This window comes from Orcinus orca, chromosome 2 (genome assembly GCF_937001465.1).
Source record: "Orcinus orca chromosome 2, mOrcOrc1.1, whole genome shotgun sequence".
Classification (NCBI taxonomy): domain Eukaryota; kingdom Metazoa; phylum Chordata; class Mammalia; order Artiodactyla; family Delphinidae; genus Orcinus; species Orcinus orca.
The window spans coordinates 61,929,867-62,200,292 of record NC_064560.1 but is presented as its reverse complement, the minus strand read 5'-3'; the positions used below and the strand labels follow the sequence as shown (position 1 = coordinate 62,200,292).

The 270,426-nt window shown below is 46.3% G+C and overlaps 4 protein-coding genes, 2 long non-coding RNA genes and 2 pseudogenes across 16 annotated transcripts; 4 read left to right on the top strand and 4 right to left on the bottom strand.

The window, feature by feature from the left end:
* The first annotated feature begins 7,517 nt into the window (after positions 1-7,517).
* Positions 7,518-7,852, top strand: LOC101289096 (60S acidic ribosomal protein P1-like; annotated as a pseudogene).
* Positions 7,853-13,147: 5,295 nt separating this feature from the next.
* Positions 13,148-74,305, bottom strand: AP3S2 (adaptor related protein complex 3 subunit sigma 2). Of its 3 annotated transcripts, none has more exons than XM_049705810.1 (7): positions 70,502-71,751; positions 66,864-66,955; positions 66,555-66,761; positions 66,093-66,204; positions 42,958-43,029; positions 15,718-15,825; positions 13,148-14,106 (listed from the first exon to the last, which is right to left on the bottom strand). In XM_049705810.1, exons 1-7 carry the CDS (start codon positions 70,568-70,570, stop codon positions 13,978-13,980), a joined length of 789 nt encoding a protein of 262 aa, XP_049561767.1. In that variant the 5' UTR covers positions 70,571-71,751; the 3' UTR covers positions 13,148-13,977. The 3 variants fall into 3 exon arrangements, with proteins under 3 accessions (XP_049561767.1, XP_004278308.1, XP_049561768.1); XM_049705811.1 differs by lacking the exon at positions 13,148-14,106 and adding an exon at positions 20,078-20,118 and having other exon boundaries at positions 70,502-74,305; XM_004278260.4 differs by lacking the exon at positions 66,555-66,761 and having other exon boundaries at positions 70,502-71,171.
* A 453-nt stretch (positions 74,306-74,758) lies between these two features.
* On the bottom strand, positions 74,759-86,114 carry ARPIN (actin related protein 2/3 complex inhibitor). Its single transcript, XM_004278259.4, has 6 exons — positions 85,887-86,114; positions 83,245-83,320; positions 80,270-80,402; positions 76,933-77,139; positions 76,389-76,552; positions 74,759-75,540 (listed from the first exon to the last, which is right to left on the bottom strand). Exons 1-6 carry the CDS (start codon positions 85,976-85,978, stop codon positions 75,532-75,534), a joined length of 681 nt encoding a protein of 226 aa, XP_004278307.1. The 5' UTR covers positions 85,979-86,114; the 3' UTR covers positions 74,759-75,531.
* Positions 86,115-145,274: 59,160 nt separating this feature from the next.
* On the bottom strand, positions 145,275-148,101 carry LOC117195989 (uncharacterized). 2 transcript variants are annotated; one of them, XR_004475928.2, is made up of 2 exons: positions 147,698-148,101; positions 145,275-147,567 (listed from the first exon to the last, which is right to left on the bottom strand). It is a non-coding gene; the product is annotated as an uncharacterized LOC117195989 (long non-coding RNA). The 2 variants fall into 2 exon arrangements; XR_004475929.2 differs by having other exon boundaries at positions 145,275-147,563.
* Positions 148,102-148,906: 805 nt separating this feature from the next.
* Positions 148,907-212,838, top strand: ZNF710 (zinc finger protein 710). 6 transcript variants are annotated; one of them, XM_049705775.1, is made up of 6 exons: positions 148,907-149,083; positions 151,082-151,173; positions 201,119-202,607; positions 205,373-205,564; positions 206,053-206,227; positions 210,105-212,838. In XM_049705775.1, the coding sequence occupies exons 2-6, from the start codon at positions 151,100-151,102 to the stop codon at positions 210,272-210,274; spliced, it is 2,100 nt and encodes a 699-aa protein (XP_049561732.1). In that variant the 5' UTR covers positions 148,907-149,083; positions 151,082-151,099; the 3' UTR covers positions 210,275-212,838. The 6 variants fall into 6 exon arrangements, with proteins under 6 accessions (XP_049561732.1, XP_049561733.1, XP_012391665.2 ...); XM_012536209.3 differs by lacking the exon at positions 148,907-149,083 and adding an exon at positions 149,941-150,076; XM_033402855.2 differs by lacking the exon at positions 148,907-149,083 and adding an exon at positions 150,088-150,589.
* Positions 212,839-214,132: 1,294 nt separating this feature from the next.
* On the bottom strand, positions 214,133-231,266 carry IDH2 (isocitrate dehydrogenase (NADP(+)) 2). Of its 3 annotated transcripts, none has more exons than XM_004278262.4 (11): positions 231,018-231,266; positions 221,692-221,783; positions 220,531-220,696; positions 218,751-218,911; positions 218,523-218,666; positions 217,425-217,561; positions 217,086-217,237; positions 215,468-215,580; positions 215,197-215,294; positions 215,011-215,103; positions 214,133-214,532 (listed from the first exon to the last, which is right to left on the bottom strand). In XM_004278262.4, the coding sequence occupies exons 1-11, from the start codon at positions 231,130-231,132 to the stop codon at positions 214,445-214,447; spliced, it is 1,359 nt and encodes a 452-aa protein (XP_004278310.2). In that variant the 5' UTR covers positions 231,133-231,266; the 3' UTR covers positions 214,133-214,444. The 3 variants fall into 3 exon arrangements, with proteins under 3 accessions (XP_004278310.2, XP_049561754.1, XP_049561755.1); XM_049705797.1 differs by lacking the exon at positions 231,018-231,266 and adding an exon at positions 230,627-230,645; XM_049705798.1 differs by lacking the exons at positions 220,531-220,696; positions 231,018-231,266 and having other exon boundaries at positions 221,692-221,764.
* Positions 231,267-236,148: 4,882 nt separating this feature from the next.
* LOC117195990 (uncharacterized) lies at positions 236,149-268,152 on the top strand. The gene is made up of 4 exons (XR_004475930.2): positions 236,149-236,410; positions 239,326-240,128; positions 241,513-241,616; positions 264,566-268,152. It is a non-coding gene; the product is annotated as an uncharacterized LOC117195990 (long non-coding RNA).
* LOC117195988 (acireductone dioxygenase-like) lies at positions 236,438-239,319 on the top strand (annotated as a pseudogene).
* Positions 268,153-270,426: the final 2,274 nt, after the last annotated feature.

Genomic DNA, 270,426 nt, shown 5'->3' with positions numbered 1-270,426 from the left:
TCCATCCGTCCCCCTCTGCAGGCCTTCCTTCTGCCCACCCAGCCTGAGCACTCCACCGCACTCCGCCTGCCAGTCTGTGAGCCTCCTTTCCCGCCTGGCACTGCCCCATGCAGTGGAGGAATCTCTGTAACATGTCCGTTTTCACCCCCACCGATGGGTTTCCTAGGGCTTCCACAAACTGGGTGGTCAAAAACAACAGAAACGTATTCTCACACTGGTATGGAGGGTCACCAGTCTGAAATCACAGTGTCAGTAGGGCCATACTCCCTCCAAAGGTGCTGGGGAGGATGGTTCAGTGGCTTTTCCAGCCTCTGGTGGCTCCAGGTGGTCCTTGGCTTGTGGCTGCATCACTCCAGTCTCTGCCTGGAGTCACGTGGCCTTCATCTCTGTGTATCTCCTATAAGGACACTTGTCATTGGATTTAGGGCTCACCTGAATAATCCAAGATGTTCTCATCTCCAGATCCCTAACTTAATTACATCAAACACCGTTTTTCCAAATAAGGTCACATTCACAGGTTCCAGAGATTAGAACTTGGACATGTCTTTTTAGGGGACACCATTCAACCCACTACACTCAGCAGGGCCCTGGGGCCCTCCTCAGCTTCCCCAGTCTCTTCCAGGCCAGCCTTGGTCCACTCCCCATGTGGCTCACCTGAAGCACACCCACCTGTCACCCCCAACCCTGCACTGCAGCCTCCCTCACCTCCAGCATCGGAAAGAAAATCACAGGCATCCTTCCCACCGGCCCTCGGGGCACCGCCTTCACGGCACCTGGGAGACCTGCTCCAACCTTCTGGCCTCCCAGGGCTTCCTCCTCTTGCTCTGGCAGCCTGAGACCTTTTCCAAGACTCTCTTCTCTGAAACTCGACTCTGGACAGTCAGCCCCGTCTCAGTCTCAGGGACATTTGCACTCCCAAGCCTTCACTTTCCTCACATATGAAGAGGAAGATCTGAGAGGAGGATCTGAGAGGCCCCTCAGGCTGCAGCATTCTGGAATTTCTCCTCTTCAGAGCCCTCAGGAGGCTTCAGGGCTTCCACCAGCCCAGCTTGTCCCCTAGTGCTCCAGGGCCCCTGAGAGGCGCAAACTGTTCTGGAAAGGGGTCAGCCTGCCCTTGGCCTCGGTCGTGGGAAACGGGTCAGTCCTCTCTCTGGTACTCAGTTCTGCACAAAACGTGGCCCCCAAGACAGGCTGCCCACAGCAGAACTGGGGCCATGGGCCCAGTGGTCACTGAAGCCTACTCCAGGCTCCTAGGGACCTGGAGCCTGTGCCTGGCTGGAGGTTTCAGGAAAAGGTGGGACCAGACCCTGAGTCCAACACTGCTACTTTCAGGGGGCGGGGGGTGTGTGGACAGTAGCAGTTAAGGGTCAGGCTTTGTAATCCTGCCTGTGACACTTACTAGCTGAGCAACTCTGGGCAAGTATTATATCTTCTCGGCTTCCTCATCTGCAGGTAGTAATAGCATTTTACCTCTCAGGGTTGTGGTGAGGATTAAGGGAGGGAATTCACAAAAAACTTGTCAGGCAGCTAGGGTCGAATCAGGCTAGCCATTTCATCACCGCCATTATAGGCGGCCCCGGGGCCTCCAGCCTCTGTCTGTACTTGCCTCTCCCTTCAGCCCCAGACCTGAGCCTCCTGTCCAAGACCCTAGGGCTCAGTGATGTGATGATTAAATGTTTAACAATCCGCAGGGGGTGGGCTTGAGTGGTTAGCACTGATTTAGCATTTTTCCCATGTCCATGGGGTAAATAATCCCACCAGTCCAAATTCAAGCTACCACAGGAGGCAGAGCTGGGAAGAGACCATCTCCCCCTAATAGACACAATGGTGTGCAGAACCATAAGAGCATAAACACCAGTCAGAGTGGGAACATAATTAGGAGGCCATGAGTTTTGAGTATTATAATCTTTGTTTTTCACATATTTTGTTTAATTGTAAGCATATATGATTTAATTTTTAATAACGGCTATGTTTAACAACTGATTCGTGAAATTCCTGAAATTTTAACAGCCGGCTCTCCCATGTGGGTACCAGCTGGCTCCAGAACCCCACTGCTGCCATGCTGTGCCTACTCTTCCAGGAGACATGGGGCTGCTCTGAAAACCGTGGGGCCTGGCATCTGCCCACCTCCTCTCCCCCCACAAGGTGACTCTTGGGGAACACTGTATTTAAGCTGGGGCTGTCTCTGGGGTTCCATATGTAGCCCATATTCATGCCTGGGGGCTCTCACCCCTGGACCCTTGGCCTGCCACTCAAACTCCTTTAGGGTTAAAAGGTACAGGTTTTGAATTCAGGCACACCTGGTTCAGATTCTGGATCCAGCCTTTAAGAGCTGAGTGACCCTCAGCAAGTAATTTAATCCCAAAGAGGTTCATTTTCCTCACCTGTAAAATAAGGATAAGAATTTTATTAGAATTCTAGTCCAACAGAGTTGAGTTTTCTATAAAAACAGTTTATTGAGGTATACTTGACATACAATAAACTGTACATATTTAAAGTCTGTAAGATCTGACATGTATATACAGTCATGTAACCATCTCCACACTTAAGATAATGAACATATCTGTCACCTCAAAACTTTTCTCATGCCCTTTGTAATCCCTCCCTCTTGCCCCCCTCTTTCCCAGCCGGTTCCCAGGCAGCCACTGATCTGCTTTTTGTCACTATAGATAAGTTTATGTTTTCTAGAATTTTATACAAATGGAATCATTTGTGCCTGGTGCAGAGTATACACTCCAAATCCACGAGCTGCTGTAGCAGTCAGCTGAGGCTATGTTATACTGCAGCAACAAACAGCCCCCAGATTTTAGCATCTTACAACAAGGTTTATTTCTGACTCACATTACATGTCCGTCATGGGTTGGTTGCTGCTCTGCACTAAGCCAGCTCCACTCCAAGACCCAGGTTGAAGGAGCAGACCTTATCTGGGACACTGCAGGTCTCCTGGCAGAGATAAGAATGAACGTGGCAGCACCATGACTCCTGAAGTTTCTTTTTAGAAGTGGCACACCTCACTTATGCTCAGGTTATTGACCAAAGCAAGTCAGGTAGCCAAGCCTGATGTCAAATTATGGGAAGTGTCATGCTCCCCCAGGGAGAGGCAATAGATACTTTGAACAGTAATAATGTCTACCAGAGCCACTTTCACTATTATCATTGATATTGTTCTAGCTGGAGACCATGCAGAGGCTCCACACAGGTGGTCCCCTGATGCACCACCACCCTGGGCTGGGTGCTCTCCTCAAGGGTCAGGGTCCTCCCATTCACCAGTGCCCACCTCATTGATTTGGAAATTTAGAGACTAGCTAAGCCCACCAGGCCCCACATCTCTGTCATCCTTGGCCCCGGCTCACTCTGTGCACCCATCCCATCCCCCTGTCAGCCCTTCCCCCCCTTCTCACTGAGCCCCAGAAACCCTGATTCCATGGCCCACACCCTCCTAATCTGGGCCTCTCCTCTGAGCTGGCTGCCTAAACTGGGCAGTGTCCCTGTAAGCCAGGGGTTCTCTATGCACACAGCTTCCCTTCCCTCCCACAAGCCCACCCTCCACAGGCATTGCCCACTGCGTCTCAGTCTCTTCTGACTCTGCTCCCCAAATCTAACTTACACTCACCCCAAATCCAGCTCCTCCATGGTGCCAGATAGAGCAAGACCTATCATCTGTGGGGCTACTCAAGCCCCTGGTCATCGCCTGCCTCGCCCATCCCCATGCTTCCCTCTACGCTGGATGACGATCCCCAAGTCCTATCAGTTCTAATCCTAGAATGCCCCATGAATCCTCCAATTCTCTCCACCTCCATGGTCTCACCCTGACCTGGTCACCACCAAAGGCTTCCTAACTGGACTCCTGGAATGTTTTTTGCTCCCTTTTCATCCATTCTCCTCACTAAAGCCACAGCCAAACTGGACACATACACCTCTCCTATGCCCAACACAGGCACACACAGACTACTCCTACCCTGGCTTCCTACTGTCCTCAGGATGGGCTCCAACACATTCCCTGCCTCCGAGGCCCCAGCTCCCCATCACCTCCCTGATCTGTCTCCACTCCTGTCCTCAGCTACTTGCAGGCCCTTTGTTTGCCCAGTTCTCACTCCCTCTGGCCTCCCAGCCTCTGCAGGAAGTGGCTAATTCCTTGAGGAGTGAATGGGTTGTGCTGAGCCAGGAGGTTTTCCCCACCACTCACAAATGAGCTCAGAACCCCTGTGCTTGCAGCACCAGCTCTGCCTACTGAATGCATTTGAGGGTTGAGAACACAGGGGTCTCTTCCAGCCTGGGAGGACAGTGTGTGTGAGGATGGGGTGTATGGGGTGGGAGAGAGACCAACCAGTGACAAGGACGATGGTAACAACAATGACCTAACATTTATTCATCTCATACCATAGGCACTATCCCCAGTGCTTCCCAGAGACAAATTCTTTCTTTCTTTCTTTTTTTTTTAAACCCGTATTATTATTATTATTATTTTTGCGGTATGCGGGCCTCTCACTGTTGTGGCCTCTCCCGTTGCGGAGCACAGGCTCCGGACGCGCAGGCTCAGCGGCCATGGCTCACGGGCCCAGCCGCTCCGTGGCATGTGGGATCTTCCCGGACCGGAGCACGAACCCGTGTCCCCTGCATCGGCAGGCGGACTCTCAACCACTGCGCCACCAGGGAAGCCCCGTATGTGATTTTTTAATTGAAGTATAACAAGCCTAGAGAAAAATACAAAATCATAAATGAACTCAATGAAGGTTCACAAAGTGAACACACTGTGAAACCAGCACCCAGATCAAGAAAGTGAGCTTTCTCAGCACAAGGAGCCCCACTCCTGCCCCTTCTTCTCTTGTCGTTCTAGGACACCCACTATCCCAGCTTCTAAAATCATGCATTCACTTTGCCTGTGTTTGAAGTGCAAATAAATGAAACCATACAACCTACATGGTTTTCTGCCTGGCTTCTTATGCCTGGTGTTGTGTTTTAGATTTATCCACATTGTTACATATAGTTGTAGTTTGCTCTTTCTTGTGGCTGTGTAGTAGTCCAGGGTACTTATTTATTCATGTGTTCCATTCTCGATGGGCATCTGGCTGTTCCCAGTTTTTGGTGATTACACAGAGTGCTGTTAACATTTTTGTCCCCGTCTTCCAGACACGCACACTAGTTTGACATCACTGAGTCATAGGATAAGCGTGTTCTAAATCCAGCAGATTCCACCAGGTTTCCCACTAGCTGTGTTCGAGGTTCTGGATTAACTCTAATCCTCAGGACAACCCTCTGCATGTGATGTGGTGGACAGGCGTCTCTTCCCTGCTTGGCAAGCTCCTCACTGTGTGATGCTGGGGCCAGCCTCCTCTACTTGCTGCCCTGACCCCTGGATCTGAGTTTCACAAATCAGAGGCACTGCCTAGGAGTCGGTCTATTCAGGGAAGGCCAGCAGGGTCTGTGGCCCTGGGGTCCAGTGTTGGCAGTGCTGGTGGCATGCTTCAGAGAATATTTTTCCTTGTGTCCTGGACAGCTTTGTTTTGGGCTTTCCACCTTTCCGTTGAGCCTGTGAGAGCTTCCCTATAGCCCTTTAGTAAGCTTCTGGGTTGGTGCTATTGTTTGCAACCAAGAACCTTGACTGATTCAAGGAAGCTGTTTTACTCCCATTTCACAGATGAGGAAACAGAAGCACAGAGAGGTTAGGTATGTTGCCCAAGGCCACACAGCTAGCAGGTGGTGGAGCCGGGATTCAAACCAAGTTTATATCCCATTCAGGGCTTTATGTCTCTATGATAAGTGCGTTCTCATACACTATTCCTACAACTGGAAGTAGGCAGCTAAACGACTCACTCAAGCTCACGCAGTGAATTGAGAAGCCAGGCCCCATGACTCCCACCCCACAGAGCTTCCTGCCCTCAAGCCTGGAGTAGGTGTGGAGCTCCATGCATGTTGACAGGGGAACAGCAGAAGTGTTCATTCATTCATTCATGAACAGTCACTTATTTAACTGACAGCTAAAGTGGGTCAGGCACCGTGCTAGGCACAGCAAAATAGCAGCAAAAAATAGTGAAAAGAATAGAATTTGACATCGCAAACACTATGACGTCAGGTGATAAGTGCCATGAGAAACAGGAAAGGGCAGGGAAGTCCTCTGACAGCGACATTTGTGCAGAGACTCTCCTGAAGTGAGCGAGTGAGAAAGACCTGAAGACAGGCAGAGGGGTTGGCCAGGGCCAGGGCCTGGCACAGCCTGGAGTCTGAGGCCTTTCTGGGGCCACAGGAGCCAAGAGCAGCTCATCAGGTCTGGGCTGGAGCTGGGAGTGGGTGACCTGATAGGAAAGGGTTGTAACCCTGAGCACTGCGGCTCAGGGAGAGGCCTGAAAGGATGGCCCACTGCGGGCCACCAACCTGTGCCAGGCACAGCACGATGCCAGGTAGCATCACTGTATCACTTGCCTGTTTGGCACAGACCTTGGATCCAGGGATTTCCTTCCAATCTTGTAACATCATCGTGCACAATAAACAGCTGGTGGGTTGGTTGGCACTTCATAGGGCCCAGGTAGGCCCCAGTTGGTGGAGAAGAGGCAGGTAGAGGCTGGGAAACTCAGCAAAAAACGAGAAGGAATATCAGCAGAAAACACCCCAGAGTGCACAGTCCAGCATCTGAATGGGAGCCACCTCCTCATGGACCAGCTGTACCTCCCAGACACACAAAAGAAGTTCCAGAAAAGCTGGCTTAGCAATTAGCAGTTCAAATCCTAGCTTGCCTCAGTTAGATAAGCACTTTCCTAGCAAGAAAGGATTACCTTCCAGGTTGTGCATATTGCCATCTTTGGCATGCAGCGACCTCAGGCCTGCCAGCCAGAGTAAGATTCGTGTGGCCTGCGGCCAGCTGGGGAGCCACTGGGAGGCTTGGAGAGGGGTCAAGGGAACGGTGCCCAGTGCCAAGGACTCAGAACTGGGAGGCTGGAGGAAAGCTTCAGTGCCAGGCTGCCCAGGGCAAAGACGGTGATCTTCTGCGGTGGGCGTGCCCTGGGCTTGTGTCTCTTGGCCTCCAGTTTCACTTGCAGCTTGGAAGGGTCTAGGGGTGGGGTACGAGGAGGCTCCTTGCCCCTCCCACCTCAGGGCCCCAGCGGGAAGGGGCACACTGACTCACCAAGCCACAGTTGCCATCAACAGGGCCCCACGCAGGCCAGCAGAGGAGCTAACTGCAGCAGCTGCAGGTGTGACAACCTCCTGGGTTCTCCTCTCTGTTACCACAGGAGAGGTAGGGCCTAGTGGCAGAAGCATCATGGACCACCAGTAACACCCCCAAGCGCCCATCTGGTACCTCCACTTGTCGGTGCCTGAGACAGGCCTGTTGGTAAGTATTTTGAATATCACCTGAGCCTGGGGAGTCAGTGGATCCCAGTCTTTGAAAAATTCACCTGGCTCCCTCTCCTCAGCTGCCGCTAAGGTGCTCAGTCCCTCTGAGGAAGCTTGGGTCGCACTGGGGTGAGGCCCTCACTTCATCCGGCGACTAGCACCACGCCCGCCTCGCATTCACTTGTACCATGGCCTCCATCTCGGAGCTCACCTGCATCTACTCGGCCCTCATCCTGCACAACTATGAGGTGATGGTCACGGAGGATCAATGCCCTCATTAAACAGCTGCTGTAAATGCTGACCTTTTCTGGCCAGGATTGTTTGCAAAGGCTCTGGCCAATGTCGACATCGGGTGCCTCATCTGCAAGGAAGGGGCTGGTGGGCCTGCCTGTCAGCTGGGGCGGCACCAGCAGGAGGTCCTGCCACCTCCACCACTGCTGCCCCAGCTGAGAAGACAGTGGCAGCGAAGAAAGAAGAGTCTGAGGAGTCTGATGATGACATGGGCTTTGGGCTTTTTGACTGAACCTCTTTTGTAACATGTTCAATAGCTGAACTCTTAAAATAATAAATGAATATTTACCTGTACCTCCTTTCTGTCATTTCAGCTGTGCCTTTATCCCATGGGTTTGTAAAGGGCATTCATCATCACCAATACAGAAAATAACCCCCAACCTGCCCTCTTGAAAGTGTGGTCCAATCCTAGGTGGGAGGGGAGGGCACCCCTATACCCAAGCACTCTCAGGCCAGGCTGATATCAGAGCTGGAAAAAAATGTAAGGTTTGCTCTTGAGAAAGCCTAAAGATCCCATTTCTCACAGGAAGCGTGGAGTCCCTATAGGAACCCAACCCTCGGCCAGGCCTGCTTGGCCAGAGGCCCTCACCCCCGTCCTGGCCAAATGCTGACTCCTCCCACTATGTCTTTGGGACCTCTCCGTTTCCCCCTGACTCTGGGGGAAGGGAATTCCAGGCTCTGTCCCCCACCCTTCCGGTCCTACCAATCCCAAGCTCGCTCTTCTATGTCTTCAACCTCCTCACTGTAAGGGAAGCTTCACTTTCCAGAGATTCCACCACTTCCCCTACAGCTTTATCCACCGGCGGCCTATAGATATGGGCCACTGGTGGGGCCAGGCCAGTATCCACTGTCCCCATCATCCCTCTGCAGCCCCACCTTTGAGGTCTTCTGCCAGGACTTGAGCACTGCAGACGTCCATCTCTCCTTCCCAGCACCACCAAACCTCTCCCAGCTAATTGCATCTACTTCAGCTCCCATTTCCTCTGCAAAAATCCCAATGATGACAGCAGCCAGTGTTTATGGAGTCCTTTGTGGTCTTCATCAATTCTCAGTTAACCCTCAAACAGCCCCCTAAGGCAGGAGTTATTGGTACCCTTTTATGGATGTGGTCACTGACCTTCCGAAGGCTCTGTACGTCACAGAGCTAGCTTGTGACGCACACTCTTATACAACCACCTTGTGGGTGAGACCCACCCCACCACTAGGCTAGAGCCACCCCTTCCAAGTTCCCTCATTTCGCTGCCTCACTTAGAGGGCTTGGGGTGGAGGGGCAATGGCAAGACCAAGAAAGGTCATCTCTTCTAAGTCCCACCCCTTGGCCTCTCAGCAGGGGCCCTTCCCACTGAAAGTCCTCCATCGACTTAAAGTTGCTCCTCTGTCTAGACTCTCATCTCCCTTTCTCTGCCCACAGGCTGAGTCCTCTTGGCCACATCGCTCGCCCACATGGCTTCAACCACCATCTCTCTGGGCTGGACGTTCATTTCCTCTGCCCACTCCCAGGTTCCCAGCTGGCTGGTGGACATCTGCCCCAGATACTTTCAGGCAACGCCAGTGTCACATGTCCACATCCAAACTCTGGTCTTTCTCCCTCGCTGGTCCTCTGGTCATGTGGGCTCCACTGTCATCAACTTTGCCTTTCTCCTCTCCCTCATCCTCCACAGGCCATCACCTGGTCCCTCTCTATAGGCTGTTCCCAATGCCATTATCCAGGTTCTTTCCCCAAATGCTGACTGAGCACGGGGCCCTGGAGAGCATAAGCTACAAGTTGCTGTTAGAATGAGTTACCATTTGTCTCAAGTATTCACTCATTCAATAGTTATTTATTGAGAAGTACATACCAAGCACTGGTCATAGCAGCTGGGACACAGCACTGAACAGGAGAGACAAATCCCTGCCTTTGAGGGGCGTACGTCCTAGTGGGGGAGATAAAAACTACAACTCAAACACACAGGACATCAGAGTGCCATGGAAAATGGAGAGGCAGAGCAAGGATGGGGTGGTCTGGGAGGCCTCTCCCTCTACAGAGGATGGCAGGATTGTAGTGGGCTGAGGTCAACCAAGGTCAAATGGAACAGAACTCTTTGAGGAAAGTACACTCAGTTTCAGTAATAAAAATCCAGGGGCTTTGTTTCTTAATCTTTTAAATTGGAAACACTTGTTGCTTCCAGGGATGGGGGTGGGTGCTCCATGGTTTGGGGGAACAGGGTGAGAGTCTGGCTGAACAGCCTTTTGTCACCTTAAATTTTGAACCACGTGAATTTCCTTTTCAAAACATTAATTCATTGAAATAGGAAAGAACTTGGACAGTCTTCTGGAAAAGATTAATCATTTCCATGGAGCTACTGCCTTATAGGAGGCCTGTTTGTCTATCTGCCAACTGCTGCCAGACATCGCAGATGTAGCATCCTCCAGTGCTCCCTAGTGGGCAACATCTTAACCATGAGATCAGCCATTTGTCCACCTGCAGGCACTGGCCACGTGTACACACAGGTATGTGGACACCAGGCTCACGATGACCACAAGGAGATGGGTAGGGCAGGAGACTCGGGAAGCTGAAGACCAGGATATTTGCTAGGAGCCGACACCCCCACCCCACCCCAGGTGACTCCCCTACCTCACTGGCTCTTGTCATGGCCATCACACTCTCTCTTGACCTTTATCGTCAGGCACTGATCACAGCTGTATCCTATTTGGAAACCCATGGCCCACACTAAGGATTTAATCCCCTACTAAAGACTGGTCCACCAGACAGGACTTGGCCGGCAGCCTGGTTTCAGCCATACTTCCCTGGTTTCTTTCCTGGTGAAGCTGGGGCCCGAGAGGTCTTCCCTAGGTTGGCTCCATGGAGGTGGAGGTGGTGGGGAGGAAAGGCTGGCTCTGTAAGTGGCAGAGGCCTGAATAACAGGGACTTGAGAACACTCAAGATAGCTGACTTAATCCTTAATGTGACAAGCACAGGGCCATGATCTGTGCAGAAAGGTGGGTACACATGGACTGAATGTTTGTGTCCTCTCCCAAATTCATATGTTGACATCCAATCCCCAATGTGATGGTATTTGGAGATGGGGCCTTTGAGAGGTAATTACGTTTGGATGAGGTCACAGGGGTGGAGACCCCATGGTGGGATTGGCACCCTTATACGGGGATGAAGAGCCCAGAGCTTTCTCTTCATTATTTCCGGACAGAGCAAGAATATGGCCCTCTGTGAAACAGGAAGTAGGCCCACACTAGGCACCAAATCTGCTGGCACCTTGATCTTGACCAGCCTGCAGAACTGTGAGAAATGTTTGTTATTTAAGCCACCCAGTCTATGGTATTTTTGTTCTAGCAGCTTGAAGACAGGCTGTTTGGAGCACAGACAGCAGAGCATGATGGGGTCAGCTGGGGTTGGGAAATGGGTTACTGTCCTTTAAATATTCCATAAAACACAAAGTCACTGACTCTAGCCTCCACAAATTCAGACTGCCAGTCAGATGCAACCTGAGCACTCAGAGATGCACAGCAGAGACAGCTGCAGGAGGCAGGGCCTCACTGCTCGCAACCTTCAGTGCCCAGAACTGAGCCTAGCATCCACCAGGCACTGAGAAATTGCAGAATGGAGGAATATTAGATTTTTGTCAGTGGCCGTGAACACTGAAAACCCAGTATTCTGTACCACTTCAGGAAATCCTCATTGTAAACCATCCAGGGCCAAGGGCTCCCAAATTCAAACCTGGTCCCTATTTTCATTAACCAACATCTCTCAGCAGCAGTATTTGTATCCCTCTCCAAAAAAAGGCCAATGAGGATTTCCTCTTATTTTTCAAAAACGTTTATGGCTTTGCTGATAACAAGCAAGAAAGGTACCTGGATTTGCAGGCAACCTCAAGTAGTTAATGAACAATTACTGTGGCTCATCCAAAGGGATCAAGTGTTCCAAACAAAAGACCAGGCTCAAGTTTTATGTCATTTTTAGAAGCAGTATGAGGGATGATGTTGCGATGCCCACTGCTGGAGTCTCTAGGACCGGTCAGTGGCTTTTGGGAATCACTGGTTTCTGGCAGGCAAAATATTCAAAGACTATTCCAGGAAATCCAGAACATGTGGCAGCAATGCGATAAGCCATGAAACAAACTCAAGAAAAACAACTTGATATGTATACGTATAACTGATTCACTTTGCTGCACACCTGAAACTAACACAACATTGTAAATCAACTCTACTCCAATAAAAATTTTAAAAAAAGAAAAAAGAAAACTGACTTGGTTCTAGCTCTGTGACCCTGGACACAACACTAAACACTTTGGGCTTCTGCTTCCTAACCAGTTCAATGGAGGCATGTGGAGGACCCCCCAGCTCACACTCTTTGATGCTCTCACTGGCTACCAAGCCAGTTTTTAATCACAGTTTCTGAGAAGCTACCTATACTTTTTGAGGTTTCCTTATCCATAAGAAAGAAAATAAAATTGGGAGAAGCCATCTTGAGCAGTGAAAAAAAATGAACTGTGGATTTAGGCAAACAGACAGTCTCAATTCTTAGCCCTTGTGACCTAAAGCAGGTTACTTGACCTCTCTGAGTCTTACTTTCTTGACTTGCAAAATGGAGATGATAGTGTCTGTTGTAAGGATTGTGGAAGGATCTCGCTCATGCCACCTTACAGGAGGTGCAAAATAAATATCGTTTTCCTTCTTTGTTCCCTATATCACTTTCAGCAAATGTGAGAGGGATGTGAATATACTGAAAAGTCTGTTAAAAATAAAAATTAAACTCTTTAAAAGAATATCAGAGGTTTTAACATCAGATAGATATATAAACCTACATTTCCCTCTTCCAACATAAGAGGGCCTACATTCTGATCAACACTGCCCATCTCTGAGGTTATCAGAGATGTTCCAAAAGACTGAGGTTAAGAGGCTACAGGGAGCAAAAGGCACCAAGCACAGGAAGCATTATTCAAAGTGGGAAAAGATGTGGTCCTGACCATGGTCCTGCCGGGCACCATCTCAGATGGGCTCTGCGACAGCATCAGGAGGCCTGAGGAAACAGTTTGGGCCACTGGCCGGCAGGCACAAAAAGTCCCCAGGCCGGGAGACTTTACCATGATGGTGCAGCGAGCTCCCTAATCTCAAGGCAGCTCAACATCATACCCGAGACCTGGCCCCAAGGCAGCGCAGGAGTAAGAGGCACTACTTCAAGGAGCAGCTTCAGCTCTTAAGTTAACCACAGGAAGAAAGGCTCTTACCGAATGTAAACATTTACAGGTTTCCACAGCTAGCTCTAGGGGACTGTCATCTGAGGGGAACAGGGCGTGCCCAGAGTGAGCACAGGCAGGGACCCCTCGCACACTGGGGAGAAGATGCTGCACTGCCACCGGTTTCAGCCAGCAGGATGCCCGTGTCCCCAGCCTTCCCCTATGCCAGGTCCAGAACACATGACCCCAGCTCAGGCTCTCATGCTCCAGAAGCTGGTGTAGACAGCAGCAGGTTTCCTGTACAAAGAAGACTCATCATTCATAACACAGCAACTGACCCGTCTGCTACTCGGAAGGAGAATGTATTTTAAACCTGGAAGAGTCATAATTCTTAGATGTTCCACATGTTGTCAGCTTTGCTTTCTACAGACACAGGGCCCCTCCCCTTTGAGGGGGACCCCTCTGGCTGTGGGGGGGTGCCCTCCCTATTGGCAGAAATGTGGGGGGCAGGCAAACAACAGGCTTATGATTTGGATCGTGTCCTGCACATAAACACCTGGGAGAGCAGGGCCAGGACTGTGGCAGTGGGGAGTGTATGCTGCAGGAGGTGGTGATGAGACAGCGTGGCTATACAAAAGGATTCTGGGTGTGCCAACTCTAGTAGAGTCAGTAGGCAACTCTGGATCTCATAACATCCTGCCCTTGTTTGCCACTCACCACATCCCCACATCTAGAGGGTCAGCCTTTTTCTAGCTATGGCACCTCACCAGGAAAGTCAATGCTACAGGACCTCAGGGAGCCTCGTGGTGCTAAAGTTGAAGACTCACGTCAGAGAACATCCTCGTGGTGGGGTTCTGGGAGCAGGGGGGCCTCTCACTACAGTCTGCAATCCCTGGGAGTGGCTGCACGTGGCAGGTAAAGGGGGTGAGTGGCTTGGGCACCTGACCCCTACTGAGGAAGCCAGGGCCCCTCACATCTGCAGTGGCTGTGTGTACAAGAGACAGGCAAGGCCGCACATGTGAGAAGCAAGCACACAGGCTGCCAGTGGACACAGGACTCCTTCCCACTTCGGGACAGCAGGGGCCACGGCCCGAGGCAGGACTCCTCTAGGGCGCAGAGCGGGCTTTGCTGCAGAACTGGCTCAGCTTTGCTGGTTCCAAGGACTCAGTTCAGCCATCTTCCACTCTCAGACAAACTGGGACAGGTTGGGGACTTTGATGTTGAGATCGCCAATGTTGATATTCCGAGGCATCTCCGGCAGGTTGATGTTTTTCACAGCGGACACGGCCCGGGCGGGCGCTGCTGAAAGGCCACCCTGGGGAGACGTGAAGGTGGGTATGAGAGAAACCCTCAGTGTCATCTGCTTAAGGCTTAAATAAAAACAAGTGAAAGAGGGCTAGAAAATGTCCAAACCGAGCACATGCAATGCACATTTTGATTTTTCCCTCCTTATGCCTCAAAGGTGGCCAACACAACCATCTTTAGGTTAGTAGGTTCTACAGTACAGGGACCAAATCTGCACTCCTAAAGGTGGGTTGTGTCTTATGCAGTTTTATAGCCCCAGTGCCAACAGTGCCTGGCACACAGTAGGTGTTCAGTAGATGCCTGTTGAAATAACCAAGGAAGTTTAACCAAGTCATATTCAGCAACAGGTTTATGAAACAAAATTAAACAAAACCCTTTCCTCAAGAGACTGAAGACTCTTACAGAGGAGTGCAGTCACAGGGAAATTCTTAAAGGGAAAAGGAATGTCACAGCTTAGGACAACCGCTTGCCAACTAATACCATGAAATGGACAAGAGCTGGCTTTGGAAATGTCATGTGGCCACAAGACGGGAAGAAGGACACGTAGGAGGTGGAATGTACCCACAGACACAGAAGGTCTGGGAGCAACAGAGAGGAAAGGTGCCTGCGGTCAGCCCTCACTCTCCAGGCTCGGCCCCGGTGTACGGAGAGGGGGAGAAGTCGACGAGGATGTTCTCAAAACCATTTCGTCCTTCTTGACTACTTTTCAGGATCCTGACTCCAATTCCACCCTCGCCCAGCAAGTCTCCATTGCTTCTAGTTTCCAAACCCCTTGCCTCTGACTCACTTACTATTCCTGGAAGCTTCCCAGCCTACATTTCTAAGAGAACTATAGTTGCCACAATAGCTGTGGTCTGGAAAAGCTTCTTCAGCAGGACTGCCAGTCCTCACAGGAAGCATTCCTGGTTTCGCAAGATCAAGTTCCGTTACACAAAGCAATGAAGCTCTTTAAGACACTCAGATAATTGAAGAGGTAATTTGTTCTGCTTGTTCTGCCACGTGTGAAGGTGTATGCCTGTAACCTCTACTCCCTGGTAAGGCTGACGAAGGTGACGGAGAGACCTCAGGGGAAAAGGATGGAAATTTACTGTGAGCATTTGTATCAAACTCAGCACTATGTGGGGGTGGACCTGGGGTATGCTATTTTCAAACTCAGCCCAAACTCTACTGTAGCTTTTTATAAGGCTAACTGGAAATAAGGAAATTGGCAACTCTGAGGTCTGAAACCACGAGAAGTGCCTGCTGGGAGACCACTCATAGGCACACAAACTAAGAAACCACACTGGAATCAGAGAAGGGGATTCTGGGTCCCTCCAGGGAACACGTGGCTTTGAAGGAGGAATTAGAAACCACAAACATTGGCCATAACCTCCCAAGCCAGAAGCTGTTTGCCTTCCCGTGCCACCTGGCTTTTACATTCACACTTTTAGCCTTTTTCTTACCTTTTTAATCTTCATGGCTGGCCTTCAAACCAATGAGTTTCGACAGACTTAAGGAAGAAAGAGGATGAGTAGAAAACCCTGCTAAGGATCCACAGCAACCCAAACCCACACATTAGCCATTCCTCCTTCTGCCCACGTCTTCTCTAACCAGCCAGGGCAAAATTACAGCTGCATCTCACCTCGGATTTCTCCAGCCTGTTCTGAGCTTCAATCTGAGCCACAATTTCATTCATGTTTGTTTCCAACACCATCCCACCCATCACCACCTCCTGAAGAATGTAGTGCACCTGAAGGGGAAACAAAAATAAGAAGGGTTAGAGCCCTTTGTGGGAGTGACAGTGTGGGCCCAAAGGAAACCTTGTGGGCTTTCTTGTAGCAGCAGGGTGGTCATACTTGACACTGGCACCTGATTCACAACAAATGTCTCAGAGACCACAGGGGATTACCCCCCCACATCCCGGCATATCAAGACACAAATCTCTTTCAAAAGCAGTGCAGAAGGGCCTGGCTACACACAAAGTGGTGGCTGAGAGCACAGGCTTCATTTGAAGTTAGACTGTGTTTAAATTTCAGCTCTGCTCTTTGTTATTAGCTGGCTGACCTTGGGCAAATCATCCTTTCAGTGCTTCAGCTTCCTTCCAGGATTGTGGTGAGGGCTGAAGGAGACAACCTGTGTGAAGCACCTACCCGGTGCCTGGCACACATTGGGTTCTAAAAAAATAATGATGCCTTTCATTACTAGTGTTATCATCATAAACACCGACTGGCATTAAGTCAGTCCAGCTATGACAGAACAATTCCTGTCCACGCACATTTCCATGTGAAATATGTTATCCCCCAGGCTTCATAAGATCCTCCAGTCTGTGCTCTGCTGGAGGCAAAACAGGCCCGTTTCTTGGCACCCGTCCTCATCCCATATCTTCCAGCTTTAGATAAGAAACCATGTTCAGGGTGAATACTTTTTTGGTCATGAGGCTCACACGTGGGCCTTCCATCTAGCTAGTACTTCTCCCAACAAAGCTGAGTCTCAGACTGCTGTGACAGCCGACTATTGCACTGACTAAACCACTCTATCCCACAGTGGCAGGAAAGCTGCCATGGGAAGCCCCAGGTGGGTCAAGGTGCCCACTGGGGTATGTAAGGGGTGGTACTTCATATTTCAAATCAAGTCCCATCGACATGGCCTTCAAAGCACTTTCAATTAAGTTGGAAAGAGAGCAAGTACCACTTTGTATTGTTAACCAATTGCCAGATTAGTGGGATAGTCCTACAGGAGGTCAGAGAAGGAAGAGAGCAGTGGCTAGAGAGACCAGAGCCAGTTTCACCGAGACAGTGAGAGAACTGAAGCTGGGTCCGCCATCAGAGAAGCAGGGAGGAGGATTTCAGGTGAAAGGCACTGGAGGAAGCAATTCAGCTGGTGTATGGTCTGAGGAGCACCTGGGTCTGGCTAGAAGGTCAGGTTTATGCAAAAGAGAGGCTGAGGATGATGCTGAGAAGGTAGTTTGGGTCTAAGGCAAGGTCTCTCAACTTGGGCACTATTGCCATCTGGGGCTGGAGGGTTTTCTATTGTGGGGAGCTGTCCTGTGCATCGCAGCATGTTTAGCAGTATCCCTGGCTCTGTGCACTAGATTCCAGTAGCACTCCTTCACCTGTGACAACAAAAACGTCTCCACACATGATCAAATATCTCCGGGGGAAAAAACTGTCTTCAGCTGAGACCCTATTGGCGTAAAGTCCAGACTAAACTATGGAGGATTTGAGGGCCAATATACTCCACAGGCTATGGACAGTCAAGAAAAAAGACACGTCTGCAAGTTTGTGCACGTGTATTTTTGACACATGAAGTTTTCTGACACATCAGTTCTCCATATTTTGCCCATAATAAGTGAGGGGAATACACTAACAGATGTAACTAGGGTATTTCTTCTGACCTCGAGGAGGGAGTGTAATAAAGCATACATTCAAATACAAATAAAATATGTTTGCTTACATTAATTAAGCCTTATTAACCACTTTTATGTCTACATATACACTCACATGAGGTGTTTTAAAATTTCACACAATATGAACTATTTCATTATCTATATGCAATGGCAATTTAATAGTGAAACTCTCATATACAGATAATTTACAAAATGTTAAACAAGACTGGTCTTAAAATTATGCCCTGGGGGACTACACTGTTTATACTTCCCCATCAAGAAATAGGCTTCCAAAAATAGTATTGTGTTTCCTTAAAAAATTAAAAATAGAATTACCATATTACTTCTGGGTTTATACCCAAAAGAATTGAAAAGAAGGATTCAAAGAGATATTTTTATACCTATCTTCATAGCAGCATTATTCACAATAGCCAAAAGTAGGAAGCAAACCAAGTGTCCATCAATGGATGAACAGATAAACAAAATGTGGAATATACATGCAATGGAATATTATTCAGAAAATTCTGAAACATGCTACAACATGGATGAACCTTGAGGATATTATGCTAAGTGAAATAAGCCAGACATAAAAGGACAAATATAGTATAATTCCATTTATATAAGGTATCTAGTAGTCAAAATCATAGAGGCAGAAAGTAGAACGGAGGTTGCCAGGGACTGAGGGGAGGAGGGAACGGGGAGTGTTGTTTAATGGGTATAGAGTTTCAGTTTTGCAAGATGAAGAGCTCTGGAGATGGGCTGCACAAAAATGTGAACACATTTAACACTACTGAACAGTACATTTAAAAATGAAGACAGTAAACTTTATGTTATGTAAATGTTACCACAATTTAAAAAAATAGGTCTCTATACCAGTACTCCTAGTATTTATTCCTTTTGTTTAATGAACCCCTTTTTCATGGGGGAAGTAGTACTTGTTGAGCATCTACTATGTGCTGAGCACTTTATACGTAACTTATTTTAATTTTATAACATCCATCTGAGGTAAAACGATACATGGAAAAGTCAATAAACTATCCCAATGTCACATATTTAGTAGCAGAACTGATCACTGAATCTAGGTCTGTCTGACTCCAGAGCTCATGTTCTACCCTTTCCACCATACTCCCTCCTCAAAATCCCAAACTAAGTCTTCCACCCTCTTCATCTGAACAGGGTGTGTCAAAGGTCTAGTAGAAAGTCTTCCATGCTTTATCCCCAAGGCCTAGAACAATGTCCAGTGTGGAGTAGGCATGTTGAATGAATAAAAGGTTTTTTGGGTTTTTTTTTTTGCTGTACGCGGGCCTCTCACTGTTGTGGCCTCTCCCGTTGCAGAGCACAGGCTCTGGACGCGCAGGCTCAGCAGCCATGGCTCACGGGCCTAGCCATTCCGTGGCATGTGGGATCTTCCTGGACCGGGGCACGAACCCGAGTCCCCTGCATCAGCAGGCGGACTCTCAACCACTGCACCACCAGGGAAGCCCAATAAAAGGCTTTTCATAAGTCTGAAAAGCATCTTCATAGCATCTTCCGTGGGCTTCAGGTGCTTAAAAGATGGATGACAGTGTGGTGGTGGAGGCTTTATGGAGAAGGTGTAGTAAAAGGCCTAACAGAGGATATCATGGGGACCAGCAGTTGGTTAATAGATAATGTCAGTTAAGACTTTTGATTTGAACACTGCATCATGAAGTCATAATTTTTAAATGCTATTCAAAATGTGTTTCAAGTGCAAAAAAAGGGAAATAAATAAAAATGCAAACTCCATTTTCAACAAAATTAGAAGATAACCACAGGGCTTCCCTGGTGGCGCAGTGGTTAAGAATCCGCCTGCCAATGCAGGGGACACGGGTTCGAGCTCTGGTCCGGGAAGACCCCACATGCCGTGGAGCAACTAAGCCCATGCGCCACAACTACTTAGCCTGCGCTCTACAGCCCGCATGCCACAACTGCTGAAGCCCATGCGCCTAGAACCTGTGCTCTGCAACAAGAGAAGCCACGACAATGAGAAGTCCGCACACTACAACGAAGAGTAGCCCCCGCTCGCCGCAACTAGAGAAAGCTTGCGCACAGCAACAAAGACCCAACACAGCCAAAAATTAAAAAATAAATAAATACATTAAAAAAAAAAGGAGATAACCACAATCCCAGGCGCCAATAGGTGTAAAAGCTGTCAAAAGCAGGGAGCTCAAGCAAGGGCTCTTTTCCTTTTGAGAAGAAGAAAGGATGCTACCGAGAGAGGACACGGGAGCTGGAGAGCTCAGGAAGATCTGCAAAAATATACTTTTTGTAGGTACAGAACACACCCTCTGGGACCAAACAGATTCCTTGTTTTTGGAAGACAGGAACTTCCTTGGACCTGGAGTTGGGGCTAAATGAGAAACCACCCAAACAAGCTCTATTTGCCTCACAGAGCCAGGCTCTGTGGCAGCGGAGAAGATAGCCTTTGCATGGTGGAAAAATTGCAGACACCCACCTCTCTTGGCTAGGTAGAAATAAAGGGTAAAGGAACTCACCCGGAACCTGAAATCATGAGAACAACTGCAGCCAGCCTGGAACACAGACTTGGGACCCCCCCTAAACAAGCATCCTGCAAATAGCTGGTTCCTGAAAAACTCACCTATTTAAAGATGAGTTATAAAAATGAAATCTGCATAGGATCTATATAAAGATGAAACAAGAAAAAAATTAGGAAAGAAACAGGAAACCCAAAGGGAAGACTAAGACTACACACCAGAAAAATGCTGTGATACAGCAGATAAAATGTAATAAAATACTTTACAAAACTGAAAAAAAAAAACTATGAAGCAAGAGCTCAAAGCAGAAGTGCAAGAGTTTATGGGAGAGGCAGGGAGACAAGAAGAGAAGACGTAAGTGGAAGGGAAAAAACATACAGAAAAGAAGATGAAACTGGAAGGAAGAAAAGGCAGGAGAGACTGCTGAAAATATAGGGAGGAACAAAAAGGGGAGAAATTTTTAAAAAGCAACTAAAATGAAATGAAAAAAGAATTAAAAGTAATAGGGAGAAAATGAGTTACAGAAGACAGCAAAGGAGATATAACATATGCATAAAAGAAAACTGTAACAAAGAAACAGAATATGTAAAGACTCAGTTCATAAAGATGATGTAAAAATATAATTCAAGATGTTCTTGAAAGGGCACATTGTATCGCAGGGAAAAACTGACCCAGAATAGTCAGTGCCAAGATAGACTTTGAAGGTAAGATTTCTCAATTTCTGCAACCAGGCAAAAAGATCAAATCACTTAAAAGAGGGACAAAATCTTGAAAATTTCAACGGTAAAATTCAATGCTAGCAGAAAAAGGAGCAATACTTACAAAACTTCCCAAGGAGACAAAGGGTAACCCAAGAATTTTACACCTAGGTGACTGTCAATCAAGAGTAACAGAATAGGAAATATTGTTCCCATGAGTCTTTTTTGAGGAATCTACAGAAGAAAACACTTCTGCTAACCAAGAGGTGACTGGAAAAATCGTGGCAGAAAGACTGGCGGTTAGCACTGAATCCCCTTAATGGTAGGACTAAGACAAATGGGATTAGAGTGACAACAGAATGCCCATGCTATATGTTTTGACAATGTAGAAAGCTACAGCTAGCCAAAAATTAGGAAGATGGGGGGAAAAAAGAGGGAGGCAGAATAATAACACTGTTTTCCTTACCCTCAATGGATAGCATTTAAAACTGACAACTCATGTAATAAAGATAAGTTATTTTGACTTTTATTGTGACTTTTTCCCCAATGTCCAAGCCCATAATCATCTGCTATAAACACTACCTTGAGAGCCATCAAATTTTTGATGTAGAGCCCAAAAGATCTTTTCTGCTAGCGAGAGATCTATGCCTTTTTTCTTGTATAAAATTCACTCATAACGTATCATCCACAATTTCCAGTTTCTCTAAAGGAGAGGGAGAACTCAGACTCCTGTGAAACAGGAAGCACAGAATTTTTCTAGATTTTAAGAGTCCTCCACCTCTAGTCTCCTACAGTTATCCTGTCCAAACCTAATTCAACTTCATTTTCTTTTTTAAGTAACTTGCCTTTCCAACGCAAGTTACTTTGCCTTTCCAAAGCAAGTTAAGTTTTCATAGAACAAGTCTCTTTCCTCACTCATGGTTTAGCTGTATATTATTAATTAAGTTACTTATTTACAATACCAATATAACTAGCATCAACAGGTCTGAAACAATCACAACTGACCTTTGGTAAGCACAGTGACTCGTGCAGTGTAAATGAGCAAAGGATGAGCAACTAGGGATTAGCTCACCAGCTGCCCACGTTAACCTGACAAGTCAGTGAAGACTTCCTTCCACTGACTATGAAGTGGACCATGTAAGATGGGTGACATTTCTTTGAGTGGAGATAGAGGTGCCTTGAGAAAGCTGGAGGTTGCCAAGCATGAGTGTGGGGAGAAGGCAGCCAAGAATCAATACCAAACTCATGTACTTAAAAAACTAGAAAAAAGGGCTTCCCTGGTGGCGCAGTGGTTGAGAGTCTGCCTGCCGATGCAGAGGACACGGGCTCGTGCCCCGGTCCAGGAGGATCCCACATGCCGCGGAGCGGCTGGGCCCGTGAGCCATGGCCGCTGAGCCTGCGCGTCCGGAGCCTGTGCTCCGCAACGGGAGAGACCACAACAGTGACAGGCCCGCATACTGAAAAAAAAAAAAAAAAAAAACAACCTAGAAAAAAGAGATCACAAAGAATGGTTCTGTTAAATGACAGGAGCTGACTGATGGACTGATCTTAAGGATGCTAGCAGAAATGTAGGTAAGTACCTCAGAGAACACTGAGGGTTAAAGGATCAAACCAACAAACCAACAAACCAACTGATATGGGGGAAAAAGAAATCTGAAACCTGAGTCATGTAGGTAGCAATAAAAACCACAAGAATAGAAGATAGCAAAGAGGTAAAGGTCCTCAAGAGCCCTAAACCCAGCTTAACGCAGTGTGCACTGAACAAATATCAATTATCAAGTAATAGTAATTCATAGCTCTCTAGCAAAATTCATTCAGAAGTGTTTAAACAAACGTGCTACTGATTTCTTAGTTCCTGGCAAATCCCCTGGTAATTTGACCCAAGAGTAATCACAACAGGGAAGAGTTTAATCTGAATAAAAAGATTAAGATAACCCTAATAAACAAATAGGTTATCTTGATGTGAGGGGAAGGCAACAGAGGAAATACTTTGGGTGATGAATCTGAAATGTTAACAGGTAAAATGCTGGTTGGAAACTGTGTTTTACAAGATCAAGATACATAAATTTATGGCCACACTTTAATGAGTGAAAGTTGGTATTTATAATTCTGTCTCTTAAAACCCCTTAAAGGGACTTCCCTGGTGGTCCAGTGGGTAAAACTCTGCACTCCCAATGCAGGGGGCCTGGATTCGATCCCTGATCGGGGAATTAGATCCCACATGCATGCCACGACTAAGAAGTCCGCATGCCACAAGAAAGATCCCACATGCCGCAGCTAAGACCTGGCGCAGCCAAAATTTAAAAAGTAAATTAATTAAAGAGAAAAACAACAACCCTCAAAACAGTCAAAAAGTAGGAATGATTACCAGTCAAGATGTCTATTCCTCTGAAGGCAATCTAACCTGCTATCGAGACTCTATTCTCTCCTCCCCACACATCTGGACATCCGTCTCCTTCATTTTTCTTTTCCAGGAAGCTGTCACATCATCCTCCCTCTGTTGAAGGTACTTGCTTCTATAACTGGATCCACTGGGCATCCAATGTGGCCCCTGTATTCTTTTCTGTCAGTATAAGCTAACTGTTTGAGACCTTCCCCATCTCATTCCCTAGAGGCAATATGAAATGTCCTGATCAGGATAGAGACCTATAAGTTTGTACCCTGGGCTCCCTCAGGAAGTGTTCCTGTGACCCAGTTTACTAACAGATGAAATAAGAATAAATCTGGTGCATGTTGAGCATTCAATAGAGCTTAGGTACAGCTTTGGGACTCCTGGAAGGTGTGACTCTCCTGTTCTGAAGAGCTTGAATCAGAGGTTCTGTGCCAACAAAGGCTTGGTAAGCAGTTCCACTGTGAAAATGCACAGAAAGGTGAAAATAACACTGGGAAGCATCGAAGGAGAGAGTTAAATGACTGTTCAACCTGCTGGGACTTCCTGATGGAAAGAAAGCACTTCTCTAATTGAACAAGGGCTTGTAATGCTGATGACTCTGCTGAGAATTGCTAATACTAACCCTCACTACCTTCTACCATTCTTCATGCTGATCCTGTTAAGCAGTTCTGTAAAAATCAGAGACTGCAAAACCATTCTTCCAAGATTTGAGGTGATGAATACTTAAGACTTGGGCCGAGTAAATTCAAGAAAGACTAAGGACCTCTCTAGGCTAAGATAATCACCCTCTTCTCAGTGACACTGCTGTGCCTAGTATGCATCTCTCCTGAGGCACTCAATTCAGTGCACTGTCATATTTTTCACTTGTCTGTTCTTCTCCTCCACCATGATTTTCCTTGAAGGCAAAATCTATGTCATATTCTTCTCTGGGTCTCCAGTGCCAAGCACTGTGCTTCGTAACAGCGGTACTTCATAAATCTGGCTGCATGGATGAAAGAGGCTCATCTGGTTCACAAGTTCTGATTTTGAGGAGACACAGGCCTTTTGAGTTGGCCTAGCTTCCCATTCTGGCACTGAGAAGAACACTCTAACTGCCTGGGACACAAGAGTTAACCTCCACAGATAAAAGTGGGTTAAAATGAACTTGCTCGTTTCGTGTCAGGATTGATACAGTCTAAAAGGGAAAATAAAAGTGTCACTTCAAGGACAGAGGTGCTCCTTAGGGACACAGCTCTGGAACTACAGGGGGTGGAGACAAGTCAGTTTCAACAAACCTATCCAAGAATAGAGGATTCCAGGATCTTCAAAAGTTCATCCTTGGTTATGTTTCTCACTGAAGATAAAAAAGTTCTGAATCCAATCCCAGGTCAACAGAAGCCATCACTGTCTATGGCTGTTAGCATAACTGATGCCATCTTGGGCACATACAGTTCCTCCTGTCCTTCTGCTGATCCTACCCGGGACTGTACTGTGCAGTAATCACTTCTCTGTTGTCAGGGGATTGGTATGTAATAGATATTGTTTAATAATCATTCTGACCAGGTGGCCTCTATGCTCTGTTAGTTCCCAAACAACGATGAAGACCTTTGCTGACATATACCTGGTTACCCATGAGACTAGTAACCCATTCATAAATCTTGACTTAGGAATGCATGTCCCATTTCCAAGCACATACCCCCCTACACTAGGTTAACTATGAAACTGTCCCAAGGGCCCCTCGGCAGTGTGGAGTGTAGCTGCAAATGCTTCCAGATCACTGCCTGATCCCACCCTGTGAGTGAATTACCCTATAATAAACTGATCCATCGATTATATAGAGCTGCCTGTCTTGTCTTTCAGTCTCAAGATACCTTCTCAGTTCACTGGGCACTTTTCGTTCCCTCTGTCCTCCAGCAATCACTAAAAGCAAACTGACCTGGAGCCTGAAGATAACAAACATCACTCTTTTTCCTCCAGTAAAAATACAGTCTCCAGACATTGCTGGCTATGTTCCAAAAGTTTATTTTTAAATATTAAAGTTACAATGTATTTTTCTATAGTTATAATAAATAAGGTTCTCATGCAAGCAGGACACAAAAGCTGATTCAAATCCATGTTACCTAGAATGTGATACCATAAAGCACCCCTGCATCTACAACTAAGTACCATGAATAATACTGTTTCTATAGTAAAATGCAGTTCTATATTGGGATGGCAGGAACCCATCTAGCGGAACTCCACGGGCAGAAAGGGTAGTGACATGTCAACACTCACCACACTCCAAGCTCAATCATATCCACAGAAATCTCTAAACTAGATCAATCCCTCTCCAGGTATTCTGCATTGGAGGATGAAAGCCTGCTGTATCACACAAGACAAGGGCTCACATCCCCACTTCGTATCCATACTCTCATATCTTTTTTTATTTTTATTATTTTTTATTTTTATTTGGCTGCGTTGGGTCTTCATTGCTGTGCACGGGCTTTTTTTTTTTTTTTCTAGTTGTGGTGAGCGGGGGCTACTCTTGGTTGCAGTGTGCGGGCTTCTCATTGTGGTGGCTTCTCTTGTTGCAGAGCAGACTCTAGGCACGCGGGCTTCAGCAGTTGTGGCACACGGGCTCAGTAGTTGCGGCTCGTGGCTCTAGAGTGCAGGCTCAGTAGTTGTGGCACATGGGCTTCATTGCTCCGTAGCATGTGGGATCTTCCCGGACCAGGGCTCGAACCCGTGTCCCCTGCATTGGTAGGCAGATTCTTAACCACTGTGCCACCAGGGAAGTCCCTCATATCTTTCTTAAAACAACTATTACGGGGCTTCCCTTGTGGTGCAGTGGTTGAGAGTCCGCCTGCTGATGCAGGGGACACAGGTTCGTGCCCCGGTCCGGGAAGATCCCACATGCTGCGGAGCTGCTGGGCCCGTGAGCCATGGCCGCTGAGCCTGCGCTCCACAGCGGGAGAGGCCACAGCAGTGAGAGGCCCACATACCGCAAAAAAAAAAAAAAAAAAAAACAACTATTACCAAAGAGAAGACAATAAAATGCTCATCAAATACAAAAGAGCATGGTCACAGTGCTTGTACTGGAACAGGAGGATGCCAATATTGCAATATTCAAGTTTTAAAAAAGAACTGTTAATCACTAATAAAATATCTAGTCTACTATATAAAATCTAAGTGCTAATAACTTTTTCTACCCCAAGTCAAAAAGCTTGGTTGGTTTCATCAGTTCCGAGGAAAGGCCTCCAGAGAGTAAGGAGGGAAGAGATTCTTGGTGGGATGGGGTATGCATCATCTCTTTGTCTATGCTAGAGGGTGTGGTGGCTATTAATAGGCCAAAGGATAGGAGGATGCTCCAAGTGGACTCAGTACTGATAGGGGAAGAGAAAATCATCTGAGAGTCATTTTTTCCAAAGTAAGTCTCTAGTTCCCATATTACCCATTTTAGAAAGAAATGAAAAGGGGAAGAGGGCATAAAAATGCCTTCCAGAAACCTGGTATGCTCTGCTAAAGTAAAGAGAGCAGGCAAAGAAAGCAATCTGCTTTGTAAAGTTCTGTTTTTCTCTTTTCCTTGCTATTAGTGTCTCCTGAACCACTTTCATGACCTTCCTTGGTTTTTAGACTAGACGTTTTCCAAAGTTTTCTCCAGACGTCTTGTCATGAAATTCCATAAGACCCAATCCCTAGCCCTTGATTTTCTGTCTTTCTCTTTCACTCACATGATCACACAATGAAAAAATGAGAAAATAGTGGAATCTCATCTTATATAAGGTTTAAGTTCTAAAGTCACCAAGTAAGATGGAAACTATGCATAGCCAAAATCCCTTAAATCACCAATGCAGTCCAACCTGGCTAGTCTTTCCTCTTGATTACTTTTTTTTGTCCTCAGTTAAGTACTAGATAAAGTGGCTGGCTTGTTTTTTAGGGACCACACAGATTGAAAATCTGTATTGTATCTTTAAGGATTAAAATCACTCTAAACACAGTAAGATGCTCATGGGAGGCACATGACAGGCACATGAGAGGAGAGGCAAAGAAGAGCGGATTCAAATCTTCCCTCTCACACTCATTCCAGGCACAGACTAAGGGAGTAGAATTGTGGACAGAATCATTCTGTATTTAGAATTTAATTCTCTTTCTTCTTGCCAAATGGTTAGAGATGAATCTGTATATACTAAGTATGTATATGTGAGCCCACTGTACCCCCACAAACAAGATAATGTATTACGTTCAAGTATTCACTCATTTTCACTAAAAGAATGTGATCTGTAACAATGTCTATTTTTATTTTATTTTATTTTTTTTTAATATTTCCTGGGCCGCGCTGCACGGCATGTGGATTTTAGCTCCCTGACCAGGGACAGAACCCGTGACCCCTGCACTGGAAGTGCTGAATCATAACCACTGGACTACCAGCAAAGTCCCATCAATATCTGTCTTTAAATATGCTTAACATCACAGAATGTTAAAGCCGGAAGGAAGAAATGAAGATAAGATTTGGACTCTGGCCTCAAAGGGCTTAGTCAAGGAGGGAAGATAAAACATGCATGGATTAACTATAATAAAAGGAAGACTGTGACCCAAGTACAAAATGCTGTGGAATTTTAGACAAGGCTGGGCCTTAAACTAACCAGTAAATGGAAGAGAAGCTATCCAGGCAAGGGAAATGGCAAATCACTCAGTAACTCATTAACTATTCTTCAGGGAATTCCCTGGTGGTGCAGTGGTTAAGAATCTGCTTGACAATGCAGGGGACATGGGTTTTATCCCTGGTCCAGGCAGATCCCACATGCCGTGGAGCAACCAAGGCCATGCGCCACAACTACTGAGCCTGAGCCCTAGAGCCCACACACCTCAACTACTGAGCCTGCACACCACAACTACTGAAGCCCGTGTGCCCTAGAGCTTGCACGCTGCAACTACTGAGCCCACATGCTGCAACTACTGAAGCCCACGTGCCTAGGGCCCATCCATGCTCTGTAACAAGAGAAGCCTCTGCAATGAGAAGCCCACGCACCGCAATGAAGAGTAGCCCCCACTTGCTACAACTAGAGAAAGCCCGTGCACAGCAACGAAGACCCAATGTAGCCAAAAAATAAATAAAATTAAAAAAGAAAAAAGAAAAAAATCATGGCAAAGTCTCCAAACAAAACAAAACAAAAAACTATTCTTTATGCTCTCCGAATAATTCTTCTTCTTTAAAAAGGATTACTCACTTGCTGGTTTTATGTTTTGTGCTCTTTTAAAAAATAAATTTATTTATTTATTTATTTTTGGCTGCATTGGGTCTTTGTTGCTGCGTGTGGGCTTTCTCTAGTTGCGGCGAGCGGGGGCTACTCTTCGTTGTGGTGTGCGGGCTTCTCATCGTGGTGGCTTCTCTTGTTGCGGAGCATGGGCTCTAGGCGCACAGGATTCAGTAGTTGTGGCACGCGGGCTCAGTAGTTGTGGCTCACGGGCTCTAGAGCACAGGCTCAGTAGTTGTGGTGCATGGACATGCTCCGTGGCATGTGGGATCCTCCAAGACCAGGGCTCAAACCCGTGTCCCCTGCATTGGCAGGCAGCTTCTTAACCACTGCGCCACCAGGGAAGTCCTGTTTTGTGCTCTTGAGTATGTATTGTTGACTGTAGCCAAGTATACTCATTGCATTTTACTCCTTCCTTAAAAAAAAAAATTCCTATAATGAGTCAGAGTTCTCTGTGAAGTAATTTTTTAAAAATGTTCTAGCAGGACTTTTTTTTTTGTCTACTGTTTCATCCTCCCTCATTTCCTGCCTGTTTGCAATATTGGTCCCAAATGCTAAGCACAACACTTTGTAAAGAAAATGGTCCAGGCTTTGTTCTCTTGAATTTTATCCTCTCTCTGGCTGGTTATCTGTTAACAAAACATGAGCTTAATACATTCTTACCACATTGAGGATGCTAAAGCAGGAGAGGACACTAAGGGAGTATAGCTGTGTGGAGAGTGCAGGCTCTGAAATCAGAGTCCAGGGTCTGAATTCTGTCTCTGCCACTTACTAGTTGTGAGACTTTGGAGAAACTGAGGCATCCTAGCTCTAAAGCTCAGTTTCTCCATCTGTAAAATGGGGAGAACAAGAGTTCTTACCTGACATACCTATTTAAAGATAAAATAAAATGATGCAGGAAATAGGGCTTCCCTGGTGGCGCAGTGGTTGAGAGTCCGCCTGCCGATGCAGGGGACACGGGTTCGTGCCCTGGTCCGGGAAGATCCCACATGCCGCGGAGCGGCTGGGCCCGTGAGCCATGGCCGCTGAGCCTGCGCGTCCGGAGCCTGTGCTCCGCAACGGGAGAGGCCACAACAGTGAGAGGCCCGCATACTGCAAAAAAGAAAAAAAAAAAAAAAGAAGAAGAAGAATCACTGCTATGGGGGGATACAGAGCCACTGAAAAATTCAAACGAGGGAGTTAGTCAAAAACACACTTTTAATATGTCATTAGGCAGGTGTGTAAAGGGTGAAGTTAAGGGGGTAATATTGAAGGCAGAGAGAACTGTAGGAAAAAAGTAAAAATAAAGACAAAAATCATCATTTATTGAGCTAAGCAGTTACCTACTAACTCCAATCCTCAAAATAACCGTGAATGGTAGATGCCAAGACTCTTTGATTATAAATCACACCATTATTTTATGTATCACTAAAAAGGAAAATGTTGAAATGCTAATTAAACTGTGAAATGCCATTGACTGTAAGACAAATCTGGATTTGATATGTAAAGTTATAAATATTACCAAAAAAGGGAGTCTAAGAATCAATTAAATATGGTATCATCCCTGTTTTACAACTGAAGAAACTGAGGCACAAGGAGGTCTTTAGGAGGGATGCCTAAGTCACAAAGTTAGAATCTAGTAGAGCCAGAACCCATGAAGCCACTTCAGGCAGAATCCCACTCAAGGAACACAGGGCTCCTCCTGAGTCCACCCAGATGTTATCTCCCAAGGGAGCAAAGGCAAAGCTAAGTGATAGACTGATGTATGCCCTGAAACTAGTGGGTGTACACAGCTCATAACCTTGAAAGTTGAGGTCTAATTAGAATCTAGTTTTTAAAAATAGGCCTCTAGGGCTTCCCTGGTGGCGCAGTGGTTGAGAGTCCGCCTGCCGATGCAGGGGACACGGGTTCGTGCTCCGGTCCAGGAAGATCTCACATGCCGCGGAGCGGCTGGGCCCGTGAGCCATGGCCGCTGAGCCTGCGCTCCACAGCGGGAGAGGCCACAACAGTGAGAGGCCCGCATACGGCAAAAAAAAAAAAAAAAAAAAAAAGGCCTCTAGCTGTGTTAATCAGACATTATATCTGAAAAGTGCTTTGAAAATTAAAAAAATTTAAAAACCACACAAAATTTGGACAACCAATCAACTGCAACAATTAACCTACCAACTATATTTGAGTGCCCTGTACTGTTCAGATAACTAACAAACTATTACATATTGACACTATTCCAAGAGTTTAAAATCTATTGGAAACAATTAGGAATAAAAACTTTAAAGCAAGAGTAAGAAGACAAATAACTTGGAGACCTACAATACTGGAGTTCAGAGAAGACTTCAGCAAATGTAAAACTTGAGCTGGGTGCTGAAATCTTGAAAGCTTGTTAGGGAGAAGATGAGGGTATTTCAGGGTGGGGACAAGGCATAGGCAAAGGCAAAGAAGTGGGAATTGACAAGGTATGTATGAAAAACAGAGGAAGACTGTCTGATTGGCCTGAGGGGTCTCCGTTCCAAAGCAGAGACAGCCTGAGGGACAAGAGGATCCACAATCCAGAGATCCTTTGAGGTCAGAAGGAAGAATGTAGACTGAAGGGAAAATGGGAGAAATGTTTTCTATGGAAGATTAGACTGAGTGAAAAAGGTTGGGAGAAATACTGGATATAGCTGCTGTAGTTACCTAGAGCTGATATATTAGTTACCCAGGAAGGAAAAGGAAAGGAAAGGGGAAAGGAAAAGAGAAGGAAAGGCAGAGGTGGGACTGAAGCGGACCCTGAAAGAAGAACCAATACCATTTTGCGACCACTTGGAAATAGAAAGCGAAGTACACATCCGAGATTTCATGCCTTGAAGAAAGATGATATCGCTGACAGAATAAGGAAAGTTAAGAAGAGAAGACCACAGCTGAGTGGGTAAGTGGGTGAGGGGTAGGCAAGAGAGGAGGTGAGGAAAGTAGGAGAAAATGAGCGGTTTGGTGTACACTAAGTTGGAAGTGATGGCAGGTCATCCAGATGGAAAGGTGCTGTACACTCCCATAAACACAAGCCTTTAGCCTGGGTCAGAATGAGATGTAGATCTGTCGCCCATCTGTATCAAAGCAGACGAGTGCCCAAGGATGAATGTAAAAAGAGAAAGCCAGCAGGGTGCCAGGGACAGACCTGTGTGGAATGTGGCCATTTCTCTCATTCTGTAGGTAGGAAAAGAAGCAGCAGTCTTAAAGCCCAAGGGGGTCAGGCCCAGTCAGCAAGGAACCTTCCATTCCTTCCCTGAGGTTTCTAAACAACATTAACATGATTCTTCTAGGGTAAATTCAGATATATTGATTCTGAAAATCTAAAGGGATGCACTTTATAGTGACTGGGCAAAAAAACAGAAAGTGCTCAACTCCAGGCTTTGACAGGATGACTTCCCTTCAGTGCTATCAGGAGTTCAACTGCAGGCGGATGGGTCTGGGCATCCCTCTGCCCTAACCTGCTAAAAATGTCTCACGGTACAGACCTGGCTAACTTCAGAAACAGATGGAGCAACTTGTTCTCTACAGAATATGGACCTTAATTCTTGGGGTCATAAGCAGATAAGGCCACAAAGATTTATCAATGACCAAGATGTCAATGTAGCAAATTGTTTTCCCCAATCTAGATGGATGTGCTTTCAGACTCATAAATGTGTCCTGAGGTGTACTCTGGGCCATTACCACTACTGTGCACACACTCCCTTGGCCCTCCCACTTGTACTCCGGAGTTAATCACAGTTCCTAGGCTAAGGTGAAGGGATAATGTGTAGACTAATCTACAACTTATCTAGCTTCAAGCTCAGACTTTGCCTCAGAGCAGGAGACAGCAATTTAAACTGTTTACTGTATAAAGCTTACATTAAGAGAGGGCTGTACTCTTTCTTTAGTGCACTGGACCTAGAAGACCCAGGGTGATAAAGAGGCTATATATGTATATGCACATGGTACAACATTTTTGAAAAGTTAGTCCCCACACTTACCTAGCTCCCCTCTCCAGAGGCAGTGATGACTTTTCCGCTCCTCTTTCCCCATCTCTACCTCATCTCCTATTATTTCCCCCCCCCCCCTTCTCACTTCCATTCGGCTATACCAGCCCCAAGGCCTTTGGACTTGTTCCATTTACCTGGAATGTTCTTCTCCAGGGAAGAATCTATCTCTCTCTTCTCTTACTTTCTTCTGGTTTTTGCTCAAATGCCATCTTATCAGGGATGCGTTTCCTAAGCACCCTATATAAAATATCAAGCCATACCTACCCACCCCTCAACCTGCTTTATTTTCTCTCCTGCACTTATTACCACCTAACATTTATTTTATTTTGTTTCCCTCTAGTAGATATAAGATTCATGAAGAAAGGAATTTTTGATTAACTATTTCGCTGGTAGTAGATGGACAAATGAATTCAACAATGAATAACCAGTATGTGCCAAGTATTGTGCTAATATCTGGAAATACACTAGTGAGCGAGACAGTCTGATCCTTACCTTAACAGTATCTGGAGGTGGCGGGGGGTAAACAAACAAAAGAATGAAATAAATATTTACTATGTTCTAAGCACTTTCCATATATTTAATGTTCAAATCCACCATATAAGCTAGGTGCTATCACGATTTCCTGTCCACACATAAATTCCTAAGGCACAAGCCATATGGTTCTTAAGCGGCAGAGCCGGGAATCAAGCCGAGACATGCAGGCTCTGGAGTGTGTGCTCTTAAACAGGCAAATAAGCAAAAACAACACACTGTGTTAAATGTCACGGCAAAAGTAATTGAAGGTGCTCGGGTGGAAACAAGACAAGTATATCTATTTCAGTCTATGGGCAGTGAGGGGAATGCCAAGAAGTTTTCCTAAAACCTTTCCAGAACTGTCAGTCTGGAAATACAGGGGGATAGAGATTCAGTTTTGGACATAACTGAGTTTGAAGTGAAGTGAGTTCGGATGGTACTTTAGGAATCACTAGCAGAAAGATAACTGAAGTCATGGGATTGTGTGAGATTTCCTAAGAAAAGAGTGTCTAAAAGAAAAGAGAAGAGGGATCATTTAAGAGGTAAGAAGCTCAAAATGCCAGATGAAATGGCCAGAAAGGTAGATAAAACCTAAAACTAGAAACAAAGAATGCTTTAAGAATGAGGAAGTATCAAAACTGCTTGGTGAAAAGGGCACTGGGGAGTGTACATTGGACTTAGAAACAGAGCACAAGGTTCTCCACAGTCTGACCATTATCTACTTCTTCAAACTTCTCTCGGCCTAATCCCATACACACACCCTACTCTAACTCAGTGCTCTTCATCTAGGATAGCACTGCTCCCACCCCAGAGGGCATTTGGAAATGTATCAGGCAGAGGACCTACTAGCATTTAGTAGAGGGGGTCAGGGATATCCACAGTTCAATGAACAACTGCACTGCCCAAAATGCCACTAATGCCTCAGCTGGCAGACCCTTTGTCTAGCGGCAGTTTATGCAAAGTTCCCAATCTCTGGTGGCCTTCACCCCTAATGTTCCCATTCCTCCCTACCCCCTGCCATACCTATAGCCTTTGTTCCTACTGTGTGGTCTCCTGGAATTCTGGTTTTGGAATCAGAAGTCAACAAATTCTGTAAATTTTTACATATCATATTTATTAAAATATTCATGCATTTAAATTCTCAAATTCTGTAGTATAGTGGAAAGAACATGTTTTGTGGTTTTTTTGGTTTGTTTGTTTAAGTTTTAGGCACTTTAAGCCTCAGCTTGCTGATCTGTTACACAGGGATGTTACTATCTACTGTATTAAAGATGACTGGGCTTAAAGTACCTAGCACAATGCCCGGCACTTGGCAGCTGCCCAATCAACATTAATTTCCCTTTCTATGATTACCCTCCCCTTGAATGATTACAGTCCACCCATGGTATCTGTTGGGGGCTGATTCCAGGACCTTGCCACCAAATACTGAAACCCGTGAATGCTTAAGCCCCTTATATAAAACGGCACAGTATCTGCATATAATCTACGTATATCTTCCCATATACTTTCAATCATCTCTAGATTACTTATAATACTTAATACAATGTAAATGTTACATAAATAGTTACAAATACAATGTGAACGCTATATAAATAGTTGGCAGCATGGCAAATTCAAGTTTTGCTTTTTAGAACTTTCTGGAATATTTTTATCCCCCAAGTATTTTCAGTCTGAGGTTTGCTGAATCTGCAGATGTGGAACCTTCAGATCCAGAGGGCTAACTGTATTCTACTCAGGAATTCATACAGACCTCACTGCTCTTCTCACTTGGCAGTGATCTTCTACCTCAAGTTGCTAATGGTTTTCTCCAGCTACCTGACTTGGGGCCGTCACACCTGCTGCCCAACATGCTCCATATCTAGGACCTAGGCTCTCAGGCAAAAGCTATAGATGGGCCACCATCTATCCTGCCCCTCCTCCATTTCAGAGACTTGCCCCAGAAACAGCTATTTCTTTAAAGTTCCATTCTTCTTTCTCTACCTCTGATTAAATATCATTAAATAAAAGAGCTCACGATTAGGTACTATGTTATTCTGTATAAATAATGTATATACATTTTAGTTTTATGAAGTACAATATGCAGATATACTATATATATTTGACTAAATGCAGTGCTTGTGATCACTGCTATAAAAAGTAGTACAAAATGAGAGCTCCCTCATATAACAACATGCCTCCTAAAAAATTGCATTCAACTTAAGGCTCCTTCTCCAAAAATGTTGCTTTAGTCCAAGACCCAGGAATGTCTCTATGTGACCCATCTTTATAGTTGCACCATGAACCTCTTGAGGACAGAATATTTGTCTTTTCCATCTTTGTATCTCCATATTTAACACAGTGGCCTCCTCATTAATAAATGTTTGCTATTTGATAATCAGAGAAAAAAAGACAAAAACATTCTCAACAGACATCAGTACTTTACCAAGGTCAGAAAGCCATCAAGGTAAGGATAGGTAACTGGAAGCCTCTGTAAGGAGAGAGGAACCTGCCTCTCAGATATGGAAGCAATTTATTCTATTAGGGAATTTTAATTTTGTAAACCACCTTAAATTCATATGGGAAGCATATAAGACATAAATGCCAAGTATTTCATTAGAGAAACTGAAAAGCTGCTACATGAGATGCCTTTTCCTAAGATTCAATCATGTTTCCTTTTTACAAGTGTTCCTCGATTTTTCTGATACTAAAATTTCTAAGTTTCCACCTATAAATTGATACTGAAGCATACGTCGGATTTGTTTTGCCTCTAAGAAAATAAATGAAAACAAAACAAAACAAAACTGTGGTAGTCATTAGTAATATTCAAAACTATTTCAGGTTCTCCCCCATCTTGGGCACACGGTAGGACTGCACTTTCCTAGGCCTTTAAGTGAGAGCATGTGACTTGCTTTTGGCCAATGAAATGTGAGTGCAATGGATGCGTCACTTTAAGAGCCAACACACTTTAAGCGCCCAGGTGGAAAAGTACACGTTGATGAAGATTTCCATCAGCCTGGACCCCCGAGTGACTATAGTTAGCAGACACACACCACGGCCACACAGCCTGAGTGAGAAATTAACCTTTCTGCTACTGAAAATTTGGAGTTATGTTATTACCTAGTCTACCTAGATTGATACAAACACCAAGTTTGGCAAAGGGTTTTCAATTGGGGATCAAGAAATTCTGTTTTTTATCTCAGAGCAGGCCAATCCTCTTTTGCATCATAAATAATAATAGCAAGAAGTGAATCTCAATTCCAGCCTTTTAGGGCACCTACACATCAGCAATCCAGGTGATACACAATTTGTTTTATCTGCAACACAACCAAGTAACATCATTGGTAATAAGCTTTGCTATCACTACAGTCTTGACAAACACTAGGTTTTATTGAAAAGGCCGGATAACAAACAGCTCTAAAGGTCAAATTTTGCTGTTCTGTGTACAGTATCATCCTAATACCCTAAACCAGTAATAAGGAACGATTAAACAAACCAAAAAGGTTCTCTGTAATTTCAAGTGGCAATCAATGAGACTGTACATTGAAGCAGTGCAAAGTTCAAGCGCAAAGGAAATTGAGAGTGTGTACTGTAGCAGATATTACGTACAGTTTGGAGCAGTCTGAGCTTTTCTTTCCTTTTTTTAAAACAAAGTATAGCAATGTTAGAAATTTAAGAAATCATTATTGCTAATCTCTGAGCTGTCCTGAGGGAATAAGATACTGGCCTCTGAAAAATATTCTGCCACAAAATTCTTCTCAAGTCTCAGCAGAGAAGGGCTTGGAATGCGATGGGACAAAAGGCAGGCCTCGGCTCCCCTCCACTTTCTCGGGAGCATTCAGAGAGAGAAACACAGGTAGCCAGAGACGGTTAGACATGCCAACTATCACCTTTCACAAGAAATAAAACTCAAACAGAATGTCTTGTTCCTTTAGGCCCAAACAGCTCCTCCCTCCTCACTAAAAACACACAAAACGTGTGTCCTTTACTCTTCCTCCATTCTCTGAAACAGAAATCAGGGTATCTGCTTCAAACATCACTGGGGTGTGGAGGGCATTAATGAGCTTTCTTATCACAACCTATGTTCCCAGAAGGGACATTTAACAAGCACCATCATTTATTCATGATCCTTTCATCTTAGGTCTCAACAGTTCATTTCAATTTTGAGCCCTCAGCATTTTCCCATTTCAGCAGCTTATACTTAGCAGAGATTTAAATTCCATACTACAGGGTTTCTTGGGCTCAGACCTCCCCCAAAGCATACGTTCCAAATCTCCTGAGAGAGCCCATTGCAGATTGAAATCTATAAAAAGGCTGGATGAATTCCCTTGACACAGGCACTAAACCATGACTCTGATGACCAAATCTTGAAAGCCCAATTGAGTTCCAAATCCAGCTTTGCTGTTGAGGCACTGGTAGAACAGAATGTTAGGCTACTCACGTGACTGTCTTTGAACAAAACTCAATTCACCAAAATCAACACCAATACCCACCTCAGCCATGAAATTGAGCTGTGTTTGGGGGATTTCTGAAAACAGAAGGGAACCAACTGCCCCAGGCAAGATAAGCTCCAAATGGCACAGTCTGGAGAGTTGAGGACTATGCCAGAGACTATGAAATCAAACTTTACTCCAACCTGCAGCATTTTAAATCATGAAGAAGCTTATGAGGCTAGAGACATGAGAACTCTTTAGTGACACTCACCTGTAGACAGCTCACTCAGTAAAAGGGGCCATGCTAGATCCAGGGAGGGAGACAAGGGCAAACACAAAGAAAAGAACAGTCTAGTCAAGTAGGGAAAACATACAAACTCACATAAACTAAGGTACATAAGGTCAGAAATAGCACTACATATTGTCCACAGAGATGATGACAGGCCAGGGTAACCAGGACAAGCTTTAGGGTGGTAGGATTTGAGCTGAGCTTGAATGACAGACTGGATTACAAAGAGATGTTGAAAGGCAATTCAGGCAGAGGCTCTGAAGTACGAATTACAAAGAGATGAAGACTGGTCCACTCTGGCTAGAGCAGAAGGTATCTGGCTAGAAATAATGGTAAGTGAGGACAAGACAGAATAGGGACAAACTGTGAACAGCCTTGAATGCCTGGCCAGGGGGTCAAAGCTTGATAATGGGGGACCAAAACGGGTCTGTGATCAAGGGACCTAGTCTAAAGGGTGCTTTGGAAAATGAATCTAATTCCAGTGTGCAGGATCAACAAGAATGAAGAGAAAACAAGGTTAGAAAACCCAACAGACACAACTGAAATCAAGAGACACCATAAATGAAGACAGTGGCTCTCCTTGACTCATAATTGAAACTAGGATTATAAAATTTATATATATATAAAGGACATTACTGGGTCAAATGGGGAAAATTAAATATGAACTATATATTGGATAACAGTATATATTAATGTTAAATTTCCTGAATGTTATGTTGTGGTTAATAATTAATTATGCTGTAATTAAGTATATTAGAGAATTATGCACAACATATTATATAAGACAATGTCTTTGTTCTTAGGAGAGGTCTGCTGAAGTATTTAGGGTTGGAAAGTTATGATGTCTGCAACTAACTCTCAAATGGTTCAGGAAAAAAGTATGTATCTAGAGAGAGATAAAAGCAAGTGTGACTAATGTCAATAACTAGTGAATCTAAACACAAGATATAAGAAGGACTCTATGGAAAGAAGCACAGGTTTTAGTGACTGACTGGCTGTTGGGGGCAAGGAAGAAGGAGGAAAGGTTTTGCATGTACATGACACAGAATACTGGTAGCACCACCGGAAAAGGGAAGCTAAGGGAAGAAACAGTTTTCAGGAGACACGTGCTGAATCTGGCTACGGATAAGAAGTGGCAAGAAGAAACAAGATACTAGAATGAAATGAGAAAGAAATGTCTTCGAGCAGTTGGGAAAAATAAGACTCAGGCCACACATCAGGACTAGAAATACCAATTTACGAACTACCTAAGTGGATAATAGTTTAAGTATGAGAAACAGATGAGATCTAAGATAGAAGCAGGACAGGGAAAAGAGTGAAGTGAGAGATGACTGACATCATAATTTACTGGTAGAAGGTGGGAAGAGAATAAGAGAACCAGGAGGGTTCTATGTGACAGAAACAAAGGTAGGAAAAGGATTAAGGCAGTGCTTCATGGAATGATCAACGGCATCAAATACTGCAGAAACACTAAAGAAGGTGAAGATTGGCAAACAGAATTAGGAAATAATCAGTGAATTTGGGGTAGAAGTGAAAACCAGGCTATAGGCTCCAGAAAAGGAACAGACGAAGTAGAAATGCAAGACTGGGTATAAATCACTCACACATGAGGAGGTTTACCTTAAATGAAATGGAAATGAAACGACAGTTAAAAGGAGCACTAGAAGCATGGGGAGAGCTGTATTCTGTAAGAGATTGGGACAATCTGGCGAAATTTGTAGTTATAGGAGAAGGAGCAGATAAAGACACCTCGGAGACGAGTTGAAGAACCGAGATTATGCTGCATATTAGGGAGAGATAGGAAGAGGACTTAGTTCTAGAAATGGAATGGAATAAACCTTCCTTTAAGACAGGAAGAAAGGGTGAGTGAAGAGGTGAAGAGAGCAGCAGTAATAAAAAGAGGACATTGACAAAAATAATTTAGAAGCTGAGAAAGAAATCTCAAGATTAGAAAAAAATTGCCAGGGCAGCAGGAATTGAGTCATTTCTGGACCTTACACAGGCCTGCTACTCCAGCCACAACTGCTTAGGGGAATGGGGCAGCTATCCATGACAACCCAACGCAGAGTGTAACCGCCTGATGGGAATTCCTGACTTAAGGTGGAGACTAATTAAGAAGGACTGCGTTCAAGGTGACATTCCTCCTGTATTATGACTGGTCCTTTGCCTATATGAGTAAAAGACCATTTTCTACTATCAATAGAAGATATGCCTGAATTAGCAACTGCTCTACATGAGGGCAAAGGTAAGCTTGAAATCCCACTGAAAGAAAGTCCGCTGTTGGAAGACACCTTTAGACATTCTACAGGCGAGTACAGTGAGATTTGGTCCTTGCATCATCACTTTTCAAAAACCTTAGGAGATATGGACAGCAATTTCCTGACGTCATAGAGCAACTAAAAATAAACAGTTTTATAAACTGTAAAAGAAATGTGCAGCAGCAGCAAAACACTTCATAGAACTCATCTGAAGATAAGACATATGAGAAAGAACAATATTTTTATGGCCTTTTATTTCCTTTAAAAGACACGTGCAATAAAATAGTTGGGACTGGAATTACTTTACTGCTTTAGCAGGTATCCTCACAAATATTTAAAGAACAATATTAGAATGATAAGGCAAAAAATCATGATTACCCCAGGAGATGGAGAAAAAGCTTTTGATACATTTTAACACCCTTTCATGACTAAAAACTCTTCACAACTAGAAAAAGAAGAAACTTCCTTTAACTTGATAAAGAATATTTACCCAAAAACTTGCTATACTTCAAATACTATATATACAGCAAATACTGACAAGATGAAGACTTCGCTTTGAAATTATGAACAAAATGAGATGCCCACCATCACCACTTCTATTCAGCATTACACTGGAGTTCCTAGTCAGTAAAGCAAGAAACAGAAAGAAAGCTACAGGATTGAAAAATGGGCAAAATGTTTACAGATAAAATATCAGAATTAGTAAGTGTTTAACACAATCTCTGAATTCAACATCAACTTGCAGAAATAAAGTGATGGATATATTATATAGCAACAATAAACAAAAAATGAATATTTAAAACATCATTACATAAAAAAACAGGTATCTAGGAATAAATTTAATAAAAGATATGTAAAACCTCTATGGGAAAAATTGTAAAAGTTCACTGAGAAACCTCAAAGAAGACCTGAAGAAATGGCTATACCATAACATGGATAAAACTTGATATTGTAAAAGTGTAAATTCTCCTGAAATGTTTTATAGATTCAATGCAATTCCAATCAAAATCCCAACAGGTGTGCGTGTGTGTGCATGTGCGCATGTGTAACTTACAAATTGACCCTAAATTGCACAGGACCAAGCTCAACTTCCCATAGGACCCGCAACTGCCTCCTCCAGGTGTATCATCCTATAGGCCCCCAAGTTTTCAGGTGTTAGGCATCTGGCATTCTGAGACAACTTCTAGAGACAGCTGGCACCCAAATAACAGACTACCTAGTATCCAGGCAGTTTGTCTATCTCCTCACTGGTAAGTCTGCTCCTGCAGTTGTCTGATAAATACAGAGGGCAGGGCTTCCCTGGTGGTGCAGTGGTTGGGAGTCTGCCTGCCAATGCAGGGAACACGGGTTCAAGCCCTGGTCTGGGAGGATCCCACGTGCCACAGAGCAACTAAGCCCATGCGCCACAACTACTGAAGCCCGCGTGCCTGGAGCCCATGCTCCTCAACGGGAGGCCACCGTGATGAGAGGCCCGCACACTGTAACGAAGAGTAGCCCCTGCTCGCCTCAACTGGAGAAAGACCATGTGCAGCAATGAACACCCGATGCAGCCAAAAATTAAAAAAAATTTTAAATAAAAAAGAATATAGAGTTTCTTTAAAAAAAAAAAAAGAAAGGGCATTGGGAGAAGGGGGCGGGAAGCCACTCTACCAGAGACAGGCCCTGACACACCTTGCCATGGTGACAATGGGAGGATGGGAAACCTGTGCCTCCTCTTCTCTTGCTTGGGAATTCCCAAGTAAAGCCTATCCCTTAATCCATGAGCTGAGAATGGCTTGGTAAGCAACAGGTGGCATCCCCAAAGGAATCCACTTTGAAACCAGGTGTTAACCCCAAGGTTAACACCTTGTATTTCACAATTTTAAAAAAATTGTTTTAAAATAATAATAGGGCCTATAGAAAGCATTCCTCTGTTCCCTCCATATTCTCAAGTCTCTTTAAGTCTTAACTTTTTTTCCCCACTAGTACAGAAGGAAACTAGAGCTATGGCTCTCCTTGACAGAAATTACCAGATAGCAGCACCTTTAACAACTGACAAGCCTAAAACCACTCTAATTGCCTGCAAAGAGGAGGTTGAGAGGTCTCTGAAGTTTCTAAAGTCCTTTCATATGAAAAGGGAGAGTAACCACCTCAAAAGTATCAGTCAGTCCCGGAAGTCTTGTGAGGCTATCAGGGAGCCCCAAGTCAAGTATCTATAAAAGGAATGGGGTTCTGTAATTCTCTTGCACCAAGCTGCTCAGGGAGCCACACAGCCAAGCCACATGTTGAGAGAGAAAACTGTACTCCATTCCAACACCCATTGCATTAGCCCAGAAAATGCTATCTGAGAACCCTGGGAGAGTTAACTGAGACTGAAGATCCTACTGGAAAATGAAAGTGCTCTAGATGGCAATGATGGATCTAAAAATAACCTATCTCGTCATGATGAAAACAGATTAACAAAGGATCACGGCATAGCAATGGGTAGTAGTCTCCTAAACATCATTATCTCCCTCTAAGGGCCATGGATCATTGTGACTGACAATAATCAGTGGAAGAAAAACCAGGACCAAGCAAACCTAAGATGCACCAACCTCCACCAATGAACAGCACTGGGTACAGCATGTGCCCAGCTGGATAAAATAAATGTGGCAGCTCCTATCCCCTTGCTGGCTATCTCCCATATTTAATTTGGCACATGAGGACATAAGCCATGTCACAGTTATGGTAGCAACACAAAACTGAAAACGTGTACTTTGGACCACTTCAGTTCTGCCTGGCAGGCTTCCCTACAGAGTATCACCTGACCTCAAACTATGTTACTGATGTCTTAGTCACTATATTACTCTTTAGGAAAAGGGTACATTTTACTAGCTAAGTTCAAAACCATGACATGTTTATTTCAAAGCTTCACTGTCACTGGACTATGCCTGAGAAACTCATTTCAAAATCAATCCAAAACTATTTATCTCACCATTGGTCTGGTAGCCATCATTGCCCTAAACCAAGAAGTCCGTCTGTGAAAACATGAACCATAATATAGGCCCAGTAATTATCCTGTGTGTGTTAAAACTGGTAACAAATCTCAGCAAAATACTCCCAAAACTATTAAACTTATGTTATTAAGTTTAATAACTTAGGTTCTAGGACTATCCCTAGAGTAAAAAAACCAAAAGAAAGAACATGAAGGTGTACAGATGGCTAGAGATGTCCAAAGTTCTTAGTTTCCTAGTAACCCTGGTTTGGGAGAGAAGGTTACCTTATCCATATGGAAGATCAAATCCAATTCACAAACATTTTCGAAACACTTATCCAGAGTCTCCACAAAAACCTAGGAAACAAGGAGAAATAGATACACAAGTCACATCTTCATAAATGTCACATCTGAAAGTAAAGGGGGCAGTCAAGATACTATTTACCTTATGATAAATCTCAAACCCCCGCCCCCCCCTCAAAAAAAACCCACCGCAAACCTCCCAGCACTAGCTGATCACCCTACTTATCCCAATTTGAAGGGGACAATTGAGGACAGGACAATCTTGTTTTCAGTATAGCAATACAACCAGCAGACACATGAGGCTTTCTTTCCCCCTTTGTAAGATGCCAGCTGATATAAAAGAATAACGAAGTAACAGCTACTTATAATACTATGTCCTTTCCCCAAGCCTCCACGTATACATGTAAAAACATTTTTCATTATCATGGTGCTAACATAGCTCTGTCCTGCTAATTTCAATGAACATTAACTTCAAAACACTTTTCCATGAATCAACTTAATTAACGTGCTTACGATTTTAATTTACTTTAAATATAACATTTAAACAGAAAAGTGTTTAAAGGGTAAACACTTTATAATTTGTATATTGTAAATACTTTATAATTAAGCTATAAGGGTATAGCTTAATGAATTTTCAGAATGAGCATATCATGTAACCACCATCCAAATATTGAAATGGAGCACTACCAGTTCCCTAGAAGCCCCCTTCATGCCCCCTCAGACCGTATCCTCTCCAAAGGTAACCACCATCCTGACTCCTACCATCACAGTTTAGTTTTACCTGTCCTTGAATTTACATAGAAGGCGTCATACATCATGTACTCTTTTCGTTTGGCTTCTTTCACTCAACACAATGTTTGTGAATTCTTCCATGTTGTTGCATGTCATAAAATCTTGTACATATTGACTGCTGTATAGTATTTCATTCTTGAATTTATTTATCCATTCTCCTATAGACATTTGAGTTTTTTGTTTTTGACTGGGTACAAATTGATATAAATGGAAACTATACTTCCAACCACTCTGGAAAACTATTTGACATTATTTACTAATACTCTATGATCCAGCAATTCTACTCCTAGGTACATACTCAAAAGAAATGCATACAAATGTATGCCAAAAAACACATATAATAATTTCATAATAGCATTATTTATAACCCTATACATTTTTAACAATGACTGAAAATCCACTGTAAGGATAACATACATAAATATGGGTTTTCAGTCACTGTACTGGGCAGTGAGCCCTTAGAATCCGGCAACTCAAGCCCTTCAGTTTGAGGAAATTTCATCAAATAATTTTGTTGAGAATTTCCTCCCTTCCATATTCCTCATCTTTCTTTTTTTGGAGCTGTTTATATTGGGGTATTCGACCTCCCATTTTCTTATCTTTTCTGTCTCATTTTCCTCTCATGTTTTTAATTTTTAAGAGATCATTCTGCTCTGTGTTTCCTGTTTATGAGCCCATTTTTGTTTGTCTTCCTTTATTTCTCTGTGGCTTAGAGATAGGGGGCTGTTTACTTTATTGTTAAAATGAGTTGAATTTTACTGTTGGTTTTAGTCTCCATTTTCCATGTCAGAGCCTTTCCTCAGATGTCTGATTATCCTTGTTTTTTATTCATAAGAATTAAAGGCTGATTGGAAGCTCTGTAATAATGGCTATTTGCTGGGAATCCTACCCTCCACCACGGCCCTGGGCTTTTAAATTTCATTTTCCTTAGATTGGTCAGATTTCCCAGAGGAATTTTACAATCTCCTGCCTAAAGAGTAAAAGACTAGCTGTCAGAAATTTGGGAGCTGAGTGGCAGGAAAAGGGTTGGAAAGTTAGTATACAACATTCACAAGGCATATGTTCACTTAATCCCCCCGACTTGTACCATCGACTATGTCTAGAATTGGAGAAAGGACTTAGGGATCTAACTGGTTCTCAGCTTTCCTTGACCACTCCACACCCACACCACAGTGAGACTCTGTACAGCTAGCTTTGTGCCTTTTGAGGGTTCCACAGTGTGTAGCAGGTTGGCTGTCAGCTTTCTCTACTGCTGGCCTGGGGTGTGACCTCCTTGGACCAGCCAAGTGAATACCAGGCATTCATACTCTTCCCTTCTTTCAAACAATTCCTTGCTACTGTCTTCTCTCCTGTTCTCTCTGTCCTTGTGGGTATGTATGTTCTTTTAAAATTCATGTTCTATAGTTTTAAAGGAAGAAAATGAACTTAGAAGTGTGGGAGCTCCCAAGAAGACTTTTTAAAACATGAAACTGACAAAGTCTAAAATTCTTAAGAAAATAAAATGTGAAAGAATACCAAGAACATTTGGACAAACAATGATAATAAGAAATGACTGGTCTTACTAGGTATCAAAATTCATTGTAAAGCTTTGGTAATTAAAGGAGTGTAATACTAAGATAGAAATGAAAGTATGGATCAGTGGGACAGAATATAAAATACTGAAACATATACATGTTTATAAGAAAACTTTTTTTTTCTGGATGGGATAAATCATTTTAATTACTATCAAAGGCATAAACACGAGTTGGAAATTTGTTAAAAGGTCAAAGTTCATTAAAAAAACCTACTGTAAATTAAGGTAATGTAGATTAAAATGATGTAGATTAAAATGCATCATCTGTCTCTTAAATAAAGTAATACTTCCCATAAAAAGCAAAGGTGGGCTTTTGCCTTAATGCTGAATAACGCTGGTTCTAGAATCCTGTGCAAGTCTGAACAAAAATGCATTCTCTGAAAATTGTTTTCCACTTATTGTGAATGTCAATAGATCAAGTTCAAAGACAAGGCATGATTAAAAACTGCCATTGTCTTAAATTCTACAGGCTATGAATTTCAGATAAGTTACACCAAAAAGTCACAGTTGACAAAACCAGTGAAGCACAGGGACACAGCACAGACACTTTGGGTTTTGAAGTTTGAGAAAATTGAAGTAGAAAGTTGATTTTGTACGGAATACTTTTACATGCTCTAGGAAGACCCAGAATCACGACAGCTGTAGCAGTCTGTGAAAAAGTCACTATAGCCTGCTGTCACCAAGTTGCCTCCATATCTGTAGCTCCCATACCGGGTGCCAGCATTCATGTAGCCTCCAATGGTTGGCACCACCAAATCCTCCTCCTCTCCCTCTATTGCAGATGTCCCCTCCTCTGCCCTGCCCTGGTAGGTCTGGGAGTAGAGGCACTTCATTTTGCATGGAGCCTCCCATGCCAAGAAAATACAATTTTTGATAAAGATGGGAAAATTGATGGGAAAAAGATGACCTAGACAATAAATAGTGTCAGGACAAATGGCTATCCTTTGGGGTAAAAAATATTGTACCTGGGCTTCCCTGGTGGTGCAGTGGTTGAAAGCCCACCTGCCGATGCAGGGGACACAGGTTCGTGTCCCGGTCCGGGAAGGTCCCACATGCCGCGGAGCGGCTGGGCCCATGAGCCATGGCCGCTGAGCCTGCGCGTCCGGAGCCTGTGCTCCACAACGGGAGAGGCCACAACAGTGAGAGGTCCGCGTACCACAAAAAATATATATATATATTGTACCTATCTCAATACAGATATATAAATACCTTAAAGATATTGAGCTAAATGTAAAAAAAACTAACAAAGCAATGGCAGATCCATTTTATGCCATCTGGGTCTCTCTTGGAAATGATTTAGTCATTCTGTGGGATGCTTCTGGTTAGCTGACACTGTTCAAAGCAGCAAGTGGAGATGCTACCTAGCGCCAGGACACGTGAGGAGAAGCAGCCCATATTTCTCAGCAGCACTGTGCCAAGGGGCTGTTTTCATTAAAGAGGGTTAATGAAATTAAGATTGGTGTATTAGGGGCTTCCCTGGTGGCGCAGTGGTTGAGAGTCTGCCTGCCGATGCAGGGGACGCGGGTTCGTGTCCCGGTCCGGGAAGATCCCACATGCCGCAGAGCGGCTGGGCCCATGAGCCATGGCCGCTGAGCCTGTACGTCCAGAGCCTGTGCTCCGCAACAGGAGAGGCCACAGCAGTGAGAGGCCCGCGTACCGCAAAAAAAAAAAAAAAAAAAAAAAAAAGATTGGTCTATTAGTCTGCTTGGGCTGCCACAACAAAATACCACATGGTAGTAACCAAGTCTGTGTGGCTTAAACAACAGACATTTTCTCACAGTGTTGGAGGTTAGAAGTCCTAGATCAAGGTTTGGCAGGAGCAGTTTCTCCTCCTGGCTTGCAGACAGCTGCCTTCTCCCTGTGTCCTTGAATGGCCTCTCCTTGGTTTGTGCATGTGGAAAGAAAGAGATCTCTGGTGTCTCTTCCTCTTCATAATTATAAGAACACCAGCTGCATGAGATCAGAATCCCACCCTTAGGCCTAGTTTAACTTACTTCCTTAAAGGCCCCGTCTCCAAATACAGTCACATTGGGGGTTAAAGGCTTCAACATACAAATTTTGGGGGGACACAATTTAGTCCATAACAATTGGGTTCTCAGTAGGCTAGTGATCCAGAATAAGATGGAATAGCTCCAGAAAAGACATCCCCAGATAGAGATCAAAATGAACAGTCAGATGTATCTGTTTCTCCTAAAGCTTTCTCAAAACATCATTATTCAAGATCATAATCAAGGTCAAGAGAAAGGAAACAAAAGTCACATAATGTAGGAAGAAACCGCAGGAGCCAGAACATAATAAGCAAACAGCATGCTAATGCATGAAGGGACTGAAACGAAGGTGCTACAGACTCAGATGGCAAAATAACATGACATGAATCTAAAACTAAATTAAGAAACAAATCTGGGGAATAAAATGACAAAGAACATTCTTCTCACAAAGGAAAAGAGCAACTAAATTCATCTGCAAATGGTGAGAACAGACACAAATACAAAGAATGAAAGTCACCAAGAGGCAAAAGTCATTCAACATCTAAGTCTCATAAAAGGCATCACCTTACTAGAAGCAAGGAATGGAAAAGGTCTTGATCCTACAAGGTTGGAAAGGGCAGACAAATTAGAAGAAAAGGAAATGGTGTAAAAACAAAAACAAGAAGAAACAGCTGCAGCTACTGGAGATTCTGTTCTCAATGTTGCTGCCCTGTTGCCATCAAGAACACAAGTAACTCCTCAGGTAGCTACAGAGGCTCAAAGGGCAGCCCCACAAGCTAAACCTTTGGCAGAGACCAGAATAGCCACATTTAGCTATTATAACACAGCAGCTGTGACTCCAATGAAATTCGCTGAACAGAAATAAAAAGGAAAACACTGGATATAGTTCAGCTGATGAAGAAAGTTACAAGACTCTGAAGCAACAGGAAGTACTATGTGGAAATCTAGATGCTCAGTATGAAAAGATCATAAACTCATACACAAAGAGGAGTAGGATTGGGTCTCACTCTTCAACGCGAGGAATGGATACAGGTTGAAAAAGATCACACATTTAAAGTATGGGAGGGACTTCCCTGGTGGTCCAGTGGTTAAGACTCCATGCTTCCACTGTAGTGGGCATGGGTTTGATCCCTGGTTGGGGAACGAAGATCCCGCATGCTACAAGGCGCGGCCAAAAAAAAAAAAAAAAATGTATGGGACTTACAGAGTTCTTGTTCTGAAGTCAGGTCCTTGTGCACCAAACAGCTAGTATTCTAATTTGCATGGATGTCATGCTGACTTTAGTATATTGAAAAATGATTTTTACCACAAAAAAGAAATGATAATTTTGTGACATGATAAAAGATGTTAGCTTGATATGGTGGTAATCATTTTGCAATATATAAGTATATCAAGTCAATACACTATACATCTTAACTTTACACAATGTTATGTGTTATACATCAATTATACCTTGATAAAGCTGGGGGAAAAAAGAAAAACATCATTTTTTGTAACTATTAAGTCAATGATACTGGTGTTAGTGTTGTAATCAGGTTAAATCTACTTCTATCAAACTTGATAGGAGGGGACTTCCCTGGTGGTGCAGTGGTTAAGAATCCACCTGCCAATGCCAGGGACATGGGTTTGATCCCTGGTCCGGGAAGATCCCACATGCCATGGAGCAACTAAGCCCTTGCACCACAGCTACTGAGCCTGTGCTCTAGCGTCTGCAAGCCACAACTACTGAGCCTGCGCACCACAACTACTGAAGCCCGCGTGCCCTAGAACCCACATGTCACAACTACTGAGCCCACATGCCACAACTACCAAGCCTGCGTGCTTCAACTACTGAATCCTGCACACCTAGAGCCCGTGCTCCGCAACGAGAAGCACGCGCACAGCAACAAAGAGTAGTCCCTGCTCACCACAACTAGAGAAAGCCCATGCGCAGCAACAAAGACCCCGCGCAGCCAAAAATAAATAAAATTTTAAAAAACAAACTTGATAGGACAATATTTTTTAGCTCATGAATTCTACTTTTCAAATATATAAAAGCTGCACATGGGATAAAATCTCACACAGATTTTTTTGCATCCACTGTCTTGTGTACCTTTGTTAACTTTTTACAGTTATTTTCATCTCTTGAAACATGAAAGAAATGTTATGTAGATTTCTTTAGACAATCTGGCCAATGTGCTACATAATCAAGCACAAATAAGCTGGGTGGCGATAATAATAAAAATGGTTTTCTCAAAAGAAAAAAAAAGCAATGGCAATACTGGAGAATATTTTTATATACCTTCAAGCTACAAGAAGAAAGACAAGCAAACCTAACTATATAAAGTTAAAAGACAAATGGACTAGGAGAAAATATCTGCAATACATATAACAGAAAAGGATTAGTATCCATAAAGTTAGGAAAAAAAAAACGCTTACAAATGAATAAAACAAATGAGCCGGACTTCCCTGGTGGTGCAGTGGTTAAGAATCTGCCTGCCAATGCAGGGGATACTGGTTTGAGCCCTGGTCCGGGAAGATCCCACATGCCATGGAACAACTGAGCCCATGCGCTACAACTGAAGATCCCACATGCCACGGAGCAACTAAGCCCGTGCGCCACAACTACTGAGCCTGTGCGTCACAATTACTGAGCCCACGTGCCTGGAGCCCATGCTCCACAACAAGAGAAGCCACCGCAATGGGAAGCCCACACACCACAACGAAAAGTAGCCCCTGCTCGCCGCAACTAGAGAAAGGCCGCGCACAGCAACAAAGACCCAATGCAGCCAAAAAATTAAAAAATAAATAAATAAATAGATTTAAAAGAACAAAAACAAATGAGCCATTAGAAAAGTGGACAAATGCTATGGTCAGACATTTTCAAATACAAAATGACTGGTAAACAGTAAAAGATATGTGGCCTCACTAGTATTCAAGCATGCTAGGGAAAACAACAAATTTCTGTTTTTTCACCCATAAGATGGCAAACATTTGAAAATATCCTTAATATTTAAAGCTGGTAAGGTTATGGGGAAATAGGACTTTGGGGAGAGGCAATTAGGCACTATCTAACAATTTAAAAAGCACACATCTTTAATTAAAGCAGCAATTCCAATTTTAGGAATCTATCCTAAAGAAACTAACACACGTGCATACAGATGCATGTGCAAGGATATCATTGCACAATAATTTGCAATAGGAAGAAACTGGGAGAAACCTGAATGCCCACAGGTAGGTACTGAATAAAAGATTATAAATAAAAAACTATGATATATTAATATTGTGGAAAATCATGCATCACTAAAAAGCATATATGAAGTGGAAAAAGCGCCAAGACTTCTAAGTGATTAAAAAAGCAAGTTGCAGAACTATGTATGTAGTGAGATTACTTTTTACTTAAAAATTAAATAATGTATGTGACATGTGTGTGTCTGTCTGTGTGTGTACATGCATTAAAAGGCTTAATAGTGGCTACCTCTAGAAAGAGGAGTGGTATATGAGAGGGGAATGAATGCTAAGGGGGAGGACTTCTCCATTATACTTAATATATTTACTTAATATATTTAATGACCTATATGGGAAAAGAATCTAAAGAGTAGATAATATGTATATGTATAACTGATTCACTTTGCTGTACAGCAGAAACTAACACAACATTGTAAGTCAACTATACTCCAATAAAAATTAATAATAAAAAAAAAGGAATGGAATACTGATACATGCTAAAGGAATGGCATACTGATACATGCTACAACAATAGATGGATATTGAAACTATTATGCTAAAGAAGCCAGTCTTCTGTGGTCCTTCTGTGGTCCAGAAGGACCACATATTATACACATCTATTTTTATGAAATGTCCATAATAGGCAAAACTATAGATATAGGAAGTAAATTAATGGTTGCCTAGGGCTGGAGTTAGGAGGCAGTTGGAGGGAAATGGGAAGTGACTATAATGAGTAAGAGGTTTCTTTTTGGGGTGATGAAAATGTTCTAAAGTTGGTTGTGATGATGGCTATACAACTCTGTGAATATACTAAAATCCACTCAATTACACACTTCAAATGGATAAACTGTATGGTATGTGAATTATATCCCAATAAAACTGTTTTAAAAAAAAAAACCTTACTTTTTTTAATAAAAAGAATATATCCAGGTACTACTTGTATAATTTAAAAAACCCAAAACAATGTACTTGAAATTCCAAAAAGGGGCCTACATTTATACAGAAATTTAAGTTAAACTAGAAGTAGCAAAACAATGGGAGACTGAATAATTTGAAGAAACTGGAACATGATACAGAGAAAAAGAAACTCAGTTCCATATCTCAGAATATACTGAAATAAATCTTGTGTGTGTTAAAAAGATTTAAATAATCTTTGTGCTAAAAACTTATTAAAACATTTTTTAATTGAAAACAAATGATTTGGAATTTTGTCCCAATTGGAAGATAAACTTATGACTAGTGAAGAAGTAGAGGAGATAAACATAAAGTGGATAGTTTCAACTATGCTGAAGTGCAAATAACGAAGAGCGTAAAGTAAGAATTAGAGGGACGGCTGTATAATGGTAAAGAAATATTTGTGAATATAATGATGAATAAAAGCTTAATATCCTGGGCTTCCCTGGTGGCACAGTGGTTGGGAGTCCACCTGCTGATGCCGGAGACATGGGTTCGTGCCCCGGTCCGGGAGGATCCCACATGCCGCTGAGTGGCTGGGCCCGTGAGCCATGGCCGCTGAGCCTGCGCGTCCGGAGCCTGTGCTCCACAACGGGAGAGGCCACAACAGTGAGAGGCCTGCGTACCGCAAAAAAAAAAAAGCTTAATATCCTAAAACTCCAGAATAAACCATGGGATATTAGGACCTTTTTTGAAAAACAAAACAAAACAAAACTGTAATGTAAGATTTGAAAGGAATGAATAAATGCAAGGAAATGCTACTTTAAATTCACTTCTAATTAAAATCCAACAGGGACTTTTGGGACCTTTACAAATTATTCAAAAATGTGTAAGGATGAATAAATGGTTATAACTATTGGAGAATATTCTGAAAAAGAACCGCACCCAAGGGGAATAACCGGTCTTACTGGGATATGAACCTATATTAACCACAAGTAAAACAGTGCAAAATTAACACAGAAAGAGAAACATAACTCAGTGCAACAAAGTGAAGAGTAAACACTAAATAGCGAGTGATTACTGTGCACTAGGCATACACGGGTGTACTCTGGGGATACCTCAGTCAGCAAGTCACATTCTTGTCTGGGTTATGTTCTGGGTGTGGGAAGAATGAGGCAGATAAACAAGATCTTTTCCATTGTCACACATGCTCTGAAGGAAGTAAATAGGATGATGTGATGGGGGTTACTTCAAACAGAGTGTCAAGAAAGTCTCTCTGAGGATTAACATTTGAGCTGAGTCATGAATGAAGAAGCCAGTCTTTTGAAGAGCTGAAGAGGGAAACACCTGGGAAAAATCACTCCCGTGGATAGAACAGGTGCAAAGGCCCTGAAGCAAAAATGTACTTGGACCTGAGGAGCAGAAAGAAGGCTGGAATGGCTACAGTGAAGGTGACAGTGTATATGGTGAGATCGGACAGAGAGAGACAAAGGAGCCAGACCATGTCGGGCCTTGCAGGTTGTGATAGGGAGTTTGGATTTTACTCTAAACTTAACATATTATACATTAAGGTTTCTTCAACAAGGGGAGGTATAAATGGATTATTCACATTTAATAGAATCGTTTAGAAAAAAGTTAGTTTTAAAATAAACAAAAATATACAAAGAATTACTTTTTCATTGACTATAAGACAAACCATTATTTTTGTATTAACAAAGAAAAAAATGCTGTCAATTGTAAGATGTCATCTACTGTAATATACATCCTCATGTTAGTTATTAAAGTGTGAAAAAATGTGTATCTTACAATAGATGAAATATAATATTATAAACCAGGAACTAGACTTAACTGGACAAATGTTTCAATTATATTACAAAAGGTTTACATGAAAAAGAACATTGTAAATTCACACATGGGGGCTTCCCTGGTGGCGCAGTGGTTGAGAGTCTGCCTGCCGATGCAGGGGACACGGGTTCGTGCCCCGGTCCAGGAAGATGCCACATGCCGCGGAGTGGCTAGGCCCGTGAGCCATGGCTGCTGAGCCTGCGCGTCTGGAACCTGTGCTCCGCAACGGAAGAGCCCACAACAGTGAGAGGCCCGTGTACCGCAAAAAAAATAATAATAATAAATAATAAATTCACACATGGGAAAAGTTGGCATGATTAATAAAAATAAAAATTCAGACATTTCTGAGGTACCACTCACCTCCGAGTAGAAATTAAAAATGACGTATTTCAATGCTGGAGTTAGGAAGAAACATAAACTCATATACTTCAGGAAGCATTAAAATTAATATAACCTTCCCGAATATCTATCTAGCAACATGAATTATAATTAGTAATATTAATCCCTTGACCCAGGAATTTCATTGGGGTGTGAAGAGACACAACAGTTTGCATAAAGACTTACAGCAGTTATATTTGGGTTAATTAAAAAAAAGGAAAATGAAAACAATCAAACTAATAAAAAAAAAGGAAAATGGAAACAAACCATCTAGTATCTGTTCTACTGCTCTGCCACCTGGATCAGCTGAGAATACTCATTTTACCCATCCCCCATTGAAATGTTCTGCTTTGATTTACTCTTGAAATACAGAGGTTATGAAAAGGTGAGAAGCAGAAAATGCACAGTGGTCCATTCCTCCTGTCCATGTTCCTCCAAGACAGCCAGAGGCTAATGTCCCAACTACAGTGAGCTCTAAGTTTCCCCAGAATCACTCACATGAGCTTGCCCTCAGACTTCCTCAGAAAGGCCTCTTGTAAACCCTCAGGGATACTGAAGTCAGATGGTGACACTGTTCAGCTTATCTTCTTGCGGGAGCTTTCATCTAGTAGTGGCAAATTATCCTTTCCTTACACAACTACTTACACTCAGTTTTTCCAAACTAACAAAGTATCATTTAGGGAATATACATCACATGATAAAACTATAAAGAAAAGCAAAGCAATGATCAACTTAAAAGTCTGAAGAAAGGGACTTCCCTGGTAGTCCAGTGGTAAAGAATCCACCTTGCAATGCAAGGGATGCAGGTTCGATCCCTGGTTGGGAACTAAGATCCCACATGCTATGGGGCAACCAAACCCATGTGCCACAACTACTGAGTTCGAGTGCCTCAACGAGAGAACCCACGTGCTGCAAAAACTACAAAGCCCACTCACTCTGGAGCCCACACGCCACAACTAGAGAGAGAAAACCCACACACCACAACTAGAGAGAAGTCCGTGAGCCGCAATGAAGACCCAACACAGCCAAAAAAAAAGAAAAAGAAAAGAAGGAAAATAAATAAATAAAGTCTTTAAAAAGTCTGAAGAAGGATGCAATGAACAAGGGGGACGGAACTGAGGAGGGACATACGGGGGCTTTGAGGTACTAGCAATGTACTATTTCTTAATCTGGGTGAGAGTTTCATTTTATTGGCATTCCTCAAACTGCATAGGCATGTTTTCCGTAGTTTTTGTATATACGTTTCACAATAAAAATTATTTAAAAAACAGCAATAATCTTATTGGGATTCTGATTGGGTTTTCAGTAATTTATAAGCTGGAAGTACAGTTGACACTTGACCAACACAGGTTTGAACAGTGCGGGTCCACTTACACTCAGATTTTTTTCAATAGTAAACACTATATAGTACTATACAATCCCCAGTTGGTTGAATCTGAAGACGCAGAACCACGGATATGGAGGAACCGTGTACACGGAGGAACTGGGTATACAGGAGGGCCTACCGTAAATTATATAGGGATTTTCGACAGCATGGTGGGTCAGCACTTCTAACCCCTGTGTTGTTCAAGGGTCAACTGTACTGACAGTTTTAAAAGTTTTTTCCACAGGCAAAGCGTATGTTTTATTCATTTATTTTGCTCTTTTATCATATTTTCAGTAGAATTTTAAAGTTTTCTTCATATAGATCTTACACATTTTTTACATTTATTCTTGGGTATCTTAAGGAAGGTTTTCCTACTGTGAATGGGCCCCTTTTAAATATTATATTTTCTAACTTATTATTGCTAAGGGAAAGCTATTAGTTTTTATACATTAAACTTGTATCCAGTCCCTTACTGAACTATATTGCTCATTCTAATTGTTTTCCAGTTGATTGTTTTGGAATTTCTAGGTAGATAATAATTTCATCTGCAACCATTATATATTCTGAAGCCTAGTGAAGCCAGTCACTCATTACTGCCCTTCTTCCCTCAGAACATACTTCTGCGTTTCTTGGCCATTCACTTTTCCTCATAAACTTTCTCTTTACCAAGTTCTATACAATCTCCTGGATTGGGACTTCCCTGGCAGTCCAGTGGTTGAGACTCCATGCTTCCACTGGAGGGGGCACGCGTTGGATCCCTGGTTGGGGAACTAAGATCCCGCATGCCATGTGGCATGGCCAAAAAAAAATTTTTTTAAAAAAAGATCTTCTGGATTTATACTTGGTTCCCCATTTAATCTATTGATTACTACTGTCATCTTTGCTCAACTCTTCCCAATAAGGGGCTTATAGCTCCACTGATTTCAAGTATTCCTTTATGTTTTTCCTTTAAAATTTTACAATTGTAGGGACTTCGCTGGTGGTCCAGTGGCTAAGACTCCATGCTCCCAATGCAGGGGGCCTGGGTTCGATGACTGGTCAGGAAACTAGATCCCACATGCACCAACTAAAGATCCCACGTGCTGCAACTAAGACCCAATGCAGCCAAATAAATAAATAAATAAAGATTTTATAATTTTATTGGAATCAATATCAAGTATTCCATACTAAGTTAATTTCTAAACACTAAATATCCTTTGTCACTACTGTAAGTGAAATTTCTTTAATTTTGAATTTCCTAGCTGTTTTCACAAAAAATAGGAAATTCAATTTTGACGAACTGATCTCATATTCTGCCATGTTGCTCGTATCATTCATTACTTGCCACAATCTCCCCTCCCTGTTTTTTAAGGTTTACTAGGTACATAATCAGGCTCTCTTACAATAATAACTTACCTCTCTCCTCCTTTACTATGTTACTTCTTCATTTCTTTTTTAATCACTCATTACAAATGTTTGCTCAAATTAGAATAACAGTAAGAGACACTTTGTTTTCATAAATGCCTGTAGATTTCTCCCCTGAGATAACACTGGCTCTGGCTCTTGGTTTTAAAACTAAAATTGGCTGTTTCTGGGTGACTGGGGGAGAAGAGAAGAAAGATGTTTTCCACTGTATACTCTTGGTATTCCTTTTGAATTTTGAACCACATAAGTGTATTATTTCTTCAACAATAAATAGTTTATACTGAATAAAGAAAACATGCACTAAATAATCAAGTAAAAATGCTTCCTATTCCAATTTAAGAGTATTTCAGAAACATAATTTGGGTAATCATTTCTCTCCGCACGTACTGATGAAATTATATTAGTTATATTTTTCTTACTGTTGTAATAGAGACTCTAAGAATATGTCATTGTTAAACTGACTTGTATCCTTGGAATAAAGATTATTTGGACATAATAAATAATTCTTCTAGTATGCAGTATTCCTGAGAAAGAATTTTAGAGCTAGAAAGAACACCTAGTATACTTATAAATAAAAATAAACACACACACACACACACACACACACACACACACACACAGAGCCAAAACATAAAACAAAAACCCTAACGCCAACAAAACTTAAATGATTTAAGACCATGCTGCTTGCTAACAGGAGAGTCCAAAACAAGAGCCAGGTCTCATGACTCCTTGGTTCAACTGATTATTCACTAAGATTTTATTTAATAATTCTGTCCAATAAAAATATGCAATATCAGGGACTTCCCTGGTGGTGCAGTGGTTAAGAATCTGCCTGCCAATGCAGGGTACACAGATTCAATCCCTGGTCCAGGAAGATCCCACATGCTGCAGAGTAACTAAGCCTGTGCACCACAACTACTGAGCCTGTGCTCCAGCCCGCGAGCCACAACTACTGAGCCCACGTGCCGCAACTACCGAAGCCCGCGCACCTAGAGCCTGTGCTCCGCAGCAAGAGAAGCCACTGCAATGAGAAGCCTGCACACAGCAACAAGGAGTAGCCCCCGCTCTTCGCAACTAGAGAAAGCCTGCGCACAGCAACGAAAACCCAATGCAGCCAAAAATAAAATAAATTTTTTTTTTAAATGCAGTATCTGACTCACATTTTCTTTGTGAGAAGCTTTTGGATCATAACCAATTTACTCCATAAAATACATTTAAGCAGTATGATTTTTTAGTCTGAGTCTAAAAAATAACTTACATAATAGAGGTCTTACTGTACTAAAATCTACTGAGTCTATTAGGGAGTCAGTTTTTCATTTTACCTTTCTTATTTCATCCTGATATTGGATTCAGTGTCTTTGGATATTTATTTTTTGAGGTCAGCTATTTCAAATATATTGGCATTATAACTATGTATATCATCCGCTAAAACATTTTAATGTTTTGTACTTCTGACTTTTATCCTCTTTATATTAGGATAACTATTTACTGATTTTATTGTCTTTTCAATGATGAAAACTCTTAGTTCCTATTATTTTTACCTTTTCTTTATCTATCTTCCCAAATCCAGTGCATGCTAAGTATTTAATAAATGTCCACGACATTATAAAGTTACACTTCTCGTTTTGTCTTGTTAATATGCATTTCTCTTTTGTCTTGAAGTGCATCTCCTCTAATAACTGCATCTCAATTTTAAAATTACCACTATATATTTTACCTTTATTTTCTAATACACTTATTATATGCACATTCCTATAACATTCTACAGTGTATAATAATATAAAGTACATTGTCACAACTGAATTCTACAACCTAGTATTTCGGGTTTTTTTAGTTGAAATACAGTTGACATACAACATTATGTTAGTTTCAGATATACTACATAGTGATTTGACATTTGCATACATTATCATACAATCACCAAGGTAAGTCTAGCAACCATCTCTTTCAAAACAGTTATTAAAATATTATTGACTATATTCCTTAAGCCGTATATTATATCTTTGTGGCTCATTTATTTTATAACTGGAGGTTTGTACCTCTTAATCCCCTTCACCTTTTTTGCCCTCCACCTCCATCCCCCCTTCCCTCTGGCAACCACCCATTTGTTCTCTGTACCTGTAAGTCTGTTCCATTTTTACAACCTAGTAGTTCTATATCAGATGGTGGATCCATGATTCAAACCCAGGTTTTCTGATTCTAGATCTTGAGCTCTTTCTGTTATGCCACATTGACTCTCAATGTCCAATCGAACTCAGGTGTTAAGAAAGCATTTAAAGGGACTTCCCTGGTGGTGCAGTGGTTAAGAATCCGCCTGCCAATGCAGGGGACACGGGTTCGATCCCTGGTCTGGGAAGATCCCACATGCTGCGGAGCAACTAAGTCCATCCGCCACAACTACTGAGCCTGAGCACTAGAGCCCACACGCCACAACTACTGAGCCCACGTGCCACAACTACTGAAGCCCATGCACTCTAGGGCCTGCGTGCCGCAACTACTGAGCCTGCGTGCTGCAAATACTAAAGCCCGCGCACTGCAACTACTGAAGCCTGCATGCCTAGAGCCCGTGCTCTGCAACAAAAGAAGCCACTGCAATGAGAAGCCCACTCATAAGAGTAGCCCCCACTCACTGCAACTAGAGAAAGCCCACAGGCAGCAACAAAGACCCAATGCAGCCAAAAAAAAAAGCATTTAAAATTATCTTAGAGATGAATCTTTTTTGGATGTTTCTAGTATTTATTTATATTTTTATATAAGTGAATATACTATATGAAAATTTAAAACTAACCATTTTAAGTCATTTTCTGAACGTGAATGGGTGTAAATAAATAAATAAAACTTAAGAGAGGGGAGACAGCAGAAGCAAGAACTACAATCCTGCAGCATGTGGGACGAAAACCACATGCAGAGAAAGACAGACAAAATGAAAAAGCAGAGGACTATGTACCAGATGAAAGAATAAGATAAAACCCCAGAAAAACAATAAATGAAGTGGAGATAGGCAACCTTCCAGAAAAAGAATTCAGAATAATGACAGTAAAGATGATCCAGGACCTCAGAAAAAGAATGGAGGCAAAGATTGAGAAAAAGCATGAAATATTTAACAAAGACCTAGAAGAATTAAAGAATAAACACCTAGAAGAATTAAAGAACAAACAGAGATGAACAATACAATAACTGAAATGAAAAATACACTAGAAGGAATCAATAGCAGAATAACTGTGACAGAAAAATGGATAAGTGACCTGGAAGACAGAATGGTGGAATTCACTGCTATGGAACAGAATAAAGAAAAAAAAATGAAAGGAAATGAAGACAGCCTAAGAGACCTCTGGGACAACATTAAATGCACCAACATTCACATTATAGGGGTCCCAGAAGGAGAAGAGAGACAGGACCCAAGAAAATATTTGAAGAGATTACATTTGAAAACTTCCCTAAAACTTCCCTAACATGGGAAAGGAAATAGCTACCCAACTCCAGGAAGCACAGAGAGTCCCAGGCAGGATAAACCCAAGGAGAAACACACCAAGACACATAGTAATCAAACTGACAAAAGTTAAAGACAAAGAATAATTATTAAAAGCAACAAGGGAAGAACGACAAATAACATACAAGGGAACTCCCATAAGGTTAACAGCTGATTTCTCAGAAGAAACTCTACAAGCCAGAAGGGAGTGGCACAATATATTTAAAGTGATGAAAGGGAAGAACCTACAACCAAGATTACTCTACCCAGCAAGGATCTCATTCAGATTTGACGGAGAAATCAAAAGCTTTAAAGACAAGCAAAACCTAAGAGAATTCAGCACCACCAAACCAGCTCTACAACAAATGCTGAAGGACCTTCTTGTGGGAAACACAGGAGAAGAAAAGGAGCTACAAAAACAAACCCAAAACAATTAAGAAAATGGTAATAGGAAAATACATATCAATAACTACCTTAAATGTGAATGGATTAAATACTCGAACCAAAAGACACAGGCTCACTGAGTGGATACAAAAACAAGACCCATGTATATGTTGTCTACAAGAGACCCACTTCAGACCTAGGGACACATACAGACTGAAAGTGAGGGGATAGAAAAAGATTTCCCATGCAAATGGAAATCAAAAGAAAGCTGGAGTAACAATGCTCATATCAGATAAAATAGACTTTAAAATAAAGAATGTTACAAGAGACAAGGAAGAACACTACATAATGATCAAGGGATCAATCCAAGAAGAAGATATAACAATTATAAATATATATGCACCCAACAAAGGAGCACCTCAATACATAAGGCAAATGCTAACAGCTATATAAAAGGAAATCAACAGTAACACAATAATAGTGGGGGATGTTAACACCTCACTTACACCAATGGACAGATCATCCAGACAGAAAATTAATAAGGAAACACAAGCTTTAAATGATACAATAGACCAGACAGATTTAATTGATATTTATAGGACATTCCATCCGAAAACAGCAGATTACACTTTCTTCTCAAGTGCACACAGAACATTCTCCAGGATAGATAACAGCTTGGGTCACAAATCAAGGCTCGGTAAATTTAAGAAAACTGAAATCATATCAAGCATCTTTTCTGACCACAATGCTATGAGATTAGAAATAAATTACAGGGAAAAAAATGTAAAAAACACAAACACATGAAGGCTAAACAATACGTTACTAAATAACCAAGAGATCACTGAAGAAATCAAAGAAAACAAACAAAAGTCCAGGACCAGATGGCCTAACAGGTGAATTCTATCAAACATTTAGAGAAGAGCTAACACCCATCCTTCTCAAACTCTTCCAAAAAATTGCAGAGGAAGGAACACTCCCAAACTCATTCTACGAGGCCACCATCACCCTGATACAAAAACCAGACAAAGATGTCACAAAGAAAGAAAATTACAGGCCAATATCACTGATGAATATAGATGCAAAAATCCTCGACAAAATACTAGCAAACAGAATCCAACAACACATTAAAAGGATCATACACCATGCAAGTGGGATTTATCCCAGGGATGCAAGGATTCTTCAAAATACACAAATCAATCAATGTGATACACCATATTAACAAATTGAAGAATAAAAACCATATGATCATCTCAACAGATGCAGAAAAAGCTTTGACAAAATTCAACACCCATTTATGATAAAAACTCTCCAGAAAGTGAGCACAGAGGGAACCTACCTCAACATAATAAAGGCCATATACGACAAACCCACAGCAAACATCATTCTCAATGGTGAAAAACTGAAAGCATTTTGTCTAAGATCAGGAATAAGACAAGGATGTCCACTCTCGCCACTATTATTCAACATAGTCTTCACAGTCCTAGCCATGGCAATCAGAGAAGAAAAAGAAATAAAAGGAATACAAATTGGAAAAGAAGAAGTAAAACTGTCACTGTTTGCAGAATACATGATACTATTACATACAGAATCCTAAAGATGCCACCAGAAAACTACTAGAGCTAATCAATGAATTTGGTAAAGTTGCAGGATACAAAATAAATGCACAGAAATCTCTTGCATTCCTATACACTAACAATGAAAGATCAGAAAGAAATTAAGGAAACAATCCCATTCACCATTGCAGCAAAAAGAATAAAATACCTAGGAATAAACCTACCTAAGGAGGTAAAAGAACTACTCAGAAAACTGTAAGACACCGATGAAAGAAATCAAAGATGACACAAACAGATGGAGAGATATACCACGTTATTGGATTGGAAGAATCAATACTCTGAAAATGAGTATACTACACAAAGCAATCTACAGATTCAATGCAATCCCTACCAAACTACCTATGGCATTTTTTACAGAACCAGAACAAAAAAAATCTTAAAATCTGTATGGAGACACAAAAGACTCCGAATAGCCAAATCAATCTTGAGGGAAAAAAAAGGAGCTGAAGGAATAAGACTCCCTGACTACAGACTATATTACAAAGCTACAGTAATAAAGACAATATGGTACTGGCACAAAAACAGAAATATAGATCAATGGACCAGGACAGAAAGCCCAGAGATAAACCCACGCACCTATGGTCAACTAATCTATGACAAAGGAGGCAAGGATATACAATGGAGAAAAGACAGTCTCTTCAATAAATGGTCCTGGGAAAATTGGGCAGCTACATGAAAAAGAATGAAATTAGAACACTCCCCAACACCACACACAAAAATAAACTCAAAGGGGCTTCCCTGATGGTACAGTGGTTGACAGTCCGCCTGCTGATGCAGGGGACACAGGTTCGTGCCCTGGTCCGGGAAGATCCCACATGCCGCGGAGCGGCTGGGCCCGTGAGCCATGGCTGCTGAGCCTGCGCGTCCGAAGCCTGTGCTCCGCAACGAGAGAGGCCACAACAGTGAGAGGCCCGCATACAGCAATAAATAAATAAATAAATAAACTCAAAACGGATTAAAGAACTAAATGTAAGACTGAACACTATAAAACTCTTAGAGGAAAACATAGGAAGAACACTCTTTGACATAAATCATAGCAAGATCTTTTTTTGACCCACCTCCTAGAGTAATGGTATTAAAAACAAAAATAAATAAATGGGACCTAATGAAACTTAAAAACTTTTGCACAGCAAAGGAAACTATAAACAAGATAAAAGGACAACCCTCAGAATGGGAGAAAACATTTGCAAATGAATCAATGGACAAAGGATTAATCTCCAAAATATATAAACAGCTCATGCAGCTCAATATTAAAAAAAAAAACAACCCAACCAGAAAATGGGTCGAAGACCTAAACAGACGTTTCTCCAAAGAAGACATACAGAGAGCCAAGAGGCACATGAAAAGCTGCTCAGCATCACTAATTATTAGAGAAATGCAAATCAAAACTACAATGAGGTATCACCTCACACTGGTTAGAATGGACATCATCAGAAAATCTACAAACAATGAGACTGCCCTGGTGGCGCAGTGGTTAAGAGTCCTCCTGCCAATGCAGGGGACACGGGTTCAAGCCCTGGTCCGGGAAGATCCCACATGCCACAGAGCAACTAGGTCCATGAGCCACAACTGCTGAGCATGCGCTCTGGAGCCTGTGAGCCACAACTACGGAGCCTGCATGCCACAACTACTGAAGCCCTTGCACCTAGAGCACATGCTCCACAACAAGAGAAGCCACTGCTGTGAGAAACCTGCGCACCGCAACCAAGCCCCCGCTCGCTGCAACTAGAGAAAGTCCATGCACAGCAATGAAGACCCAACACAGCCAAAAATTAATTAATTAATTTAAAAAAAAAGAAAGAAAGAAAATCTACAAAAAAATGCTGGAGAGGGTGTGGAGAAAAGGGAACCCTCTTGCACTGCTGGTGGGAATGTAACCTTATATAGCCACTATGGAGAACAGAATGGAGGCTCCTTAAAAAACTAAAAACAGAATTACCATATGAGCCAGCAATCCCACTGCTGGGCATGTACCCAGAGAAAACCATAATTCAAAAAGACACATGCACCCCAATGTTCACTGCAGCACTATTTTCAATAGCCAGGTCATGGAAGCAACCTAAATGCCCATTGACAGACGAATGGATAAAGAATATGTGGTACATATATACAATGGAATGTTACTCAGCCATAAAAAGGAACAAAGTTCGGTCACTTGTAGAGATGTGGATGGACCTAGAGACTGTCATACAGAGTGAAGTAAGTCAGAAAGAGAAAAACAAATATCATATATTAACGCATATATGTGGAATCTAGAAAAATGGTACAAATGTACTGGTTTGCAAGGCAGAAACAGAGACACAGATGTAGAGAACAAACGTATGGACACTAAGGAGGGAAAGAGGGGGGGATGAATTGGGAGATTGGGATTGACATACGTACACTAATGTGTACAAAATAGATAACTAATAAGAACCTGCTGTAGGGCTTCCCTGGTGGCGCAGTGGTTGAGAGTCTGCCTGCCGATGCAGGGGACACGGGTTCATGCCCCGGTCTGGGAAGATCCCACATGCCGCGAAGCGGCTGGGCCCGTGAGCCATGGCCGCTGAGCCTGCACGTCCGGAGCCTGTGCTCCGCAGTGGGAGAGGCCACAGCAGTGAGAGGCTCGCGTACCGCAAAAAAAAAATTAAAATAATAAAAAATTTAAAAAAAGAACCTGCTGTATAAAAATAAATAAATAAAATTTAAAAGAAAATAATAAAATAAAATTTAAAAATTGCTATGTCCAAGTATATAACTTTTTGGAAGAGTGTAGTATATCTGAAATAAAAATACACATTTAAAATTTCCATTTATTTGTCCCAAGGTATATTAAATTTAGCTTCTTTAATTTTATCTTAACAAAATAAAATATAGTTATAAGCATGTAAATTTTATAATCTATAGCTAGAGTTTTCTATAATTGTTGTTATTAGGTTTTAATGCATGCTCCTTCTGAGTGCTTTCAACTTAAGTAACTTGTTCAAGTCACTTAAAGCCTATCTAGAATATCATGTACAAAATGACGGAATTGTACTAAATTAATAGTTCCCAGTACAGGGTCCCTACATATCTCAATTTCCATGAAGGTAATGAAAAGAAACCTGTAAGCCATTTCTAATTTTCAAAAAGCCTAAAAAAACATGTTTACCTATGTCAAGATTGCTCAGACTAGATAAAACATCAAGTTTCTTTGCTTTAGGCTAGAGTTACAAGTGAAAATACAAAGTATGCATTTTTAAATGTCATTTAGTTTGATACTTGAAAAAAATCTTAAAACATGATGTGACACTGTAACTTATAATGAGAAATATTTGGTATTCATCCTTGTATCTGGCACAGGGCTCCTAAAAACCTTGGAACTTCCTAAGTGATAAAGGTACCTTTTGTTCTGTTAATAAGGTGACTTTTGGAAAGCACCCAGGAATGGGGACTGGTTGCCAGAGGAACCAACCATGTGATTGTGGGAACTTTCAGTCCTACTTCCAGACCTCTGGGGAGGGGAGAGGGGCTGCAAACTCAATCAGTCATTAATGGCCAATGATTTAATCAATCATGCCTATGTAAAGAGGCCTCCTTAAAACCCAAAAGGGACAGGGTTCGGAGAGTTTCCAAGCTAGTAAACATGTGGATATTCGAGGAGAGTTGCGTGCCTGAAGAGGGCATAGAAGCTCCACGCCCTTTCCCCATCTTCCATCTGGCTGTTCCTAAGTTATACCCTTTCAAATTAAGCTGGTAAACTAGTAAGTAAAATGTTTCTCTAGAAAGTTCTGCGAGCCACTCTAGCAAATAAACTGAACCAGAGGAGGAAATCATGGAAATCTTCAAGCTATATGCTGTCAGTCAGACGCACAGGTGACAGACAACCTGGACTTGAGACTGGTATCTATCTCCAGGTAGACAGTGTCAGAATTGAGCAAATTTATGGGACACCTGGTTACTGTCCATGGAGAACTGAGTTAATTGCTTGGGGTGGGGGTGAGTACACACATTGGAACTGGTGTCAGCCTCGTATAAGAAAACTAAGGGAGTGAGAGGGCTGGAGAAGAATCTCTAAGAATTTTTAAAGGTTGCTAAGGAGCTTTCTCATAGCACCATCTGGTGGACATCTAGTAACTTTCACCAAGTATCAAAAAAGAGACTGACAAAAGGATCTACAGATGGTTACTCAAAAATCCCATGCAAACTCTCTGAAGTGGCTGCCATCATTACCTGCTACACATACCTGGATGAGGTCCAAGATCCCAAGTTCACTCTCTGATGAATCCACACAAAATACAAAATAGAGGGTAGCGTAATGACGATAAATCAGTTTGTAGTCAGAGCCACCAATCAAACTGTGGAAAATGGGAAACATTTAAATGCCTATATCTTTTTTTTTTTTTTTTTAATGCCTATATCTTAACTGAATATATCAAAGACAAACTCTGTGCCAAGGGAGGAGAAGGGGCCCAACAGAAAGGGGGAGGACAGGCCAAACAATAGGCCATTTCTACCAGGTGAATGGCAACCAAATTTGGCAGAGGTGCCTAAAGCCATTTTACCTCCCCTTTTCTTCTGCCCATCCTCCCAGGCACCAAACTTGTAAATATCTGAAGCACAACCATTTAGCAGCTTCCAGAACAGAACTGGGTCTCTCCCTGAGCAGATTTAGCTCAGCTCAGCTCAAGTTGCATCAGGTACTCACCTGACACTTGAGTACTGCCTGAAGAAGCAATAATGATGAAGGTCACCCAAAAGTGGATGTATGGGTGTCTTCCCTGGTGGCGCAGTGGTTGAGAGTCCACCTGCCGATGCAGGGGACATGGGTTCTTGCCCCAGTCCGGGAAGATCCCACATGCGGCGGAGCGGCTGGGCCCGTGAGCCATGGCCACTGAGCCTGCGCGTCCGGAGCCTGTGCTCCGCAACGGGAGAGGCCACAACAGTGAGAGGCCCGCGTATCACAAAAGAAAAAAAAAAAAAAAGTGGATGTATGGGGAGAAAACTGATCATTTACCTTCCACCCTCCAAGAAGTTACAGATGTTGTCATCCCGCTTGAGAACTAGATGGAAGGTCTCTCGAATAATCTGCTGTTGAATTTCTTCTGGCTATGGAATAAAAGAAATAAAGTGAATCAGTGGGAAAGTCTGAAAAACTACATCCCATCAGTGAGGATGGACAGGAAGGCAAGGGCTTCCAAACTAGGAATGATTTGAACATTTGGTACCAGTTTACAGAAAAGACATAAATGATGAGTAGAGAAAAAGTAAAAGGGGAATCTATGGAAAAATTGACGACAAGTCTCTGTTACAGGAATTAAAATAGGGTATATTTACCTAGATATCTAGTCCCTAACCATTACCATCCTGATAGGTAAGCTGATATTTCTTTACTGTGAATAACCAAGGAAAGGAGAACTGACAAACTCTCATACAAGGTCAAAGAATAACTAGAAGGCCTGGTTCTGAAATATTTTGTCTTACTCTAGAAAACATCTATGCCAGGGCAAATAACAAACGTTAATAGGTCTAACACTTTAAGGAAGTCAAGATGTAATCGTGTATGTGCTTTAAAAACCTGCATTTGCCATCTTCTGTACTGGTAATACAGACATTACATATAAGATGCTGTGTTACCAACAAAGTACTACAGAGAAAGACAGAAAATGTTCTATTTACAGATTAGAATCTTGAACAATTGCAGAGGTATAAACACCTTTTTTCACTTACTACACTCCAGAAAGCTCAACTGTGACGGAATCTCTTGATAACTTACATTTGATTTCTATTTATACATATGAAGTTCATAGTAAGTATGGTTCTTAAAAAAGGATAGTGGGAGGGAGAAATCAATCATTAAGGCAGAAGTAGGGATTCCCTGGAGGTCCAGTGGTTAAGACTTGGCGCTTTCAATGCAGGGGATTCAGATTCCATTCCTAATCGGGGAACTAAGATCCTACATGCTGCATGGCCAAAAAAAAAAAAAAAAAAAGACAAAAGTAATTAAAAGCTCTAGACCAGTGCCCAATGTATAATGGGATTTCCCTGGCAGTCCAGTGGTTAGGACTCTGCACTTTCACTGCCAAAGGCACAGTTTCAATCCCTGGTTGGGGAACTAAGATTCTGCAAGCCACGTGGCAGGGCCAAAAAAAATCTCAATGTATAATGAATCACCCGGGAATGTTGTTAAAATGCAGATTTTAATTTAGTAGGTCTGGGCTAAGTCCTGAGACTGCATTTCTAACAAGTTTCCAGGTGATAACAATGCTGCTGGTCTGAGGACATTTTAAGTAGCAAAGCTTAAGAAAACCTTCAGATTGGACTTCCCTTAAAGAGTCAGAACATAGATTCAAGTAACATTAACCCCTTTCTTCCTACAGCATTGAATTTAGACTTGAAATGGTTAGTTATTTAAACGAAACAGGAAAAAACAGGGAAAATGTCATTGTGGAGAAATTACTTTTCATAACCTTGACTTACACTGGTATACAGTGGCTCTCTCATTTACCAAATGGATAAATGAAAACTTGCTAATAACTGGTCACTGTAAGTTTGAGTAAATCAATCACTGTTTTCTGGTTTCCATTTAAAGAATTCAGAAAGCTCACAGACGCCAGGATGCTGTAAAGGATTAACTCTGTGTACCCAGAAATACAAAACATGCTAAGCATCAGCACTTTTTTAAACTGACCAAAACATCTTGCAAAGCCTTTTATCTGATTCTACAGGGAAGTGGTGATAGTCAGTGGGTAAGCACTATGAAATGGTGAGGTTACCTAATTTCTAATTCAACAAAATAGCAAACTACCAATTGCTTACATCTCTCAATCATTTTAATAATCCCTCATATCTTTTAGTACTCTGCAGTTTTCAAGGTAACTTTCACTTAGGAATTAATTTAGGTCTTATAAAAATCCTATGCTCTCCAAAGAAGATAAACAAATGGTCGATAAAGACATGAAAAGATGCTCAACATTATTAGTCATTAGAAAAATTTTTGAAACCGCAAGAATCCACTTTACACCTACTAAAATGTCTTTAATCAAAGAGATAATAGAAAATGTTGATAGGGAGGTGGAAAAATTGGAATTCTTATATTTTGCTGATAGGAATGTAAAATGGTGCAGCCACTTTGGAAAGCAGTTTGGCAGTTCCTCCGAATGATCACCATAAAGTTACTACGTGACTCAGCAATTCTACTCCTAGATATATACCCAAGAGAAATGAAAATACATGCTCACACAAAAGCCTGTACATCAGTGTTCACAGCAGCATTATTCACAAGAGCCACAGGTGGAAATATCAACTGATGAATGGACAATCAAAATATGGCACATCCACACAATGGAATATAATTGGGCAATAAAAAGGAATAAAGAACAGATACACACTCCAACGTAGATGAACCTTGAAAACATTATACTAAGTAATAGAAGCCAGTCATAAAAGACCACATATTGTATGATTCCATTTTATATGAAATGTCCAGAATAGGCAAATTTAGAGAGATAGAAAGTAGATTAGTGGTTGCCTAGGGCTGGGGGAGTTGAGGGGGAAACACAGAATGATTGCTAATGGGTAGGGGGTTCCTTTTTGGGATAATGAAAATGTTCTAAAATTGTGGTGATGGTTGCATAACTCTGTAAAGTACTAAAAACCATTCTACTGTATAGTTTTAAAAGGTGAACTGTATGGTATGTAACGTATCTCAATAACACTTTAAAAAACCTGAGAGAAAAATTCACACACACACAAATGCAAATACAAGTTGAATAGTGTTATTGAATGTTAATATAAAATCGATATAATAAAATGTAACCTAGCTAAAAAATTCTACGAAAAAGGTAAAAAAAATTTTTTTTCATTTCTACTTGACAAAAGAGGAAATGAAGTCTGAAAGAGATTTTTGTTAACTTGACACAAGGGTAAAATAAGGTGTTGCTGAGGCCTGAACATAAGTTTTCTGACACTTTCCACTCTACGGTTTCACAATTACGTACTTAACATTTTGAAACCTAGCCACGAAGAAATAAAACGTCGGGTGGCAGGAGGCAAATAATGATGTTTATTTTTTCCAGAGTAACGCCTTTGGAAAATTCAAATTCACATTATCACGTATAATTTCTCAACATTTCCCACTTTCAAACTGACTTTTTCTTCAACTCTACGTAGTGAAAGGTACCTAGTTGCTGGGCGGTCCCAGCCTACACTGAAGCAAAATAATTCCAAGAAAGCACTTTTCCAAATCCGTTAGCTAAAGCAAAATAATTAAAAAGCTGCATATTTCTTCCTCCTCGTGAAACTGCGTTTAACAGTTTAATTAATTTGAGATTCATTTGATTTCAATCATTCAAGTTGTCCATGAGGCACACCCCCTCCACACACACACACACCATTTATAGAGCCCTGAGACTCTGCGAGAAGTGTCACAAAAATGGCACAAAAATGCCGGGTCCAGGAAGGGGTGGAAAAGAGCGGGGGTAGCGGGGCGTGGGACACAAGGCCTGACACTGGCCCCGGTCTGGGGAAGATCACATATACGGTGCAGGAGGCCTAGGAGGTCAGCGGGCGATGCCCGCGTGCGCCGTACGGGACAAAGAGAGAGAAGGGGCACAGGTGCCCCGAAAGGATGTGACGAAGCTCGGCCGCACTCACGAAACGCTGGTAGAAGCGGACTAGCCGCGGCTTCCCGTGGTTATTGAAAACCAAAATCGCCTGAATCATCTTTGCCCGCCACGCTCCTTTCACCACCGGCTGCTTTCAGAGAGCACCTCCTTCCGCCACAACACGGACGCTTCCGGTTGGTGCGCTGCTGAGAGTAGCTCCCGGAAACATGTCCCGGAGCCCAAGGGCCCGACCACCAAGAGTCCGGTTTCCCGGCACGCCTTGGAGAAGGCTCCAGGACTGGCGGCGGGTTGCGGGGGTAAGGCTGGTGCAGACACCGAGGCTAGGGCCGCAGAATCCCGGGCCTGGCGCAAAGCCGAGCACACCGGAAAAGCGGATCAAGAAGCAGAAAGCCCAACAGCAGCCGCGCTCCCAGGTGAAGCGCAGCGGGAGTCTCCCTTTATCGTCGTCTGCCTTAACACATGCAGTCTTACCTTCCCCTTAACACTGCAGAACGTTGCGCGGTGTGGAGATGCAGGCTAATTTAGCCATTCCCCGGTTGGGGAAAGTTAGGTTCATTTTTATTTTTTAGTATTACATACAATGCTGTAGTGAATTATATATGTGCCTCCTCGTGCAAAAGGGCTCTCTCTCCACGGTAGATAGCGAATGGTGGAATTAAGGGATCTTTAATGCAATTCCTTTTAAAAGGTACCGGCGACCCCAAATTAGTAAAGTTTTTGTATTTTCTTTTAATGACTTAGTGCGGGTGAGGTGGGGCACGTCCTTATATCACAGATAGAGCTGCAAATTGGAATCACCTACCCAAAGGACAGTTGACAATATTTATCAAGCCTTTAAAATATATTGAACATTAGACCCAGCATTTCCAGTTTTAGAATTTATAATAAAACGATGTGGGTGTGTGAAAAGATTTAGCCTCAAGAACATACCTCTCAGCAGTCTTATTACAGGGGAAAGTGGGAAGCAAACTAATTATTCCAAAATGAGAAACTGGTTAAATGCATTGATCCACATGCATATGTATGTAGAGGGACACTCCACTTTGTAAAAGGTTGGAAGTATATACACCAAAATATGAATAATAATTGTGTCTGATGGAATGGCAGCATCATAGTGTTCACCACAGGCCGGTGGAACCACACTGCTCTGATCAAAACCCTGGCTCTCTCCACCACCTGTGCACCTTGGGCAAGTGTCATCATTTGTAAAACAGGCATAATATCAGTTTCCTTTACTGTAAGACTAGTTTATTTCTACTTGAAAAAAAAATTCTACTTACCTAAGACAGTTGGTATAGCACAAAAAGAGTTAATATTTGTAAGTACTCAGAGCAGTGCATGGTATATAACTGAGTACTACATAAGTGATTTTAAAAATGGTGGTGGAATTATATTTTTTTCTTATTTTAAATTTTCTAAAATAAAATGTATTACTCTTGTAGCCAGAGTTTTTTTTCATTTAAAAGAATCCAAAGGCAATAAATATGCACTGAAACTTGACAAAATATTTCAAATGTTGAGGAGGAATACCAAAAAAAATTCTGAAACAGAAGAATAATAAGTGAGACCTAGCTCTACCAACTATTAAAACCTACTCTGATAGTTCACATTGTCATTAAAGGGAGACTTATTGAAATATAATGGATAATTTAAGTATAAGTGATTTTAATATGTGATGTGGAAGACATCATATCTTGACAGTGGGAAGGAATTCAGTGTGTTGGGATAACTGGTTAGCAATTTGAAAATAAGCAATTTAGTTATCTCCCTTCATACTCTCTCAAATTAAAGGCAGAGTGGAATACAGAGTTAAATATAAAACCAAGTAATAACTAGAATGGAAGAAAATGATAGAGAATCTATATCTGAAAAGAGTATATAAGCTTAGAAGCAATAAAAATCATAAAAAGTCAAGATATAGCTATACAAAAATTTTACGTTTGTAAGTCAATTTTTTTAAATGGAAAAGTTTTTTAAATATGGCAAATGGTTATATTTAAAATATAAATAACTGATAAACCAAAAAAACCTCCCCCCCCCTCAGTAATAAATGGGCAAAGGAACTGAGTAACAAATGAGGAAATACATCTAGAAAATGAACATGAAATAAAATGCTTAAGCTCACTATTAATGGGGGAAAAGGCTAATTAAAATTAAAGTATTAACTTAAAATTAAAGTGTTATTTTTACCTTATCAAATATCAATTTTTAAAATATTATCATACCCAAGTCTAGCAAGGGTAGCGTGAAAGTAGTCCTCTCCTACCTTGCTGGTGAGATTATAATTTAGAACAACCCTTTTGGAAAGCAATTTGGCAATATAACAAGACCTTTACAGCTTCCAGTGCAGGGGGCATGGGTTCAACCCCTGGTCAGGGAAGATCCCACATGCTGCAATGGCGTGGCCAAAAAAAACAAAACAAAACAAACAGAAAAAAAAAAAACCCAAGACCTTTACAAAGAATTCCTAGATTCCCAGTAATCTGACTCCTAGGAATCCATCCCTAAAGAAATAACCCTGGGAACTTCCCTGGCGGTCCAGCGGTTAAGCCTTCACCTTCCAGCGCAGGGGGTACAGGTTTGATCCCTGGTCCAGGAGCTAAGATCCCACATGCCTCGCACCAAAAAAAACAAAAGATAAACAGAAGCAATATTGTAACAGATTCAATAAAGACTTTAAAAATGGTCCACATCAAAAAATCTTAAAAAACAAAACAAAACAAAACAAAATATAGTGGCGGGGGGAGGCAGGTGAGATTGAGGGAACTATGTAATTTACAATAGTTTTTGACACAGATAGCTCCAAAGAGGGATCAATTAATTACCCAAATTCTGGAAAATAATAGAGCTATTAAGGTAGTCAATCTTAAAAACAATGACATGAAGACTAGTGATATATTGATAGGAAGTAGTTATATAACATCAATTGAAAAAGGATTATCAAATTTTATATGTTGGTATAAAATTGCAATGACCATGTACAGAAATTGCATATTCCAAGATCGGGCCACTCCCCCACCTCCATGGCCTTGCAGGTCCTCTTCTCTTGCTGGAAAGTCCCTTTCCACCTGTCTACCTGAATTTCTTTCCATCTCCTCTGCCACTGCTATAGACTAAATCACTCTAGGCTCTCACCCCCACCACTGCAGCAGTCTCCTAGTTGGGCTCATTGCCTTCAGTTTCTCTGCAGTCAAGTGATCTTTGAAATATACAAATCAGATCTTACTACTCTCCCGGGGATCACTGGCTTCCAAGGTATTAAGGATAAAGTCCCAAAATACTTAACATGCTGAAGATGCCATGCCCAACCTCCCACCATTCTCTAAGCTCCAGCCACCATGGCCTTTTCCTTCCAGGAGCCCATCCCCACCCCACCAAGACACCAAGCCTAGTTGTTGCCCAGGGGCTCCCCCATTGACACGCTGTGCCTCCTTGTTTAGAATGGTGGCCTGCCCACGTGAGCTTGCCATACCCTTTGGCCACAGTGCTTTGGGCAACAGGATGCCCTCACTGGGTGCCTCTCCCCATGTCAGTGTCCCCAGTCCTCCTCCTGTTTAACCCCTCCCCTGGCCACCACATGGTTGAGGTCCCAGCATGCTCAACAGTGAGCCAGCCCCATTCAGACACAGGACACTAGCGAGGCGGCTTCTATAGTAGCTGAGGTAAGAGAACGAGTATGTGAACTAAGAAAAGGGCAACAAGAACAGAAGAGACCCGAGGGCAGTCCAGTGACCTGTGACTTCAGGTGGCCTAAATGAAGTGTTAACCCCAAGCCTCACAGCCATATTGTTGAGCCCAGGCTCAAATATGCAGGAAGGCAAATGAAAGTTTGAACCCTGATAATAAACGCTGGGACCTCAACCATGAAAACCATATGAAAAAAAAATGGAGATAATGATCACATGTGCCTCTTGGGATTGTTGTGACAATTAAGTAAGATACTGGAAGTGCTTGGCACAAGTAATAGAACCAAGAGGCACTCAACAGTCAGGGACTATAATTATCATCACGGAAAGCATCTAGTGCTGTGTTTGACACATTAGGGGACTCCATAATTGTTAGTTTACCACCACCCCTCTTTTCCCTGAGAGAAGCAGGATCCACATTCCACCAAGTCCCTACCCATTCTTAGGATGTGTAGATTTCAACTCCAGATCTCTTCATAGATGTGGGTGTGGGCATACTACCCAGCAAGGCAATGTTCATGACCAAAAAGATACGGCTTTCTTCTTATAGGGAGGTTGCTCAGTTTATACCTAATAATAACACAGTCAGTGTAGAGGAATCCTTCCTGAAGATTTACTCATTCGTAAAAAGTTCTCAAGGTACAAAACAAGAAAAAAGGTGTTGTCCAAAATGTGGCCTGGCAGAATGAGTCAGAGTTGGAGACCAGCTGGCCACACCTGTGAACGCTCTCAGCCTCCCTGAAAAGAGCATTCCCAGGAAAGCCGCCAAAGGAGGTCAGGAGACAGGAACCCTCAGGGTGGCAGAGAACCAGAGGAGGAATAAAGAACTGGCAGCTCTGGGGACTGAAAAGGGCACAGGGGACAAGGAGGCTTGAGCAGGAGGGCAGAGGCTACAGCACAGAGTGCTTGGGAGGAGGGCAATTGCAGAAGGAAAGCAAGAAATACAACAAGGACAGAAGAAGGAGGCCCCGCTAACTTCTCCTCTGAGCCACTCTGCATGCAGATGAGGGATTCCCCACCAGTTCTGCACCAAAACCAAGTCCAGTTCTTCTGACTGCCCTGGGGGACTTGCCCCCTGCCTGCCTCCAGAAACAAGGCTGCCACTCAGGGTGAGGGCCACCATGAAAATGTCTAGGAAGGCTAGACTCACATCCAGGGAGGGACCCTCCATAAGCCACAGGCTGGGGCCCCATGTCTAACGTCAGGCTCTTGCGTTTGATTTTAGCAGAGCTTGTTCAAAGGGTATTCCACAGTGGCTGTAGGGAAGAACCAGGCAAGGCTTGGTGGACCTGCTCTCTCGAGCTCCAGAGTGAAAGTTGATGGAAGAAATGCTCAACAGTGGGCCCCGGAGGCACCCCATCTCTCACTGACCTCAGTCGTCCTAGAGGTAAAGTAAAGAGATATGAACAGAGCACATTTCGTAAAAGTCTTCTACCGTCATCAGACAAACAAGGGTTCGAATGAGTGGTACCGGGGGGCCCGCGGCTACCTGCCTTGGCCTCATCTCATTAGTGTTGGCCCAGGGAGCCAGCCTGGCAACTCCAATTGTTTTTTAGTCCAAGACTCACTCTATTAAGACAAAAGGGAATCCACTCCCTCTATCTGCCCCTGCTTTCTCTGGCAAATATCATCATCTTCATCACCTAGATAAAGAGCCCATTTTTCTGAGACTTTGTTTTAAACGTTCAATCTGGGGCCTTTTGACACCAATTCAAATCTTCAGGTGAAATATACCTCAAAATACCAAATCAACCGTGAGTAGGCTGAGGATCAACTAGGAGGCTGAACTTTGGGCCAAAATAACTATTAAGGACCAGGTCAGCCATTTTCCAGCCACTCTGGGCAGGAAGCCGAGAACAAAGGGGGGAAAAATGCTCATTCAGCTGCTCAACATGGCTAATGTATTCACTTGAAGTAGAAATGTTTGGAGCCTTAATGGAATTAAGTCTCCTTGGTTCCCCTCTGCACTCCCTTCTTTCCATCCCTTGCTTTCATAAATCTTTGGGGCTCTCTTGTTGATTGGCACAGTTCAGACCCACCAAGAAGAAAGGTCCCTTCATACCTTGAGGGAATTTTCCTGATGCTAACACACTCTCAGGAATTCCACCAAAGCTGGGGAGTAAAGTTTATGCTGCTGTCCTACACCCAACCACAACCAGTGCATACAAAACTCCTGCCAGGAGATGAACCACACCAACTCCAGGTCCACGGTTATCTCCCCGGGCTTACCCACTCCTCATCCTCGGCGCCGTTCCCCTGCTCTCGGGTCTCCACTGCAGCCCTCTCTGAAGACTTTTGGGCCATGATGTTGTCTGTCCAGGATGCCCCCATCTTCCCATCACCAGCGAAATTACACTTGGTCACTGTTCCAGCCTCGAGTTTGGCTAACGAATCTGAAATGAGAAGTTAAAGGCCTCTCTCCGTGTGGCAGAAACATAGTGGGGGCTGGCCCATTCTGCTGGGGTCCCCTAGGCCTGAGTGTGCTCAGGGAGGCCCTGGATGGGACCCCCAAGGCAATGGATAGGAGAGGTCACCCACAGGAACCATGGGACTGGGCAGCACCCCAGGATCCAAAGTGTTCAGGCTATTGGCCCCAAAGCACTTGCCCAGGGACTTAGGAATAAATCTCAAGAGGTCTTGTCCACGGGGAGGCCAGATGTGGCCTGCTCCATGAACTCGAAGCAGGAGGGGTGGGTAAGCCTCAAACAGGAGGCCAGGAGCCCCCACAGGCCATATAGGAGCATCAGGCCACAGTGAGGGCTGCACTGCTCACCCAGGAAGGGGCCATCGCCTCGAGTTTTCAGCCGTACCCCAGCCCCCAGCTCGAGCTCCACGGCCTCCATCTCCGACTCAGGCATCCAGAATGCCACTGTCTGGTCGGGGGTGAGGCTCTCCGTCAGTGCAAGCAGCTCTGGCTTGTTCACCAGCCCCTTCAGCGCCTCAGGTGTGAGTCTGTCGGTGTTCCCCTTGGCTTCCACCTCTGCAGGCACACAGCATGAGACAGTCATTACCACTGTAATAGCAAGCACTCTAGGAGGGCTTTTTAGGAGCCAGGTGAGGCCTCAGTGTTGTACACGCTCACAACCACCTGAAGGTAGGGGCTCTGAGTTCCCATCCTGCCAGTACTCAAGGAACGCATCACAGAGGAGTTATGGCTACGGGCTCTGGAGCCAGGCTAGCTGGTGCAAATCTGCTTACATGCTGTGTGACCACAGGCAAGTTACTTAACCTCTCTCTGTGCCTGACAAATAAGGATAAAAGAGGTACCTACCCGATGGGACTGACGTGACATGTGAAAGAAATATCGAATGCACGTAAAGCACTTAGCATGGGGCCTGGCACTCAGCAAGTGTCAATGTTTTTACTATCCCTATTCACAGATGAGAAAATTAAGGCTTAGACAGGTTAAGTAATTTGCCCAAGGTTACAGAGCTAGTCAGTGGAGGAGGCAGGATTCAAGCCCTTCACACAATTCTGCCTTCCCACTGAGACCCCAGTGACCAGGCAGGGTTCTCTCTGGGCTCTCAGGGACTCCCTGGCTGGGGTGGGGTCTGCTGGAACCAGCAGCAAACTTTGGTGGTCCTCATACTCTCTACTGGCCTGCTCATCCTGGCTCAGGCAGAGCGCAGAGGCTCAGGGAAGGTTCCAACAGCCTGTCACCCGCCTACCCTGAAAGTCCCAAATCTGCTAATCCCAGGGCGGGGGCAGCATGGAGGGGGGAGTCCCGGTCCCAGACTAAGAAGTGAGAACTTGCAGCGTTGAGAGTATGGCAACCCCAGTGCCGTCCACTGGCTGCCTTCCCCACACTGATACCCAGGCGGCCGCGAGTCCCGAACACCAGACCATGCTCCATTTGTGGTGTAAAACCTCTGCCAAGCTCCGTCAGGGATGCCTTCTGGGATTCCCTAGACACCTTGCTCACACAGAGAACTTTCTCCTCAACCCTCACCCTGCCCACTGTCCCCCAGACAAGCCACCTCATCTCCTACTTCGCAAGATAACAGAAGCCAGAGGTGGGGCCACCACCTACCTGTCCAGTTACCTAGAACCGCAAGAAACCTCTCCTCCTTCCCATCTGTCTCAAAGGACGAGGTGTCTCCCCTCCTGCCTCAGGCCAGCTCATCTGGGCCCCAGAGCCCACCCCCTCCCACCTCCTCCAGGACTTGCCTCTCCTTCTCCTCTCTTGGATCTTTCTTTACCACCTTCCTGCATTCCGGCTCTGGCACCCACTACTCTAGACACCGTTCACCCCCCACCAGTCACTGGGGAGCATGTCACTGTGAAGCCACTGGATGCTCCGCCGTCCCGACTCACCTGGGCCTTGGGCACCGCCTGACTCCATTGCTACTCCTCACCCCTGGGCTTCGCTGGGCTTCAGAGACACGCACCTGCCCCACCCCGCTCAGACCCCGCCAGCGTTCCCGCCCCTGCTCCTTACAAGGCTCCTTCCCTGTCCGCCCCCGTTGTTGCTGTTCCCCAGGACAACTTCCTGGCTGACCCTGTCCACTGGCACAGCTTCAATACGACCCATGTGTGATGACTCCGAAATACCTGCTGCCAGCCCAGCCCTCTTCCTGGGTTCTAGAACTGTACCAAGTCCCTAGAGCACATCTACCTCTACCTGGAAGCACCACCACGTGGCTAATGCCATGTGTCCCAAACAGATATCTTCTCCCCAAACCTCCTCCTCTTGCACCTCCATCCCCCAAACCTGGCACCTGAGCCCGAATCCTGGGGTCATCCCTGACTCCCCCCATATCCAAACAAACACCGAGGCCATGGTCCCTCCTCTATCTTGAGTCTGCCCAGTCTCTCCATCCTCACTGACCAGTCCTTAATCCTGGGCCCTCCTAGATGCCATCATGGCCTCCTAATAGCCTTCTGGTTTCCAGTCTCTTCACTTCCCCAGGGATTTTAAAAAGCAAATCTGGACTTCCGTGGTGGTGCAGTGGTTAAGAATCCGCCTGCTGATGCAGGGGACACGAGTTCGAGCCCTGGTCCGGGAAGATCCCACATGCCGCGGAGCAACTGAGCCCGCGTGCCACAACTACTGAAGCCCAAGTGCCTAGAGCCTGTGCTCTGCAACAAGAGAAGCCACTGCAATGAGAAGCCCGCCCACCACAACGAAGAGTAGCCCCCACTCACTGCAACTAGAGCAAGCCCGCATGCAGCAACGAAGACCCAACGCAGCCAAAAATAAATAAATTTATTTTCAAAAAGAGCAAATCTAATCATATCACTCACCTAACTTAAAACCACTCACGCAGAGCTCCCCTGCACCCTCGACTGAGTGCCCTCTCTGCAGGGCTGCTCTTCACCTGCCGGAGCCCTCAGTTCCCAGAATGCCCTTGGAACCCTGCCCCCTCTCTGAAACACCCTTCCAAGCCCTGGCACCCTGCTGATACCTGCATGTCTTTCAGGATCCAGTACTGGCATTCCCTCCTCCAGCGCACCTCCCCCAACCACGCCTGCCTGGGCTCAGAGCCCCCGCTAGGGCTCCAGTCATGGCCTGTCCATCTCCTCTACCAGCCTGAGAACGGCTTGTGTGCAAGTCCGAGTCTTGCTAGTCCCTGAACCCTCAGCATGCAGCTCAGAGTCTGGCACATGGTGGATTCTCACTAAATGTTCAGATACTCAATGAGCAACTGAAAGCATGAATGGATAAAATGATAGAGGGATGATGAGTACCCACTCAACCTCAAAACCTTCTCACACGGGGCAGACAGCAAGAAGGTCCTTCTCCAGCCAAAACTGGGAAGAGGAATAAGATCACAAAGGGCCCAAGAACCAAGTGAGCATTTTGGCAGGTAAATGGAGGCCACCTGGCCTGGGCTCTGCACTAAGGCAGGTTCATGGACGATTCTGCCAGACTGCAGGAGATGGCAGGAGCTGGGAAGGCACCCAGGTCCTCAGCACTGAGGTAGGGCACCAGGGATCCTCTGAGTGAATGGGGGGCAGGAAGAGTCCAGCCAGGGGCCCCTCAGGCCAAACATGGGCTTCAAGGCCGACCATGCTGAGAAGACACTTTCTAGGGACCAAGAGACCTCTGGAGACAAAGGAAGACCACAGTGTATGAAGGCTCTGAGGGAGAAAGGGCGAAGGGTACCTACTATAGGATGACATGAGGAAGCCTGTGTTCACCTTCCTGGTGGCGCTGAAGTTGGGCTCGATTTCATTTCCCTTGGGGTCGAACTTACGGCAATGGATGTGACTAGGCCGGATATACAGCACGTAGTAGCGCTCCTGGGGCCAAGCAGAGAGACAGTGAGGGGCTGCTTCATTCCCTTCAGCCTCCAACACAACACACACTCCCCAAGTGCTCCGGTTGCAGCCCCCTCAACCTCACTCTCTACCCCAGAATCCCACCCCACCTCCAAAAGATATTCAAGCTGGCCACAGCCTTCCACTCCCAATATTCATTCATTCATTCATTCATGTGTTTAGTAGAGCACTTGCCACACATAATGAACCATGGCTAGACATCCATGAGAGGGCGGGCTCAGAGCCTGACCCCAAGGCCTCCACATATGAGAGACAGAAAGAATATACAGAAAACCATAACCCGAGCACCAAGGAGCCCAAATACCATGAAGCAGAAGCAGAAGCAGCCAAGATGCCATGGAAGGGGCACTGAAATGGAGTTCTGAGTGAGGACAGCCACTGTGCCTCTTCCAACAGATGTGAGTCCTGGAGCAAATCACCCCTAGCCTCAGTTTCCCCTGTTGTCTGGAGACAACGTGATGTCTACTTTCAGGCACGTTGTAAGGGTTCAAGGAGCAAGCACAGTATAAAGCATGAAATGTGCTGTAAATTCTTTGCCAGCTGTCCTAGTCAAAACAGGAGACTGACGACACTGTAGATCAACTATACATCAATAAAAAGTTAAATAAATAAATATTATAATAAAACACACACACACACACACACAAAACAGGAGATTAAAGAGAAGGAAACCACTTCCTGGGAGAAACAGAGAAGGCAAGGTCTCAGAGTGGGGAGAAACCTGCAACTGTGGGATAAGGGTGTAGGAAGAATATTAAGAGCCTAGACAAGTACATAAAATAAAAGTCAAGGTCCTATGTGGATGTTTGAGCAATGCAGGACCCTGAGAGGTCTCATGGGAGTCCACGCTGGGGAAGCAAGTGGGGGATCAGCCTTGAGTTGGCATTTGGAGTTTGCATTTTATGTGGTAGACTAGAAGGAATCCTGAAAGGTTTTTGGACAGCAGCGAGACCCTGAGAGGTGTCTTTCAGGAGACAAGCTGGCAGCAGGGCAGGAATGGGCACTGGGTGCAGCCAGAAACCAGGAGAGGGGGTGCAAGGTTTAGTCAGGACAGGCTGAGTTCCTGAGGGCCCATGTGAGGTGAGCAGACATGGAAAGAGGAAGGGAGGGGAGGGGAAAATGGTCAAGGTAGGAGGCCCGCAGGACTAGGCATTACTCACCTGGGGGAGGGGGGAGGGGAGACAGTGGAGGTTTGCAGGCTGGTGGTCGGGGGCGTCTAGTGCACTATCATTAGGAAAGAAGGAGTTGGAGAAGGCAAGTTTGGAGAGGGGCTGGAGGACACCCTGCCTGTGGAGGACGGCCGAGGCTGGCCAGCTCCACTCAGCTACTGCTGGGCTCTCCTGGGCAGGGTGGCTAGGGCTCCAGACCGCTGTGCTCAGCCTGCTGACCTGCGTGCTAAGGAGGGGAGGGTGCAGCAAAGCATCTCTTGACCTGAAACTAGTGCTGAGCCGGAGCTGAGGCTGTTCACATGGGGTGTGGGTGAAAAAACAGCTGTGTGTAGCCCCAGGCCTCTGGCCTGCCTCAAGAAGGGATTTAATGAGCTTGGTTCTACAGATCAAGGAGATAAGGTGGTCAGCACATCTGGGTGGGGTTATTTGGGGGGGTGGAGATTTAGAATTAGTGCTCAGGAAAGAAACACTGGCTAGTACAGAATGGAGAATGCCAGGAGTGTCCATGGACATCTGAGATGGGTGGGTGATAAAGGGCATAACCCCAGGAGGCTCAGAGGACAAGAGGAGAAGGGCATGGACATGGGAACCGAAGCCCCGGGCAACGTGGCTTGACACTCAGGCTGGAAACAAAGGCCCAGAACTCAGCAACCCTCCTCCCACCTCAACGCTCTCACACCCCTACACACGTGGAGGTCCAGGTCCACACCAGTGACCTGCTTTATAAAAATCCAACATTCCAAAACACCCAGCCACACAGTGATATTAAAAGATGTGCAAGGGAATGCCCTGGCAGTCCCGTGGTTAGGACTCCGCGCTTCTACTGCAGGGAGCCAGGGTTCGATCTCTGGTCAGGGAATTAAGATCCTTCAAGCCTTGCAGTTCAGCCAAAAAGAAAAGAAAAGAAAAAAAAAAAGATGTGTAAACCCATGCTAAGATATTCACCACTCTGCAAATGCCGTCACTTCAAGGCGCCTTCTAACAGCAAACTCCAACCGTGCATTTAAAGTAATTCAATTTTAAACAATCCAAAGTACACACGACTTCCCAGCTACAGAGCTGGTACCCCTAAAGGGGAAGGTCACTGTTGACCTTGCACCCACACAGGCAGATAACTTCACTCTGACCTTGTCCATCAGGTCCGGAGGCAGTGGGAACCACCAGGCCAGAGGACAGGAGCTGGACCTTCAGCCCCAGAATAAAGAGCCACTCATCCTGCCTACCCAGCAAGCTTCCCAGCACTCTAAATTTGTTCCATCAGAAGGTGACAGGACCTCTTCAGAAGGCAGGCCTTCCAGCCCACTCAGAACCCACAGCCTGAGTCCTGAACCACTCACCTCACTCCCAGTCCTGACCCCAAACACACCCCTCGGGTTTAGGGCCTGGTCTGTCTTCTCAGCAAGAACCCAGGCCCTCCCATCAAACCCAGCACAGCCCTAACTGACCTCTTCCATCTGTCGCCCCTTTTGGCTGCTAATCTCCCAACCAACACCCCCCCACCTGCCCTGTGAGCCCCTCAGGGAAAGAGCTGGACCCCAAGTCTTGGCACTGGCAGAGCCAAGCAGAGAGATGCTTTGGTGGGTGAGGACCCTGAAGCCAGTGCCCTGCGGGTGCCCCCAGGGAAACATCCTCACCTTCCTGCCATGGTCATCCAAGATGCTGTGCCGAGATACATCGACCAGTTCTCCTTCCAGCAGGACGCCATTCCCCCTAAGGATGAGAGAGAATGAGGGCTCAACTGGTTCTGTCAGTCCTCAGGCAAGAACCACAAGTGCAATGGCCCAGGTCAGGGTCTGCACTAGGACAGAAGCAAGTCCCAGGTGTGTCTCCCATTTACCCGGTCCCTGGGCAGGCCCAGTATGATGCAGCCCCTTTCTCTGGGCTCCCACACTGGGCCCCCACTCCTCTGAGGGTCCCAAAGGCTGGGGCATCATCTGGAGGGTAGGAAGGAACATTGACAGGCTGCAAGACTGAGCTACGGCCCCTCCTGCAGGGGTTGCTGTAACCGGAGCCTCGGTCTTCTTATCCACCAAATGGGAGAGTAATAGCCACCTCACTCTGCTTCTATGACAATAACATATGATCATGAATATGAAGGCGCTTTGTAAACTATTGTGTTTACTAAATATAAAGGACTTTACTTTTTTTAAACATCTTTATTGGAGTATAATTGCTTTACAATGTTGTGTTAGTTCCTGCTGTATAACAAAGTGAATCAGCTATATGTATACATATATCCCCATATCCCCTCCCTCTTGCGTCTCCCTCCCACCCTCCTTATCTCACTCCTCTAGGTGGTCTCAAAGCACGAAGCTGATCTCCCTGTGCTATCCAGCTGCTTCCCACTAGCTATCTTTTATACATTTGGTCGTGTATTTATGTCAATGCTACTCTCTCACTTTGTCCCAGCTTACCCTTCCCCCTCCCCGTGTCCTCAAGTCCATTCTCTACGTCTGTGCCTTTATTCCTGTCCTGTCCCTAGGTTCATCAGAACCTTTTTTTTTTTTTTTGGATTCCATATATATGTGTTAGCATACAGTATTTGTTTTTCTCTTTCTGACTTACTTCACTCTGTATGACAGACTCTGGGTCCATCCACCTCACTACAAATAACTCAATTTCATTTCTTTTTATGGCTGAGTAATATTCCATTGTATATATGTGCCACATCTTCTTTATCCATTCATCTGTCGATGGACACTTAGGTTGCTTCCATGACTTGGCTATTGTAAATAGTGCTACAATGAACATTGTGGTACATGACTCTTTTTTTTAAATTATTTTTAAAATTTATTTATTTTTGGCTGTGTTGGGTCTTTGTTGCTGCATGCAGGCTTTCTCTAGTTGCAGGGGGCAGGGGCTACTCTTTGTTGTGGTACGCCAGCTTCTCATTGTGGTGGCTTCTCTTGTTGCAGAGCACGGGCTCTAGGTGTGTGCGGGCTTCAGTAGTTGTGGCACGCGGGCTCAGGAGTTGTGGCTCGGAGGCTCTAGAACGCAGGCTCGGTAGCTGTGGCACACCGGCTTAGCTGCTCCGCAGCATGTGGGATCTTCCCAGACCAGGGCTCAAACCTGTGTCCCCTGCATTGGTAGGTGGATTCTTAACCACTGCGCCACCAGGGAAGCCCCATGACTCCTTTAGAATTATGGTTTTCTCAGGGTATATGCCCAGTAGTGGGATTGCTGGGTCATATGGTAATTCTTTTTTAGTTTTTCAAGGAACCTCCTTACTGTTCTCCATAGTGGCTGTATCAATTTACATTCCCACCAACAGTGCAAGAGGGTTCCCTTTTCTCCACACCCTCTCCAGCATTTATTGTTTGTAGATTTTTTGATGATGGCCATTCTGACCGGAGGACTTTACTTTTTTATTTCACCGAATTTGGGGGGGGGGCGGGGTCTAAGCTGCTATAAAGTATCTTCCCTTTGCATCTGTTTTAAAGCATTTTCATATTCCTGTTCTCATTCGTATCCACTTTAGAAGTGGAGAAACCCACTCATAAGTTTCGTGACAAGCCCAAGATCGCAGGGTCCCTCACTGAGAGGAACTGGACCCCCGCTTCCCAATTCTAGTTTTCATAAAAGCAGAACCTGGGGACTTCCTTTTCTGGAACCACGGAAATGGGAGAGGGGTGGGGGCAGCTGAAGGGATGGGGATGAAAAGTGAAAACACCCCGGACCTTACTTGCCCCTACCGCACCCCGCCCCTTGCGCCCTTCATTCTTTAGTGTTTGTAATTGCAAATTGAATTGTCCATTCGTTCTCATGACTTCGGCGTCCGTGATGGCAGGGCCTGGCCCTCCGGATCTAACACGCCCTCCAGACAGGCCCTGCCCCTCCCGCGGCCCTGCCAAGCCAACTCCCACCCGCTGTTGCCGTCCAGCAGGACACTGTCCCTTCCGGAGCGGGGTGCAGCCTGTGCAAAAGCCTGAAGGCAAGGCAGCGGGGTGAAGCTTAGAGTCACCGGGGTGGGGTTGAGACAAAGGCTGACGTGAAGTAAGCACCGCCTTTTGAGCCCTGCTTGGGAGTCGGGACCGACCCTCGGTGAGCTTCACGCCGATCAGTGTCTCAGGGGGGTGCGCTCCGAGGGGAGCGCAGGGAGGAGCGGTCTGGAGGCCAGGGAGGTCTTTGGCGAGCCCCGCCCTTCCTCCCACCCGCACCCGACCCCGCTAGCGCACCCCCTCCCCCTGCCAACCAGGGAGCCCGGATTCAAAGCTGAGCCTCGGGAGCCAACGGAGGCCGGGCCCGGGAAGCGGTGGGGAGACGCGGCGGAGCCTACCCCTGGTGGGCGGCGGGGTCCCAGGCTCCGGGCAGCCGCGCGCTCTGAACCGCCTTGTTCCGGAGGGCGCTGTCGTGATAGATGCGGCTCATTCTCCCCACGGCCGCGGCGCCCTCAAGGCCTGGCGCAAGGAGCCTGCACGCTGGGCTGGGGGCACCGCGAGGTGGGGTACAGCGAGGGGAAGCACCGGGAGGACACGCGGAGACCAACAATTCCCAGCTGCAGATCCGGGACCGGCGCGGCCCGGCCCCGGGCGTTCCCGCGCGGGATTTAAAGGGGCCGAGCCCCATTCCTGCCCGTGGGACCTTGCTTGGCGGGAGGTGGGCTTCCCTGAAGACCCGGCTAGGACCTTAGCCCCGAGGGTGGGGGTGGGGAAGGGAGCCACTCCCTTCTCTTTCTCTCCCTCTTCCTTGTTACTAGAAGGAGACCCCTGCCCCACACACGCACAAAGGGGAAATTGAGGCCCAGAGAGCCTATAGGATCAGCTCTGAAAGGATGAGTTTCCAGAGAGCAGGAATGGGAAAAAGGGAACAACCCTCAGGGACGGCGGGGTGCTAAGTACAGACTTGCTCTTTATGCCCGCGCGCGAGGTCGCACAGTGGCTGAGGGAGGGGCTCCAGGGATCTGTAACGAAGGAGCCTGGTCTTGGGTGTCAAGATCTACGGCCTAACAAGGTTGGAATCCCAGCTGTGTGAGCTTGGGCAAGTTCCTCAACCTCTCTGAGCCCGTGCTTCCTCCTCTGTAAAACGGGGTCAGTATCAGAGGGGTTGTAAGGATTTAATAAACTCATTCTAGAAAGGAGCATTGCCCCTCGCCGTATTCCCGCACATTCTTGGACCCCTTCCCAGCTCCCTACTGCCCTGTGCCCAAGTATGTAACTAAGGATGCATTTCCCAAGCCCGGGTGCAGGGGTCTGTTTTGACCCGGGGATTGTTCAGAGCCTTGGTTCTCTTGTTTGACTCCTTTGCGGCAAGCCCTGGGGCAGGTGGGCCCATTCATGGAGTCGAAGTGTAGCCTCTGGGGGACACTTCAAAGGGGAGGTGGCCAGGTTAGATACCTGGGGGCCCAAGCTGAGCTGTCAGTGGTAGAAGAAGCACCCCCTCCGCCCACACATTATGACTTTTGTGCATTTTTGGCATTTTTGTTTTCAAGGGCTCCCTCCTCCATAAAAAAAGTGTTTAACTTATATTTTATGACTGGGTTGACATAAAGATGAATATATTAATATATATTAAGACATTTTCTTTGGCCTAAAAATTCTTTTTTTTCTTCTGATTTTAAAAGAAATTAATATATTTTCCTGTGCCTTAGGCATTGTGCCTAATGGATTAGTCAAACCCACCCCTATCTGGCCTACCTGACTGCTCCCTAAATTCTAAGAAGGAAGGATGTAGGAGACCCTCTGGGCAGAACTGTCCTTTGGTTCTGTCTCTTCAAAATTCCCCAGGCTGATATAAGGAACTCTCATAACTCAATAGAAATAGAAAAAGAAAAAAAAAACACACGATAAAAAAAATGGGCAAAGGAACTGAATAGACACACAGAAGACATACGGATGACCAACAGGTATATGAAAAGCTGCTCAGCATCACTAATCATCAGGGAAAACCTCACAGCTGTTAGAATGACTATTATCAAAAAAACAAAAGGTAAGTGTTAGCAGGGATATGGAGAAAAGGGAACCCTTGTACAGCATTGATGGGAGTGTAAATTAGTACAGCCACTATGAAAAACACTATGGAAGTTTCTCAAGAAATTAAAAATAGAACCACCAAATGATCCAGCAATTTCACTTCTGGGTATATGTCCAAGGGAATTGAAATCAGGATGTCAAAGGGATATCTGCACTCCCATGGTCCTTTCACAATAGTCAAGATGTAGAAGCAAACTAAATGTCCATCAGTGGATGAATGGAAAAAGAAAATGTGGTATACGCATACAATGGAATATTATTCAGGCTTAATAAAAGAAGGAAACCCTGCCAATCTGCAACAACATGGATGAACCTGGAAGTGAAAGAAGCCAGACACAAAAAGACAAATACTGCATGATCTCATTTACATGAGGAATCTAAAATAGTCAAACTCATAGAAGCAGAGAGTAGAATGGCTGCCAGGGGCTGGGGGGAGTGAGAAATGCACAGGTAGTAGTCAAAGGGCACAGAGTTTCAGGTGTACAAGATGAATAAGACCTAGACATCTGTATAGTAGAGTGCCTGTAGCTAACAATATTGTATTATATGCTTAAACATTTACTAAGAGGACAGTTCTTATGTTAAGTGTTCTTACACACACACACGCACACACACACACAATAATAATAAAGAGGGCTTCCCTGGTGGCGCAGTGGTTGAGAGTCCACCTGCCGATGCAGGAGACGCGGGTTCGTGCCGCAGTCCGGGAGGATCCTGCATGCCGCGGAGCGGCTGGGCCCGTGAGCCATGGCCGCTGAGCCTGCGCGTCCGGAGCCTGTGCTCCGCAACAGGAGAGGCCACAACAGTGAGAGGCCCACGTACCGCAAAAAAACGAAGAAGAAGAAGAAAGAAAGAAAGAAGGCTTGGGACTTCCCTGGTGGCGCAGTGTTTAAGACTTTGCTCTTCCAGTGCAGGAGGACCGGGTTCGCTCCCTGGTCAGGGAACTAGATCCCACATGCCACAACTAAGAGTTCACATGCTGCAACTAAGGAGCCCACCTGCCATAACTAAGACCCAGAGCAACCAAAGAAATAAAGTATTTTAAAAAAAAAAGAAGGCTTGAAGAAACTTTTGGAAATGATAAATTTGTTTACAGCGTAGATTGTAGTGATGGTTTCATGGGTGTGTACTTATCTCCAAACTCATCAAGTTGTATACATTAAAAACGTACAGCTTTTTGGGACTTCCCTGGTGGCGCAGTGGTTAAGAATCTGCCTGCCAATGCAGGGGACACGGGTTCGAGCCCTGGTCCAGGAAGATCCCACATGCCGCGGAGCAGCTAAGCCGGTGTGCCACAACTACTGAGCCTGTGCTCTAGAGCCTGCAAGCCACAATTACTGAGCCCACGTGCCACAACTACTGAAGCCCACGTGCCTAGAGCCCGTGCTCTGCAGCAAGAGAAGCCACCGCAATGAGAAGCCCGTGCACCACAACAAAGAGTAGCCCCCACTCACTGCAACTAGAAAAAGCCCGCGCGCAGCAATGAAGACCCAATGCACCCAAAAATAAATAAGTAAATAAATTTATTAAAAAACAACAACAAAAACAAGCCAAAATACTCCCCAGGCTGGTCACAACCTCATGGCCAGAACGCCCCCCTCCTCCTTCCCCATTCTGTGTCATCTTCCCCCTCAAATGGCTCCAAATCTTCACTTTCTTTAATTGCAGTCACCAGCCATATGTGGCTATTGAAATTTAAACTTTAATTAATTAAACCTAAATAAAATTTAAAGTTCAGTTCTAAAGTCTCACTGGCCACATTTCAAGAGCTCGAAAGCTAGCAACATGTGGCCAGTGGCTACCAGTTTAGACAGTGCCGAGAAGAACCATTCCATCATTGCAGAAAGTTCTATCAGACTGCACTGCTGTAAATCCTTTCTTAAAAAGAGTAATCTGCTTATTGGGCTCTGTGACTTCACCCCATCAGCACAATTGGCCAACCAGGCACCAGCAAGACAGGCAACTAAAAAGAACAAGAAAATTTTTTTTTTTAAGGTTTTGATATTTGTTTCCTAAAAAAGCATCAATCATCATGGGGAAAAAAACAACTTTGTTGGACTTTCTTACACCTATTTGTGGATTATTGATGTCTCTACATTAAATTATAAACCAGGAGGTACAACATGGAGACAGTTAAAGCTTCCTCAGTTCCATGGTCCCTTTTTGTTTGTTTGTTTGTTTGTTTTTTGCGGTACGCGGGCCTCTCACTGTTGTGGCCTCTCCCGTTGCGGAGCACAGGCTCTGGACACGCAGGCTCAGTGGCCATGGCTCACGGGCCCAGCCTCTCCACGGCATGTGGGATCTTCCCGGACTGGGTCACGAACCCGTGTCCCGTGCATCGGCAGGCGGACTCTCAACCTCTGTGCCACCAGGGAAGCCCCATGGTCCCTTTTCAGGATGGGTTTGAAGGCCCCTAACAATGTGTTCACGTGGGCATTTGGTTCTGTAAAATTTTCATAGGTAAGACAGTTTTGGTGCAGTCAGTTAAGACCACTATCTTATTTTGCCCAAATTCTCCTTTGCCTCATGTTAGATGATGTTGGAATGAACCTGAGCGAAGGAAAGCTGACAAGAGATACATTTAATTTGGGTCTCGCAGAATAGATTTATGTGGTCTGTAGTCGTTCCCACCTATAATTCAGTTTTCGCCAGCCGTCCTGGTGTTGGAGTGCCCTACCACCCTCTGTGATGGCTTATCTGTTGTAGGGCACAGAGTGGGCGACACAGAAGAGCATGGCAAGGGGTCACATCACAGAAGAAACGTGCCCTGCAGTGCCCAGTGCCTGGACTGTGTGGGGAGTGTAGGAGAAACGAGGTGTGAAACTAAGGAGCCGGAAGCCGTTATGAAGAAAATTCTTCCGCTTACCAGAGAGGTAAAACTGGAAGCAGAGGATTTGGTTCTCGTTAACTCTAGTCAAGGGAGTTCCCTGGTGGTCCAGTGGTGAGGACTCCATGCTTTCACTGCCAGGGTCCTGGGTTCAGTCTCTGGTTGGGGAACTAAGATCCTACATGCCGCACGACCAAAAAAAAAAAAAGTCTAGTCAAAATGGAAGCAGTTTCAGGAGTGTTCTCACTAAAGTTGTGCACGTAATTATAAACACACCAACTTTTTTTTCTCTTTTGATGGAAAGCAAAATAGAATTTATCAGGATTTCTGTCAGGCACGAATACATAACAGTAAAAAAATCAGGAGCAGGCATGCATGTGGACTCTTAGCTTTTATGCATCAGATCATATCTTAGCATATCTGACACATCTTGTCCTGATAAAGTTTGGTGGTTTCAGAAGAAATAGCGTGCTAAGTTGCCACCAATGCAGTGAAATAGCCTGAAGAAAACACACATACACACCACAGAGCAAAAGATTGCAAAACAAAGGAAGCATTCAAGAGAGAAAGCATAACATAAAACATGATGCCAGAATGAGAACTAAACCTATCCATCACATTACATCAATACATGCAAATGGGGTAAACCTAGTTTGGAAAGAAAACCTGTGATGTGCCTTTGTAGCAAACATCTCTTAATGCCATATCTGAGTCTCTTGGCCTCCAGTGCCTTGGACCTATCCTGTCCTAGCCTCTCTGTAGTGACCCACCTCCTCTTGGGCTCCAACTGACGTCACGCAGAAACAATCCCCCACACCTCATCTCAAGGGCACACTGCACCACTTGCCCCCAAAGATAATTGTTCCCAAGGGTGGTCCTCAAAAGAAGACTTTCAGCATAGGATTGTGAAATTGGATTACCTATATTGTTCTGACAGCAGTAGGGACACTATTGCTAGTGGTAAGCGGGTGGTGATAACTCTTGGCATGAAGTGGCATCAGAATGACTAAGGTTTTCATCTCTGGTTAATTGGGGGGAGGTGCAGGCAGAAGGTGAAATTGAGCTGGAAAATGGAATGTAGCATTTGATTGTATGGGGGCAATGATAATTATAAGAAATGTAGAGTAGGCTAGCTTTTAGTAACAGCATAAGAAACCTTGCAGAAAAGAAAATGATAGGCTTAGAGTAGCTAACAGCCAACTTAAGATACATGAAAGCCACAGGGAGTTTTATGGCAGTTTTTAAGGAGACTCTCATCTTCTGCAGCTTCAGGGCAAACTGCTAAAAGTCAGGCTCAGCAGCTGATTGTAAGGGTGACAGAGCTGCCAAAGGAGGCTGAATGTGCAGGTTTGATAATCTCCAAATAGCATGGGACCCTGGGATGGGGACATTGGGTGGATGAGCATGAAAACCTTGATCCCCTAAACACAAATTCCCCTAAACTCTCCTGGCCAGCAGAAGCAGCCCCTCCCCTAATGTGGAGACAGTGCAAAGTCCTCACCGGAAGCAGATGCCTTGCAAAATGTCATTTGCTTTTCTTAAGATCTGCGTCCTTCACCACTCATTGCCTCCAGGCACATAATCAGAATCAGGGCTCACCACAACCTGAGCAGGAGGGTACAGTCCCTCCTCCCAGAGGCTCAGCTTACACACCCAAGGAATTGCAGGGCCTGGTCAACACGTGCCACCTAACAAAGGGAAGCCACATGGCAGTGGATCTGAGGTGATTGACTGGGGACGGGGTGAGTGGAACATAAGGCTCAGTTGGAGAGAATGTATTGACATGGGGCATTCACCTGCGACGTGGCCTTCAATATTCTAGCAAGGATGCCTGGAGCTGGTCTCAACTGTGTGTGGAGATGGCTACGAAACTTGTACATGACAGTGAGGTAGAGATGCCAGAACCTCCTTGACACAATGTTGAGAAAGTGATCACAAGGCTCAGGGAGAGTGGAATGTAAGAGGGATTTACTCTGTAAGACCTGAGAACCCACCATTTGACTAGGGGCAGGAAGTCCCAGAGGCACTGAGGAAGGACAGGGCCACCGGTATCTTTGAGATGCCCCGTGGGGTTGATGGGAGTAGATAAATAGGCACTACCCTGGAACTAGACTCTCAAATAAAAGTCTTTTCAGAGATGTGTGGCTGGCCACCACCTTGAAGGGAATCCTGAGACTAAGGAATCTTTTTCTCACAAAAATGGAGGTCCCATGTTGTAGTACAGCAGTCAGGTTGGGTGGGGGCAGCTGAAGCAGATCTGAGTGATGGTGCTTGTGCTGCACCTTTCGCCCCACTTGTCTCTGGGGCCTTTGGCCGCTTGTTCCATTCTAGCTGTTGCTGTGATGACAAACCATGTGTGCTTCAACTCACTTCACGTGGGTACAACCTAACAGTGCCTCAGGTGTCCCTGTGTCACTTGTCTCCCCTTCTTGCCCTGGGGCGTCCTTATTGAGGCTGAAGCACGAGACACCAGGGCCCTCTGGGCACCAGGGCTTGTACCACCCTAAGTGCAGAGGAGTGAACACCTGTGGAGAGAACCTTTGACCAATGGGGGACAGAAACTGGCAGATAAATTCTTCCTCCTTTCTCTCCCTGTTCAGACTGTTATGAAATATAGTTAAAAGGGCTTCTTGGGGCTTCCCTGGTGGGCAGTGGTTGAGAGTCCGCCTGCCGATGCAGGGGACGCGGGTTCGAGCCCCAGTCCGGGAAGATCCCACATGTCGTGGAGCGGCTAGGCCCGTGAGCCATGGCCACTGAGCCTGCACGTCCGGAGCCTGTGCTCTGCAACGGGAGAGGCCACAGTGGTGAGAGGCCCTTGTACCGCAAAAAAAAAGGGCTTCTTGGAGGACTTCCCTGGTGGTCCAGTGGTTAAGGCTCTGCCCTTCCAATGGAGGGGGCAGAGGTTCGATCCCTGGTTGGGGAACTAAGATCCCACATGCCGCTTGGCCCAAAAAAACAAAAGGAAAGAAAGAAAGGGCTTCTTGGAAGATGGGCCCATAAGACCAGACAAGCACTCCCTCTTAATTGCAAGTGGTGACCAGTTGAGTAATGCACCCTTAGATTTGCTCTCCCTCATTCCCTGCTCCTCAGCTCTTTCCTCTGGCGTCCCTGGGATTGCACTCCCTCATTAAGTAATTAAGTAATGGCAAGGAAGATTTTTGTCTCTGGCTCTGCCTTTTGAGGAACCCAAGCTAATACAATCACATACAAAAATTCTCTGAAACAAAGTGAGCCAGAAAGATAAATGCAAAAGGACTTGGCAAAGACCGAGTAGAAATATGCAAACCAAAATGGAAGAGGCACACTTTTAATACTAATAATGGACAAGGTTGAACTTAACAGAACAGGCATTAAATCACATATATTTTAATTTTTTTTTTTTTTTTTAGTTGGGTCTTCATCGCCGCGCATGGGCTTTCTCTAGTTGCTGCGAGCCGGGGCTCCTCTTCTTTGCGGTGCGCGGGCTTCTCTTGTTGTGGAGCACAGGCTCTAGGCGCACGGGCTTCAGTAGTTGCAGCACGTGGGCTCAGTAGCTGTGATGCACGGGCTCAGTAGTTGGTGGCTCGCCGGCCCTAGAGCGCAGCAGGCTCAGTAGTCGTGGCACACAGGCTTAGTTGCTCCTCGGCATGTGGGATCTTCCCAGACCAGGGATCGAACCCGTGTCCCCTGCATTGGCAGATGGATTCTTAACCACTGCGATACCCGGGAAGTCCCTAAATCAGATTTTTAAAAAGGGAACTTCATAGTGCTAAATGTTACAATCCACAAAGAAACTAAATGAAGGTAATGTTAATATGTCAAATAAAGTAGGATTAAAATTCAAAAATTAAAACTATAGGAGGAAAGGCAAATTAAAAGCACAATGAGGTCCCACTTCACACCCATTAGGATGGCTATTATATAAAAACAAAAAGAGAATTAACCAATTTTGGCAAGAATGTAGAGGAATTGGGGCCTTTGTGCATTGCTGGTGGGAATGCAAAATGGCGCAGCCGCTGTGGAAAACAGTACGGAAGTTCCTCCAAAAACTAAAAATAGTACTACTGTATGATCCAGCAATTCTACTTCTGAGTATTTATCCAAAAGAATTGAAACAGGATCTTAAAGAGATATTTACACACCCATGTTCATAGCAGCATTATTCACAAGAGCAAAAAGGTAGAAACAACCCAAACGTTCATCAGTGGATGAATGAATAAACAAATTGTGGTATTTACATACAATAGAGTATTTATTCAGCCTTACAAAGAAAGGAAATGCTGACACACAGCTACAACATGGATAAACCTTGAAGACACTATGCTAAGTGAAATAAGCCAAACACAGAAGGACAAATATTACATGATTCCACTTATATGAGGTGCCTAGAGTACAGGCATACCTCATTTTGCACTTCACTTTATTGTGTTTTTTTACAAATTGAAGGTTTGTGACAACCTGCATCAAGCAAGTCTATTGGCACCATTTTTCCAACAGCATTTGCTCACTTCCCGTCTCTGTCACATTTTGGTAATTCTCACAATATTTCAAACTTTTCCATTATTATTTTATTTGTTATGGTGATCTGTGATCTTTGATATTACTATTGTAATTGTTTTGGGGTGCCATGAACCATGCCCATGTAAGACAGAGAACTTAATAAATGTTATGTTGGTGGGAACAGCTCATCCGACTGGCCGTTCCCCATCTCTCTCTCTCCTCAGGCCTCCATATTCCCTGACATACAACAATATTGAAATTAACTCAGTTAATAACCCTACAATGACCCCTAAGTGTTCAAGTGAAAGGAAGAGCCCCACGTCTCTCACTTTGAATCAAAAGCTAGAAATTAAGCTTAGTGAGGAAGGCATGTCGAAGCTGAGACAGGCTGAAAGCTAGGACTCTTGCACCAAATAGTTAGCCAAATTGTGAATTCAAAGGAAAAGTTCTTGAAGGAAATTAAAAGGGCTACTCTAGTGAACAAATGAATAATAAGAAAGGGAAACAGCCTTATTGCTGATATGGAGAAAATTTGAGTGGTCTGGATAGAAGATCAAACCAGTAACAACACTCCCTTAGGCCAAAGTCTAATCCAGAGCAAGGCCCTAACTCTCTTCAATTCTCTGAAGGCTGAGAGAGGTGAGGAAGCTGCAAAGAAATTTGAACCTAGAAGAGGTTAGTTCATGAGGTTTAGAGAAAGAGACATCTCCGTAACATAAAAGGTGAAGCAGCAAGTGCTGATGCAGAAGCTGCAGCAAGTTACCCAGAAGATCTAGCTAAGCTAATTAATGAAGGTTGTTACACTAAATAACAGATTCTCAGTGTACATGAAACAGCCTTATACTGGAAGAAGATACCATCTAGGGCATTTGTAGCTAGAGAGAAGTCAATACCTGGTTTCAAAGTTTCAAAAGACAGGCTAATGCAGCTGGTGACTTTAAGTTGAAGCCAATGCTCATTTACCATTACATAAATCCTAGGGACTTAAGAATTATGCTAAATCTACTCTGCCTGTGTTATAAATGGAACAGGAAAGCCTGGATGACAGCATATCTGTTTCCAACATGGTGTACTGAATATTTTAAGCCCACTTTTGAGAACTACTGCTTAGAAAAAAAAAGATTCTTTTCAAAATATTACTGCTCATTGACAATGCATCTGGTCATCCAAGAGCTGTGTTGGAGATGTACAATGAGATTAGCGTTGTTTTCATCCTGCTAACACAGCATCCATTCTGCAGCCCATGGATCAACGAGTAATTTTGATTTTCAAGGCTTGTTATTAAGAAACATATTTCATAAGGCTATAGCTGCCATAGAGGGTGATTCCTCTGATTGGTCTGTGCAAAGTTAATTGAAAACCTCTGGAAAGGAGTCCCCATTCTAGATGCTTTTATTCATGATTCATGGAAAAAGGTCAAAATATTAACAGGCAGGAGTTTGGAAGAAGTTGATTCCAGCCCTCTTGGATGACTTTGAATTCAAAACTTCAGTGGAGGAAGTAACTGAAGATATAGTGGAAATAGCAAGAAAACTAGAATTAGAAGTGGAGCCTGAAGATGTGATTGAATTGCTGCAACCTCATGATAAAACTTTAACAGATAAGGAGCTACATTTTATGGATGAACAAAGAAAGTGGTCTCCTGACATAGAATCTACTCCTGGTGAAGATTGTTGAAATGACAACAAAGTATTTAGAATATTACATAAACTTAGTTGATAAAGCAGCAGCAGGGCTTGAGAGGATTGACTCCAATATTGAAAAAAGTTCTACTGTGGGTAAATGCTATCCAAAGCATTGCCTGCTACAGAGAAAACATTTGTGAAAGGGAGAGTCAATCAACGCAGCAAACTTCACTGTTGTCTTCTTTTAGAAGTTGTCACAGCCTCCCAGCCTTCAGCAGCCACCACCCTGACCAGTCAGCAGCTATTACCATTGAGGCAAGACCCTCCACCAGCAAAAAAGATTAGGACTTGCTGAAGGCTCAGATGATGGTTAGCTTTTTTTTAGCAATAAAGTATTTTTTAATTAAGGTAAGTCCATTGGTTTTTTTTTAGACATCAAACTATTGCACACTTAATATAGTGTAAACATAACTTTTATACGCACTGGAAAACCAAAAAAAAATCATGTGACTCACTTTACTGCGCTATTTGCTTTATTGTGGTGGTCTGGAACTGAACATGCAATATCTCTGAGCGTGCCTATAGTCAAACTCATAGAGACAGAAAATAGAATTGTGGTTGCCAGGGGCTGGGGGAAGGGAGGAAGAGGAAGTTGTTGTTCAATGGGTATAAAGTTTCAGTCTGGGAAAATGAAAGAGTTCTGGAGACGGATGAGTCACAGCAATGTGAATGTATTTAATGCTACTGAATTGTGCATTTAAAAATGGTTAAGGGCTTCCCTGGTGGCGCAGTGGTTGAGAGTCTGCCTGCCTATGCAGGGGACACGGGTTGGTGCCCTGGTCCGGGAAGATCCCACATGCCGCGGAGCGGCTGGGCCCGTGAGCCATGGCCGCTGAGCCTGCGTGTCCGGAGCCTGTGCTCCGCAACGGGAGAGGCCACAGCAGGGAGAGGCTTGCGTACTGCAGAAAAAAAAAAAAAAAAACGTTAAGATGGTAAATTTTATGTTATATATATTTTACCACAGTAACAAAAAACAATAAAAATCAATATACACTGTAGAAAATATGGTAAGCAAAAAGAAAATATTTTTAGAAATTGCACTAAGGGGGAAAAAAGAAACAAACTGAGTCTATATCTAAGATATATGTAAATTTAAAAAACAAACACATACATACTCCAACACTGGATGTCTTAGTTTGCTGGGATGCCATAATAAAATACCATAGATGGGGTAGCTTAAACAGACATTTATTTCCTCACAGTTCTGAAGCTACAAAGTCTGAGATCAAGATGTCAGCAGGGTTGGTTTCTTCTGAGGCCTCTTTCCTTAACTTCTAGATGGCAGTCTTCTCCCTGTATCTTCACATGTTCTTTTCTCTGTCCACATACATATCTGTGTCCAAATTTTCTCTTCTTAAAAGGACACCAGTCATATTGGATTAAGGCCAATCCTAAAAGACCTTGTTTTAACTTAATTACCTCTTTAAAGACCTGACCTCCAAATACTGCTCATTCTGAGGTTCTAGGGGTTAGGACTTCAATGTAGGAACTTCGGTGGGAACACAATTCAGACCATAATACTGTATGTCATTTGACGAGACATGCATAACCAAGGACACATAGTTAAATACCTTAGTGGGCACCAGGGGACGAGGGTGGGGGAAGAGTAGAGCTGGAATGGGAGTGGAAATGGTGCATGAGGGGAAATGTCATTAAAAAAATGTGTGTGTATGCACAGGTGTGTGTGTATGTGTGTGTATTAGAAATACAATAGAAATGGGAGATTTTAATTTACCTCTCTCAGTCCAGAATAAATGAAAAAGACAAATTATTTGTTAATATCCTAGTACAGTATCTTGCTATGAGTATGCTTTACCATTTTTTTCTTCATCCTTATTTACCAGTTTTTAACTTTTTCTCTCCAAAAATCATTCTTTGAATATATTTATTAGTTCTACCATTTTCCTGTTTTCTAATTCATTATTTTATCTTTTTATCTTTACAAATTCCTTCCTTTTGTTTTTAACTTATTTATTTTATTTACTTATTTTTGGCTGCATTGGGTCTTCATTGCTGCTTGCGGGCTTTTTTTAGTTGTGGCAAGCGGGGGCTACTCTTCGTCGCGGTGCGCAGGCTTCTTATTGTGGTGGTTTCTCTTGTTGTGGAGCATGGGCTCTAGGTGCGCAGGCTTCAGTAGCTGCGGCACGTGGGCTCAGTAGTTGTGGCTCACGGGTTCTAGAGCGCAGGCTCAGTAGTTGTGGCGCAGGGGCTTAGTTGTTCCGCGCCATGTGGGATCTTCCCGGACCAGGGCTCGAACCTGTGTCCCCTGCATTGGCAGGTGGATTCTCAACCACTGAGCCACCAGGGAAGCCCCATTTTTGTTTTTGTTTTTTTACATTTATTTTTCTGTTTTTTTAAAATGTCCTGAATTGAATGTTAACTCCATTTATTTTCATTCTATCTGGTTTAGCAGTCTCAGTTTATAAGGTTGTAAATTTTCCAAGCTCTAACACACTTAGGCCTTGCCAACTTCCTGATGCCCTTGAGATAGAGGGTGAAAAGTGCCCCCCGCACCCATCAAGAGCCCCAGATTTCTGTCCTCTTCATAGTTTTGAGAAATATTCCTTTCTTGGTACTCTCAAAGGGACTTGCCTATTTTCCCTCCACATAGCATATGCCTCAAGATTCTTAGGCTTCCCAAAAATAAAATCTCAAGGAAGGCAACTTTATACATTCATGTGTGACTCCACAATCCCATGGTGAGGGTGTAGGTGGACATATAAAACACCAGTATATGATAAAGTTGCCATTACAACTTAGCAGAGAAGAGACAGACAGGTCGATAAATGGTATCAGGACAATTGAATACCAATAAAGATAAAATGTTTTTAATACTGTAAAAACACCAGAAGAAAACAGAAAAAAGTCTCATAATTTCAGTGTGGGATAGCTTTTCTAAACAAAACCTAAAGTCTCAGCCATAAAAGAAAAGACTGATAAATTTGGCTCTTTGAATTTTAGAATTTCTGCACTGACATGCCAATGACATGAAAAAAGCGGTGGGGGAAACATTGTTCTAGATTTATAAATTGCTTGTGAACATGTTAAAAGATGCTCAACCTCATTCATAATTAAAGATATGCAAATAAAAACACTGAGTGGGGTTCAGCATCTTTTAACATGGTTTTTTTAATCATTTTTTTGGACTTTATTTTATTTTTTTAATATTTAACATGTTTTATTAGCAGTTCATATTTATATTTTCTATGAAAGCCGATTTTTGCTTTCATCCATACTTTCCCCCAGTTTGTTAAAGATCAGGACATTTGATAATACAAATTTGGCTATAACAGATAAAGAGACACTCACATACATTTCTGGGGAAAATATGTTGTGTGAATTGGTGCAACTTTTTTGAAAGGACACTTGACAATGCTATTAAAACTACAAACATATAGATCTTAAAAGTTCTCATCACAAGAAAAAAAATTCTGTAACTATGTGTGGTGAAATGCTAATTAGACTTATTGTGGTGATCATTTTGTAATATATACAAATATTGAATCATTATGTTGTATACCTGAAACTAATATAATGTCAATTATACCTCAGAAAAATAAAATAAACCATACACACACATACCTTATTACTCAGCAGTTCAATTTCTAGGAATAGAACTATTTCTATGAATATATTCCTATTTTTGTGAAATAATATATATGTGAGCAAATAGCAAAATACTAGAAACACCCAAACAGTCCATCAATGGGGGACTGGCTCAATAAACTGAAATATCAATTCAAAGCAATACTACACAGCCATAAAAAAGAATGAAGCATATATATATACATAACATATATAGATGTGTTTGCATGCAATATTGAACTCTCTTACTTAAGTAAAAGCAGCACAGTAGAGTACACTGTGCTCAACAACCACTCATTCAGCAAATATTAATCGAGGACTTGCTCTATGCCGAGAACTGTCCCAGGTACTGGAGAAATAGAGGTAAACAGAACAGCTCAGATCCAAGCTGTCATGAAGCTTGCATCCTGGTAGAGAAGAGAAGCAATGAACAAGTAAAACAACCCAGAAATGAGATCATTTCCAATAGTGCTAAATGCTATGAAGGAAACTCAGGAAAGAGATGTGACAGTGAGAGACTGGGTGCAGTGGGGCTGCTTTAGAACAGGTGGTCAGGGAAGACTTCTCTAGAGGTGCTATCTGAGTTGAGGCAACAGGGCACAAGAAAAAAGGCCCCAAGACAGGAAAGAGCTTAGGATGCCAAGGGCCACAAAGATGGCCACTGCCGTTGGAGAGTGGTGACTGGTGGGGAAAGCTGTACAGATGAGGTCTGAGCCGTAAGCAGGTCAGGGAGTTTGTATTTCACTCTATGGGTTTTAAAATGGAGAATTATATATGGGTTTTATGTGTATTAGAAATACAATAGAAATGGGAGACTTTAATTTACCTCTCTCAGTCCAGAATAAATGAAAAAGACAAAAATTATTTGTTAATATCCTAGTACAGTATCATGGGTTTTAGACTCATGGGTTTTAAAATGGAGAATTATATATGGACATAAATGCTTTTCTTCTTGCATGTGTGCTTGCTTATGTACATAATATTTTTGGAAGGAGAAACAAGAAACTGATCGTGGTGGCTGCCTCGGGGGGACTGGGGCTTCAGGGTGGGAAGGAGACTTATTTCCTAGTGTATCTTTTTATGCTGTTTGATATTTTTACCATATACATGAATTGCTTTTTCAATTAAAAACTAGTTAATTTTTTAAACTATGGAAACATCTTAATATTCAATCTCAGTTGTAATCAAGGAAATGCAAATTAAAACATCACGGAAAAAAATTTTTTTAGGAAGGATTTAAAGACTCATAAAGCTCATAGTTGATGAGGATATGAGAAATGGACTTGTGTATTGTTTGTATATTTTCTTGGTGGGAATGAGCCTTGGTAAACCTTTCCTGAGGATCATAGGAAATTTTTTATATCAAAGGCCTTAACTTTTTTCCTATATCTTTGCCTCAACCATTCCATGTCCATGAATTTCCCCAGAGGAAAGTATCAAAAACAGGTACAAAGGGAATTCCCCCGTGGTCCAGTGGTTAGGACTCAGTGCTTTCACTGCGGTGGCCCAGGTTCAATCCCTGGTCAGGGAACTAAAATCCCACAAGCCGTGGGGTGCAGCCAAAAACAAAAAACAAAACAAACAAACAAACAAAAAACAGGTACAAAGATTAAGCTACCACGATATTAAACCCAGTGTGTTAATAATAGGAAAATTATAGAAGCAATTTAAATTCTAACAGTAGTCATTTACTTAAATAAACTATGGTATATCCATACAATGGAATTTTATGACTATATTTTAAATACTCTTAAAGATTATTTAATGACATGCAAACATGTTATCAATTTATCGTTAGGTGAAAAATAAAGTTACAAAAGAGAGTGTTCCATTTTCCAATTTTAGCACAATATATGTATGTATATACACACGCACATATATGTATAAAGACTGCAAAAATATTACAATAGTAAATTAAGAGTGATTTATAGTCTCTTCTTTTTGATTAAAGTGCATTTTAAAAATGATTTTTACTGTTTGGACCTCAAATGCAGGTATTTAGATTATAATTCTTAGACAAGAACACACTGTCATTGTATAATCCATGCATGGTCACTTCCATTTTATTTACTTTGATTTGTTTATGTATGCATTTCTGTAATGAACTCCCAAGAATCCACCACCCAGCTAGAATATTGCCAATAACTATTTGGCTCCTTTCCCATCCCCATCCTTCCACAACTAAAAATAAACACTATCCTGAATTTTGTGCTTCTCATTCCTCTGCTTTTTTTCATTCTTTAAATTGTGGTAAAATACACATAACATAAAATTTAACATCTTAACCATTTTTAAGTGTACAGTTCAGAGGCATTAAAAACATTCATGTTTTTGTGCTACCATCAACACCATCCATCTCCAGAATGTTTTTCATCTTGTAAAACTAAAACTCCATACCCATTAAACTGTAACTCCCATCTTCCCCTCCCCCCAGCCGCTGGTCAACCACCATTCTATTTTCTATCTCTATGAATTTGACCACTCTAAATACCTCATGTAAGGGGGATCAGACAGCATTTTGTCCTTTTGTCACTTAGCACAGTCTCCTCAGGTTTATACATGTCGTAGCATGTGACTGGATATTCTTCCCTTTTAAGGCTAATATATATCCCATTACATATATATATATATATATATATATACACACACACATATATATATATATATATATATATATATATATATACCACCTTTTGTGTATCCATTTGGTTGCTTCTATCACAATTTTGGCTATTGTGAAAAATGCTGCTATGAACATGGACATACACATATCTCTTTGAGGCTCTGCTTTGAATTCTTTTGGATATATATACCCAGAAGTGGAATTGCTAGGTCACATGGTAGTTCTGTTTTTAATTTTTTGAGCAACTGCCATACTGTTTTCCATAGCAGCTGCATCATTTTACATTCCCACCAACAGTTTTTAAGGGTTTCAACTTCCTCACATCCTCACCAATACTTATTATTTCCTTTTTTTTTTTTTGATAATAGCCATCCTACTGTGTGTGAGGTGGTATTGCTGTGGTTTTGATTTGCATTTCCCTCATGATTAGTGATGTTGAACACCTTTCATGTACTTGTTGGCCATTTGAATATCTCCTTTGGAGAAATGTCTTAAAGTCCTTTGCCCACTTTTTAATTAGGTTGGTTTTTGTTGTTGTTGTTGAGTTGTAGGAGTTCTTTCTATATTCTGCATATTAATCCCTTATTAAATATAATTGCAAAATTAAATATAATTGCAAAATTGCATTGCAAAAATTTTCTCTTAATCTATGGGTTGCCTTTTTCTGTGTTTTTTGGCCATGCCGTGTGGCTTGCGGGATCTTAGTTCCCTAACCAGGGACTGAACCCGTGCCCTGTTTGCCTTTTCACTCTGTTGATTATGTCCTTTGATGCACAGAAGTTTTCCATTTTGATGTACTTCAATTTATCTATTTTATCTTTTGTTGCCTGTGATTGCCTAAACAATGTATTGTTTCCCTTGTTTTAGAGTCTTATAAAAAGTATATGGTGGGCTTCCCTGGTGGTGCAGTGGTTGAGAGTCCGCCTGCCGATGCAGGGGACACGGGTTCGTGCCCCGGTCTGGGAAGATCCCACATGCCGCGAAGCGGCTAGGCCCGTGAGCCATGGCTGCTGAGCCTGTGCGTCCGGAGCCTGTGCTCCACAACAGGAGAGGCCACAACAGTGACAGGCCCATGTACTGCAAAAAAAAAAAAAAAAAAAGAATTTGACCGTGGCCCAGGTTCAATCCCTGGTTGGGGAACTAAGATCCTGCAAGCTACATGGCACGGCCAAAAAAAAAAAGAAAAGAATTTGAGTAAGACATTCTTTAGCTTCCACATGGCATTGACAAGGGTCACTGGGTGTTATTCAGGTGGCAACTGGGCTAGGCTGGAAAGTCTAGGAAGGCTTCATTCACATGCCTCGTGCCTTGGGGAGAACAGCTGAAAGGGTGGGCTCAGTTTGGCCTTTCTACCTCTCCAGCTACTCTCCAGGTTCCCTCCACATAGTCCTCCCAGCAGGATAGTCAGATTTTACATGGTGTCTAAGGGCTTCAACAGAGAGCGTTTTAAGAGAACAAGGCAGAAATTGCAACGCTTCTTCTGACTTAGCCTTGGAAATCCTACAGCTTCCCTGTTGCCACAATATACTGGCTACAAGGCTCAGTAAGAATGTCTGAATTCTGGAGGGATCAGGTAGTGTCTTAGGCTGGTCAAAATGCTATAACAGAATACTATAGACTGGGTGGCTTACAAACAACAGAAATGTTATTTCTCATACTTCTGGAGGCTGGAAAGTCCAAGATCCAGTTGCCAGCAGATTCGGTGTCTGGTGAGAACCCACTTCCTGGTTCACAGACAAGTGTCTTCTCATGTGTGCTCATATGACAAAAGAAGAAGTGAGAGATCTCTCTGGACTCTCCTTTTATAGGGCAGTAGTCCCATTCTTGAGGCTCCACCCACATGACCCAATCACCTCCCAAAGGCTCCCACCTCCAAATACCATAACATTGGGAATTAGATTTCAACAAAGGAATTTGGAGGGAACACAAACATTCAATCTATAGCAGACTGGGAGAAAGATTAATGGGTTTTTTTTAAGTCTTTTATTTTTTAATTAATTAATTAATTAATTTTTATTTTTGGCTGCATTGGGTCTTCGTTGTTGCACATGGGCTTCCTCTAGTTGTGGCGAGCGGGGGCTACTCTTCCTTGCAGTGTGCCGGCTTCTTATTGTGGTGGCTTCTCTTGCTGTGGAGCACAGGGGTCTAGGTGCGCAGGCTTCAGTAGTTGTGGTATGCGGGCTCAGTAGTTGTAGCTCACAGGCTCTAGAGCTCAGGCTCAGTAGTTGTGGTGCACAGGCTTAGTTGCTTCACAGCATATGGGATCTTCCTGAAACAGGGCTCGAACCCATGTCTCCTGCATTGGCAGGCGGATTCTTAACCACTGCGCCACCAGGAAAGTCCCAAAAAATTAATGTTTCATTTCTGTTTACAATGGTATAATTTATTGAATTGCTATAAGTTATAAATAGCTTATGAGAAAAGAGAAAAAGTGTCCCTTATATCGAGAAAATCAAATATTAGAGAACTAGCAAAGTTTTAAACAAAAATGCCATAAAAATTTTATAATCATCCTCATCAGTTTATTCTGTCCTATATAGTTAATTTTTGTTCTGCTTGATCTTGAGTTCACAGTTTCATGAATGCATCAGTTTCTTTACTAGAGTTCTGGAAACTCTTACCCAGTCCAGTGGTATAATCTTAAAGTTATCAGAAACCTGTGTTCCAGAGTATTTGTCAGAGTCTTTTCTATGAATCTCTTTGAGGATTAAGTACTTTTGGATTGTAGGTGATTGTAAAAGATTTCAGGAGAACATCAAAGTAGAATTTGATTTTGTAAAGTTTGTCAAAAATGCCAAAAGGTTTGAGCACTTGATCACAGATCACTATGAAAGAATATTTATTCATTTACCAATGTGACAATAAAAGATTTCAAAGGCAAATATAGGAAGTAACATACTTGAGAAAAAAAAAAGCCTTAGCTCTTTTAATATTGAGAAGTTTTGGTTTTCATAACTAATCAAAGACCTAATGAAGTCAACAAGAAGCACAGGAAATTATCTTGATAAGACATCGAATCTATATTTCCTAGGAAAATTATTCATCAGATTAAAAAAACAAAAACAAAACCCTTTTACAATCTCTCATTAAGAACAGACCAATAATCCAAGAAACCTGTAACCTTGTAACAGAGAAAGAAAACAAAATTCTACTTTTGCATTGGTACACTATTGCTATTAAAGCTCATTTAGCCCTTACAATAAAACCATTCAATTTTAGCCAGCTTGACCCATGAGGTATTCTCTCTCTCTCTCTCAGCCACGAGTTAGGTATAAACACAGGAACATAAATTTCACTAATTTTTATGAGTTGATTCTCATTCTTGACTTATTTTTTCTTAATCTGAATTATGTTTCCGGCAGGTAGAACAAGTTAAGTTTACCTGCTCATGAGGGCTAAAGCTTTTTACTAGTATTCCTGGAGAAGAACCTTATGATTTTTATTTGCCCTGATATGTAGTATTATGGAGAGTGTGGACTAAATTTAGGGCCAGCGGTGACTCTTTGGAAGCAGCAAGTAACAGTTTGTTTCCAAAAAGCCTCTTTTTCCCTCTTTTATTTCTTTTAGCCTCAGATGGCTCTGTTAGCTAAGAGTTATCTCCTAGGATGTTTATATTTCAAAGATAAGTAAGATTTATATCTCAAAGGGACAGAGAAAGGATGTAGGTTTCCTCTAAAAAGGAATTCAGGGGTGCTATTTGCCTATTATCAGAAATCTAGGGCAATCACTATTTAATTCCCCCCCTCCTTTTCTTCTTAATTATAGGACAATTATTTTTCCAATGTCCTGGTTTTTACAGAATCTGAAAGTGTCCTGACGTAAATAAGAATGATTCTGTGGTTGATGAGGAGATTTTGAGTCATTAAAAAAAAAATTGTGCACTTTATTTTTTAGGGCAGTTTTAGATTCACAGCAAAGTTAAGTGGGAAAGCACAGAGATTTCCAATATACCTCCTGTACCCACACAGGCATAGCCTCCTCCACTAACAGCATCTCCCACCTGAAGGGTGCATTTGTTACAATTGATGAACCTACACATCATTAACATCCAAAGTCCATGGTTTACATTAGAATTCACTTTGGTGTTGTACATTCTGTGGGTTGGGACAAATGTATAATGATATGTATCCACCACTACATCAGAAGAGTTTCCCTGCCCTAAAAATCCTTTGTGCTCTACCTATTCATCCCTCACTCCAAATCCCCGGTAACCACTGATCTTCTTTCTGTCTCCATAGTTTTGCCTTTTCCAGAATGTCATATAGTTGGAATCATTCAGTATATAGCCTTTTCAGATTGGCTTCTTTCACGTAATAGTACGCATTTGTTGGGGAGTAAAAGGTATTCCTCAACCTTCTTAGGGTCCCTGGCTGGATCTGAAAATTAGACTGACAAAGATAGATTAACAGGAGAAAAGCATACACATTTCTTTAATAAAAGTTTTACATGACACATGAGCCTTAATAAGTAAATGAAGACCCGTGTGTTTTTATGCAAGTTTTGAAGCAGAGTAATCACTTGTGGAGGAATATGCTAGATTAAGGAGTATAAGGTAATTGCAGTAAACTAGGGGAAACTTAGCAAGGCCTGTTTCTTAGGATTCCTCTTGGCTTCCGTTTGTCTTCAGAGATAAGGATGCTCCTTTCCTCTGGGTATAGGGAAGGCACCTCTTTCATGAGGGTTTTGTGACATATTTCAGGGAAGAAGAGCAAGTGGGGGAGGAGGTCAAAGTGACATTCCTGGGGACTTCCCTGGTGGTGTAGTGGTTAAAGAATCCACCTGCCAATGCAGGGGACACGGGTTCAAGCCCTGGTCCAGGAAGATCCCACATGCCGTGGAGCAACTAAGCCCCTGCACCACAACTACTGAGCCTGCGCTCTAGAGCCCACATGCACAACTACTGAAGCCCACGTGCCTAGAGCCTGTGCTCTGCAACAAGAGAAGACATTGCAATGAGAAGCCCGCGCACCGCAACGAAGAGTAGCCTCCGCCTGCCGCAAATAGAGAAAGCCCGCGAGCAGCAGCGAAGACCCAAAGCAGTCAAAAATATTTAATTAATTAATCAATCAATCAATCAATTAATTAATAATTTTTTTAAAAAAGACAAAACAAAGTGACCTTCCTGTTTCCATCATTTTCTCAAACTCCTTCATCTTAAAATAGTTAATATAGGCCAAAGTGTCATATTTTGGGGTAGCATGCCCCTGAGCCCTATCACATTTAAATTTCTTCCATGTCTTTTCATGGCAAAATAGCTCATTTACTTTAGTGCTAAATAACGTTCCATTGTCTAGATGTACCACAGTTTATCTATCCATTCACCTAGTGAAAGACATCTTGGTTGCTTCCAGGTTTTGACAATTATGAATAAAGCTGCTATAAACATCCTTGTGCAAGTTTTTTCGTATGGACATAATTTTTCAACTCCTTTGGGTAAATACCAAGGAACATAATTACGAGAGCATACAGTAAGAGTATGCTTATTTTTGTAAGAAACTGCCAAAATGTCTTCCAAAGTGGCTGTACAATTTTGTGTTCTACCAGCAATGAATGGGAGTTCCTGTTGCTCCACATCCTCATCAGCACTTGGTGTTGTCAGTGCCCTGTATTTTGGCCATTCTACTAGGTGTGCGGGAGTGTCTCATTGTTTCAGTTTGTATTTTTTTTGATGACATATGATGTGGAGAATATTTTCATGTGCTTATTTACCATCTGTATGTCTTCTCTGGTGAAGTGTCTGTAAGATTTTTGGCCTATTTTTAAATTGGGTTGTTTGTTTCCTTATTGCTGATTTTTAAGAGTTCTTCATATATTTTGGATAACAGTCCTTTATCAGATATGTCTCCACCACTACATATATGTAGTGTACATATATGTATCCACCACTACATATTTGCAAAAATTTTCTCCCAGTTTGAGGTTAGTCTTCGCATTCTTGACATTGTCTTTCACAGAGTAGAAATTTTTAAGTTTAATGAAGTCCAGCTTATCAATTCTTTCTTTTATGGATCGTGTCTTTGGAGTTTTATCTAAAAAGCCATCACCATCCAAGATCATCTACGTTTTCTCCTATGTTATCTTCTAGGAGTCCTATAGTTTTGCAGTTTACATTTAGGTCTGTGATCCATTTTGGGTTAATTTTTATGAAAGGCATAAAAGCTGTGTCTAGATTCATTTTTTTGCATGTGGATGTCCAGTTGTTCCAGTATCCTTTGTTGAAAAGACTATCTTTGCTCCATTGTACTGCCTTTGCTCCTTTGTCAAAAATCAGTTGACTGTATTTATGTGGGTCTATTTGTGGGCTCGCTATTCTGTTTTACTTAGGTATTTGTGTCTTGTTTCACTGACACCACACTGTCTCGGGTACTGTAACTTATGGGGGCTCCCTTGTATGTGACAAGTTGCTTTCCTCCTGCTGCTTTCCAAATTCTCTCTTTGTTTTTGACTTCTGATAATTTAATGATAGTGTGTCTCAGTGTAGACCCCTTTGGATTCAATCTATTTGTGAACATTTAGACTTCACGAATCAAGATGTCCTTTTTCCTGCCTAGATTTGGGGATTTCTCAGCCATTATTTCTTTAAATAAGCTTTCTGCCCCTTTCTCTCTCTCTCTTCTCCCCTGGGGCTTCCATAATGCATATGTTATTTCAGTTGATGGTATCCCATAAGTCCTGAATGTGTTCTTCACTCTTTTGCATTCTTTTTCCTTTTTGTTCCTCTGACTGAATAATTTCAAATGACCTGTTCTTTGTCAAGCAGTTCATAGATCTCCATTTCTTTAGAATCAGTTACTAGAACTTTATTAGCTTCCTTTTTTTTTTTTTTTTTTTTTTTGCTGTTCGCGGGCCTCTCACTGTTGTGGCCCCTCCCGTTGCGGACCACAGGCTCCGGACGCGCAGGCTCAGCGGCCACGGCTCACGGGCCCAGCCGCTCCGCGGCATGCGAGATCCTCCCAGACCGGGGCACAAACCCGCGTCCCCTGCATCGGCAGGCGGACTCTCAACCACTGCGCTACCAGGGAAGCCCTTTTAGCTTCCTTTTGTTTTGTCATGATTAACTGATTTTTTGTGATACTTGTAGACTTGCATTTGTGTCTGTGCATTTGAAGGAACAGATATCTCTTCAGTTCTCTACAGACTGGTTTTGGCAGGTAAAGACCTTCGCCTGCTGGGTCCCTGGATTGACAAGACTGCCTCCAGGATGGTGGTAAGGCCAGGCTGGAGCTGGTTCATGTAGCTCCTGCGGGGTCTGCAGTTGGGTCTGGTTAGTGGGCTTATTACCAGCGGCACAGGCAGGAGTGGTTCCTATCAGATCCCAAGGCTTGTGGGAATGTTTCTGGGACCATGGTTGAGTTGGACCAAGGCCAGGTCACAGGGCCACTTCCAGGTCCATAGTCAGGTCCACAGAAGGCAGGCCTGTTACCAGGGGCATGAATGGGTTTAGCCTGGCCAGGCTTCTGCTAGATCCCTGGTTAGGTTCCTAGGCTGGCAGGACTGCCTCTGGACTATGGTAGAGTGGGGCCAGAGCTGTGTCATAAGGCTGCCTACAGTCAAGTCTGTGGTTGACACACCTGTACTAGAGGTGCCAATTGGCATGGTTCATCCTGGGTCCCTGGGTGATCAGGACTGCTTCTAGGACTATGGGTGAGCAAAGCTGAAGCCGGATCATAGGCTTGCTTCCAGATTTTCAGTCAAGTCTCCAGTCAGTGGGTCATACCAGAGGCATGACAAACACACATGCAGGAGGCTGGCATGGTAAGAACTGTTACCTTTTGGGGGACTTCCCTGGTGGTCCAGTGGTAAAGAATCTGCCTTCCAACGCAGGGGACGTGGGTTCGATCCCTGTTTAGGGAACTAGGATCCCACATGCCACAGGGCAACTAAACCCGCATGCCACAACTAGAGAGAGAAAACCCACATGCCACAACTAGAGAGAAGCCAAAACACTGCGACGAAGATGTTGTGTGCCGCAACGAAGACCTGACACAGCCATAAATAAATAAATAAATATTTTTTTTAAAAAAAAGCATTCTTACCTTGTGCCAGCTTTTTTCTGTTGTCCCAGGATCTCATCAGTGGTTTCCAGAGCAAGTAGGGTACCCCAGCCTTTTCTGTACCTTCATGGTCACCAAAACTTTAGGGGAGGAAAAAAATGTTCTTCCTCTACCATCTGAAGTTCATTGGCTGGGGCCCTGCAAATTAGTCTGACAGAAGACAGATTAACAAAAAAATAAACAGAAGTTTACTAAGATATGTATCATGCATACATGCAGAAATACTCAGTGATGAGTAACTCAAAGAAGTGGTTAGAATTTGGGCTTTTATATCATCTTGACAAAGGAACAATAAATTATAAAGCAGTGACAAAACAAAGTAAAAGGACTTTGAGCTCCTAGGGGTGGCAAACTGTGGGAAGGTCAATATATCGGGGAGTAAGATTTGGTATGTAGGTTCCTCTGGTGACATCTCCAGAATGAGAAGAGTCTAGAGCTGTCTCCGTTGATTAAGAATCTTCCTGTCCTTCCTGGTGGGTAGGAGGATCACAGAATTTTTCTTGTGTTTTCTTCTTTTCAATTGCCTTTAACTCAAAATAATTCTTTGCCAGAGTGGCGTATTTTGGGGTGGTATACTCTGCTACCCTTATTTGTAACTCAAAGAGTTTAAAAATCCCCAAGAATTAAGGAGATTAGGGCATTATTAGCAAATCTGACTTAATTGACACATATAGTACACTGCATCCAACGACGCTATTTGCATTCTTTTCAAATGCAAATTGATTGTTTACTAAAATTGGTCATACACTAGGCCATTAGGCAAGTCTCAACATATTTCAAAATACTGAAATCATATGTTCTCTTACTGCAGTGGAATTAAGCTAGAAATCAGTTACAAAAGATAGCTAGAAAATCCACAGATGTGTGAAAATTAAGCAATATACTTCTAAGTAACCCAAGAGTCAAAGAAGAAATCACAAATAAAAATTTTAAAATATTTTGAGCTAAAGGATAATAAAAATTTGACATATAAAAACTTTCGAGATGCAGCAAAAACTGTGATTAGAGTACATGTTATAACTTTAAGTGCATATGTTAGAAAAGAAGAATATCAATTATCTAAGTATCTATCCTTAAAAAGCTAGAAAAGAAGAGCAAATAAGACTGAAAAAAGGAGAAAAAAGGAAAAAGAGCAGAAATTAATAAAATAGAAAACAGGGGATTCCCTGGTGGCGCAGTGGTTGGGAGTCTGCCTGCCGATGCGGGGGACACGGGTTCATGCCCTGGTCTGGGAGGATCCCACGTGCCGCGGAGCGGCTGGGCCCGTGAGCCATGGCAGCTGAGCCTGCGCGTCCGGAGCCTGTGCTCCGCAACGGGAGAGGCCACAGCGGTGAGAGGCCCGCATACCGCAAAAAAAAAAAAAAAAAAAAAAAATAGAAAACAAACTTTGTTTTCTTGGAAGAAACTAATAAAATGTGTAAGCTTTGTTTCAGAAAAACAGAGAGAGAACATCAATTACCCATCTCAGAAATTGGAAAGAGAGTATAATTATGGAATCTACAGAATTTACAAGGATAATGAGAAGAAACTATGAAAAACTATGCCAATAAATTTGAAAATGGACTAATTCTTAGAAGAATATAATTTACCAAAAATAGATATAAGAAGAAATAGAAAATCTGAATACTCCTGTAACTGGGAATTGAATCTTATGTTAAATGTTTCCAAATATTTATTGAATAAATAACTCTAATCTTATACAAACTCAGAGAATAGAAAAAGAAAGCATAACAAAAAAAAAGAGAGAGAGAGAGAGAGAGCGAAAGAAAAAGAAAGGATACAGTTGATCCTTGAACAATGCAGGCATTAGGGTCATGGATCCTCCACACAGTTGAAAATCCACTTATAACTTATAGTCAGCCCTCTGCATCCATGGTTCCTCCATATCCATGGTTCTACATCTGCACATTCATCCAACCACAGATCATGTAGTTCTGTAGTATTTACTGTTTTTAGAAGTTCACATATAAGTGGACCTGTGCATTTCAAATCTGTATTGTTTGAAGGCCAACTGAACTTTTATAACTCATTTTATGAGGTCTACATAACCTTGATACAAAAAGGACTTTACCAGAAAGAATGATGACAGACAAATCTCTCTCATGATTATGGATGCAAAATTCTAAATCAAATCTAAAATAAAATATTAGCAAATCTAATCAGCAATGTGCAAAATAGGATATTACATCACAACCAATTCAGGAATGCAAAGTTGGTTTAACACTTGAAAATCAGTCAGTGTAATTCATAGCAGAATAAAGAAGGGAGTCATAGGATTATCTGAAAAGAGGAATTTGATGAAATCACAAATTTATGATTTAAAACTCTTAGCAAACTAGGAATAGAAGGTAATTTCTTTAATCAGATAAAGCTCCAGCAACTCTTTAATAGTAATATATTGAAAGCTCTCTTCCTGAGACCAGGAACAATTACCTATAATTACCACTCCTATTCCACTCATACTAGAGATCCAAACTGAAATAAAGTGATAATGGTAAAGATTGAAAAGAAAAAATAAAATTTTCATTATTCACAGAAAATATGATTGTGTGTGTATGTAGAAAATCCAGAAAAATGCATAGAAATAAGTAAATTTAGGAATGTTGCTGGATATAAGGTGAATATACAAAATTAATTATTCTTTATGTACTAGAAGCAAAGAATTACAAATGTCAATTCTCTCCATATTGATCTATAGATTCAATGCAATGCCAATGAAACACTTAAGAGGTAATTGTTGTTTTGTTTTGCTTTACAAAATGTGACAAGCTGGTTCTAAATTTTGTATGGAAAATGGCAAAAGTACAAAGAATAGCCAAGGCAATCATGAAGGAGAACAAAGTTGAAGCGCTGATAATACCAAGTATTAAGACTTATAATGAAGCTAAATTAATACAGCAGGTGGCACTGGCACAAGAAAAAACAGACTAATTGAACAGAATAAAAAACCCAGAAACAGATAAACAGATGAATGATCATTCGATTTATGATGAAGATGCAGAACAGAAGGAAAAAGGTGGTCTTCTCAAGAAATGTTGCAATCAACCACATACCTAAATGGAAAGTGAAAGGAAACTCAACTCCTACCTCATATAATACACAAAAATCTGTTTAAGTGGATTATAGATCTAAATGTGGAGAGCAAGACAAAAAGGCTTTTAGAGCTTCCATGGTGGTGCAGTGGTTAAGAATCTGCCTGCCAATGCAGGGAACACTGGTTCAAGCCCTGGTCCGGGAGGATCCCACATGCCGCAGAGCAACTAAACCCGCATGCCACAACTACTGAGACTGCGCTCTAGAACCTGTGAGCCATAACTACTGAGCCCATGCTCCACAACTACTGAAGCCCGCGCACCTAGAGCCCGTGATCCGCAACAAGAGAAGCCACCGCAATGAAAAGCCCGTGCACTGCAAGGAAGACTAGCCCCACTCGGCACAACTAAAGAAAGCCCACGTGCAGCAATGAAGACCTAATGCAGCCAAAAATAAATAAATAAATAAATTATTTTTAAAAAAGCTTTTAGCCAATACCTGCATGTATCTAAGAAGCTCTAGAAATGTAGCTAGTCTGATTTGAGCTGTGCTCTATGTATAAAATACACACTATATTTCAAAGACTTAATACCAGAAAAGAATGTGAAATATCTCATTAAAATTTTATACTGATTACATGTTGAAATAATATTTTGCTATATTGAGTTAAATAAAATATTATTCAAGTTAATTTCACCTGTTTATTTTTTTTAATGTGACTACCAGAAAATTTTAAATTACATATATGATTTGCAGTTGTGGCTCATGTTATGTTTCTACCATTCAGCAGCTATGCCCCAGAAGATAGCATAGGACATCTTTATAACCTTGAGATAAGCAAATATATATTTTTAAAATTTATTTATTTTTGGCTGCGTTGGCTCTTTGTTACTGCACACGGACTTTCTCTAGTTGCAGGGAGCGGGGGCTACTCTTCATTGCAGTGCACAGGCTTCTCATTGCAGTGGCTTCTCTTGTTCTGGAGCACAGGCTCTAGGGCGCGCAGGCTTCAGTAGTTGTGGCACACAGGCTCAGTAGTTGTGGCTCGCGGGCTCTAGAGCGCAGGCTCAGTAGTTGTGGCACACGGGCTTAGTTGTTCCGTGGCATGTGGGATCCTCCCAGACCAGGGCTCAAACACGTGTCCCCCGCATTGGCAGGCGGATTCTTAACCACTGCACCACCAGGGAAGTCCCAGCAAGTATTTTTTAAAGGACACAAAGAAAGTACAGCAAAGGAAAAGATTAATAAATTGGACTTTATGAATATGAATAAATTCTGTTCATCAAAAAATGACATTAAGAGAGTAAGAAGCATCAAAATTAAAAACATTCATGCTTTTAAGGACACCATCAAGAAAGTGAAAAGGGGACTTCCCTGGTGGCACAGTGGATAAGACTCTGCACTCCCAATGCAGAGGGCCTGTGTTCGATCCCTGGCCAGGGAACTAGATCCCACATGCATGCCGCAACTAAAAGTTTGCATGCCACAACTAAGGAGCCCATGTGCCACAACTAAGGAGCTGGCGAGCCGCAACTAAGGAGTCCTGAAGCTGCAACTAAGTAGCCCAAATGCTGCAACTAAGGAGCCCCGCGAACTGCAACAAAGGAGCCTGCCTGCCACAACTAAGACCTTACGCAACCAAATAAATAAATTAATTTTTTTTAAAAAGTGAAAAGACAAGCAACAGAATAGGAGAATATTTTTGCAAATCATATGTCTGAGGAGCGTCTGTTATCCAGAATATATAAAGAACTCTTAAAACTTAATAATAAAAGGCAAATAATCCAATATAAAAATGGGCAAAGGATCTGATAAGATATTTCTCCAAAGAAGATATACAAATGGCCAATAAACACATGAAAATATGCTCAACATCATTAGCCATCAGGAAAATGCAAATCAAAATCACAATGAGCTATCACCTGACGCCCAGTAGGATAGCTATAATCAAAAAGATAGTAACAGATATTGGTGAGAATCTGGAGAAGCTGAAACCCTCAAACATTGGTGATAGGTATGTAACATGGTGCACTTTGGAAAATAGTCTGGCAGTTTCTCAAAAGATTAAACATAGAGTTACCATATGATTCAGCTATTCCACTCCTGGGTGTGTGTGTGTGTGTGTGTATGAAGTGAAATACACATCACACAAAAACCTGTACATGAATGTTTATAGCAGCATGATTTATAGTAGTCAACAAGTAGAATAACCCTAATGTCCATCATTTGATGAATGGATAAATAAAATGTGGTATATCCGTACAATAGAATACTATTTGAAAAGAAACGAAATGCTGATAAATGTTACAACATGGGTGAACTTTGAAAACATGCTGCATGAAAGAAGCCAGTCACAAAGGACCACATATTATGTGATTCCATTTATATGAAATGTCCAGAATAGGCAAATTTATAAAGACTGAAATTAGATCAGTGTTGCCTAGGACTGAGGTAATGAGCATATAGGGGGATGACAACTAAGAGGTGTGGGGTTTCTTTAGGGAGTGATGAATAATGTTCTAAATGACTGTGGTGATGGTCATACAACTCTGTGGATATACTAAAAGCCATTGAACTCTATGCTCTAAATTGGTGAGTTGTACAGCATGTGAATTATATCTCAATAAAGCCATTAAAAACAAAGAGTATGAAGGCAAACCACAGAGTGAGAAGATATTTGCAATAACTATAATCAAAATATAACTCATATCCAGAAAATATAAAGAACTTCAAACATTGATAAGAAAAAAATAAAGAAAACCCAATAGAAAAAAAAAAAAAAAAGCGGGCTTCCCTGGTGGCGCAGTGGTTGAGAGTCCGCCTGCCAATACAGGGGACACAGGTTCGTGCCCCGGTCTGGGAAGATCCCACATGCTGCGGAGCGGCTGAGCCCGTGAGCCATGGCTGCTGAGCCTGCGTGTCCGGAGCCTGTGCTCCGCAACGGGAGAGGCCACAACAGTGAGTGGCCCGCGTACAGCAAAAAAAAAAAAAAAAAAAAAAAAAGCAAAATACTTGAATAAACCTTAATTACAGAATGAGAGAATATCTAAATGGTCAATAAACGTATGAAAAGTGTTCAACAATATTCTGTAACAATCTAATTGGGAAAAGAATTTGAAAAAAAAAGAATATGTATGTTTTCTACAAGAAAAAAAAAGTGTTCAACATCAATAGTCATGATGGAAATGTGTATTAAACCCACAATGAGATACCACTACCTACCCATCAGAGTTGCTAAAATTAAAGATTATTGATATCATCAAGAATTAACAAGGGAGTAACATCAGCAAGATAAGGGAATAGGTGGTTCCCAGCTGTCATCCCCCAACAGAAACAACAATTTGGCAGCAGTCCACATACAAAATTACCTTTGTGGGAACTTTATGACCCAGGTAGGAGGTTGCAAAACTCCAGTGGAGCCTAAGACTGAGGAGTGCTGCTTTGAGAAGGCAGACCTGCACCCCAGTGGCAAGTCTTCCAAATGTGGTCTAGACTGCGGGTACAGAAGCAGCCCTTTCCCCCTGTAGGCTCAGCTCCAGCCCCACATGTCCACAGTCCTTCCATCAACCCCATTTGTCAAAGGAGCTAAGAGGAACCATGAGCAGTGGCACCCAGTATAACAGGCCTGCTGACCTTGGACCCTGTGACCTGAGATCCAACTGTGAACCCTGAAGCAGCCCCATGACCAAGCTCCAGCCTCACTTTTTGTGGTCCCAGGAGCAGCTCTGCATGCCCAAGGGACCCACCAGGAGCCATTCCCATTCACACCTCTGGTAACAGGCCCACTGTCTATGAACCCAACTGCAGACCCAGAAGTAGTCCCATGACCTGGCTCCAGTCCCACTTCACCACAACCCCAGAGGCAGTCCTCTCAGTCTGGGGACTCAGCAGGAGTAGGTCTTTACTGGCCAAAACCAGTCTGTAAAGACTGGAAGAGGTGTCTGCTTCTTCAAATGCACAGACACAAATGCAAGGTTACACAGATCATGAAGAGTTAGGTACTCATGACAAAACAAAGGAAACTAATAAAGCTCCAATAACTGATCCTAAAGAAATGGAGATCCATGAACTGCTTGACAAAGAATTCAAAATAATCATCTTAAAGTAACTGAATGAGCTACAGGAGGACACAGATAGACAACTAAACAAAGTCAGGAAAACAATACATGAACCAAAAAAAATTTATAAAGAAATAAAAACCACTAGAAAGAACCAAACAGAAATCCTGGAGCTGAAGAATACAATGAATGAACTGAAAAAAAAAAAAAATCAACAGTGAGCAGATTCATTCATGCAGAAGAAAGAATCAGTGAACCTAAAGACAGGTTATTTGAAATTATCCAGTCAGAAAAACAAAAAGAAAAAAGAATGAAAAAGAGTGAAGAAAGCATTTGAGATTTATGGATTCTATCAAGTGAAATAACATATGCATTATGGGAGTCCCAGGAGAAAAGAGAGAGACAGAGAGAAAGAGAGAGAGAGAGAGGCAGAAAGCTTATTTAAAAAAAAAAAAAAAAATGGCTGAGAACTTCCCAAATCTAAGAAGGGAAACGGACGTCTTTATTCATGAAGCACAAAATAAAGAAAGAACTCAATTCAATGGCGACAATTTAAAAAATGACCTGATTTAAAAATGGACGAAGTGGGACTTCCCTGGCAGTCCAGTGGTTAGGACTCTGAGCTTCCACTGCAGGGAGCACAGATGCGATCCCTGGTCAGGGAACTAAGATCCCGTAAGCCAAGCAGCCAAAAAAGCAAAACAAAACAAACCAACAAAACAACAGCAACAACAACAAAAACTCTATATTGTTTAGGGATAAAAGTTTATGTGGCAAAGTTCTAAAAAAAAAGCAAGGAAGTTAGAAGTTATCTTTGTGGGGAAGGAAGCAGTGATTAAAAGAGCACACAAGATGGGCTTCCAGGGTGCTGACGTGTGTTTTTTAACTTGAGTAGTGGTTACGTGGGTGTTCACTTTGTGATAAATCATTGAGCTAAAAATATTCCTTTTGTATACTCTTCTGTATAAATGTTATATTTTACAATAAAAAAGTTTAAAAAAGAAGAGTACTTGCTGGCAAGGAAGCATTCCTGAAGTATCATAAAGTGAAAAAGGTTTATAAAACTACTTATATGACATGGTCTTAATTTTACTTTATGAATATATATGTATACATGTTTAAATAAATTAAATGATTTGGATTGATACACAGCAAGAAAAAATGGTAGTTATCCCTGGATGCAATCACAGGTGTTTTTTGTTTCTTTGTGTCTGTGTATTTTCTGATCTTTCTGTAATAAGCCTTTATTGCTTTTCTAATGAGAAATAAAGTCATTTTGTAGTATTGGCCTGGGAAGAGCAGATCAATAGAACAGAATAGAAAACTGAAAAAGAGATTCAATAGATATAAGAATTGGATGTGTGGTAAATGTGGAATTTCAAATCAATAGGGGAAAGATGGGTAATTCAATACATTGCCTTGGTTCAACTGGCTAACAGCTTGGAAGATAAAGCTGAGCTCTACCTCATACCAGATGCTAAATAAAACCCTATATGATTTAAATGCAAACAAGAAACTTTTAATCATACTAAGTAAAAGCATAAAGATTTGGAAGAAAATATACGCAAACAGTTCCATAATCTTGGAGTGGAGAACACGTTTGTAAGCCTAGTATCAAAGTTAGCAAGCACAAAGGAACAGGTTGAAAGATTTGACAATATAAAAACATAAAACTATAAGAAATATATTTTTAAACACCATAAGTTCACAATAATAACAGCTGTGAAATACCTAGGAATAAATTTAACAGGAAATGTGGAATACCTAATAACTTTATTGGAAGACACGAAAGAATACCCGGGAAAATGGAGAGCTTGATGAGGGAGTGGAATTTCGGTACTGCATCTTTGTTTATCTCTGAAAAGAGAGACAGAAAGAGAAAGAACCTAAATGTTCATAAATTAATCCTTCTGACTGTGTGATGTGCCGTGGTTTAAAAGAATGTGTTAGGTCTGCACTTACTTTTAGGTTCAGGGAAGGTTTCTCTGCCACTTCCTCTCACACATCCCAAGCCTGGAGGAGGAGAAGCTGCTGGGCTTTGATTTGGCCCTGCTCAGCAGCGGGGAGGTCACTGTATCCAATGGACATGCCCATGCTTGGTCTTCCCTGTGCTGCCTCTCCATGCACATGCTGGTGGTCTCATAGCTCTCAGGCTGCCTTGGGACTGGCCTGGCCACGCCTCACCTTCTGCCCTCACCTGGGATCTACTGATCTGCTTCAGCCCCCTTACCTTGGGGCTGTCCAGATGCCCAGACTCAGTGCTGCAGTCCAGCATCTGCCCCTGAGTCCTGTATGAGGCTGTGACAGACATGGCCAGGCCTGCTAGTTCACATTGGTCTTGGCCTCCTGACTCAGAAGACAAATGAGGATGCATGCTCACATGGTTGTGGTGTGACTGCAACAGGCAAAGTCTAGTCATCTCTTTATAACCAGAGGACACTATAGCAATGTGGCATTGTGCCGTAGGAAGAAGTGATCCCATGAACCCAGATGCTAGAGCTGGATGATGTAAAAAACCAGAAGCCACTATAAACTAGCTACTGAGGTAGAATAACATACTAGTTAAGAACACAGATTTTAGACTGCCTGCTTTCAAATCCAGGTTCTACATCTAGCTGGCTGTGTGACCTTTGACAAAGTTAATTAACCACTCTGTGCCTCAGTTTTCTCCTCTGTAAAATATTATTATCCAAAAATAGTATTAAAATACTAGCTCTTATAAGGAATAATCAAGTTAGTATATGTAAAGCATACTTAGAACTATGTTGGATGTTATTATCATTACAATGGAATCCAAGAGACTCAGAAAACCCCGGCTCAGGCAGAGCTCTACCCTCAACAGCTGACTGCACTAGCACCTCTCATGAGAGGGAACAAGGAAACTGGAGAATTTACCTTCTCACACCTCCAGCCCATTAAAACCTAGCCATGCTGGCTGAAAGTCACCTCCTATGTGCTAATTGCAGTACAATGGAATTGCTACAAGATGGAAGCATCAGGGCACACATTTTGCGCTGGGTCTCAAACCCAGGCCTCTCCGGTATCAGGCATTTGCTCAGCTAAAAATGAAGTGAATGGTGCTTTGATCCTCATTTGGCTGCTGGTCCCTGTACATGAGCTCCTTTGGGAATCTTTCATGTGATGGGTAAGTACAGCCTTCCAGGGTTTCCTGGCTATGGTCCCTTCAAAACCCCACCTCCACACTGCTCAGGGCTGATGTCAAAAGATGCCCATCATGTGCTGTTGAGTGAAAAAGCAAAAGGTACAAATATTGCTTAAAGCACACATGAAAATGCATGTTCGAAGTCTAGAAGGATGGATGCCCAACAGTTCATCATAGTTGTCTCGGGCTGGTTTCCCAGGGACAGGGAAAGTGGGGGAGGAGGGGGCACTGCATTTTTGCTGTAGACCCGTTACTATTGTCTGATGTTTTCACAGCAAATATGTGCTGTTTACAAAAATGAAGATTTTTTTTCAACAAACATCAAATCATGGGAAAATATTTACAACACATATGACAGACAAAGGGTTAAAGCAATATCTATGTGTTTATGAACAAAAAAAGTAGCTGAAAAGAATAGAACAACAACAGTGGTTATCCCTAGAGGAGAGCTTAATGGGATATTTAAATTTCTTTCTTTATACCCTTTCCTATATTTTCCAAATATTTAGCAATAAAAATGCATTATGTTTTTCAAGTCAGAAAAATATGATTTTTTAAATTGAAGGGAAATATAACAATAAACACAGATAAATAAAGAGAAGATTTGAAAGGAAACCAGAAGGCTTAAAATGTTTGAAAGGATAGAAGGTAAAATGAGATCATTTAGAAAGGAGAAATAATGGGGAATAATACAAATCAAAACAATGAAGAATATACACTAAAGAATAAAAAATTTTTAAAAAGATATATACACTAAGACAAATGAACAAGCTAAAATACTAAAAATCAATATTGAAAAAATATTAAAAATCAATAGCCAGAAAGGTTGAAAAGAAACCACTATAATGCAGATCAGGGGTGAGTCCTTATACAGGTCTTACAGGCAGGAGACCTGGGCTGAGGCCCAGGAGCATCCTTACAAGGGCAGGGCCTCCCTACTGGGAGATGACATGACCTTTGCCAACTTTGTGGCCACCCAACAGCAAGGTGAACTTCCTGGATCCTCCACCTTATCTCAGAGTCATGTGGGCATTTGTCTAACACTCCCAGGACTGTAAACTCCACGAGGGCCAGCGCTAGATGCCCATTTGCTTCAGCCCCTGATAGATCCAACACGCCCCTGTCACTTGCTCCGGACCACTCTCAGGCTTTCCAGGCTCCAGGACTCGGCATTCTCAGGTCAGGTGTGCAGTGCAGCCCACTGTGAAACCTGGGCAAGCCATCTCACCTATCTGAGCCTCAGCTCCCAGCCCACATTATAAAACATTGCAGCACAGGTTAATCACATGATGTTTGCAAAGTGCCTGGCACACAGTAGGTGATTAGCAAATGCTTAGGGAGTCAGTGACTGAGTGGCACCCTGGCCCCCAGGTTGTAGCATAGAAAATCAGAATTCTAGCCCACCAGGCTCCACTAAGGTGCCACCCTGCCCTCCCACTAAGACAGACCCCTCTTAGCAGCAGCTCCCTTGGCCTGTACATCAAAGAGAGCCCCAAGCTGCCCTGTACCAACCACAGGCCAACCAAGGAAACTCATTATACAAGACAGAATGGGGCCCCGTGGGCACAGAAGGGTGCCCTGAGGCTGGCAGCTAGCCCTCAGCAGGCCCCCACCCCACCCAGCCCCCAGACTAAGCCCCTCGGCCTGAGCAGCATCCCATGAGCCTCTGTGCAGCCCAGAGCTTTCAGCCAGCTTCACTGGGGGCCCTGAGCTGCTGGCTGGAGATGCACTTTTGGTCATCAGTTAATTTTAGGGTGACACGCCTCCTTAACTTCCATATAAGTCCTTACTTATAGCTGTGGTCAGCCCAAGACCAGCCGTTGCTGGGAGCAATGGAGGCTGTCTGGGGACATGGGCTGAGCTTCTCAAAAGGTAATGTGGGGACTTCCCTGGTGGCACAGTGGTTAAGAATCACCTGCCAGTGCAGGGGACATGAATTCAAGCCCTGGTCCAGGAAGATCCCACATGCCGTGGAGCAACTAAGCCTGTGCGCCACAACTACTGAGCCCACACACCTAGAGCCCGTGCTCCACAACAAGAGAAGCCACCGCAATGAGAAGCCCGTGCACCACAACGAAGAGTAGCCCCCGCTCACCTTAACTAGAGAAAGCCCGCACACAGTAACAAAGACCCAATGCAACCAAAAATAAATAATAAATAAATAAAACTGATTTTGTAGAAATAAAAATGATTATAAGAGAATATTATGAACAATTGTGCACCACGATTGGTTAACCTAGAAAAAAACAGATAAATTCCTAGACATATATACTGACTAAGACTGGGTCATGAAGAAATAGAAAATCTGAACAGACATACAACTAGGAGGAGATTGAATTAGGAATCAAAAACCTCCCAAAAAAGAAAAGCCCAGGACCAGATGGCTTCACTGGAGAATTCCATCAAATATTTAAAGAACTAACACCAATCCTCCTCAAACTCTTTCAGAAAGTTGAAGAGGAGGGAACACTCCCAAACTCATTCTATGAGGCCAGCATTACCTTCATATTAGAGCCAAACAAAGACACTACATGAAAAGAAAACTGTAGACCAATATCCCTGATGAATACTGATGCAAAAATCCTCAGCAAAATACTAGCAGACAGAATTCAATAGCACATTAAAAAGATTATGTACCATGACCAAGTAAAATTTATTCCTGGGATGCAAGGGTGATCCAACATTCAAAAATCAATAAATACACCACATTAACAGAATGAAGGACAAAAACCACGTGACCATCTCAATTGACGCAGAAGAAGCTTTCGACAAAATTTAACAAAATTTTATGATGAAAACATTCAACAAACTGGAAACAGAAGGAAACTACCTCAACATAACAAAGGCCATATATGACGAGCCTATAGCTAACATTATACTCAATGGTGAAAGACTGAAAACTTTTCCTCTAACATCAGGAACAAGACAAGAATGCCCACTCTCACCACTTCCATTCAACATAGTACTGGAAGTTCTATCCAGAGCAATTAGGTAAGAAAAAGAAATTAAATGGGTCCAAATTGGAAAGGAAGAAGTAAAATTATTTTTGTTCAGAGATGACATGATCTTATATGTAGAAAACCCTAAAGATTCCACACACACAAAAGTGTTAGAATAAACAAATTCAGCAAAGTTGCAGGATACAAAATCAACACATGAAAATCAGTTGCATTTCTACCCACTAACAAAGAACAATCCAAAAAAGACTTGTACAATGAAAACTACAAAACATTGCTGAAAGAAATTAAAGAAGATGGAAATACATCCTGTGTTAATGGATTGGAAGACTTAATATTGTTAAGATGTCATTACTACCCAAAGTGACCTACAAATTCAATGCAATCTCTATCAAAATTCCAATGACTTTTTAGCATAAATTAAAAAAAAATTCATCCTATAATTTACATGGAACCTCAAAGGACCCTGAATTGCAAGAAAAAACAAACTTGAAAAAGAAGAATAAAGTTGGAAACCCCATACTTCCAAATTTCAATGCAGGTACAAAGATATAGTAATCAAAATAGTGTGGTACTATAGACACAGACCAATGGAATAGAGAACCCAGAAATAAAACCTCACATATATGATCATACGATTTTCAACAAGGGTGCCAAGACTACTCAATCAGGAAAGAACAATTCTCGAGCAAGTGGTGCTAGGAAAACTGGATATCCACATGCAGAAGAATAAAATTGGACCCTTACTTTACAGCATATACAAAAATTAATTCAAAATGGATTAAGACCTAAACATAAGACCCAAAACTATAAAACTCCTTGAAGAAAACACAGAGGAAATGCTTCATGGATTTTGCAATAAATTCTTGGATATGATGCCAAAAATTCTTGGATATACAGGCAGCAAAAGCAAAAACAGACAAATGAGATATCACTTCACAATCATGAAGAAAACAGAAACTCACCCATTAGAAAAAAAAAGAGAGAAAAAAATGAAAAACCCAGAAAATAACAAATATTGACGAGGATGTAGAGAAATTGTAACCTTTATGCACTACTGTTGATGGGAATGTAAAATGGTGCAAAAGCTGTAGAAAACAGTATGGCAGCTCCTCAAATTTTACATAAAAATACCATATGGGAAGGGATAAATTAACAGGTTGGGATTAACATATACACACTACTATATATAAAGTAAATAATCAACAAGGACCTACTGTATAGCACAGGGAACTCTATTCAATATTCTGTAATAAACTATATGGGAAAAGAATCTGAAAAAAAATAGATATATGTATATGAATCACTTTGCTGTACACCTAAAGTTAATACAACATTGTAAATCAACTATACTACAATATAAAATTTTAAATTTATTAAAAATACCGTATGATTCAGCAATCCTTTTTTTTTTTTTCCGGCCACACCACTGGCATGCAGGATCTTAATTCCCTGACCAGGGATCGAACCTGTGCACCCTGCACTGGAAGCACAGAGTCTTAACCACTGGACCACCAGAGAAGTCCCAGTAATCCTACTTCTAAGTAAATATCCAAAAGAATTGAAAGGAAGGAGTTGAACAGATATTTGCACACTCATGTTCACAGCAGCATTCTTCACAATAGCCAAGAGACAGAAGCAATCCAAATGTCCATTGATGAATGGATGGATGAATAAACAAAATGTGGTATATACATAAAATGGAATATTCTTTAGTCTTAAAGAGAAAGGAGGGGGAGATGGGAGTTTTTGTTTAATGTGTACAGAGTTTCTGTTTTGCAAGACGAAAAGTTCTGGAGATCTGTTGCGCAACAATGTCAATATACTTAACACGACTGAACTGTAAAAGTGGTTCAGTAAAGTTAAAAGTGGTTAAGACGGTAAATCTTATGTGTTTTTTACCACACACAAAAAATATATTAAAAACCATCCCCCCAAACAGAAAACAAAAAACCATCCCCCAGGACTTCCCTGGCGGTCCAGTGATTAAGACTCTGCGCTTCCACTGCAGGGTGCACAGGTTCGATCCCTGGGCAGGGAACTAAGATCCCACATGCCTCGTGGCCCGGCCAAAAAATAAAAAACAAACCCCCAAAATGGGGGAAAAAGGAAAGAAAGAAAGAAAAAACCTTATCAGGTGATTCTGAAGTGCCCCAGATTTGTAAACCACTGGCCCAATGTGATCCTGGATGACTTCTGAGAGGAAGAGCAGCTTTGAGCTGGACTGTCAAAGGCAAAAATATTTTGGTTGGGTGAAGAGGAGGGCGGAAGTTACCAAGCAAGAAATAGTTCAGCAGCAGCATTGTTATCATTATCACAAACATTTTATCTAAGTGCCTATCATGTGCCAGGCATATGGTTCGCATGTGTTCTCTCACTTAGTCCTCACAACAGCAACTCTATAAAGTGGGCACAACTAGTGCCATTTTGCAAAGAGAAAGTGGATGGCAGTCTGGGGGAGCCATCAAGGGGACCAGTCTGCCTGAAGCAAACAGTGCATGTAGAGATGAGGCAGATTGGAGGCGAGGAGGCAGATAGTCAAAGGCCTTGACACAAGGCAGAGACATTCACATGATACCATGGAATGGGGAGCCACTACAGGTTCTTGAGTGGAAACAGGATATGATTCCAGTGGTGCTTTCAGCAGGTGAATCTTGAAGCAGCGTGCAGGGAAGTCCTGGCTGAGCCTCCGTGCTCTGCACCAGGGTGGAAGCCTGACCAGTACAAAATGGGTGACAAATAGATGTGTAAGTTAGAGGTCAAAGGAAATCAGCCCTGATGCCTGTTCTCCATCTCCCTCCTCCCCCAACACTCCTAGGCCTCCTCTCTGAATGACTCATATCCCCTGGGGCCGCAGGTCTCCTGGTACCTGCCCTGCTCTGGCTGAGCAGAACCAGATGGGGCAGGGCCTCATTCTCCTGCAGTTTGGTGGTTGGCATAGGGACACCTCCGGTCCCTGTGAGCGCCCTCTGCTGAAGGCTTCTGGGCGGGCAAGTGTCTGCAAGGCTGTGGGCGCTGGGCACAGTTAGCTTTCATTTTTTATTAGAATGATAGGAAGTCTTTCAGAGCCTCGGTGGTATTAATTACAGCCTGTTGTATAACAACATGAGGTTTCATAGAGGACAGAGTTCTCTGTCCCAGAAGCATCTGGCCCCCAGAGCCACACCCCTCCCCCCCAAAGGATTGACTTCTCCAGGATTCTGGACTCCCTCCTCTTTCTGCTCCTCAACATGAGCCTTCAGCCCTCCAGCCCACCTTCAAGAGGACAATCAGGCAGAACCCTGGGTCTCCTCATGGGTATACTGGAAGCTCCTTAACAATGGAGAATGCTAGAACTCTGATCTAAAAGCTGGACACAGGGAATTCCCTGGCAGTCCAGTGGTTAGGACTCCATGCTTTCACTGCCGAGGGTGTGGGTTCAATCCCTGGTCAGGGAACTAAGATCCCTGCAAGCCATGTGGCTCAGCCAAAAAATAAATTTAATAAATAAATAAATAAATTATATATATATATATATATAAATATATATATAAAGGACACAGATGACCATGACAGGACAGTCAATTCCTGCTCCAATGAAGAAAGATAGTGAAGTCTACTGTACCAGAATTCTTCCAAGAGGACCTCAGCCTCATACCAGAAACACCATAATGGATTCAGTCATTGGGTTAATGGGGTTTTCAAACCTCTTTTAGCAGCCAAGCCCTGGAACCCTGCCTGCTGGGCACTCCTGGCTCTGAGGCAGCTCTGCAGAGCCCAGGATTCCTGGGGCCACAGCTACAAGCCCTAATATCCCTTCCAACTATAAGAGCCCACACTCCACTATTTTAAGTCAATCAAATAGTATTAAATGCAGGAAGGCAAGTATATTTGAAAATCCCAGACTCATCGTGAAACAGGAGGGAAGGGGGCATGGCACAACCCTTAAAGCATGACATAGCCCTTGAGGATACGACAAAAACTGGTTAGAACCTATCAGCCCAAGATGGCGGAAGATTGGACTTCCAGTAGACCTTGAGCCTCATTATACGCTCATTGTAACGCATTAGCAGGCGCCATGACAGTTCTGAGACTGACCGAAACCCACCGAATTCCTGGAAATCCCCGCCCCTTCTCCAAGATAGTTGGAAAAATCCTCCTACTCATTAGCCTATGAAATTATCCAGCCTATAGAAACTAACCACTCTAGGACTTCCCTGGTGGTGCAGTGGTTAAGAATCCGCCTGCCAATGCAGGGGACAGAGATTTGAGCCCTGGTCCGGGAGGATCCCACATGCCTTGCTTGCGGAGCAACTAAGCCCGTGCGCCACAACTACTGAGCCTGCACTCTAGAGCCCACGAGCCACAACTACTAAGCCTGGCGCCTAGAGCCCGTGCTCCGCAACAAGAGAAGCCACCGCAGTGAGAAGCCCGCACACCGTAACGAAGATTAGCCCCCACTCGCCACAACTAGAGAAAGCCCACGTGCCGCAACGAAGACCCGACGTAGCCAAAAATGAATAAATAAAATAAATAAATTTTTTTAAAAAACCTAACCACTCTATATTTTGGGGCCATTCTTTCTGAAACAGACCACATTCTACCTATGGAATGTGTATCTCTCTAAATAAACCTGCTTTACCACTTAGTTCTCGGAGCAGAGCCCCCTTGCCTGCCTACTCACAAGCATCCTATATTAACAAATCTACTTCTTGCCTATCACTTTGCCTCTTGCTGAATTCCTTCTGCACTGAGACCTAAAGAAACTGAGCTTCAGTAAGCCCTGAGACCAGGTGTGTGATTTTAATGAAATGACAGTGGTTGGAGACCCAGCCTCTGGGTTCAGGTCCCAATCTGTGTGTGCGGTTTCAACCCTGAGAGGGTTAAGTGTTCATTTCTGAATTAACCCAGGCTGGAGTCAGATGTTCCTGAGTTTCTGATTTATTTCCCTTCTTTTGGTAATAAAACAAAAATTTAAAAAGTACGGCGAGTGAAAACAAGCCAGGGACCATACTAAGTGCTTTAAACATGTTTCTCTTTTAATCTTCACACTAACACCCTCATCCCCATGAATAAAAGGAAGCTGGAAAGTTCACAGATGATCTGCCCAAGGTGTCCCAGTTGGAGGCCAGGATTCAGCTTCAGGTCTGTCTGACACCTAAACGGATTAGCCTGCCTCCTTTCCACCGGCTCAGCCCCTGCCCCATTTAATAGCCCCAGCCCAACCACCACCTCCATCAGGGAGTTCCGCCCACGCCCAGTTCTTTGTTGCTGCCCCTCCCGCATTCCCACCACATCCATCCTCCAGGCCATGAAATAGACACAGAAAAAGTGTGTTTAAAATGTGTAACATGGGAATTCCCTGGCGGTCCAGTGGTTAGGACTCTGCGCTTCCACTGCAGGGGGCACAGGTTCGATCTCTGGTTGGGGAACTGACATTCCGCCCGCCAATTGGCGCAGCCCCCAAAAATAAATTAAATAAAATGTGTAACGTACACTGGAAAATGGCAGGACACAAACCATAGAATACTAAGGCCACCTGGGGCAATAAGAAGATTCTGGAGAGTTTCTGAAGTGTTTCCACATTCCACATTTCATTTAATGCCCACATCCATCCTGTGAAAGAGACCAGTGTTCATAATGCCATATAGATAGGACAATGGGCTCATATAGATAGGACAAGAGACTCATATAGATAGGACAAGAGGCTCAGAGAAGCTGTCTGAACTTCTCTCCAAGGTCACACAGTTAAGGAAAGCGCCTCACCCAGGACTAAAAGGGTCTGAGTACCTGGATGGAGAGGCACTGGCTAGAACCAAGCTCTTGGGAAACCTGGACCAGAGCTCCTGCCATCAGCTCCAGGAAGCAGGAGTCTGCGTAAAGATCTCAGGACATCTCTCCACGCTCTTCCTCCCCAGCACATGCCATTTTCTCTTCTTTTTTCTTCTCTTCCTCTTCTCTCACCATAAATTACATCCCTTGTCTAAGGAATACTCAATGCTGTGTAAATAAAGATAACAGCAGCCTCATTCCTCTGTTCACATAATTAAGAACTGTCACTTGCATAGCCTGCCTGTGGACACACCTGAGGTGTACCCACCGCTTATTGAGCTTTGAACAATGTGCCAAGCAGGTGCATGCATAGCTCATTGCATCCTCACCCCAAGTCTCTGAAGTAGGTTTCCATTTGCCCATTTTACAGATGAGGCAGTGGAGGCTCAGAAAGGTCACTCATGACTTGTTCAAGATCACACAACTGTAAGTAACAGAGCCAGACTTGAACCTAAGTCTTCCTGAAGCTAAAGTCCATGTTCTTCACCCTTTGGTTCCTATTGAGGGGTAACCAACCTGTAGCCAGCTTTGACCTTCTCTGTCTTTGGAACTCTTCCAGTTAACAGAATGCTTTAGTGTGCTTATAGGTTAGACTGGGCTTGGACATATCTAATGACAATAATAACTATTTTTTCCCATATAGTGCTTACTTTAGGCATTGCACTTTACCCCATTATGTCATTCAGTCCCCACAAATATTTTGTGAGTTGGATACTGCTATCCCTATTTTACAGATGAGATAACTGAGGCTCAGGGGGCTCAGTAACTTGCCACCAGCACACAGCTTGTGTGTAGTAAGATGAGGATTTGGACCCAGACCTGGCTGATGCCTGAGCCTTCGCCTTTAATCACCTCTCCCTACCTTGCCTACTAGGTTTACTGTTTTTCCAAACATGGCATGAATTCTCTCTGCCTCCGGAGATGGGCCTGGAGAGGTAAGTCTGGTCAATTTGGCCGTCAGGAGACTCAGAGCACCCTGAGTTCCCTGTCACCTTGTTTCTGCCTGAGGCTGGCTGCCTTTCCTTGCAGGAGAACCACTCTGGGTTTCAGGACAGATGCCAGATACCAGCTAGAGTGTCTGCTGGAGCCCTAGGAACATATGTGACTTGCCTATTTGGAGGTACAGAGGAGCCTGGAGCTCACACTGTTTAAAAACAGTTCCTTTTCTTTCAGCAAGACGTGTGTGCAGTGCTTATCCTCCAAAGACAGGGAGAAGAGTCGGGTATTCGAATCAACAGTGCAGGATCCGTGAGTCTGCCATGAGGCTTACTAATGCAGAAGTGGATTGCTGTTAGAGGGAGGGCTCTTCTGATTACCAAGTGAGAGAAAACCCCACCCAAACTGATTTAAGCAAAGTGTATTTACTGACGCATAGAGCTGAACTCCCAGTGTAGGTGGAGCTTCAGGTGCAGCTTGATCAGAGGATAGAAGAATGACTGACTCCAAGTCCCGCTTCTCAGCTCTGCTCTCCTCCATGTTGGCTTTAGTTTCCTGTCAGCGCAATATGGCAGCCAGAGCGCCAAACGTTACAGCCTCTCAGGAAAAGGGAAAAAGTAATCCAGTAAGTCAGACGACTAACTTGAGTTTCACTGGCTCTCACTGGCCTGACTTGGCTCAACACTGACACACGGAAATGTGATGCGTTGATTGGCTGGGCCCTCAGGGGTGGGGCCAACACCCACCCAATAGCATGGACTTAGAGTGACTAGTGGGTAGTGCCCTAGAAGCCATATTGGGATGCGTTATTAAGAAGCAGGTTAGGTGAGCGTTCGATGTCAGAAAGATTAAGAGAAGGAAAGACAAAAGTCTACTTTGGGTGAACAAACGCACAAACAGATACACAATTATGTGGTTACAGAGATGTACCTAAGAGCTTCCACACAGGCTATGCTCCAAAAGTTCATTTGTAAATCAGTTTTGTAAATCAGCTTCGCAATCAGCACATTTTTACCCGTGTGGGGAGAGGGGAGTGGGAATTGTTAGTTGTAAAATTCCCAGGCTAAACTAAAAATTTTTATTTAATCCGTAATATTGAGGAAGTGCTTGGATGTTTGCAATGAAAAATAGAAAGCAAAACTTGCAACTGTGGATGATAAAATGATTTTGGATCTGCAACCTTTATTTGTTATGAGTGCTGATGCTTGAGAAAAAGGAAGTTTAATGAGAATAAGCTAGCAGATGGAGACTCCAGTGGGGATCTGAAAGGGGCTTCTGAGCATTTCCAAGAGCTCAGGAGGTTGACTATAGGGCTTTCTGTTAGGCTGAATTTCCCTTCACATATTATGGTTTTCTTTTTTCTTGATAGAGGTGTGTCAAGGAGAACATTCTTACATCTTCTTTTTACAGGCATGCGAGAAAGACGTGAGTCTGCAGCCCCACCATGATTCAGGTCATTTTGGACACACAAATGGAATCCAAGGGAGGGAGAGGAGAACAGGAGATGGTCCCACTGCACCTGGGCAAGAAGTGGCAAGGGGGGTGGGGGGAAGGGAGGGCCTGAGAGGCTGGACAATGAAAAGAGAGGCTGGGCCTGCGGAGGACATACCTGAGTCTTCGGGAGTGAGTAAAGGAGAAAGCTGCCAGTCTCCTCTTATTTATTACAGACACGAGATACATTCAAAGCCGCCTTTCTCCAGCACTGGGCATTTCGCCTGTCAGACCATCTAGAAGCATAGGGACAGCAACCAAGCTAAGCCTAGGCCCCGTGCCCCCCTGTTGGTCGGTGAAGTCAATTCTCTGACAGGCACGTGAGCTGCTTCTGTTTCCCTGAAGCTGGTGGATTGTAGAGATGCTTTCCTCTCCTTTTCCCTGTGCTTCTCCCGCCACTGGCAACCAGGCCACAGAATTACTTTGCCTAAAACATAAATCTGGGGGCTTCCCTGGTGGCGCAGTGGTTGAGAGTCCGCCTGCCGATGCAGGGGACACGGTTCGTGCCCTGTTCCGGGAAGATCCCACATGCCGCGGAGCAGCTGGGCCTGTGAGCCATGGCCGCTGAACCTGCGCGTCCGGAGCCTGTGCTCCGCAACGGGAGAGGCCACAACAGTGAGAGGCCCGCGTACTGCAAAAAAAAAAAAAGTATAAAACATAAATCTGACCCTATCACTTTGTGCCCCTCAGAAACTTTCAGCGTTGCCCAGTGACTACAGCAACATTTCTCCAAGTACATTCCTTAGAAGCTTCATTCTTTGGTCACATAAGTTTAGGAAATCCTCTATAGCATACCCATGTTAGAGAATCCAAACACAAAATGACAAATTAAAGGCTCCAAGCAGCAGTCTCTCAGTAAAGGACTTCTTTCATTTTTTTCACTCTGTCAATTCTTTTTTTTTTTTTTTATTGAAGTATAGTTTGTTGTTGTTGTTGTTGTTCTGTTTTGTCTTTCTGGCGGCACCTCGCATGGCCTGTGGGATCCTAGTTCCTGACCAGGGATTGAACCTGGGCCCACAGCAGTGAAAGTGCAGAGTCCCAAACACTGGACCGCTAGGGAAATCCCTATTGAAGTATAGTTGATGTACAGTATTATATGTTACAGGTGTACAGTAGAGTGAGTCCCAATTTCTAAAGGTTATACTCAATTTATAGTTATTGTAAAATATTGGCTATATTCAGTGTGCTGTGCAATATATCCTTGTAGCTTATTTTATACATAATAGTTTGTACCTCTTAATCCCCCACCCCTACAATGCCCTCCCCCTTCCCTCTCTCCATTGGTAACCACTAGTTTGTTCTCTGTATCTGTGAGTCTGCTTCTTTTTTAATTATATTCACTAGTCTGTTGTATTTTTTAGATTCCACATGTAAGTGATATCATACAGTATTTGTCTTAACCTTATTTGACATTGAAGCCCTTCTTATGCAATGTCATTTAACAAACACATTTTGGCCTACAAGATAAAGCCCAGATACCTTAACACGGCATCCAAGACCCTTCCACTCTGGCCACGACCCCGCTTTAGAGCCTTTCGAACCTCACCACCCAGAGTTCTTCCACAGATGCACCCTAGTTCCCACCACACTGACCACACACAAATGCTTTGCACTTTCATTTCTCTGTATTTTGGTTCACATTATTCCCTTTTCCTTCCCTTTTCGTTTTTCCAAATAAAACAAATTTTCGCAGGAGCTCCATGCAGATTATTATTTTATTAATATGAACGACGCATGCTTTTTGAGCACTGACTATGTGCCAGGTTCCCTCCAATCAGCTTTCTCTACTCAGGTCCCTGGCTTCGGTGCTGGAGAAGAATGCTAAGATGCTAAGAATGACTTTGTTGCCTTCTATGCTTTGATACCCCTTTCCACTCGGCCCCCACAGCCCCTGGTACCAATGAGCCCCCGCTCCATTATCCTAGACATCTCCCTGGCTTGGGTCTCCAATCAAATTTCCCCTCACCACCTACTTCCCTCTTAGAAAAGAGCTTTGCATCATGTAGTTGACAAGGATGACTGAAACCCCTGAGGTACATTCATTCATTCATTCTACAAATATTGATAAAGCACTGCAGGTTTTAAGATAGACGTTGTCCCGCCTTCACCACAGGCCAGGGAAGACAGGTAGGAAACACAGTGTTATGATCAATTCAGTAACTGCTAATGTGCAAAGTGTTGCCAAGAAGTGGGGGGAGGGTCCTATGGGAGGGACATACCCAGGACTTAACCTGGTCTGGGTGTCCAGGGAGGGCTTCCTGGAAGAGACAAAGGCCCATAAGAGATGGGACAGCATGCAGAAGACAGATTGAGGTGCCTTTAGGGGCTGCAGTGAGTACAGCAGGTGAGGGTGGCTTTGGAAGAGGCTGGTGAGTAACAGGCTGGTGAGTAACAGTCTCCTTGAAGACTCAGCTCAGTGACTGGTGTCAAGAGGCCTGGGTTGAATCCTGACTGGGCCATTTCCCCTCTGTGGGGCTTGGTGGGGCGGGTGGGCGAGTTTCTTAACCTCTCTGTTTCCATTTCCCTAGCTGCAAGATGGGGTGTCTTCTCCAACACTTAGCTAAATTTAATAAGCGCTTACTACATGCCAGGCATTTTTCCAAGCACTTTACATGATATAACTAATTTAATCCTCACAATAACCCTAAGAGATAAGGTATTATCACCACTTAGCAGATAATGAAACTGAGTCACTAAATTAACTTGTTGAAGGTGACCGGGCAAGCTGGAAGTGATGGTATCTATCTAATAGGGTTTCCAGAGTTGAAAGAGATAAAGCAGGTAAAGCACTTAAGACAGTGGCTGGTACACAATACAGTTGATCTTCCTTATCTCCAGGTTCTACATCCCCGGATTCAACCAACCTTGGATTGAAAATATTTGAAAAAATATTCCAGAAATTTCCGAAAAGCAAAACTTGAATTTGTCAAACCAGCAACTATTTACATAACTTTTACATTGTATTGACAACTATTTGCATAGCATATACATTGTATTAGGTACTACAAGTAATCTAGAGATGATTTAAAGTACACAAGCGGATGTGCTTAGGTTATGTGCAAAGACTGTGCCATTTTATATAAGGGACTTGAGCATCCTGGAACCAACCCCCCACAGATAGGAAGGACTGTGGTTGCTCAATAACTTTTACTATTTATTTTGATTTATCCTAAGGCCAGTGGGAAGCCATTAAAAGCTTTAAGTCATTAAGAAGTTTTTTTTTTTTAAAAAGAATAGGTCTAAGGAGTCCAGATTAGATGCAGAGAGAGTAGCTAAAAGGCTGGTACAAGGGAGGGAAACACTGGCGGCTAGACCAGGCCTGTGGGAGTTGGGTGATGCATCCTGAAAAGTATTTCCATGGTGGAATCCATACACCTTGGTCATTGATGGCCACTGAGGGTGAAAGAGAGGGAGTGCCAGGTTTCTGGTTGGCCCTGGATGGACAGCGGTGCCATTGACGGGAGCCCAGTGTGGGGACAGGTTTGGCGTGGAGACTTGTCTGTTTTGGACAAGTGACGTGTAAAGAGAACATGCAAGTGGGGACTTCCCTGGTGGCACAGTGGTTAAGACTCCATGCTCCCAACACAGGGGGCCTGGGTTCAATCCCTGGACAGGGAACTAAGATCCCACATGCATGCCACAACTTAGAGTTTGCGTGCCGCAACAAAGGAGCCCGCCTGCTGCAACTAAGACCTGGTGCAACCAAATAAGTAAATAAAATATTAAAAAAAAAAAAAAAAAAAGAACATGCAAGTGGAGATGGCCAGCAGCCACGAGATGCACAAGTTCAAATCCATGACCTACCTGTGCTGCGCTGTAAGAGGCCAGGTCTTTAGAGAATGATGAACCAGCTGCCATTTGCTAACACTTTACTCTGCCTGACCCGATGCTCATGCTTCACTCTCTCATTAAATCCTCTCCACAGCCCTTGTAGGGGAGCTCTGTTCTTGTCCTCCATTTAGAAAAGTAAAAAATGAGTTCAGGAAGGTTCGATTACTTTCCTGGTGTCAAGTAGGTAGTAGGTAGAGCTGAGTTTCAACCCAGGTTGTCCAGATCCAGAAAAAGAGACGTGAATCATCTGCAGGCACACAGCAGCTCCACTGTGCTAATCCACACAGTGTAGACTTGTGCAGCTCAAGTGTGAACAAATGCTGGGGAATCTAGACAGCAAAAGAGAAGGTCCCTATCCCCAAGGATGTCCACTGTACTCCAAGTGCTTCAGAATCCCTTTGTATTCATCATTCCTGCCCACTTCTTCCCATGGTTTCCTACCAGCTCAAGGAAGTCCTAAAGCCAACCTTCCCCCCATGCTCTGGTGCTCAGTCCCTAAGAAAGGACACTTGTGTGGGGGCACTAGACAAAATAGCTTCAATTTTGTCTGCAGACTGGGCCACCCCACCAGCTCTCTGCAGATCTCTTTCTTTCTCCCCATACTGCACTCTGTTGCAGAGAAGGCAGGGAGGCAAAGTAGGGGCAAGACAGGACCATCTACCCCATAGGAAGGGATGGGCAACCAACACCAGCAAAATCTCCAGTTGGGAGGATCCGGGCAGGGCCCCCCATCCTCCTCTCTGCTGCAGGTTCCCGCAAGTTGCCCATTTCCCAAGATTGAGCTGGTCCTGGGGCCCAGAAGAGAAGTTGGAATTCTGATCTTCAGTGACAGCTTTCACTCTGGATTTATTTAAATGACTGTGAGTGCGAACATTTTCTTCTAGTTTTGTTTCTGGTATTTTCTTTTCAGTGACCTGACTCATGATATCTTTTAACTATTTATCTATTGGGATTTTACAGTTTAAAAAATCATTTATACAAGTTCTTTATATAATTTTTAAAAAAGCTTTAAAAGTATTTAACACAGTCTTTTTTAGTTTTGTCATCACTTTTTCTTTAAAAATTACACAAGTGATACATGAGTATATTCTTGTATGAAATTAAAATTCATATAGTTCAAATAAAGCAAATGTCCCCTTAGCCCACTCCAAATGCTATCAGTTTGTGTATATTCCTCCTCACCACTTCCTAGGTATTTACACACCTAATATATTCACAAAAATATATAGCTTTCTTTTGTGTACACTTTTCTTCTTTATGTGAACATTATGTGAACTAACCGCAACTTGCCTTCTTCGCTTAATATCTCTTAGAGATAATTTTTGTTTTCTTACCACGGCAAAGTTTGACTTATTTATACAACCAAAAATATTCTCTTTTCCCTTGATTTCTTCCATTCGTTCTAAGCTTAGGAAGTCATTTCTTCTCCAGGTGTTTGAAAGTGTCTATTTTCTCTTCCTTACAATATTTTTACATTTGATCTTATGATTGTTATTAAGTCCAGATAGAATTTATTTGTTGTATTATGTGAGGTGAGGATATAATTTTTTTTTTCCTAAACTGCCAGCCAGTAGCCCAAAATAATTTTTAAAAAACCTTTTCTGGGCTTCCCTGGTGGTGCAGTGGTTAAGAATCCGCCTGCCAATGCAGGAGACACGGGTTCAAGCCCTGGTCTGGGAGGACCCCACATGCTGCGGAGCAACTTAGCCCATGCGCCACAACTACTGAACCTGCGCTCTACAGCCTGCAAGCCACAACTACTGAGCCCACGTGCCACAACTACTGAAACCCGTGCGCCTACAGCCCGTGCTCTGCAACAAGAGAAGCCACTGCTATGAGAAGCCCGCACACCACAACGAAGAGTAGCACCCACTCAGCGCAACTACAGAAAGCCTGCATGCAGCAACAAAGACCCAACACAGCCAAAAATAAAAATGAATAAATTTATTTAAAAAATAATAATAATAACCTTTTCTTTTCCTGATGATGGTACTTTATTACACATTAAATTAATATGTGTATCATCATCTCATTCTGAGTACCCTATTTTAAGCTACTAAAACAACTATATATTTTTGTCCTAATACCACAGAATTTTAAATGTCACAATTTTCTAATATGTTTTGTGGGTAGATGGTCTACTCCTTCTATCCTTACTCTTTTTTTTTCTTTTTTTTTTTGCGGTACGCGGGCCTCTCACTGTTGTGGCCTCTCCTGTTGTGGAGCACAGGCTCCAGACGCGCAGGCTCAGCGGCCATGGCTCATGGGCCCAGCCGCTCTGCGGCATGTGGGATCTTCCCGGACCGGGGCACGAACCTGTGTCCCCTGCATTGGCAGGTGGACTCCCGACCACTGCGCCATCAGAGAAGCCCTATCCTTACTCTTATTTTACAAAACTTTCTTTGAAATTCTACCTATTTATTCTGCTAAACGAATTTTATAATCTTTTTTGTAAAAGTTTGAAAAAAAATCACATTTGGATTTGCATTAAGCCTGTAAATTAATTTGACCTTTCCATCTTTACATCATTTAGCTTTTGTATCAGGCATAAAGTATATCTCTCCATAATCAAGTCTTTTCTTTTGGGACTTCCCTGACGGTCCAGTGGTTAAGACTCTGTGCTTCCAATGCAAGGGACTCGGGTTTGATCCCTGGTGGGGGAACTAAGATCTCATGTGCCGTGCGGCCAAAGGAAAAAAAAGAAAAAACACCAAAAAAAAAAAAAAGTCTTTTACGTCTTAGGAAAAAAAAATGTAGTTTTCTTCATAGAGAAAATGCTATATTCTGGATTAGTTTATATAACCCATGCCTCAAAACTTTAGAAGACACATCCTCTTCCCCAGTAAAACCGCCTGAACTCACAACTTTGGGGAACAACATTCTTGATATCTGTCTTAAATTCTTCCTCAATTCATTAAACTAGTATTTATTTCAAGTGCCTGCTATGCCCGAGACCCAGTTCTGTGCAGTAGGGATACAGCAGCAAGCAAAACAGTTTTCTTTCTCTTTTTTTTTTTGGCTGCTCCTCGCAGCTTACAGGATCTTAATTCCCCGACCAGGGGCTGAACCTGGGCCACGGCAGTGAAAGAGCCGAGTCCTAACCACTGGACGCCAGGGAATTCCCAAAACAGTTTTCTTACAATTATCTCAAAAATATAACGTTTAATTAAACACACACACACACAATTATCTCAAAGTAAAAAGTTTAATTAAAAAAACAAAACAAAGTTCTCTCTTCTCAGGAAGCTCGTATTCTAGTGGGGAGAGAAAAAGGGAAACAAGTAAGCAATTAGGCATGTGTCACATCAGATGGTGTGAAATGCTGCCGAGAAAAAGTGCAGCTTTGGAAAGCTGGTCAGGGGCAGGCACTCTGTCCACCGCTTCTAAGCAGAAGCTGAAGGAGGTGGTTTAGATTTTCTACTCCTGATTCTGTCAGAGAAATTTCTCTATTTTTTTTTTCCAAAAAATCATCCCTGAAGTTTTCAAATTTGTCAACAATTTCACATCATACTCTTTTATATTTTTTAAGTCTATTTTTGACATTTCCACCATTTCACCCTAAGTTGTGTTTGTTTCTGCTTTTTTTCCTTAGTTACATTTGTCCATTGTGTTATTTAGATCTTCTTTTTACAAAAAGAACCAACTCAAGGACGTATGTAATAATTCAACAGTTGTTCTATTTTCTAATTTATTTTTTTCTGTTTCTTTGCCTGATCTCTTCCTTCCTCATCTTTATTTGGGGTTTTTGTTTTTGCATATTTCTAAATTATTTAATGAATATTTTGTTTGTTTAAATTTTTCTGGGTTTAATAATAAAATCATTTTAAAAACTAAACAAAATTTTGAGTGAAGCTTTGCACGCATACTGTTGGTTTTCCTAGGTGTGGTTCTTCTTTGTGTTTTTTTCTAAATTATCACACTCCTTATATATCTATATATCTATATATATAAAATTAACTGAATCACTGTGCTACACACCTGAAACTAACACGATATTGTAAATCAACTATACTTCAATTAAAAAACAGTTAGATGTGGGACTTCCCTGGTAGTCCAGTGGGTAAGACTCCACACTCCCAATGCAGGGGGCCAGGGTTCGATCCCTGGTTGGGGAGCTAGATCCCACATGCCACAACTAAGAGTTTGCCTACTGCAACTAAAAAAAAAGGATCCCACATGCTGCAGCTAAAGATCCCATGTGCGTCAGCTAGGACCCGGCGCAACCAAAATAAATAAATAAATAAAATTTTAAAAAGTTAGACACAAAGAAAACTGTGTTCACACAAAAAATAAAATAAAGGCAGCGAGGCTCACACACACACACACAAGAAAAACCCACTTAATTCCTGACTTCCTCCTTTATCCAAAAGCTATTTTGGAAAATTTAAATACTCAATTTCTAACATTAACTTCTAGTTTTAGCGTATTATGAACAAAGGATGTGATCCATATGACATTTGTACTTCGAATTTATTGGGATTTTCTTTGTGGATGAAACTGTGATCCATTCTTAAAATTATTTTCTGCGTCCTGGAAAATAGGCTGAGTAATTTACAGCCTAAGCCAAAAGTCAGTATGTCTTCAGGAACTGGGGAAAAGAACAAAATGTGAACAGGAAGTAAGCTTCAAAGAGGAAGTGATTTTGATACAGAGGGGACAAAGAACTGGTTTTTTTCAGAACCGACTAAAGGCCAGGCACTATGCTAGGCACTTTGCATATATTGTCTTATTTCAAGGTGAGGCAGGATTCTTCAGAGCAGGAAATGGCCCCCCAGGGAGGTTAAGTAACTTCCTAAAGTCTGTTGCCTGCTGACAGCCCTGCCTCCCTTGCTTTGCTGAGCATGTTCCCACTTTTCTTTCAAGACTCACTTTAAACATCACCTCTTCTAAGGTTTCCCAAAGAGAAGAGTTGGGCACCCCTCTTCTACTCCTGTAAAAGTCATCCCTCGTCATATCTGTCACTCTTGGTTACCTGGGAGACCCTTAAGGATGGACAGCACATTGTGGGTTCTCAATAAATATTTGTTGATGAAGTGAAGAATAAAGGTAAAAAGACCAAAAGAAAGGACAAAAAGAGAGTTCCTGTATGAAGAATGAACATGGCAACACCATCACCCTATGGTACTCCTCCCCCTCCCCTGCCAAGCAGGTGATGCCTCGGGGTTTACAAGTAATAATATTGACATTAATAGCTTGTTCTATATGCAGAGTGTTTGCTGTCTACGCAGCATTATCCTACCTGCATTATCTCATTTGGTATCCAAGAACATAAGTCACCTTAAGCCCCATTTTCTAGGTAGTAAAGCATTTAGAAACAGAGTCTGGCCAAGAGCAAACAGCTTGCAAGTTGCCATAGCCAAGAGCTCCTCAGACTTCACTCAATGCCACATTCAAACTTGGACCCAGGTCCCTCCTGACGCTAAAGCAGACATGCAGACACACTCCTGCGCGTGCACACACACACACATCCCTTGCTGCCTTGGTGGAGAAGACTTTAAATTCCCCTCCTGTCTTGCTCATCATCATGGTTTCACAATGGAGTCTTTCTTCTTCAGACATGTTTAATTAATGCCTTAAAGGAAATTCATGAGAGTGATCCCTGATGTTACATTCTCATTCATTCATCTGTTCTTATGGACAATAAACACTGACTAAACATTTACTGAGCCCCTGTTACGGATGCAGAGCCAGGTACTCTGCTGACCCTGGACACTGAGAGCCAGGTGCAGGCTGAGAAGGACAACTTGGGGGGACCTTCAGGGCGGCTCTGCCCACCGCTTGCAGGCCTGCCTCCTCCTCCCCCACCCTCCCAGTTCCCAAACCACACCCTCTTTTTCTCCCTTCACAAAAAGCCCCATTCACTTTTTGCACAATACACTGTCACAATAGATGGTCTATTCAACCCAGAGCCCAAATCATCAGCAACCAAAATGCGGGTTCCTCTTTCCTCCTAGGTCTTCAAACATTTCCAGGGGAGGAGAAATAATTGCATTCCGTAGTGTAACTTCCTGTTTGCTTGGCTGTTTCTCCTGTGAACTGGAAGATCCTTGAAGGCCTGGCCTGGGTCTTTTCACCGTTGACTGTGGAGTGAATGAGAAACCCAGGTCTTGTTCTCTAAATATATAGGTTATTGTTTAAAATAATATAATCATTATAGAAATTTATCAAATACACTAAGACAAAGAAGAAAATAAAAATCACCTATAATTCCAACAAACACAAATAACTTTTAAACTTGTTTGTATTTCCTCTCAAGTATTTTATATGTATTTTTCAGGATAAATATATATGTATATACAAAACTGGACAAAAATATAATTGCACATGCAATTTTGTATCTCACTCACTATATCACAAACATTTTCCAGGTCATTAAATATTCTTGAAAAACATGGTTTTTAATAGCTATGCAGTATTATATCAAATGCGCATGCCACAACTTCTTTAAACATTTCCTTGCTGTTGAATACTTGGGTTATTGCTTTCTTCCTTCTGTTCTTTTCCTTTTTTTGGGGGGGTGGTGGTAATTTTTGCCAACATAAATGACACTTTGATAAACACCCTTAACTCACATCTTTTTTAAAAAATATATATTATTTATTTATTTTAGGCTGCATTGGATCTTAGTTGAGGCGCGTGGGCTCTCTAGTTGTGGCTTGTGGGTTTTCTCTTCTCTAGTTGTGGTGCACAGGCTCCAGGGCATGTTGGCTCTATAGTTTGTAGCACAAGGGCTCTAGCTGAGGTGCGCAAGCTCAGTAGTTGTGGCGTGCGGGTTAGGTTACTCCATAGCATGAGGGATCTTAGTTCCCAGACCAGGGATGGAACCTGAGTCCCCTGCATTGTAAGGCAGATTCTTTACCACTGGACCACCAGGGAAGTCCCTTAACTCAAATCTTTGTCCACACTGATGACTCTCCCTCCAATAGATTTCTAGAACTAAAGTTACTAATCAAAAGACATAAACTTTTTTTTTTTTTTTTTTTTTTTATTGGCTGCATTGGGTCTTCGTTGCTACGTGCGGGCTTTCTCTAGTTGCACCTAGCGGGGCTACTCTTCGTTGTGGTGAGCAGGCTTCTCACTGCGGTGGCTTCCCTTGTTGCAGAGCACAGGCTCTAGGAGTGCGGGCTTCAGTAGTTGTGTCATGCAGGCTTTAGTAGTTGTGGCTCGCGGGCTCTAGAGCGCGGGCTCAGTAGCTGTGGCTCCCAGGCTTAGTTGCTCCGTGGCATGTGGGATCTTCCCGGACCAGGGCTCAAACCTGTCTCCTGCATTGGCAGGCAGATTCTTAACCACTGCACCACCAGGGAAGTCCCATCATTGTGGCTTTTATGTTTTTAATTTTTTTTTAACTGTTTAGTGAAGCTAGCAGTTTCCTGTTTGTGGTAGGTGTCCCATGTTTCTTTTAGCTTATTTTTATTCTTATATTTATGCAAATAAGGCCAGTTAACTTACTGGCCCAAACCATGATGGGAATAAAGCCATGCAACTATGCACCCTTGGTCATAAGGGGGATCAGAGGAGGTGTACTCTGTCATTATTCCTTGAAAAAGAATGCACAAATGTCAGATGTTCACCCCATCTATCCACACAGACTTTTGCTTTCTTTGGGTTTTCCCTGCAAACCCTGAGTCTTCCTAAATTGCTACTACACTTATGAGAATTTTGAGCTGCTGCCCAACACAACTTCTGTGTGACTCCGGTCATTGACTTAGTTCTCGGTGACTCTCCAGTTCTGGGTCCTCCTGCCACAAGCCCATCCTTTCAGGAGCCCTAGGTCCACCTCTGCTCTCTGCAGCCTCATTTAGTTCTGCCCTGGGGTCCTGCATCTTCCATTGGCTGGAATCCAGTGGGGAGGTTTGATACTCAAAATCAAATATTAGACATTGCTAAGTCACTGATGTATATTTTTAATGTTTGTTTGGTTCTGTCAATGAAAGAAACAGATTTTAATAATCATCTGCTACTCTCCCAGCAGTTACTCTGATAGACACGTCAATTGAAACACGGAAGAGCTGTGTTTCATCCCTTTACTCGGCTTACTCGATTCCTCAGATTTTCAGAGATGGATACAAACATTCTGGAAGGCCTGTGACATGAATGCATCCTCCCTCAGGGAAATCATAAGCATGAATAAACCTTAGACTAACAAATCTTCCCTCCCGTTCCAGCTGTGGGGCTGGGGTGGGGGTGGGGAGCAACTGTGGGGCTCCTGAAATGCCCGGGGGACGCCTCCTTTATTGCTTCTGCGTCGTCGGAACAGTTGATTTCTTTCTCTCTAGTGTGAATCTGGAGGCTTCCTTCCTGGGTTTGAGGAGGTCAGGGGATTTAGCTAAAGGTGGTGGCATCTGACTGTGAGCTTAGGCCCTTGCTAGTACCTCCTAACATTCATTCGCACAGGCTTCACAATTTCCCAAATACAGTATCATGCATTACATGTCATTTATCACCTGCTTTCATTCCTCCCAACAACCCCAGGAGATGGACATTACTGAAGTTACTCAGGTGTCAGAGAAGGCAGTGGGTCACCTGCCTAGACTGGTTCTCACAGGGAGGTGATCTGGGAGAGAAAACAGGGAGGTATGAGGAGGGGATACACTAAAGAAAAGGAGAAAACAGAGATGCTGAAAGGAACTCCCAACTGGAAACTCTGGCTGCAAATTCTGGCTCAGTCACTCAGTAGCTACGACCTTGGAAAACTTTTAAACTTTGCTGTGCCTCAGTCTCCTCAGCTGTAAAATGATGATCAGAATATGACATTGGGAATTCACTGGCAATCCAGTGGTTAAGACTCCGCCCTTCCACTGCAAGGGGCACAGGTTTGATCCCTGGTCGGGGAACTAAAATCCTGCATGCCATGCAGCACGGCCGGGGGGAAGAATATGATATTTACCTGGCACAAAGGTGACTGTACAGTATGTCTATCATAGTGGGTCCATAAAAGTGAAAAACTGGAAATATCCCACAAGTCCAGCAATTTGTTTAAACAGGTAAGATAAATGCATACCATGGAATAATATTATTTGTTAGGAATGATAATATGGATGTTTACAAACAGGGAAAGCTATTTGTGACATATTACGGGGTAAAAGTGGTTGCCATTCAGTAGGAATAGCGTTACGTCGTTTTTGTAAATTTTGTTAATATATTTACATGTATAGTCATTCATTTAACAATATTCACTTTGCATAGTTTTATTACTATGTGCATTTTACATGTAGATATGTGGATATAAAACGTCCAAGGACACACACAAAAATATAATGTCTCTACTGGAGTTCTCTTTCAGTTTTGCTTAGCTGGTTATCAAATTCTCTCACAATGAACTTGTGTCATAAAGAAATAATAGAAGCGTAAAAGGTTTACAGCGCAGGAACTGGAACCCTGGTGTCTGTCTGGACCCAGGGGGCATTTTGTTGGTGCCAAGTTCATCTGCAGGTTGCTTGGAGAATGAGGAACCCAAGCAAAGGACTAAGAGGTTTTGAGAGATTTAATTCAGGCTCTGGAAGAGTCAAAAGTCTCTTTCTCCCCCTCTCTCCTCCCCAGTGTGAACTTCTGTGTCTACTTCTCTCCACTGAGCAAACACAGCCAGGCGCCTGCTCCAAGGGGCCCTCCAGGATTTTACGAGGCTGACTCTCTTCTGGTTCCTATTTGCTCTTCAGGCAAGCTACACCTCCACTGATCAGGCCAGGCCTTGGTAACCACAGTCCTCACATTCCGGTCCTGTTCCTGAGACGACACACTGGCCGTCTTGGTCAGACGTAGGTATTCCCCAATCCCAGCCACCTGTGGGCACACAGGGTATCCTCTGAAGGAATGCTTCCTCCACAGCCAGCTCATTGCATTTCGGGCATGGTGACTCACTCTAGTTTCAACCCAGAACATAAATCTCATTTCTGGGTTGTAAGGGCACCTCCCTGTCACTCCTTGATCTATAATAACAATGAATAAAAGCTACCATGTATTGGAGCTTATGTGCCAGACACTGAGCTAGGCATGTCTTAAGCCTTTTAAGCCTTGCAGAAACCCTGTGAGTCAAGTGTTATCACCCCATTTCACAGATGAGAAAACTTATATTCAGAGAGGTCAACTGGCCCAGGGATATGCAGCAAATAAGCCTGGGAGCTTAAACATAAGATGCTGTCTCTGCAGCCCACTGGTCTTCTTACCCCTATCTTATAAGGAAGGAAACTATAATCACCCAAGTTCATGAAGTTAGCAAGTGGGAGAGGCTAAAATCTGAAGAGCCCCCTGATATCCGGCCCCCTCCCTTACTTATTGCCTGACACACTCCCCACTCTCCCCTGCCCCGCCTTGTGCCCTGACACCAAAGTGTCCCCACTCCCCCACTGTACTCCCCACTGCAGCAAATACTTGTGGAGGTTCCAAGAAACTGCAAGAATGTGCTCTCTTCCCTTGGGGACTTTGGACAGGCTGTGCCTTCCTATGAGTTTACCTGGCACAGGCCTACGCATCTAGATGTAACCTCCTCCAGGAAAAGCCATCCCTGACCACCCTAGTCCAAGCACCCTTTTTTTAGGTGCTTCCTTGTTTCATCCTTAACATGTAACATGCGGCACTGTGGTTGCCTGTCTTCTTGTTTCTTCCCCTGCCAGTCTGCAAAGCCTAAGTGAGGACCGCGTGTGCCATTGGTTGTTAGGTCCTTAGCACCCAAGCATAGGAGCTGGCAGAGTAGGTACTCGGTAAGCAGTTGTTACGTGAATGCTGGACTGTCAGAGCTGTTTTGCTTTATTTGGAGGGTATACCTTAGGTGCACTAAACAGGATCTAAGATGACAGAAATGTAGCTCCCTGTATATCCCACTAAGAGGGCAAAGTCGGGGGGATGCTCTGGGGTCATCCAGGGCTCAGTGCACTGACATTAAAATCATGGTGTCCTCCTTGCTAAAGCAAGTACCAAGCTACTGTTTTCTCACTCCCAGTCAGAAACAAATCATGTTCTGAGTGACTGGAGTCATTGCTCACAACACCAGGAGCTGGTTTAGAGTGGGGTGAGGGTCAGTGACCTTGGGGATCCAGTTTGTAAAGGCCCAGGCCTGCGGGCTGGGGGGAGGGGTGAAGAGTGGCAGGTCCTGTCCCCGGGAGGCAGCAGTCACTGAGGGGGAGAGACAATGAGGCTCAGCATCTGCTCCTAGCTGGGAGAAGGGACCCTCCAGTGAAAAGCCAGGGAGAGCAGGGAAGTGTGGGAGGAATTGATGAGGAGAAGGGGTGGAGCCAAGGAGACGCAGCCGGGAGGAAGGAAGAGAAGGGGAAGGAAGAGAGGAGGGAGGGGAGAGGATCCAGGCTTTCCTTCCTCTCGATGACCTGGTCCTGAGCTGCAGTCTCCTCTGGCATTGTTTCCTGTGGAAACTCTCAGGGCCCATGAAGACTCACGTTTCTCCCCAGCCCCTGGCAGTAGCCCCAGTCCAAGTGCCGGGCATCCAGCAGGTGCTCAATACTTCCTTGGGCAAAAGAGAAATGTGGCCAACTTTGCTCTGGGAACTTTCCCCCTGTTTTCTCCCCCCATCTCTGGAGAAGCAGAAGGCAGAGCAGGTCTTGGGAACACGCCCAGGCGCCCCATGAATAACTGACCCTTCGGGGAGGCTCTACCGCGTCCTGTCCGAGGGCTCGGAGTGGAGAAGCGGCTGGAGGTTAGATGCCGAGGGTCGGCTCGGAAGCCGGGGAAGGGCAAGGCTGTGCCAAGCCCCGAGGCCCTGTAGGAAGGCGCCAGGGGCTTGACCCCCGCGCTGCCAACGGCCACGCCTCGGCGCCCCCCAGCAGTGCGCCCTGGGCGAAGGCCCGGGCCGTGGGATTGGCGAGCCCACGAGGGGCCGATCCCAGCGGCTCCTTGGAGCCCCTTCCCCACCCGGGCCCTGGCGCTCGCAGTCCGCACCGCTCCCTCGAGTCTGGACGTCCAGGGCTCTGCAAACAGCTGTTTAAAGGCTTCTTACAGTTTAGTGCTCCGCGGGGATGTTTGTTCCACGCCCATCTGCCTACTTTAAAAATACATAAGTGAAGAACACACCCAGCCTTCCACCTCTGCCTGGGGAGGGGCGGGCTCCGCGGCCCTCGCCCGCACTTCGGAAGGAACCCGCGTCCCCCGCCCCCCAGCCCCGCCGACTCTTGTCTCGGGAGGACGCCCCAAGCTTCCCACGGTGGGGGAAGCTCGCCCCCTTTGTGCCGGGCAGGACCGGGCCCCCCATTTCCATGCGAGGTTCTGATGCTCCCCCTCTCTCCCGCTTCAGTTAATCTTTGTTCCCCTTTTCTGCTGAGGAGAAAAAAAGAGAGAGAAAGAAAAGGAGGAAAAAAGGCGTGACTTGATTTTCAAACGAAACTCCCACAGCAAACAAAACCCTTTTAGAGAAATAAGAAAGGAGGAAGAAGGAAGAAAAGAGGGAAGAAAAAAAGAGAGAGAGAGAGAGAAAACCCTCCAGGCTTTCAATTTGAGTGGGAGAGTTGAACCGAAAGAAAGAGAAAGAAAGGAAGAAAAATCCTCTCTGCGGTAGAAAGAGAAAAGAAAACTTGGGCTGACAAGAGGGGGGTGTTGGGGGGTGGAAGGAAGTGAGAAAACAAAAGAGAGATAAAAGGGCTGCTTTTCTGTCTCTCTTCCTCCGCGAGCTGGGTTAGGAGGAGCTGTTTTGCATCCCTTCACGTCAGCCCTGCCTCATTCCCTTCTTCCAGGGAGGGAGAGAGAGCGAGCGAGAGAGAGAGAGAGAGAGGAGAGGGAGAGAGAGGGGGAGAGAGAGGGAGAGAGAGAGAGAGAGAGAGAGAGAGAGAGAGAGAGAGGAGAGAGAGAGAGAGAGAGAGAGAGAGAGAAAGAGAGGAGCCGGAGGGAGGGCGGCAGGAGCAGGCGGCGGGCGCGCGTGGAGGCGGGCGGCGGGCGCGCAGCAGCAGCCCGGGCGGTGGGCAGCCAGGAGCCCCCGGCCCCGGCCCCGGCCCGCCACGGGCCCCAGCGTAGGAGCCGCGCCCGGACCCAGGGTGAGTGTCCCGCGCGGCCCCGGGCCCCCGACCCCGCAGCCCCGGGCGGCGCGCCGGCGGGGGCGCGGGGGGCGCGGGGGTGGGTCACTGCGGCCGCGGCCGACCCGCCCCCCGCCTCGCCCCGGGGACGGCCGCGCGCAGGCCCGCGCCGCAAACATGTCGTCTTTTCCTTTCACTTCCACATTCCCTCATGCCGGAGAGCTGGAGGGAGACATGGAGAGCCGGGGAAAGAGGGAGAGATGGCGTCTGGCGGCGGGGGGGTGGGGTGGGGGTGGGTGGAGGGGGAGGGGGAAGGGAAGGAGGGAGCGAGCGAGCGAAAGAGGGCGAGAGCGAGGAGAGCGCGCGAATGAAAGAGAGAGAAAGGGAGGGGAGAGAGAGAGAGAGAGAGAGAGAGAGAAGCAAAAATGAAAGGAAAGCGCGGCGGCGGCGGCGGGGCGGGAGGCCCGGAGGCGGCGGCGGCGGCTCGCGGGCCCGCACGTGGGTATCCCGGCGCCTAGTACTCTCCCCCCGCCGCCCGCCGGGGACTCAAAGTTTCACCCCCTCGCCGCGCCGCCCCGCCCCGCCGCTGCCCACAAACTTTATTCTCCCGGCGGGTGGGGTTGCTGCGCGTCCCCGCCGTCCGGGGTGGGGGAGGGCTGGGCGCGCCGCCGGGGTGTCGTGGGCGCCCCCGGGGCAGCAGGCCGCCGCACGCCCCGCTCTCCGGGGCGGGGACCTGTTGAAGGCGCTCGCCGGCCGGCTGGGTCTCCACGGCCTGTCCTTAGCCTCCTCAGTCTCAGTTCCCCTTCCTTGTCGCCCACTCTCTCCGTCTCCTCGCGGTCATTTTCCTAATTGGACAGAGCTGTGGGGTGTGATCGCCGGCGTCAGATTAGTGGCCCCGAGGCTGCCAGGTGGGCGCGGGGACTCGGGGACCAACGGGACAGCCCCCGCCAGCGTGCAGAGCCCACAGATCCGGCCCTCGTGCCACCGCCCCCCTAACCGCGGACTTGCTAACTAGTGCGTATCGGTTTTTTTTCCAACTTGCCTTTTAAGATGACTTTTATGGTGGCTGCAACTGCTTCCCTCCAGTCTGAGCAGTAGTTTGGGAAGATTTAAGAGGCCAGGGAGGTGCTTGCGTAGGTTTTAACTAACCCAAAACGATCATTAATGTATCTCTGAGCTCTGCGATGGTTCGGGCAAGGCGTAGCCGCAGCCCGGTGCGTCTTTACAGGGTCACTACGAGGTGCTGGTCCTTCCCGGTCTGAGCGGTCCAGTGAGGGACTGTCCTGGTGGCCCACCCTAGAACAGCGGACCGAGCGCCCTAACTGCTAAGGGCAACCAGAGCGCCTTTATTTCTGTGCAAAATGGAAACTCCCAGCAGGTGTAGACCTGGAGGGGACATAACCAGTTCCGGTGGGCGCCTGGGAAACTCACAAGATTCCCACATAGGTGTGCGGAGAGGGACTTTGAACCTTGGGGGTCACCCAGCCAACTTTGAAGCTGCTCTTTCAGTCCTGCCTTTGTACACGTGTAAGTAAAAACAGTCAAAGTTCATTTCTGCCAAGTAGAGGGCCTGGAGCCTGCATCCCTGTTTTGCCCTCACCAGGGGCCTTCAAAGGACCCGCCAGGCCAGGTGGGGGAGGGGAAATAAACCACCCCTAATTGTCTTTAGACTTTAGAAAATGTATTCTTAGTGTTTGTGATCAAAGCCATGGGCCTGTCTGGTTTTGATTTTTGAGACTTAGTATGGCTGTCCCTTTCTTGTTTGTTTTAAAGCGAATGTTATTTTCTAGAGCTCTCATGGTGGTTTTGTCAGCTGGCCCTCGAACCTCGCGTCGCTCTGTGCCAGGCACCTGCCAGTCTGGGAACAGGACCTCTAATTGGTCACCTGTAGTTCTAGCCGCACTAGTGCTCCACTAACCTGCAGGACCCGGCTTTCTTGCATGAGGGCAGTGGGGGTAGGGCTGCTTTCTTTAGGGTAGGGGGAGTTGGCCATTTGGGTCACATTTTTCTTTCCTCCAGGCTCACCTGGTTGCCTGTATGCCCATGGAGGCAGATGCAGTGAGTTGCAGTGGGAGCAGAGGTTCACTCTTCTTCTCAGAGCGGATTCCCGGGTGAGTCCTTGTCCTGTGGTGTGTGGCCAGCGGGCCATTTGTTCTACACTTGGGTCACTTCCGTTCTAACGAGGCATTTTCTACCAGGGAGACTAATTTTAGGCTCCTGTCTAGAGACAAGGAGATGGACATGGTCTGGAATGGTTTTTTGAGTTGGAGGAAGGGAGACTAATGGGCCCACCGGAGATTTTGCATGCCTTCTGTTTTGGGTTTGCCTTGTGGCCCAGGGATATTTCTATCAGAGTTGTGCTTGGAAAGCTCAGGTTTGAAGTTAGATGGGAGTAAATCAGTAAAGGAGTAGTCGGGTGCATCTCAGGATGCTGTCCACAGGCTCCTCATCGGCTTGCTCACCCCCTGGATCTGAGGGCAGGGGCTCATTTTGTTGAATTAAGGAATCTGTGAATCTGCTGTGTCTCATGTTAATGGTGGTTGATCCCAGCCCTTAGACTGCAAAACTGGAAGAGGACCTTAGAGGTTGTCTGAAGAAAGTGAGGCATGAGAAAAGCTCCATGCCTGAAATCACACAGTAAGCGACAGAGCCAGCACTGAAACCTGGGCTTTCAGAGTCCATTTCCAGTGCTGTTAACACAAGGCTGCTGCCTGTATTCCTGCTGGGGAACCCGAATCAGGCTTCATTCATCTGAAGAATGTGGCTGTGAGAACATGAAAACGTGGGCTTATCCTACCCTCATGAGATAAGTAAATGAAGGACCTTATTTTCTAGTTGTGTTATACATACTGTTCTGGAGGATTTGATGGCTGGTGTGACTACTTGGGGAAACCGGGTGTTTCTGGCTGTTACAATGCGTACTTCTTCAACGTCTACCAGTTTAACGGGGCAGCAGTTTAGTCATCGGGATGTGCCCAAGTCACACTGAGCATTTTTTGATCTGGAATGTTTTCTTCATGCTTTGTACTTGTGTGTGATTTATTTAGGCTTGGTCAGGGAAAAGAATGGGGACGTAAGGAAGGGCCAGAGACCCGAACTGATCTCTATTCGTGGGTTAGATCTCTTACTACTTTCAGTTCATGAGGATAGAGGTCTTTCTTTGTTCATTGCTAAGCCCTTGTGCCTAGAACAGGACCTGGCGCATAGTGGGCCCTCGATAAATACTTGTTGAATAAAGGTACTGGACATGAGGAAAAAGATTTCCCTCCCAGCGGGGACCCACAAATGACACACAGAGGCAGAGACAGGGAGGTGATTGATGGGAGCTGCAGAGTTTTGCAGTGAGTCATTGCTTCGAACAAGCTCCAGACAGGTAAGGCAGGAGAGGCTGGGAAGAGTAAATTTTGAATGAGGTGGAGCCACTGGGTGGAGACTTGTGTGAAACAATAGAGAGATCTTGAATCGGACCGGATATGGGGAGGATAATAATAATCGTAGATCTTGGGCCAGGCTTGTGTAAGTGATTTATGTGTATCATCTCCCTTAGTCCTCACAGGTGCTAGTTACTGCATTGTTATTCCCATCTGGCAGATTCGGAAACTGGAGCACAAAGAAATTAGTTACATACAAGGGCACAGAACTGCTGGTGTCTGAACCCAGGCAGACTGACTTCAAACTTGGCCACCCTAGAATGATGATGAGTTCAGATATCTCTGCCCACTCCAAGGAGCTGGGCATTCAGAGCTTTGGGGTTGCTAGAAAGGATGGCAGCAGAAAAATTGGAAAAGAAATTGGTCTGCAACAGAATGAGGCTGGTCAGGGAGCAGGCCCTCTGCTTCTTTTGCCAAGGCCCTCACAGTGTCTGAGGACTGTAAGGGAATATTTACTGGGGACCTAATTATTCCCCAGGCAGAGTGGCTAGTACCAGATTGGGGCTGTTTTGCACTTGATAAAGACTTTTTTTTTAAATTTATCCCACTATTCAAATTTATTTTTATTTACCACATATATTTGTTCAGTACATCTTTGATAAAGATTTAGGAGACTTTTTGTTTTTTAAAGGTTGCTTTTCAAGTTACATTTTAGTCGGCATGTATTTGAAACTGGTGGGAATTTTAACGGCAGAAGTGTCACCCTTGGCCATGAGGCCTCTAGAAGGTGTTTCCCACCAGTACAAGCCTTCCCTTCCTCCTCCAAGGATGCTGGTCCAGGCTGCTCCAGCCCACAACAGCTGCCCTTTTATCGACAGTCTGCTGGTCCGGTCCTCGTGGAGCTTGCAGTCTCCCTGGGAGACAGACATTAAACTAATAATTAAACAAATGCTCTTTAATTACAGTTGTTATAAATGCTTCAAAGGAAAAAGTACAGAGACCATGGGAGCTGATAATCAGGGAGGATGGGGGAAGGGAGGCTTTCCGGAAGAAAGGTCATTTAAACAGCCACGCAAAGGGTGGGTGAAGAGGCTTTAACCAGGTGGGATAGTCCATTAGCCTTGATGTAAACTCTTGCTACTCTGTATGTGGTCCATGCACCAGCAGCATCAGCATCACCTGAGAGCTTGTTAGAAATGCAAGATCTCGGGCCTACCCCAGACCTGCTGAATCTGCATCTTAACAAGATTCCCGTGCGTGGTAAAGTCTAAGAAATACTGATGGAATCAAAGTACCGAACTGGGAGGTTCACAGCTTTGCTGCGAATGAGTTGGGTGACTCAGGCAAGTCACCCAACTTGGAATGACTTGGAAGAGTAATAACGAGGGAATTAGATCATCCCACAAGTTCCTTCTGGCTTCTTAGATCTTTGGCTTTTGCTGGTGTGTGCTGTCTCCAAGCTTTACTGAGGGAAAGGACCTGGGCTTACACAGCATCCACCTCTACGGCGCCTCCCCCTGGTGGGGGCCAGCATAGCTACTAGTCCATGCTCTGGTCTGACTTCAGTAAGCACTAAAGAGGAGCTCACAGACCTGACCCTTCTGCCACCCCTAGTGCCTTACCCCAAGTACAGAGGCCTTTTGTCATCTCTCTTACTCATTTCTGTGCCATTTGAATATTTACCAGTATGTATTATCTTTATCATCTATATATTTGTAAATGGAGTAAAGAGACTATTAAAAGTGGGTTGATCTCTAGAGGGGTTTTGGTTCTGTCTTCTACAACCATCATCAGAAAGGAGTTTCTGATATTAAATACATATGCTCTATCATGTGTATATTTTGGGAGTACCGAGAGAACTGTTGGAAATGTGAGGATTTTCAGTGCAGTTGGAAGTTGAGAATAAGGGATCACATTGTGGCCCAACTGCCTTCCCTTTCTTCCTTCCCTGCCCCCCAGGGTATAATAAACAGAGAATCAAAATCAGGTAAGAATGATCACTACAGAAAGCAGGAATGTCCACCTTGCAGATTTACATGGGAGACTAGAACTTCTGTGATGACTCTTGGTTATGTGCTGTTTGTCTTCTGGATTGGGAAGGTTGTCGTGCACGGTTTTGGTAAAAAAAAATTGTACAAACTTTAATAGTTGCTTTATGCACCACGCCAGAATGTCCTCACAAGGACCACGCCTGAGCGGGCCTCTCAGTAAGAATTAGGGACCCTTTGGAGGCTGGCGGTGCTGGTTGGTTAACCCCACCCTGTGATGTCCAATCCTGGGGTCCCTAGGCCCACAGTCTCAACCTCCCATCCATTTGCTAGCCACAGAACCACTGTGGACTCGCCATTACCTGGAAGCAGGTCACCTCTGAAATTCTGAATCCTTCCAGGCCCCCCACTGCACAGCCCTACTTGAAGCAACCCCGCCCACCCCTGCCCCAAGCTGGGATACCTCTGCCTGCTCACCTGGGCCTCATGCCCACCATCAACCCTTATTCCCATGTCCTGCCCAGGCTGCCTGCCTACGACTGAGCACTGGACATCCTCCTGTGCCCCAGTTCCCCGCTACAGCTACCGACACACCTGTCTCCCTCTCCTTTGGCCCTGCCTCTCCCCTGCCCCCCTCCCATTTCACTTCTCTTCACCCTGGGACTTCACAAAGAAGAGGCCACAATTTCCATCCCTACTTCCTCTCTCTCCCTCTCCTCTCCAGCTCTGAAGCATCAGGTTCACCCCCACTCCACTCCCAGAGGTTCCCAGCCACCTCCTGATCACATCTGGTAGCCTCTACTTACCTGGCTTCTCTGTAGCTGTACTGTTGTGATACTCTTGCCTGTCGTGGGTTCTGGCTCATCACTCTGGGTCCTGCTCCTGCCTCTCTAATCCTGCTTTTTCTGCCACTCCTTCCTCTCCTGGCTATGCTTTGGTGCCTCAGCCACGGTTCTTTGCTACTTGCTTCCCGTCCATGTCTATGGCTTCACCCTGCAAATGGTTTTTTTTTTTTTTTTCTCTACTCTTTTTTTTCTTTACTGCTTTGGAACTTACATACTCTATTTCTGTCCTTTTGATGCATGCAGACTGCATAAGGTTTAAAGTTAGTTGGTATCCATATCTTTTTTCAAGTAATGCAGTGCAATGAAAGGTTGGTTAACTTTTGATTTTCCACATAGTTACCATTTTGTTTACCCATATTTCTCCCTGCATCTCAGGCTTTCCTTCTGGAATCAGAACATCATGTGGTGGAGGTGTTTTAATCATAAACTTTCAGTTCCTGTTTGGCTAAAATTTTATTTCATATTTATTGTTAAGAGATTGTTTTACTGGGTATAAAACATTAGCTTGACAGTTATTTTGTCTTAGTATTGAAAGATGGTATTCTACTATCTTCCGACTTTCCTTATTGATATTGAGAAGGTAGTAGCCCAGTTATTGATCTTAGGTAATTTCTTCTCTCTGGTTGTTGTTTTGTTGTTGTGGTGGTGGTGGTGGTGGTGTGTGTTCACACACGTGTGCACGTGTGTGTGTGTTTTGCAGTTTAATGCATTTAGGAGTGGATTTTATTTTATTTGTCTAAGGATTCGTTAGACTTCCTGAAACCAAAGATTAGTGACTTTGATCAGTTCTAGAAAATTTTCATGCTTTATCTCTTTGACTTTTATCTCTCTATCATTCTCTCTCTGGTTTCTCCTTGGGAACTCCAATTAGATATATGTTAGATCTTATTCTATCCTTTACATCTCCTTGACATCTTAACTTTTTTTTTTTTAATTTTTATTGGAGTATAGTTGCTTTATAATGTTAGTTTCTGCTGTACAGCAAAGTGAATCAGTTATACATATACATAAATCCACTCTTTTTTAGATTTCCTTCCCATTTAGGTCACCACAGAGCACTGAGTAGAGTCCCCTGTGCTATACAGTAGGTTCTCATTAGTTATCTGTTTTATATATGGTAGTGTATATATGTCAATCCCAATCTCCCAATTCATCCCACACCCCCCTCTCTTAACTTCTTTTTCATTTTCAATCTTTTGGTTTTTTATAGTGTTTTCTGGGTAATTTCTTATTTGTCTTCCAGCTCATTAATTCTCTCTTCACTTATCTCTAATTTTCTCTTCAGCCCTTCCACTGAGATTTTTTTTTTTTTTTTTTTGTAGTACGCGGGCCTCTCACTGTTGTGGCCTCTCCCGTTGCGGAGCACAGGCTCCGGACGCACAGGCTCAGCGGCCATGGCTCACGGGCCAAGCCGCTCCGCGGCATGTGGGATCTTCCCGGACCGGGGCACGAACCCGCGTCCCCTGCATCGGCAGGCAGACTCTCAACCATTGCGCCACCAGGGAAGCCCTTTACCTGGGTTTTTAACTCCTCATTTCCTTAATCATATTAAACACCTTTTTTTTTTTTGTATCCAATAATTCTAGTATCTGAAGTATTTACAGGTGTAGTTCTGTTGTTTGATGATTCTGCTCCCTCTCACTCATGAGGGCTTATTTCTTTTTGTGATTTTCTATTGTGAGCTTATATTTGTTAGAATTCTATCTGTGAGAATTCTTTAATGTATGGGATGAGAGTACATTCTTCCAGGGAGAATATGTGTTGCCTTCTGCCAGACACCTTAAGACCCTACAGATGGGTCATTTATTTATAATTCTTAGCTTGCAGTTTTGAGGACCAGAGCCCAAACCCACTTGGCTGGCTAATGACCACAGATTCTCAGAGGAGCCTTTTCATTTAAAACTCTGCCCAGAGCTAACACTAAGCCAGAGTACTTCCTTCCTGACGATATACCACCAGACCCCCCCACTTTGTCCCATTGTTCCGTTATTGCCAAATGCCTTCTCTCCATATTTGGACAAAGTCCTAGTCATGTCAGGCCCAACTGAAAACTATGCATCTTCTGAGCCTTCTCCATGCCATCCCTTGCAAAATTAACCAGTCCTTCTACATTCGTTGGCCATTTTCACCTTATCTATTAGTCTGTGGATGTGTGTGTTCAGACCCCACACTGGACTCAGAACTTCTGTTTTTTTTTTAGAACTTCTTGAAAGGTCAGAGCTGTGTCATTTATTTCTGGAGCCCCAGTGCCTGTTCACTGTTGGGCAGAGTAGTTGCTTAATAGATATCTATTGACTGAGTGGAATTTATGGCAAAATCAATATTTCTGTTCTTCTTGAATAGTAATAAAAAAAATCACAAGCACTAAGCTACCCTGTGATCTTGGACAGGTCCAGTTTACCTCTTTGGATCTGAGTGACCTTAGCTATAAAATGAAGGGACGCTTCTGAGATCTCTACTTGCTCTAAGATACTGAGATTCAACATAATTTGTGTGACTGTCAGTCATGATAACATGGATCAACTCTTGACTCACAAATGGAATGAAGGGATGGGAGGGCCTTGGAGAGAAAGAGCGTGATTCTGAGATAAAGGGGCATGATTTGGAAGAGAAGAAAGAAAAGGGACTCAATGATAAATTAATATGAAAGGTGACATTTTAGAAAGGTGGCATTTTAAAATTTGTGACTTGAGACAACCTGATGGCTGTCTAAAAAAAGAACACTTTATAACAAAATAAATTTCAGATGGATTAAAGATGTTAAATGTAAAAAATGAACTCAGGGAAAATACTTTTTAACTTTGACTTAAAACCCAGAATCCATAGAAGAAAAGATTAATATATCTGACCCTACACAAGTAAAAAATTTCTGTGAGGCAAAATTATTATAAACAGTCAAAAGAGTCTTCCACTTCTCAAAACTGGGGAAACATTTTTGCAACATATATCAGAGATAGGGCTAATTTCCATAATATCTAAAAAGAGAAAATCAACAAGAAAAAGACTATCAACCCAATTTTTAAAATGGGCTAAGAACCAGTCACAGAAAAGGAAATACAAGTGGTTCTTAACCATATAAGGTGTTCAGCCCCACTAGTAATAAGAGAAGTGTTAACTCTGCTATGGAGAAGTGACAGTGGAAATAGATGCTCTTGTAACTGTTGAAAGAGTGTAAGTTGGTACAACCTGTATAAAGAGGGTTTTGACAATATTTATTTATTTAATAAATTTATTTATTTTATTTATTTTTGACTTCATTGGGTCTTTGCTGCTGTACACGGGCTTTCTCTAGTTGCGGTGAGCGGGGGGCTACTCTTCGTTGTGGTGTGCGGGCCTCTCATTGTGGTGGCTTCTCTTGTTGCGGAGCACGGGCTCTAGGCGTGCAGGCTCCATAGTTGTGGCTCACGGGCTCTAGAGCGCAGGCTCAGTAGTTGTGGCGTACGGGTTTAGTTGCTCAGCAGCATGTGGGATCTTCCCAGACCAGGGCTCAAACCCGTGTCCCCTGCATTGGCAGGCGGATTTTTAACCACTGTGCCACCAGGGAAGCCCGACAGTATTTATTAAAAGTGCACAAGCAACTCCACTTCTGGGAATTCCTCTCACAGATATGAGCATACATGTGAAATGATGCATTTTTCAAGATAGTTCATTGCGTCATTGCTTATAAAAGCGAAAAAGGGGTGGGGGGAACAACCTTAATGTCCATCACTAGAGAACTGGTAAATAAATTATCCTATAACCATGCAATGCCACTCTATGCAGCTGTACAGAAGAATGTAAAAGCTCCCTATGTATCGATGTGGTTGCTGAGCTATTTTCTTAAGTAAGAAAGTAAGAGACAGAATGCCTGGCTATGCAGCATTCTGCAAGGATACCTAGGAGACTGGTAATAGTGGTTTCCCACAGCAGATGCTGACTTTTCACTGTGTTCCTTTTTCTACATTTTGAATTTTGTACTTTGTGCATATACTACCTAATTTATTTATTTATTTTTGGCCATACTGCGTGTCTTGCAGGATCTTAGTTCCCTGACCAGCGACAGAACCCGTGCTCCCTGCAGTGGAAGCACGGAGTCCTAATCACCGGACTGCCAGGAAATTCCCTATATTACCTAATTTAAAAAAAATTTTTTTTAAAGGAGGTTAGGGTGGAAAGAAGGGAGGGTGGGAAGGAGGGAGGAAGGGAATAGGGATCACACTTTTGTTCTGCATTTTCATACAGGGTATTTTAGTTACTCCCCTCAGCAGCCCCTAGGGAGGTTACCATTTTTATTGACCAAGAAACTGAAGCCTGGAAGTCTGCAATGACTTGCCCAGGTTCATGGAGAGAGCCTTGGAACCTGGCACTGAATCCAGTTCTCACTCCAGAATCATTGGGCTCATGTCTGTAGATCAGAATTTTCTTGTTTCCTTCCTTTATTTTTAACCGACTTCTCATAGGTCAAGGACCAATGGCTGTGCACCATGGCCTGGACAACCCCCCCGACCCCCTGTGGGAGTGAGTGCAAAGTTCCATCCCGCCTCCTCCAGCTGGCTGGCAGGCTCACAAGTCCTACTGGGCAAAGCTCAGGCAGTAGGTGGTGGAGCCAGCCCAGAACCCAGCCCTCCGCATCAGACACAATGAGGAGGATTAGGGATGGGCTTTGCAGTCCTATCTTTGAAGTTCCCAGCTTTCATCAGAGTGTCTGAACCTTAACACTATTTCAAGGGAACTTTTATTACTGTCGTTATGAACTGGCCTCAGGTAGGTACCAGCTGCTGTCAGGTGCCAAGGGAGCACTTGCTGGTACCGTAAGCTGGTGCCTTCACTTTGTTTTACGGTGGGGACGTTTTCAGGGCTGAAAGTACTTAGTACATGGAAGATTCTGGAAGAACAACTTTTTCCTATTTTTCTATACACAGGTGCAATCCCTTTAATTAAAGGGAGGAAGAGGTGTTTTTTTGATTTTTGTTTTGGTTTTTGTCTCACAGAAACACCTGTGCTGTTTTCAAAGTAGGGTATTGACTGCTTCCTCTTTGCTGAAGAGAAATTCTCCACGGAGAACAAAGCTAAAGGTGTTGGCCATACATAATGCGAGGCTGTAATTTATAGGATACAGCTTCACCTGGGGGAAGAATTTGATGTCTTTAAGAGACAGAATCATCCAGCACCAGCTGTCCTCATGTGTGGTGTCATATGTATTTTCCAAGTTGGAGTCATCATTTCTTAAGAGAGAGTCAAGGTCCACTGGGGCTGAGGAATGCTCATGGGGGTGGGAAGTCTTTAGGATCCGTGGGCCTGAGCTAGCATGTCCAGCACCCTGTCACTGTGCTACTTGGCATCTTTATGAGGGATGCATGCTAGTGACCCATGCTGTCCGTTTTTGTTTGTTAGACCAGTGGAAGTGGAAGTGCTTTGAACATCACAGAGTGGCACCCACGGCAAGTTTGCACCTGGCTGTCTGCTGAATGCGTGCATGGATAGGAGGCACCCCATAAACGTTTCCCAAATGGATGAATTTTGATCTCTGAGATAGATTTTAAAGCTTTTGATCAGAAAGAGGACTGGAGAAATTTAGACATCTCCCATTGCTCCTCAGGTTTTCCTGATGCTTGAATAATTAAGTCCACGTCCTGTGGGATTTTTCCTTCCTTGGGCTCTAGGTCATCTTACGCAAAGGCCACCTTCTGTTAATGCTACACCTGGTACTCTTAACGCCCTCCCGAGCGTTCCACTCCGTTATCTTCTTGTGTTCTAGCTCATTATCTGGAAAAATTTCTGTGTAACATCAGCTAAGTTCTTTTGCTTCAGTTACAGAGCTTGTCAGAATTTCTCTTCCACACCTCTGTTTGGGGGCTTCTATACCTTGGTTGTAAAAATTCATTCCCTGTTGCCAGGTAGATGAACAAATCTCACTCAGCTTGAATTCACTGTCTAAAGAGATGGCCATTGTCCTTTCCTTGATCAGGGACAAAAGTAACATCTGTCTTTTCACACCTCCGGCCCCTCTGCCTGTTCTCATCCCCGCCCTCTACCCCAACCCCTCCCCCACCATGGCAGTTACTCTAAGGACAGAAATGTTGGGTCCTGACTCTTCTGGGGATTTGGCTCCCTGCTCCTGACTCACCCTTCCTGCACTCACTCAGGCCTTCTGGAGGATTTTAATTTCCCTTCACTGGAAACCACCTCTTAGTCCTTGAAAATATTCTTAGGTGGTTTTAAGTGTCTCTGTCCAGTTTTGTTTTGTTCAAATCCAGTTCAGATTTGAATGTCCAACGAATGCACAGTCTCTTGGATCTGTTCCTTTTGTTTTTTAGAAAATAGCTTTTATTGATTTTTTTTCTTGTTACAGAGAGATTTATGATTGTTGCAGAAAATTTAGGAAATAGAAACAAGCAAAAAGAAGAAAATTAAAACCACCTATAATTATTAATATTTCAGTATATGATATACCCTTCCACATATTTAAGCAGTCCCCTAAATTTAGGTTTTTTCCTCTTCTCTCTTATAGAGAATGCTGTGGTGAACATCCTTGGGTATTTTTTGATTATATCCTTGGGATATATTTCTAGCAGGGAATCCACTGGACCAAGGACACATTCTAAATGCTCTGGATATAGATGGTTAAATTGGCCTCCAGAAATGTCGTGTAGTATTTTTGATTCCTTTTAGGTGAATACTAAGTCTTATTCTTTTAAAAGCTGATTATGCGTTTTTAAGACACCGCTTTTCAACTGTTTCACTCATGTTGGTTAAGAGGCACCGGCCTGGGAAAGGCCTGAGAGACCCGGGGCACAGCTGACCTATGTAGGAGAACCTCCCATCCTTGTCCCTTTGTTTGCAGTGGGCCTCAAGCACTGAGGCTGGAGGCCTTTCTTGTCTCCTCTGCAGGCACCTGGGCAGGCCTGTGGCTCCCCAGGGAAACCCCAGGGGGCCCATCCTTAGGGTGCCTGGGGCAGTGCTGGCTTTGAGGATTCCAGACTCTCTCAGGGAGCTTAGGCCGGTCTTTCTTTGAAGAAGATGCTTATAAAATAAACATCCTGCCCTAACTCCATAGACTGAGGTTGGTTGGTGTTTGTCGGGGTGGCATGGAGATTTCCTGTGCAGGCTTCAGACCCTGTCCCGCGGGTCCTGCCCAGGGGAGTGTCTCTGCCCAGACCTTCAGCCCTTGCAGCCCGATTCCCATCCATCACTTTGTGGAGGTGGGGGCCTGGCGGGGGAGGGAGGTTTGACGGAATTACTGAGGAAGTAACATTTGCTTGGGCTAAATTGAGCCTTCCTTTCCAGCTCCTAGCTGCCTCTTCCTCCTTTTCTGCTCTCTTCCTCCTCCATACCAGCACATTATTTACGCTGGTTGATGAGGCCTCTGAGGACCTTCCCTACTTCTTAGTTCCTTCTTTCCTCTTGGCTCCTAGTGACACCTAGGCTGCTGCCTACCATCTGGACCTTTCACTTCCTGCTCTTTCCCTGCACCCGCTTTGCTCTGGTTCCCAGCCCCCCATCGATCCCCTGTCCAGGTGGTGCTGTCCCAGCCGAAGCTGGTTCCAGCCTGCCCTCCTTTCTCAGGCCTGGTGGGAAGGCCACAGGGGCTCAGGGAGTCCCAAACTCCCTCCCCACCATCCCCCAGAGACACAGTGTGCCAGCTGCTGCCCGTTGGATTACAGAAAAACAAAAACACAAAACCCAGCCCCTAGAGATGAGGGACATTTCGGTTTCTATGAACTTGATGACTAGTGTGCTGAAAATGGGAGGCATGGGTTGGGAGAGGGAGGCTGGAGGTTCCCCTGGGGTGGGCTTTGTTTAAAATTTAATATGCTCTTTCTTTCTCTCAACAGGCCAGCACGGCTTCTAGCTCCTTTGTCATTTTAGCCCTGTTATCTGTCTGGTGGATGAGATCTCTTATCTGCCAGGTCCTGCCTCTCTTCCCTGAATGGCCCATCCCCATTCCTCAGTCTCTACCCCCTTCCCCCATTTGAGACACAATGTTACAGACCTCATTCTGTAACCTTAGATTCCAATGAAAGTCGTCACCTTGCTTCTTAACTAATTGATTTGGAGAAAACCAGGGTCCACTTTTAATGATGTTGGACCCACCAAAGGCACAAGAAATGGGCAGCTTTGGTGTCCTGTGAGAGACAGCGTGGCCCCCACCCTTAGCAGTGTGGGAGAGTTGGGTCCAAGAGTGAGGGTCTCGGCTCTGCGTGGCCTGAGATATAGTCGATTGTTTGCTCCCATGTGTGCTGTAACTTCTGACCTGGCCCTTTCTTGGCCTTAGGAGGCTCTGCAGGACGAAAAGTACATTAATCACAGAAACACAGAGCTGCTCTTCTCCCCACAGGCAGGGATGGATCTAAAAGGTCGCCTGCCGTGGAAGTGGGCTCACAGGCAAGGGGAGGACCTTACTGCAAGTTGTGGGACTCAGGATCAGAGGAGCCATGGCCTTCCATCCTGGCTCACCATCTCCTAGCCCTGATGAGTCCCAGCCTTCCTAGCCAAGCCTTGATTTCGTGGCCTGCGAAATGGGTTCATGTGCCTACTTTTCATAGGTGTGCTCTGTGTTGTGTGATACGTGGTAATCATTGTTACCTGTGGACCACAGGCCTGTGAAGTTGGGGAGAACCCCACACCATCCTGAAAACTCTTTTCTGTTACAAACCTCCCTGTGTCATTTCTTTATTTCTTCATTCAATCAGCAAACATTTCCCAAGCACCTACTAAACTCTGATATAAAGGGGAATGGCATGGTCTTTGTTCCCAGCAGGCCCTCAGCCAGAAGGGATATGGGATATGCAGACAAGAGCACAGGAAATTCGCTCTCTGGACGTGGTGAAGGTGCAGAGGAGTGCAGGGAAGACTGGTGGAGGTGGTGTTTCGCTGAGTGTCAGCAGACAAGGGAAGCAGGGGCATTCCATTGGGGGACTAGAATATACAAAGGCAGAAAGTACAGGCGCATTCAAAGAGTCAGTGGTGGTTTGGTGTGGATGGGAGGGAGGGTATAGAGGTGGGATGGTAGAAGATGGAGCTGGAGGGGCCGATCTGGGAATGTGTCCAAAGACTTGAACTTCATCCAGAGGCCTAGGGGAGCCACCAGTGGGTTCTGAGCAAAGAAACAACATGACAGATCACTCTGGCATAAGCCAGGGCACTCGGGGCTTATGCTGTTATTCCATGTGGGGAAATCCCCTCGGAAGAATTGATCTGAGGGTTGAGAAATCCCTCAGAGGAATAAGTATAGCACTTTTGCTTGAATTCTTTCTCACTTCAACTGAAATTTCTGCTCTGCACCAGCTGTTTACAGATAATGTATAAAAGTACGTTTTCTGTGCTTGACCGTGTTTCTTAGAACTCACCAAGAAATAACCCCAAGTAAAAATTTTCCACTGAGGTGTATTCTCAACACATAGTTACTGAATTGAAAATGTAGGAAGGTCTTCTGAAATGTTGCATAAGATCTTCAGGATGGGTTTCCTCAATCCCAGCAAGGGAAGGAGAAAGAGGACCAATGTTTGTTGACCACTTGCTCTGGGCCAGACACTGGGCTAGACTCTTCTAATTCAATGACTCTGTAAGAAACAGCATTCCTGACCCGTTTTAACATTTTTTTAAAAAAATTATTTTTGGCTACATTGGGTCTTCATTGCTGCATATGGGCTTTCTCTAGTTGCAGCTAGCGGGCACTACTCTCTGTTGCGGTGCACGTGCTTCTCATTTCGGTGGCTTCTCTTGTTGCGGAGTATGGTCTCTAGGCATGTGGGCTTCAGTAGTTGTGATGCACGGGCTTAGTTGCTCCATGGCACGTGAGATCTTCTTGAACCAGGGATCGAACCCATGTCCCCTGGTTTGGCAGGTAGATTCTTAACACTGCGCCACCAGGGAAGTCCCCCTGACCCATTTTGGAGGCAGAAAACTGAGGTTCATGAAGGCAGCCACTTTCCCAAGGCCTTGCACCTGTAAGGGATGGTAGCAGGATTTGAACTAGGTATGATTGAATCCAGAGTTCACACTCCATTTATTAAACCTCTCTGCCACCTAACTCTCAAGACACTCCAGAAAAGTAAAGCAGGAGATGCAGAGGTGGGTCAGATGAGCCGCTGGAGAGCCTGTTGATTTCTAGGCAAAAATTAGAGCTGAAACGCTTGCCCACTCCCATTCTCCCCCAGCAAGTTCTGGGGGCTGATGCACTGGTAGCACCCCTCCCCTGAAGAGCATTCTTCCAAAGGGCAATGGCTACATTCTGATTTGGGCGATTCATTCCACTGTGTAGACACTGCATGGAGCAGAGGGCAGGAAGTTGGTACCTGTAAGTGGCATCAGGATGAAACATAGACATACTTGAAGGTCACTGCCCAGAACAGCCAGGGTGGTGGGCAGAGCTGCCTGGATGTAGGAAGCCACAGGGGTGGGGGGCAAAAGTTTATCGAGAAAGAGACAAGACGTATTCCCAAGGTACAAGCCACTCCTGGGGCGCTCGGCACACGCCAGCATCTTTTTGCCTGTCGCTGCACTTCCTCTGGCCCTTGCCATCTTTGCCTGGCCATCTTAATACATTCCCTGTGGGTCAGGATTCTCTTCTGTGAGTTTCTAAGAGTGTCCCCAGACTCCCCGGGGCTCAGTGGAAGCCAGCCGAGGCATCTGTCTTCTAGCAGAGGACTTGGGTGAGCGAGGATGGAGGACAGAGAAACAGAGCAGAAAGACCCCAGTGTGAGATGACTCCTAGTAAAGGTAATAAACGCAGGGCCAGGGCGCCTGTGTGGTATCTTTGCCAGTCGCACGCTTGTGAAATGCTTCTGAAACGATGGGTCTCCCAGCCTCTCCCTTAGCTTCCCTTCCTGTTTTCTCCTCCGTCCCAGAGCAGGCTTCTGGACGTCTCTGGAGTTTATTGCCCCACACACGGAGCGCGCAGCTCGTGGGAACGTGGCTGCCCCCCTCCAGAGCTGCTGGTGTTGGGCTGAGTGGCAGGATCTGGGGGTACAGCCACTTTGTCCATTTCCAGGGGCCAGAGCTCCTCTGGATTCACACGGGCTCTGCAGTTGACCTTGGGCTGAAAATGCCATTTTGGAAGCGGGCCTCAGAGATCGTGTTGAGGTAGAAAGGAAATAAAAGCCTGCACGCATCAGTTGCAGTAGTTGGATTTCACTCTTTCCCTCTGAGGGAAAACTCTTCCGTGACAGTAATGGGGGGATGGTCATTAGCATGAGGAGCATGGAGGGACGAAGGTGGTGCTCCTGGGGGCCCCTGGGGAGTGAATCCCCTCCCGCAGGGGGGACCTCCACAGCCTGAGTGACCGTGGGCTCCTCGCAGGGCCACCGTCTTCAGGTATGGACACTGTTTGGGGTCCAAATCCAGTTATCCCTCAAGTTCTGCCTGGTGACTTCTTAACTCTCTGGCCAGGGGGAGCTTTGCAAAGACAAAACTCAGAGCAAGCATTTCTGTTACCAAACATTTAAAGAAATCTTATTATGAAAATAGTAAATCTTATGCCTATATAGAAAAGTTGAAAATACAGAAAATTGTAAAGAAAATAAAAATTGCCCATAATCTCCCCCCTTAGAAATTACCAACCCTGTTTAGTACCTTTATATATTTCTTCACAGTCTTTTTCCATGCACATAGGTAAATATATTGTATTTTAAACTGGTTACAAACACCCTGAACTTTATATCCTTTTTCATTTGACATAACATTATGGCAAGCAAAAACTTTTCAAAAGCACTTGGGCTTTGCAAGCGAGCATATGCTCTGCAAATATTTCTGTCAGCCACCAGTAACCAACTGTAAGAACTCACGGTCTACCCAAAACAGAAGTTGTGCCAGTCAGAGAGTCCTGTGATCACCATGCAGTAAACCTTGCCAAAATATTATAAATTTAAACATACTAGAACTAAAGCCTAACCACTTGAAAAAATTTAAAACTCTCCTAGATTGCTGTTGGGTCAAGGAAGAAATAAAGAACATAGTGACAAATATTTAGAAAGCATTGAAAACTAGAGTGCCACATAACCAAACCTATGGGAGACATCTGGCACTATTCTCATTGCCTTAAATGTTTTTATTATTAAAAGGGGAGAGAGAAAAAGAGAATAAATAAACCAGGCATTCAGCCTGAGATCTTAGAGGGAAAAAAAGAATAAAAAACAGCCCCTAAGGAAAATGGGAAAGATAAAAAGTGAAGATAAAGGCAGAAATAAATGAATTAGAAAATAGAAATACAGTGAAATTAGCAAGTATATCCAAGAGCTGATTCTGTTTTTAAACAAACAGTAAAGTGTCCTAACCTTTGGCAGATCTATTTGAAAAATAAAAGAGAGAAAAGGAAAAAAATAATAGGAATGAGAAAGGGGACACTGCAATAGGTAGAGAGGTTTTAAAAAATAAAAATATGTGCACACTAGGCTTAAATTTGAAAATCTCATTTAAACGAATGCTTTTCTGAAAATGTATATGTTGCTAATTGAGAAAAAATTTGCAATCATCATCAACTACTGCCCCCTCTACCTAAAGAAGACACCAGTGCCAAGTGTTTTTGCTAGGTAATTGTTTTAGATTTGATAATACTGAGAATGTTAAGCTATTCCATGGCTTAGCAAAAGATGGAGAGCTCTCCAATTCATTCTTCAAAGCAAAATCAGCCTGATATTAAACATGGCAAAAAGACCATATTAAAGAATGAAAATGCTGTGTCGGAAATAGAATTCAATAATATGTTAAACAAGTCATCCACCATAACCCAGTGGGGCAAGTGGGGGGGAATTGTCAGTATTAGGAAAGCTTAATATAGTAACTGCGTCATGCTAATGGGTTAAAGAAGTAAAATCAGATTGATTCCAATATATGCAGGGGGATAATTGATTAAAATCGAACATCCATTTCTAACTAATCAATACACCAAAAAAGGAATAGAAGGCTGCATTCTCAGCTTGATTAAGGATATCAATTTCAAACCAATAGCCAATGTTAATTAAGTGAGAAACACTAGAAGCATTCCTGTTGAAACCAGTAACAAAATAAGGAGGCCTGCTATCACCATCACTGTTTAACATGGCTTTTAAAATGCTAGTCACCAGGATAATACTGAAACAGAAATATAAAGGAGTAAACATAACAGTATGTACAATTTACTCTATAACAAATTTTGGGCTGGAGGTTGATTTCCAAAGTTGAGAAATAAAAAAAGTCATCAAAAAATTCAACAGATTTGACTACCTTTAAAAAATTGTAACTGCTATGTAAATTCTACAAAACAATTGAGAGTTGCGGGGAAAAGAGCTTCTCATGAGACACTTGAAGGGTTAATATTTTAATTCTACCAAGAACCTATACATATTAGTTTAAAAAAATCAAGATTTAAACTTGAAGACAAAGTGAACAAACTATATTAATAATTAGCAAATAAACACCCAACCCAAAGAAATGCCAGATGGTATGCTCCATGAGGTCAGGGACCAGGTCAACTCACTGCATGACAGATACTTTATTGAAGTAATATTTGTTGACTGTGTTGAATTAATATCTGTTGAACAAATAAATGGATGCAATGCAAATTTTTAAAGCATGATACCATTTTTTACCTTTTAAATTAGCAAGAGGTTTTTCCCCAAGGTTTTATTATGAAAAATTTCAAATATATAGAAAAGTTGAAAGGATAGTACAGTAAATACTCGTACACCCGACTAGATATAACAGAAGTGAACATTTGCCATATTTGCTTTATTTGTACATGTGTATGTTTTTGTCCTGAACCATTTTTTAAGTAAATTGCAGAGCACATATCACTTCTCCCCTGAATACTTCAGCTTGCAAATGCTAAGTCTCCCAGAATTTAGCAATCTGTATGGAGGGTTTAGGGAGCTGGCACACCATGCTCTGAGGGTTTCTCTGCAGATTGCCCTAGTCCTTGAGAAGGCACTCAGGAGTCATAGTCATGACCTTGTGATATATGAGAGAAAAGAAGGCACACATCTATTGAGTATCAGGCCCCTTGCTCGGTGTTTTACTGATGGTCTCCTGTTAAATCCTCTCCACAACTGTATGATGGAGGTGTTATGCCCATTTGGGGGGAAATTGAAGTTCAAAGAGGTTAAGTAACTTGCCCAAGTTCACACAGTGGCATTATTCAACCAGACCCATCTGACACCTTCAAATTACATAGCATTTGCCTCTTCCCTCTATCTTTCTGCATGAATGCATGAAGGCATTTTGTGGGCAGTGTGGACAAATTGGAAGCAACCTGAATGTCCTTCACTGCAAGAATGGGCAGGCGAATGGTAATCTGTGCACTCTTCTGAATATTCTGTGTTTATGAACATGGATTATTGATTATGAACATGAAACATGGAAACTTGCCAGTGTCATCCAGGGAAAATAAGCAGGACACCAGATTGTACACACCATGATCAAAACCATGTGAAAAGGGCTTCCCTGGTGGCTCAGTGGTTAAGAATCTGCCTGCCAATGCAGGGGACGCACATTCGAGCCCTGGTCCGGGAAGATCCCACATGCCGCAGAGTAACAAAGCCTGAGCACCACAACTACTGAAGCCAGCGCGCCTAGAGCCCATGCTCCACAACAAGAGAAGCCACTGCAATCAGAAGCCCGCGCACTGCAACAAAGAGTAGCCCCCGCTTGCCGCAACTAGAGAAAGCCCGCGTGCAGCAACAAAGAGCCAGCACAGCCAAAAATAAAGTAAAAAAAACAAACAAACAGGGCTTCCCTGGTGGCGCAGTGGTTGAGAGTCCGCCTGCCGATGCAGGGGACACGGGTTCGTGCCCTGGTCCGGGAAGATCCCACATGCCGCGGAGCGGCTGGGCCGGTGAGCCATGGCCGCTGGGCCTGCGCGTCTGGAGCCTGTGCTCCGCAGCGGGAGAGGCCACAACAGTGAGAGGCCCACGTACCGCAAAAAAAAAAAAAAAAAAACCATGTGAAAACCATACGCTTGAAGAGGACGAGGAAGAAATACATAAGAAGCTGTTGAGTTAGGATGAGAAGGAGTATTAATTATTTTCACTTCCATCTTTTTCAAACTCTTTGTAGTGGGTGGTTTTATTAACTTTACAATAGAAATTTTAATCAAAAACAATTTATACCCACTTTATAGTTTTGTAAGCTCATGGCAGGGGAAGGCTCTGCTCTCTTTATTGCTGTTCTTTTGTCCAGTGCCCAGCGCCATGCCCGGCATATTATGGACATAATAAATGTTCTGGACGAGTGCCCACTGCAAAACCTCTCAGAGGGACTCAGCCCAGGGACATGTTTGCAGAGAACTTCCGCCAGCCAGCTGGTCTCCCCAAGAACAAGCGCAAGCCAGGTGTGTGTCATGGGGTGGGATATTTGAAGGGTGGTTAGCTCTCCCGGCCCATAACAAAAGTCTCCACCAAGGCACAGAGACTATTCTGGCCACTCAGCATGTCCAGGGCACTTAGTGCTAATAAGAACCATCTGGAATAAACAAATTCCAGGTCACATGGAAACAGATTTTATGTCATCTCGGACTTTCAAAATTGATAATGATTATCTGAACAGTTATTATTTATTAAGTGCTTACTAGAGACCAGGCTAAATGTGCTTACAAAGCCATTCCCTCATTTAATTTTCACAACAGCCATGAGAATAAGCAAGTATTATCTCCATTTTATGGATGAGGAAACTGAGACACAGAGGACAGAGGCATGAGTCCCAGGGCAAGTCTTGGTTTCACCAAGAACTTGACTTTCTGCAAAATCACAAGCCTTCTGGGCTTTAATAACTTGGTCTATGAACAACAGCTGACACTAGTTGAGAGTGTGCTATGTGCCAGGCCCAGCTAAGTGGAGAATATGAGACCACCTTCAACAAACAAACAAACAAATAAACTGAATTTATTCCGTGGGTCTCTCTATGCCAGGGCTTTACGTAGCACTTGCCTCAGTGGAATAAACCCAGTTGGTTTTCTTTGGGCTTGTTTTACTTTCCCAAGACCAAATCTTTTGGGCCGCTGGTCACACCCCTTCACTCCTGGTTCTTACGCAGGAGGGCACCTTCAGTGGCCACACTGTTTGTTATTCCCTGCTGGGGAGCTGGTTAAAATGCAGTTCCCTGTGTCCAGCCCCAAGTCCCCAGGATCTGGGCGGGACCCAAGCATCTGCATGTCGTAATGCCTTCAGGTGGTTCCCAGCTGCCAGTCTTGTTACGGCCAACGTGGGCCAACTGAACTGTTGAAGCGGCCTTTATCTTTTGAGATTTAACCTATAAATGCTTCGGCTGGTATAAACCAAAGCCCGTTTTCATCTGTAGGAACCGATTGGAGCTATGACCATGGTTAAGGACTGCAAATTTTGTGCTCTGTTCTGAGCACTTGTGAATTTCTCATTGACAGAACATTTTCTTCACACCTCAGCTTCATGGAACTCAGCAGGTCACGTGTCGTTGAATGTAAATTCCAAGAACACTTAAGGAACTTAAATGTATTATTTTCTATTTTTAAGAGAGAGGAGAGGCAGGAGAGATGGCTGTGGAAAATCAAACACCCCCAAAGAGTGGAGATTAAGAACGCATGTTTGAAATATTAAGAAAGGGCAAATTTGAGGCTCTCTTACCCATGGGTAGAATTTTCATCTAAGAGGAAAGATACACCTCTGCATTAAAAAATTTTGAATTTATAAACACTGTCATACATTCTTAGGCCAGTGCCACACAGAAGGATGGGCCGTGGACCGATGCTAGCCAGCCAAGAGAAATTGAGAATGAGGCTTAGAAACTTTTATAGTTTAATGTTGCCATGACGACATCCAGGTGGGTGATCAGCAGCTCCATCTTGATCAGGGTGTGGACCAGGGTGGGCATCACTGACTTCATGTGACAGGTCGAGGGACCAGGAGCTGCCTGTTAGTCCTTCCAGGGATTCAAATAAAACCGATCTTCCAAGGCTTCCCTGGTGGCGCGGTGGTTAAGAATCCACCTGCCAATGCAGGGGACACGGGTTCGAGCCCTGGTCCGGGAGGATCCCACATGCCGCGGAGCAACTAAGCCCGCAAGCCACAACTACTGAGCCCTCGTGCCACAACTACTGAGCCTATGTGACGCATCTACTGAAGCCCCCTCACTCTAGAGCCCACGCTCCACAACAAGAGAAGCCACCACAATGCGAAGCCTGTGCACCACAACAAAGAGTAGCCCCCGCTTGCCGCAACTAGAGAAAGCCTGCGTGCAGCAACGAAGACCCAACGCAGCCCAAAATAATAAATAAAAAAAGAAGTAAATAAAATAAAACAGATCTTCCAATGCAGAGAGTTTGAGAAGCACTGGCTATGTTAAAAGATGTGCTCTTAAGTTGAAGAAGTGGAAAGCAGAAGAAGAGTCGGGGGAGAGGCGGAAGACTTCTCACCCCCACCCTCCAAAGCCCAAGAGGCCAGTTCATGCAGAAGGGGGTCCACTGCCACACCAGCTGACTCCTCTATTTTGAGCCCTTCCTCTCGTGCCATAGGATTCCTGTAAACCCTGGTCGTGGAGCCTGGGGGAGAGATTGGTTGGTCCAGGGTGGTGGAGCGAGGTGGCTTAAGGGGTGGCCGTCGGAGACCTGCCAAGCCTGGCCTTGGAAACTCGGGCACCACTAGCTGTGACTTTGGTCCTCTCCCTTTGCTCTGCACCTCAGAGTTCAGAAAACGGGGAATGACAGTCCCTCCTGGAAAGGTTTTCGTGCAAGATAGAAATGAGATAACACACACGAGGGGCTCCGCACACCGTCTGCACTTGGGAAAGGGAGGGTGCTCTGTGTTGTTTTGTCTAGAGTATTTGAAAAAGTGGCTGCATTGTGGGTCTCCAGGAAGTTGCCAGCTGCCCTCCCTGTTTCTGAATTCCTGTGTGTGTGTTTTCTGTGCTCTTGGTGGTGGTAGCGGTGGTGGAGTTGTCAGGAAATAACCATCAGTTTCCTGCTGATTAATTCGGTTCCTGGCGGGCCCTCCCTCTCAGGCCTGGCCTCCTGCTTCCTCGGCTTGCTCTCCTGGCCCCTTCTGAGAGGCCTGCCTGCCCTTGGCCCGGACACCCTGCAGGCCTGCTGAGCCTGGCTTTGTCCTGGCCGTGGGCAGGGTGCCGGTGTCCAGCTGCCTCTGGCTTTGCCTGCAGGTGTGTTTCCTTTGCACACCTGGCACCTGCGGGGACTTAAGCCCCTTCCAAGTTACCCTCCAGATTGGGCTTGAGAGGTTTTGATGATGTGAACTACAAGCCCTTGGAAATGATGCTGCTAGGGTCCTCTGCCCCTTCAGGAGAGGAGGCCTGATGGCAGGGGCCTCAGGAAGAACCCCAGGCTGGGGCAGCAGACCCCAAGGTTTCCCTGCTGGCGCGAGGGGAGCCTGCAGGGACTCTGCCTTTGGTCTTCAGAAAGGAGGTGCTGGCAGGGAGAGAGGCCAGTATAGTGTTGGGATTTCAGGGTCCCTGGCCTGCTTCTTGGCCCTTGAGTGAAGGACCAGCAGAGAAGGCGAGCACTAGTAGGGGAGGGACCTGGGCTTGGCCGTGGTGTGGATTTGGGTCTGCCTCAGCACTTCACTTGGAGACCTGGTGACCCTACAGTGGTCTCTCGAATAATGTGGGAGCCACAGCACAAGGCGTAGTCATGGTCCCAAACACCCCAGCTGGCATCCGCCACGGTGGAGGATCCGGAGGCGAGGAGGTCCTGATGCCTCCTCAGCCGCCAGCCACCTGGAAGGCAGGTCTCCTGGGACTGGGCTGGTTTTGTCAGGCTGGCTCTCAGCCTCAGCAGGGCCATACTTTCTGCACGCAGCGCCGAGGTCAGGACCCCTTGGTGCCTGGTGTGTAGCAGACACTCACAATCTCTCTTTTTTTTTTTTTTTTTTTTTTTGCGGTACGCGGGCCTGTCACTGCTGTGGCCTCTGCTGCGGAGCAACAGGCTCCAGACGCGCAGGCTCAGCGGCCATGGCCCATGGGCCCAGCCGCTCCACGGCATGTGGGATCCTCCCGGACCAGGGCACGAACCCACGTCCCCTGCATCGGCAGGCAGACTGTCAACCACTGTGCCACCAGGGAAGACCCAATCTCTTTTTTAAAAAAATATTTATTTATTTATTTGGCTGCGCCGGGTCTTAGTTGTGGCACGCAGGATCTTCGTTGCGGCACGCAGGATCTTCGTTGCGGCACGCACGTGGGATCTAGTTCCCTGACCAGGGATCGAACCCGGGCCCCCTGCATTGGGAGCGTGGAGTCTTAACTGCTGGACCACCAGGGAAGTCCCCCTCTCAGCCTCTTGAACGCTTACACTTACAGCACACGCACAGGCACAGCTCCGTGCCATTTCACCGGAGTCAGACTCTTCAGCTGAGGTGGAGAGCCCTGTGCTTACTATTACCTGGTGGCTGAGTCAACAGCGCCAGGCGAGTATTTGGTTAGCAAACAGGGAGAGCAGCCAGAGCCGGCCCCCGGCCTTCCTGCTTCTGCCTTTGTAGCAAAATGTCCTTTGGAAAGGTCAGCCAGGACTGGCTACATAATTTGCACAGGGCCTGGTGCAAAATGGAAATGAGGGCCCCTTGTTTGAGAATTAGTACGAATTCCTAGACGGCCACAGCAGAGCATGATGCCTGGGGCCCCATGGGACGGCACCCCGAGGTCAGCGTTGCCCAGCCTTGTGAACTTCTGTGTGAGGCTTCTCTTGGGTAGAGGAGGGACTTTACATCCAAACCAGCTGCGAGTTCTGAGACACGCTGTCCCCACTCTGCCCCATGGGCAGCTCTTCTCAAGGGTTGGAGTGACTCCCACTTCAACTTCTCTTTTCTGTTCCTCCAGCCCCTGCTTCCCCCTTTCTCTGTAACCTGAGAAAGCTCTGAGACCCTCCCTCCCTCCCTCCCATCCCTCCTTCTTCTTTCTCTCCTCCCCTCCCTCCTTGCTGCCCTCCCCCCTCCCTCCACCTCTGTTTCTCTCTTCCTCCTTCCATTGCTTTTATCTGTTTTATCCATTGCTTTTATCTGTTTTATCCATTGCTTTTACCCTTCCCATGTTTGCTGTATAACATTTTCCACCCATTCATTTGGTGCCATTTGAGTTCAGTGTCCCTTTGAAGGGCAAAGGGAGAGTGCTCCTTGGATTTCCAAAGCCTCTCCCTGGAGTGGTCCAAGCAAGCATCTTCCCCCACCGAGGGACAAGGGACGTCCCTTCAGTGGCCTCTGGTTCTGTCCAGATGGTCTCTGCCCACTGGGAGCCTGGAATGAATTCTCACTGTTAGCATTCGTCACTCACTGCCTCCACCCCACAGTCAGCTATCAGCACTACTGGTCATGGTGGAAAGAAAGCCTGCTCCGTTCTTCCTCGTGACACGCGTGAGCCCTGGGGACAGACCTGGCCATGGCTCCCAAGGCAGCAGCTTCCATGCTTCCATGCAGGCCTGGAGCTGGGGGGCAGGGTGCTACAAGGGGTTAAGTAGATAAGCCCAGTGGGACACTGTCCTGGCCTTCCCTCACCCTCTCCACACAGTAACCAGAAGGATTTTCAAAACAGCCATCGGATCATGATATATCCTCTCCTAAAAGCCCCTCTGGTTTCCCGATGCCTGTGAAAGGCACCAGATCCTATGTGTGGCCTTCACGGCCTTGCCCTCCGGAGAGGCAGGCAGCCTGGGGTTCTAAAGGGACACTTGAGCCACAAGTGTCTTGAAGAATGCAAGAAGTCTCAGAAGGTGGGGAGAAGGAGAGGGATGGCAGGCTTCCGAAGGTGGGCATCAGGAACAGCTGGGGGTGGGGAGGGGCAGCGGGACTGAATTAAAAGTCTGGCTCAGTTCTGAGGACCTGGTCCCCTGGGAGATGGACTCCACCCTGGTCACATTTAGATCATCAGAGGGGCTTTTAAAAATTACCAAAGTCTCTGGAGGTGGACCATCCTGGGTGTTTGCGTTTGCTCCCCCAGGGCCACAAGTCCAGGAATCGCTTATGAACACTTTGGGAAGGTGGCAGGAGGCAGTTGCCAGACTTGCCCAGCACAGGAATGCTCTAGGATTTTTCTCTGTTGATGGGAAGGCTGTCTTGTTCACCCAGCTCTAAGCCCTGACCAGGATGAACTAAGGGAGCACTAAGCAGATATGGGACCCCTAGAGAGTCAGCTGGAAGGGACCTTCTTCAGAAGGGGAAACTGAGGCCTGATCACCAGTGAGTACCACCCCTGGGCAGCAGAGCCAGGAGTTTCAGGCCACCACCTGGCTAGGTGAGGGCTAACTAGAACGTTACAGTCAGAATGATCTCCAACAGGTGTGCTGTGGTTCTAACGGATAGAGCATCTTTGGCATTCATAATCCCCACAGTCTGCATCCTTGTCTTCTGCCCGCAAAGAACTCAGGATCTGGGGAGTGATGGGCCCAGGCATAAAGTACTACAATCTGGATGTTGTGTTTCCAGACCTGTAGGGAGATAAGTTTGAGGGAGAAGGTCCCCCCTTCCTCCAGGGGAAGACTCGATGAGGAAGCAGAGAAGCAAGTGAGGACCTGACAGTGTCTACCCTCCTTGACCCACAGGCCTGGCTTGCCTGCCAACTGAGCTGAGTGCTGGAGCCACTAAGCCGTGCCCAGGTATTGATTTCCCCTTAGCCCTCAGGCACCTGGGCGGGGCAGGGCTGTGTACCCCAGTGTACAGTGCCAGTATATTTCCCCATTATATTTTCCTGCATGAACTGTGCAGATTGGGAAGCACTGCAGTGGCTCATCTCTTCATCATTAGCACATCACTTTCTGCATCGGGCAGGTTGGGTAACAAACCAAGATCGGCCCAACAAATGCAGAGAACAGTCACAATTCGCCTGCATGGTCTGTTTCCTCATCATTTTTTATTTTGAAAATGTCAAGCCTAACAGAAAAGCTAAGAACCTTCATCTAGGGTCACAATTGTTACCATTTTGCCATGTTTGTTTTATCTTTTATCTCACTCTCTTTCAAATGGTTTTGCTGAATCATAAGAAAGTGAGTTATAGGTAGCATGATGGTTCACCCCTGAAAAGATCCTTCAGCAGGTATCTTTTAGGAGCGAAAGAAAAATTACCTAAAAAATTACCCTTATTCAATAATATTGCCTAGGGCTTCCCTGGTGGCGCAGTGGTTAAGAATCCACCTGCCAATTCAGGGGAAACGGTTTCAAGCTCTAGTCCGGAAAGATCCCACATGCCGCGGAGCAACTAAGCCCCTGTGCCACAACTACTGAGCCTGCGCTCTAGAGCCCGCATGCCACAACTACTGAAGCCCACGTGCCCAGAGCCTGTGCTCCGCAACAAGAGAAGCCACCACGATAAGAAACCCGCGCAACACAATAAGAGTAGCCCCCACCCACCGCAACTAGAGAAAAGCCCACATGCAGCTACAAAGACCCAATGCAGCCAAAAATAAATAAATAAAATAAATAAAATTTAAAAATAATAATATCACCTAATAAACAGTCCTATGCAAATTTTCCCAGTTGTCCTCCAAAAATGTCTTTTTTATGTTCTTTTCCTGGTCCAAGAAGGCTACGTGTTGCATTTGGTTAAGCTTTCTTAGCTTCTTTTAATCTAGAACAGTCCTGTATTGTGTGTGCGTGTGTGACATTGGCTTTGAAGAGTCCAGGCAGGCCTTGTAGAATGGATTCTGGCTTTGTCTGATTGAGTACATTCAAGTATAAGTCTGCATGGTTTTGAAACTCACCTGATAATTGCTTCGTTGTGTCTAAAAAAAGTCCTAAGGCAGAAGGTACAGTGGAGGGTAATTCCTTTGTCCCCTACCCCTGTGTGAGTCATGGGATGTCCTGTCCAGCCACTCAGAAAAAGAGGGGGCTTTAGTAACATGACATTATATTCATAAAATGCTTCAGTTGACTAGAAAGAGCATTTCACTTGATCCACAGCAAGCCTAGCTTGACTGGGCAAGGTGTTCTCTTCATTTAGTAGATGGGATTCTGAGGTTGAGTTTGTGCCCAGGTGCGTGGCTTTGGCAGAACTGGACCAGAGCCCAGCCCTGCTGACCCACCACTGCAGTGGCATCTGGGAGACTGGGCAGAGTTGATGCCTTTGTTGTGTTTGCCCCAGGACTGGGTAAGTTACAAGGTGGTGTCACCGAACCTCAGCCCTGGACCCAACACGCGCATCCCGGAGTGCTAGACTGTGACTGTTGAATATGCTCAATACCTGTCACCTGTCTTGATGACTCTGAGTCATGGATGTGAGTCTAGTTCCTGAACTGTGTTCTGAGGTGTTGCTAACCCCACCCCAAATGGTCCCAGGCTGCCGTTTGGTGAATTTTTTATCCTGCACCCTCGCTGTCACTTCTTACAGCCTGCAGCAGTGGCATGCCTCCCACTGCCCTGCTCCTTCTAATTTGCAACTTGCATCTGCTGTGGTCTGGGAAGCCAGATAAACAGGCTTGTGAGAACTGAGTCCAAAGGCTGTGAGTGAGGGTCTCTGTCCCATGGAGAGGGAAGAGTGACTGTGACACCAAAGGCCCCTCTTGGAGGCACTCGCTTCAGATTTACTTGTAGCCTTTCTGTGCTTTTGGGGATAATACCCTGCATTCTCTATTCTTGGGGGAATTTGAGGTTGCCAGAGAGGAGACCCCTGGACAAGTGGGGCGTTGGCTGTTACATGTTTCAAGTTTGTTTTTTTTGCGGTACGCGGGCCTCTCACTGTTGTGGCCTCTCCCGTTGCGGAGCACAGGCTCCGGATGCGCAGGCTCAGCGGCCGTGGCTCACGGGCCTAGCCGCTCCGCGGCATGTGGGATCTTCCCAGACCGGGGCACGAACCCGTGTCCCCTGCATCGGCTGGCGGACTCTCAACCACTGTGCCACCAGGGAAGCCCGACATGTTTCAAGTTTAAAAGGTTTGGAAAAGACTGTAACATACAGCAGGAGTGGCTGGTGGGAACAAGGAACACGTGTGTGAGTGCCAGAGCACAAGGGCCCTTTGGGTGCGGCGGCCATGACGCTGAGTGTAAGCTCGGGCTGGGGTGGGGTGAAGTGAAGGGTCCCTGGGCTCAGGCTGGCGCGCTCGACCACCACCCTCCCTGTATGTAGATCATGCTGCCTTCACCCAACTCGGCTGCATGAATACACCCCCTGAGGATCTGGGCCCCTGCAGGAGAGCGCTAGGTAGCTGCACTCTGGTCTCTGGATCTCCTGGTCCCCCAGGGAAGGGTTCCTCGTGCTATGGGTCTCGTTGTTAAAGCCACATGCCTGTATTCTGCAGGTTCTTTCCGCAAGATTTTTTCCCTCCGTCCTGTTCCCCCTAATTGTGTTATCTTGGGCAGGAGCCCACCGAATTCTGTTCTTTCTCAAAGCAGTTTCTATTCTCATAAGCGTAGAAGCGTGGTGCCCTTTCTGTTTCTTGGCTGAGTCCTCCAAGGAGTTCAGAGTGATCCCAATTTGACTTAACAGTGACTCCTTTGCCAAGCCTCTTTTGCTTGTTTGCTTGCATTTAATTTTGTCTTTTATCAAAGTAATGCATATGCATCTTTTTTTATGTCAAACAGTACTGAAGGGCTTACACGGATAAAGCAGCAGGCCCCCTGCCCACCTCACTCCCCCCACTCCAGCCCTCCAGACCGGTTCACTGTTCTCAATTCCTTTTAGTTTCTCCTTTATGTTATTCACCTGTATACTCTGAAAAAAATGTTTATTCTACTGCTTCTCAATTTACCAATTTTGGATGTTACCTATTGCCTCCATATTACTGCCTTTCCTGCTAATATCGTTCTATCATGATTTGGGGGTAAATTCACAATATAAATATCGTTCACTGCTGAGCCTAGCACTGAGCTATTACCTTTTTTTTTGGTTGCATTGGGTGTTCATTGCTGTGCGTGGGCTTTCTCTAGCTGTGGCGAAGGGGGGCTACTCTGTTGCAGCGTGCAGGCTTCTCATTGCGGTGGCTTCTCTTTGTTGCGGAGCACGGGCTCTAGACGTGCAGGCTTCAGTAGTTGTGGCACGTGGGCTCAGTTGTTGTGGTGCACAGGCTTAGTTGCTCTGCGGCATGTGGCATGTGGGATCTTCCCGGACCAGGGCTCGAACCCATTTCCCCTGCATTGGCAGGCGGACTCCTAACCACTGCGCCACCAGGGAAGTCCCTGAGCTATTACTTTTTTAAAAAGAATTCATTATTGTCCTCACCTGCTTGGTTTTCTCTATCTCTGATTCTTCCCAGTACACCAAAAGATCGAGAAAACATCTGTCAGATATTTTATCTATTAGTTCATTCATCGGTTCTTTTTTGTTTTCTGGACACTGGGGTATTTCACCAGTGAAATTCTTTCAAGCTTCTTCAAAACAAATGAAAATTTAGTTCATTTTGATATATTAAAAAGACTCCACGCAGCTTCCTCTGAAAAGGCTTCCCTGACACACCCACCCCCTCCGCTGCCCCGCCTGCCACCTCCTGTAGGCTGTTCCTCCTCTGGGCCCCCATAGCCCCCTGCTGTCACCGTCACACAGACCTTAGTGCACTAAATACAATCGCCTGTTTTCTTGCCTGTGGCCTCCCCCGCCCCCCCCCCCCACCCCTCTGGGTCCTGTTCACTGCTGTCTTCCTAGGAATGCCGAGGAGCTGGTGGGCACATAGCAGGTGCTCAGTAAATATTTGTGGAATTCGCATTTGTTGGATTGAAATGCAAGCGTGTTGATATGCTCCTGGTGGTTGGGTGACTTTTCTGGCCCTGAGTTCCCTTGCATTTTCTGTGTGCCCCCTTCTCCTGGCTTCCTTTCTTGGGTTTGGAGGCCCTTCTGGGCCTGTTCCAACTTAACAACAGCCTTTCCCAGGTGAAGCTAGCAAAGGCAGGGTTTTCATTCCCGGATCTGTGCTGCACCCCACCCCCATCACCCACTAGGTTGGCCTCAAGCATCTGAGGGCCTCGGATTGGTCCTCGTCGCTTTATAATCGCAGCCCACACCGCAGAGCTCTGCACAGACTGATTGCTCAATAGATGAGTGAGGTTGAGGCTCGCTCAATCAATCAATAAACCAATCAGTCTTCTTCCACTCAGCCTCTCTGCTCCCAGGCATTTCTCATTATCCAGCGTTTGGATGATCAGAAGGAAAAAGAAACCTCTGCATAAAGGTGACCCCATTTCAGGTTTCGTCATGACTCACTGAGTATTGAGAGACAGGAAGAGCAAGAGAAGGGAAGACAAAGAGAGGGGCCAGGGACGCTCACCTGCGATCTCAGAGGGACATTTGGGAAGACATTTGGTCACTAGACTGAGGGTCGTAGGCAGGCAGGGACCATCCTGTGCACTGCTTACCCCAGAGCATAGCACAGGCCCCACATATGGTAGATACCCCGTCATAACCGATGTCTGCCTGCAGGAAAGAGGGAAGGACAGAGTCCAGATCCAGGCCTGTTTCGAAAGAGGGACTTGAGATAGTTCGGTGCACCTACATGTGTTTTAGTCTTTGGGTCTTGGCCAACTCAGCAGAGTGCTGATCTGTGATGTGCCCACAGTGCCCACAGAGGCCCCTCCCTTGTAAGGACACTGATCCAACAGTTGGCAGCCAGTGAAGCGGACGAACCCACCACCCTCTCACTCTCCTGGAACCACGGCCTGGCCTGAGCAGGCACTGGGCTTCCTTGAAGCAGTCCCAGGAGAGGACACCCTGTCCCAGGGCCGATTCAAAATGTCATTCCCTCCACTGGTATCCAGTGCCTCCTGAGCAGACACGGCCCAGGCTGGCCTCCAGCCAGAACAGCTGCCTCGCTCAGACCCTCCTCCTTTGCCCTCCTACCTGGGCTCTCAAACTCTCAGACTAGAGCAGGAGAACCAAGAGGGCCAAGCTGCCCACGGAGGCCAGGCTTCACCCACAGTGTCGCGGCCTGGGGCTCTCCCGGCCTTGGCTCACCCGGGACCCAGTGGGAGGAGCCACAGCGGGGTGGCCAGGACGGTGCAGGGGCGGCTGACCCTGAAATAAAGCTGATGGCCGCCAGCCTGTGCCCCCCGCTCCCCGAGAGGGAGCACTTCTCTTGTGGGTGTAGTGAGTTTCGGGGGAAGCCTTTAAAGCAGCCCTTTGATGCTTCTCCAGGGGAACTGCATTTATTTTCTGTACTTTTAGGAATTAACTTGCAGTTCCCAGCCTCTCCCTCCCTCCCTCTCTCCCCAGAAAGGAGAGAAGGAGAAAAGAAAAAAGGGTCTGCATTGTCCCGGTGATTGGCACCTTCTGTGAATGAGGGGTCACTGCGTCTGGCTGCTCCTTTTCAAGCGCTCCCTTCTCCCCTGCATGCTGTATTCACGCTGGAACATTCCTTCTTTCAAAGCTTCTGTCTTTCTCTCCCCCTTTGTATCTCTGCTTTCCTTCCCTTCACTTTTCTGCCTTTCATTCTCAGCGCTCACCAGCTCCCTCGGGGACCGCTCTCTTCTCCTTCTCTTTTTTTGTCCCTTTTCTTCTTTTTCTATTCAGTTGCTTTTTTTTCTTTTTGCCTCTTTTTTTCTCTCTTTTTTTTTTTTAATTCTTTTTTCCTTTTTCTTTTTGAATGGTGCTTCTGTTTCCAAGGGACGGGATGAGTAGGGAAGTCGGTTTATTTGAGGAAGGGAGAATGTGGATGTTTTCATTTTCCCCCCCGCGCTCTAAATGTGTAAAAAAGAACCACCATGCACGACACCGGCTTACTCTGGGCTCCTCCTTTGAGAGGGAAGGCTGTTCGGGAAGGGTCTCCATCAGACCAGAGGAAGCTGTTCATCACAGGTCAGGCAGTTTCTGAATCGGTCACCAGGACAGTTGGCTACAGACCTGGTGGCACCGCCTGCAGGATGCAGACACAGCCCTGGGGACGGGCTCCCTTTCTGCGTGGCCCCAGGGCGGGCCTTGATGTGAAGGTGAGGACCAGAGGTGGATGAAGAGCCCCCAGACCTCCCTCCTCTGTGGGAGCCTGGCCTTCTGGCCGGGGGAGGGCTCAGGGAGACCGTGGGACCCTGGGGCAGGGCTGAGCACAGGGAGGAAGGCCAGGTTCACACGCGGCCTCATGGTTGTCTGGCGTGGCCCCGGCTGTGGAGACAGCGGGCCTGCCTTGGCTGGCCCTGGAGTCCTGGAGAGGAGGCTGGAAAACTGGGACAGCAGAAAGGAGGGAGCTGGCAGCTGTGGCTGGCCCCAAGGAGCCGAGTGATCCTTGGGGTTTAGACAGGTGCTGACTGATTGAAGGTCTGACGTCTAGGGAACGTTGCAGGGCCCAGGTAGAGGCGTGGGTCTGGTGGCATCAGCACGGAGGTGAGAGTTGAAACACAGGGGAGAGGCTTTCTCCGAGGGAACCCCTGTAGGATGAGAAAGCAGAGGCCAAGGCCTGATGAAGGAGGCAAAGGAGAGGCAGAGATAGAGGGCAGCACGACCGGCCGGAGCCGAGGTGGGGAGGCAGCTGTTGCCTTGTCGGGGAGAAGACCCAAATCAGAGCCTCTGTTTGCAGGGCTCACCTGTCACCTTCCAGAGGACAGTTTAGCTTCAGTAGAGGAGACAGAGAGCAGGGGTGGAGGAGGCGATGGAGGACGGGGACCTGACCCCCGTTCAGGAGGTGGAGAGAAGGCAAGAAATTGGGGAGTGCCAGGGGCTGCACCTAGACATCGAAAGCCATGTGAGAGGAGCAGGGCTGCCTGAGAGTCCGGGGCAGGCCTGGAGGAGAGAGGGGTGAGGTCTGGGGGCCTATTTCTTCCCTGTGGAGGGACGGCCTCAGCCTGCAGGCCTGGAAGTCCCTTTGCACCCTTTCAGAACACAAGACAAAGGGCAAAGTCTGCAGCTCTGGTCCCCGGGACATAGGGACCTCAGTTTAGCTCACAATTGCCCAGGGACCCCAGGACGGGGCCAGGGCACCTGGAGAGACACAGGGATCTCTGGGAAGGAGCCCTGGGGTGTGTGTCCTGGGTGAGGTGGAGCTTGGGCTCCAGGCCCGAGTGTCCTGGCACAAGCTGCCAGGCCTTGAGGTCTGGGTTGAAGGGAACCTCCCAAAGGTAAGCCCTGTATCTCCATCCCACCCAGCACAGCTGGCCCGTAGTAGGCGCTTCATAAATGTTTGTTTTATATTTTCTTTTTTTTTTGGCCGCACCACGCGGCATGTGGGATCTTAGTTCCCCAATCAGATCAAACTCGTGCCCCCTGCATTGGAAGCGCGGAGTCTTAACCACTGGACTGCCAGGGAAGTCCCTCATAAATGTTTGTTGAAGTGTCAATTGAATTTGTCCTTAGCAGCCAAGTGCTGTGTAATTGGAGAGCCCCCAAAAAAGGAGGGCCCCATCCCCTACCCACTCAGGGCACAGGACCCCTCCCAAGCAAAACTGGGGCAGGGTCCCAGCCACATCCATGGAGGAAGGTAGAAGGACAAGTCAGCACCAGGCACAGAGGGTGGCATGAGCAGGGAGGGACAGCAGGACAGGTGGGGACAACGAGAAGGCTCATTGGAGGAAGAACGTCAGGGAGGTGGATCTGAACCCCCCCGAAGGATGGTTTATTCAGGGGACACGGGTGGAGCACCTACTGTGTGCAAGTTCAGTGGATGACATACCCTTCGGGAGGAGGACAGCCTGGGGCTCCAAAGGGCTGGGAAGAGGCTGTGTCCTCCCTCTGAGTCTGGGTGACCGAGACAGGTGAGCTGTGTGGGTGGAGGTAGCAAATCCTGCCTCCAGGGATGTAGGGATTTGTACTCTAGAGAAGGGATGGAGATACCCAGCGAGCAGACACCATCCCTTGCAGCATCTCCCTGGGTGCTACCACTGCCCCCCTGGCCCTGCCAGCCTCTTAAGACACCTTGCTGCCAAACCCAAGCCTGCCAGGGCGGGCCTGGCTGCTCATCAGGTTTTTCCAGTTTGGACAAGAACATCTCCTTACACCCCATTAAGGCAACCACAGCACCCTGGCCTAGAGATGAAAGGGGAGCCTGTGAAGGCGGCTCGCTTCTGGCAGGAGCAAGAGGGTCTGTATTTGTGAACAGGCTTCGGAGACAGACATGTTTCCTGGGTCCCCCGATTCCGGGGTGGCAGAGGGCCTGATGGTCAATCCCCCCTTTAAGACCTGGCCGCAAGGAGCTGGCTCTTCTAGTAAGTCTCTTTGTGGCCCCAGGCAAGTTTCCGAATGCTAATAATAGTAGCAAACAGGCTGCCAGGTTCTGCTATAAGCGCTTTGAATATTTTCATTTGTGAGGCAGGTGCTGTCAGCACCACTCCCCCCTTAGTCAGGAGAAATAGTCACAATGATGGGAGGTAGCAGAGGTGGGATTCAAACTCAAGCCTTCAGATTCCAGAGTCTGGACACTAAACCAGTACTTCTCAACCTGTTTTTAAACTATTATTATTATTTCTAATCCTTGCAGACTGATAACTTATCAACCTTGCCTAGATACCATAGCAACGTCAAATTGCTGTAAAAGTTTCTAAATGCTGCTGCTTATCTCTGTGGAAGCAGTCACAAGGAGCGCGCTGTTCTAAAGGCGTTCTTAACCTTTCCGTGCCTCAGTTTCCTTATACGTAGAATGAAGGGGGTGGTACCAGTACCAACCACACAGACTGTGGTCGCTATTAGATAATGCGCTGAGAGTCGGCACAGGCTGGCCCTGTAGCTCTCAGGACCGTCAGCCAGTCCACTAACATCAGGATTTTGCCACCTGTCGAATGGGAATAAGAGCACTGCCCACACAGGTGCTGCCCATACGGCTGGCTGCTCAGACCAGGTGAGGAGGACCCAGTGGCATCGTGCCTGGAAAGGACTTTGTAAGCCGTCGAGGGCTCTGCCCGTGGAGGTGGGTGTGCTCGTTCCCCTGCCCAGCCTGTGTTTCTGGGTCCCAGAAGAACTTGTTTCATTGTGCACTTTGACACTCAGATCTGGGGGTGTTCGGAGGAGGGAATCCACTGAGCCTCTCGGAGGAGGTCCTGAGTGTTCCTGACCCTTGCCTGCCTCCTGGCCGGTGCACATGTAAGCATGCATGGTCTTCACATAAGAAGCTTCCTGGGCATTTTAGTTTCAAGGAATTGAGGCCAGCCCGGGGGTCTTATTCTCGGAATCTCCCCTTCACCCTGTGACCTATCGGGGCTCTGTTTGCTAAGGGTGGGTCATCCCAGCTATTAGTGGTGAGACTGAGAAGGTGCCCAGTGATCCCAGAAAGAGACTACATTCTGGTGAGGAGAGTTGGGTTTTGTAATTCTCTTAGAAATTTAGTCTTTTGAACTACCCCGTTGAGTTGCAAAATTTCACGGAAGAGAAAACATCTGGCATCTGTGATGAAGGCTTCTCCACGTGTCCCAGGAAAGGTCTTCCCACCTCTCCACGGCTCCACTCTGGGTCCTGGGGCCCAAGGGACCCTCATGGCCCCCTCAGGCAACCCAGGGTTTCTTGTGTGGGCCAAAAACTTGAGCTAGAACCTTCCTTCGAGACGGGGTTCAATTCCAGCATCTCTCCCCTTGCACCTGATTTGGTTACTTTTTCTCCCTCAAAATAGCTGCTTTTTCCAAATGTTCATGCACTTACCACTCCTTTGTGGGATTTATGACAGATATTTTTAGTGACAGTAAGAAAATATCAAATATTTCGGGGCCGTAGGTGATGCACACTGTGTGTTTACATATGTTGCAATGGTAAAAGCGAAAAATTACCATTTGTCAAATGGCAGCACCTGTGCCAGGTACTTTCACTCACATCATCTTGGCCATCCTGTGGGAAAGGCAGCTGTCATTCCCATTTTACAGTTGAGGAATCTGAGGCTCTGAGAGATGAAGCAACTTGCTCAAGGACTTACAGCCAGGAAGTGGCCTAGCTCACTCCAGACCTTCCTGCTGCCCTCAGCCAAGGGGCCCCACCCTGCATTCCACGGCCTGCCCTGAGGACCCTCAACCCCACAGGCTGTCCCCACCACAGGGAGCGTGGTGAGGAAACCTTCCAAGTCCACCGCAAACATCTCTAGCGATGGCCAGACAATTTGCTTGTTTTATAATGGTCACCTCCGTTTAAATCATTTTGGCCTTTGGGTCACACACCACATGCATTTGAACTTTAGCGGCTGGGGACACATGGCCCAGAGCTCAGCCTTCTGTAAGTGAGTTCCCTCTCTCTCTCTCTCTCTCTGTATATATATATATATATATGTATATTTGGCTGCAGCATGCAGGCTCTTAGTTGCGGCATGGATCCCTGATCAGGGATCGAACCCCGGCCCCCTGTATTGGGAGCGTGGAGTCGTAACCACTGGACCGCCAGGGAAGTCCCAAGGTGAGGTCTTCTAATGGGCCTCAGAGTCATCCTTTATGATCCAGATCAAAGAGGAAACCAGTTCCCACTCTGGGCTGAGCTGGCCACCCTGAGCACCTTCTCCTCTGATGTCTGTGGACCCACCCTCCTCGAGGAACCTGCCCTCAAGGTCCTCCCGGGCCCCACTGCCCTCCGGTTCTCCTCCCACCTCTCAGTCCAGCCTGCAGATGAGATTCCCCTTCCCTGTTAGCTCCTGGTAGTGTACAGACCCCAGCAGGGCCTGTCTGCGGTGGCCTGGTCCTCTTCCCTCTGCCTTCTCTCCGCAGTCTCCCCTAAACCTTTTATCTCATGTCTGCATCATGGGCTGCCCCATGCCCCCACATGCATCCTCCCGGCTGGACTGCAAAGTACTCAAGACCACGGGCATCCACCCATCATGTGGGTCCTGACCCACATCTCACTGTGTGAAAGTGTGGTTCATTAGGTGACTAAGGAAAGAATGGGCTGCACGGTGTTCCTGCTTGCCGCTGATGATAGCTTGCATGGACAGCTGTATGCGTCTGATGTCTGCATGTGTACACTCAGCCTAAATGTTTCCCCAGCTGTCCCTCCCCTCAGGAGATACATGGAGGCATTACGTGAATGAGAGAGGCATTCTTTACTCCTCTCCTGGCATAAATCCGTACTCGACTTGGGTGTGTGGGTGACTGCAAAATAAATGTTGATTACAGCATCAGCTTCGGGAGGCAGACGCTGCCAGGGACGCTGCTGGGATGGAGGCTGGGGATGAATCATGCTGGCTGCTGTGAGAGAGGAGAGGCCAGGCCACACTCCTCGGCTGTTCTCGGCCCACTGCTCTTCTGCATTTTTACCTTCCCTTCATCTCTGGCTGCATCAGATGGGGGAGGGGGCTTCCCAGCCAGGTTCTCCCATCTCTAGGCTTCCCCATCCCCTCCGCACAACCTTTGTGTACTGCATACCACAGAACGTGCTCATTGGGCTAATGGGCTCAGCTCTGGGAAGTGGGACCATCATCCCGTGTTACAGATGAGGAGACTGAGGCTCACCCAAACCAGTGTGTAAGGGGGTGGGGCTGGACCCCTGCTGCCCATGCTCTGAGTCTCTGTTGACTCCCGAAGTGCTGGTTTACATGCAAGAATGTCCCTGACCCCTTAAAATAAAAAAAAAGCGATTACTCTGTCCTTTTGTGGTACCCCATGCATTTTGTGCTTATTTCTTCTCTGATATCTTGCTGTCCTGTTTCGTGGTTCTTAGTCTTGTCTCTCTAACCAACATGTGAGGTCCCTGAGAGCAGGGAACTTTGTGTCCCGCCAGCAGCCAGCACCAGCCTGGCCCGGGGAGTGGATGATGAACGGAATGATAACAATAGCAACGGCTCCCAGTAATTGAGTCCTTACTATGCACCAGCCTTGTTATCAAACTCGTCTCAGTCGGGCTGACTGTACTATACCAGTTTATATAAGCGACTTGAACATTTGCAGATTTTGGTATCCACCAGGGTCCTGGAACCTATTCCTCATGGAGATCTGTATTTCCCTTATTTCCTTTACCTGAAAGAGCACTTAAGTTGACCCAAGAATGAAACCTGAACTCCTTACTCCCCTCGTGTATCTGGTGACCTTGGATGAGTCACTCAACTCCTCTATGCCTTGGTTTCCTCCTCTGTAAGTGGGTTTGTTGTCAAGATGGCGTGCTTTCTGTACGTGATTTCATCAGGCACAAGCCTGGCCAGAAGGAAGGGCTCAGTATGTGATGGATCCTTTTCATATCACTGTCCCCATCTTACAGCAAGGAAACCAAGTCCCAGGGAGGTTGAGGAACTTGCCCAAGGCCACCCAGCTCATATGTGGCAGAGATGGGGAGGCCGGCCAGGCCTGCCAGACCGAGAGCCGGGCTCCTTTCCGCTCTGTTTGTTTGCAGCGTGAGGGGCTGTCCTTCCCCGTTCCCCCTCCCCCTCTGTTGCTTCCCACCTCTTCCTCCTCGGACCCTGCTCCCAGAGTTCCTGAGGTGCTAAGCCAGCCTTTTAGGGGAGAAGCAGAGCTGTCGTGTCATTGACACCTCCCTGGGCTTGGCAGGCCTGGGTTCCTGGGCTTTGCTGCGTCCTGGGGCCGGGCCTTGCCAGCCGCCCCTGACGGGGCTGGCCGGGGCTACTCCAGGGGGGGACTTTGGGTCCCAGGACTTAGCGGCCACTGATACTTCCCCCCTGGTCAACAACACATCACAGCTCCAGCAGACGCTCACACTGCCGGTGGGGCTCCTGAAGGTCCAGGGTCCCTTTCTTCTCCCTGTGGTTTTGGTTTCCCAGGGGACTTGATACCATTTTCCACAAACCCCTGTGTTCTCTCTGTCGCTTTGAGACACTGGGGCCCCAGCCACGATCAGCTTGCTTTGTTTTCTGTGGTAAATCTGTTTCTCTTGTCACTTCTGATCACTCCAGATTAAACACAGAAATGTAGAAGGCAGGGGCTGGGGAGGCTGGGTGCAGGATTGGCGTGACCCTCCCCTCCGGGGAACACAGGAAGAAGGAAAGAAAAAGGGGAAGAGCATGATTTTAACCTGCTCAGATCCCACCTTTACCTCCTATTGGCTCTGTGACTTGGACAAGTAACAGCTTTTCCAAGCCCCAGTTTGCTCATCTGTAAAATGAAAATTAAAATGCTCATCTCCCTGGGATGGCCTGGATCATGTGCCTGTTCATTAGTATAAGCTCAGTTAACGATGGCTAAAAAGAAGTTAGAAAAAACTGACAACCCTTCCTCCTGCCTTAAACAGTGGAGACAGAGACATGGGTCGGACAGCCCACAAGTGGGTGCTTCCTTTTCTCAGAGGCCGTTTAGGATCACAACGAAAGAGTGAATTTTGAAGAATGGGTGTGAATCTCACTATCCTGTTTGGAGTGAGGGGAGCTGGGCACCTTGAGCATTGCTGTGTGCCCCAGCCTTGGGCCAGGCCCTGTGTCCCATGCATGCATTCACACAAGGCAGGGTGGAGCCTGGAGGAGGTATGGGGCATGGGGCAGTGTATGCGTGGACTTTCCCTGAACTGCAGTGAATTCCTGCAGAGGGATGCTGGGCCCCCACTTAGCCCTGGGTCTAGGTCCGGCCGTGTTCTCTCCTGAGGGGGCCTCTGGCACCTCCCCTAGCCTGGCCTCAGAGGAGCAGGGCCAAGCCCCTTAGGGTGCCTTCCCCCAATGAGCCCTCGCCCCCGGACACCTCCCATCTGTGTTTCCTTCCTCCCTGCGGTAAGTGAGGTCAGTAGAGGGCCTGCATGGTGGCAAGGCAGGGGGTCCATTCTGGGATCTGTCTGAGTCTAGCCCTTGGAGAGAACCCAAGAGAAAGAAGCCTCGGGCTGATGAAATGGGGTTTCTTTTTTTCTCCTTTCTTTCTTTCTTTTTTTTTTTTTTTTAAGCAAAGAGATAAATAAATGTCGCCCTGAGATGACAAGAGAACATTGAAAGAGATAAAAGGCGAGTAAAAGGGACTAGAGACCAGAAGCAAAGGACAGGGAGGGATTTGGACTATACACTGCGATGAGGGGAGAGATGAAAGAGGAAAGAAAGAGATGGGAATGCAGGACCGAGTGGCAGAGCGGAGGATGGGGTTGCCACGGAAACGGAAGGAGGGAGAGGAAGACAGGATGGAGAGGGCTGAGAGCTCAGTGCGGGCGGGGCCCGAGACAAGGCTCGGGGAGGAGGAAGGGAAGCCACGAGGGGCTTCCAGGTCTGAATCAGGCCCCGGTGTGGAGAAACTGAGGTTGGCAAGGGAATAAGACCGGACCCAGAAAACTCATCCTTGCCCAAAGGTGGTAGGGTGGAGAGAGCTGGGCCTGGGCCCCCCGGGGCTGACCCAGCTGGGGTCTTCTTTACCCTACCTGTCAGGGACTGCCACTCTTTAAGCCTCAGTTTCCACAACCGTAGAACGGAAATGGTACTCCCAACCCCAGAGGGCTGCCTAGAAGCCTAGAAATTGCACGTGGGCCTAACAAAGTTCAAGCCCAATAAATGTCCCGTTGTTCCTTCATTTGTGGTTCTTATCTTTGTCTGTGGACTTGTGAGCCCAAGTTTTATTTGTTTTTCCCTGTTAACATTAAGCTGGTGATCTTTGGGTCCAGCAGAGTGTACTTGTTTGGAGGATAGATGTGTTTTTTGCTTCTGGAATTGGAGAAAAGACACAGAGCCTTCCAGAAACATGAGACCTGCTGTCCTTTCCCCTGGGAACAGGGACTAGTCCTGAAGTTCAGGGAAAGGAAGTACAGACTTGGGGATTTCCACCTGGGGCTCGGCAAGGGGCCTCTTTTTTCTTTGCACTTGAATATAGATATTCTCAAAAGGGCAACAATTCATTCTGTACGTGCACTCTGCTAGGAATGCACTGTGAGCACACGGACGAGTTCTCTGTCCTCTTGTAGAATCTGTGATCTAATGGGGACACCAGACATTGAGCGAGTACTTATACAATCAAATCTGTCATTAAAAATTGTGATAAAGCCCAGGAAGGAAAAGTATTAACCTTATAACTGCTTAGAACTTGGGGGTCCAGACCTGGTTGGGGAGAGGGGCGTCAGGGAAGGTTCCTGAGCAAGTGATGCCTGATTGAAAGCTGAAGGATGAGGGACAAGGAACAGCATTCTAGGCACGGGGAACAGCATGTGAAAAGGCCTCATGCAGGAAAGTCTGTTATAGAAAATGAGGAAAGCCCACGTGGCTGGAGGGTGATGAGTAAGGGGACAAGCAAAGTGCTGTGAAGTTGCCACATAAGCAGGGGCCAATCAAGCAAGTTCTTACAGGTCTTTGGTAACGTGTCTGGACTTGATGCAGGCCAACAGCCTGGTAGGAGGGCCCAAGTATGTGGGGTGGCTGCCATGTTTGACGTGGGTGGATGGATGGATGGATGGAAATGCACCGGGAATCAAGAGCTCTCAGTTTGGTCCCCATTTTGGGCTGGGAGCCTTGGGGGCCTCAGTTTCCACATCTGTAAAATGACAGCATTGCACAGGAGGGTCCCCAAAGTTCCTTCCAACCCTGCTGATGAAGATTCTAAGACCAACCTCGAGGGTACACAGCCAAAGTGGCCTGGGCAAAGAACCTTCAGTGAGGCCACTGTCCTGCTGTGGGAGAGCCCAGCTTTCCTCCTTTGTGACAAGTGAGGGGTCAGTCAGGAGGACCCAGGGCCCACGGCTTCTGGGTACCTGGTGACTTCAAATGAGAGGCATCACATCACTCCTTTACCCACATCCACGGGAAGTGGACATGTGCTCCATGTGCGGCTCTGCGGGAAGCTCAGCGTTTGCCCCCAGCAGTTAGTGTGGCAGACGCCCTGCTAGTTTGGGCTCATTTCTACAAGGGTCAGGGACCCACTCAGTTTTCCTCAGGACACAGGGGTCAGTGAGGGTTCCCCAGGCCGGCAGCAGGGGCTGGCCCCATCCAGGGACCACGGCTCCCCAGGAGCCCACAGGCTTGCTTCTCTGGACGCACTCGCTCCCTCCTCCTCGGCCCGGCTTGCTTAGGGTCTCTGCCCCCTGGTCCCGACTCCACCTCACGGCGTGCCTTCACGTAGTCTTTGGTTGAGAGTGTAAGGCTTGGTGCGTAGCCGCGTTTCCAAGAGAGGAACCTGCTTGGCCTTCAAGGCCAGGTCACGTGAGAGTGCTTGTCAGCTCTTACCAATTAATTTCGAGAATCAGAATAAATTGGGGTTGTTTGGGGGAAATACGATGTCCAGGCTCCAGACCCAGAGATTCTGGTTTAACTGGCCTGGGGTGAGGCCCGGACACTGGTGCTCTCGTCAAACAATGCCAGTCGGACCCTGTGGAGCCAGGGTCTCTGCCCTTGGAGGAGTTTGAATTGAGAGGTCTAATGAATACAGCAGGCCCAAGATTGTGCCTCTTGCCATGGGGACTCCATCCCTCCTTTCCTAGGGTTTAGGGGTCCCTGTGACCTCCCTGGAGGAGGGGCCCTCACACAGTGGCCGCTCTGTGGCAGCCAGGAGTGCCTCAGCCCAGCTCACCTCAGCTTGTAGAGGCAGAGGTGTGGCTCCCAGGATGGGTCTCGGTGCCCCAGGCCTGGGAGAGCAGGAGGGGAAGCGCTTTCAGAACAGTCCTCGCTGTCATAGGGCTGGAGGGACCTCAGTGCTCCTGGGCCTTCCCTGTGCAGCCTGGAGGCCACCCCAGGGAGGAGGCGGGACTGTCCTGGAGGTGAGATGGGTCAGGGCGTGGGGAAGAACCCAGCATTTGTAGAACTCTTCTGCAAGGAGGCAAGGATTTCCCCTCAGTCTCATTCATTCATTCATTCATTCATTCACTCATTCCGGGTCCTCGACGACTAGGCTTCCTCCCTTCCCCTTTCCCTGACCTGGCGTCTTTCTCTCCGGACACTCCCCTGCTGGGCCCTCTCTGCCGCACCCTGCAGTCACCATCCTCTGGGGTGGATGTCTGGTGGGGGAGATGGCCCATAAACAGATACAACTATGAATCAACATGATTTTATCAGCGTTCTCTAGAGAAACAGAACCAGCAGGGTATATACACACAGAGAGAGATTTATTTTAAGGAATTGGCTCACACGATTGTGGAGGCTGGCAAGTCCAAAATCTGCAGGGCAGGCTGGCAGGCTGGAGACCCAGGCAGGATTTCTGTGATAACAGTCTCGAAGCAGAATTCCTTCTTCTCTGGGAAACTTCCGTTTTTCTCTGAAAACTTCAACTGATTAGATAAGACCTGCCCACAATAAGGAGGGTAATCTGCTAAAGTCAACAGATTGTAGATGTGTTGCTGTGTGGCTCACAGCAACATCTATCAAGAGATTAGCGTTTGGCCAAACAACTGGGCACCCAGCCTAGCCACATGTAAAATTAACTTGATGTTCTCAGGCTGTGGAAGAGGCCCTCGCCCTGCCCCTGGCTAAGGAATATCTCCCGGGAGGCAGTGCCTGCACTGACTCCAAAAAGATGAAGGGATATTCACCCAGTGCAAGGGAAGGGCAAGTCCTGGCAGGGGAGTCAGGCTGTGCAAAGGCCCCGAGGTAGGAAACAGCTCCATGTATGTCTGTGTTTGTGTGTGTGTGTGTGTGATGCAGAGGGACAGGAAGGCTTAAAGGAGGGTCAGGTAGAGCTTGGCTGGGGACAGCCTTGGGCAGTCAGCTAAGGCACAGGAACTTCATCCTATAGGCCATGTGGCTGAGGGTGGGCTTCCGGGCCAGAGACCTGCTTTACCAGCATTTCACTGTGCGACCTTGGACCAGTCCCTTCCCCTCCCTAAGCCTCAGTTTCCTTTTCTGGAAAAGGAAGTAGCCATACATGGTGAACGTCCCGTCCTCCTGTGGTTTGTGGGTTGGTGGCCCAGCCACTCTGGCCTCTGGAGGCAGGGCTTAGCAAATCTGTCCACAGAGAAAAGGGGAAGCTGAGGCAGAGAGAGGCCCCTATAAGAAGGGGACTCATACACTTCCCCCTTGGCCACCCCACCCCCAACCCAGCTGCCTCGTCAGCGCTGGGCCTGGAGCTGCTGAGTCGAGTGAGGCCTTGTGGGCTGGACAGAAGTGAGACTGTGCAAGGAGCTCTGAGGTTTGCACAAACCTCCAGCTTTTGCTTTCGCTTCCTCTTCCTTTCATGGGATGTGAGCAGAGTTTACCCTTAAGTCTACCATCAGGGGGACATGAGAGGAAACAAAGAGGGTGGTTTTGCTATAAGTTGAAGTCCCGTGAGTGGTTTTTTTGTTTGTTTTTTGGGGTTTTTTTGTTTTGTTTCATTTTGTGTATTTTTTTACAGCTGTGTGCGTACCTGGACCTCCTTTTCCCCTCCCCGGGCCCAGCTACCTGTTCTGCCCCACTCTGGGTTCAGTTTTTCAGGACCCAGGGGCTGCTCCGCTGGGCCTGTCCCCACCCGACCCCAGCGCTGCACCTCCTACCTCCCAAAGATCCTGGCGCTTCAGGTTTTAGACTGAGCTCACTCAGAGCAGCTCCCTGAGGATGGGAGCTTATCGTGCTTCCTACTGTATCCCCAGGACCAAGAACGGCACCCAGCACCTGGCAGGTGTGTTGAGTCAGTGATTCAGTGGCAGGACTGGAGACCACAGCCTCAGAGTCGCCTGGTGATTCAAAGCCAAGGGGCGAACGTTTCCCCCTAGCAGAAGCCCAGGGCACTGCGGGGCCTGTGTCAGGGAGCAGGCCCTGGCACTTGCTAGGCCCTCAAAAATAGTCATCAGGGTGCTTGATGATATCCCAAGTCTGGGCTCACAGAAGCCCCAGAGCATTCCTGTGACTTAAGTTTGAGATGTCCTGGTGGTGAGCATGAGGCAAAGCATAGCCAGGTGGTCACCAGGCCCTATTGGTTCTTCCTTCCAAATGGCTCCTGTCCCGCCAGCCCCAGGCCAGACCAGGCCTCAAGTGCTCTGCCCCACTCTCTGCGTTCCAGAGCTACTCTGAGCTCCCTGACCCTCCCCTGGTGCTTGAAGGGGGTCTCAGTGAGAAGAAATGATCTTTTAAAGCAGTGTGGATGAGAAAAGGTCTCGTCTTGGGGCGGGGACCCTGGAAGACAGGCAGGTAAGCCAATGGATTAACCTGCCCTCAAGGTTCCAAGAAGCCTCTTGTGTCCATCTCACAGATGAAGAAACCGAGACCCTGAAGGGTCAGGTGACTTGTCCAGGGTCACATAGCAAGTCACTCGTTAATTCATTTGACAAGCTTGTGTCAGTGTTTACAGGAACCATAGTACAGCTATAGATGAAGCGACAGTGAGAGGTCTGGAGGACCTGGGTGTCTGCCTGGGTTGGGGAGACCTCCTGCTGGGCCTCAGGGGATGAGACTTGGGTCACTCCCCAGGGCTGGCCTGGCGCTCAGGCCTGGGAGGGGGTGATGCTAAGCCCTGGGAAATAGGGCAGCCCTGGGCTTCTGATGTCACTGACAAAGTCCCCTCCTCTCTTTCCACTCTACTCCTTCCCCTCCCCCTCCCCTGCTTTTGTTTCTTGGCCTCCACAGCCCTTCTCTCTCCTTCTCTCTCTCTCTCTCTCTCTCTCTCTCTTTCTGCTATGGCCTCCCTTCCCCCTACTCCCAGTGCAAGTCTTTAAACTACAATCAGGCAGTGATTCCATTTCCTCTATTTCCCTGCCTTTGCCATTTCCTTTCTCTCCACCCTGGAGACCGAGGGTGTCCTGGTAGGAGGCTGAGCTGCATCAGCTCTGATGGCCCCTCATCTCATAGTCCAGGCTGTGCAGAGCCCGGGGCGGTCTGAGCTCCCCTTTCTCTTGGACATCGTAGAGAGCTTTTGTTCTGAACCCGCGACACAAGAGGGGGGAGAGAGGCCTTGCCCTGAGAAAGGAGGTGCCACGGGGGGCCCAGGAAGATGACAAAAGGGTCCTTGAGGTGTGGGGCCCGCCCTGGCACACAGGTGGGGCGCACCTGGCGGGCTCTCATCCTGCCCTGGGCAGCCTGTGCCAGGACATAAAACGGGAGAGTTGTGGCCTCTGAGAAGGGGGGGGACCAAAAAGATGGCCCAGGAGGAGGGGGAATAATGGCACCAGGGTTGCAGAGCCACCAGTTTCCCACTCCCCGGCCCTGTGTGTGATAGGCGGACTGACACATATGCGAAACGCAGGTGAATTAGATTCCCTCTGTCTTCGTTCTTCCTTCTGTCCTCTTTCTTCTGTCGCAACAAACAGAGCCCCTCCTACACACATGAGCACACACACACACACTGCCCTGGCTGCCCCAGTGAACACTGAGCCCCATAAGCCCCTTAAACATGTATTTACAGGGTGATATGTGTCTGGTCAGGCAAGCATCCACCCAGTAAAAGAAAGCAGGGGCCTGATGGGCCAGATGGGCAGATGGGTTGATGGAGGCTCCCAGGAAAAAGTGCTTTCTGAGTGGAGACCCAAGGAAGGGCTGTGGCTGCCCTCGAGGGGGACCCCAGTTCCCCAGTCCGGCCGGAGCCTTGGACCAGCCAGGCAGGGACAGGTCTGAGGCTTTACGCTGCGGTTTGCCCAGAGCCTGCCCGAGCTTTGCTGCTGGCTCCTGGGAGCCTGAGGGGGCCAGGGCAGCACCTGGGAGCTGAGGAGGCTGGGCTCAGAGCCATGACGTGACCTCCCAGGTTGCACAGAAGATGCAGTGGAGCCTGGATGGGGCCCGCGTGCTGACCCAGCTCTGCCCTCACTGCCAGGGCACTCTTGAGCTTGCTGTTGGTACTTATGCCCCAGATTCCTGGGCTGTGCAGTGTGGCGCTCACTACCTCCACCCCCACGCCACCCCCATGGCATTGTGCGTAGGATGAAATGGCTTTCCTGGGACCTGGTGAGCACTCAGTCACCACCTTTGTGGTTAGTTGTTGGCACCTCTGCGTCCCCGCACGTGGGCTCGAACCCCTTGAGAGCAAGGACTGTGGGCAGGTCCCCGTTTACACCCAGGCACAGGCTCCAGTCCTCAGCCCCAAAGTGAAACCTGCCACCTGTCCCTGCAGGAGGGGGACACATGGTGGCCAAGGGCAGGTTCGGCTTGCACCTGGGATCCTGGTGTGAGCCTTGGGAGTGGCCCCTTTCACTCTTAGAAGGTCCCTCCTAACAGGGATGGAATGTTACATGATCACCCTCCGTGTAGGGGACCACAGCAGACCTGTGCTCCAGCTCCCACAGGCTGACATTGGCTGACTCTTTCGCCGACTCATCTGCCAGTAGAGTGATGTTATGGGTTTCTTTGCTCCCGTTCCCTTCAGCTGCCAGAAGAGGGGTGGTGCCAGGGACTGGGGCCAGAAGAAGAGCACAGGTGAGGGAACTAACATTTCCACTGGCATCCTCATCTCATCTCCTCAGCACCCCAGGACTCAGGCACTATATCCCCCTCCGCAGAGATGAGGAAACTGAGGCTCAGGATGTGACAGGATATACCTGAGCTAGAAAAGGATATTGTCCAGATTTGAATTTAGAATCCAGGGCCAAGCCCTAGCACAGGCTCCGCTGTTGAGGGTCAGTCCCTCCCCTCCGCTGGCCCTGCCTTTGAGGAAGTCTAGACGAAAGTGCTGAGCTGCTTGTTTTCTCAAACCCACAGCAGACACGAGGGCTGCTGCTGGGTGCTGCTGGGCGCTGTGTCAGATGGGCCGCTGCCATCCAAGGCAGTGATGCTCCCCCACAGGGGCTCCGGTGGGCACAGGGGTCATCTCTGGACACCACAGGGGTGTCCTCATCTCCCTTACATCTCCAAGCACAGGGCCTGACCCATAGCAGGGATTTAGCAAATATTTGCTGCACTAATCAGTGAATGAGTTCTTAGTCTCTAGAGGCTGTCACAGAATCACCCAAACCTTTGCTTGAATTTCGGGCCCCAGAATGGAGAAGTCTCTTAGCTCTGTGGTTTTCATCAGAAAAGGCTGCTTCCAGAGATCTGGGCAGATAAATAATAGTGACGCTTTACATCTGGTGAGGGCTTTATAATTAACTAACCCCCTTCATCTACGTTCTGACCTCTGGGCTCTCACAACCCTCCCGTGGGTAGGTGTTTCCATCCCCATTTTTGGACAGGGAAACTGAGACGCAGAAGTGACTTTGAAGTGACTTTGCTTAGTCACTTGCACACGACAGAGCTGGGACTTGAGGCCAAGCTCAAGCTGGGTGCTCTTTCCAGCAGGGGGTGGGAGGTGGGCTCTAAATCAGGGCTAACCCCCCAGCCTGTTCCGGGTGGACGCAAAGGTTTCCTTCCATCTGACCCCTTCCCTGAGAGCCCTGGTTTAAGCTTAATAGTTTAATCTTTAGTGCCTGTTTCAAGGAGGCTAAATTCCTCCCTGGGGTATTTTATTTTTAGCCGGCTTCAGGAAGGGGAAGCTCCTCTGGCCTGTGGGGGGAGGGAGGCACCAGGCCGGGAGCTGGTTTCCTGAGGAAGGGCCGCCGCCGGCCATGCACCTGACCCTGGCCCTGGGAGAAGAGCCAGCAAGGCAGGCAGGAGCCACCCCAGTCCTGTCTTCCTTTCCCCTTCCTTACGGGGTGCCTCTGATGTGCTGTGCTGGGCACTGAGCCGGAGGCGGGGTACAATCTGATGAGTATCCCAGGCCAGGGAGGAGGCCCTTCCACATCCGGGCTGGCAGGGAGGGCTGGGAAGCCCCAGGAACAGGGGGAATTTGAGGGAAGCCTGGGGCGCTGGTGGGAGGAGCCGGCAGCTCACCGGGGTTGGGGAAAGGGCACCTGGGTGGGAGAATCCCTGTGCAAAGGCCGGGCTACACGGAGGGCACTGGTGCACCGGGAGCCTCTATGAAGGCAGGAAGCTGATGCATCGGGGGTTGGACCCTGATAGGTGGACTCATTGGCTTTTTTAGAAACACCTGTTGGATCAGAGAGCATAGCTGTGAACCTGGGAGCCAGTTTTTTGGTTTTTTTTTTTCTGCGGTACGCGGGCCTCTCACTGTTGTGGCCTCTCCCGTTGTGGAGCACAGGCTCCAGACGCGCAGGCTCAGCGGCCATGGCTCACGGGCCCAGCCGCTCCGTGGCATGTGGGATCTTCCCGGACCGGGGCACGAACCCGTGTCCCCTACATCGGCAGGCAGACTCTCAACCACTGCGCCACCAGGGAAGCCCTGGGAGCCAGTTTTAGCATTCATTTCAGCCAGTTTTCTCAAACTTGGTAGCCATCATGGAGCCCTTCTTTCAAATCAGATCTCACATGGAATTCCAGTGTACAAATCAGACACAAGCTATACATGTTTTTTTTTTTAAACCCACTAATATCTTTTTTTTTTTGGCTGCGTTGGGTCTTCGTTGCTGTGCGCAGGATTTCTCTATTTGCGGCGAGCGGGGGCTACTCTTTGTTGCGTTGCGCAGTCTTCTCAGTGTGGTGGCTTTTCTTGTTGCGGAGCATGGGCTCCAGGTGCGCAGGCTTCAGTAGTTGTGGCGCACAGGCTTAGTTGTTCCACGGCATGTGGGATCTTCCCGGACCAGGGCTCGAACCCGTATTCCCTGCATTGGCGGGCGGATTCTTAACCACTGCACCACCAGGGAAGTCCCCACAAGCTATATTTTACATGGTATAAATTTAGGTATTTAAATGTCTAACATTTAGCTAATCAAGAACAGTGACCTGTTGTGATGGGCACAGTCATTTAGCATCAGGGTAGCTGCTGTCTGAGATCGGCCTCGGCACCTAATTGATTTTTGTGTGTTGCCTTGTTTTTGCCCAATATATTAAAAAAAAAACCCAAAAGACCACATTCACATGGCCAAGCCGTTACAAATGGCGACAGTTGTTTAACACCTCACTGTACAGTCTCAAGGTCTGTGCAAAATTAATTATACCTTGGCAACAAAGCCAGTGGGCCTACTGAATGTGTAGGAATGAGGTATATATTACATTTGAGTAGATGGGTTTTTAAAATAGCAGAATCTTTATTTTTTGCAATTTTGGATCTGATTTTTTTTTTTTTTTGGGAACTCCTGAAGGACATGCAGAACATAGTTTGAGAACCACTGAGGAAATCCAACCACCCTGTATCACAGATGGGAAGACTGAGGTCAGCAAGGGGGCAGGGCTTACCCAGGATCCCACCGGGAGATGGAGGACATGGCGATGATCAGATACACAGAGGGTTATCATTGCTCCCCATAATTACAAGTGTGCCCTATTCCCAAGGCAGGAATAGAAAGGCGTCAGGGACAGACACGCCCAAAACTGGCTGAGCCCTTGCTGAGTGTGTCTGTCTGTTGTCTGTCTGTTGTCTGTCTGCGCAACATTGAGCGGCAGTGCTAACGTTCCCTTCTCCTTCTGCAGCGATGCCCTCCTAGCCAGCCGCCACGGGATGGAGGGCTTCATGGACTCAGGGACACAGACGGATGCCGTGGTGGTGCTGTCCTTGGCTCAGGCCGCCGTGCTGGGCCTGGTCTCAGAAAATGAGCTCTTTGGAGCCACCATAAGCGCCGAAGCCTTCTACCCGGACCTGGGGCCGGAGCTGTCCGGGGCGGCCATGGGGGAGCCCCGGGCCCCGGGCCCAGATGTCTACCAGCTGGCCTGCAACGGGCGGGCCCTGGAGGAGCCGGCGGAGGAGGAGGTGCTGGAGGTGGAGGCAGCCTTCGAGAAGCACACCCGGCGGAAGACACGGCCGCCTGTGCGGCTGGTGCCCAAGGTCAAGTTTGAGAAGGTGGAGGAAGAAGAGGATCAGGAGGTCTACGAGGTGTCCGTGGCCGGCGACGACAAGGATGCGGGCCCAGCGGAGGCCCCCACCGAGGTGGCCAGTGGCGGCTGCGAGGCCCTGGTGCAGAGCAGCGCTGTCAAGATGATCGACCTCAGCGTCTTCAGCCGCAAGCCCCGGACACTGCGGCACCTGCCCCGAACCCCACGGCCAGAGCTGGACGTAGCCCCCTTCGACCCCCACTTCCCTGACCCAGCCCGGGACGGCTTCCCCGAGCCCAGCATGGCGCTGCCCGGGCCGGAGGCGCTGCCCACGGAGTGTGGCTTCGACCCACCGCACCTGGCCCCCCTGAGCGACCCTGAGGCCCCCACCATGGAGTCCCCGGAGCCCGTGAAGCCGGAACAGGGCTTCGTGTGGCAGGAGGCAGGCGAGTTTGAGGCCGACGCAGCCGGCTCGACGGTGGAACGCCACAAGAAGGCCCAGCTGGACCGGCTGGACATCAACGTGCAGATCGACGACTCGTACCTGGTGGAGGCAGGCGACCGTCAGAAGCGCTGGCAGTGCCGCATGTGCGAGAAGTCCTACACATCCAAGTACAACCTGGTGACGCACATCCTGGGCCACAATGGCATCAAGCCTCACTCGTGCCCGCACTGCAGCAAGCTGTTCAAGCAGCCCAGCCACTTGCAGACACACCTGCTGACGCACCAGGGCACCCGGCCGCACAAGTGCCAGGTGTGCCAGAAGGCCTTCACGCAGACCAGCCACCTCAAGCGCCACATGCTGCTGCACTCGGAGGTCAAGCCCTATAGCTGCCACTTCTGCGGCCGCGGCTTCGCCTACCCCAGCGAGCTCAAGGCCCACGAGGTGAAGCACGAGAGCGGCCGCTGCCACGTCTGCGTCGAGTGCGGCCTGGACTTCTCCACCCTGACCCAGCTCAAGCGCCACCTGGCCTCGCATCAGGGCCCCACCCTCTACCAGTGCCTCGAGTGTGACAAGTCCTTCCACTACCGCAGCCAGCTGCAGAACCACATGCTCAAGCACCAGAACGTGCGGCCCTTCGTGTGCACCGAGTGCGGCATGGAGTTCAGCCAGATCCACCACCTCAAGCAGCACTCGCTCACCCACAAGGTAAGGACGCCACAGGCCTCCTCCAGCAAGGGCCCGGCCCCTGGGGTCTCCCCCCGCCTCCCGCCGGGGGCTTGGCCCCAGGCCTGAGGCTCTGCCCTCTCCTCCTGCCGTGCTTTCATCCAGTGCTTCCCGAAGCACTGCCTGAGATCTTTTAGGTGGTGAACATCTCTCATTTTTATAGTTATATTTTTTTGATGAGTGTTAGAAAAAAATGTAATTGAAATTAGTTTTTTTAAATAGTAAAACTTGACTCATTTTAAAACTTTTTAACTGAAATGTTTGAGGAACCCCTGCAGGACCCAAGGAGCACAGTTGGAGAATCGCTGATTCTCTATCTTGTGGCTGGGAGGACCGAGGCCGGAGAGAGGCCAGGGTGCCACGGGGAGGTGGATGAGATAGATGGTCAGAAGCTCAGAGGGCTTCCTTTGCTCCCTGTAATTACACGAGTCTATCAAAAGCTGTGTGCCTTCCCTTTAGGAAAATGCTAAATATATTTCATTTTAAAAGGGAATAGATGTGGGCTTTCCTGGTGGCTCAGTGGTTGAGAGTCCGCCTGCCGATGCGGGGGACATGGGTTCGTGCCCCAGTCTGGTAAGATCCCACATGCCGCGGAGCGGCTGGGCCCGTGAGCCATGGCCGCTGAGCCTGCGCGTCCGGAGCCTGTGCTCCGCAACGGGAGAGGCCACAGCAGTGAGAGGCCCGCGTTACGAAAAAAAAAAAAAAAAGGGAATAGATGTAAGGAAAAATATTTGCTATGGAAAAGTACAATTGGTTCTAGAATATGACAAAATGAAGCAAAATGGCTTGTGGGGACAGAAGGTGGAGCAACACTGTCCTTTTCCACTGTGTCCCTAGACATAAATTTGACCAGTTCTCCCCTACCTTCCTCTTCCTTCAGTCCACTGGCCACCCTGCCTTTCAGCCAACGTCACCTCCTTTAAGAGGCTCTTACATCCAGAAGGGGAATGAGGCCTCTCAGGTCCCACAGTCCCACTCTGGCACTTGTCCTGACCCATGGTTTCCATCCCAAATCCAACCAACTTCACTCTTTGAAGCTGAACATGCCTAGAGCTGCCACTCTCCATAATTGCGGACTTAGAGACACTCCTGGTCAAACTCATGTCCTTATCTCTCACAGTGGACACTACGGTGAGTAGGGAAGAAACAGCCTGCCAGGCCGAGAATCCAGCCTTTCCCAGCCCTGGGAACTCTTTCTGCTGGAGCAGAGGTGATTCTTAGGTTTCATTGCAGGTGCTCCTCATTCAATTGGTGTAGCTACCTAGAGTATAATGTTAAGAAGGATTCTGAAGCTGAATCTGGGCTTAGCTGTAAAACCAGATGATTGATTCTTTCCGCCTGCGGGGAGTTGGGGGTTGCAGGGGTTGAGGGTGGGGAGAGTGCAAAGTGATAAGTACATATGCTATATATTTGCCATCTTTCTCCTCTACTAGGAGACTTAAAAATCCCCACAAGTCCACAAAGTGTTAAAAGAGAAATAATACTGTGAAGAAAAGGCAAAAGCAAAAATCAAAGGCTGATAAAATTGAAAACATTCCCATTATCAGCCTCAGTTTACACATGCGCACACCATCCCAAAGGGCAGGGCCCCTTCGTGGTCATACACATCATCTTCGCTCTGTCAAGTAAGCATACAAGACAGGAGACACAGCCTGTCTGCTGAGAGAAATAGACACGGGAACTGTTAAATTATAACATGAAACTTTGTACCAAACAAGCAGTTGGGACAGCAGCTGTGACCACAGAAATGTGTCTGTGCCACTGGAGTTCTACTAAATTACTGGGGTTCTAGGAACTTTTGTCCTCACTTTTCTCCCCAGACAATACATTGTGCTTCCTGTGCACACAGCACCGTGTCCTGCTCTGGGGGTCACCTCCAGACCATGGAAACGCATGTTGACCATCCAAACCAGAGGGTTTTCCCTTGGAATCTTTGTCTCCTGGGGTTGTGTTCCAAAGTCCATCAGTGATAAGAATCACCTGCGGAACCTGTTGGGATTAAAAATTCGTGGGAATTTGAATCTCCAGGGAGGGGCCTGAGAGGCTTTATGTTCCACAAGAGCTACAGGTTGTTCTTATCACAAGAGAAGCTTAGAATACACTCTCAGGGGTCGTGGATGGGCTCCGAGGTTTGAGAACTCTTTAAATTCTACACAGACCTGAATGTTTTTTCATTTTTCCTGGGGTGCTCATACCTTTAATCATACTCTCAAAGGGGTCTGTGAACCAAAAAGACCACTGAGAGACAGCACTGAGGTGAAAAATATATACATGCATCTTGATCTCAGGAAGCCATCCAGGCCCCCAGGCTAAGGCTGTGACTTCTTGGCCAGAGGCCTCTGGTGCCTGATGTGATGCTGGCTTATAGCAGGTGCCTGGTAAATGGTTGATGAATTAATGAATGAATTAACGTGCAAACGAACACGCTTGCCTCGGTGCCCTGGTACAGACCTACAAATCCACCTGCCCTCTTGGGCAGGAGACAGCAGGTGTATGGGTCAGAACAATAAGACTCAGCCCATCTCTCCCTATCACTGGAATGCTTTCCATAGTAAATGGTTCTTCCCCAACATCCTCCTGGGCATTTCAAACACGTGGCCCCTGTTTGGAACATCCCCAGGAAGTCATTTCCCAGAAGCACTGACCCTGTGGTACACACACACACACACACACACACACACACACACACGCACTTCCAGAGCCGGTGTCCATTGTTTGGCCCTGACCATCGCTCCCACCCCGCACAGGGTGTGAAGGAGTTCAAGTGCGAGGTGTGTGGCCGGGAGTTCACCCTGCAGGCAAACATGAAGCGGCACATGCTGATCCATACCAGCGTTCGGCCCTACCAGTGCCACATCTGCTTCAAGACCTTCGTGCAGAAGCAGACCCTCAAGACCCACATGATTGTACACTCGCCCGTGAAGCCATTCAAATGCAAGGTACCAGGCCTTCGGGCCCCCAGGTGGGACTTCCCCACGAGTGGCCTCAGCATGATGGCAGCAGCTGGGACCCGGTATGGGCAAGGGAGCCCTGGTTGGGTGAAACTGCCTGGGCTCTGGGGGTTGGGGTGGGCGGTGAGGGTTCAGGTCCTACAAGCTACTGAGGTTGTTTTTTGAGAATTGGAGGAGGGGGTGAAGGTAACGGTACAGCCGCAGGGAAAGAGCCCCGACCCGAGACTCAGTGCACCCAGAGATCCGAGCCCTGGGTTTCTGACAGCTTCAGCTCAGGGATCGTGGGGCAGACACACAGGAACGGTGACCAGCAGGGAGTGGCTCAGTCCTCGGCCTCTGGGGTCACATAGGAAAGGACGAAGTGAGTGCTTGTCCACAGCTGATGGGATTCCGGCCCAGCCGTGGAGGTAGGAGTGGCTGGGGGTCCGGAGAGCGCGGGTTCCCGGGCTGATGAGGCCAGGTGGGGTGTGTTCCAGGTGTGCGGGAAGTCCTTCAACCGCATGTACAACCTGCTGGGCCACATGCACCTGCACGCGGGCAGCAAGCCCTTCAAGTGCCCCTACTGCTCCAGCAAGTTTAACCTCAAGGGCAACCTGAGCCGGCACATGAAGGTCAAGCACGGCGTCATGGACATCGGCCTGGACAGCCAAGGTGGGTGGGCCACACGCAGTGGACAGAGCAGGAGCGGTACTGTCATGGCACACTCAGGAGCCTCCTGTCCAGTGAGGGGAGTGGGGAGGCTGGCCAGGCCTGAGACCTCATTGGGGTGGGCTCAGGTCTGGAGAGGGAGCACCCTGGAGGGTCACCATGGTGATAATGATGGGATATTTGTGTATTCTTCAGAGGACTTACGAGGGCTCACATAAACAATAATAAAAATAACTTGTTGAGTGCTGTGTGCCAGGCCTTTATTAACTCACGTAACCCTCACAGTGAGGTTGGCTCTGTTATTATCGCCATTTTACAGATGCAGGCACTGAAGGACAGAGAAGTTAGGTAACTCATGCAAGATCATTACTGAGAGATGACATTTTTTTTAAATGGATGGGAAAGAAAGTAACAAAAGGAAAATTGGCAACTGTAAAGATAAGGGAGAGCCAGGTGAGGTCACAACCCCAAGTACACCATGGGAGGTCCTATGGGCATGCAGAGGGGAGCCCTGAGCTTCCTAGTCGCCAAGGCAAAAAGGGATATACAATCAGTCACATTCTTCATAGTGCCTGCCAAAAAGAATGTAGCCCACATACTCAGGAGAAGTGTCCTTACCTCTGCAGTTGGTGGAGGTTTCATTGGCTGTTGGTTATAACATCCCTACATGTTAGTGATAGCTGCTCCCCTCAACACTGGTCAGTACTGGAAGAACTGTAATCGCTCTGGCCTCTCATGGGGAGGAGGCACTTTAGAGATCCTACAGGAAGGAGAAGCCAACCACACTTCAGGAAGGTTCCTTGTATAGTCTGGAGCTATTTGACTTTCTGGTGCTCCTTCTGAGACAAATTAGCTGGGAACGTGCCCCGACAATCACCGGGTGAGTCGACTTGCCATGTGAGGTTACTTTCTAGGAGTCAATCAGATGCTGGGGGATGCTGCAATAACCCTGATTTAGTTTTGGAGCAGTGAATGGCCGGGAGTGTTCTGGCAGAAACAGGTGTCATCAGTTTTCCATTCTGGGTGAGGATGAAACGCCGTTGGCTGCATATAGTTGCTCTGTAGCCCCTTCTTACCCAAAATGTGGTTCTAGGGCCAGCAGTATTGGCATCACCTGGGATCTCGCTAGAATTGCAGGCTCCACCCCCCCCCCCCCCAGACTTGCTGAATCAGGCTCTGCATTTCCAAAAGATCCCCAGGTGATTTGTTTGCACCGGAAAGTTTGAGAAGTATTGAATAAAGTGATGGTTTTCAAACTTGAGCAAGGGAGCATGAGAATCACTCCAGGCTTGTTAAAACAAATTGCTGGGTCCCACCTTCAGAGCTTCTGATTCTGTGGATCTGGGGTAGGGTCGGATCATTTACATTTCCAACAAGTTCCCCAGGTCAAACCGAAGCTGCTGGTCAGGAACCTCACTTCGAGAACCTCTGACCTAGACTCCAGAGAACTGTTCTCAAACTTGGCTGCACATTGGAATCACTTTGAGAATTTTTAAAATGCTGATGCCTGAGTCTCAACCACAGAGGTTCGAATGTAACTGATCTGGCGAGTGGCCCAGGATCCGGACTTTTTTTTAAGCACCCTAGTTCATTCTATGCGCAGTAGAGTTTGAGAGCCAGTACTCTAGTGGACATGCCAGGTAGCTAACCCACCAGGAGGGACCAAAGCAGGACTGGTCCTTTTGGAAGTAGCTGTCCCTGCACACCTCGCTCCCAGGGGGTGGTTAAGGCCTAAGCTGTTTCCACCTGAGGTCAGCACCTGACCAGGGATGCCTAGGGTTGCTTTGTTCCTGATTGTACCAGATAACAGAAAGTAAAGCAGGGATTGGCACGGGAATGGCTGGGGCCCAGGTCCACCCACCACTCACGTATAACCTTGGTCTGAGAAGCTCAGGCTTGACACTTGTGCAGGAGGAAGGCAGCCTACAGTCTAGATGGAACCACCCAATAAACGATAGGACTGTAATTCAGGAGGTAGATCAACGTCTTTGTAAAAAATGGTACAGAGTATTCCCTGGGGCCAACTGGACAGGCCAAATAGAGTTAATAAAGGGAGGTTGGGAGGATAACAGAGACCCAGAGGTAGAAATTTTCCCAGGGTCTTTATTTAGCTTGTTTTTAATCAACTATATGGTATGAAGGTGTGGCACTAGGATTTGAGGAAGAAAGTGCCTAGGGGCTATAAGATTTGGTACAGCTGAGGGAACTCCCTGGAGGTCAAGTGGTTAGGACTCATGCTCTCACTGCCCAGGGCCGGGGTTTGATCCCTGGTAAGGAACTAAGATCCCGCAAGCCGTGTGGTGCGTGCGGCCACAAAAAAATAAATAAATAAAATTTAAACTAAAAGAGATTTGGTACAGCTGGCCTCATTTTATAAAGTCAGATGCTATGGGCACAAGTAAGAGACACCCCATTCAGACTGGTTTAAACAATAAAGCAATAAATTATGAAATGATTTGCAGTCCAGGCTGTCTTCAAAGTTGGCTGATTCAGCCCCTCAACAATGACAGGGTGAGGCTCCCTCTCTCTGTCCACATTATTAGCTGTGCTTTTCCTCATAGTCGCAAAACAGCTGCCAGTGGCCTTTAGGGCAATATGCTTCCTTGTTCACCTCCATTGGAAGAGTAAGAGCCTGCTCTCCTTTGCTCTGTGAAACTAATAAGAACATTCTAAGAACTCACTAGCAGGCCTTTCCTCATGATTCACTGGCCAGAATTGGGTCCCATCCCTAATCCTGAGCCACTCATTGGCAATGAGTGGGATTACCCTTCAACCAGTGGTTCTAAGCTGGGGGTGAGTTTGCCCCCCAGGGACATTTGGCCATGTCTAGAGACATTTGGTTGTCACAGCGGGGGCAATGCTACTGGCATCTCGCTGATAGAGGCCAGGGATGCTGGGAAGCATCCTACAATGCACAGGACAGTCCCCCACAACAAAGAATTATGGCCCAAGATGTTAATAATGCCAAGGTTGGAAAACCCTGCCTTAGACTCATCAGGGCTACCCCTGGGCTGGGGTCCATTTCTCCCCAAACACACATCACATATCCCAGATGGACAGGGGCAGAATGCACACTGGGGCTCAGCCACAGCCCCTGCCAGCAAGACTCCCAGGTCCCCAGGTCACACCCTGGGCCTCCCTCCCTCCATAACTCATTGGAAGGCAGCCCCACCCAAGCTCCTTTGTGGAGTTTTCTATCTGGCTTTTGTTCCAACAGTAAGAGCTTTATAAAAGATTTCAATTTGATAAAATTACAAGAGGCCTCTTAGAGTTTTTATCTCATCATCTTTGTTAACCTACCTTGAGTGCTTGGCCTTGGAGAGCTAGGCCTGAGGATACCACTGGGTAGAACTGGCGCCAGGTCAGAGGAGAAACAGCACCCTCCAGCCAAGTGAGGTAGAGTTGCACAGTGGATCAAAACAACAGCACTTGCTGGGTGCCCTTTGGCAAGTTGATTAACCTCTCTGAACTTCCTTTTGATCTCCTAAACGGGGTTGCTGTGAGCATTCATGAGATGATATATGTGAAGTGCCTGGCATACAGTAGGTGCCAAATGAGTGGTATTGCAGACATGATATAGTACAGGAGGCTTTCATATGGCAAAGGAGACTAATGAGTAATGTTGCAAAGAATAAATAAGGGCTTAGTGACTCAGGAGGTGCAAGAGAGGGCTGACCCCAAGAGTTCAAGTCCAAGCCTGTACCCACTCGGCACACATTTGAGAAGCCACGGGAGTCGGGGGCCTCCCAGAGCAGGAGGGCAGAGGAGGCAGCTGAGAGTCTTTTGGAAGCAGTGACTGGCAATGACTTCTTTAGTTCTGCTTCCTGTGTGGGAGTTGACCACAGGCAGCATCCAGGCCTAACTGTGCCCTCTCTTGCAGACCCCATGATGGAGCTGACGGGCACCGACCCCTCCGAGCTTGACAGCCAGCAGGAGATCGAGGACTTCGAGGAGAACGCCTACGCCTACGCCGGTGTGGACAGCAGCGCCGAGGCCAGCGTCCTCACCGAACAGGCCATGAAGGAGATGGCCTACTACAACGTGCTATAGCACAGGCCAGGCCACCCAGGACGGGGCAAGGAGGGCGTGGGGCGTGGGGGGAGACCCATGTGCTGCAGGCTGCACCTCCTGCAGCTGAAAAACAAGCTACTGCCCCACTGTCCTGAGCCCTCCCTCCCACTCAGTCGTTTGCACCACTAGGGACTTGTAGACCAAATGGAGACTGTACTACTGGCCTCAGCTGTGAACCAGGCACAGGCCCCAGGCATCCTAGGGAAGGAAGGGTAACACAGGAGGCCCAGGTCTGGGTCTCCTTGGCCTGCTGCTGTGGGAGAAATGCAGATGGGGGCCGTCTGGGGACAGGTCACAAGGGCATAGGTTCTCAAGTCTCTCCAGGCCCAGCAGAGCTGGGGCGGCCCGTGTGGGCAGGGCCATCCTGATGGCTCCTCGGGGCTCCTGTCACTGGAGGGAGATCTCTTGAGCCATGTCTTGTTTCTCCTCTGGACCCTCTCCTGCCTCTAGGGATGTTTGAGCTCCTGTGCTGGTCAGCCTTGCCCCCCACCCTTACCCCCCACCGGCCCCTGGGCTGCGAAAAGCCCAGGCCCAGAGCCCATTCCCCCACTCTGTCCATGGACAGCCAGGCAGGGCCCTCTGCCTTCTACCTCCTGGTGCCTCCTGCTCTCTCCTCCAGCCAGGTGTGCATGCGGCCTGGTCCTGGCCTTAGGAAAGCGGGGTGTAGCCCAACCCCCAGCTACCGTCCTCTCCAGCCGACCCCCAGAAGCCTCGCATCTTACAGCCCTGTTTGGAAGTGGGCGTCCCTAAAGTGGATTTCGGCAAATTGTTATCCAGTTCTGTCTCGAAGTGGGGCACCACCCCAGGGTCCCCCGACAAAGCCAGGACATGCCTTGCGTCAGACACACACTAACAAAGACAGATGGAGGCCCCTTGAGCGAGGGGACCCGTGATGGGGTCGTTGGGGACCAAGAGGGGCTGTCCTTAAGGAGGCCAAGGAGGGCCTATGTAGGGGTGGGGGCCTGGAGTTTTCCTCTTATTTAAGGTCTAATAAGTATCCATTTTGAGGATGGGGACAGCCAAGAGTCAGCAGGGTCCCAGGAAGAGCAACATATTTAAAAAGGAAAATGAAGACCATAGAGGGGAAAAAGGTTTTTTGAGCAAAGGGGGGTATTTTGAAGGTAATTTATTTTTCTCCTTTCCAACTCTGTGTCACCTATTATCTTTTCTGATGGAGATCATTTTCTTTTTGCCAGCGGAAGCTTTCTCGTGTGCTGTGCGTGCTTTGTGCCTCCCCAGCCAAGAGCAGCGTGGCCTGCCCTGGCGGGACTCGGGCTCGGAAGGCACTGTCGGTCTGGCCCTGGGGCTTCAGCTGCTGGCAGGAAGCCTCCGGAGGCCAAGGCGAGAGGCAGGAGGAGGCAGAGCCCGGCAGGCCGTCCACCCTCTCCCAGCTCCTCTGGCTAGTGACTTGCTCTGCACCACCCAGAGCAGCGGCCCGGGCTGCCGCCCCTGCTCAGCCCACGGTTCGCTCCCTCGCCAGCCCGCTCTCATCTCCTCGGTCCCCGCGCCAGCTCCTGCCCCGGAACTGAAGACTGCAGGCCCAGGGCGGTGAAAGAGCACATTCAGGAATGCTGGGGCACCCAGACGCCCACCCACTCGCCCCCTGCGGCCTCCGTGGAGGGGAGCAGGCAAGGCCATTCCCAGAGGCACAGGAGGTGAAGCCACCAGCTTCAGCCCAGAAACCAGGAAGCGGGGAGCGGCTGGGGAGGGAGGTGCCCCCAAGGCCGTATCCTTAGTGAAGGACCAAGCCAGGCCTCAGGGTGGCTGAGATCAGGACGGAGGGGAGGACAAGGTAGCCTCGGGATCAGGCAGCCAGGTGCCCCTTCCTTCTCTGCTAGAGTTCATGCTAAGCAGCAAATAAGAGGGCTGGGGCTCACGGGAGCCTCGCCCCGACTGTGGCTCTCCAGACCCCGAGGCCCCCCAGCCTCCCAGGTGCCCGCCATGATGACCCTCAGGTGGCAGTGACCCCGTCACTGTAGAAGACATTTTCTCCTGCTGAGCAGAAGCATCATCCCCGCAAACTACCTCTTCCCACAACTTCTTTCTCCCCTGGTACCAAAAAGAACCCTGTACCTCCTCTTCTTCCTCTTCCCTGCCAGTGCAGTGGCCTTGGTCTTGGAAACCCATGAGACAGTCTGGCCCCCAGGGTGGGGCTCTCCTCTCTGCCCCCAGCCCCGCCATCAGCACCAGCCCTCTGCAAGGTTCAATACTTGAACGCCCCCCATGCCCTGTGCCTTGGACCTGGGCAAGGCTGAGAGAAGGAAGCAGCACAACTCACAATTGGAGCTGGGTGGGCGGTGGTCTTGGCGAGGCTCCGGTCCCCACCCCCCACCCCACCCCAACCTTTTCAAAAGAGGCGTGCAGCCTCTCGGGTGACTTGGAAACTCCTGGACAAATCCCATTCTAACTTATTTTGACGTGTATACAAACCAACTGTTTAGAAATTCCACTTGTGCAAAGCCCTACTGTGTTTTTATGTTCCTGTTTAAAAGAGAAGTTTACTTAGCAATAATTATAAATAAATGAATATTCTTTAGTGAGGTGACTGCGAGTGCTTCTTTCCATGGTTCTTGGGGACCCGGTCCTCACCCCTCCCTCAGAAGGAGCTCCCTACAAGGCTTCCCTCTCTGGGGGCCCAGAGGAGCCCCAGCCCATCCTTTGCACTAGAATGGCCACCTGCAGAGCTCCAAGCCCGTGAGAAAGGGGCGCAGGTCAAGGCCCCAGAATTCCCACCACTCGAAGAGAAAAAGCCGCTTCCCCACCAACAGGCCACCAGGACAGAAGCCAGCTCCCGATGCCAGACTGGGCTTCAGAGGCTGTGCCTTCTGGGGAGCTGCCAGCCCTTCGTTACTGATGGGGAAGAGGCCGGAAACCTTGAGCTTCCCCCCAGGAGTTGGGCCAGCCAGAGTCATCACGCCAGCTTTTCCTCCTAGAGCGCCGGGAGTCCAGTGATTACTGAGGAAGAGTGGTCTTAGCGCAGAAGGCGGCTGTCAGTGGAGGTGGGCAGCTGAAGCCCATCTCAAACCTACCAAGGCTCCCAGCTATTGGGTTCCAGAATACATGAGAGCCCACCCAAATGTGGGAAATGGACTTTGGGTTGCCAAGTATTTATTTTCTCAAGTCAAGATGACACAACTCGGGAATTCCCTGGCCGTCCAATGGTTAGGACTCTGCGCTTTCACTGCAGATCCTGGTCAGGGAACTGAGACCCAGCAAGCCATGCGGCCAAAAAAAAGACACAACTCTTCCCTAGGACATTTTAACACCAAAAGTAGAACATAATCCCCGAATAAAGGATAGCCCTTTAAGTTGGATCTGTTTAGCTTTATAGCAACTTCATAAACTTACTTTTCCAAGTTTTGCCACAGAATGGTGAAGAAGAACCCAAGTCTGGGACTCACTAGCCTGGACCACATGGGGGCCCCACTCACAGGCCCAGGCCCGAGTCCCAGGCAGCCGTGGGGAAGAGAACTGAGGCGGCCACAGTGTGGGACCTGTTTCGAGGACTGAGAAACAGGCAAATAAAGAGGTCTGGGCACGTTTAGAAAGTTAAAACTATCAAAGAAAAAAAATATATATATATAACCATACTCTATCGGAAGTGACAATCTCAAAATGGAAAAGAGGATACAGAAGCCAGGTCGTGCTAGGAAATTCCAGGGAACTCACAGGCCTTCTGCCTGGTCCCCTCCCCCCGGTGGACCCCTGACTGGACAGAGGCCTGCTGTGACCCAAGGCACCCCGGGCAGCCCCTGGGGGAATCTGCCAGCCCTTTGAGGGCTTCTGCCTCTAGGCCCCAGCTGCCTCCTTCCCCTCAGGGACGAACACAGCAGACTGTTTTGTGAAGAGCTTTTTAGTAGCTAAATACAGCACCATGTGTTCCGAGGGCAATATAAATTACAGTATGCAAAACATACCACTGGCTGAGGTAAAACACACCGTTCCTGCCTCATGTCACCATGAGGGGAAACACACAGATACTTTTAAAAACATCTTGCTTATAAAAAAGAGTGTCCCCGAGAAAGGCCTCCAAAGAGGGGTTGTGAGGCTCACCCTCCGCTGCGGGGGCGTGTCGGGGTTGGGGGGGACCTGTGGCCACCCGCTCGGCCCCAGCCCGGCCGCCACGGCAGCCAGCAGCACTCCCACCCGCTACTGCTGGCCCAGAGCTTTGTCCAGGTTGCTCTTGATGGTGTCCAGGAAGTCCGAGGTGTTCAGGAAGTGCTCGTTCAGCTTCACACTGCCAAGAGAGCACCTGCACGTGAGGGCCGCTCCAGCCGGGCCCTCCCAGGGCAGAGCCTGAGCTCAGGCATCCGGACGGCAGCCCCCTCGTGCGGTCACGGGGAGGTCTACAGGCCAGAGGCACCTGGAGCCAACGGTCAAGAGGCCACAGCAAACTCGGCAGGAACCCAGTAAGGCCTGTCTTTGCTTTTCCAGATGAGTGGGCAACTAGGTACAAGCTCTCTAGGGAGAAGCTGGGAGATGGGTGCAGCAGGGGATGGAAACATTCTGAGCAGCTAGCCTCAGGGATTTGGACCCACTCGCTGCGCCTGGTGTGCGTAGGCTGGCCCGAGCCATCCCCCAGGGCCATGGACCTGTCCTGCCCCCGGCAGCTAAGTTAACTCAGGAGGAGGCCTCTAAGAAGGACCCTGGGCTTCTTTCCACCTGACCCCGAGGTCCCAGAAGGCCAGCCCTGCCCTCTACCCCAGGCCACCCACTTGCTGAGGCCATGGATGCAGCCCGCCAGGTCCTTGGTCATGGCTCCACTCTCCACTGTCTCGACGCACACCTTCTCCAGGGTCTGGGCAAACCTGCAGGGGACAGGGCAGAGTGACACCCCAGCTGTGCGGAGCCAGGGCCCATAACCTGCCCAGATCCGGCTCAGGCGCTCCTTCTGCACTCACCTGATCAGGTCCTGGTTTCCATCCAACTTCCCCCGGTGCTCCAGGCCACGCGTCCAGGCAAAGATGCTGGCGATAGGGTTGGTGCTGGTAGGCCGGCCCTGGGGGAAGGGGTCACAGGGGGATGAAGAGCCAACCAGCCAACAAGAGGGCCACCTGGACACAGCTGCCCACCTCTAGACTGACAGGACCAGGCCCGTGCTCCCAGCCCTCAGGGCCAGTGGGCTCGGGCCCCGGGGGCAGATGGTCATGAGGCCACGGTCCTCGCACTCACCTTCTGGTGCTCCCGATAGTGGCGCGTGACCGTCCCATGAGCAGCCTCAGCCTCAATGGTCTTCCCATCCGGGCAGATCAGCACGGACGTCATCAGGCCAAGGGAGCCAAAGCCTGGAAAGTAGGAAGACATCCTCTCAGTGCCGGCACCTTTCCTCAGGCCACTGGGGTTGAGCCCACCTGCCCTCCAGCTGTTGTAGCTGCTTCCTTGCTGTGTCTCCACCCACCCCCACCTATAACTGGGAGAACAGAGACTGTTTCAGGCTTGTCTACTGTTGTCCTGGGTCTCCAGGGCCCAGTACAGGGCAGAGGGGCACTCAGAGGTGGCTGTCATCAGCCTGTTAGCATAATTCTGCATCCCCTACCTCCAGGTGCCCCAGAGTCTATGGTCCCCCCAGGGCATAAGATCCCCCAAAATTCTGCCCACCCACCCTGGCTGGTGACCAGGAGGCTCCTTCAAGCAGAAAGAATAAAGCCTGCAGCCAGCTGTTTCACAGTGATCACTTTATCTGCTCTTTCAGGCCACTTTAAAGCTTTGTGATTTATTTCCAAGATTTCCCAAATCCAGATGTCAACCTTTTCTGTGGCCAAGTTCTCCTAGTTTTCAAAAGCACCCCCACAGCACCAAAATAAGAATTCTGAATACCCAAGAAAGAAAAAGTGGGCAACTTCTAGAGGAAAATTATTTGTGTAAGAATTTTTGCTGTTGGGGCAGAGGAAGGGGGAATCCCTTCTCCATTTGCACCTGGGACCTTCACACTCACCAATCTTCATACACTTAAGGGTACCTTTCACACCTTTCTCTTGTCTGCTAGGGCTTTTCATGCTCCCATCCTAGATGGGAATTGTGCTAGTGAGAGGATCACACCAAACTTTTCAAAATAAAGTCAAAGGTTTTTATAAAGCACTGAGACCCTCTGCCTTTTCCTCACAACCTGGCGTGGGCTGCACTTTTCTCCTTATCAGAAGCTAGACCTCGCCCCCTCTCACAGAGCCTGGTTTCTCTTCCACTCGCTATGGATACATGTTGCCTCCTCCCACTCTTTCCTGCTCTCATTCCCAATACAATTGGGCTATTTCTTTCTGTTCTTCCCTAATGGTTCCACACAGGCTTTCTGCTGCAACCCAACTTGTGTTTCAGGATGCTCTGGGGCCTGGGGGTTTGCATCATCCCCAATATTCTCCTACATCCAAAAGGTTTACTGTGCAAAACAAATTCTCTGTAATGTAAAGAGCATCCGGTTGTGCTTACTCCCCTTTTTCTACTAGAGCCAAACCTAGTCCAAACCTGGAGCCAAGCAGAGTCACTTGGCCCTTTCATGGACAGGAACAACCTCGGGGCTAACACATCTAGCCCTTTAGCACCTGAATTCCTACGTCCTCCTTCCTCTGGAACGGCAGCCCTAGTAATACCCCAGTCCAAAGCTAACTTAGGATCCTTCCTCACTCAGACACCAGGAAGCCTCTGGCCCCTGCTGTCCACAGGAGACCCTGAAATGAGCAGGCAAGCCCCAGTCCTGCTGCTCCGCTAGAGAAGTGTTCTCCCCAAAGGAGAAAATCCCCCCAGCTAGGGAAAATCAACAGTCCATCCCCGCAGGGAGCAGGTGCTGCCAGCGTACCCTGGGCCAGGATGTCTGATTGCACGTCTCCGTCGTAGTTCTTGCAGGCCCACACAAAGCCGCCCGAAGACTTGAGGACCTGAGCCACCATGTCGTCAATGAGGCGGTGCTCGTACCAGATCTTATTCTTGTCGAACTCGGTCTTGTAGTGCCTGGGAGCAAAATGGCCTGTTGTGGGGAGAGAGCGGGAGGCTGACAGGTTGGGGATCCCTCCCTGAGCCTCAGAGCTGAGACAGATGCACTGGGACAGCCATCTCCCTGGGTGGGTAAGGGCGGCTGAGGGGACAGGGAAGAAGGGCCATGGCGTCCCTGAGAAGTATTAAAGGGAGGGGCCATTACTTCTCAAAGATCTCCTGGAAGATGTCCTTGAAGCGCCCGTCATAGGCTTTCAGAATGGTGTTCTTGGTGCTCATGTAGAGTGGCCACTTCTTCTGGATGGCATACTGGAAGCAGCTGTGCGCAAAACCCGAGATGGACTGCAAGGAGAGAGAGGTCCCTGGTGTGGTCCCCCAGGGCGGGCCCAGGCCCTGGGAACAGCATCCCTTCCCTCCACAGAACCCTCGCAGGCAGCCGGGGTTAACCCAGCCTCCCTGGAGTGAGCATCTATTGTTTCTACTGGCCCAGCATCCCCCTCCCAATTTCTGGGACGAAGTAGCCCCACCAACTGCTTTGGAAAGCTACCACCCTCCCCACTTCTTAGACCATATGGCTGGGGTGGGGCTAATGCCCTCAGCCCACCTGCCCGTCTCTAGACTTGATAGTGTGTCCTGGGCTTATCCAATCAGAGCCCTTCCTCCCCTGGGCCTCCATGATTGGCTCAGAGATGGCCATGTGACCCAGGTCTATACTTTTGCTGGAATCATGAGCAAAAAGGCTCTTTTCTGGGACCTCCCTGGTGGTCCAGTGGTTAAGACTCCGCACTTCCACTGCAGGGGGCACGGGTTCGATCCCTGGTCCGGGAACTAAGATCCTGAATGCCACAGCGCAGCCAAAAAAAAAAAACAAAGGCAGGGCTCTTTTCTGATAGGGTAGCCAGGCTGGCAGCGATAAGCCTGGAGCTACTGGTGGCCATTTCTTCACAGCCTGCGAGTGAGCCCAACCACAGAGGAAAGGAAAGCCAAGAGATGGGGGTAGGGAGGGGAAGAAGTGCTTACCCAGTTGGCTGTAAGCCAAGAGCTGACCACCAATATGCCCCCAAGGACGCACCCGAGCGGGAGTGCAGGAATGGTGGGGAGCACAAGCACCTGGCTGGGCGGGAGTGGGACAGCCCTCCACACCGGGCCCACCGCAGGGCCCTTGGACACACCTAAGATGCATTTGCTCTCAGGCCTCAGACCTTCAGGCCACCGATGCAGGAACAGTCAGAACCCCCAACCCGATGTGGCTGGAGATGGAGAGACAGGCGTGGGGGGAGGGAGGCGGGGAGCCGCTGCTCACCTCATCCGTGTTGTACATGCCCATGCCCACGCCACCGGCGGGGAAGCTGTACACCTCCCACTCCTTAGCTCCGCTGCCGTCCTTTGGGGTGAAGACGATCTTGAATGTGCCGGCCCGGTCAGCCACAAAGTCTGTGGCCTTGTACTGCAGAGGTGAGAGGGTGGCTCAGGCCAAGTGCTCCAGATGCGGGACCCAGGCCCTTGGAGCCCCACTCCCACCGTGGCCGACCTGGTCGCCGTGGGCGTGCCTGCCAATGGTGATGGGCTTGGTCCAGCCAGGGACGAGGCGTGGGATGTTTCTGCAGATGATGGGCTCCCGGAAGACAGTCCCCCCGAGGATGTTCCGGATGGTTCCATTGGGACTCTTCCACATCTTCTTCAGCTTGAACTCTATGAGGACAAAGATGAAGTGGCCCCACTGCAGCCCCCACCTTCCAACCAGAATTTGAACCCCAAGCAAGAACACAGATGGGGGTCCTAAAAATCATCTGGGGGGAAGCAGCAGCAGAGTCTAGAGTGTGCACGTGGGCTCCCGAATCAGATTTCCTGTCTTCAGGGTCCAGCTGTGGCACCACCTCTGACTGTCAGCCTTAGGCAAGTGGCTGAACTTAAGCCATAAAATGAAATTGCTGATAAAACACCTGGCCTTTTGGGTTGTTGTGAGGATTAAATGCATGCATGTGTAAAGTACCTAGAACAGTGGCTGGCACATGGTAAGGGCTCTGTCAGTTATTTTATATATATACATATATATATATACACACACATATATATATATATACACACACACATATATGTATATACATATACATATATATACTTTTTTTTTTTTTGGCTGCACCGGGTCTTAGTTGTGGCACACGGGATCTTCGTTGCCGCATGCAGGATCTTCAGTTGCAGCATGCAGGAGGATCTTTAGTTGCGGCATGCATGTGGGATCTAGTTCCCTGACCAGGGATTGAACCTGGGCCCCCTGCATTGGGAGCATGGTCTTAGCCACTGGACCACCAGGAAAGTCCCCTCTGTCAGTTATTATTATTCCCACATCACACTTGGACGTAGCTGTCTGATGAACCTGGCAGTGTACGGCCTCACTCCAGATGCTCTGGTTCTAGCCCCAGCACTGCCACTCACCGCTGGGTTCAGCCTAAATTACTAAGACTGTGACCCTCTACTTCCTTGTCCATAAAGTGGGGATGTATGAATCGCAGGGTTCAGGAGAAATCAAAGAAAACTAGCTGAAAGAGCTTAGCACTAAAATGATTCCATACCCTGAGGTCGGGAACAACCTGCCTGACAGGAGGAGGCCTGCAGAGTTTGGAGATGTCTTGAAGGTTTCCTTAAGGCCCCTCATACTGCAGGAAGTGGGGAGACAGAACTCTGCAAGTTCTGAAACCACCCTTTCTTGAATTTCCCAAACCCGGATCCTTTACCCACACACTGGTGCCATTTCATGGAACCCTTGAGAGCAGCCCCAGAACCGAGGACCAGCGGCCTGTCCAAGCCTGGTGGGGCACCTGAGACCGCTCCACGGCCACAGAGGCAAAGGGCAGACCTGCAGTGCCAAGACAGTGGCGGGACACGAGGGACGTTCCGAGCCTCTGAAGGACACAGGCCTGACACCCAGCACTACCCTGGACAGAGGGGGCCCCAGAGTCTCTCTGTAAACCTGCCTGCAAAGCAGTCCAGGAGGCCAGGGGGGCAGGCTGCCCAAAGAGGCTGTCCTCACTGTGACAGTGTCAGCATCAGCTCTGTGACCAGTGACACCCACACTGGCCAGAGCCACACGGCACAGCAGAAACACCACCAGCCTGGGAGCAGGGGACACAGACCCTGGCCCCAGCTTTGCCACTCCCAACTATGGAACCTAGGCCAGCCTTCAACCTCCCCTCCCCAGCCTCCTCCACAGGAACCTTGGAGGCTCCGCTGTGTGCTGGGCATTCGCAGGGAGACCAGGGTCACGTCCCAGCCCGCACTGTCCCAGCCGCCCGCCCCCGCGCCCCTCGCACCTTCCACACGGGCCTCGTCAGGGGTGATGGTGGCACACTTGACAGCCACGCTGTACTTCTGGGTGGCCAGCGCGGAGTCGATGGTGACCTGATCATTGGTCTGGTCACGGTTTGGGAGCCCCAGGTCAAAATACTTGAGCTGGACGTCCACATGGGGCAGGATGAGCTAGAGACAGACGGCCGGGGCCTGGCATCAGCCCAGATGACTGTGACTCAGGGGCATGTGGGGACGGTGGCAGGGGACACCCCGTCAGGGCAGGGAAGAGGAAAGGCCAGCGGTGGGCTGGCCAAAGCTGGCAAGAGGCCGTGGCTCTGGAGAGAGGCCGGCAGACCAGGCTGCAGCCCCTCGGAGGGCTCATCCCCTAGCGTGGACCACACCCCCCCTGCAGTGGCCCATCAGTTCAGCCAAACCCCAACTCCAAGTGCATCTAGGGTTCTCTATACAGCGGGTTCCCTCTTCCTCCCCACTCAGAAGTGGTGATTCTCAACCTTCTTCTTGGGGACAGGCACATGGACAATGTGCTCTCCCAGGCAGACCCAGCCCACAGCGACTTTGGAGAAGCCAAGCAGCCACCCTGGGAACCGTCTGCCATGGTGGCTCAAACATATCACTGTCCTCCAACAGACCCCACGCCACGACTCGCAATGACATCCTTGAACCGCTAAGGAAAGGTTAATGATGTGGTCCCCCCGCACTCCGGCCCTGTTCTTCTCTCACTCCCTCAAGGATGCACGTAGGAATGTAGGAGATCAAGATGATATATTCAACTATACTCCAATAAAAAATAAATTAAAAAAAGGAAAAGAAGAAAGTCCCGAAGGATAGTCAATTCATGCTGAAACACGAGTTTGAAAAAAACAAAACAAATGAAAAAAACAAAAAAACGACATGATACAGGGTCAGGCTTGAATCTGCACACAGTTTTGAAAACATGCTGGCTTTGGCACGAGCACGTGACACGGATGGCTGAGGACAGTCCCCTGCCTGACGTCTTAAGAGCCATGAGTGGTCTGGACATGACAGAAGGGTGGACGGAAGGGGAAAATCAGGACTGCTCCTGCCCACCAGGGTGACGGGTGAACCCTGGGGACCCGAAGTGGGGACTGAACACTGAGCCCGGCCGGCCATGTGGAAGGCCGCCCACTTCGGGAGGGAACTACCTTCTCCTTGATGAACTGCCAGATAATACGGGTCATCTCATCGCCGTCCATCTCCACCACTGGCTTCGCCACCTTGATCCTCTTGTCGGCATCTAGGACCAGACACACATAGCACATCATACCCCTGGGGAGGCTGGTGGGGGAGCCCCTCTCCTCTCCGGCCAGACCCACCCTTCACCATGGAGGGAAGAGTGTCAGCCAGGGCCCAGCTGCCCAGCATTCACTCCCCCTCCTGCAGGAGCAGCTCCGGGACCACCCGGGGGGAGCTGGATCCCCCGCTGAGTCTGGCCAGCTGGGACTAGCCAGATGCCAGCCTGGCCAGTCAGATCCTTTCTCCTGGAACCTGACAGCAGAGGAGACCAACACAGAGAATGAGAGCCAGCTGGGGTCACCTTGTCAAGCAGCAAGCCGGGCAGAGGTTGCCTTCGGCTGCTGCCACCCAGTTCCCCAGGGTAGCCTGGAATCCCCTCTTGTCCAATCCCTGCAATTCCATGAGCTACCCCGTGTCCTTCCAAACACTTCCTCTGATTGTTGCTTGCAACCTGAGAGCCTGAGTAACATGAAGTGAGCAGGGAAACTATATAGATCACCTCCCATGGGCCTGAGGGTGTACCACACCCTTCACATTTAATCCTCTGAACCACTCCCAAGGGGAGTACAGTAAGTCCCCTACATACGAACCTTCAAGTTGTGAACTTTCAAAGATGCGAACATGCGTTCGCATGTCCAATCATGTAAGTTAGCTCATGTGTCTGGTGTACATTGTCACATGCTCGCATCCTCTACAAGTGGGTGTGCTTTTGTGTACTTTACTGTACAGTACTGTATAGAGTGCAGTAGTACAGTATCTTTATTTCAAGCCCAGGATGTGAATGAGTGAAACTGCTGCTTGCCCTCTGTCTCCTATTGCTGCCGATCCTTCGGCTCTACCCTCCTCTCCCTCCTCCAGTCAGTAACTTCTTGCCTGTTCGCTCAATGCCAGCCCCTGGATGCCAGCTGTTGTACTGTACTACCGTACTTTCCAAGGTACTGTACTGCACTGCAAGATTAAAAATGTTTTATTTTTTGTGTGTCTGTTTGTTTTTTATGTATTATTTGTGTGAAAAGTATTATAAACCTATTACATTACAGTACTATAGAGCCGATTTTGTTAGTTGGGTACCTAGGCTAACTTTGTTGGACTTAAGAAAAATCGGACTTAGGAACGCGCTCTCTGAACGGAACTCATTCATATGTAAGGGACTTACTGTATCATTATCTCCACTTTAAATGTGAGGAAATTAAGGCTCAGAGAGGTTGTCAGCTCACTGCCAAAGCTCACACAGCTTGAAAACAGCAGATCCAGGAAGATCCACACCTTCCTTGATGGGCACCTGGGAATGGAATGCAGAAGCCCTGATCCACGCAGGCTCAGGTCCGCCAGTCCTGCCAGAGATGCATCAAAGGACTGGACGAGTGACTGATCCAGGCCCAGGGAGATGGTGGAGGAGGAAACAGGAGCTGGTGGAGGCTCTTCAAGGAAAGTCTGACTCATGAGAAAAACCAACAGTCTGGGAAGTGAATTCCAAACAAAACTCAAGAAAATCGTCCACGGGACTTCCCTGGAGGTCCAGTGGTTATGACTCCCTGCTTCCAATGCAGGGGGCACATGTTCGATCCCCGGTCGGGGAACTAAGATCCCACATGCCGTGGGGCACAGCCCCCCAAAAAAGAAAGAAAATGGCCCATCCAATTTATCAGTGCAGGCTGCTGTGGGTGAGGCTTATTGACCCTTAACCTGCAGCAGGGGCACCCAAGCACCAGCATGTGCCTCTGGCCACAGCCTTGGAAGAAACAGCAGCTGAAGAGCACGGCAACAAGATCTATGTGAAGCCTACAACCCTGCCTCAGTCACCCCAGGAAGTGTCACCTTCTGCTGAACCCCAGATGAAAGCAGGGCCCTGTCCCCAAAGGGGCCCTGCTCAGCCCTTACTTAGGGCCCATTTAGTCTTATGTTACACACAATCCTTACAGATGTAGCTATGGGTCTTTCAACTCACCGAAGATTAGACACAGCAAATCAGAAGAGGGGACAGGATGAAAACCCCAAGTGACACCTGCTAGGCTGACAGCAAGGGACAGAAGCCTGTGAAAAGCAGGCCTAGAAAAATGAAGAAGCATGGCTACCTAGGCTCATGAAAACAAAAGGGACCAAAGCCCAAAAGACCCCAAACACATCACTGTCCTATGAAACACACCACTGCCATGACTCATGATGACATCCCAACCCGCTAAGAAAAAGGTGAATTATGTGCAGCAGAATAACTCACTTTCCAGAGATGTGCAAACAGATTTTTTTTTTTCTTAATCTAATAGGGAAGAAAAATGAGACCCAGGAAGCATGGCTTGTGTCAGGGTCAGGATAGGCCTCACCTGTGTCCCAGGGCCCTGGCTCAAGTGCAGCCTCTGGACGCTTTTGTGGGCCATATGTAGAGAAGCAGAAAGCAAACACAGACTCAAAATATTTCATTCCCCAGAAAACATGGTGGACACGGCTGACACCGCTTCAGCTCTTCCCAAGATGCAGTGAGGACTTTGGACCCAAGCTACTAAATTCCTTCAGCATTTCTGGTCTAAAGCTTGAGTGGAAAGGGCTTTAGGACCTACAGAAAGTCTGTTGGGCTGTTGCGAGCTAGCTTAGATTTTAGGAGCATCTTCTATGAGTTAATGTGATGAGAGCCAATCAATTTTTTTTTTTTTAATGTACCGAGCCTACGGTAATCAAGTTCCCTAAGTAGAGACCCATTTGGGGCCAGTCCTAAAGGGTTCAGCCTCAGCCTGGGCTCTGCTCAAGCTTTGGGCTTCAGGCACAGCAGCTGGTGTCTTTGGACACCACACTCCTCGATGGGGGAGCTCAATATCAAGATCACAGCAGGCAGCCTTCCCAGCTGTGTATGCAGGTGTCAAACCCTCAGAGACCACAGGGCCCACTTATTTACAACCAGGTGCTAAGGGTAAGCACCCCTTCCTGAAACACCTAAACACAACAATGCCTGTCCTCAAAGAGTGAGTATGGAAGGGAAAACCTATCAGTAATGGAGAGAGCAAGCAGCGCTGTTATCAAAGTCAGGTGTGCAGCCTCCCTCAAAGCAACTTCCCAGAGGAGCCGAGGACTGGGGGCAGTGATGTGAGTCATAGCAGCAGAGGCTCATCTTGTTTGGCCCAGGTCGTAGGGGTTTTCTTTAATGTTGATTGGTGACCAAGGCTTAAAAATCAGGCAATTTTTTTTTTTTTTTTTTTTTAGGCAATTTTAATAACAACAAAAAAACAAATAACCTGATTAATAAACGGGCAAAGGACTTGAATAGATATTTCTCCAAAAATGGTCAATACGCTCATAAAAAGATGTTCAATGTCACTAATCATTAGGCAAATGCAAATCAAAACTGCAATGAGATACCACTTCACACCCATTAGGATAGCTACTATCAAAAAAACCCAAAAAACAAAAGACCAAAAAACATAAAGTAACAAATGTTGGTGAGGATGTAAAGAAACTGGAACCCTTGTGCATTGCTGGCGAGAATGTAAAATGGTGCAGCCACTATGGAAAACAGTATGATGGTTCCTCAAAAAAGTTAAAAAATAGGGCTTCCCTGGTAGCGCAGTGGTTGAGGGTCTGCCTGCCGATGCAGGGTACATGGGTTCGTGCCCCGATCCAGGAAGATCCCATGTGCCGCGGGGCGGCTGGGCCCGTGAGCCATGGCCGCTGAGCCTGCGTGTCCGGAGCCTGTGCTCCGCAACGGGAGAGGCCACAACAGTGAGAGGCCCGCGTATCGCAAAAAAAAAAAAAAATATATATATATATATATTTGTATACCCATGTTCATAACAATTATTCACAATAGCCAAGAGGTGGAAGCAACCCAAGTGTCCACCAACAGATGAATGGATAAACAAAATGTGATATGAACCTTCAAGAGGAGAATAGGACTCTGGGAACTAACCCAGGAAGTTTAAGAAAAACTTTCCTCCAAAAAGTTAAACTATGTTCATGATTCCAAGTTTTTTTTCCAAAACTGGGCTGCCCACCACTTCAACATGGATGTACTTGCTTTGAAACTAAAAAAGGAAGTGCTTCCATGTTTTAGTGATGGATCTGGACCTACCTCAATAGCTTTTGCCGCTTGTTCTTTTGCTTCAAAGTCCACAAAGACAAATTCTCTTTGGATCACCAGTAGACTTATAATGTGGTATACTTATATAAACAACATCACCACCTTTCCCAAATACTTTGTTTGTTTGTTTGTTTTTTGGAGCAGAAGATCTTTTAATTAAAAAAGCTTCTCTGTTATTTTTAATTACATGCATTATTACTTTTGGTAATTACAATGCAGTTAAACAGCAACAGAGGCTTATTTAACCCATTCAGTCAAACTGTGGACCTCATAAGCTGTAACACCTAAAACAATTCTGTATCAGCATATGATAAAAACTTAGGGTGCTTGCTCCTATGGACACTTTATGTATTACCCAAATACTTTTTCAATCCAGCTGTGATTAACATTTTTGGGAAATAACTCATGATAAATTAGAAACAGTATTAAATATGTAAGGATTTAATAACTATATCACCTAAGCTTTTCACAATTCCTATACCTTACTCAGAAGGTCAATAGATTTTAACTTGAATATTTTTTTTAATGTGCTATATACAGACAATGGGATCTTATTCAGCCTTAAAAAGGAAGGAATGCTGACACACTCTACAACATGGAAGAACCGTGAGGGAATTCTGCTAAGTGAAACAAACTAGTCACAAGAAACCAAATACTGTCTGATTCCACTTATATGAGGTACCTAGAGTGGTCAAAATTATAGAAACAGAAAGAAGAATGGTGGTTTCCAGGGGCTGGGGGGGAGAGGAGGAAGGGTAGTTGTTTAACGGGTACACAGTTTCAGTCCTGCAACATGAAAAAGCTGCGGAGATCGTTGAACAACAATGTGAATGTATTTTACACTGCTGAACTGCACACATAAAAATGATTAAGATGGAAATTTTTGTTATGCATTTTTTACCACAATAAAAAATAAGAAATTAAAAAATTCTTTAATGTTTAATTTAAACCAGTCCCCACACCAAAAGAAAAAAAACACCGAGAAGATTTTACATAAAAATCCAGTCCCTCTTGAAGAATGAGTCGCTTCGTCCCACTGAGCCCACGCTCACTCCTGGCAAGGATGAAGGATGGGCTGGTATGAGGACAGCCTCTCGCTCCATTCCAGGCCTGCCACGTGCCCTCCAGAGTGCCCCAAGGCATTGGAGTTTGAGACCATGTCTGTTGTTTAGCCACTATGGTGGAGACATCCACACCGTCTGCCCCTCTCTGGGAGACAAGAGGTGACAGGTTACCTGAAATTCAAAGAACAGTGGCTGGGCCTCCCTGAAGGCCTACTAGGGACAGCCGCCATGATCTCTTCAGATGACAGGCTGCACAAACACTGTCCTCTTGGCCAGGGTGTGGGATGGAATTACATCAGTCACAAGAGATCCATTAGGCCAACTCCTAGCACCGAACACCAAGTAAGGATTTCAAAACCCATCCCCAGGGACTTCCCTGGTGATGCAGTGGATAAGACTCCACACTCCCAATGCAGGGGGCCCAGGTTTGATCCCTGGTCAGGGAATTAGATCCCACATGCATGCTGTGACTAAGAGTTTGCATGCCACAACTAAGGAGCCTGCATGCCGCAACTAAGGAGCCCTGGAACCGCAACTAAGGAGCCCGCCTGCCACAATTAAGACCCGACCCCACCAAATATATAAACATTAAAAAACAAAAACAACAAAACCATCCCGGTTTCAGTATCTACTTGCTGCTCAAGTAAGTAGACCTAGCCTCCAGGCTAGAGGTTCCTCCCAAGACAGCCACCCCTCCACCCCCCTGTCTACTTAACTGAACTGCTTTCATCACATTCCTACCCATGCTGCTGTCAGCAGAAGAGAGGCTGCTCACCCAGCATGGCCCAGAAGAATGTAGGGGGAAGCCCCCAATTCCAGAGGGCTAAGGAAGGCAGGGCAGCAGTTCTGGAAGAGACTCTAGTATTTTCTTTGGTGTCATCCTTCACTCCTCCCTTTCTCTCACACCCACATCAAAACCACCAAAAAAACTCTACTGGCTCTTCCGTCAAAATTCATCCAGAATCCACCCACCCCAGTACCGCCACCATGGTCAAAGCCACCATGCTCTCTTGCCAGATTCTGACTAAGGCCTCCTACCAGGTCCCTGAAGCCAGAATGCTCCTGTTAAAATGTAAATCAGGTCACAACACTCCTCTCAAAACCCTGCAAGGCCGCCTCTTTCACTCAGAGAAGGCCAAAATCCTCAAAAATGGCCTACAAGCCCCCCATGACCTCCACTGCCTGACCTCATGTCCCATCACTTGCCTTCTGCACTCTGAGCCAGCCTTACTTTCTGCTTCTCCAACAAGCAAAGGTGCCCTCCTGCATCGTGACCTTGGCACCTGCAGTCCTCTCTTCCCCTGAACACTAAATGGCCTGCTTCCCTCACTCCCTCAGTACTGCATTCAGTGGGGTCTTTTCTGGCAGCCCTACCCAAACTTTCACCCACACCTTCCTTGCTTATTTGTTCTCCTTAGTTCTTGTCTACTGTCCGTCCCCACATTAGAATTTAAGTTCCATGGGGCAGAAATCTTTGTCTCTTATTCCCAGCTCTGTCCCCAGAGTGTCCCTGGCACAGGGCTTGGCACATAGTAGAAGCACAATATTTGTTGAATCCATGAATGAATGTCAAGTTATGGTCAATTCAATCTGTGGTAAGGACTGCTCTGCCATAACCTCCTCTTTGGATGAAAAGTACTCCCTCCCCTCCCCCATCCTGCGATGCATTACCACACAGAGGCCAGTGAGTCCTCACCACAAAACTGCACCAAGAGCAGCTCACAGTTTATCATGTGTTAATATTTGCAATCCGCTGGCATTTTAAACATGGTTTACAGAAGTGTAAACTCCAGGGCAGGCCACAGAGGCTGGCTTCCAGTAATCAGACAGCAGTGTCCAGCACCCCATCCTGGAATCAGTGAAAGAGGCCTCAGCCTCACACAAAGGATCTGGAGGCAGGCCCCAAGCCTTTCTAGAGGCTTTTCCTCAAAACCTACTGGGCCTCGGGGCTTCCCTGGTGGCGCAGTGGTTGGGAGTCTGCCTGTCGGTGCAGGGGACACGGGTTCGTGCCCCGGTCCGGAGGGATCCCACGTGCCGCGGAGCGGCTGGGCCCGTGAGCCATGGCCGCTGGGCCTGCACGTCCAGAGCCTGTGCTCCGCAACGGGAAAGGCCACAACAGTGAAAGGCCTGCATACTGCAAAAAAAAAAAAAAAACCTACTGGGCCTAAACACGACTACCCAAAAATAGCTCTGATGGGATAGCTGTGGTCTTATCTGATGTGGATGAAACAAGGCTCAGTGGAGAACACACAACCCTACTGGTGGGTCTGCAAAACTGAACAATCATTAAATAATTTCCTCTGGAATCTAAGAGTGCAGGCAAATCACCAAGATCTGAAAAGTTAAGGGACAGGGTGAGGAAATGAAGAAGTTCCCAGACTAGGAGTTGAGCCAAGGAAGGATAGATAATTCTCCCACTGAGCAGTGTCCCTCACTTCCCCAAACTAACTTAATCAGAACCACCACCAGCAGTCGCTGGAGGCCTATGAGTTGCAAAACTAGAAGGAGACACATGTGGGAATTACCTGGCAGCAAAAACACAAAAGTATTTTCGCCAAAGCATATTCTTTCCTTGTCATCAAGGGGAATGCCAAGTATTCTGTCTCCAGCAGTGTTGCCAAGTAACAAGCTAGCAGAGGTCACAATTGTACAGTCTCATGTCCAACCAAGTTCTCCTCGTTAATAACCAACCCCACTTGGGGGCTTCTGGAAGGACCTGAAACTGACTGCTCTTTTCATGTGTTATCAAAATTCAGGCCTCAAAGGGGCTTTTCTTGTTTGTGTGGGGTTTTTTGTTTCTTTTTTTACCATCAGTGCAGAAAAAAAAAAGGGGAGAATTGGAAAATGTATCTAACTTCCACCATCTTTTGCTGAACGTGGTGCCACATGGGAAACTTTTTTGGGACCTGGGGACACTTAGAACCTCGAGTTGCAGGGCCGACTCCTTAGAGATAAATCTCATGAGTAGAAAAACAGAAATGCCCCTTTCTCCTTGAAAGGGGAGGTGGGGTGCTGGGGCTCTTCTCAGCTCTGGTCAGCTGCTCCCACACTAGGTTAAAGATTACCTACTCTAGCAGTAAGACCAGCTTGCCTGGGCCCCATCCCCTCCTCCTCACTCCAGGGAGCTGCTGGCCAGGTCAGGATAGGGGTTTCCGTGGCAACAGGCATTCGACAGAGCTAAGGGACCTACATCGTTCCCTGTCTCTTGTAGCTGGCGATGGAGAGCCAGGGGGCCGACCAATGCCAGACCTGGCAGCCTGCCTTGGTAGTGGAAGTTCAGGCTAACTCTTGCTTATTATGCCCTGCTTATTAAGACTATTGTCTTCTCTCCTAAGCAGGAAACTAAGGGTATCACAGAAGCTGTGACGAACAATTCGGGAAAGTGACATTTTGGCGCGGCTGCCGGGTCTCCCCAGTCGGGTGAGCGCGGCAGGGCCAAGGAGCAGCTCAGGAGCGGGCTGGCGAGAAGAGACAGGTCAAGCCAAGGAGAGGCCCCAGGATGGAGCTTCAAGTGGGTCGACAAGGAGAATGGGGGCGTCCAAAGCGAAAATAAAAAGGAGACTCCTCCAACTCTCGCGTAAAAGGCTCCAAAAATAGCTGACGAAGGCCTGACAGCGAGGAGGGATCACTGCGCGCCCGGGTGAGAAAGCAGGGGAAGTGGATACCTCCTCCTTCCCCTCCTTTGTCTGAGCAGGGACCGCGCCGGGACCCTACCTCACTCGCGTGGAGCGGGCCAGGCGCTCCAGTACCCACTCGGTTGCTTTGTCTCCCTCCAGGGTCGCAGGACGGGCAGAATACGCTCCGAGCCCGGGATACCCCCCGCACCCCCTGCAGGAAAATCTGGGGGCGCAGGGCAGCAGGGCCGGCATCGCCCGGGCCACCAGTTGCCACCTTCCTTCAAGTCCTCCCCCCGCCCCCCGCGACTGGCACGGCCTGGAAGGTGGGGCAGGGGAGCACGTCCCCGTCCGCCGGCTCTTTGTGTGCCCTACCCCGCCGTCCCCGGCTCGCGAGCGTCCTGGGTCGCGCTCGCTGGTCCCCGCCCGGAAGGACGCCGCGTCGCGGTGCCAGGCGCGCACCCCGCCCGGACCCTCCTCGTGGCACTCACAGTGGCGCCGCGGCTGCTCTTGCAAGTTGGGGGCTGTTAAGGCTGCCGGCACCCAGGCCGGCCCGGAACCGGAGGCTCTACAGAGCAAGCGTACAACCCGCAGGTAACCAGACATCCCGAGCGGGTGAGGGGTCGTACTGGCTGGCGAGCGAGCGAACGAACCGGGGTAGGCGAAATCCTAGCGCCGGCCACTGCTCCCAGCTGCCTGGCGGCGGGCTACCTAGGCCTGCCAAGCGCTGGCTGAGCGGTCAGGGCCGGGGCGGGACTGCCGGGGCCCGCCACCCTATTGGGCCTCGCCGGGAGGAGGCGGGGCCGGCAGGGGCCGGACTCCTCCTTGGGCCCTGCACCAGCCCGGACCCCGCCCTCGCGCCCGGCGCGCGCGTCTCTGGGCACCGCGGAAAGCTCAGCGCTACTGAGGTGAGAGAGGGGTGAGACCCACCGGGACCCGGGAGCTGGGGGTGGGAACTGGAGGATTAGGGGAGCCGTTAGCGAGGAAAAACCCTCTCTCCAGGATGCCCTATTTAAACCAGAGTATCAGTTGCTGACACATCAGCTTAAGCCCCAAAAGGCAAATCTGAACAAACTCCTGCGTCCTTCGCGTTAGCTGGGCTGAAACTCCAAGGCGCATTTAACCAGTGCGCGTTCCGTGTTCTTGAACTAAGACCGTGGTCACCTCGGGTCTCCTCAAATTCGCTCTCAGATCCTCCTATCCCCTCCACGCGTTAGGTAGACTGACGCGAGTCAAGAGTTGAAATCCCGAGCTTCCCTGGTGGCGCAGTGGTTGAGAGTCCGCCTGCCGATGCAGGGGACACGGGTTCATGCCCCGGTCCGGGAAGATCCCACATGCCGCGGAGCGGCTAGGCCCGTGAGCCATGGCCGCTGAGCCTGCGCGTCTGGAGCCTGTGCTCCGCCACGGGAGAGGCCACGACAGTGAGAGGCCCGCGTACCGCAAAAAAAAAAAAAAAAAAAGAGTTGAAATCCCTCAGCTTCTCACCAGAAGGTCAAGCTGCTAGTCCTCGAAGTCATTAAGCATAGCCAGAGTCTGTTTCCTCCTTTCCGAGATGGGAACTATAACAGCAACAGGGCTGCCAGGAGACTTGGGTGAAATAACGTTATGTTAAAGACTTGGGACACACCCTGTGCTCAACGACAACCAACGATGCTTGTCAGACAGTACTCAGGCAAACGGTTCCATTTTTTGCCTGCTTTCATACAAAAGACAATACTGATTGGTTCTGCCATAAACAACCAAAGTCTCTCGCTCTCTCTTCACTCATCTTCTTGAAATGAGACACCAGTTGGGGCTGGGTTTTATTTAGAAAAATCTGACCCCAGCCCCCACTTTCCCAGCTACACCAACCCGGTCGAATGCTAGCCACCTCTTTCTGCCCTGTGTTCCCAGCTCTCCCCTTCATTGCCTCAGAGTCAACATTGCCAGATGGAGCTGGGCCAGGAAAGTGACCTTGAATTAGTGACTTCAAAGCTTCCTTCTCCCTGTCTCAGCCAGGCAAAGCTACTACTTTGGCCCAGAGATCTAGTAGACTGGACCTAAGGGGAGGCTGTTCTGGGGCCACCCCCAAAGTCTGAGACCTCATTCAAAGGCCTAACCTTGAGCCAGCATGTCCTAGAGTGACCCATTATCCCTTTCATTCTGTTCCAATTCTCTTACTGAAAACACAAGCAGAGGGACTTCCCTGGTGGCGCAGTGGTTAAGAATCCGCCTGCCAATGCAGGGGATGCGGGTTCGATCCCTGGTCTGGGAAGATCCCACATGCTATGGAGCAACTAAGCCCGTGTGTCACAACTACTAAGCCTGTGCTCTAGAGTCTTCAAGCCACAGCTACTGAGCCCATATGCCACAACTACTGAAGCTCATGCACCTAGAGCCCATGCTCCACAACAAGAGAAGCCACCACAATGAGAAGCCCGCACACTGCAACGAAGAGTAGTCCCCGCTTGCTGCAACTAGAGAAAACCTGCACGCGGCAACGAAGACCCAACACAGCCAAAAAACGACAAAACATTAAAAAAAAAACAAAACACAGCAGAGACCATGGAAGCCTCTGGTATTTGGCTTTCATGCCATCCTAGTGTTATCAGGCACCAGGGCCTCAGTGTCTATACTTATAAACTGGGAGGATGACTGCTCCCCCAGGCTCCTTTTGGCCCAAACAATCAGATTTTGTTATGTATGACAACTACCTTTACTGCCACTTCTGAAATGGTCATAAAGAAATTGCTCTCCCCCCGCCCAGGGGCTCATTTGTTTCTCTGTATGGTGGACCAAGGTGTCAGAGGCCTGGCAAGAGGCAATACTAGAGCCTCAGTGTGTTCCAGAGTCTGGCCTTCACCTGCAGAGGGATCAAGGTGGGAGCACATGGGTCCTTTGCAAGCACAGCAGCAGCCCAGGACAGTCAAGGCAAAATCTTCCAATTAAACTGCTCTCACAGCCCACGTCCCAGGGCTCCAGCTCCATGCCAGCCTTCTTCATGCAGTATCTATTTGGTGAGGCAGCTGATGTCAGCTCCATTGGCTCAGAGAGGTTAGAACACTTGCTCAAAGTCACACAGCTAGGAAGTAGCAGAACTCTAGTTCATACTCATATACCTGGCTAATAGTCCATCATTCTTTTAAGGAGAAAAAATAGGACCCAGAGCCCCTATTTATTGTACTTCTTTGGAATTTTTTGTGGTGATAACTGCTGGCCCTGTAAGCCACCTCAGAGAAAGGTGATATTTAAAGGAAAGGTGCTTATATCCTCCTTTGGGGTCAGCAGATTTGGAAACTCTCACCCTTACAGATTTTATTTATTTATTTATTTATAATTTTTGGCCACACACAGAATGTCGGATATTTGTTCCCTGACCAGGGATTGAACCCACGCCCCCTGCATTGGAAGCACGGAGTCTTGACCACTGGCCTGCCAGGGAAGTCCCCTTACATATTTTAAATCAAACCTCAATTAGTTATTGAGTCTAGGTCGTGTGCAAGTTCCCCGTGGAGGCACAGAAATGCATATCACTCAGTCTCTACCCTCTGGGAACCACAAATCACCACAAACCAGGCACAAGGGGAAAGTGTCCCAGGAGGAGTGTAGATGACACATTAGGCATCTGGCAAAGAGAAAATCACCTCTGATGGGGGAGACACTGATGAGCTCAGGGCAGGAACATCCATCAAGTGTGTTCTCACGGATCTTTACGATGTGGAAGGAGGCTGACCATGCAGACACGAGTAGAGTGAGGGCCTTGCACTTCACCCAGGTGGACACACCAGGATATTAGTTTCGTGCTATGTTTGTAGGCAGGGAGTAACATCTGGTAACATCTGGCACAGCAGTGAGGGAATGTCAAACAGTGGAGAATCAGGCCTGGGGAAGGGAGGCCAGGGTTCTTGAACCGGAGAGACTTGACACAGGGTCCTGGCAGGACCCTCAAGAAGGTGCAAGAGTGCAGAGGCAGTGTAGAGATGGCATATGCAGGAACTGCAGCTAGCTGGACGGGGGAGGAGTCACAGTGACTCAGACTTCCATCCCTGGGGCTGGGAGAATGGTGATGCCATTATTAGAAATCAGAAGATGGGAGGGAGGAAGGTTGAGGGGGAGGCGTTGATAGCAGAGCTATTTATGGTCATCTCTAAACTGATTTCCCTGCCAATAGTCAGTCTGTGCTCCCTCCCCCTCCTATCAGCCCTCCCCGCCACTTCCAGCGCTGTCACCCTGAAGCACAGCCCTGAGCAGTCACTCCACAGCTCAGATAGTGAAGTAGCTCTCCACTGCCTGATACAATAAAATCTGAATAGCTTATAACATTTCATGGCCTTCACCTACCCCCCACAGTTACTATTCCCTCTCCACAAGAACCCTAAATTTAGCCATTCCCCTGAGTAGTCCTTGACTCTGAGCAGTTGCACTGTCCCTTCCTTCCATCAAGTGGGTTCTTTCCACTCCGCATTGCCAGACCCAGCTCATCCTTGAAGGCCAAGTACAAATTCACCCTCTCAAGCCTGCACTGGGGGTGGGGATAAAGGGGGGGTATAGCATTCATTTACACTTGAATCATCACGAAAGGTAAACAGACCCGCCAATAAAAGAACACAAACTACTACTCTGATTTTTTTTTAATAATTTTATTTATTTTATTTATTTATTTTTGGCTGCGTTGGGTCTTCGTTGCTGTGCGCTGGCTTTCTCTAGTTGCGGCGAGCGGGGACTACTCTTCGTTGCGGTGCGCGGGCTTCTCATTGCGGTGGCTTCTCTTGTTGTGGAGCATGGGCTCTAGGTGTGTGGGCTTCAGTAGTTGTGGCACGTGGGCTCAGTAGTTGTGGCTCGCAGGCTCTAGAGTGCAGCCTAGTAGTTGTGGTGCATGGATTTAGTTGCTCTGCGCCATGTGGGTTTTTCCCGGGCCAGGGCTCGAATCGTGTCCCCTGCATTGGCAGGCAGATTCTTAACCAGTGCACCACCAGGGAAACCCTACTACTCTGATTTTAACTTTGTAAAATAAATCTATGGACAGTAACAGGTGGGGTCCAGAAACAAATTTGGAAGATTTTAAAACACTATTTAGGGAATTCCCTGGTGGTCCAGTGGTTAGTACTACGCACTTCCACTGCAGGGGGCATGGGTTCAATCCCTGGTCAGGGAACCAAGATCCTACATGCATGGCCAAATAAATAAATAAAACTTTATTAAATTTTGTGAAATTTTCTCTTAGGTTGCATAAGTTAATTAATCCTCAAGATTCCTAATAAAACTAGACATCCAAAGTTAGAGGAAGGGGAAATGATTGAAAGGGATTAAAAAGAACTAAAAGCAACATTACCATCTTGGTAACAGATTTCCAGAGTATAAAGCTTTCTCCCTGTTTGTGGAAGTCTTTTTTTTTTTTTTTTTTTTAAGTTTTTTGGCCGCATGGCATGAGGGATCTTAGTTCCCGGACCAGGGATGGAACCCGCACCCCCTACAGTGGAAGGGCGGAGTCTTAACCTCTGGACCACCAGGAAAGTCCCGTGGAAGTCTTTTGTCGTGATTGTCTCATGCCTGGGCAAGTCACTTAACTTCTCTGAGCCTCAGTTTCTTCAACTGCAAATGGAGATAATAAAAATCCCTACTCCTAGCAGTTACTAGGATTAAATAAATTCATGCAGATAAGTTGCTTTGAATGGTGCCTGGCACACATAGGAGAAGCCTGGCCATAGTGTTAGTGTTATCTGTTCATTCACATCCACTCCACACCAGTTTACTGAGCTCCTACGACATGACAGGTGTGACCCACAGATGGACAAGAGGGCACATTCTATTCCTGAGAGGACCAGAGTCCAGTGAGGGTATCCGGAATATGGAGATATGAACAGATCATTTCAAAATATCGTTGCTGTGGCTGGATGGAGTGTTGGTTAGTACAATCTCTTTGGAGGGCAATTTAGTATCATCCATCCTATTATAAAGTGCACGTAACTCTTCATCTGGAAATTCCACTCTGAGAGACTGACAGCATAGAAATACCAAATTGTACAGACACATAAGTGCAAGGTGTTCACTGCAGCACTGTTTGTAATAGGGAAAAATTGGGAATGACCTAAATGTCCATTGTCATTAAGAATGAGGTAAATATTTGCTGATATAGAAAAATGCATTGGGGGACTTCCCTGGCAGTCCAGTGGTTAAGACTCTGCATGGTTAAGACTCAAATAAAAAAGAAAAAGAAAAATGCATTGTGATATATTAAGTGAAAATAGAAAGTTGCAGAGAAATATCTTAACATACATACATACCTATATATGAAAAATTAAAGGCACAGAAACCTAAGAGGGTATGGGAGTGGGGTATAGTGGGAGACTCAATTTCTACTTTATGCAATTCTGTGGGGGTTGAACATTATATAACAAAAGCATCTATTACTTTTGTAACCAGAAAAAGAACAATCAAGATATATATAGAAATAGATAGGTAGATTTTTTTTTTTTTTGAAACAAACGGTCACAGTCGTTTATGTGCTGTGCAGAGTGTCCCCTGTCCCAGCACCATTCACTCTGGCGGCTTCTTTTAAATTGAGGCATTTCCTCTCGCGTTCTTTCCGTCTTTGGGGAAAACGAAGGGTTAAAGGGGCTGGGGAGGGGAAGAGGAAGTGAGGTAAGGGAAAGAGGGGTGAGGGCCCCTCGGGTACCAGCTGCGGTGAGGCGCTGGCCACGCCCCGCAGCTCTGGCTCCCGCTGGAAGCAGCCTCCCCAGGTGCTCGAGAGGAGGCTGCTGGGCTGTTTTTACGGTCTCAGAAGGACGAAAGATCAGAACTTAATGAATATAAAGTTAAGTGGAGGTTAGGACAAGATGCTGCGACCTAGAGCAAACGACGGTTCTCAAAGTGTGGTCCGCGGACCCTGGGGGAGGAGGGGCACCACGAGATCTAAATAATTTTCGTAATACTAAGAAGTCACTTGCCTTTCTCACTGTGTTAACATTTGCCCAAATGGTGCAAAAGCAACGGTGGGGAAAACCGCTTATACCTTACCCTGAATCATGGCAGAGGCACCAAACTATACTAGTAGTGATTTTATTGCTCACCATCGTGCACTCTGTCTTTTTTTTTTAAGTCTATTAATACGATGTACTAAATAAAGCAGTAGAAATTAATAATTTGATTAAATCGTAACTCTTGGGTATATATCTTTCTAATATCTTACGTAATAAAAATGGAAGTACATACAAAGCACTTGTGCTGCAGACCCTGGAAAGATGGTTGTCTCCTGGAAAAGCACTGAGGAAGAGCGGGAGTGCTTTATTTGAGCTGTGGGTTGAAGCAGCTGCTTTCTTCACAGAACAACATTTCAGCTGAAAAGAACAACCGATGCAGAAGCCATTTGGACTCAAATATTTGGCAGATATGTTCTCAAAAATGAATGAAATGAGCCAGTCACTTCAAGGAAATAGCTTATAGTATATGTTACCAATGATTTTTTTATATTGGAGCTTTCAAGGGAAAACTAAAATTTTGGAAACCTTGTATATACCCTGAGTTTGAGAGCTTCTCAATTCTTTTTTTAATATTTATTTATGTATTTATTTGGCTGCGCTGGGTTGTGGCACCACGGGATTTTCATTGGCGTATGCGGCATCTTTAGTTGCAGCATGCGGACTCTTAGTTGCGGCATGCACGTGGGATCTAGTTCCCTGACCTGAGATCAAACCCTGGCCCCCTGCATTGGGAGCACGGAGTCTTAACCACTGGACCCAGGGAAGTCCCAGCTTCCCAATTCTTCATGATGTTTCTAATGAGATTAATGGTCTACCAAATGTGATTTTTTTTCATATTGTGTAATGAAATGTGTCAACTTTTGGAAGATCTGCATAACTCAGCCAGTATTTTCTAAATGACCAATGCATGATGTTAAAAAGTTATGCATGGGTAAGAGACCTATTCCAGAATGGATTTGAATATGAGGGGTTTGAATGTAACAGAGTAGGAAAGGCATATTGGTGTTGTTTCAGATTCCACATTGCAATTAACCTTTGAGAAAGTATCACTTGTACATTTTGTTATCGTAAGTGAATACCGTGGGTCAGGCCTCGCCCAGTCGGGAAATGGGGGTTGGGCAGTGGCCCAAGCTGGGATGCCCCCCTAAAAAATGGCCACTGGGGCCTCGACCCAGCTCAGCCCATGCAGGTCAGGGAGCCCCGGGTGATGCACCGCACCACCCCCATCCCAGGCCCAGACCATGGTGCAGGAGGTCTGGTACATGGAGGAGTCCCAAGATGACCTGAGGTGGCCCCCTGGCCTGGAGCCCAGCTGCCCAGTCCTCCTGGAGCAGCTGCACCAGCTTGGAGTCCTTTACTGGAAGCTGGCAAATATCAGAATGATCCAGAATTAGACTACTCTGGGATGGTCATAATAAACGTATGCAAAAATAAATTTCCAAATTATGAAGAAAAGGTTAAGATGTTTTGCTGGGAGCATTTGTACTAGGATGTAAAATTTGCTACATCTTGGATGGCAGTGGATACTTTGATGAAAGAGATAAAGAGGACTTCAGATTTTCATGGAGAAAGGAAACGTGATAACTCATCCTGCAGGAGTTTATCACTGCTTCACACTGGATGGAAAGAACTATGTGACAGCTGTGTGGATGTTTATGGGAGAAACAGTGTGGACTGCAACCAGTCGGCTGACCATTTCCACGCTCAAGGACAGGACAGGACGTGAAATTTTGGGCATGAACAGCAAGGAGTGCTCCCTGGGGCCTAGCACACTCCTTGTAAAGATCCTAAACGTGATAACTGAGCAGAAAATCATTTACTCTTTGCTTTTATATTATAGGCTTGAAGCTTCAAGGCTTGAAGGTTATCTCCTTTGCAAGATTATTTGATCAGAATATTTTTTAATGGCAGACTTCCCTGGTGGCACAGTGGTTAAGAGTACGCCTGTCAATGCAGGGGACATGGGTTCGAGCCCTGCTCCGGGAAGATCCCACATGCCGCGGAGCAATGAAGCCCCTGCACCACAACTACTGAGCCTGCGCTCTAGAGCCCGTGAGCCACAACTACTGAGCCCACATGCCACAACTACTGAAGCTGTGCACCTAGAGCCCGTGCTCTGCAGCAAGAGAAGCCACCGCAGGGAGAAGCCCTCACACCGCAATGAAGAGTAGCCCCGCTCGCCGCTAGAGAAAGCCCACACGCAGCAATGAAGACCCAATGCAGCCAAAAATAAAAATAAATAAAATAAAATTTTTAAAAAAGAAAGAAAAGCCTTATGATAAAATAAGCCATAGCTATTTAAACAAAGAATGTTTTTTAATAAAAGTCGCTATAAAACTGATTTTTACATGGAAACAACTGTGGAAATGTGGACAAATCACAGTCATTTGCTCTAACTCAGTCAAGATCAGTGGTTCAGACACGTGTTCAACTTTAACCGGAATGAGAGTCTTATCTGCTGGTGTGCCTTATCTGGACACGATTTTTAGACTTTAAACCAGGTATCAGTCAATGCCATGCCTGCCTTAGAAGAAAGTTGTGGCAGAGAAGTATATTTTGGTCTTTGTCCCCAGTTTCTGGCATAGAGCTCCTAAAACCCTTGGAATTTCCTGAGCGATACGAGTGGCCTTCTGCTATTCACAGGTAATCCTTTGTGAGCATCTCAGTTCCACTGGGACAGAAGCGCCTGTGCTCAGGACCCTCTGGACCTCACTCTATGTACCTCCTTATCTGGCTGTTTATCTGTGGTCTTTATGTATCCTTTATAATAAATTGGTAAATGTAAACCAACATTTCCTGAGTTTTGTGAGCCGTTCTAGCAAATTATGGGACCCGAGGAAGAGGTCATGTAAATCCCCAATTTTTAGCCGCTGAGTCAGAAGTACAATTGTCCCAGATTTGTGATAGGCATCAGTGTTGTGGGACTAAGCCCTTAATCTGTGGGATCTAACGCTACCTCCAGGTAGATAGTGTCAGAATTGAGTTAAACTCAATTCAGTCCTGCTGAATCGGTTGGTGTAGGGAAACAGACTAGAGGTGTAATCGTAGATAACATAACTAACTAGATACAGGATGCTTTTTTCTCCCGAAATTATACCTTGGACTAAGGAGTGCAAGGAGGGGAGAGCTCTCTATTAGGGGCACATTCTCAGTTGCTTATGCCACTTGCCACTTTCCGTTCAAACTAAAGTAAATGCCTTGGGAATTCCCTGGTGGTCTGGTGCTTAGGACTCCATGCTCTTACTGCCGAGGGCCTGAGTTTGATCCCTGGTCGGAGAACTAAGATCCCACATGCTGCAGCGCAGCCAAATAATAATAATAATAATAAAACACCTTAATCTAAAAAAAAAAAAGGCACTCTCGTCCCCTTCCTGTTGCAGTGAAATCTCAAGTTCCACAGACTCCTGCTGGCTCGTCTAACCCTGTATTTGTTTTTCTCATTTCTTATTCTTTTTTTTTTAATGAAATGATCTAATTTTTTTTTTTTTTTTTTTTTTTTTGGCTGTGTTGGGTCTTTGTTGCTGCATGCGGACTTTCTCTAGTTGCGTGGCTAGAGGGGGCTACTCTTCGTTGCAGTGCGAGGACTTATTGCAGTGGCTTCTCTTGTTGTAGCGCACGGGCTCTAGGCACATGGGCTTCAGTAGTTGTGGCTCATGGGCTCTAGAGCGCAGGCTCAACAGTTGTGATGCGTGGGCTTAGTTGCTCTGTGGCATGTGAGATCTTCTCAGACCTGGGCTCGAACCCGTGTCCCCTGTGTCGGCAGGCGGATTCTCAACCATTGCGCCACCAGGGAGGTCCTCATCTCTTACTCTTTTTAAATTCATGCTTAAGTCCTGTGGGAGAGAATAGTTGTAAACAGCTTTAATTAAATTGTACTTATAAAAAACTATTTTCTTCTACTCCACTTTATGCTTTTGGTATTGTTGATCTTTAAAAATTAAATGGTCTTTGATAATGGGGGGGGAAAAGAGAATAGTCCTAACATCTGAAAAAGCTATTAAAATATTCCTCATTTTTCTTTTTCCAGCTACACAGCAATCTGAGGCTGGATTTTCTTCATATACCTCAACCAAAACAATATACAGCAGCAGACTAAATGCTGAAGTGGATGTGAGAATCCAGCTACTTCTGGTAAGTCAGATATGAAGAGAGTTGCAAAAATGTAAACAAAGCAACTCTTCGCATTAACTCTTTTATTTTGGAAAATCTTATTTTTAAATTAATATATAAACATGTTTCAAATTTTCTGTCTTAACTTTTAATTCGGTAAATAGGGTTTTGTATAACCTATATAAACAAGAGCTCTTTTGAGTCCTCAGCAACTTCTCAGAGTGTAAAGAGGTCCTAAAGCCAAAAAGTTGTAGAATTATCCTAGAGAAAAGCACTAGGAGCTCAACAAAAATGGGGGCCACATTATCCCACACAAGAAATCTAACATTTATACAATAATGCTATATAATGTATAGTCTGTATTAAATTGTCCCAAGATGTTCCAGTAATTCCTTTAAATTTGGGAAGGGGGGATTTCCCTGGTGGCACAGTGGTTAAGAATCTGCCTGCTAATGCAGGGGACACGGGTTCGAGCCCTGGTCTGGGAAGATCTCACATGCCGTGGGGCAACTAAGCCCGTGCAACACAACTACTGAGCCTGCACTCTAGAGCCTGCAAGCCACAACTACTGAGCCCACGTGCCACAACTGCTGAAGCCCACGTGCCCTAGAGCCCATGCTTCACAACAAGAAGCCACTGCAAGGAGAAGTCTGGGCTTTCTCTAGTTGTGGGGGACTCGCTGCAACTAGAGGAAGCCCGTGCACAGCAACGAAGACTCAACGCAGCCAAAAATGAATAAATTTTTTTAAAAAACCAGGAATTAAAAAAAAAAAAATTAGGGGAAGGGGGTCCGGGATCTAGAATCAAGGCTCAGGCATAGCATTTGGTTGTCATGTCTCATTAGCTTTTTTTTTTTAATTAATTAATTTATTTTTTATTTGGCTGCATTGGGTCTTGGTTGCAGCATGCAGGATCTTCGTTGCGGCATGTGGAATCTTTCATTGCTGCACGCAGGCTCAGTAGTTGCCACACGGGCTTAGTTGCCCTGCGCCATATGGGATCTTAGTTCCCCGACCAGGGATCAAACCTGTGTCCCCTGCATTGGAAGACAGATTCTTAACCACTGGACCACCAGGGAAGTCCCCCCTTTTTTAGTTTTCTACTGGATCAATGCAGACTTCTTTATTCTCCCTTAGCCCCTTCACTGGTTTAGAAATTATACATTCTATTTCTGCTCGTTTAGAAATTAAATTCTTAACTTGACTATACAGAGTTTAAAATTCATCATTGTCTTTATCTTTCTTAGAAATATGAGAAACTTAGATGACTTCTGTCCAATTTCTCCTCTCCTATCTTCCATGTTATTATTCCATCATACTTTAGTTCTACTGGGTCTTCTGAGCCCCCTCACTTTTTTTAAAATAGGTTTATCAACATGTTTTCCTGTTTCCTAGCTGAGCAACGTGTCTTACTTTCCACTCCTATGTGCTGAATTCAATTTCCTGTTAACTGAAGGGCATCATTGAATAGGTCTTTGAACAAAGATCTGTGAGTAATTAACTTTCTCTGTCTCAAATTGTTCAATTTTATCCTCATTTCGTAAGCTTTTTAGTGAAGTATAATATATACATATGTGTATACAGAGAGTACATAAGTTATTAGTGTACAACTTATTTTTATATAAATTTATTTATTTATTTTTGGCTGTGTTGAGTCTTTGTTGCTGCGTGCGGGCTTTCTCTTAACTGTGGCAGACGGGGGCTGCGCTTCGTTGCAGTGCACAGGCTTCTCACTGCAGTGGCGTCTCTTGTTGCGGAGCACGGGCTCTAGGCAGGCAGGCTTCAGTAGCTGTGGCTCACGGGCTCTAGAGTGCAGGCTCAGTAGTTGTGGCACACGGGTTTAGTTGCCCTGCGGCATGTGGGATCTTCCTGGACCAGGGCTTGAACCCGTGTCCCCTGCATTGGCGGGCGGATTCTTAACCACTGCGCCACCAGGGAAGTCCCTAGTGTACAACTTATGAATGTTGATGAAATCACTACCCAGATCAGGAAATGTAACATCACCAGGACCCCCAAGACCCTCCTTAAACCACCTCCTAGGCATTATGTTTCCCAACTTCCCTTTGCTATCTTAACTTCTACTAAAATAGACTGGTTTTGCCTATTTTTGTTTTCCTGTGAATGGAATCATATAGTATGTACTCTGTTGTGTCTTACTTCTTCTCAACACTGCATTTCTAAAATTCACCCAGGGACTTCCCTGGTGGTGCAGTGACTAAGAATCCACCTGCCAATGCAGGGGACATGGGTTTGAGCCCTGGTCCAGGAAGATCCCACATGCCGCAGAGCAGCTAAGCCCGTGCGCCACAAATACTGAGCCTACGCTCTAGAGACCGCGAGCCACAACTACTGAGCCTGTGAGCCACAATTACTGAAGCCTGTGTACCTAGAGCCCGTGCTTCCCAGCAAGGAGAAGCTGCCTCAATGAGAAGCCTGTGCACCACAACGGAGAGTAGCCCCCGCTCACTGCAGCTAGAGAAAGGCCATGCGCAGCAACGAAGACCCAATGCAGCCAAAAATAAATAAAATAAATAAAAATATTTTTTAAAAATAAAATAAAGTTTTCAAAAATAAAAATAAAATTAATCCAGGGACTTCGCTGGTGGTCCAGTGGTTAAGAATCCTCCTTCCAATGCAGGGGACATGGGTTCAATCACTGGTCAGGGAACTAAGATCCCACATGCTGCAGGGCAACTAAGCCCTCACACTCTAGAGCCCGCGCACCACAACTAGAGAGCCCGAGTGCCACAACTACTGAGCCCACGCACTCTGGAGCCCATGCACCACAACTAGAGAGAAGCCCGTGCACTGCAAAAAAGATCCCGCGTGCTGCAACTAAGACCCGATGCAGCCAGATAAATAAATTAGTTAACTAAAAATAAACATATATTTTTTAAATTAAAAAAATCATCTATGTTTTTGCATGTAGCTGTAATTTATTAATTCTTCTGCCATATAAAACTCTATGTTATGAATATTCCACAATTTATGTATCCATTCTACTATTGACAGACATTTGGGTTGTTTCCAGTTTGGGGTTATTATTAACGATGCTTCTATGAAGGTTCTGACACTTGTCTTTTGCTGCACATATGTATGAAATTCTGTTGGATGATACTTAGGAGTGAATTACTGGGTCATAGGCTACATACTTAAGCATTCGGCTTTAACAGACACTGGCAAACAATTTTCTGAGTGTCTGTATTCTTCCAGCAATGTATGAGAGCTTCAGTTTCTTTACATCTTTGCTAACAGTTGGCATTGTCATTCTTTTCAGTTTTAGTCATTCTTGTGGGTGTATAGTGGTTCTCATGGTGGTTTTTTGTTGTTGTTGTTGTTGTTGCTGTTTGTTTTGTTTTTGCGGTACGCGGACCTCTCACCGCTGTGGCCTCTCCGGTTGCGGAGCACAGGCTCCGGACGCGCAGGCTCAGCGGCCATGGCTCACGGGACCAGGCGCTCCGCGGCATGTGGGATCTTCCCGGACCAGGGCACGAACCCGTTTCCCCTGCATCGGCAGGCGGACTCTCAACCACTGCACCACCAGGGAAGCCCCTCATGGTGGTTTTAAATTGCCTTTCCCGTGGTCTCTCGGGCGCAATTGGTCAGTTCATTAAACTGATAAATAGCATTTCCGTGGAGACTAAAGAAATTGAGCTCCTTTTCGTATACTTATTGCCCATTTTAATATTCTCTTTTCTGAAGTGCCTGCTTCAAGTTTTTGCTTATTTTTTCCATTGGATTGTCTGCCAGTTTGTGATCTGTAGGAGTTCAATATACATTCTGATATGAGTCCCCTTTTTGGGTATATGTATTGCAAAAGTTTGGTTTTTTCCCATTCAGTGGCTTGCCTTCTCATTCATTTAAAATGTATTTGGAGGGTTTCCCTGGTGGCGCAGTGTTTGAGAGTCCGCCTGCCGATGCAGGGGACACGGGTTTGTGCCCCGGTCCGGGAGGATCCCACGTGCCGCGGAGCAGCTGGACCCGTGAGCCATGGCCGCTGAGCCTGCGCGTCCAGAGTCTGTGCTCCGCAACGGGAGAGGCCACAGCAGTGAGACGCCCGCGTACACACACACACACACACAAAAAGTATTTTGATGCACAGAAATTCTTAATTTTAATTTAGTCCAACTTATTGACCTTTTATGTTTATGTCTTATTTCCTGTTTGATAAATCTTTTCTTAACCCTATAGTATCTTCTGGAAGTTTTATTGTTTTATCTTTCACTTTTTTAAAAAGATTTATTTATTTATTTATTTGGTTTGCTGGGTCTTAGTTGTGGCAGATGGACTCCTTAGTTGTGGCATTTGAACTCATAGTTGTGGCATGCATGTGAGATCTAGTTCCCTGACCAGGGATTGAACCCGGGCCCCCTGCATTGGGAGCACAGAGTTTTAACCACTATGTCACCAGGGAAGTCCCTGCCTTTCACTTTGATATCTATAATTTTCCTGAAATTGATTTAAAAAAATTTTTTTTTACTTTTGGCTGTGTTGGGTCTTCGTTGCTGCATGCGGGCTTTCTCTAGTTGTGGTGAGCGGGGGCTACTCTTTGTTGTGGTGTGCGGGCTTCTCATTGTGGTGGCTTCTCTTGTTGCGGAGCACAGGCTCTAGGGCTCATGGCTTCAGTAGTTGTGGAATGCAGGCTCAGTAGTTGTGGCACACAGGCTTAGTTACTCCAGGCATGTGGATCTTCCCAGACCAGGGATCAAACCCGTGTCCCCTGCATTGGCAGGTGGATTCCCAACCACTGCACCACCAGGGAAGTCCTGAAATTGATTTTTGATGCACCCTATTTCAGATATGTTAAAATGTGAAAAACAGTATGTATCCAAGAATTGATAAAATTCAGTTATTTTTTAACCTCCGTTTTAAATTTAATACGTAACAGGCATTTTTCTCTACCATTAAATGTTCTTCTACAAGACTTTTTTTTTTTTTTTTTGCGGTATGTGGGCCTCTCACTGTTGTGGCCTCTCCCGTTGCGGAGCACAGGCTCCGGACGTGCAGGCTCAGTGGCCATGGCTCATGGGCCCAGCCGCTCCGCGGCATGTGGGATCTTCCCGGACTGGGACACGAACCCGTGTCCCCTGCATTGGCAGGCGGACTCTCAACCACTACGCCACCAGGGAAGCCCTACAAGACTTTTTTTTAATAGCTGCCTAATAGTTGTCTAAAAAGAGACAGCAGGAACTTCCCTGGTGGTCCAGTGGGTAAGACTCCGAGCTCCCAATGCAGGGGGCTGGGGTTCGATCCCTGGTCGGGGAACTAGATCCCGCATACATGCTGCAACTAAGAGTTCGCATGCTGCAACTAAGAGTTTGCATGCTGCAACTAAGAAGCCCGTGTGCCGCACCTAAGACCCAGCGCAGCCAAAATAAATGAAGAAAAAAAAAAAAAGGAAACAACAGGCCCCAAATGGATTTGAAACCGTGCAACTCAGACTGGGACTTAAACCCACCGTCTTTTAATTGAGATCACACACCTGGTCTCAGGACTTAATGAAGCTCAGTTTCTTGATGTCTTATGGCAGAAAGAATTCAGTGCGAGACAAAGTGATACGTAAGAAGTGGATTTATTTAGGGAGAAACACACTCCACAGACAGAGTGTGGGCCATCTCAGAAGGTGAGAGGCCCCAAAATATGGCGTGGGTAATTTCATAGGCTAATGAGTGGGAGGATTATTCCAACTATTTCGGGGGGCTGGGGGAGAGGGCGGGGATTTCCAGGAATTGGGCCACCACCCACTTTTTGGCCTTTTATGGTTAGCTCTGACCTGTCATGGTGCTGGTGGATGTGTTATTTAGCTAATGTATTACAATGAGCATATAATGAGGCCCAAGGTCTACAGGAAGTTAGATCTTCTGCCGTCTTGGATCTAGTTAGTTCTAACCAGTTTTCGTCATGTTTTATGGCTATGTCATTCTTTTAAAGGTGCCCTGTCGCCTTCCCTTCTGTTTCAGATTCACTTGTGCTAAACCCCACATCAGCAAATCAAGACTTAATACCTAACCTATAACACAACATTGTAAATCAACTGTACTTTAAATAAATAAATAAATAAATATTGGCAGTTTCAGCCTCTCCCAGGAATGTGATCTTTAGTCAGCCAATGTGGAGTTACCTGGTCAGCACTGGTGAGGTAATCTGCCTGAAGGACCTGAAACAGGAGGAAAGGAGGCAGGGCACAAGGTTTGAAAGAATGACATAGCCTGAGGACATGACATAAACTGACTAGAACCAAATGGATCCAAGATGGCGGATAAGTTGACTTTTTCCACTAGACCTTTTTAAAAATAATTAATTAATTAATTAATTTTTGGCTGTGTTGGGTCTTCGTTGATGCACGAGGGCTTTCTTTAGTTGGGGTGGGCAGGGGCTACTCCTTGTTGCCGTGTGCAGGCTTCTCACTGTGGTGGCTTCTCTTATTGCGGAGCACAGGCTCTAGGCTCACGGGCTTCAGTAGTTGTGGCACATGGGCTCAGTAGTTGTGGCTCACGGGCTCTAGAGCGCAGCCTCAGTAGCTGTGGTGCACAGGCTTAGTTGCTCTGCGGCATGTGGGATCTTCCCGTACCAGGGCTCAAACCCTTGTCCCCTGCTTTGGCAGGTGGACTCTTAACCACTGCGCCACCAGGGAAGTCCCTCCACTAGAACTTGAGCCTCAGTATCAGCAAGCTCACATCAGCAAGCTAAATGACACACCTACAGGCGCCATGACAGTTCCAAGACCGACCATAAGTATCAAAAAGTGGGCAGTGGCCCAATTCCTGGAAATCCTGGCCCTTTCCTAAAATAGCTGGAATCCTCCTCCCACTCATTAGCTTATGAAATTACCCGCTCCAGTAAAAACTGACAACCCCATACCCTGGTGCCTTTCTCACCTTCTGAGATGGCTGGCCCAGACTCTGTCTGTGGAGTGTGTTTCTCTCTAAATAAATCCACTTCTTACCTATCACTTTGTCTGTCACTGAATTCTCTCTGTGATGAGACATCAAGAACCTGAACTTCATTAAGTCCTGAAACCAGGTGTGTGATTTCAGTTGGAAGACTGTGGGTTTTGGCTGCGTTTGAGTCCCAGCCGTTTGGGTTCAAGTCTCAATCAGGGTTTTGGCCGGGATCAAGTCCCGGCCCCGTGGGTTCAAGTCCCAGACAGAGGTGCACGGTTTCAGCCCCAGTCTTCCCCAAAAGGAAGGTGACCTTGCCTGAAACAATCCACTCTTAGCTAGAATAACTTCCTTGCCCCGCCTCCTTTTGCCTGTAAAAGTCTTCCCTTTGTACAGCTCCTCGGAGCTCCTTTGTTTGCCAGATGGGAGGCTACCCAGGTCATGAATCGTTGAATAAAGACAAATCTTCAAATTTACTCAGTTGAATTTTGCTTTTTAACATACTCATCATATGCCTCTCCCTGGAGCAGGGGCTCTGGAATCAGACAGGCCTTGGTTAATATCTTGTCTTCATCTCTTACAAGCTGTGTAACTTTTAACAAGTTATTTAAAGACTCTGGGCTTTAGCTTTCATGGGAGGTGCCCAGGTTTTGAACTGAGTCGGTTTCATAGTTGAATCTCAATTCCTAATTAATAATTGATTTAGAAGCACTACATCAACTGAAACAGTGGATCAATTAACTCTAGAACAGTCTTATTTATTCATTAAAGTCTCCTAAAGACCTGGGATAGGCCACATCCTGTGAGCCCACAGTTTTATTGGATGTGACTAAGAAAAATAAAATGACATCAAAATGGATGCCCTTTGGTAGTTGAAAACTAAAGTCAGGGTTGGTGCCATGAAGAAGTGGCAATTGAACCACTTAATCACATTTCTTTATCAGATTATCAGATTATTCTTTATTTGTAGTGGTTATGAGAGGATTCCGCCTTGTTTTTCCTGGTTGCCTTGGGAGAGAGTTGCTTACTTTCTCTGTGGCTCACTTTATCATCTGTAATTGGTAGAGTAAAAGTTTAATACCAGCCTCATGGTGATGTTGTGAGGGTGAGCTGAGGGAGGATGAGACAAGTATTAAGTGATGAGTAATGGCCACCATTATTCACACCCTTGGTGGGGTATAGACCAGTGAGATTTGGGAGCTCACTCCAAAACTAGAGTGTGGAAACTCAAAAGGCTGGAGTGGCCCTCGGGCCCTGTTTATGTGGAGCCGATGGAGACTGCCGAAACTCATAAGAAGTGGCTAGGGACTTCCCTGGTGGCGCAGTGATTGAGAATCCGCCTGCCAATGCAGGGGACATGGGTTCGATCCCTGGTTCCCGAGGATCCCACAGGCCGCGGAGCAGCTGAGCCCGTGTGCCACAACTACTGAGCCCACGTGCCGCAACTACTGAAGCCCACGTGCTGCAACTACTGAAGCCCATGTGCTGCAACTACCGAAGCCCATGTGCTGCAACTACCGAAGCCCACAAGCTCTAGGGCCTGCGTGCCAGGACTACTGAGCCCGCGTGCCTAGAGCCGGTGCTCCGCAGCAAGAGAAGCCACTGCAATGAGAAGCCCACGCACCACAACGGAGAGTAGCCCCCACTCTCTGCAACTAGAGAGAAGACCAGATGCAGCCAAAAACAAAAAAAAGAAGTGGCTAAAGAGAAAATTTCAATGGGAGTTCCCTGGTGGCCTAAAGGTTAAGATTCCAAGCTTTCACTGCTGTGTCCCGGGTTCAATCCCTGGTCTGGGAACTGGGATCCCACAAGCCACGTGGCCACAAAATAAAAAAAATTTCAGACATCAGTTTATGCAGGGAGGTGCTGGTAAATGTTTTTTATTTGTTTTTAGCGGTACGCGGGCCTCTCACTGTTGTGGCCTCTCCCATTGTGGAGCACAGGCTCCGGACGCGCAGGCTCAGCAGCCATGGCTCACGGGCCTAGCCGCTCCGCGGCATGTGGGATCTTCCCAGACCGGGGCACGAACCCGTGTCCCCTGCATCGGGAGGCGGACTCTCAACCACTGCGCCACCAGGAAAGCCCAACTGGTAAATGTTTTTAACAACCAGGGTGTGTGTGTGTGTGTGTGTGTGTGTGTGTGTGTGTGTGTGTTGATTTATAGCATTTCTGTGGTGTAGATACTTCCACCATGGCCAATGTCTAACTACCAACATAATGTCACTGAACACAGAGTTGCATAGTATTTCTACCAGATAGATACAATAACTGTAAATATCCTCAAGAGAAGAAATACTATAGTAAAAAGGAAGTGATGAGTTTTGAGTCTTTTAATATGTTTTATTTAATTGTAAGTTTACATAACTTAATTTTTAAAAGTGGCTATGTTTAATAACTGGCTGACAAAATTCCTGAAAGTTTAACGATTGGTTCTCATGAGCCTGTATAAGCTGGCTGCAGCCACCACTGAATTAGCCCACGTGTCCTCATTTGGATCCTGTTATCTTGGACAAATAGCATTCGTGTTTAAGTTCAGGACCTGGCAACCGGACAAGTGCTAAGGGCAGGTTCAACGTACTTCTTAAGGACTGGTACTCGTTCCCCTGGTAACAGTGTCCCTTCCCCCAGGACACAGCCCAAAAGGTGACCTTTTACTTCCCTGGCTCTAAACTGTTTATCATTCTGACCCACCAGCACCTCCCCCAACTTCAGGGCAGACTGTCTCAGGAATGCCTGGGACATGCATGTAGGGCATCATGGCCGGCCACCTGCTGAACCCACGTCAGGTGCTTACAAGGTCAGCCAGATGGCCAGAAGGAGAGCAGAAGGCCTGAGAAGGAGCTGCCGGCTCCTGGGCTCTCAGCCCTATGGCATCTGCACTGTTGGGCTAGGAATGCCCTTGGCAAATATACCCCATTGGTCCACCGCCCTCCTATGTTTCAAAACCTGGATCCAAACTACCATTTCTCAGTTTAACCTCACTTCTCCCCATTGCTTCTCTACCCCTGCAAATAACAGAGCAATAATGTTGACAAATACGGGCACTGGGTGCTTGTTCTAGAATTATCCCCCTTAAGCGTCATAACAATCCTATGAAGTAGGTACTATTCTTATCCCAGTTCTGTGAATGAGAAATCCAAGACTTGGGGTGGTGTGCTCATTTGCCCACAGTCATAGGGGAAGGACCTGGTGTTTTTCCTTTCTCCCTCAACTGTCTTCCTTCACGTGGTAGCCTCAGTTCATACATGCTTATTTTGCATTCTTCAACATGTTGCTTCCTCCTAAATGTTCTCAGCCTAGGGACGGTGGTGGAAGCCATGGGTCTGAAAAGATTGCTCAAGGAGAGAGTGTGCTGTGAGGATGGAGAAGAGGAGGGGAGGAGGGAGCGGTGATGAGACCCTGATGGGCATCTACACCCGAGGGCCCCTGAGGAAGAGGAGAGCCAGAAGGGCTGTCACAGAAAATGTGAGATAGCCAGGGGATGGACCGCAGTGCAGAAGTTACAGAGTGGATGAGGAAAGGAGCACCGAGAGGTGTCCCCTGGATTTTGCCGTCCAGAGACATCCGTGACCTTGGCAGGGGCCGTTCCTCCATTGCTCTGCTGGATGGTGAGGAGGCTGCAGCAGGGAAAGCAGGAACTCAGCAGGTGGGTTGAGGAAAGGCTGGGAGCTAGTAAAGTGGGTCAGCCAGTGTAGACCTCTCTTTCAAGATGAAGGAAGCAGCCTGCGCGCTGCGTCGACCTGGTGCCTCGGCTTCCGCGCCGGGATACCGGGCTCGGGTTCCCTGGTGGGATGGTGTCGCGGTGCCAGGTGACGGCCTGGAAGATGAGCTGGTTTCTACAGGCACCCGTGATCTTTGCCCTTACTTCTCAGATTGTTCGTTTCTAAGAAGACAAGTTTTCAATTTAAAAAGGAGGAGGGAGCCGTGATGGTTGCTGCCTGGTGGCCTCTTTTTCCTCTGACGAGTGGGAGGCAGAGAGCGAGGGGGATGAATAGTCGGGAGCACTAAGGAGGGTGGTGGAGTTTATGACAACCAGTTTGGGAGAATTGGAGAAGGAGGTTGGCAAGAGGTGAGCTGAAGTAGGAAGTAACACATGTGCAGGGGGACAGTCCCCACAGGAGTCCTTGCCCAGCACCACAGACAGGCTTCTTTGTGAATGCTGGTGTGTCTAGCCCTTAAGCTCATTAAGTTCATTCCCCATCAACTTTCTTACTGCTTTGGCCACCAGGAGGGGACAGTCTCTCCCGATACTAAGGACAGTTCACTGTGACTCCCAGTAAGAACGTCATGAGGGTGTTTCTGGATTTCTTTCCAGAAAGTTTACAAGGAGAAGCCAGTTGTCTGTAACCTGGAAAAGGGCTCTCACCAGACATGGAATCAGCCAGCGCCTTGTTCTTGGACTCCCAGCCTCCAGAACTGTAAGAAGTAAACGTTATCTGTTTCAGCCGCCAGTCTGGGGTAATTTGTTACAGCAGCCTGAGCTGACTGGGACAACATGCATAGTAACCCCATGCGCAGAATGAAGAAGTGAGTCGTTTTGCCCAGAACAGAGCAGGACTTCCAGCTCCAGATCAGTGAATTTTCCACCGTGTCACGGGAGGTACTGCAAGGTGCCGTGTTCTCCCAAAGTCTCCCCTCACTTAATTAAATAGAAAATGTGTCCTTGGAACTGGCCTCCCTGGACTCAGCATAGATATAGGAATTCATCAGAAGCATTAGCCGTTTTCCTTTGAACCAGATTTACCTCTTCAGTCATTTAAAGCTGAGTTTCATTAGGAGATAATTAGGTTTCCTCTCTGATCAATTGGTGGTGGTTACACAGAAGGCCCACCTGGAAAAGTTCTGTGATCAATTAGCCAGGTCTGCCGGGGGCAAGGCAGAGGGAGAGTTAAGACCTGTGCACTAAATATATGCCCAAGATGGTAAGAAGTGGAATCAGTGATAGACATTAGGATTACCTTTGCAAAAATCTCAGAAAGGAAAGAGATGAAAGATTCTACGGAAGTCTAGGTTTGTCAGTCTCCTGGGTGAATGGTTGAGGGTGGTATGCTTGCCGATTGAGAAAGTTTATGTCTATTTGGGGGAGTCAAGGCAAGGGTGTCCAGAAGGGAGAAGCACAAACAACAGCTCTTGGAGTTTGGACACCCCCATCCCCTCCCCCATACCACTCCCACTCTGCCCCCCACCCCAACCTTGAATTCAGGGTACAGTGAGCAGGGCAGTTACCAAGATTCCTGGGCAAAGTTTCCTCTTGGCACCCAGACCTGAAGAGATCAGAGAGGCCAAGGGTGTGTTGAAATAGCCTGACAGGATGAATGCTGAGTTTGTCTTCCTGGCAGCGGCAGGCACAGGATGTACCAAATACAGCCTGGTCCTTTGCTCTAGATACAAATGAATCTAGATTTTGTGGGGCCTGAAGCTTACACAGTTGGGTTGGCTGGGCAGGGGATTCTTTTTAAGAAAATAATACAAAATTAGGTAGACCCCTTGGAAGGGGCCTATGTGAGTGAGGGATCCTGAAGCTTAAGCTTCAGAAAGGGGTATGTGTGGAGAAGAAAATAAAATAGTATGAGGAGATAAAGCATAAGGAAGGAGAGGCTACTCTGGACTGAAGTAGTCAGGAGAGGTTGACTTCTGAGCCGCAAACCAAATGACAAGGATCTGTGCGAAGAGCATTCTGATCAGAAGGAACAGCAAGTGCAAAGGCCCTGAGGCTGAAACGGTCTTGGAATGCTGGGACCAGGAGATCAATGTGTCTGGCGTATGGTGAGCTAGGGGAGAGGGATGAGTGGTGAGTTCAGAGGAACAGGCAGGGACTGGTTCACATTGGGCCTTGAAGGCCTGGTAAGGACACCATTATTCCAGGATTGGTGGGAGGCTTTTTTTTTTTCTTCAATATTTATTTATTTGGCTGTGCCGGGTCTTAGTTGTGGCATGCAGGATCTTCATCGCAGCATGCGGAATCTAGTTCCCTGACCAGGGATTGAACCCGGGCCCCCTGCATTGGGAGCACGGAGTCTTAACCACTGGACCACCAGCGAAGTCCCTATTGAAAGCTTTTAAGTGAGGCTAAATATAAAAAGAGCATTCTGGTGGTGTGTGGATAATGGCTTGCAGAAAATTCTAAAGAGGGTAGCCAGTGGAAGGTGGAGGTGTGTCAGCAGGACCTGGTCCTTCCAGGTCTGACAGTCAGGGGGACAGCCACTGGGACAGAGGGGTGGTTCCTCCGGTTTCCTCTGAGGCTCCCTCTGACGAGCCTCTCCCAATTACTGTCACTCACATTGACCCCACAGAGCAGTTTGGGAACAAAAGGGCTGCTCTGTATCTGCACTGCTGGACTTCATGGTCTGGACAGCTTCTGAAGTCCTGGGTCGAACCCATGGGATAGAGACAACCTCAAGGTACCCTTAGCAACCTCCAGGGACCTCAGGAGTGAGCACCCTTGTTTCCAGAACATCTGACAGCCACGTTTGGGGTGGAAGGGAAGGACGCCCCCTGAGCACCCCGCTGCGGTCTGGCTGGGACAGCGGTGGCCATATGCCCTCTCCTCCGCCTCCAGAAGGCTGATCTCCGTGGGAATCTCTGAGGTGCTCCAACTGTAGAAACATGCCACACAGGGGAAGAGGAAGAAGGAATTGTATTGCTGCAGGTGGCTAATGAATAGGTCTGCCCTGGGGCCAGGAGGGAAGGAAATGTGGAGTGGGAAGAGAATCTTCAAGCCAGGGAAGGAGGGGGGCCGTGGGGGCCTGCGGAGCTGAGCATCAGTGAGTATGGCGTGTGCTTGGGAAGCCTTGGCCTCTCGCAGGTTCCTCCCCTCCCCCACTGAATCTGCAGAGACTAAGGGCCTCCCTGGACAAGGCCAGGACAACATCTTTGCATGCCCTGGAATCTAAGACAAGAAACCAGTGACTTCCCTGGTGGTCCAGTGGTTAAGACTCCGCACTTCCACTGCAGGGGGGCACGGGTTCGATCCCTGGTCAGGGAACTAGGATCACGGATGCCCAGCGGCACAGCCAAAAATAAATAAATAAAATAAAATATTTTTTTTAAATGTTATCTTAAAAAAAAAAGACAAGAAGACAATCAATATGGTAGCCTAACTGTTTGGGACTTGGGAATGGGAAGACCCAGGAGGTGAAGAGCTGGTTTCCCGGTGGAGTCTGCTGCTGGAGTGGATTTGGGTTTGATCACCGAGTTTGAGATATCCAAACAAAGGGCTTGGGGCCAGGTCAGAGTGATTCTTAGGGGACCAAGAGGAAAGTGTTTGCCCACAGTTCAAGTAATGAGAGGAGATACAGAGACAGAGAGAGGGAGAGAGGGAGTTAAACTGTAAAAGAGGAGGTAGAAAAACACCTTGATAAACTTGAGAAAATGGTTAATTGGTCATGGGATCCCAGCAGACCTCTCTGAAACGGAACAATAGTTCGGGTGTTGCTGGGGATTCCCAGAAAAAAACCAACCAACCAACCATCAAACAAAGAAACAATGGAAATAAAGATGCAGACGTGAAGAATGGACTTGAGGACATGGGGCGGGGGAAGGGTAGGTAAGTTGGGATGAAATGAGAGAGTGGCATGGACTTATATACACTACCAAATGTAAAATAGATAGCTAGTGGGAAGCAGCCGCATAGCACAGGGAGATCAGAACGGTGCTTGGTGACCACCTAGAGGGGTGGGGTAGGGAGGGTGGGAGGGAGAGGCAAGAGGGAGGAGATATGGGGATATATGTATACGTATAGCTGATTCACTTTGTTATACAGCAGAAACTAACACACCATCGTAAAGCAGTTATACTCCAATAAAGATGTTAAGGGCTTCCCTGGTGGCGCAGTGGTTGAGAGTCCACCTGCCGATGCAGGGGACACGGGTTCATGCCCCGGTCTGGGAAGATCCCACATGCTGCGGAGCGGCTAGGCCCGTGAACCATGTCTGCTGAGCCGGTGCGTCCGGAGCCTGTGCTCCACAACGGGAGAGGCACAACAGTGAGAGGCCCGCGTACCGCAAAAAAAAAAACAAAAAAACCTACAACTCAACAACAGAAAAACAAACACCTGATTAAAAAATGGGCAAAGGTGGGACTTCCCTGGTGGCACAGTGGTTAAGAATCCACCTCCCAATGTAGGGGACATGGGTTTGATCCCTGGTCCGGGAAGATCCCACGTGCCGTGGAGCAACTAAGCCCATATGCCATAACTACTGTGCCTGTGCTCTAGAGCCAGCAAGCCACAACTACTGAACCCACATGCCAAAACTACTGAAGCCTACGCACCACAGCTACTGAAGCTCTCGCACCTAGAGCCCGTGCTCCACAACAGGAGAAGCCACCACAATGAGAAGCCCAAGCACCGCAATGAAGAGTATCCCCGTGCTCACCACAACTAAAGAAAGCCCACGAGCAGCAACAAAGACCCAACGTAGCCAAAAATAAATAAATTAATTATTTTTTTTTAAAAAGGTTTCAACCACAAAAGAAAGGGGTGGGGGTGCAAACGACTTGAATAGACATTTTTCCAAAGATAGTATGTAAAAGGCCAGTAAGCACATTAAAAAGTTGATCAACATCTCTAATCACTCGGAAAATACAAATTAATACCACTTAACACACATTAGGCTGGCTACTATTAAAAAGAGAAGAAAAAAAAATGTGGGTTTGGATGTAGAGAAATTGGAACTCTTTTTTTTCTTCTTTTGGGTGCACCGCATGGCTTGCAGGATCTTAGCTCCTGACCAGGGATGAACCTGGGCCACAGCAGTGAAAGCGCCAAGCCCTAACCACTGGACTGCCAGGGAATTCCCAGAACTCTTTTTTGTTTATTGAGGTATTAGTTGATGTACAGTATTATATAAGTTTCAGGTGTACAACAGTGATTCACAATTTTTAAAGGTTATATTCCATTTATAGTTATTTCAGAATATTGGCCATAGTCTTGTAGCTTATTTATTTTATACATAGTAGTTTGTGCCTCTTAATTCTCTACCCCTATCTTGCCCCCCACTTCCCATTGGCAAGCACTAGATTATTCTCTATATCTGTGAGTCTGTTTCTTTTTGTTACATTCACTAGTTTGTTGTATTTTTAGATTCCACATATAAATGAGATCACACAGTATTTGTCTTTCTCTGACTTATTTCACTTAGCGTAATATCCTATAGGTCCACCCATGTTGTTGCAAATGGCAAGATTTCATTCTTTATGGCTGAGTAATATTCCATCGTATATATATACTACATCTTCTTTATCCATTCATCTGTTGATGGACACCTGGGTTGCTTCCATATCTTGGCAATTGTAAATAGTGCTGCCATGAACATTGGGGTGCATGTACTTTTTCAAATTAGTGTTTTCATTTTTTAGGATATATACCTAGGAATGGAATTGCTGGGTCATATGGTAGTTCTGTTTTTAGTTTTTCGAGAAACCTTCATACTGTTTTCCACAGTGACTATACCAATTTACATTCCCACCAACAGCATATGAGGATTCTCTTTTCTCCACATCCTGATATGGAGATGCCATTCTAACAGGTGTGAGGTGATATCTCATTGTGGTTTTAATTTGCATTTCTCTAATGATTAACGATGCTGAACATCTTTTCATGTGCGTGTTGATCATCTGTATGTCTTCTTTGGAAAAATGTCTATTCAGGTCTTCCACCCGTTTTTCAATCGGGTTGTTTTTTTTTTATGTTGAGTTGTGTGAGTTGTTTATATATTTTTGATATTAATCCTTATCAGTCATATCATTTGCAAATATTTTCTCCCATTCTATAGGTTGTCTTTTCAGAAATTGGAACTTTTATGCACTGTTGGTGAGAATGTAAAATGGTACAGGCACTGTTGAAAATAGCATGGCAGTTCCTCAAAAAATAAAAATAGAATTACCATATGACCCAGCAATTCTGCTTCTAGATGGATACCTAAAAGAATTGAAAGCAGTGTTTGAAAGAGATATTTATATACCCATGTTCATGGCAGCATTAATCACAACAGCCAAAAGATGGAAGCAACCCAAGTGTCTACTAATGGGTGAATGGATAAACAAAATGTGTTATATACAAGGGAATGTTTTTCAGCCTTTTTTTTTTTTTTTGGTATGCGGGCCTCTCAGTGTTGTGGCCTCCCCCGTTGCGGAGCACAGGCTCCGGACGCGCAGGCTCAGCGGTCATGGCTCACGGGCCCAGCCGCTCCGCGGCATGTGGGATCTTCCCGGACCGGGGCAAGAACCCGTGTCCCCTGCATCGGCAGGCAGACTCTCAACCACTGCACCACCAGGGAAGCCCTATTCAGCCTTAAAAAGAAAGAAAATTCTGACACATGCTACAACATGGATTAACCTTGAGGACATTATGCTAAGTGAAATAAGCCAAACATAATACAGTATGTTTCCACTTATATGGGGTACCTAGCGTAGTCAAATTCATAGACAGGAAGTAGAATGGCAGTTGCGGGGGCTGGGGGAATGGAAAGTTATTGTTTAATGGGTACAGAGTTTTGGTTTGGGAAGATGAAAAGAATTCTGGAGATGGATGATGGTGATGGTTACAAAACAAGGAGGATGTACACCTAGAAATGGTTAAGATGGTAAATTTTATGTTATGTGTATTTTACTACAATTTTTTTAAAAAGTCCCTTCCCACTGCCATTCTGTCCCTGCCACTGGGAATTTCTCACTAGACACATAACTCCTAGGCTGAGACTCCTGCTCTTGTGTTCTGGCCCCTTTTCATTTTCCTGACCTTCTCCCCTGTCTTCTCTCTTTTGGGGGTCCCTTTCCCCAAGTTCTTGTTAACGACCCCTGTAAAGCTGTTTAGCTCCTCACGCGTTTAACCATGCCCTGGCACCTCCCCTTCCTCAACCAAAGTGGCTGATCCAGATATTTTCGAAAACAAAAACTGTTCTCACCCTGCTAAATGCATTGAAAACGTGGCCTCCTGAGAAACTGAGTCGTCCAAGTCCACAGCTGAGACTCCATCTTCTCTCCACCAGCTGCCAGGACGTGGGTAGACCTGGGGGCCCCAGGAGTGAATTTGTCAGAGTAAAAGCTGCTCTGGGCAGCCTCTTGGCAGCCTGCTAACAGCCCCTGCTGGCAACATTCCATCTGTCTGAGCATCACAGCTCAAGCCTCAGAATTCAGGGCCTGAGGAGAAAGCAGAGAATGATGATGGCAAAGAGGGATCCCCAAACCCAGGCCAGGTGAACTCAGTGCAGGATGCAGAGGTGCTTGGGGACCACAGTTGCAGGGGTGACAGGAGGTGATGGAGGACTGGACCTCGAGAAAGTCTACACCTGCGTGTGTGTGTATGTCTGTGTCTGTGTGTGTGTGTGCGCCCATGTGTGTAGACATCCCTGGAGAGGTCTTGGGGGTGGCGAAGATTAAAGGAAAGACCGGGAGCTCTCCCAATGGGTGAATATGACAAAATCCTGCAGGGAAACAGACAATGCATTTCCAGGCATAGATCTCCAAAGCAGAAGCAGGAGAGGGCCCCTGAGAAGTCTTCCGAACAAAAACCGCCACTTGATAAGTGCTTACCAAGTGCCAGGCGCTAAACACTGATAGTAGCTTCAGTTACTCCTGCTACATGCCAGGCAGGCCCTGTTCTAAGCCAGCTGTCTAATAAGCATACAGTGCCAGCACATATATAATTTAAAATATTCTAGTAGCTGCATTTTATTTTATTTACTGTTTAAGAAGTACAAACAGGGGACTTCCCTGGTGGCGCTGGATAAGACTGCACACTCTCAATGCAAGGGGGCCTGGGTTCGGGAACTAGATCCCACATGCATGCTGCAACTAAGAGTTCACATGCCGCAACTAAGGAGCCTGCCTGCCGCAACTAAGACCTGATGCAACCAAAAATAAATAAATAAGAAATACAAACAGAAATTAGTAATATGTATACCTAATGTACACATGGGTGATACCCAAGGGGAAAATTAGTAACTGCTCTGTATTTTAAAAAGTTTTTTTTTAAGTGAAATTAACTGTAAAATATATTCTATTTAATCTAAAAGATGCAAAATATTAATTATCAGTGAGATGTTTCACACTCTCTTTTCTTATTAAGTCTTCAAAATCCGACGTGAATTTACACTTAACGGCACATCGCAGTTTGAAGGAGCCACATTTCAAGTGCTCAACGGGTGCAGCTGGCTGATGGCTACTCTACTAGACAGAGTAGTTTAGATATATTAATTCTCAATATATGTACTTTAGATACATTAATGCACTGAGTCCCCATCATCATGCTTTTGTAATCCTCATTTTACAGAGGGCAGAAGCACTTTGCCCAAGGCCACCCAGGAGGAAGGTGGCTGAGCCAGGACCTGAACCACCAAGCTCAGCAAGTGTGGGCTGGGGATCTGGTCTCCTAACCGCTGTGCTGTGCTGTCACCATTACGTGTCTCATCTCCCTTAGGACTTAAAGAAAAAGGCTGCCTGCTTTTATTCTCTCTGCTTTACAGAGTGGGAACTGAGGATAAGAGAGCCTAAATGGTCTTGCCCTGTAGGTGGTCCCAGTGGGATCTGAACCTACGTGGAGCGAAAACTTGGGAGACATCACCTCACACTGCAGTGCATTCCAGGGAAGGAAAGGGTGTGGCTACCTGCATCCCACACTGAAGGTTAAATCCGCTTTGAAAAGTTCAAAGGAGGGACTTTCCTGGAAGTCCAGTGGTTAAGACTCTGCGCTTCTACTGCAGGGGGCATAGGTTTGATCCCTAGTCGAGGAAATACGATCCCACATGCTGTGCAGCACAGCCAAAAAAAAAAAAGTAATTCCTGAACCTTTGCGTTTCTCATGACCAGCGATAACCTTCAGTGTGAAAATTTGAAAAGCCAAGAGCTTGTATTATTGCCATATCAAAGTGCCAGAGACTGGGTGGCTTAAACAACAGAAATTTATTTTCTTATGGTTCTGGAGGCTAGAAGTCCAAGATCAAGGTGTTGGCAGGGTTGGCTCCTCCTGAGGCTTCTGGGTTTGCAGATGGCCATTTTCTCCCTGGGCTTCCCTCTATGAGCATCTGTGTCCTAATCTCCTCTTCTTATAAGGACACCAGTCATATTGGATTAGGGCTCACCCTAATGACCTCATTTTCACTTAATTACCTCTTTAAAAGCCCTGTCTCCAAATACAGACACATTCTGAGGTACGGGGGGTTAGAACTTCAACTTACAGATTTGAGGGACACTATTCAGCCCATAACACATGTGTTATATTTCTGTGATTACCAAAGCAACATATGTTCACCATATAACATTTGCAGAGATTAAGACACTAAGGTAATAATCTCTGCAAAGATCATTCTTTTTCGTAGTTTTTTGTAAAGTATATAAAGTGAAAGTGAAAGCCTACCCCTTTGTCTCCACTTCTACCCCCTCCTCCCCAAAGAGCACGACTGTAATAATGAGGGGCACATCTCACACCTTTTCTGGGCTTGTACAAGCTGCTGCCAGGAATGGCCTTATCCGAGCATCCCTACCTGGTCATGCCATGTTCTACATGGTCACCTGTTCCTGGAGAAAACATCCCTTGTGCTGGAGGGTGCTGTGGGTTAAATCTTTGTTCGCATTCACAATGATTCTATAATTGTATTGTAGGAGGTATACAAACTCTTCATTATTAGAGCTTAGATTTAAAAGGAAATTGTATAAAGAAGGCATATGAGGATAAGGGAGACCTGTCGGAATAGCTTCCGTAAGGCACTGAAATGTTTTGTTTTTAAGGGTGTGACTGGGATTTTTTTTTTTTAATTTTTATTGGAGTATAGTTGATTTACAATGTGTTAGTTTCTGGCACTGAAATGTTGACTGTGCTTGACCTTAGGTATAGGGGGCAGTATATTATTTTTCCTTACTCCTTCCTACTTAGCTGGATTTTCTACATTTTCTTAAATGAGTTTATATTACTTTTTATAATGGAGGAAATAAACAACTGTAATAGAATACTGCCAGGGAGAACAATGAAAAGGAGCTTTTAGTTCTCTTCAGAGCAAGGAGATGAAAGAAAGAGCAGGCCTGCTGCTAGATGCTGGGGGCGGAATGCTGGAAGGTGGGAACTCATCAGGCGATGGGGCCTTTGCCTTTCAGACCTGGAGGAGAAGTGTGTGTGTGAGTGAGTACCGTCGGGGAGGAACTAGCTCTTAGCTAGTCCAAGGTGGGTTAGAGAGTTTGTAAATGAGCTCCTGGCTCCTTGAAATAATGTTCTTTGGCCTGGACTCATTATATCCCCATCACTGGGCAATGGGACTCTGAGTCACTGCCTGTGGTTTTTGAGATATTACAACAGAAAATGAGCTGGAAGGTTGGAGAGGGTCAAAAGGCCATTCCCGATGTTAAAAGGAAAGAACGTGGAGACTTCAAACATTGAGTCAGAGGGCTGAGCAGGAATAAAGAGGTGATTTGGCAAGCCCCAGAAAAGGAAGCAATGATTCCTGAGAGCCAGAATGGGTTCACCAGCCTCAGCTCCACAGCACCCTTGGCTTGAAATGCTAGATGCACATATCCTTGGGTTCAGCAGGTCTCCAAATAGACTTCTTGTTGTAGTCTTGTAGTGGAGAGGGAGAAGTACAGGGTAGATACCAGTATAAATCAGTCGGACGGTAGCAGATTGAATTATCAGAGGCCCCAAATCAGTGGACTGATTGATGTCAAGGTCTGTGTTGAAAAGCTCTGGGGACTTCCATGGGGGTCCAGTGGTTAAGACTCTGAGCTTCCACTGCAGGGGGTGCATGCTGCGAGGTGCGGCCAAAAAAAAAGCCTCTGTCCTGTTCAACATTTTTAATCAATTGCTAGGGATTGGGGTACAGCAGAAACCAAAAAAGACACACCCCTGCCCTCATGGAGTTTATAAACTGGTATAATCTATTCGTTTATTAAGGAAAATTTGTTTTTGTTTTAAGGAAATATAACCACTTCTTTGACCTCATTGAGAGACGTATATGTAGCTCATGTAGCTATGCATTCGTAGTTTACAGGACTTTGCTGCCCAACAGGTGAGACAGGTCACAAATCTCTGCACTCAGGTAGAGCCTGCAATGCCCTAGAGCAGTGTGACTGGGCAGCGTGTCCATGCAGGTGAGACACAAGTCACTCCCCCAGGCGCAGCCCCGAGCTGAGGCTACTCTTTCACTCACTGCAGGAGACCCCACTGCCTGTCCAATCAGCAGCCATTTCTCACCCCTTCCTTTCTAAAAATGCCACCATCCTCCTGCCTCTGGTTTCCACCTCTCTTCCCTGTATCCATATGCCTCAGTGAACGTTGCCCCCACCCCAGGAATGACCCCATTGGCCTAAGGAGAATCCTATGCCCCTTGAGGTGATTGGTTCAGGAAAGGACATGTGACCCAATCTGACCAATGTCCTGAGGGGAGGTCCAGGGAAAGGGGTAGGGTGACTTCTGGGAAGTTTTCTCCCTCTTAAGAGAAAGCCACAGTGTACCAGTTAGGAATGTGTTCATCAGCAAGTAAGAGAACACACCCCCCACCACCCACACCCTGACAAATAATAATTTAAGAGTGAAGATATTTAATAAGCTGTGTACAAACTCTGGAGGTAGGTGGTTCCTGGTGTTGGTTTAGTGGCTCCAATAATATTAGGATCAACATCTCTGTGACTGTCTTTGTCTTTCATTTACGGTGTCAAGAAGGCTGCCACTCCAGCCATTCTGTTCATGTTAAGGCAGGAAGAAAGGGGCTATGCCAGTGACACCTGTGCTTTTTCTGACCAAATCTTTCCCAGAAATTTCCTCGTACTCTCCCACTTTCGTCTCATTGGGCAGGACTATGTCCCATGGCTGCTCCTCACTGCAAAGCAAACTGGGAAAGTCAGTTTTTAGCCCTTCTTGTCCAAAGAAGAAACAGGATGGGAATTCCCTGGCGGTGCAGTGGTTAGGACTCGGTGCTTCCACTGCAGGGGGCCGGGGTTCGATCCCTGGTCAGGGAACTAAGATCCCACAAGCTGCACCGCGAGACCAAAAAAACAAACAAAAATAAAGAAGAAACAGGAAAGGGAGAAGGGGGTTGGAAAGTGGAACTGGGTTAGCTACAAACAGAAAGTGACAAACCTAATTTCTGAACATCTCAATGTCTAGAACTGCTGCTGCCATCTTGGTTCCAGCCTGAGCAGGAAGCAAGCACTCAAAAGGCCAGAGCAGAGAGATGGAAAAAACCCTGCATCCAACGTCAACAACCCCAATGGAAAGTGAGAAAAGTAGGTGAAGACAAAGTTCACAGAAAAGGAAAAACAAGTAAGTAGCCCTTAAGCACAGGAAAAAATGCTCAACTTAACTCATAGTAAGAGCAATTAAAATTGAAATAAGACTGTTATACCACTTTTCACCTATCAGATTGGCAAAAATCCAAATGTTTGACAATACATTCTGTTGGTAGGGCTGTGAGGAAGCAGGGACTCTCATGCGTGAAGGGCAAAATGGCACAATCTCCTGTGTCAGGGAAGGAGTGAACAAAGGAACCCATGAACTGGGGTCTTTATGTCCTCACTGAGATGCTGTATCAGCTTACCTGGAAACCACCCTCTCGTGGGACTTCCTATTAAATGACACAATAAATGTTCTCACTGATGAAACCAGCTTGAGTACGGTTTCTGTTACCTAGAGCCAAAACTATCCCAAATGATGTCCTGCCCCCCACCCTGAGCCCAGGAGCAAAGTTGTTCTGTCCAGAAGCCAGATCACAGAGTCTAATTGGGTCATTCAGGGACTGGCCAAATCCAAACAGGTACAGGTCCAAATGCTGAGGTCATCAATGACAGCAAAATCCCCCCCAGAGAAAGGGCCACAAGCTGTTCCAAAAGCGGTGGGTGGGCAACTGCCTAGGGTAATATACAATCCTTACGGTCATGAGAGGGGGCTGCAGCCTGAGTGGTTAAAAGGCCTGATGGAGGGGCTTCCCTGGTGGCGCAGTGGTTGAGAGTCCGCCTGCCGATGCGGGGGATGCGGGTTCGTGCCCCGGTCCGGGAGGATCCCACATGCCGCGGAGCGGCTGGGCCCGTGAGCCATGGCCGCTGAGCCTGCGCGTCCGGAGCCTGTGCTCCGCAACGGAAGAGGCCACAACAGTGAGAGGCTCACGTACCGCAAAAAAAAAAAAAAAAAGGCCTGGTGGAATCCAATGTAGAGATGATCCTAAAAAGTTGGAACTTGAGGTGATAAGATGACTACCTTGGGCTTTCTTGATCTGATGTCTTCAGCTGTTTGGTTCATCTGATTGTCTTTATTTGAATTTTTTATTCACTGAGCAACTTTCTAGTTCCTGAGGATTTCCAAACTGTGTGGCAATTCTATACCTGACTAAAATGAATCAATTAGCATTTGCTTTGTCTTTTGAAATATTACTAGTGAAGAATGGACAGACCCAGTGGAATCTCTCAATCCTCTCGCACCCAATATTCCTCACTAATGACCTTCCTGGTCTGAGATGTGGTTAAAACAGTTGACTCCTGCCCTCAAGCTACACCACTTCATGTATTGCATTTCATAACCCCTGACCTCTATACTGAACCCAATGACTGGAACAAACTTCCAGGCTATTCACAGTCAGCGTGCATGGCTACCACCTGTAGTGTACTACAGCCCCATCCATGTATAGGCCTGCATCAGTCCTGCCCAAGTATTCACTGCCATGAGAATACCTGGCTTCTGGGATTGGGAGACTTCATGACTCTGGGGATCCAAAGAACTTGGTTGGCTCCCTTCTAGGACGGAGGCAGGACAAAGGCATAATCAGTAGAACCTCACCGAGGTTGTACTGCAAGGGGTACTCTGATGCCCCTAGGAATAGCCCTGGGTTGGCTAGAGGCAGTAAGAGGTGTACATGTGGGCCAGGTATCCCTGGTAGTGGTTCATGTTTGACCATGTGGCAGCCCAATGATAGGAGCAGGAGGGTGGGAAGGAGTATGGGGTCTTTGGCAAGGATGGAACAGTGAGAGGAGGTGCCAGGTAGGCCACCATGCCTTGGAGGCATAATGGTTGTATCTCCAAAGTTGTGTAGATGCTGGCCTCCTTCTTGACAAATATTCAGTCCCAGAAGGCCTCAGTCTTCGGGCCTGATATTCTTCCAGACTCCTCTCAGACCATATTTCCAGCAAGTGTCCTGCCATCAGCCTTCCACCCACTCTGAATACTGCTCTCAGCACATTTATGTTTAGTTTATACCCTGCTGTTAATTTGTGATTGTTTGCAAGTTGTGTCATGTGTGTATATCCTGTCTAAGGTAGATACAGCCCCTGAGATCAGGATCTGTCTTGTAGTTTTTTTTTTAATCTCCATTCTCCTCCTCCACAAACACTACCACCAGCAATAACAATGAGCACCTAATACAGGGCATTACGTATTGTAGACAAAAATGCTTGTAAATAAGGTAATATCACCAATGCTCAGAGGTTTGCCCCCATTGCAGACAAACACTATGCAGGTGAAAAGCTGAGTTTTCAAAGCTGAGAAATGTGTAGAGAGGAGCTCTTTACTCTCACAGATTATTTTATGAATGAGGTATCCACTTGCCCTGACAGGGCTGTGAGAATCACAAAAGAAGTGGAAGGCATGTTCCATAACCTCACGGAACATATTAACCTGGGAAGACTCTTCACAGAACTGGAAAATACCTAAAACAACAATTTTCAGACATCCCATCCTCCTGCTTTAGCAGATAAACGTAAAAGAAATTAAAGTCAGAAAAATTTGCTTTGGCGTTGGAAAATCTGAAATAGCTTTTTCTAGAAGTCTTACTATGAGTTTCCTTGAGATGTCAACCTAACTTATGTGATTTGTGTTTTCAGCTTTTCAGAAATGTATTTCCTTTTTTAAAACTTCCCTAAAGTAAAGTAAAAGTGTAAATATGTCGTAGTCCAGGAAGACCAAGGTGCTGATTGTCTCCTGGCCACGAGGGGGCATGGTCTCCCTAGTTCTGAGCTCAGGAGCCGACTATGGTGACCCCAGCTGTGCCCAGGCTCAGCCTAGCTGGGACTTCAAGCCCCTCCCTGTAGCCCAGGTCAGGGTCTCAATGGACACCAGACCTCTTCTCCTTTTTGGGCAGCTCCTGCAGCGGGTACATCTTGGGTGCGGAAGGCGACGAGCAGTCAGGCTGGGAGGAGATCATGTTTAAATTACAGACTGGGCAGGAGTGATGTGCTGGCAGCTTCACCCAGGAGCCAGAAGGGCGGTGGTGTCTGGGGCATGACCTTGGGTAGCTGGGTTGCTGGTTAGGGTGTTGAGCAGAGCCTGGCTGGCGAGGCTGAGAGAGCATGCGTGTGGCAACCACAACAGAGGTGGGGGCCCCACGGGGCCTGTGAGATCCATTGTCCTGCCTGGCCAGCTCCTACGAGCCCTGCCAGAATTGGGACTGTGTGGTGTGGCCCAGGCCAAGTCCACACTTTTCAGCAAGGTCCTCTGCGGTCTGGCTTCAATCTGCCTTCCTCAACATTGCCTTCTCTAAAAGTAGCTCTTCTCCTGCCAAGCTGAATGACCTGCTCTTCCCCCAAATGACTTGCACTTTACTTCACTCACGTATTCATTCACTTATGCATACCATGCAATAAACATGTATTGAGGAACTTCCCTGGTGGTCCAGTAGTTAAGACTCTGCGCTCCCAATGCAGGGGACCCAGGTTCCATCCCTGGTCAGGGAACTAGATCCCGCATGCCGCAACTCAAAAAAAAAAAGAGATCCCACGTGCCGCAACTAAGACCTGGTGCAGCCAAATAAATAAATAAATATTAAAAACAAAAACAGGGACTTCCCTGGTGGTCCATTGGTAAAGAATCTGCCTTCCAATGCAGGGGACGCGGGTTCGATCCCTGGTCGGGGAACTAAGATCCCACATGCCATGGGGCAACTAAGCCTGCACAACACAACTACAGAGCCCACGCACTCTGGAGCCCATGCACCACAACTAGAGAGAGAAAGCCTGCATGCCACAACTAGAGAGAAGCCCGAAAAGATCCTGCATGCCTCAATGAAGACCCCGTGTGCCACAGCTAAGACCCGACGCAGCCAAAAGCATAAAGAAAATAAAGAAAATAATTTTTTTTAAAAAAGATAGGATCTTTACATGTATTACCTCATTTATTCCTATTTAAAAAAAAAAAAAAAAACAGGACTTCCCTGGTGGCTCAGTGGTTAAGAATCTGCCTGCCAATGTAGGGGACATGGATTCGAGTCCTGGTCTGGGAAGGTCCCGCTGAGCAACTAAGCCCGTGAGCCACAACTACTGAGCCTGCATGCCACAACTACTGAAGCCCGCACGCCTAGAGCCTGTGCTCCACAACAAGAGAAGCTACCGCACTGAGAAGCCCATGCACTGCAGTGAAGAGTAGCCCCCGTTCGCACCTAGAGAAACCCCACGCGCAGCAACAAAGACCCAGCGCAGCCAAAACTAAATAAATTTATTAAAACAAACAAACAAAAAAGCAAAAACAAAAAACAAAACGTACTGAGTGCCCGCTGTAGCCAGGCACCATGGAGATACAAGACAATGCGCCTTCACGGACAAGAGTCTTATGCCTCCATATCTTTATTCATGCTTTTCTCCCCCTCACTCTCTGCCTGGCCAGATTTTACCATCCCTCAGTGACTTCCTACAACCTCCCCAGCTCCAGGAAGTCCCTTCTGATTACTCCAAAGTGAGGGAAAGTACTTAGTCTGTCCCATTCACTGTTATATCCTGAATGCCTAATACTGTCCCTGGCTAGGGGCTCAGTGAATGTTTGTTGATTTGAATGAATCAGGTAATCTTGTTTGTCTCTGCCGTCACAGCCCAGGTTGCCTAAAACTTTCACTTGGCAAGTCATCAAGTCCTGCCTGTGACATCTCTCCTACTGAACTGCTGTGTTTATTACCACACAATGCTTGGTGGCTGGGTTAGGCAGGGCTCTTAACTCCCAACGTATGGGAAGGAGCTTATTGGCTCATTGAAACACACCACCAGCAGATGGGCAGGAAGGGTTGAGCCTGCCTTAGGGATGACAGGAATCTGAGATTATCATGTCAGGACACCCTGCTACTCATCATGGCTTCTCTCTTTGAGGTCTTCATCCCCTGTTTTTTGCAAACAGGCTTTCTGCATCCAGAAAATCGCTGTCGTTAGTCCGGATTTATATCCTTCGAGCTCACCAGTCCAAGAGGAACAGGATTTTCCTCTCCAGCTCCAATTTTGAAATCCTGGTAAAAGCTCTGATAGCCTTGTTTTTCTGGATCACATACCCTTCTCCTGGACCAATCACTGTGACCAGGGGCAGTGATGTAGACTGATTGGCAGCCCTTACATGAATGGCTGAGTTGGACCAGAGAAAGAGCAGTTTATCCCCCAAAAGATGATTGAGACAAAAAGGCATGGCCCTTGGGAAGAGCTGGGACCACCACCCTGATGTGTATCTACAACAGTGGTGGTACCTATGTTTTCATGTATATTCCCTGTTATTGGGGGTAAGAAGCATTTACTGATACAAGAACTTGAAAAATATTGGCTGATTTATAGGAAAAGGAGTTTAGTGTTTTGTCTTGTTTTTGGCTGAAATCCCTGGTGGATCTTCCCTGGTACTTTGCATGAGCCTACAATTGTCCGTCTTGCTGCCGCTGCTGTGGGTGGTGTCGTCTGTCCCAGGCTGTGGAACTAGAGAGAATCCTGGTAGCCATGTTATGACTTGAGCTGTCACTTCTGTTTTTCCTTCTGAGAAAACCTTCTAAGCCCAGCAGTGTGCGTAATACTGGCTTTTTGTCTCAAATGGGGAATGGCTCTAAGACTGGTTTTTCTATTTGTGTTTCTTTGTTTATTTTGATAGAAAGCAAAGATGGCAATTTTGTAAAATGGCACCTTCCTTGAATGGTCTCAGGAATGGGGCCTTTTCAAAAGATGAGGCATGCCTCTCAGGAGAGCATCAGGATTTCAACAGCCCTATTGCGTAATGTCATTGTACCTATTTCTTTGATGAGGAAACTG

Excerpts from the sequence above, each read along its gene's own strand:
- IDH2 (XM_004278262.4), bottom strand. The coding sequence starts at position 231,132 with ATGTCTGGTTACCTGCGGGTTGTACGCTTGCTCTGTAGAGCCTCCGGT. Across the intron at positions 218,667-218,750 it reads GGCACGCCCACGGCGACCAG|TACAAGGCCACAGACTTTGT; the intron begins GTCGGCCACGGT and ends TCACCTCTGCAG. Across the intron at positions 217,562-218,522 it reads GCATGTACAACACGGATGAG|TCCATCTCGGGTTTTGCGCA; the intron begins GTGAGCAGCGGC and ends CTCTCCTTGCAG.
- AP3S2 (XM_049705810.1), bottom strand. The coding sequence starts at position 70,570 with ATGATTCAGGCGATTTTGGTTTTCAATAACCACGGGAAGCCGCGGCTA. Across the intron at positions 43,030-66,092 it reads GGATCTTGGACCTCATCCAG|GTTTTTGTGGAGACTCTGGA; the intron begins GTATGTGTAGCA and ends CTTGTTTCCTAG. Across the intron at positions 14,107-15,717 it reads ACAGGCTGGAGAAATCCGAG|GGTGGCCTTTCAGCAGCGCC; the intron begins GTGAGATGCAGC and ends ACGTCTCCCCAG.
- ARPIN (XM_004278259.4), bottom strand. The coding sequence starts at position 85,978 with ATGAGCCGCATCTATCACGACAGCGCCCTCCGGAACAAGGCGGTTCAG. Across the intron at positions 80,403-83,244 it reads TGGATGACCATGGCAGGAAG|GAGCGCTACTACGTGCTGTA; the intron begins GTGAGGATGTTT and ends GCTTGGCCCCAG. Across the intron at positions 76,553-76,932 it reads AGGCGATGGCCCCTTCCTGG|ATTCGTTAGCCAAACTCGAG; the intron begins GTGAGCAGTGCA and ends TTCTCATTTCAG.
- ZNF710 (XM_012536211.3), top strand. The coding sequence starts at position 149,430 with ATGAAAGAGAGAGAAAGGGAGGGGAGAGAGAGAGAGAGAGAGAGAGAG. Across the intron at positions 150,077-201,118 it reads AACCGCGGACTTGCTAACTA|CGATGCCCTCCTAGCCAGCC; the intron begins GTGCGTATCGGT and ends CTCCTTCTGCAG. Across the intron at positions 205,565-206,052 it reads TGAAGCCATTCAAATGCAAG|GTGTGCGGGAAGTCCTTCAA; the intron begins GTACCAGGCCTT and ends GGTGTGTTCCAG.